A 284,807-nucleotide genomic window follows, 5' to 3' on the forward strand; every position below is an offset into this window, starting at 1 on the left:
TGACTTCAGACTATACTACAAAGCTACAGTAATTAAGACAGTATGGTACTGGCACAAAAACAGAAATATAGATCAATGGAACAGGATAGAAAGCCCAGAGATAAACCCATGCACATATGGTCACCTTATTTTTGATAAAGGAGGCAAGAATATACAATGGAGAAAAGACAGCCTCTTCAATGAGTGGTGCTGGGAAAACTGGACAGCTACATGTAAAAGAATGAAATTAGAACACTCCCTAACACCATACACAAAAATAAACTCAAAATGGATTAAAGACCTAAATATAAGGCCAGACACTATAAAACACTTAGAGGAAAACCTAGGCAGAACACTCTATGACATAAATCACAGCAAGATCCTTTTTGACCCACCTCCTAGAGAAATGGAAATAAAAACAAAAATAAACAAATGGGACCTAATGAAACTTAAAAGCTTTTGCACAGCAAAGGAAACCATAAACAAGATGAAAAGACAACCCTCAGAATAGGAGAAAATATTTGCAAATGAAGCAACTGACAAAGGATTAATCTCCAAAATTTACAAGCAGCTCATGCAGCTCAATATCAAAAAAACCCAAACAATCCAATCCAAAAATGAGCAGAAGACCTAAATAGACATTTCTCCAAAGAAGATATACAGATTGCCAACAAACACATGAAAGGATGCTCAACATCATTAATCATTAGAGAAACGCAAATCAAAACTACAATGAGGTATCACCTCACACCAGTCAGAATGGCCATCATCAAAAAATCTGCAAACAAGTGCTGGAGAGGGTGTGGAGAGAAGGGAACTCTCTTGCACCGCTGGTGGGAATGTAAATTGATACAGCCACTATGGAGAACAGTATGGAGGTTCCTTAAAAAACTAAAAATAGAACTACCATACGACCCAGCAATCCCACTGCTGGGCATATACCCTGAGAAAACCATAATTCAGAAAGAGTTGGGCTTCCCTGGTGGCACAGTGGTTGAGAGTCCGCCTGCTGATGTGGGGGACATGGGTTCGTGTCCCGGTCCGGGAAGATCCCACATGCTGTGGAGCGGCTAGGCCCGTGAGCCATGGCCACTGAGCCTGCGTGTCTGGAGCGTGTGCTCTGCAACGGGAGAGGCCACAACAGTGAGAGGCCCGTGTACCGAAAAAAAAAAAAAAGAGTCATGTACCACAATGTTCACTGCAGCTCTATTTACAGTAGCCAGGTCATGAAAGTAATGAAAGTGTCCATCGACAAATGAATGGATAAAGAAGATGTGGCACATATATACAATGGAATATTACTCAGCCATAAAAAGAAACAAGATTGAGTTATTTGTAGTGAGGTGGACGGACCTAGAGTCTGTCATACAGAGTGAAGTAAGTCAGAAAGAGAAAAACAAATACCGTATGCTAACACATATATATGGAATCTAAAAAACACCCCTAAAACCCAAAAAAACTGGTCATGAAGAACCTAGGGGCAGGACGGGAATAAATGCACATACCTACTAGAGAATGGACTTGAGGACACGGGGAGGGGGCAGGGTAAGCTGGGCCAAAGTGAGAGTGGCATGGACTTATATATACTATCAAATGTAAAATCGATAGCTAGTGAGAAGCAGCCACATAGCACAGGGAGATCAGCTCGGTGCTTTGTGACCACCTAGAGGGGTGGTATAGGGAGGGTAGGAGGGAGGGAGACGCAAGAGGGAAGAGATATGGGGATATATGTATATGTATAGCTGATTCACTTTTTTGTAAAGCAGAAACTAACACACCATTGTAAAGCAATTATACTCCAATAAAGATGTTAAAAAAACAACCTTATAGAGTTATAATTTACATAAAAGGAAATGTACACATTATTGGGGTACATTTTGATGATTTTGACAAATGTATACCCCTCACCACAATCAAGATATAGAAAATGTTCATCATCCCCAAAACGGCCCTCCTACTGCTTTGCAGTCAGTCCCCTCCCCTGCTCTCAGGCCCGGGCAGCCACTGGTCTACTCTGTCACTTTAGATTAGAATTTCTTATAAATGGAATCATATAGTGCAGGCTTTTGTGTCTGCTTTCTTTTGCTCTGAAGGATGTTTCTGAGGTCCATTCATGTCCTTGTGTATATCAATGTTTTGTTCCTTTTTATTGCTGAATAGTATTCAGTTGTATGGCTATGCCACCAAATTGTTTATCTATTCACCTTTTGATGGATATTTAGGTTGTTTCCAGATTGGGGCTTTATGAAAAAGCATTCCTGTATAAGTCTTTTTTGTGTGTGAATACATGCTTTCATTTCTCTTGGGTAAATATCTAGGTGTGACTGCCATGCAGTATTCCAAAGCACTGGTACCGTTTTATGTTCCTGCCAGCATATGCAGTGGTTCGGTGTCTCCACATCTTTCCTACCACTTAGCATTGACAGTCTTTTCAATTTCAGTCACACTAGTGGTTGTGAAGTCCTGTCTCACTGTAGTCCTGTGGTTGTTTTGTTTTGTTTTGTTTTGCCAAACCGCGTGCCTTGCGGGATCTTAGCTCCCTGACCGGGGATGGAACCCGTGCCCCCTGCAGTGAAAGTGCTGAGTCTTAACCACTGGACTGCCAGGGAAGTCCCACTTTTTCCTTGTATTAATGGTGTCTTTTGAAGAGCAAAAGTTTTAAAATTTTGAGGAGTCTTATGCCTGATGAGTCTAATACCAAATTTGGGCTTGCATTTTGCATGTCCTTTTAAAAATTAAACATTTAATTTTGAGATAATTGTAGTTTCACATACAGCTGTAAGAAATAATCAGTGTACCCTTTATCCATGTTCCTCTCATGGAAACATCTTGCAAAACTATAGTACAGGGCCTTCCCTGGTGGTCCAGTGGTTAAGACTCTGTGCTTCCAATGCAGGGGCCTGGGTTTGATCCCTGGTCAGGGAACTAGATCCTGTGTGGAGCAACTAAAGATCCCGCATGTCCCAACGAAGATCCCTCGTGCCGCAACTAAGACCTGGAGCAGCCAAATAAATATATAAATAAATATTAAAAAAAACTATAGGACAATATCATAAGCTAGTTATTGATGTTGATACTGTCAAGATACAGAACATTTTCATCAGCACAAGAATCCCTCCTGTTGCCCTTTTCTAGCCACACCCACTTGTTTACCAACCCACCCTGTCCTTAAGCATTGGCAGCCACCAGTCTGTTCTCCATTAATGTAATTTTCTCATTTCAAGAATATTATATCAATGGAGTGATGGAAGAAATTTTCACATATTGAGGTACGGGGAAGTCATTCTGGCTTACACATACATGGTTTAGCTTGACTTTGTGGCTTATCAAACATACACTGTTGCTTTCCTCTAACCATTAAAGAAAAGGATGCATTGTCCAGAAGTAAAGAATTCCGTTTTGAAGACAGAGATAAATGCCTCCCTTCCTGGGATGTCAGTGCTACTACTTCTTTGATGATTAGTCTCCCTCCCCAGGCACCAAAGCCATACTGACTTCCTATGTATGTACAAATCTGTATTTTGGGAGAAACTTTGAAGGAATGTACCCCTGTCATGTTTGATGTTCTTTGTTCTGACAAGATATAAAATTGCACTGAAAAACATGCTCTCTGGAGCAGTTCCTCAGAGCTATCTGAGAGTCTGTCTCCTGCGCTTTGGTCCTCAGTTTGGCTCAAATAAAACTCTCCTTTATTCTTTTTTGTTTTTAATTAAATTTATTTATTTTATTTTTGGCTGCGTTGGGTCTTCATTGCTGCGTGCGGGTTTTCTCTAGTTGTGGCGAGAGGGGGCTACTCTTCCTTGTGGTGCGCGGGTGTCTCATTGTGGTGGCTTCTCTTGTTGCGGAGCACAGGCTCTAGGTGCGCGGGCTTCAGTAGTTGTGGCTCACAGGCTCCAGAGTGCAGGCTCAGTAGTTATGGTGTACGGGCTTAGATGCTCTGCCGCATGTGGGATCTTCCTGGACGAGGAATCGAACCTGTGTCCCCTGCATTGGCAGGCGGATTCTTAACCACTGCACCACCAGGGAAGCCCCCTTTCCTTTATTCTTATTACAGGTTGGTTATTGATTATTTCTGTTGACAGGAGTCACACAGTGTGTAATCTTTGGGGTTTTTTTCTCACTCAGCATAATTCTCTGGAGATCCATTCAAGTTGTTGCAAGTGTCAATAGTTTGTTTCTTTTTGTTGCAGAGTAGTGGTTGGTTGCATGGTACGGACGCACCACAGTTTATTCAACCATTCGCTTGGTAAAGGACATCTAGGTTGTCCAATTTTAGATTGTTACAAATAAAGCTGCTTTGGACATTTGTTTGCATGTATTTGTGTGAACATAAGTTTTTATTTCTCTGGGATAAATGCCCAGGAGGGCAACTGATGGTTGAATGATAGCTTTTTTAAAGAAGAAGCTGCCAAACTATTTTCCACAGTGGCTGTACCGTTTTATATTCCAACCAGCAATGTATGAGTGATCTAGTTTCTCCACATTTTGGCCAGCATTTGGTATTGTCACTATTTTTATTTCTGTAATTCTAATTTCCTGATGACTAATGATATCGAAAATCTTTTCATATACTTTTTTGCCATCTGTATATCCTCTTCAGTGAAATGTCTCTTTATGTCTTGTCCATTTCCTAATTGGATTTTAAAAATTGTTGAGTTTTGGGACTTCCCTGGTGGCCTAGTGGCTAAGACTCCTGGCTCCCAATGCAGGGAGCCTGGGTTTCATCCCTGGTCAGGGAACTAGATCCCACATGCCACAAGTAAAGATCCTGCGTGCTGCAACTAAGATCCGGCGCAGCCAAATAAATACATAAATAAATTAATTAAAGGAATATTTTTTTAAATTGTTGAGTTTTGAGAATTCTTTACATATTCTAGGTACTATTCCTTTGTTAGATATATAGTTTGCAAATATTTTCTAGTCTGTAGTTTGTCTTTTCATTGTCTTAACAGGGCCTTTCACAGAGCAAAAATTTTTAATTTTGATCAAGTTCAATTATGGTAGGCTGAATAATGACCCCCCCCCCCAGAAATGTACACATCCTAATCCTTGGAACCTGTGAATGTTAACATTATATGATAAAAAAAGAACTTTATGGATGTGATTAAGTTAAGGATGTTGAGATGGAGACACTACCTTGGGTTATTGGTGAGACAGGCTGGGACCTGGGACACTTTGCTGGGACCTGGGACCCTTTGCTGCAGTGCTGCAATGCTTGCACCTGGATACACCTCTCCTTGAGCAACAAAATACGAAGAAACTGTATGGGACTAAAAATAACTGCATGCATGGGCAGTTGCGGCAAATTCTGGACCCAAAAGATACAAAGAGATCAAAAAACCAAACTGTCACTTTTGAAGAGCCTGGAGCAAAAACAGGGTGTTGGGAGCAAAAGCAGGGTACTGAACATGCCCCTTGCACACAACACCACTAGAGGGGTGGACAAAACACCTAAGCCACCCCTCTGGCCCAACCCATGGACACATCCCTACCCTCACCCCATGTAAGGAACAAGCTCGCCCCTGCCTCAGGGAGCCAGCAAGCAAGGGAATCTCTTGTTTGTTCTCGCCCCCTCCTGCTGCAGCAGGGTCCCCAATAAAGCCATGCCTGAATCTCTTGTCTTGCCTCTAGTCAATTTCTACTGATTGGGGAGGGCCAAGAACCCTGGTCCGTAACGTTGGTATTAAGTATTAAATGGAATCACAAGTATCCTTGTAAAAGAGAAGCAGAGGAAGATTCAACACAGATGGAAGAGGAGAAGGCTGCGTGACCATGGAGGCGGAGACTGGAATAATGCCACCATAAGGCAAGGGGTTCTATTAGCTGCCAGAAGCAAGGGATGAGTTCTCTCCTAGAGCCAAGGGAGAGAGAGCATGGCCCTCCCAACACCTTGATTTTGGCCCAGTGATACTGATTTCAGGCTTTTGGCCTCCAGAACTGTGAGAGAATAAATATCTGTTGTTTTAACCTACCAATTTTGTGGTCACTCGTCACAGCAGCTCGGGAAACTGATATACCAGTTTATCAATTTTTCCTTTTATGGATCACGCTTTTGTTGTCAAAGCTCAGAGCTCTTTGCCTAGCCCTAATGCTCAAAGATTGTCTCCTGTGGTGTTTTCCTAAAAATTATCATTTTATGTTATGCATTTAAGTTTGTGATCTGTTTTGAGTTGAATTTTGTAAAAAGTGTGAGATTTAGGTTGAAATTAATGTTTTGCACATGGATGTTCAATTATTCCAGCACCACCTGTGTTTACTCCATTGAAATGCTTTTTTGCACCTTTGTTAAAAATCAGTAGGGCATATTTGTGGGGCATATTTCTGGATTCTCCATCCTCTTTCATTGTTCTGTATGTCCTTCCACCAATACCATGCAGTCTTGATTGCTACAGCTATATGTAAGTCTTGAAATTGGGTAGACTGATTCCTCCCACTTTATTCTCCTCTTTCAAAGTTGTTTTAGCTATTCTTTGTCTTTCCATATAAATTTTATAGTAATCTATTCTATATATACAAAAAAGTCCTGCTGGGATTTTGATAGGAATTTTATTAAATCTGTATAACAATTTGAAGAGACTGGCATCTTTACTCTGTTGAGTCTTCCAATCTATGGATACACTAAGTCTATTTATTTACCTCTTTTTTGGTTTCATTTATCAACCTTCTGTTATTTTCAGCATAGAAATCCTATATATGTTTTGTTAGATTTAAGCGTAAATATTTCATTTTAGAAGTGTTTGTAAATGGTATTATATTTTTAATTTTAGTGTCCACATGTTCATTGTTGGTATATAGAAAAACAATTGATTTTTTTGTTAATCTTGTATTCTGGGACTGTGCTGTACTCATTCATTCTAGAAGGTTTTTGTTTTTTAGATTCCTTGGTTTTTTCTACGTAGACAGTTATGTCATCTGCAAATAGGGATAGTTTTGTTTCCTCCTTTTTAGTCTGTATGCCTTTTACTTCATTTCCCTTCCTTATTTTGCTGGCTGGAACCTCCAGCACTATGTCAAATAAGAGTGATGAGAGTCTGTCCTTGCCTTGTTCCTCATCTTAGAAGGAAAGCATTCAGTCTTTGACCATGAAATATAATGTTAGCTGTAAGTTTTTTGAGAAAGATGCCCTTTCTCAAGTTGAGGAAATTCTCATCCTGTTCCTAATTTTCTGAGAGTATTTCTTTTTTCTTTTTTTTTAAATTTTGGCCACGCTGCGCGGCATGCGGGATCTTAGTTCCCCAACCAGGGATCAAACCCGTGCCTCCTGCAGTGGAAGTGCGAAGTCCTAAGCACTGGACTGCCAGGGAAGTCCCTGCGAGTATTTTGAAAAATCATAAAAAGGTTTGAATTTTGTAAAATGTTTTTTCTGCATAAATTGATACGATCATGTAATTTTTCTTCTTTAGTCTATTATTCTGGTAAATTTCATTGATTGGTGTTTGAATATTGAGCCAGCCTTGTATCCCTGAAGTAAATAAATAAACTTGGTCATGATGTATAATTTTTTTTAATATATTGCTGAATTCTGTTTGCTAATATTTTGTTAAGGATTTTTGCATCTATATTCATGTGAGGTATTGGTCTGTAGTTTCTTTTTTTTTTTGTATTTGTCTGGTTTTGGTATCAGGGTAATACTAGCTTCATAAAATGAATAGGGAGGTGTATTTTCCTCTCCTATTTCCTGGAAGAGATTGTATAGAATTGGTATTAATTCTTCTTAAAACATTTGGTAGTGGTCTTCACTGAAACTATCTGGGCCTGGAGATTTTCTTTTTTGGGAATTAAAAAAAACTATTAACTCCATTTTTTAATGGTTATAGGGTTAGTCAAGCCATCCACTTCATGTAAGTGAGTTGCGGTAGTTTGTGCTTTTTCAAGAACTGATCATTTCATCAAAGTTGTCAAATTTATGCATGTAGAGTTGTTCATCCTTTTGACATCTGCAGGATCTGTAGTGATATCCCATTTCATCTCTGAGATGAGTCATTTATGTCTTCTCTCTTTTTCTTTGTTAGTCTTGCTAGAGGTTTGTCAATTATTAATCATTTCAAAGAACTACTTTTTGTTTCATTGATTTTCTTTATTTCTTTTCTGTTTTCAGTTTCACTGATTTCTTCTGTTATTATTTCTTTCCTCTGATTGCTTTGGATTTATTGTGCTTTTCTTTTTTCTAGAATTTTTTTCCCCTAGATTCTTGAGGTGGAATTTACTTTATGGACATGAAGCTTTCCCTCTTCTCTGATGTAAGCATTTAGTGCTACAAATGTTTGTTTCAGCACTGCTTCAGCTATGTCCCACAAATTTTAATATGTTGTATTTTTATTTTCATTAAGATCAATGTATTTTTAAATTTGTTTTGAGATTTCCTCTTTGACCACATGGATTATTTAGAAGTATGTTGGTTGGTTTCCAAGTGTTTAGAGATTTCCCTGTGATCTTTCCACTGTTGATTTTTAATTTGATTCCACTGTGGTCAGAGAACACACTTTGTATCATTTCAATGCTTTTCAAATTTGTTGAGGGTTTTTTTTTTGGTGGCTCAGGAAATAGTCTATTTTAAATAGATGTTCCATGTGCATTTGAAAAAGATGTGTATTCTGCTATTGTTGGGTGGAGTGCTATATAGAGGTCGATTAGACCTGTTGGTTGTCAGGTAGAGTTCTTCTCTACCCTTGCTGGTTTTCCATCTAGTTGTTCTGTCAATTGTTGAGAGAGGGAAATTGAAGTCTCCAATTATAACTGTGAATTTGTCTATTTCTTTTTTTTTTGTTGTTGTTGTTGTTGCGGTACGCGGGCCTCTCACTGTTGTGGCCTCTCCCGTTGCGGAGCACAGGCTCCGGACGCGCAGGCTCAGCGGCTGTGGCTCACGGACCCAGCCGCTCCGTGGCATGTGGGATCTTCCCGGACCGGGGCACGAACCCGCGTCCCCTGCATCGGCAGGCGGACTCTCAACCACTGCACCACCAGGGAAGCCCAATTTCTCTTTTTGATTCTGTCATTTTTCACTTCACATATTTTGCAGCTTTGTCGTGTGTGCCTGTTAGCTTGAATGCTTGATATGGATTAGACCAGAGTTTTTACAACTTTTTTGACCTATACCTTCAATGGAAAATAGATTTTACACACATACACATTACTATAACTGAAATAATTTTAATGCAACAATGTTTACTCTTGTCACATACAGCTGGAGTTTGATCTTCTCAATTCTATTAGTTTTTCTTAAGACAAGTTTTAGAGCAGCTTTAGGTTCACAGCAAAATTGAGAGGCAGGTACAGAGATTTCCCATTGACTCCCTGCCCCTACTCACGCATAGCCTCTCCCATTATCAACATTCCCCCTGCCAGAGTGTTACATTTGTAAACAGTTGATAAACCTACATTGGCACATCATTATTGCCAAAAGTCCACAGTTTACATTAGGGTTCCTTCTTGCCATTGTACATTCTGTGGGTTTAGTTAGATGTGTAATGACATGTATCCATCGTAGCATCATACAGAGTATCTTCACTGCCCTAAAATTCCTCTGTGCTCCACCTTTTCGTTCCACCCCCGCCCTAAATCCTGGTAACCACTTATCTTTTTTTTTTTAATTTTATTTTTATTTATTTATTTATTTATTTTTGGCTGCACTGGGTCTTCGTTGCTGCACGCGGGCTTCCTCTAGTTGCGGCGAGCGGGGGCTGCTATTCGTTGCAGTGCACAGGCTTCTCATTGCGGTGGCTTCTCATGTTGCAGAGCATGGGCTCTAGGCGCACGGGCTCAGTAGCTGTGGCTCGCGGGCTTAGTTGCTCCATGGCATGTGGGATCTTCCTGGACCAGGGATTGAACCCATGTCCCCTACGTTGGCAGGCAGATCCTTAACCACTGCGCCACCAGGGAAATCCCTTATCTTTCTATTGTCTCCATAGTTTTGCCTTTTCCTGAACATCATACAGTTGGAATCATATAGTATGTAGCCTTTTCAGATTGGCTTTTTTCACTAAGTAATATCCAGTTAAGTTTCTTCCATGTCTTTTGGCAGCTCAATAACTTTTTTTTAAAGCACTGAATAATATTCCATTGCTTGGATGTTCCACAGTTTATCCATTCACCTAATAAGGGCATCTTGGTTGCCTCCAAGTTTTTGGCAATTTTGAATGAAGCTCCTATAAACATCTATGTGCATGTGTTTGTGTGGACATGTTTTTAACTCCTTTGCATAAATACCAAAGAGCACAATTGCTGGATTGTATGGTAGGAGTATGTTTAGTTTTGTAAGAAACTGCTAAACTGTCTTCCAGAGTGGCTGTGCCATTTTGCATTCCCACCAGCAATGAATGAGAGCTCTTGAGGCTCCACATCCTTGCCAGCATTTGATGTTGTCAGTGTTCGAGATTTTGGCCATTCTAATAGGTATATAGTGCTATCTCATTGTTGTTTTAATTTGCATTTCTCTGATGACATATGATGTGGAGCATCTTTTCATATGCTTACTTGCTATATGTATACCTTCTTTGGTGAGGTGTCTGTTAAAGTCTTTATCCATTTTTTAATTGGGTTGTTTGTTTTCTTTTTTTTTTTAACATCTTTATTGGGGTATAATTGCTTTACAATGGTGTGTTAGTTTCTGCTTTATAACAAAGTGAATCAGTTATACATATGTTCCCATATCTCTTCCCTCTTGAGTCTCCCTCCCTCCCATAAGTTAATGGTTGAGTAAATTAAAGGATGGATGGATGGTTCAATGGAGAGTTCAGTAGATAGATGGATGGACAGATGGATGGATAAATTAAGGGATGAAAGGATAGAGATGTTTGCCAGACTCCATGCAAAGCATTTTACATACATTATTTTGTTTTAGCCACACAGAAATACCATAAAGAAAGGGACATTTCCTTTTTACACACAAAGTGCTTGAGCTTCAGAGGTAGGAAAAATCACTTTCCCAAGATTATACAACTAGAAAATGGCGGCGCAGGATTCAGGCAGTGTCTAGCTCACACAGGAATTTAATATGCATAGCTTCTATGGCTGTTTGAGGCACCTTAAGGAGAACTGGAGTGTACAGGAAGAATTATGAGTTGGGGGGACTGGATGGGGGGTACTGGCAAAATGATACCACTTAGGCCCTTCCCCAAGGGATACTGGTGTCTGGTCCCAGAAGGAGCATCAAAGGAGAGCCTGTTATTAAACAGGTTGGAGAATGCTCTGAGCATCGGAATGTTGGCTGTTAATGGCAATGTAACCCACTTTCTAAAGCAGAATACTGGCCCCCCAAAGATGTCCACGTCCTAATCTCCAGAATCTTTGAATGTGCGAGGGTACACGGCAAAGGGGAATTCGGTTGCTAATCAGCTGATCTTTAAAATTGAGAGATTTTCTGGGTGGGCCCAGTGTAATCACAAAGGTTCTTAAAAGTGGAAGAGGAAGGTAGAAGAAGGGAGTTAAAGGGGGATATGAGACATGGCAGAACAGTCAGAGAGGGATGCAACATTGCTGGCTTTGAAGGTGGAGGAGAGAGGGACAGAAGCCAAGGTGTGGGCAGCCTCTGGAAGGTGGGAAGGCAAGGGAGCAGATTTTCCCCGAGAGCCTTTAGGAAGGACACAGCTCTGCTGACACTTGATTTTTAGGCCAGTGGGCCCTGTGTTGGACTTCTAAACTCCACAACTGTAAGACAGTAAATGTGTGTAGTTTAAGCCGCTAAATTTATTTAGCAATTTTAGGTAATTTGTTACAGCAGCAGCAGGAAACTTATACACCTGCAGGTCAAGGGGGTGGAAACTGAGATCCAGGAAGGCTTAGCAACTCACTCAAGGTTGCACAACTAGGAGCTCTTTGGATTCCAGAATCACTGCTCATGTAGCCATGGACGAGAGGTTTGCCTGCCCTGCCCCGTCCCTCCAAGGGCATTTGCAGACTTCTCACTCCCTCTTCTGTGAACCTAGCAGTCACCATTTATGTCATGAATGCAGAGAGCCTAAGATTTAGACCTGGAAGAGTTCTTTGCCATCATCTCATCACGAGTGAGATGAGTTTCTAGTGGTTTCTGAATATCTTTCAGCTATATCATTTTTTGTTTCAGAAACATCCAAATCCAATCTTTAAAACAGTTAAAAGCAGAATTATTCTGGAGGAGGTGGAGTTGGAGGTGGAGGCGAAGCTCAGCTCACCAGGCCCTCCCTTTTCTCCTGTACAAGGTCTGCTGGGCGCCTCCTTGGGACTCAGGCTGCGAGTTGCAGCGTTTGAAGTCTCCTTCCATGGTGAGGAGTCGGGGGGCCTGTCGCATTTCTGTTTCCACTGGTTTTCACGTGGCTGCCTTCTCCTCATTGGTTAGCTGTCTACTCAAATTCTTCCTCGGGAAACCGTCCCTGCCGCTCTGTCTAAAGTCTGCTGCCATCTCTGACTGGCGTCATGAACACCTGCTGGTTTCCTTCCAAGGACTTGTGACAATTTGCCTTTATTCCATTTATTTGCTTAAATAAGGGCTGTCGAATTCACGAAGGCAGAGACCTTGTCTCTCCTGCTCCCAGGTGTAACCCAGTTCCCGGCACGGTGCCTGGTGTGAGAACACACTCAAAAAATGTCTGCTGGGCTTCCCTGGTGGTGCAGTGGTTGGGATTCCGCCTGCCGATGCAGGGGACACGGGTTTGAGCCCTGGTCTGGGAGGATCCCACATGGGAACGGCTGGGCCCGTGAGCCATGGCCGCTGAGCCTGCGCATCCGGAGCGTGTGCTCCGCAACGGGGGAGGTCACAGCAGTGAGAGGCCCACATACCGCAAAAAAAAAAAAAAAATGTCTGCTGTTAGAAGAATGAAGCTCAGAGAGGGGAAGCAACTTGCTGCAATCACACAGGGATATAGTGGCAGAGCCAGAATGAAGGTCAAGTCATCCGGCATCTTCCATCAGTCAGTCTCTGGCCTATAGTTAGTGGTCACTGTGGGCAGCTGGGAGGGGTCAAGACTGGTCAGGGACAGACACATTAAGGGCTGGTTGCAGTGAACCATGAGCCTTTCAGAATGACCTAGAAGGACTGCAGATAACATGGTGGGATTTCCCTTCTGGTAAGATTAAGACTCATGAAGGGAAGACCCAAGCCAGGGCCTCTGGTTGTGGGCCTCGTGCCAGGGAGGCCATGCCACAGCTTCCCCGCCTACAGGAGGAAGAGAGAGGGAAGAGGGGAAGAGCCCAGGGCCTCAGTCACGGAAGAAGCCTGAACAGACTCCCTCTTGAGGGCACTCGGAATTGATCACTTGTTTCTCCAAGCATAATGCAATTAACAAGAACAGTTGGAAGAAGGCAATGCTGAAAACCCAAGGTGCGACCCTTTATGATGGAATTCCAAGCCTCAGGGACAAGTGTGGGGCTCCCTGGCATCCACTCAATCACACCATTTAAGGAAACTGGGAAAGAAGTCAGGCAGTGTTTAGATAATTGTCATGGCAACCCTGAGGGTAGGGATTATAAACTCCATTTTACTCCAGGAAGTGAAGTGACTTGCCCAAGGTCACAAGTTTATCAGCGGGTTTCCACCACAGCTCTGCAGGGCCCCATAGCTCTTTCTACCACTTAGAGGTGTGAGCTAAGGGTGAGCTTTTTGGGGGCAGGTCACCCGAGCATGTGCCGGCTGGGCTGGACATCTCTCACTCTCCCCTGGACCCAAGGGCTCCTTCTTTGGCCTCAGAGGCTCCAGGGTTTAGTGTCCCTGGAATAGTATGAGGGGAGGGTCCAGCCTCAGGACTGGTTTTGAAGAGGGAGGAGGAGGAAGAGGAAATTCTGTATATGGTGTTGAAGTACCCTAGGAACGCAGAAAAGATGTGGAGAGAGAAGATGTCAGATCTTCCTGAGCAGGGAGTTTGAAAATCTAGGAAACAGCTGAAAGAACTCAGTTTTAGAGTAAAATATACCTGGGTGTTACCCCAACCAAGCCCCATTCATCTTGACCTTGAGCAGTTAAGACACCCCATCTCTGTGAGCCTCAGTTTCTACTGTTGTAAAACAGGATAAGGGCCCAGGGTAGTGCTGGAGCCAGTTCACACTGGCTGGTGAGAGCCAGTTGTTACATTTTCAGGAATTTTGTGAAGCAGTTATTAAACAATGCCATCATTAAAAATTATATAAAAAAAAAATTATATAAATATACAATAGCATAACGTGCATTAAAAACAAAGACAACACTCGAAACAAATCGCTTCCTAATTATTTTACTATTACTGTTACTTGTATTCTTGAGGTTATTTACATCTATTGTATCTGAATTTTGGAAATATTATGTAACCATGTGTTGCTGAGCTCTGCTCTCTGCCACGTGAGGACACAATGAGAAGGATGAGAAGTTCGCCGTCTGCAACCCAGAAGAGAGCCCTCCCCAGAACCAGGGCCATGCAGGTACCCTGATCTTGGACTTGCAAGCCTCTACAACTGTGAGAAACACATTTCTGTTCATAAGCCCAAAATAAAAAAGATATGTTGGGCTTCCCTGGTGGCACAGTGGTTAAGAATCCGCCTGCCAATGCAGGAGACACGGGTTCGAGCCCTGGTCCAGGAAGATCCCACGTGCCGCGGAGCAACTAAGCCCGTGGGCCACAACTACTGAGCCTGTGCCCTAGAGCCTTCGAGCCACAGCTACTGAAGCCCGCGCACCTAGAGCCCGTGCTCTGCAACAACAGAAGCCACTGCAGTGAGAAGCCCGTGCACAGAAACGAAGACCCAACGCAGCCATAAATAAATTAATTAATAAATTTATTTTAAAAAAAAAGATATGTTACTGAGCATCTCTTCCAAAGTCTGTTGTTCAGTGACTCACACCGGTAGTTTGAAATTGGCCTTGACGGCCACTTATACCGTAGAAAACGGCAGTTGCTACTCATCAGGGCTTGATTTATTTATCATTGTGTTGATTGTCCAGACCTAAGAAGGTAATGGATAACATGTTAATGCAGATTAAATCGAAAACTGTGACGTGGTGAATAGCACAAAAAAACTGAGGAAATATTCTTCCAGTATTTGAAAACTATTATCTGATTCAGCAAAGAAGTCACCCATGTCATTGTGGAGCGAGAAAAGTTCCAACATAAACCTTCATTGTTTCACTTAAAAAAAAATTGAAGTATAGTTGATTTTCAGTGTTATTTTGGTTACAGGTGTGGAACACGGTGATTCGATGTTTTTATAGATTATACTCCATTTAAAGTTATTATAAAATATTGGTTATATTCTCCGGGCTGTATATTATATCCTTATATCTTATGTATTTTATATCTGGTAGTTTGTATCTCTTAATCCCCTTCCCCTGTCTTGTCCCTCCCCACTCCTCCCTCCCCCATTGTTTCACTCTTATCTTACTCCTTGACTCAAATAGAGGTGTCAGCCAGCATTCCTGAAGTATGCTTGGCGAGTTGGTTGGTACACTTACTAGCACACCCCTGGCAACATGCCTCTCTGGTGGCTGCGGGCACTCAGTGACACAGTGTGGATGGTGGTGCCGGGGGTGGCAGTCTCCATCAGCTGCCTCCTCCCCGAGCCATGCCCGATAAACTCGAGATCTGCGGATAAACAGCATGCTGGCCGAGTAACTACGACCTCAGGAGAAATTTCCTAGTTCCTCATCCCAACCAGATTGGCTGCTGCTGGGTTCTTACTGTAGAGAAATTCTGGGACCAACATCCTGGACCCGAGACACAGTATTAATATTAAGTCAGGAGTTGGGAGTTGGGAAGAGGCATCTAGGGCAGCTGGTAAGGGGATAACCTTTGGTTCAACGTCTCTGCTTTCTGCCCCATCACTGTGCCTCTAGGTCCTCACGCACTGGCCGGGACCTTCGCTGGGGTGGGGAGCAGGGCGCAGAGAGTCAAGTAGTCACCACAACCCACCAGCCCAGGATGCCAAGCTTCCTCTGGGGCTCAGGTCTGGCCTGTTACCAGCCTCAGCCCCCAGGGGGCAGAGTGGCTCCATAGAAAGAAGGCCTAGCTCACCCTTCAGTCCATCTGGGGCCTTCCATCTGGACTGGTATGGCAGGGCTGCTCCTGGGGGCAGTAAGGGAGTAACTACTTTCTGAGCCCCTGCTATGTGCCAGGCTCTCTGCTGGGCACTGTGGCACCCGTTAACTATCTAAGCTTAACAAAGGTCTTGCAAGGTAGGGTCTGTTATGCTCTCCCTGGTTGAATGTCAAGCCATCAGGTAGACCTCCCACTGCCCTCCCCTCTGACATCTACCCCCGCATGTTTATGGGCGCAGCTTCAGCCTCAGCACCGCTCTCCCTCTGAGCACCCGGGCAGTACCCAGACGCTGCTGAACTTCTCCAATGATACCCCGAGGGACACTGAGAGCTGCACCCTCCACAAGGGGAAACCTGCAAACGGTAACACTTTTTTAGAGATTCACGTTGTGCTTTTGGCATATTTAAGGCTCTGCAATATCCCGAAGTAAAGGAATCTGATGCACTTGCCCAGCCCAGGATTTGCCTAACGTGTCTGGCCAGGCAACCCTCCCCCAAATCCCCTTCTTTGAATTTGACAAACATTTATTGAGAGCCTGCTATGAGTCAGGCTTTGTCCTCGTTGTGGAGAACACAGCAGAGTGTATGACAGATGTGGGCCCTGCTTCCTCCCGGCAAAATGCTAAGAGCCAACGGCTGCGAGTGCTGAGCGCTGACGCGCTTAATCTCCTTTCATCCTCCCCTCTACTCCAGGAATGAGGCATTATTGCCCCATTTTACAGACATGAAAGTGAGGCTTTGAGCCATCATGTGTCCTCTCCAAGGATACATAGCTAACTAATGGCGGAGTTGGGATTCAAATCCTAGGACCCCCGACAGCAGAGCTCAAACTCTTAAACATGAATGAATGTTCTTAGAACACTTAGGAATTACTGTTCGAGTTCAACACCCCAGGCCAAATCCCCACCCCAGCCCCAACCCTGGCTTCATCCTTAGCCCTGGAAAACTCCTAGTCACTCTTCAGAAACCTGCTGAGGACCTCTAGGAGCTCCTGTTTGTTCCCTGGTGAACCTCAGGGGGAAAAAATACTGTGAGTCCAAGTAATAATTTTTGCAATTCACGTTTATTTTGGGGGAAAAAAAGGTTCTGCTAAAAATACTCCTACAAAGGCATTGGAGTAACAGGCTCAGGGTTGCTCATGGAGCCAGTTGGTGAGATATCCTTGGTCATAACAGTGGGGGTCCCGGGAGCCAGGGCTGACCCACAACCAACAGAGCCCCAGCTGCGTCCCTCCCTGACTCCCCAGCATTGTCAGGAGAACGCATATTTGTGACCAGAAGAAACAGAGTTCTGTGAAACCACAACGGACCCCACGGGCCCCAGTTGTGAACTCTGGCCTGCATGGCCGAGGTTAGAGTGAACCGCTCGGGGGCTGGGCAGTCCAGGTGCCCACACCCACTGCCCATGGCTCTGACAGCGGGTCCAGGAGGCCAAGGTCAGAGGGGGTGTCCGAGTGTCCCCAAACAGGGTGCTCCTTGGGGATCTGGATTTGATTGGCAAAGGGTCTGACAGTGGGGAGGGGCTGAGTGGGGACCACAGGTAGCGGCATAGCATAGTGATTACGAGGGCAGATACTGGGCCAAAGACCACTGGCCGACGGTGTGACCTGGGAAGGCCACCACACACGTCTCTGAGTTTCCTAGTTCGTGGAAGGGGAATAATAATTGTACCTGTTTCACGGAGCCGTGTGAGGGTTAAGCAAGACACCGTGTATAAAAAGTTACGCACAGCACCTCGCACACTGTTGGCACTCAAGAAATAGCAGCTATGATTAGGGTTTGGGGCTGGGCATGGCCAACCAGGAATTGCTCTTCTGTGGAGTCGAAAGAGGCTGGCTGTGAGTGAGTGTCCCTGCCGGTCCTACCCCGGGCCAGCCTCAGGGGCTCAATTTCTTGCCCCCTGCCCACCAGAGTCCCTATCCACGGAGGGGAAAGCAGCCAGACTGATTACCAGGCTCTGAGCAACCCAGAGGCACCTCTTTCAGCTGGTCTCCCAGATTCCATAGGCAGTGGTCTCAACTGGGAGGTGAGGCAGGGACTGTGTGGCCACGGAAGTTGCATCCTGACTGTCAGAGGGAAGGCACCTGACTCTGGGGTTTGCAGCAAGACCCTATGGCTTCCCAGTGTTAAGACTTGGGTTCTGAACAGGGAGGTGGTGTGCTTGGGAAAGATTCCTCAGCAAATCCCTGGCCCTGCAGCTTCCTCTCTGAGGGGGTGGGGGGTGTCCACCCCAGATGAGTTCCTCCCTAAACTGAGCCACTGGGGCCCCTACTAGGCTCCTGAACTGAGCTGTCTAGCCCACCAGCTAGTGGGCACTGTGGGCTGTGTGGGGCTTCTCTGCAGCCTGGGGTAGTCAGCTCCCCGGCCACTGGGAGGGCCAGGTGTGGGCAATTCTACCCCTCTACCGGGGAGGGAAAGCCACCATCACACTCAGAAGGAGGTGATTCAAAGGATGGAGTTGTTAGTATTTGTTTTTAGCTGTCTCCCTCCCCATCTCTTTCTCTCTCGCTCTCTCTTTGTGCTTTGTCACTGCTGGGACCCCCAGGTCTGGGGATCAGAGTTGAACAATGGGACTTGAAATTTCAAGATTGGCAGCATAGAATCATATGGTGCTGGAATCTTAAAAACATGGAATCCTTCTGTTGGAATCTTAGAATTATGAGGTTTTGCTGGAATCTTCACGCATGGAATATTAGAGTTTTGGACTCTTGCAGTGTCAGCAGGGCCCCAGAGTGTATGTGGTCCTGGCGCTGACCTCCTCCCTCTGCCATCTCCCTTTCCCCTCCTCCGGCAGGGGCCATTAGACCCTGAGTAGACACAGGACCTTCACTCCCTCTTCCTCCAGGGAAAGCCATGCCTTAGTCTGGGTAGCAGAGGCTGGTAGCGGGGAGTTATATGAAGCTCCAGGTCCAGCTGGAAGCCCCACCCTGCCTTTGCCCGGCCCACCTGACCAGGTGCTGAGTGAACAGGCCTGGATCATAGCCTTGAGGCCTGTGGGGTCTCCAGAGGGTGGCCCTGGGAGGGCTGCTGGGCCCCTGTGAAGTATTAAGTTCCTGTTCCTTCTTGCTATATCAGCTTTCCTGAAGCAGCCTTCAAGCTGTGAAGCTAAACTCAGACAGACTCTGGGTCTGGGGAGGCGGGGGTCTAATTTTCCTGAAAGCTTAGCTCAATACATTCCTGAGGGTCAGCCCTTTCCCCCACTTCATGGGTCCTAATCCACGTCTGAGTTTGGGCATCTTATCTGACGATGTCCTGCTTTTTCCTAATCCCTGTCTACGCCAGACCCTCTCCCTGCAGACATGAGGGCACAGTTCATCGTGGGGGAAGTGAAGAGAGAATTTCAGTGTCTGGAGGAATCTCCTGGAGGAGCTTGTTAGAAACGGGCCCCTAAGCCCAACCTTGGCTATTCTGATTTAGGGGGTCAGGGTGGGGCAGGCACGTGGCCTGGCTGGGGTCCTCTGGGAATCACCTCTGAGACTCTGGTTCCTTACTCGTAGAGTGGGGATGGTGACACCCATAGGGTCCCGCACGTGGGACTGGGGTAGGCTAAGTGTTCAGCGGTTAGTGCAGTTGCTGTGGCATCAGCCTCCTGAGACCAGCCTCTGATGGGGAGTCCCTGAGTCTTCCTGTGTCACAGAACAAAGGCCAAGTCACTTCCTTTGATTTCCCTGAAGGGGAATCTGGTCAGCTTTGAGGCCATAGTCCATGCTGCTTTATGGTAGGAGCCATTTCATGGGAGGCTGGGTCAAGGTGGGCAAGGTGGAGAGCGCATGTGTGCTGACTCCCTAACCTCCCTCTGGGTTCCCCAGCATAACACACTATTGAAAAGGGCAGGATCCCGCCCCCTTCCAACAGCATGTCTGGGTGATCTCTCCAGGGCCAGGGCGACGGGGCAGAGATGGGCTTCCTGAGCAGTTTGCATACCATTTACCCAGCCCCCAGCCCTGTTCGCTTATCACTCCGCCCTGCCCCCCCCCCCCCCCCCCCCCGCCGTGGGGCTCTGCCTGCCTTCCTGTGCCCTTACCACCACCCGCGTCTACTCCGCTCTGGCCGTGAGTGGCAGCTCTCTCAGTGCCTGGCCTGGAGGAAACGGGGTGGGCATCTCAGTCGAATGCAGCTGAATTAAGAAGCAGGTAGCACAAAATCCAACCCTGCTGTTCCAAGCAGCTGAAATGACTCTTTGGATTATCTGCGTCAGTGAGTGAGGATGGAAAAGGAAGCAGCAGGGCCTGGATTCTCCGGGAATAAATGAGGGCTTCTCCAGGGGGCTTTCTCCCCCGGGGGAGAGGGGGAGCTGTGAGGCATCCTGCTCCCATCTGATGGCCGAACTGACTGCTCCTTCTAGCACTTGATGCTGACTCTGCCACTCTTGTTCTCAAGAACCTGTTGTGGCTGGACTGAGCATCGTGTCCAAACTGCCTCAACCTCCCCTTAAACCAGCCCCCGCCTTCCAGCACTGCTCCGGTCCATCCAGAAACGACTCCTCACTGCTAACCGTTCTGGCCTTTGCATCTTTGGTTACACTGCACCTCCCAGTTGGAGTGACCTTTCTCTCAACGTCTGTTATTGTCAACACAGCCTCCTCTGTGAAGCCGTCCATGACAATCCCAGCCCATTTGCTCTTTCCCTTATCTTACCAACCAGCATCCAGACATCAGGTGCTTCATGTCGTCTGAGTGTGGCGGAGTGGGCATTGGAAGCAGGCAGACACAGCCCTGCTCTGCCTCTTCCTGGCTATGGAATCCTGAGCAAGCTACTTCCTCTCTCTGAGCCCATTCTCCCCCAGCCCCCCAGCCCCATCTGTGGAAGGAAATAGTCCCTCCTCACAGGGCTGCAGTGTACAAAGTGTTTCGCATGCTTGGCTCACCCAGTCCAGTCCGCTCATTTTACAAACGTAAGAGTGAGGCTCAGGGAAGCTGGCTTGCCCAGATCTGTGTCTTAAGTTAGTGGTCAGAGCTGCCACTCTGGTGGCAGTGTGCTTTTTCCCTAGCATCATGCCTCATCCTGACCTCCGAATGCATTTACATTATTTCCTCGGACAAGTCATCCAACCTTTGGGACCATTTGGAACTTCAGGGGCTCAGGGGAGAGCCAGGAGTGGCTGAGGGTCCAGCACCGGGGTGGGCAGTGGTCTGGGGCCATGACTGCTGCCTGTGCTTCAGCCAGGGGTGAGGAGGGGCTGGCACGGGGCGGGGTCTCCTAGTCTTCTGGAGATGAGCCCCTGATCTGACGGGGGTGCAAAGCTAGTGAGTGCACATGAAGGGGTGGCAGAGAGCTCCCTGAGAGGGACCGACCAGAAATGATGGGGAAAGTCCAGCTGACGCCATCTGAGCAGGAGGCACCATCGGGTAGCCAACAGCCACCGCCCCAAGTCCCTAAGTATCCCCGACTGCCCCCGCCACCCCAGCCCCTACTCTGGGGCCTTTTGGTGTAGCGCTATGGCCATCATCTATTCTGATTGGTTTGCCCACATCTTACCGGTTGATAGATATTTAGAGTATCATGCCCCAGGAAGAGGCCTGCTGATCATCAACAGTAACCCATCTGACCCATCTGGGGGCGCTTCTGGGGCAGTAGGAGCGGGGGCGACGGCACGGCTCTCTATTACCCAGCCTGGCGCTGTGCAGATCTGCCTGTCACACCCTCTCAGAGCAGCTGGTCCCCATTTCCATGGTGCCCTGGCCCATGTTTGCAAGGCAGCTTTCTTTCCTCAAGTACCAACTGTGTGCAGAGCGGCCGGAAACTCCTCTCACACTGCTGGGCAGGTGGGGGCTGGCACTTGGGGAGGTTGAGCCAGGAAAGGATTAGTAACCAGGCAGCGGGTGGCTCAGAGCCGTGTGCCTGGGCGAGCAGGCAGCCATCAGTGGAAGGCGCTTGGCAGCATGGCCCACCATCCCCACTGAGAAGCAGGCAAGAGGTGGCGGGGGGAGCTGCCCCAGCAGCGGGGAGAGGTGAGCATCTGCCTGCACCCGGGACAGTCACAGCGACGTCTGTCTGTTACCCTGAAGTAGAGACAGAGGGTTTGGGTAGCACCCTAACTCTTGAGAAGCAGGCACGTGGAGGCCCAGGACCACGGAGGACTCAAGCCCTGAAGGGTGGATGGGCAGACGTGCTGGCTAGCAGACACCAGCCTAGCGGCTTAGGACAGGAAGCCATCTGACAGGAAGCACCAACTGCCAGCCCCCTATGGGGCCCCAGAGCAGTTGGGGGGACGGGCTGAGGAGACAGAGTTAATCTGAAGAGCATCAGGGCAGCTCCCTCCAGAAGGTGACCTTGTGTGTCGGGACAGCTGCCACCCGTGCTGGGCATCTTTGGGGCACAAAGGGCAGCTGGCTGGGCCAAGGCTGGCCAGTTCGTGGGAAACCAGCCAATGCCTTCCTTGTGGCTTGCTCTGCTGTTCCCCCTGGGGGGGCCCATGCTCCCCTCTAATCCCTTCCTTCCCCTTGCATCTCGGGCTCTGAGAACAGGTGAGTGACAGATGACAGGCTGGTCCGTGCTGGACGCTTGCTCTCACTGAGGGGCCTTTAGGTGACCACCTGCGGCATGAATCTTTCTCACTGGTCAGCCTCCCACGGACAAAGGGAAAGGTCCTGAGATGTGGCGTCCCTGGCTCTCCCTCCCCAGCCTCCTCCTTCCACACGAAGAATTTTGATTGTACGTGAGTAGAAATCCATCTGCTCAGAGGATATTAGAGTTGACCAGGATAAGGTGATAATACCTGTGGCTTTGACTGCAGATCCATGGGTTCTCCGGGACCCTCACACTGCCACCATCACAGCTCACTTAATACCTGGGCCCCCTTTCTCTGGCCCAAAAGAGCGAGTGCACTGCTGTCACCTCCCTGCTCCTAATGCGTCCTGCAGTGGTTCACACTGATCTGCAGGGCATCAGACTCCAAGTTTTGAGCCACTTCCGACTCACTTCTTTCATTGCCTGTGCTTTTTTTTTTTTTTGCCTGTGCTTTTGACAAGCCAGAGCCAGAAAGGCCACATGGACCATGGTGTCCTCCATGTGTTTTCTCAGCCCTGGGCCTTCGGGAACGCTGAGGTAGGAAAAGTCCCTTAGAAGAGCATCATGGGTCTCTTGACATGTCCCAAAGGTGCCAGGGTCTCTGTGGGAACTGACAGAGAACAGGGGTCATTTTCTAACTAAAGTGTTTATTTCCATTCAGTTCACTAACCGATTGTTCTGCTCAGGTAGCTGCATTTACTCATAGGAGAGAGCCTGTGGCCAGACCACTTGGCTGATTATTTTCCCACGGCCAAGACTTTCAGACCTGGGCAAAGATCTGGTGGAGGGAAGGAGGTGGGAGAGAAATCACATGCTTTCTTGCAAGGGGAGGAGAGGAGCACGCCTGCACGTGGTCTGACGGTGATGCTCTGGAGGGCTGGGATATCACAGTGAATGACCTGGGTCCTGGCCTGGTTTAGGCTCCCAGAGACAAAACTGGGTTCTGGCCACCCGAGGGCACTCAGGAACCTCGAAGGGGCCTGTTTGCCTGGGAAGTACTGGATAGACTGGGACAGAAGGAGATGGAGATGTGGGCAGAGGCTTCTGACCCTGCAGCCTCCTCCTCAATCTGTTGCTTTCAGAAACAGTCCTGGGGTGGGATGCTCCTCCACCTTGGCCCCCACCCTCCACCCAAATCTCACTCAGTCTCTGAATGGCCCAGATGGCCCCGTGGCAGTCGGCTTTGGTGAGGCCTGGCAGCAGGTGGGAACTCTATGCAGGGGGGAGGAGGGAAGGGTGTCAATGAAAACCATATAAAAAATCCAGAAATGTGCATATAAAATCTCGCCCTTGGTGTATTGCCTAAGTCAGGAAGCAGAAAGCACCTTCTTCCTGGAGAAGGATCAAGTCCTCAAAAGGTAGGAAATGTCAAAGTGTCACTTCATTGTCATAAAAAAAAAACCAACCAACAAACCCCAACCCCCCCAAACCAAATCCACCCCTGACCAAAATACCCCCGAGTCCACAAATTGCTGTAAACAAACCCAGATGTAGGAGCAATCCTTCTCAGTGGCAGTCGTAGCTGATGGCAGTCATTGCAGCATCAGTCCTCCAGGTGTGGACCGGCAGGAGCGGGTGCCCAGCTGGGCCATGGCCGCCGAGCCGTGCGCATGACGTGGACGTGAGCTGCAGACCGGGGGGAGGGGGATGGTCAACCTCAGGAAGGCTGACCTTTCTGGCGTCCCCACGTTCTCCCTGACCCAGGAGGACAAAAGTCCCTTTTCAGCCCCGGGAGCTGACAGGAGAAACAAGTCTCTTTCATTGGAGTTTCTAGAATATTCTCCAGAGACAGAAAAATTCTTCTGTTTGCCCAGAGGCAGCGGGACTGGATTTTCCAAGAGCGGCTCCGGGGTTGGTTGCCCATCGCCTGCTCATCCGCCTGACGCATGGCTGTTGAGTGAGACCTGGAAGAGCAGCCCCGGGCACGGGAGAGAAGTGTGGCCCCTGTCTCTCCCCTTCACATTTGTGTTCCTGAAAGTGTTTCTTGGCTCCGGCCAGGTCACCTTCCCAGAGGGAGTTGGAGAGAAACTGCTTTTGATCTCCGATTGGACAAACTGCGTGAATCTCCCAAGCCCTTTTTCTCCTCCAAGAACAATGATCGCTTTCCTTATGAGAATCCTCTTTAAAAACTATTCCTTGTGTTTCCCGCCCCCTCCCGGGATCTATTTTCTTTTGTCCCCATTCCCTTTTTTCCATCATCTGAAGTTGCATGTGTTGTTCTTGGTGACGTCTCATGGCTGGAGCGCTGCTTGGTTCTTCCCGTTGCCCGTGGCCTCCTGGCAGGTGGCTGACCCTGCGGTGGACGAAGAACCGGGGGCCAGCATGTGGGGCGGAGGGGGCGGGGCCTGGAGGAAGAGGTGAGCCGAGGCAGGTGAACGTCAAACCTCCACAGACTGGATCTGGTTCATCTGTGCCCGCATCACCTGGATACTGTTCAGGATTTTTTTCTGGTGACCAGCCAGGGTGACCCCAACCCGGAGAATGTCCCTTTGGGAGAGAAGCACATGTGTTAGGGAAATGTGGGGGTGGAGGGACTCTTTCCAGGTAGAGCTGCCTGGGCTTTTCCAGGGGTTTTCTGCTGGAGAGGGCAAGGGAGGGGGTGAAGGACCTGGGGGAATGGGTTGGCGTCTGGAGCTGGAGTGAGTGAATGTTGAGATGGGAGGAGCCCGTGATTAGGAATCAGGGTGCCTAGGTGCACGTGTCTCCTCTGCTTCGGGGGAGGAGAAGGGAACCTGCATTTACTAAGTACCCAGTCATTCACTTTATATCTCCTTTCATCTTCCTACCACTCCCCAGTTTACAGAAGAGAAAACTGGGGCTAAGAAGGGTTCTGTGATTTGCCCAAGGTCGCAGACAGTGGGTGGCAGGAGACCTGGGTGTTGATATGAATGTGAGTCCGTGTTGGCCGTCTTGCCCCTTGGTCCCCCATATCCCTGCTGGGACACTGTCTATTCCTCACTTTCCAGAGGCCCCCCCCGCCGTGTAGCAGGATGGGTGGGGAGGGGGGCTAATGGCAGTGGGTGGAAGCGGCTGGGCACTTACTCCATCATCATCTGCGACACGACGTCGAAGGAGGTGAAGCCGGCATTGGCGAAGCTCTCCTTGTACTGCCCCATCTTGATGGCCTCCAGCCACTCGTCCACTGTGTTAAAGCTGGTGTAGTCGGGGATCGTGCGGTCCAGCAGCGGCAGGTTGATTCTGGGGGTGGGGTGGGCAATGGGGACGGTCAGGGCACATGCTGACCTGGGGGTGAAGGTAAGCACTACACTTGCAGGCTATGTGCATCCACGTGTGTGAACGCAGGTGAGTGTGTATGTGAGCATTTCTGTGTGAGAAGGCGAGAGTGAGTGTGTGCAGGACTCAAAGCTGGGGTTACCTGGAAAGTCTAGGGAAGACTCTACAGGGACTGCGGAGAGGCTGGACCACAGTGGTGAGGCGGGACATGCTTCTCCATGCTGCTTCTTTTGAGGAGGAGGGATTTCAGCTGGACTAACTGTGCTGATAATTTGCTGTTTCCTCCCCTGATGCCATTCTGTCCTTCTCTACCATGGTTGTGCTACAGGAAGCTGATCTTGTGGACTGCCTCTCCAAAGTCCAGACAGAGCTGGTGGGGCTAGTGGGAATGACTTCCTGGCAGGCGAGGTGTGAAGTGACCCTCAGGCTAAAAGCTCAGAGTGATTTTTATCTGAAGAATCAGGAATGGCTGATGCAGGGTCATGGTGAGGAGGGATGGGCAGAGGCAAACACGAAAATCTCTTGGCCCTAAGAACTCGGCAGGTGAAGGACTTGGGCCCAGAGAGTCTCTGGCCACAGCCAGCCCTGGACCCCGATGCCCCTCAGAAACCTTGTGTGATCAAGAGTCCTGAAGTGTAAGAGTGTGCAGGGCCAGGGCTGGCCTGTTGAAGCTGCCTGGGCAAGGCAGTTGTGGCTGCAGACCTGATGGAGGGCACCCGGGGACCAGTGGGAGAAGGAAAGCTCCGGGATCACTGGAGCTAGTGCACCTCCTGAGCCAGTCTCTCTGATATAAGGATGGCAACCCGAGTGTGGGGCGTGCGTGCACGTGTTTGTGTGGTGAGTATGTACTTCTGAACGTGTGTGCTCAGGGACCTGTGGATGTGTGTAGGTGTGAGAGCCTACCTGTGTGAGAATGGGTGTCTCCATGTGTGTGAGACTGTGTGTGAGCACAAGCATGAGCGTTTGTGCCCAGCTGTACGTTCACGTACACGTACGGGACTATATTTGTATGTGTACATGCATGTGTGTGTGAGCCTGGCCATGTCGAGGAGGTTGCAAATGCGAGTCAGAGGGTCCAGGTTTAAGTGTGGAGGAGGAAACTGAGTGAGGAGTAAATCTATTCACCAAGATTCTGACGATTTCTCTTAAAAGCTGTCCTCTCCGACCACGCTTTAAAAGATGCTTCCTCTACCAGACTGGGCTTCCTTCTCCTTCTCAGGATAGTCTGTGTCCTGCACTCTGCACCCCAGGGTAGTCATCTTTCCAACAAACACTAGCGCTGTCCTTCCCCATCCCAATTCAGCTTTACCAGAGGGGGTGGGGCCAGGGCAGAACTGGGAAAAGGGGCGGGACAGGTGGGGCGGTACCCGGAAGAGAGGGGCGCCATGGCTTTGAGGCTGTTAGGGTTGCGGATCATCTTGTCCAGCGTGTTGACGATCTGGCCGAACTTGGGCCGGTGGTTGCGGTCCTTCTGCCAGCAGTCCAGCATGAGCTGGTGCAGCGCGCTTGGGCAGTCCATGGGCGGTGGCAGCCGATAGTCCTGCTCTATGGCATTGATTACCTGGGGACAACACAGGGGCCGGGTGGGGCTGGCTGGGTGAGGTAAGAGCATCTGCCCTCTGGCCTGGCCCGTCTTGCCCCCAGTACATGGCACGACAGACTTGCTTGGTTGCCATGGCAACTACCTCCACTTCCTGGAGGCAGCCCCAGTATGTGCCTCACCTGGGTTCCCACCATCTGTGGCCTCGGTCTGGCCTGGCAGCTGGGTGTTCTGCTCCCCTCACTCACCCACCCAGCACCCTGAGATACCCTCTGCCTCAGGGTCCACTGGGCTGACCCTCCTGTGGGCAACCCCACCTGCCTCTTCTGTCAGGGAAAAGAGCCCAAACACCTCTCCAAACTCTCCTGCCCCCAGGGCCAAATTCATCTTCCCCAGCTTGACTGTGGGTACCTTCCCTGCTCAAGCATTCCCTGTTCTGGCGTTGCTGCAGATCAGAGTTCCTCGGATCGATTTTCAAACACCCCATCATTGAACCTCATCGACCTTTCGGATCAACTTTCCTCTCCATGCTCCCCGACATGACCCCTCATCATCCCACTTCTGGGCCTTTGCACAGGCTGTTCCTTCCACTGGAAGTGCTCGCGTCTCCAAGTCCCACTACTGTGTGAGTCCCACCTGTCTGTGAAGACTTCCTGGCTCATCTTGCCCACACTGCCCTTGCTCCAACACCTACAGGGCTGGACACCTGCCTCCTCCACTTTAGTACCTGATCACACGTAGCACCTGATAGCTACATCTGGTTCCCAGAACAACTGTCTTGTCTCCCATACGGGTGGTAAACATCTGAGGGGCAGATATGGTCTCATTCAGGGTTGGCCACAGGTGACAGCATTCTGAAGATTTGCTGGTTTGTGGACGGGTAGGCCTTTCCTACTCCTGAGTCCCCTGGAGAGTCCAGGGTCCCGTGCAGACGTTTGAATCAACCAACATCGGGCTGGGATCTCAGAGACCTTGTTCCCACCCCGCTGAGAGACACGCAAAAGGCCAGAAGTTCTGGATCTTCCCCTCCTGTCTGGCTGGCCAGAGAGGCTCTGCCCATCCCCTTGGAGACTTACGTCCTGGTTGGTCATGTCCCAGTAGGGTCGCTCCCCATAGGACATCACCTCCCACATGACGATACCATAGCTCCAGACGTCACTGGCCGAGGTGAACTTCCGGTACTGGATGGCTTCTGGGGCCGTCCAGCGGATGGGGATCTTCCCACCCTGGGGAACAGAATGAGGAGGGTTAACGGGTGGGAGGCTTACCCTCATGCCCTCCGCTCGCAAAGCTCCCCAGCCTGTGCCCTGTGCTGCACAACCACACGAAGTATCTTACTGTCCCCAGACCCACCTCGCTGCTCTGGGCCTCCAGGCGTTTGCACATGCCTTCCCCTCCGCATGGAGTGCCTTTTCCCACTCTGCCATCTGGTAACCTCCTTCTTGTCCTTGAGGTCCCTCTGCAAATCTTTCCCTAAGTCCCATCCGAACCACCTCTGAGGCTAGGGATTGTGTCTTATTCCTTTCTGTTTAAAACCCTTCAACAACCCCAACAGCTTTCGGGAGAGAGTCCTGAGCTGGGGCAGTCAAGAGTCTCCGCGATCTGGCCCTGCCGACTTCTCCGGCATGGGTGCCCACCAATCTCCCCGACAGCCTGTGTTTCAGTCACAGCTCCCCATGAGAATACGGCATCTGACAAACTTTTACTGGCCCCTGGCTTTCAGCTCAACTATCACTCCTTCTTGGCAAGCCTTCCTCTGCCTCCCAAGGCTGGTGTCTAACTCACAGCCCCGTCACTCTCTGGTGCTCTGCATATCTGTGTCCACCAGTCTGTGAGCTCCAAGAGGGCAGAAAACATGGTTTATGTCTCTACGTCTCCAGGGCCCAGCACAGCGCTCGGCATGAGCAAGTGTTGGTGAAAACGTATTGCGGGGAGAGACGGATATTCGTCCTCCTCCCTGGCCCTGTGACTCCACTGTTCCCTGCCTCCATCTTACCAGGGCGCTGGTGTAGGTGGGGTCTGAGGTATCGTCCTCCAGAAAGCGTGAGAGCCCAAAGTCAGACACCTTGCAGACCAGGTTGCTGTTGACGAGGATGTTGCGGGCAGCCAGGTCGCGGTGGACGTAGTTCATGTCTGCCAGGTACTTCATGCCGGCCGCGATGCCCCGCAGCATGCCCACCAGCTGGATGACTGTGAACTGCCCATCATTTTGCTTCGGGAGAAGTGGAGGAAACACAGAGTAAATGGAAGGGCATGAGTCAGATCTCTGGAGCATTCTCAGAATGGGAAACCGGAGCAGGACCCTGCTGCCCTGGCCTGGGCTCTCGGTGGGAAGGACTCAGATGCTCAGAGACCTCAGAGAAGCCAGTTTCAGGGTGGTGGAGAGAACATGGACTCTGGAGCTGGTTTGACTCTGGCTCTGCCCCTTGCTGGCTGTGCAACCTTGGACATGTGACCTAACTTCTCTGAGTCTCAGTTTCCTCATCTGCGTGTTAAATGGGGATAACTAACACCCACCTTCTAGGGCTGTCAAGAGTTCAACAAGAAGGTGCATGGAAGGTGCCTAGCACGTACTAGGTGCTTAATACATATTTATTAAATAGCACCTAGTCTGATGGCATACTTCTGATTCCTAGTCAGTGCTCTTTGTCTAGCTGGTTGACTGTGATCTCTTGGGGGGCCTAGAAACTTTCCTCTGTTGGCCTTGTGCTCTGAACTCTCTCCCTGTACAGCTTTGGGAAAATCCAAATCTGGTAAAAACTCTGGTCTCAGGGTCAAGAAACCTTGCTCCAGTCCTGGCTCTCATCTCGACCCTCTGGGTGACACTGGGCAAACTCTACTTCTCTTAGAGCCTCAGTTTTCTCTTGTGCATAGTGAGAAGGCTGGCTAAGAGCTTGGAGGGAACAGATTTCAGGTTGTATGCCAACTCTGATCAACTCGCTGTGGTTTCCCGGATTGAGGAATTCCTGGATTGAGATGGACTCTGAGATTGCTTCTGGGTTTAGTGGGACAGAGTCTGAGATTTATTAGCAATGCCTGGCATGGGTAACGGAATGGAAGGTGGCAGCAAGCAAGCCATTCTTGCCCTAGATCTTGCCAAGACCCTTTCAGCCTCTGACAGTATAAAGCTATGTCTACCACTCCTCTTCCTGCCCCACCATTCTTGGCTTCCCTTACCCGGAGGAAGGAGTCCAGGGAGCCATTCTCCATAAACTCGGTGATGATCATCACAGGTGTGCTCTTGGTGACAACACCCTCCAGGTGGATGACGTTGGGGTGGTCGAACTGGCCCATGATGGAGGCCTCGCTCAGGAAGTCCCGGCGCTGCTTCTCAGTATAGCCCGACTTGAGCGTCTTGATGGCTACAAAGATCTCTCTCTTGCCTGGAAGCTTCAGGTGGCCGCTGCATACCTCACCAAACTCCCCTGGGACAGACACACCAAAAGAGGCAGGATGTCACTTACCAGGTGGAAGTGCCCCCTCCCTCCCTGTTCCCTGTAACCTCTGCTCCTGGGACCTGCAGGAGCTTTTCCTCCTCAGTGGTCAGCTCATCCTCCCAGACACACAACCCCTTTATAGAATGCAAGGGCCCAGAAGAGTCTCAGCCACCTTTGGGAGTAAGAGGAAACCTTTCATGGCCGTCCTGTGATATTTGGCTGGGTGTGGGGTAAGGATGTAGGGGAACCTGGGGAGATGGAGCGAGGGACCTGGGATGAATGGTGGGAAGGACAAAGCACTAGACTAAGTCCAGAGACCTGGGTTCCAGACTTAGCTCAATCTCTGATGTGATGTGCAAGTTCCTTCCCAGTCCTGTTTCCTCATCTGGTGATGAAGTAGTTTTACTGGGCGAACTTTGAGGGCCCTTCCACCTTGGGTATTCTGAGCCTTCAGGCCTTGGAGGGTCCTCTGAGGCTCCTGCCCCACATCCTGCCCTCTATCCCTGGAGTACACACTGGGGTGGTCCCCTGACCCATGGCTGAGGCCATGGTACCTGAGAGGGTACCAGTCACCTACCTGCTCCGATCACCTGCTCAATTTTGACACAGGAGATGTCAATTTCCTTGGCAAACTCCCGCACTGCCTCATTGGGGTCCTCGTAGGTGAAAGGGTCGATGTAGATCTTCATGCCTGGGGTCACTGGGACAGAAGACCAGGCTCAGTCATGTGCGCAGACACAAGATGTGGACAGATAGAAAAGTGAGAGCCAGTCCCTCGGTGGAGGGAAGTACACTCCCATGTGGCCCCTGTATGAATGGGGCAAGCCCCTGCCTTTCACTTGACCTCTCTGGGCCTCAGTGAGCAGATGGGCACTGAGCTGAGTAGAAGGGTGAGGGGAACAGAGAGGTCAGCAGGGATAGCAAATAGGTTCTAGTTTTTGTTCCAACTCTAATTGATTAATAATGGCTTCCTGGAGCAGCTAAAAGACTGTCAAGATTGATTAACAATGTCTGTTATGAGTGTGGGCATGGAAGGATAGATAGGCTTATCACTCTTGTGATAGACAATCAGGGGGTGCAAAGTAAAGGAAGAGGAAGTCAAGAAGGAAGAGAGAGAATTGGAACAAAAATATAGAAAGAGCAGGCAACAGACCATGTTCTTGGGCTTCTGCTAAGGAGATCTCCCTGCCTTTCAAGGCCTCATTCAAGCCTCCTCTCCCCTCAGGAGACTTCCCGGCTGCCTTAGCCCTCCCAGGCACTGGAACGGCTGCCTCACAAGGGTCTGAGTACCCATGGCTCCTGGGCCCACTTCCCAGGTACCCCGCTAGCCAAGTCTTAAACCTTTCTGGATCTCAAATTCCCTGGTGATCAGTGTGAGGCTGGCCATGGGGCATATGAAGTTGATTCCTGATCCGATGTGGATTTTTACTTTTTGATGCAGAAGGGAAGACTGTAACTTGGATGTTAAAGACCCAATTCTGACCCCAGCACTGAGTCAGCAAAATGCTTTGAAGGAAGGGAAAGATGATCTACCCCTCATTCCCCCTCCCAGATAACTAGTCTTCCACTTCCCAGACCATCTGGCCCTCACCCAGCCTGGGCCTCCCTCTGGCTCCCCAGCTCCCTGCCCACATTCTCCCACGGCTTCAGGAGTTGTGACTTTGGAGGCAGCAGCTCTGGGAGTTGGGAGGTGAAGTCCTGGGCCGTAGCAAGGCTTGGCTGGTTGGTGAGTGAGGCCACAGCCCTGCTCAGTTGCGTGATCTTGGACATGTTAGTTGACCACTCTCAGCCTCTAATTCAGACATTCCAGTATTCCAAGAGCTGGAACCGCTAACACAGGGGTTGGCAAAATGGCCCAATGCCCATTTTGTAATAAAGTATCATAAATAAAGTTTTATTGGAACACAGCCACACACATTCCTTTGCCTGTGGCTGCTTTCACGCTACAGTGGCTGAGTTGAGCCGTTACAACAGAGACCATAAGGCCTGCAGAGCCTAAAATATTTACTGTCTGACCCTTTACAGAAAAGCTTGCCAACCGCTGCTCTAATACATTATTCTCATTTTGGATTATTTGTGTGGGTGTCTGTCTAGCCCTTTAGGTCAGGGTTTTCTTAATTTGGGTCTGTGAACCACTTGGCAGTCCCAGGATGGGTTTGGTGGAGCTGCTGAAATGGAATGCATTTATTATTATTGTCTCTTTGAATTAGAAAAGTAATTTATGCTCCTTATAAATAGTTTAAAATTTACGTAAATATATATTGTTGAAAGTAAAAGTTCTCCAAAAATCTATCCCTGAGTATAGATTTTTTTTTCTGGATTTTTCTGTCTTATGATTTTATATACACACATATGCATATTTGTGTTTCTCTGGCCATAGGATCCAAAACTTTTAGCAAACTCAGAGGAGTCTGAGACCCTAAAGAAGTTAAGAACCACCATCTTAGGCTGTGGGAGCCTGGGAAGAGGGGGATGGGTGCATGTTTTTTTCTCATTCCTTTCTCCCTGGCATACTGCATAACGCTCTGCACATAACAGACACTGAATGTCAGACGACAGAATCCAGATGATAGAGATAGAAGAAGAATAATACCAGCTTCCACTTTCTTAGCTGTTTGTCTGTGCCCAACACTGTGCCAGGCTCTTTACATGCATAATCTCATCTTCTGCACCCATCAACTCTTGGAGGAAGGGATCATTATTCTCATTTCACATGTGAGAAAACTGCAGCTCAGAGAGGCCAAGTAATCTGCCCGAGGCCACACAGCTAGCAAATGGCACAGCCAGGATTTGAACCCAGGTCTGTCAGAATTGAGCTGAGGGCCGGGGCTCTTAATCACCATGCTCACTGCCTCTGGAGGAAATCCACCCAGATCTGGTCCATGCGTCCTCCTCCTGGAGTACTCAGCTGTGACTCCTTCCCCAAGTCAGCCCTCCTCAGAGAGGGTGCATCAGCTCCCCGGAGATGCTCTCTTTTTTGCCCAGACTCGGTGTCTGGCCTGTGGTTCTTGGCGACTGACTTTCAGTCTCCCTCCCAATAGAACTGGGAGAAGCCCTTCCTGCCGGGCCAGCTGGGGAGGAAGGACAGGAATGGGTCAGCTCAGGGAGCTAAGGAGAAGCACGGCAGGAGCTCAAAGCCTAGTTGGGCGCTGCCAACCAATCAGATGCCGTCCCAAGCCTTGGTCAGGAGTGCTAGTCAGGAGGGCTCTCTATCCCTTACAGGACAGAGGTGCATGCCTTCACCTGGCATTCCAAGTGCTCCGTGAGGGGCTCCACTTACAGCTCCCTTGTTCCTCTATATGCCAGCACAAGGAATTATTTGCCCAGAGGTCCCAGACACACCTCATAATTGCTTGCCTCCATGCTTTTGCTCATGTGGTTCTCTCAACCTGGAACACCCTTTTCCTCCTTTGTGTCCAGATCAAATGCCACCTCCCTTGTGAAGCCTGCCTGGATCCCTTCAGTGGAGGCCAATGCCTTCTCCTCAGGCTCCTGCTGCCCTGTCTCCACACCCACTCCCCCGGATGTCTGTATGGCTTTTCTACCTTGTATCAGGGCTCCCAGATTCACAGGCCCACAGCCTCCTGCCACCCCTTTCTGGAACACTCTCCTGCCTGCGCGAGTGCTTGCTTTACCCTCCCTCCCCCAGAGGGACAGAAGCCATGTCTATCTCGTTCTCGCTAAATCCCAGGGCCTGGCACATAGAGGGTGCTGGAAGAATAACAGCATTACTCATTGGTAATGCTGGTTTTCTCTCTCCACCTGTTTGGGGTCATGAGTGCCTGATGAAAGCTATGAATCTGCTTGTTGGCAAAGTATTCACGTGTATGTGCACATGCCCACAGTCAGCATATAATTCTGGAATGTTCACATGCCCTGGAAGCTCTAGGAGTCTGTGAATCCCAAGTTGTGAGCTCTTGCTCTAGAATGTTTCCTCTGGAGTATATGTGAAGGTGGTATAAAGTAGGTGCTTAATAAACGCTTTTGAATGCACGGCTCTGAGCACAGCCATCCCTGCTTTGGTGACCCTTTGGTTTCGCCTCACCAAAATTAATAACACTATTGGCTCACAGTTTAGCATGGATTTACCACACACGAGACCCTTTTCTAGGTACTTTATAGGCATCGACCCAATTAATCCTCCCTAACAATCTTCCCAGGTAAATAGTATTATTAAGCTGAGCTCTATGGAACTGTCAATATTTGACTGCTTCTGACCTGCAGAAATGGCAATTTCATTTGGTCCAACATAATATTATCCTTCCCATTTTTGATGAAGAAACTGTGGTATAAGAAATGTTAAATGACCTGTCCAAGGGGACATGGACACAGCTAATAAATGACAGAAGTGTTGTTTGAATCCAGGCTGCAAAATCTACACTTACAACTGCCAGGCTACCAGTTTATTCTGGGTGCTTCCCCAGCCTGTGTCTTGGGATAGAATGTGAGCTCCTTGTGGCCAGAGCCTTGCACAAGGCCTGGCTCCCGGGAGGGGCATCTGTTGAACTGAAGTTGAATGAGGACCCCTGCAGGCAAGAGTCTTCAGAAAATATTGGACTCTTGGATGATTTACGACTGTCAGGGTCACCAACTGCCATCCTGAACCCACATGGGAAATTCAGGATGAGGGAAGGAGGATCCAGGCATCCAGAGACCTGGATTTGAATTCTGGATCTGCCAGTAATAATGGTCACAAATAAGCTGCTTTATGGGTTTGAATTCAAGATCAACCACTGTATTGACCTGGCTGTGTGAACTTTGGCAAGTTACTTAACCTCTCTGTGCCTCACTTCTTTCATCTACAAAATGGAGATAATAAATAAACAAATCCCCTACCTTGTAAGGGGGCTGCAAAGATTAAATGAGAATCTTTTTAAAGGGCTTTGTGCAGTATTTGGCAAATAGAAAGCACTGAATAATTGTTAACTGTTATCATGAAGAGTTGGCTATTGTTAAATATTATTAGTACAAAGCGCTTTAATATCCATTTAATCCTCATAACTCTGTGAAAGTATCATTCCTACTGCTTCGCACATAAAGATGCCAAGGCTCAGAGAGGTTTGATGGCTTCCCCAAGGTCACCTAGCTGGCCAGTAGCAGCGTATGGCTGAGAAACCAGGTGAGTCCCCCTGGCTCCACATCCAGGCACCATAGCCCTCGGTACTCATTCAGCACCTGCTGAACGATGGAAAACATGAGCCCGTGAGGGTGACTTGGAGCCATCACACACATACCCGGGCCTCAGCTTCCTCCTCTGTCCCAGCCACAGAGGGTGGCTGGTGGATATGCGATCACAGGGCTGGCAGGGCTTTGAGAAAAAAAACAAAAAACAAAATCCTGCTCAGATGCAGGGCGTAGGAGCTTGAGCTTGAGAATGTGTTGATCTGTGAACAACACGTTCTATTCTGGGGTCTATTTTGAAAACAAATCCCTGCTGTCACCTGTTTCCTTGTTACTGACTCACCCTCTAAATAGTGATGCTCCCAAATGGTTCCAGGTGACGGAGCATGTGAGCCTGTCTTATTCTAGCTCAGAAGGGTGTAGGTAGCACAGCGTGACTAAGTGTGTGTGCTCTGGAGCCAGACACCCTGGGTTTGTACCCTGGTTTTTGCCTTGCACAGCTGTGGGACCTCTCTGTGTCCTGGTTTCCTCATACTCAAAGTGGGAAATTATCAGGATTAAATGAATACACACACGTTAAGCATTAAAAGAGTTCTTGGCACAAAGAACACAATACGTTTAAGCTACATCTACGATCATGATTTTATTACTTGGGGAGTAGGATGGGGTGATGGAATTTATGAATTTTATTTTATTTTATTATTATTATTTTTTTTGGCGGTATGCGGGCCTCTCACTGTTGTGGCCTCTCCCGTGCGGAGCACAGGCTCCGGACGCACAGCCTCAGCGGCCACGGCTCACGGGCCCAGCCGCTCCGCGGCATGTGGAATCTTCCCGTACCGGGGCACGAACCCGTGTCCCCTGCATCGGCAGGCGGACTCCCAACCACTGCGCCACCAGGGAAGCCCTTGAATTTTATTTTTAACATACAGGTGGCTTTTTATTTCTGTGTAGTTAAATTTGTCCACCTTTGTCTTATGGTCCTTCCATTGCTTTTGTGCTTAGAAGGTGCTTCTCCATCCACATATCAGTTAAATAGTTACCTAAATTGTCTTCTGGAAATGTTAATGGTTTAATTATTTTTACATTTATGTCTAAAATGATTTTTAAGCCCAGGAACTTTTACTTCAAGTTAAGTCTTACCCAGAGGCTTAATATCTAGAACTCCTTGGCTTTGCTCTTTCTTGCATACCCTGTATCCAATCCTGCAGCAAATCTGGTGGCTCTGCTTTCAAAGTGTGTCAGAATCCACCCCCTTCCCACCACCTCCCCCGTTGCCACCCTGGTCCAGCCACCATCATATCTTCCCTGGATTATCCCAGCAGCCACCTCACGGCCCCTGTTCTGTCCTTGCCTGGCACAGCCCAGCCCCTTCAGTCCTTTCTCCACATGGCAGCCAGAGAAATCCTGTGAAAACTGTAACTCAGAGCACATCAGTCTTTTGCTCAGACCCTTCCAGAGGCTTCTCATTTCACTCAGAATGAAAACCAAGGTCCTTCAACGGTTGATAAGAATCTACATGTCATGGCCCCTCATACCTCCTGCTCCTGCCCCCTCACTCTGCTCCAGTCACACTAGCTTCCTGGCTGTTTCTGAACCTGCCAGACATGTTCCAGCCTCAGGGCCTTTGCACTGGCTATTCCCTCTGCCTGGGATGCTCTTCGCTCAGGTTCTACACAGTTCGCTCCCCCAGCTCCTCTGCACCTTTGTTCAGAGGAAGCCCTCTCGCTGAGGCCCACCCCTTCTCCCCTATTTAAAAATGAAGCGCTGACCCCTGCAGCTCCCAATCACCCTGTTCTACTTTGCTTTTTTTCCCATGGCACTTTTTATCTTCTGATATACCATACGCTTTACTCGTTTATTGCATGTGTTTTAAAAAATCCCCTGTGCCTCCCACTAGGATATAAGTTCCACCAGGGCAGGGATATTTGGTTTGTTTACTAGTGTGTCCCCAGCACCTAGAGCAGGGCCTGACATACATCATGGGCCACAACAAATATGTGACAAATGAAGCGATGTGCTGATGACCCCCCTTACTTGGTGGCCAACTGAGGAGCCCTGCGGTACCCCACTGAGCCCATTTGGAATTCCTGTTTGCTGAGTGAACCGAAGCGAGGATCCACATGTCCCCTCCCTGCACAGGTTGTTGGTTCTGCCAGGGTCAGACGGAGAGGAATCTCTGCTCTGCTCTTCTCTCTGATCCGCTCCCCAGGAGGGGCATCTGCTCTGGGAGTGTGTGGCTCACGTGCCCCCAGACCTGGCTGAAGGTGGGGTGGGAGGGAGCAGGAAATGGAGGCACTGAGCAGGCACAGCAGGGGGCCTCCTGCCTCCCTTCTCTCCCCTCCCAGGCCAGAGCCTGGGCTTCTCACCATCTCACTCAACTCCTGTGTTTATTCTGCAAGGCTGTACCCAGTGCCTGCTGTGTGCGGGGCCGCCAGCTGGCGCTGGGGAAGCAGTGGTGAGTGTCAGACAATTTCAGGTCCCCACGTGCCCCCAGCGTAATGGCGGGGAGAAAGGAAGCGGCCGTCACCGCGCAGCCAGGTAGGGGGGCACGGTGTAAGCACAGACGAGGGCCCTAAATCCAGGGTGGGGTCAGGGAAGGCTTCTCAGAGGGGTCTGTATCTGATGAGGCCTGAGGGAGAGGGAGGGACCCAGGTAAAGAGAAGGGGGAGTGCTTCAGGCAGAGGGAGTGGCATGTGCACGTTCGTTCGGGGAACCGCTGGGCATCGGTCTGACCGCAGCAAGGGTGGAGGCAGTGATAGAAGGCTGGACAGGTTGCTGGGCACTGGCAGTGAGGGCCCGGGTGCTGGCCCCGCTGGGTATACATACTGTGGCCACTGGTGTAGTGTTGCAGCTTGTCCGTGTACTCCGAGTCAGCGCGCTCAAACCCCCGTCTTCTGGAACAAGAGCAAAGGGCTGGAGCCACCTGGAGGCACCCGGGGAGCTGGGAGCCACAGTAGGTGATAGGGAGAGGGTGGGCAGGCCCTTGAAACCACCCCCTTGCCAGAGGACGCCCTGCTGGCCCCTGGCCGAGCAGCCTCACCCACCCTGGTCCCACTCAGCTCTTGCCACCTCTCCTCCTTCAAGTCCAGGCTCACGATTTCCCCTGTCCCCTCACCAGCTGAGCCCCTTTCAAAGAGCAAAGTCATCTCTGGCCATGGCCCCTGGCCCCAGAAACTCAGGGGCTTCTGTCCATCTGACCTTATGACCTAGTCTGTTCTTAAGTGGGGAGCTCTAAGGAAGAAGGGAGAGTCTTTGCATTAAGCCCAGCAGAAGTCCAGGAACCGGTCCCATCGCCTGCCTTTGCCTGTGCTGTGCCAGCCACTTGGGATGCCCTTTCCTGCACCTCTTCCTGTCTGTGTCCTCTCCCCTTCCTTCCAGCCACCTCAGCCAGGGGGGCTTACCCGAGTTCCTCAGTCTGCTTATGGCCCTATTCATGAAGGGGCCTCTACTAGAGCAGAAAGTAGGGTGATTGGTACTCCCTCTCCACCATCCCTGGCTCCCGGCATCCTGCAGTCTTTCCCACCCACTGTTCTGAGACGTCCCTTCATGCTGGAGTATTAGTGTCTCAATGTGCCACCTCCTCGAATAGCGGACTTGTCCAGGGCAATGCTTGACTCAAAGGGATGGACTGCCAACCGTGGCCATTTAGGCAGTGGGAGGCCACTTGTGGGTCTCCAGGCCACCCGAGCCCCTCCTGTTCCCTCTGTTCACAGACACTGTTCAGGAATGGCAGAATGGGCGGACAGCCGTCTTGGACAGCCAGGCCTGGACCAGGCCGGGGGACACGACCCACCTGTTACACACGATGGCGATCACAACCACAGCGATGAGGAAGACCAGGCCAGCCGCCGAGGAGCCGATGATGAGGGGCAGCTTCTCCTGGATGCTTGTCTGGTACTCGGCTGGGGAGAAAGCACAGCACAGTGTTCTCAGCCTGGCTCTGGGGGTCATGACCCCCTGCATCCCCACCACACTGGGTCTCCTTGGATCCCAGGTCTGTTCCGCTCCTGGCAGAGCAGCTGTCATGCTCGGGTGGAGAACTGGCCGTCACTCCCTCACAAGTAACCTTGGACAAGTCCGTGAACTGCTCCAGCTCTCAATTTCTCATCTATAAAATGGGCATAATAATGCCTGCATCTCAATTTGATATGAAAATCAATAATAATAATTATCTGACACATATACAGAGGCAGTTAAAAGCACAGACTCGGGCTTCCCTGGTGGCGCAGTGGTTGAGAGTCCGCCTGCCAATACAGGGGACACGGGTTCGTGCCCCGGTCCGGGAAGATCCCACATGCCACAGAGCGCCTGGGCCCGTGAGCCATGGCCGCTGAGCCTGCGCATCCGGAGCCTGTGCTCTGCAACGGGAGAGGCCACAACAGTGAGAGGCCGGCGTATCGCAAAAAAAAAAAAAAAAAAAAAGCACAGACTCTGAAGCTGAACTCCTTGGGTTTGAGTCCCAATGGTGCCACTTACTATCTGTGTGATCTCTGGTAAAGTGACTTACCTCTCTATGGCTCAGTTTCCTCATACGTAAAGTGAGAAGAATAATTCCCATTTCATGGAATTTTTGTGTAAAGGACTTAGCATAACTTGTAGCACATAGTGAGCACTCAGTAAATATTAACTACTATTGTTCTTAAGTGTTTTAAGTGTCTGTCATGGTTAAGTATGTTATGCATCTTGTGTAATTCTCAGAATAGTCCTATGATGTACTGCCTATAATTATCCCATTTAACAGATCAGGAGACTAAGGCTTAGCAAAATTGTGATTTGCTTAAGGTCACACAGTTAGAAAGTGGCCAGCGCCAGCATCTGAACCCAGGTCTGTTTGATCCAAGGCCATGGGCTTAAGTGAGATAATGTGTAAAATGTGCCCAGCATTGGCCCTGGCTCTTGGAAACCATTCGGTGCACTCTCAATGTCATCAACATCTTCATTGTTTAAAATTTTATTATTACTACTTCTCATTGCCTCCATGACCGGACAGGAACTTATTGAAGTCAGGGACTAGGTCATTTGTGGGTCCTTAAAACCAACACATATTTGTTGAATTAACAAAGAAAGATCTTGAGACAGTTCCCCAATCCCCAGGTCAGTGACCCTCATCCAACATGCAAGAGGACCTAGAGAGGTGAAAAACGCTGGCCATGAGGAAGGGGGATTTTCCAGAGGAGGTGAATACTAGAAGAGATGGTGGAGCTATAAGGGAGGACTTTTGTGATAAGACTTTGTGAAAAGAATTCAGGGGTCCAGGAGCCTCTGAAATGTTCAACCAGGCAAAGGCTGAGGCCCATGCCCAGTGGTTGAAGCAGATGCTAAGAAGGGATACTGAAGTCTGGTCATAAGTATTCTGCTCTGGAGTTTGGCTGGTTGGGGAAACGGCCCCCAGACTCACAGCAATGACAACTATGACCTTAACTACTATCTGGTGAGCACTAAGTATGTGAGATGTAGTGCCAACACTGTGCTACGGCCTGTACCTTTATCCCCCATCCTGACCCTAGTTTGATGATGATAATGATAATGAGTTAGTTGTTATCATCCCCATTTATAGATCAGAAAATTGAGGCTCCGAGTGGTAAGGTGAGTTACTCAGGACCACACAGCTAGAGCTGAATTAGCACTGTCAGGCATTAGAGTCTGCATTCCATAACTGTGCTGCTTCTCAAAGATTATTAGAGCAGGAAGGGTGCTTAGAGACCATGTGGTCCCAAACTTGGAGACACAAAGCACACGGGCTACAACCTTCCATTCTCTTGCCCAGGGAAGACATTACTAATCCATCCCTGCACTTCTCCCTGCTGAGCTCAGATGTGGCTTCAGAATTCTTCTCAAACCAACCGCAAGTCACTGGAGCAATGTATGGATAAAATGTTTGCTCTCTCAGATGGAATATGATACTTTCATTTCATCGATGAGAAGAAACTGGCCCAGGGAATGGAACTGGCTTGCTCAGAGTGGCTTTGCAAATTGGGGCTGAGCTCCCAACGGTCCTGGGAAAGGACATGATGGTAATGGAGGAGCTCATATCTTTTCCGGGCCACAGAAACAGTCCTCTATATGTGGCTGTGCGGTTTGTACAGTGCACAAAGGTTCTCACCCGGGAGGGAGGAAGAATTGACATCTAGAAGAGGGGGTGCCTTTTCTAATTTGCACAAAGGCACTTTGTAGGAGGTGGTCCTTGTTCTGTTTGTAGAGTCAACACCCTTCTCCTGCCCTCTGCACCCTGCTTACCTTCTGTCATGGTCTGGAAGTACATCTTGCCACTGTAGCGCCCGTAGCCCGCCACGGTGCGTGCCCGCACCTGGAAGACATAGATGGCGCCGGCTTTGAGGCCCTGCACAGTGACCGTGTTGGTGGGGCTTTTTATGGCTGTGGCGTTGTACTCACTCAGCTCCTGCCGAGGAACAAAGAAAACAGTTAGTGAGGTTGTAGCCCAGAGTCCACCATCCACTCCTGCCACTTGGGGCAGGTCTGGCTACTGGACAAACATCTGTGGTTCCAAATTCTTCACTCCTTTCCTGTAACAGAATCACATACCCAAACCTTTTGCGTATGATTTGCAACACTTCCCACAAAAGAAGGCAGAGCATATTTCTTTGCCTCACGGATGCTGAATTTGTTCATGTGACTTGGTTTGGCTGTTGGAATATTCTAAAGGACGTAATGCAAGTAGAGGCTTTACATGTGCTTGTTGATTTGACCTGGTCTCTTATGCTTCTGCCATCTGCCATGGTGAGGCTTAACCTGGGTAACAGCTGGTTCCAGAAGGAGAAACTTGTGAAGAAGACCTTGACCTAACTCCTAGGCTGAAACAGCACCACCTCAGTTGACCCACAGACAAAAACCTATGAGCAAGAAAAATAGCCACTTGTTGTTGTAAGCCACTGGATTGTTGGAATTGTTTGTTCTGCAGCATCATCTCAATAACAGCTGACTAATACACATATGCTCAGTGGCCACTGTATGCAGACCCTGAAGACTAGACTGTGGGTTCTTAGAGACAGCAGGGAGAGGGCCCAACTTATTCACTTCTGCATCCCTCTTCCTGCCTCATGCCTCTACGGATTAAGTGGACAGACCCCCTTTCAGCCTCAGCACATTTGAGTGAGGCAGGAATTAAGGCCCAGAAAGGGAAAATGATGCTCAAGGTCACATACATCAGTTGGTGGCTGCTTTGGGACTCAAACTAAGTCTCCTGCATGAAGCCGCCTCTAATACCCATGGGTTTGGATACCCAGGACCTGATGTTCCCTCCTTTGAGAGAGGAGAATGCCAATTCTGACCTGATCACTGTCCAGGGTGACCTGAGGTGTCTGGGACAGGACAAAGATCCAGCTGCTGCAGTGGGAGTGGAAAAGTGCTTGAGTTGATGCAGATGTTTACCAGCCTACATGATGCTTGTTCAGGTGTCTGTCAGCTACCCAGCAAACCCTCCCCAAATACCCTCTTTGCACTAGGCCCTGGGTTGGGCACTAGGGACTCACAGGAGGTAAAGCAGAGACCCTGGCCTCCTTGGAGAGCTCAGTTCAGCAAAGCAAATTGTGGGGAGGTCTTAACCCTTTGAGGATCATGAACCCCTTTGAGAAACCGATGAAAAGCTATGAACCCTTATGTAGAAAAATGCACACCTGATTGTACATGTTAATCCTGTACGTGGCCGGGTACGCAGAGCCCTTGAAAACTCTCATGAAACAATTAAATTCAGTGTGAGCAATGTTATTACAGATAATAATTGTAACTACAATCCTATTATGTAATTACACAACTACACTGTAATAATGTAATTACAATGTTATTATAGTGTATAGGTTAAAGGGAACTGGAGCCAGACTTTCTCGGTTCAAATCCTGACTCTATTATTTGCTACCTTTGTGACCTTGGGCAAGTTCCTTAACTTCTCTCTGCCTCCTTTTCCTCACCTGTAAAATGGGGATAATAATAATAATAGCTACCTCAAAGCGTTCAGAGAATGAAATGAATTAATATGTATGAAATGCTTACACGGGTAGGGTAAGCGCAGTGAGCCCAGGGGCATGTGACCTGGCCTGGCTGGGGGATATCAGATGATGTCAAGGAAATCTCCCTGGAGACTGGGGGCAACTGGAACGGAATCTTAAAGAACAAATAGAAGTCACGCAGGCAAAGAAGCGGGAGGGCGTTGCTGGGAAGGAGCAGCAGGTGCAAAGGCAAGGAGGTGAGAAAGAGATTGGGATGTGGGGGCAGTAGCGGATAGGCAGTCTCTTCTCCTGAGCCAGATCACCTGCCTACTCCTCCAGGAAGCCTCCTTGACTTCCTCACCAGATGTGCCTCCCCTCCTCTGAGCCCTGGAGTACTTGCTGTCTGGTTTCGGCTATGTCCCGTCACCTTAGGCCCATGCTCATCTCACTCCCTTGATTGTAAACTCCGGAGGGAAGGGGCTGTGTTTCGTTCCCCTGTACCAAGCACAGGGGCCTGCATGCAAAGTCCTTTGCCAACGGCCACAGGGCGAAGGCTGTACTCCTTAGCCTGGCATTCCAGACTCTCCATGACTTGCCTTTTGCCAATCTCTCCTGCCACATCCCCAGGGTCCTCCAGGCTCCAGCTATATGCAACTACTTCCCCTTTCCCTAGTAGGACTGCCAGATTTAGAAAAAACAAAACAAAACAGAATGCTCAGCTAAATCTGAATTTCTGCTCAACAATGAATAATTTTTTAGTATAAGTATGTCCCGTGTACTCTTTGAGACATACTTATACTAAAAATATATTTTAAAAAATTCAAATATAACCTGGTGTCCTACATTTTATTTGGCAATCCGACCTTCCCTGGACACTCTGAGCCTTTGCAAGTGCTGTTGCCCCTGTCTGAAATACTCTTTACTCATTTGCCTGGCAGTTCCCTACTTATCATTCAAGACTCAGCACAAGTATCGCCTCGGCTGGGGAGACTTCCCAGATGTCCCAGCCAGAGACTGCAGGTCCATTGTCTCCTCTCCCACCCACTGTTCTGATATAAATGTGTCTTCTCTAAGCCTGTGGGTTCCCTGGGGCAGGGACCTTGTCTGGTTCATCTCTGGTACCCCCAGGCTGGGCACGTAGTATGTGCTCACTAACTACTGACATAATGAATGAATGAGTGAATGTTAAACTATTCATTCTATGAACCTGGGATGCAGTCCCATAGTTGGCCACTAGGTGCCGCTGTCCAGCACGGGATGGGCTCAGGCTTGAAAAGGGGGATTGGATTCTGCAGACGGTGGCTGCCCGCTTAGAGGCTGGAAGTTGAAAGTTTCTGATTGTAATGAGGAGATGGGAGGAAACTGTTGGTGGCATAGGTGCCTCGGGAAATTTAGGCACTAACCTGAGTGGATCCCTTCTCTAAAGCTAGGTACAGGACTGAGCATGGGATTGAAAGTCATTTCAAAGGCCAGTTCTTCCACTTCTTTGCACTGTGACCTTGGGAAAGACCCTTCACTTCCCTGAGCTCGTTTTCTATTCCGGAAAATGGAGCAATAAATGCCAACTTTTCAGGGTTGTTGTGAAGATAAAATCTGATCAGGTAGTGCCTGGCACATTGGAGGTGCTCAAGAGCCATCAATTCTCTTCCCTCTCCCCTCTCTTTGAAGTCCCATTATCTGCATAAAGGTTAAGCACCAACAGATTATGGGAAGAAATTTAGTACGAAATCCACTAGTGCTCAGTTTAGATCCTTACCCAATGGACCAATGAGGCACTGGCTGCATTTCTTAAGCCCTCTCAGCCTCGGTGCTCTCATCGCTAAAGTGGTATAACACCACTATGTACCATACAGGGTGATTGTGGAGATTTAATAGGAAAAAAAGGGGAAAGCTTCTTTTTTTTTTTTTGCGGTACGCGGGGCTCTCACTGCTGTGGCCTCTCCCGCTGCGGAGCACAGGCTCCGGACGCGCAGGCTCAGCGGCCATGGCTCATGGGATCTTCCCGGACCGGAGCACGAACCCATGTCCCCAGCATCGGCAGGCAGACTCTCAACCACTGCACCACCAGGGAAACCCAAGGGGAAAGTTTTTACCATCGTCTCTAGGACACCTAAAAACTTAGTAAATGTAGGCTACCACCATCACTGTTATCATCAACACGTGATAGAGTAGGCCTTCACCAACCGTCATTAAATGAATGAGTGACTGCAAAAGTGAATGAATGAGTGACAAACCTCTCCGTGTAGATACAACTCCATGTACACTGGGCAACAACCTGAATGCAGCCTGGACTTTCATAGTTCACTCCTTGCTCCCCCAACCATTGTCTCTTCTGTCTGGAATATCCTTTCCCTACACTTCTGCCAAGTAGAAGTTTCTGTTGAATAAACACATAAATCGATGTGGCCTACGAGGGCCCATCCGCCTCACAAATGACTCTTCTTGAGCTCTTGGGGAGCCAAAGGGAGCGTGAACCTGTGTGCTTCAGGGCAGCTGCCAAAGGAGGCCACCTCCCCTGGGATGCCAGAACCAATGGAAACGGCCAACCATGGTCTGGCTAACACCATTCGTCAACGGCATCCAGAAACCTTCCAGCAACGTGGTTGTCAGCTCCGGGCTCCAGGCAGGCTGGGAAATCCCAGCGGAGCTGGGGAAAGGCCAAACGGAGAGGCTGCTCCAAAAGAGCCCTTTCTAAAGAAGGAAAGGAGGAGTGGGAAGCATGATGGGGGGTGGGGCCCACAGGGGACTGCAGGGCTCAGTTCCTAACCTCCCTACCTGGGAGGGTCTGGAGCATTCATTAAAGAAATCAACTGCAGGCACCAGGAGGATGCTGGAGTGTTGGGTAAGAGCTGGCTGTGGACTTACCAGAAACAAATCTCACCACGAGCAGCCCGGCTCTGCCTCCCCAAGGGTGGGGCTGACTCAGAAAAGTAGAGGTGGTGGCTGGGATGTCAGAGATCAGGGATAGAAGCCACATCTGGCTCTCCTGCTCACCCTCTGCTGGTGTCTTCCCCGACACTTTCATCAACAACTTTTTCTTTCTCTCCTTAAATCCTGCCTTTCTCCTGGATCCTATCCTTCCACTTCTGTGTTTCCTCTGCACCCTCTCTTGTCTGTTCCTGGCTACCATCTCCCTACCCCTGGCAAGCACTGCACCTACCTCTGCAAATCACAAACTCACATGTGCCCCCGGGAAAAGGCACCACCATCCACTGGGAGTCATCTTTCACATCTCCCTGGTCCCCTGAGTTCCAAAATATTGGCTGAATTTGTCAGCTTCTCACCATCTCTGCTGCCAGCCCTCCAACTCCATGTCACCATCATTTCTCTCTTGGCGTCCCATAAGAGCCCTGTGCTGGGTCTACGGTGTCCCTGGGACCCCCTTGCAGTCTATTCTCCACATGGCAAGTAGCAGGAATCTTAAAAGTAATAGGAGTCAGATCACATCCTTCCAGAATCTCCTGATGGCTTCCTATCATACTCCATTAAATTGAATCCAGACTCTAACGGCCTGGAAGTCCCACCACAACCCCACCCTGCCTCCCTCCCCTACCAATCCCTCCCTTGTTCTGGTCGTTCCTGCCACTCTCGCCTTCTTTGTTCCCTGAATGCAGCTAGCACACTCCTGCCCCAGGGCCTTTGCACATGCTGTTCTTGCCATCTGGAATGACCCTGCTCTCATCACTTGTCTGTCTGGTTAACTCCTAGCATCTTTCAAGGCTCGGCTCAAATGTAACCTAAATGAAGATTTCCTCTCATCCATGCCAGGATTATGGTGGCCCCATGAAACCTTTGCTGGCCCTTCTGTGGCCTGTAGCACATCTTGTCTAATGGCTATTTGTGTCTGAACCTGTCTTTTCCCTTGGACTGTGAAATCCCTGAGGCCTTCAGGCATGTCTGGTTACTCTGAGTATTCCTGGCATCCAGCAGCCCAGCCCAAAGCTGGTGACAGTGAATGTTGAACAAACCAGAGTCCATCTGCCCACTTGCAGAGCCAAGCTGTCTCTTTCTGCACCCAGGCCCTGGGAGGAGGCGTTGACAGAAGTAAGGCCACGTCTCTTCAGAGCTGTACCTCATGTCTGCCCCTCTCTTGCCATTTGTGCCTACAATTCTCCATCAGGGCCTGTTCCTGTCCACCTCTTAACAGTCATCCCAGAATATCCCTGGGAGAAAACTGGGAGGCAGGAGGGCCAGGTGAAGTCTTCCACTTAGCAGCTGGGTGCTCTTGGACAAGTTACACAACTTCCCTGTGCCTCAGTTTCCCCTCCTGTCCAGTGAGATGAATAGCACTGCTGCGAGGATGAATGAGGTAACAGAGGTGATGTGCTCAGCCCATAGTGGGCACTCAGGAAATGTGAGCAGGTGATAACTATGGCTGCTGCAGGGCCTGCTGGTCCTGCCACCCCTGGCAGGGGCCTGGGGATGCCCAGGTAGCGGCGGAAAGTAGGACAGTGCTGCCTCCTGGTTCACACCTCCGACAACCTCCCCAGCCCCTCCCTTCTCGGTAGGAAATGGGTCGTAGGCAGGACCCGCGCCGGGATTTCTCATTTCCGTTCCAATCTTTGGGGACAAATGCTTTCAGTTTCATTTAATCATAAAGCTTCTTAATTAGTTTTTTTTTTTTTTTTTTTTTTAATTCTGAGCTGCTAAACTGTCCCTGCCAGAGGGGGTGGAAATGCTCTGCAAAGGCTGGGGCTTCCTGGGCCTGGGAGCAGCTGGTCCAGCTACCCTGGGTGCCCAGCTACTTTAAGGCTCTCCAGGGCCCAGCGAGGGTGGAGTTGCTTCCCTCACCTCATCCCAGCTCAGGCTGTCCAACAACACCTCAAGCACCTACTGTGTGCCAGGCGAGGGACACAGCGGAGGTAAGGCAAGGTCTCCACTCTCTACCGAGGCCACGGGAAGGGATCCACTCACTCATTTATTCAGCCAATGCTTAGCAAGTGTCTCCTTGGTGCCAGGCCCAGGGCGCTGGGAGCAGGTGGTGTACTGGACAGATGTGGTTCCCGGTCTCTCGGAGTGCACTGCTTAGACGAGGGGATGAGCAAGGATGCAATCACAAACCAGCCGGGTGAGGCTGGACAGGTGTTTGCTGAACCTCTGAGACTCACCAGAGTTTGGCCGACCCAGGGGTTAATAGAGTGGGAGGGCTGGGCTGGGCCTCAGAACGCGGGCCCCAGCAGGGCTGGCTGCAAATGACTCCCCCTCTCTTCCTCTTGGTCATTAGGGAAAGCTTTTCCATCCTTTTCTATTTCCCAGTGGGCTTACCCTCAACTAATGTACTTCCTGTAGTCATTTACAACCTAGTCTAAATGGGAGCCCAGTGATCCCTTTCCCAGGGACAGTCTCTGTGGCTATTGGGTGCCTCGGGGAGCAGTTAAAAACGTCATCATCCCAAAGAGAGAGTTTTCTGGGCCTCTGATGTCCAGCTGCTCTGTCCCTGCTGACTCTGTACTGTGCAGACCCCACATTCAGATGTGCTGAGCTCACCTGGCCTTACATCATGTAGCTCTTGCCCACCGAGAAGCAGGCAGCGCAGAAGAGGGAGGAAGGGAAGGCACACTTGTCTCTGCTGAGGGCCAGGCAATGCTGGGCACTACACCTGCCTTTTCTCCCTAACCTTCACAGCCGCCACACGAGAGAGGTGGTCTCATTTGTATTTGACACAGGGGGAAACTGAGGCTCAGAGAGAGAAAGATGCCCGCCCAAGGTCACACAGCTGGTTATGGATGGAGCTGGGATTTGAACCTACAGCTTCTCATTCCTCGTCCAATGCTCCTTCTTCTACACCAGTGGCTTCCAACCCTAGGTCCCTGAGGGAGTAATAAAGGTCTGATTTAAAAGCTCAAAGAGAAATCACTCTCTCCCCATACATACAAAGGGCACTCAGGCAAACAAAAACAAGTGTTTTAGCTGGAATCAGAGCAACATGGGGAGGAAGCTCCACCCTCTCACCCTGTCAGAAGCTCTCTTGAGCAGTTTCAAATCTCTGCTTCAGAATGGGTAAATGACTAATTATTACTTAAGAAATGCAGCTTTTGGGAAAACCAGTTTTTTCAGAACATCAGGCCCATCAAAGTCAAGATGAAAGGGGTCTTGGTGGGGAAAGGGCTGTGACCACTGCATTTCACTGAGATTGTGGCCTGATCCCCTAGACCAGAAAAGCAGGACTCAGAGAGGTCAAGGCAACTGCCTGAGGTCTCACAGCTGGGCAGGAGTGGAGCTGAGGCCAGTGCTCTTTCTGCTTCACCAGACTGCCTAGTCTTTCGGGATGGCAGAACCCCAGCACCAGCCTGGAAGGGGGCCCTGCGGGAGGTGGGAGTGGGGAGAGCGCCCAGGAGCACAGGTACCTTCTCATAGTACTGCAGCTCGTAATCCAGGATGACGCCATTGGGCTGGTCGGGCTGGGACCACGACAGGGTAATGCTGTCCACGGTGCGGCTCACCTGGTGCATGATGGACACGGCCGATGGAGCTGGAAGACAGGTCAGAGGTCAGGTGTCAGGGGTGGGCATGAGAGGGTGCAGTTTCTGGCCCAGCCTCAAAGGTGCCCAGACAGAGAGCTGTGGGACCACAGAGGGGAAGGCGTCTGGCTTAGGCCACACAGCCAGCCTGGGGAGCCGACAGGGTGCAGGGCCACAGGTGCTGCTCTCATGAGGCACCTTCAGATTACAGACACCGACAGCTCCAGCCATCCCTGGGGAAGCTCAGCCGCATCAACTCAAGACAGATGCATTGGGCCCCTTCTCTGGTCCGGCCCCAAGTGGGTTGGACGAAATGTTTTCTCTCTTGGAGGTTACAGTCTACTGAAGCAGGGGACATACAGACCCTAGACAAGGGGACGGGGCTCTGGGACAGGGAAGCAGAGACGGTGGGAGATTCATTCATTCCTTCAACAGATGTGCACTGAGTGCCTCCTATGTGCAGGGATACTGCAGTGAATAAAAAGGACTGCGAAAAATAAATATATAAAAATAAATCCATAGCTACCATGGAAGACAGTTTGGTGGTTCCTTAAAAAGTGAAACATAGAATTACCATATGATCCAGCCATTCCACCCCTAATCATATACCCCAAAGAACTGAAAACAGGTACTCAAGCAAATATTTGTGTATGAATATTTATAGCAGTACTATTCACAACAGCTAAAAGGTGGGAACAACCCAAATGTCTATCAACAGATGAATGGATAAACAAATTGTGGTATACATATATAACAGAATATTATTTAGGCATAAAAGAGAATGAAGTACTAATGAAGTACACTACAACGAGGATAAAGCTCAAATACATGCTAAGTGAAAGGCAGATGCAAACGGTATGGTCACATATGGTCTGGTCCCATTTATATGAAATATTCAGAATAGGTAAGGTGATAGAGACAGTAAGCAGATTGGTGGTTGCCAGGGGCTGGAGGAGGGAGCATGGGGAATGCTGGGTACGGGGTTTTCCTTGGGGTGATGAAAATGATTTGGCACTGGATAGAGGTGGTAATTGCCCAACACTGTGAATGTACGAAATGCCACGGAACTGTACACGTTAAAATGGTTAATTGCATGTTACGGAATTTCACCCATCCCTCCCAGCAGCGTTGCTAGTGCCCTCATGGAGGGTGGTTAGGTGTAGGAGACAAGATGTCAGAGGAGGGACTTCCCTGGTGGCGCAGTGGTTAAGAATCCACCTGCCAATGTAAGGGACACGGGTTCGAGCCCTGGTCTGGGAAGATCCCACGTGCCGAGGAGCAACTAAGCCCATGCGCCACAACTACCGACCCTGCGTTCTAGAGCCTGTGAGCCACAGCTACTGAGCCCACATGCCACAACTACTGAAGCCCGTGTGCCTAGATCTCGTGCTGTGCGACAAGAGAAGCCACTGCAATGAGAAGCCTGCACACCGCGTCGAAGAGTAGCGTCCGCTCACCGCAACTAGAGAAAGCCCGCACGCAGCAACGAAGACCCAACACAGCCAAAAATTAAAAAAAAAAAAAAAAAAATGTCAGGGGAGGCTGTGTTTAGTGCTAGAAGGACCCTTAGAAATAATTTAGTCCCATCCCCTCATTTTACAGGTGTGGAAACTGAGGTCCAGAGGGGGTTGTGAGCTGCCCAAGGTCACAGTGAGTTCAAGCTTGCTGCCCCTTCCTTGATTCCTTCTTTCACAGAGCACCCATGCCTGTGCTTTTTGCCTGCGCAAAGCACAAAGCACCCACAACGTACTAGCCATGGCCCTGGGCCCTTCACACGTGTGTGTCCTGAGCTGACTGTCAGTGAGGGGGCAGTATTAGCCCCATCGACAGGTGCAGACCCCGAAGCTTAGAGAAGCACAAGGCTTCCTGAGATGACACAGCCTGTCGGTGGGGGAGCTGGCATTGGAACCCAGGTCTGCCACTCTCCAGAGAAGGGTTTGTCCATGAGTTCTGACCCGGTCCTTCCCTATTGTGTGACTGGTCCCAGGAGGGGCTGAGGACTCACCAGGGCACCTCCTGCAGTCTCTCCTGGCTCCTGGGCAGGTCCGTGACAAGCGGATGCCCTGTCTTGACCATCACGGTGATTCCTGAAGGAGGCTGAGGCTGACCCTTCTCCTCCCACCCAAATCCTGCTTTCTAGGGGCTCTGACCACACTGACATGAGCATGGATCAGGGACCGGTAGGGGATCCTGGAGGATTAGTGCTTAGAGAACCTCATCTGTTTCCTGCTCTGTCTCTGTTCCTTTGTCCCCAGCGTGGAGGGAGCTGTCTATTGGTCAGAAGACCCAGGCCCTGCTCTCTGTCCTGCTACTAATTGCCCGGGCAACCTTGGGCAAGTGACCCCCCCTCTCTGGACTTGGTTCCTCCTCTGCACAATGGGCACAGCTGGAAGATCCCTGTGATCTTGCAGCTCAAATGTTCCCTGCCTGGCCTTCCTGGTTAGCCCTTGTCCTGGAGTTGGATCAGCCCAGGGGCCAGCGTGGGCCGAAAGGGTCTAGGCTTCCCTCCAGCACCCCAAGGAGCTGTGGAAAATTGGCCCAAGACACCCCAGATGGGGTGGCAGCACCCAGAAGAAGGACTTGGACCCTGGCCTAGGTGTCCCTGAAGAGCCTCTGTTCTTTCTGCCACGCCCCCCCCACCGCCCCCCCCCAAGGGAGGGCTGCCTGTCCCTCAGTTTGGCTCCTTGCCCTGCCAGGGGCAGTGGGCCTCCTGGGAAGATCAGGGACCCGGCTCCCAGCAGTTTCCTCCTTAGTCAAACAAGGAGACTCTGTCTTCCTTGTTCCCTGCCACGGTATCAAGAAGACCCAATCCAAAGGAGGGGCCCCACCAACCACTGCCTATTGAGCACCTACTAATACTGGGCTATGTCCTCAATACACATGTACCCATTTAATCCTCACAACAACCTGTGAAGCAGACCTCCTTCAGCCCATTTTGCAGATGGAGAAAGTGAGAATCACAGTAAAGGGACTTGCCTGAAGCTACATAGATAGTAAGTGGCTGGACAAAGCAACATATTCTCATGCTTCATGAAGTCACTTGAAGAGCTTTCAGGGTTGTGTGTATGTGTATAATAATAACAAGGAAAAAGCCACTGACCTAACACTTACTGAGCTCTTATTCTGTGCCAAGCCCTGTTCCAGGTACTCAACACCTATTAACACAGGTGTAACACAGAATTCTCACAACTGCCCTACGAGCTGAGGGCTATTAACATCCCCAGTTTATAGATGGAGACACGGAGGCTTGGAGCTGTTCAGTGACCTGCTCAAGGCTCATGCGGCAAGGCAGTGGAGGGCTAGCCCTTGAACCTGGTGGCTCAGGCTCTCTACCAGCGCAGCCCTGGTTACCATGCGGTCAGCCCAGTTCCAAGTAAACGTTCACCGGAAATTAATGAGGAAATTGCTAGATCCCTGTGGAGGAGTGGTCAGAGCTCTTGGTGTCTTGGTTTCCTCATCTGTAAAGTGAGCCTAATGGTAACGTGCCTTGGGGGCTGTTGTGAGGACAGATGAATGAAAGCGTTTCAGGTGCTCAGTGCGGTGCCTGGCACGTGGTCAGTGCTGTGAGTGTTCACGGGTATCACTAGGCACTGGCCACTGTGCACTGAGCAGCTGACCTGCGTCATTTTGTTTGATCCTCTCAACAACAGTGTGGGATGGGGGTAAATAGCTGCCATTTGCAGAAGAGGAAACTGAGGCTCAGAGAGGTGTGGTGACTTCCCCAAGGTCACACAGCTAGTGAGGAGCTGAGCTATGCCTGAAGCTGAACTATCCTGCCCCAGCTCTTTTCCTGTTGTCCCTCAGAGCTGGTCCTACTCTCTGTCCCCTCCCTCCTTGAGCCTGTCTCCAGTCCCAGCCCCACCCCTCCCTCTGGCGCCACCATTGTGTAGAGCTTGTTCTCCTGGACTTCTGGCGGCCCTGGCTCCTCTGTGAGGCCCGGGCTGTCTGTCCCTCTCTCCAGCCTGTCGTAGTCAGCTGCCCGTTGAAAACAACAAAATTGGTCCCTTTTGGAGTTTCCCAGATCTGGGCTAATCTGGGGGATCCTGGCTGGGGGCTTACCCTTCCTGCTGGCCCAGGAAGCACCCCGCCCCCAGGCCTCCCCTAAGCTTCTCAGCCCCCCTCAGACAAAACACAGGGCAGTGTGACCACTCAGGGTGTGTGTGTATGTGTGTGTGTATGTGTGTGTGTGTGTGTGCGCGCACGTGCGCTCATGTGCGCGCATTCACATGCACTGGAAAATCAGTGAGGATGCTTTAAACTCAGCCACTAGGGATTTGAGGAGGGATATGCCCTGACCCTGCCTCCAAGGGTCTGAGGATAATTCTGGTGTGAGGGGCTGGATGAGGTCATCTTCAGGGCTCCTTGGAATGCTGGGATCTCTCACCAAGGTGGGAGGGGTATGTATGTCGTGGGGGGCGCGTGCTGCCACTGCATGTCTGTGGAGCATCAGACATGCACTGAGCCCGTAGGGATAGGTGAGGAGTATTCTCATTACGCCGCTACTACGTGCATTTACCTAGTGCTTCCTGCTGAGAACTGTAGAATACTCAGCTAAGGAAATTCCAATCCAGCCCCCAGAAGGGCAGTCTAGGTTAGTGGCTGGGAGCCCAGAGGTGGAATCAGAGAGACTTGCATGCAACTCCCTACTCCTCCACTCCCCAATACTGTGACCTTGACCAAGTTCTCTTAACCTCTCTGAGCCTCAGTTTCTATACCTGTCCAATGGGGACCCTTACCTGGCAAGGACGCTGTGAGGATGAAAGGAGAAATGCAGGCAAAGGTTTACGTGTGACGCCCAGCACCATCAGGAGGGAGATATTATTAAGACTATTTCAATAGAGTAGAATGCTACCCAGGGCTGGGGGTTGGAGGAAATGAGATGTTGGTCAAAGGGTAAAAACTCCCAGCTATAAGGTGAATAAGTTCTGGGGACCTATTTACAGCAGGGTGACTATAATTAACAATACTGTATTATATACTGGAAAGTTAAGAGAGTAGATTTAAATATTATCAACACACACACACACACACACACACACACACGCAGGTAATTATGTGAAGGGATAGAGGTGTTAACTAACCTCACTAAGGCAATCATTTTGCAATATACATGTGTATCAAAACATCACAGTGTACTCCTTAAACTTGCATATGATCTATGTCAATAATATCTCAAGAAAGCTGGAAAAAAATTTCAATTCAGAGTCACTGTGATGTTGGCACGATGCTGGGTGCTGGGGCTCAAGAGAGGAACCTTGCAGGGTCTCTGCCTTCCAGGGGGCACAGTCTAATGGAGAAGGCATATTTGTTTCAGCCCAATGAGTGCCTGCTCCAGGCTGGGCACCATACTAGGCAGTGGAGAAACCATGAGACTTGGACTTGGTGTGGAGCTCCTGGACGCAAGCCTCCGTTTTGGAACTCGGCCAAGGTGATCCAGTCCCAAGCAGGGGTGAAGCTGCTCCTTCCACATCTCTCCCTGCAATTTCACCTCCCAATAATGGAGGTGAAAGTGGTAGCATGTGTCCCTATAGATTACTGGACTTTTCCGACTTGAGTGGAAGTAAGGAGATAACCAGGAGACCTTGTTAAAACTCGTATTACTGGGCCCCTCCTCCCGCCCCCAGAGATTCTGGTTCAGCTGGTCTGGGATGGGGTCTGAGAATTTGTAGTTCTAACAATCTCCCAGGTGATACTGATGCTGCTGGCCTGTGGCCCCTATTTTGAGGAGTAGTGGATTCAGGGCCAGAGGAGGGAAGTAACTTGTCCAAGGTCACACAGCAGGTAGAGGTGGGCCTGGGACTAGAGCCTAGATCAGCTGAGTCCTGGTCTAGTATATTTTCCACCCACCATGCTGCTTCTCCCAGCCCAGCTTCTGCCCGAGACTGCCCCTCTCATCTGCCCAGGCTAGAGTATTCCTCCGGGGCCCACGGACTCAGAGTCTTGACGCAGTGGTACAAGTAGTTTCAGGAGAGGCACAGGGATGGGGCTGCCAAGGCAGGTAGGGGCCAGACCTCCAGGCCGAGGAGTTGCTTTGTCGCAAAGGCACTGGGGAGCCACAGAAGGACTGCGGTTCTGTGCCTAAGGAAAGGCAACCTGTTCCTTAACTAAAACGCAAGCTTGTCATCTGGACAACCTCTGGATGCCCCATGATGCCTTAAAAAGTAAAAAAGAGAAGGCCCCACAGCTAACACCTAACAATTCCTTGTTCGCTCTACACCAGGCACTTTTCCAAATGCTTTACGTCAATTAACTCATTTAACATTCACAGCAACCCTGAGAGGCTGGTATTACTGTTATACTCATTTTATAGGTAAGGAAACGGAGGCACTGAAGTATGAGGTAACTTGCCCAAAGTTACCAAGCAGTGGAGCTGGGATTTGAACCCAGGCCCACCAAAGTCCGGCATCTCCTCTCCCCTCCATTGTCTGCGGCCGATGCAGGCTGACCACAGAGGTCTTGAAACCAGTGGGCCTCAGAGGCTGCTGCAAAGCTAACTCTGTCCGGCTCTGGCTGACTCCCCTCACCCACCACCCACCCGCTGCCCTGGCTCTGGGCGCTCAGCTGTTGGTGGAGGCAGGTCCCCCACAGCCATGGGGGTCTGGGCTCGGCGGGCTTAGCTGGCAGGCTTGGGTTACAGGCAGCTAACCCAGGCTCTGATCCCATAAGCCCCGTAACCCTGGGTGTGGCAAGGAGGAGGCATTTGCTGGGAAGATGATCAAGGCGGGCCAGTGAGGGCCAAGGAGGGCTGGCCTTTCTCCTGGAATCCAGGGGGATTAACGGTGGAGAAAAGGGAACAGCTGGATGTTCTCCCATCCCTCCTGCTGCCCGCCGCCTACCCTGAGGTGTCAGGTTTCCCTGTAAGTTGGTCTTTAGGGAATTCTGGTATTTTCAATTACCAGCCGGGCACACCGGCAGGGGGATGGGATCAGTGGCGCCCCGTGACCCCTGCCAGGAGATGGAGCCCCAGGGAGCAAGCACAAAAGAGGCTTGTGGTCCAGAGGTTAGGGGAGGCTGGCCAGGCAGGGCCTGCTCTGCGGCGGGAGCAGGTGATCGGGGGCCCTGCTGCCCCCAGCGAGCCCTGGGGGAGCTTCCAATCTCTTCACCAGCTGAGACCTGGGGAAGTAGCCTTCCCTCTGTGTGCCTCGTTCCCCCTCAGGGCGTGGATCCCTACTGAGTCCATGGAGTGGCCCTAATTCCTGTCTTCTGACATCCTTTACACGTAAGAAAAATAAATCTCCATTTGGTCTAAGCGACTGTGGTAGACTGGTTGTATTACTTGCCTCTCTGTCTCTATATCCTTTGCCCTGTAATTTGTGTAATCAGCCTCTGACCCTGGCTCTGGGCTTGGCCGTGTGACATGCTCCGGCCAACAGAATATAAGCAAATACGATATAAGCAGAGGCTTGAAAAAGCCCTCGCATGTACCTGCCAGCCGTCTAGGTGCCCCGCCATGGCCACAAGAACACGCCCAGGCCGACCTGCTGGAGGATGAGATACATGGAGCGGAGCTGTTGCCCCAGTTGTCCCCACCAGGGCCATTCCTGACCAGCCCACCGCACTCAACCCCAAACATGCAATAGATCCCTGACAAAATCCAAAGAGAAGAGCTGCTGAGGAACCCAGAGTAGCTGGAGCGCAAACATATGAATGCTCCCCGCCAAGACCCATCCAACCAGGAGACTCACGAGCTAGATAAGTGCTTCTTGCTTTTACGCCATTGCTTTTGCGGTTGATTGCTAAACAGCATTACTGTGGCAGCGGCTATCTGTTATTCTTCCTCCTGTTACAGGCAAGCTGAACCAACCTTAGATGATAGTCTAGGCGGGCAGTGCCTCCCCTGCAGAACGCTTGGGAGGATGAAAGAGGACGAGGCATTTAGAGCCTTCAGCCCAGGGAGGGACGCGCCCTCCCCCTCTCTCTTCCTTTCCCCAGGCATGGGCCTCGCTGGGGGCCCTCTTGTCCTATCTCTCTCTGATCCTCTCCACCCCCAGGGAGAGAAGTAGGTGAGTACATGATCATGCCAGTTCTAGAGACCAGCCACTGTGTGCCCGCTCCACAGGAGGGCAAAAGGATCAGAGGAGAACATGGCTGGCAGAAAGGGCTTTGGAAAGTCGGAAATTTTTCCATGAGAAAGCCATGTGGAGTGGTGTCACGGACAGAGACTCTGACACCTGGCGAGGGTGTTAGAGACCAGCTCCGCCAAGGGCCTGCTGTACCATCTTGGGCAGCCACTTAGGAACCTCTCTGGGCCTCAGTTTTGCTCTCTATAAAAGGAGGTGTTTGCACTGGATGAATGCTGATGTACTCTGACTTACGTGTGCATGTGATAGGCAGAATAACGGCCCCCAAAGATGTCACGACCTAATCCCGGAATCTGTGAATACGTTATCTTACATGGCAAAAGAGACTTTGCAGATGTGATTAAGGTTATGGCCCTTGAGATGGGAGATTATCCCGGATTATCCAGGTAGACCCGCTCTAATCACTTGAGATCTTAAAAGAGGAGAATCCTTCCCAGATGAGAGTCAGACGAGAGAGCGGGAGCTTGAGGGGGACCCGACGCCCTGTTGTTGCTTCTGAGATGCAGGGGGGCCTCGTGCAAGGACCGGAGAGACGCCCCTGGGAGCTAGGGGACCTCCCAGCTGACAGCTGGCAAGGAATCGGAGACCTCAATCCTAAAAACACATGGAGTTGAATTCTGCAAACACCCCAGTAAGCGAGGAAACAGGTCATCCCTTAGAGCCACCAGCAGGGAACACAGCCCTGCTGACACTTGATTTTAGCCTGATGAGATCCAGACTAGACTTGCGACCCACGGAACTGTAAGGTAAGAACTTCGTGTCATTGTAAGTCGCTAAGTTTGTGGCATTTTGTTGTAGTAGCAACAGGAAACTAACATACCTTCTGATTTCATTTCTAAGTCTAGCTGCCATCTATTGTGCCCAGTGCTTTGTCCACATTGTTACTAACTTGGCAACCATCTTGCAAAGCTGAGATGATGGAAACATGCCCATTTTGAAGGCGAGGTCTCTAAGGCTCAGAGAAGTAAGGTTCCCTAGACAGCCCGGTCACATAGCTTGGGAAGGGGCGTGCTGGATGAGGGCGGAGTTTGTCAAGTTCAGCACTGATGCCTTTTTCTCCCACACGACCCCCTAGGACATGATGACGGGGGATCTTCCTAACTGGTCAGTCAGTATGGGTGGCCCCAAAGGCTGCATTTGCTCAGCCAGGCTGTGGTGTGGCAGGTCTAGGTACACAGCTTGCCCTACCTGTGCAGGAGGCTTGGCTCCAGCCAACGCTGGGCCCTGAGTATGCAGTGATGTAATTATTCAGGCTCTGCCAGTGACTTGCCTGGTGGGCAAGTCATTTAACTCTTAACACCTTGCTTTCCTTACCTGTAAGATAGGAGAATAACAGAACCCACTGAGGTTGGGGAGATTCATCGTTCAGGACTTGGTGTCTGGTAAAAATAGTAAACCACTTGCCAAATGTGTGCTATTGTATGATTCGAGTGAATACAGAATGATCTCTGCTTTTTGAGTGCCTGCCATCCCAGGCAGCCTGTGAGGTACCTTGAGAACATGAGCTCAAAGCCTCACAGTGACCTGCAAAGAGGGGGTGGTAATGCCCATAAGGAGGATGCGATCGGACGCAGGCTAAGTGACTTGTCTGGGGCTAAGTGCCGGTGAGCAGCTAGGCTTGATTCAAAGCCAGGTTTGTTTGCCTGATTCCAAAGCCCAGACCCTTCCCTCCACCCCTGGGACCAGGCAGAGGTGCAGCTCTTCAGGGCTTGCTTGGGGTGACAGTGTGTCCGCTGCAGTCCTGGAGGGAGGCCCGGAGTACTGGGGCCAGCCCCTAGCACAAGCCCCATGTGGCTGAAATGCTGCCTGCACCTAGGTCTGCATGGCTGCCGCCGCCTTGTCATTCGGATCTCAGCTCACACGCCACCTTCTCAGAGAGGCTCTCCTCTGACCCTCTGATGCTGCCAAGGCTCGCCCTCCCCCTCCCGTCCACCTCTATGTTGTCTTGTTTGTTTGTGTCGGGGACCGTGGACTCTGCACAGCCAGACTGAACCCTGCATCTGCCCCTTCCCAGCTGAATGAGCCCGGGCATGTGCTTGACCTCTCCCAATCCTGTTTCCTTATCCTCCAAGTGGGGATACGCAACCCAGCCTGGCCTCCTGTCTCTGGGGGGCCCTGGGAGGACTCGTGAACACAGACGGAAAGGCATTCTGGAGTGGGGGAGTATAGTTCGAAGGCAGCCTGACGGCTTTATGAAGTCAGACGACAGCTCTGGCCCTGGTGAATGCCAAGGGATAGCGAACAAGGCCCAGTCACTTGCCCAAAAGAAATACTTTTTCCTTATAAGGGCATGAGCTAGATATTTATATATTGAATTTTAGGGTCCAGTTAAAACCAAGCACTGAATACATCTGTCTGGAAATCAAGTCCCCAGTCTTGTTTTCCAGCCTCATCGTACTTCTCCACACCCCACCTCACTCCATGCTTCTCTGGACCCCTGGGCAACTGCTCACCAAGCGTACATTGTGGTGTGCCCCTGCCTAGGCTCCAGGAGAACCACAGCGAGGGAAAGGAGACTCACCGTGAACCAATGCGTGGTGGTGGCGGGGAGACAGGAATGAAATGATCAAAGACGTGAAGCTAAAATCTCAGCCACGGGAACTTGAGGGCCATGGTGCTGGGGGCATGTGACCAGGTCAGGAAGGTCAATGAAGATGAGCTAGGTCAAAAGGAAGGGGGAGGGTTTCCCTGGTGGCGCAGTGGTTGAGAGTCCGCCTGCCGATGCAGGGGACGCGGGTTCACGCCCCGGTCCGGGAAGATCCCACATGCCGTGGAGCGGCTGGGCCCGTGAGCCATGGCCGCTGGGCCTGCGCGTCCGGAGCCTGTGCTCCGCAATGGGAGAGGCCACAACAGTGAGAGGCCCATGTACCGCAAAAAAAAAAAAAAAAAAAAAAAAAGGAAGGGGGAAAGGGGCAAAGCATTCCAAGCAGTGGGAACAGCATTTGCAAAAACCCTGTGGCAGAGAAGCTTGGTGCCTTGGAGGAAGAGAAAGGAGAACTCTCCCTCCAGTCTGCCTTTTGTACTTCCCTCTCCTAGGATACCTTCTTCTCCGCACGATTCCATCTCTGCTTATTAGAAGCTTCTCTATTCTTCAGAGCTAAGCTCAAATGCTTCCTCTTCAGGAAGTCTTCCATGGCATGCCTTTCTCCCATTCCCCAGGAGGAAATGATTTCTCCTGCCTGTGATCTCCCTCACCTCCCAGACCCCTCCTTGGGTCCTCATTTATGCCATCTAATATGTAAACTCTGTCCATGTCTTATCTTCCCAACCAGGGCTTAAATCTCAATGGCAGGAACTGTCTGTTCTACAGTGTAGACTTGGAGTTTCATGGTCCTGGGTTTAAATCCTAGTTGAGCCCACTTAGTAGCAGAACTTCGCATAAATGACTCCGCTTCTCTGGGCCCCTGTTTCCTCCTCTGGCAAAGGGGGATAGTGCAGTGAGGGTGTGTGTGGCTGCACAGCCCCCAGCTGGGCTCTGGGCATCTATGAGAGAGGGGGGCTTGTTAAGGGGCTTGGAACAAAGAGGAGGGGGAAAGGGTGGTTATGACCCAGAAAGCCTCAGGGCTTTGAGGGCTTACAAGGGCTTGGACTCACTTAGACCTGACTTTCCCAAATTTGTCTGATGCTAAGAAACACTTGAGCCACTTGTTTAAAATGCTGATTCCCAGGTCTTATTCTTGGGGTTCTGATTCAGCAGGTCTGGGGTGGGGGCAGGGGACCTGTGTTCTGAAAAAGCTCTCATACAGTTCTGATGCACAATTTGGTGGGGAAATTGGGGCCCAGAAGGAGGAACTGATTTTTCTCAAGTGTGATAGGTTGGATGGGTGATCTCAGCTCTGCCTCTTTTGTAACAGGATCACGCACCCACACTCTCTGCCAAAGAGCCCCGCAGGGTGCGTTCACTGTGGATGACTGTGCCACAGGCAATGGCATGGGTTTATGTGGCCTGGCTTGGCTCGGCCACTTGTGTTCACGCCATTCACCACAAGAGAAATAAGCCTGGGGGGCTGCTAGTCCAAGGAGAATGAGCAGACATATGGAACAGACTGAATCCAGCCCACATTCTGGAGCTCTGCCCACTTCAGAGGACCTGGTGCCGATTAGCTAAACCCTAGCTGACCCAGAGACTAGTGAGTGAGAAAATAAGTAAAATACTGGGTTTGGGGGTGGTTTTGTTATGCAGCATCATTGCAGCGGTAACTGACCAATACACTAAAGTCACAGAGCGAATGAATGACAAAACTGGGATTCAAACTCAGGTCCCCTGTTCCTAACCCGGGGCTTGTTCCTCACTGCTTCTGCCTTTTAATCCTGAGGGCTCCCCCTGCACCCTCCTCTCTGGGAGCCCTCACTTCCACTCTGCCCCATCTCTCTATTCTCTGGGAACTTCCAGCTCCAGACAGGAGGGGTCCATCCCAGAAGCCTTTGCTGCTAATAAGCTGAGCTGGTTAAGTAGGCAGTTTGACACTCAGGGCTCCCAAATGGATGCAGGGGAGGCCTCCACAGCTAGGGAAAGAACTCCAGGGGCTCTGGGGAATTCTAGCTCCTCCCAGGTGAAGAGAGTTCCCTCGCCTCCACCCCCACTGGGAGCCTGGCTTCCCTCCCTCAGAGCTTTGTCAAGCTGGAGAGACTCACAGCCAGGTGTGTTTGCCAACAGCTGCTGGCTTTGGAGAGTTCTCTCAGATTGCCCTCCTTGAGTCAGTGCCATCCCAACCCTAACCTGAGGGCGGCTTAAATGTACCCACGGGCCTGCAAGTGCTGCAGCACATGCTCGTAACCGCACCCTCTTGGCCCAGCAGCACCACGAACGCTGACAAACAAAACCACACTCCTGGGCTTCCCTGGTGGCGCAGTGGTTGAGAGTCCGCCTGCCGATGCAGGGGACGCGGGTTCGTGCCCCGGTCCGGGAGGATCCCACATGCCGCGGAGAGGCTGGGCCCGTGAGCCATGGCCGCTGGGTCTGCGCGTCCGGAACCTGTGCTCCACAACGGGAGAGGCCACAGCAGTGAGAGGCCCGCGTACCGCAAAAAAAAAAAAAAAAAAAACCACACTCCTTCCCACACACAAACACACGGACGGGCTGAGCCACCTTCAGATATACAAACTCAAGCCCCTCAGATTCAGACACACCCATGCTCACAAATACACGTATAAGTGAGAAGCCACATGGCCAGTCACGCGCAATCACAAACACATGGTCACTCGGACATATCCAACGACACACCACACATTCTCACAAATATGCACACTCACACATGCACGCTCCTCAGACCCACAGTCCATGGTTCCTTGGAGGCACCGTGGACTGTGCTGAGGACTGGAGTCTGTTAGACCTAGTCAATGCCTGCCTTGCACCCTGCCTAGCTTAGTGACTCAACTTCTCTGAGCGTCGTCTGTGAAACGAGGACACAGGTTCCTCCTACTCCAGGAGGCCGGGGGGTGGCAGTGAGGTCATGTGTGAAAGCACTCCTCAACCAGACAGAGCTGGCTCCCCATCCCCCTCCGGGTCCTTAGGCATGCCCTTCCTCCTTCTCAAATTCCATTTATTTCTATCATTCCCTTCAAAATTCTGTTAGTCTTTCAAACTGCAGGTCAAATCCTGCCCCCTCCAGGAAGCCTTCCTGGACCTCCATCTCTGAATGCCCTGAGTGCTTACTGTGTGGGCCCCACCCGGCATCAGAAAGGTAAGCTGGGCAGCCCATTCACTTTCTGTCCTGGAGCCTGACCTCCCTTGGCTCTACTTAGATGGGGTCCAGGCCACGCTTCACAGCAGGGGCTTGGCAAAGGTTGCTGAGTGAGTAACTGGGGGTCACACTCACAGTGCCAACCACAGAGTCTTCTGCAGGAACCACAGGAACCAGAAGGTTCTTGAAAATCTCACATGGCCCTTGGGTGGGGATGAGGCTGGAAAGCGCCTCCTGGACCTGGCCATCTGGAGGTCCCAGGTGACCCTGAGGATAGTGGCTTTGGTGGAGAGGTAGGGCCGGAAGCCCGAGTGCAGTGGAGTGAAGAGGGGATGGGGGGAGGTAGTGAGACGGCATTGTTTGGCAACTTTTTTTGTTGTAAAGGAAAGAGGGGCAGATGATGGGGGTGCTACATGGGGTCACAGAAAGGAGTATTACAGATGAGCCTGGGGAGAGGAGTTTTGGTGGAGTTAGACTGGAGGGGGCTGAAGGTTCAGAGAAAGCACGTGTGGAAACTGCTAGGTGTCCACTGAAGTCTGTCTCCCCACCTTCTGCTGTGATGGAGGTTTGAGCTAGGCTGGGAGAGATTACATCTCCCAACCTCCTCTGTGGCTCGGTGAGGTCCCGTGACCACGTTTTTTCCAGTGGACCATGCCCAGGAGCGACGGGTGCCACTTCTGCCTACCTTATTTAAAACATATTGCTGCCCTGGGTCTTCTGTCTCTCCCCTTCCTGCAGGCTAGAGCGCAGACAAAACTGCAACTCAGCTTCAACCAAGCAGACAAGGAGCATGGAGGCTGGTGAGACAAAACGGAAGGAACCCGGGTCCCTGAATCTCCAAGTGGATCAGAGCTACCCTGCTTACCTGGACTGCTCACCCCTGGACTTTTACATGAGAGAGAAATGCGCTTCTGTGTTCTTTCAGCCACCGAACAGTGGGCCCTTTTGTTACAGCAGCTTTACTCTCACCTTCAATAACACATGCTCAACAAACGCTGCAATTATTATATATGCCACTACAGTAGAGAGGCAACACTCACTCTCCCAGGTGGCTGGATCACACGGACAGCCTTGGAAAAGAGGAAACCACTCCACAGATGTGAAGGAGTCTTTAACAAGGGCTGGCAGGATACCCATCTGGCTCAGCATGGCACGGAGCTGCCCCGGGCGCTTGCATTTGAAGTGCTTACCTGCCTGGTTGGTGGTGATGTTCACAGAGGCGAACTGCGGTGAGAAGGGGCTCTGGTCGGTGACGCCATTCACGGCCTGGATCTCAAAGGTGTACTGGGTGTGGGCCAGCAGGTCACTGATGTAAATGCGAGGCTCGGTCAGGCCCAGCTGGCGGGGTGCGTACTGTACGTTGTCCCCACAGCGGGTGCAGGCGCCCCGGCCCGAGCCACAGCTCTTGCAGATGATGTTGTAGACAAGATCCTCACGGCCTCCTGAGTCCCGGGGCGGGCTCCACTCTAGCATAAGTGAGGTCTCGTTGACACTGGAGATCACGGCCTGGGGTGCGGAGGGGATGGCTGGGGAGGTGGAGAGGTGTCGGTCAGTGAGGGCTCTGGGGGTACGTTCCCCAAGAGATCCCTCTGTGCCCACTGTCCTGGCTCCAGCTTAGGCCTCCCAAAAGGTTTCCTCCAAATCCTTTCTCCTCTCCACTCAACAGACAGGCTTCTAGAATATACCTCGCATCCTGGTACACACATCTGCTTAAACCTTTCTCCCTGGACTCCACCCTCCTTGGTGTTCCTCGCTAGGGACAGTCTTTTTGTGTTGGGGATTATATCCACTCAATATCTATTTCCCCCTTTTCCTTATAACCCAATTTTATTCAGGGTGGCAACTACCTCCAGCTAAAGACTATATTTCCCAGCCTCTTGTGATTAAGTGCTGGCCACTGATATACAGAAATTGCTGGTTAGGACTTTTTATTTTTTAAGAAAAGAGACAGCTGCAGCATGTCCTTTTGTCCCTTTCATTCTTTCTGCTGCTGAGAATGTATGTGATGGCTGGAGCTTCAGCAGCAATGTTGGACTATGATGTGACCTGAAGGGTAGAAACCACATGCTATGGATGGAGGAGCAGAAGAAAGTGCTGGGTCTCAGGGAAGTTCATGGATTTACCACACTACCCCCAGGGCTGCCTATCTTTGGGTTTCTATTATGTGAGAGAATAAATCCTTATGGTTTAAGCCACTGGGGTCAGCTCTCTGCTACTTGCAGCTGACTGCCATTCCTGTCTGATACAGGGTTGTGACATTGCCCTCATAGTCACCCTGTTCTTGGAGAATCTTGGCTTGTGATTCAGGCAGCTGCTGCCAGGAAAGAACACTAGGAAGCCTTTTCTACCACAGACACCACCTGTGTTGGTTCTTCTTCTGCCAACTTCCCATTCTCTGTCCCTTTGTGAATCAAGACCTTGACTTCATACTCCACGTGACTTAGCAGAAGGGGATAAGGAGCCAGATGCCAGCTCTGTGGTGTCTGCATGTTGGCAGCATGACTACCCCAGGATGGTCCTTTCCAGCCAGTTTTCCATTTCCCCTCCCACCAAGTAACTGGCTGCTCCTCACTTAGGAAACTATAGCCGGAGAGCCACCCAACCCTCGCTCTGAGCTTTTCAGCAGGTACTCGGGACTCGGTCAGGCGTCGCCCTTCTGGGGCCCTGGACGTACTTGTGCAGGGCATGTCCAGGGGGTCCAGGTCTGCTCTGTAGTAGCCATTGCGGCAGATGCAGTTGGTGGCCCCTTCTGAAGTGGTCCGGCTGTTGATGGGACAGTGGGTACAGGCCTCATCCCCTTGGTTGGCCTTGAAGGTTCCAGATGGGCAACCTGGAGAGAAGACAAGGAGAGTCACTGGGGAAACCATACGAGGACTCAGGCCACAGGCTTGGAAGGACGGTGCAGCATCACGGAGTGGCCACACAGGATCACACAGCAGCCACACAGTGTCACTGATGGGGAGCCCCATCTCCTGAAGCTCTTGGGGGTCTCCAGGCCCCAACATGGCAGTCCTAGCTGCGCCCAGAAGGTTTCAGGCTACCTGGTTTCTTGTCTCTGAAGCTATCTATGGGTTCAGCTGGTGCCCCTAGCAATCATCCTTTGTCTACTGCAGGTTGGCTGTGCTACAGCTTCTAGGACCAATCCTGACTTAGTCTGAAGGCTCTGCAGAGGTCTAGGGCAGTGCTCATGGCCCAGTCTTGTTTACTAATGGCTGGCTGGGCTCTGATTCTTGTAACTAGATTCCTGGGTTCCAGATGATTGTGATGATTACAGTAAAAAAAAGCCCTAGCACAGCACGGGGCATGTAGAGAGGTGATGTGGTAGAGCAGGAAAGGACGCTGGCTTTGGAAGCAGACAGACCTGGGTCTGCTGCTTTGGCCTTTTTCTAGCTGTGTGGCCCAGACAAGTGGCTTAACCATTCTGAGACTTGGTTTTTTATTAGGAAAACTACGATGTTAAGACCCATTTCTGCAGTCTATTGTGAGCACTTGGCATAAGTGTGTAAGGCACATGGCATGAGGTCTTGCAAGGTACAGGTGCCCAGGGAATAGGAGCTGTTATTAGAGCAGGTGTTTGATCAATTTACTGAGATAAAGAGGGCTTGCAGTACCAGGGACAGCCTGGGGAGGGCAGTATTTACACTTGGTGGGCATTCAGCAATCTGGGCTCTCCCAGGGGCTTTGGCCTTCTTCCCTGCTCTGGGGGGATGCTCAGGATTTGGATTCAGGCTCTAAAGCTCAGGGCTTAGGGTGACCACTCCTGTGTGGGCCTATGTGCAAATCCACCCTTCCCTTCCTCCTGGCCCTGGGTTGGGAACCAGGAGGCCTGGGGTGTAGGCCCTGCCCCTTTCTTGGCCTTCTTCTGCTACTGGGGTTCATAATCGCAGCTCTGTTGTGGTGCCTCAGGTGGGGGATCAAGCAAGGGGTAAGTGAGAGGTGGACAGGGAAGAGCTTTCCAATGGACAAGTTCCTCCTTGGGATGAAATGTGGCTGAATTGTCCACAGGCCGGGGGCTCTCACCTGGATTGCATTCCACGTTCATGTGCTGTGTGACCTTTGGCAAGCAACTCCACCTCTCTGAGTGTTAGTTTCCTCATGTAAATGGCTCACACAGATTTCCCGAAATCATTTTTCCAGGCCCAGTCTTCAAGCTTATCTTGCAAGTCCAAGTCTTAGCAACTCACCCTCCTCCCAACTCCTCAACCAGCTCCAGCCTCAGAGATGCTGCCCTCCTCGGTCTTACATGACTTGCGTTCAGGGTACTTTACCTCCCTGCCATAATTATTCATCAAGGGGATCTCTTGGCCATGCCCTCGGCTCCCCCAGGATCGGAGCCTTGTCTGAACCACAGCTCCTTTCCCTGTGCCTAGCATAGACCTGGCACTGAGCAGGCGCTCCATAAATACTTCCTGAAGCCGCCTGCTGAAGTGGAAGGAGCTTGGGCTTTGGGGACCACATAAGTAGAAAGGCAGTGAGGAATGGTGGTTAGTGTGCAAGCTGCCTAGCAAATCCCATCCTAGCAATCTGTCCCTGCCATCTGGCCTTGAGCAAGTCACTTAAGTTGTTCCCTCATCTGTAAAATGGGGACAATCGTACCTACCTCCTAGCGTTGTTATGAGGATTACATTGATTAATTCAGGCAAAACTGCCTAAACAATTCCTGGCATTATTAAACTGTATCTGGTTCACGTACCAGTCTGCTGGGTGACCTCAGAAAGGTAGTTCAACCTCTCTGAGCTACAGTTTTCTCATCGGTAAGAGAGCATCTACCCCATAGAGTAGCCGTGAGGATTGTATGTGATGAATAGGGCCTGGCCCAGGGTCAGGCAGGGGTTGCAGTTACAATCTCAGGGAAGTCCCAGTAAATAAGCCAAGGGCAGTTCCCCCTAGGGTGCTAGAAAACAGAATCCCCCACCTCCCTGGGGCCCTACTTTGCCTGCTTTTTGGAGGGAGTTTCCAGAAGGTGGCACCCTTCCTAACCCTGCAGCCCTGGCTGATGCCACCCTGACCAGGCCCTGCCAGGATCTCAGAGAAGATCTCGGCTTCAGCCCAGTCCTTAAGGAGCCGCCAGACAAGGAAAAGACAGTACTTTGATGCAACCAACCAGGCTATGGTGACACCAAAGAGGAGGATGGCAGTGAGTGCCTCGGGCATCCATCGTACAGAAACCAGGGCTCAGAGTGTAAATATGGACTGGACAACATTTATTGAGTACTTATTAAATGCTGGCACCGTTGTAAGGACTTAACCCACAGTAACTCATCGATGCCTCACCCAGCCCTATGACAGAGGTAACGTTGTCACCCTCATTTTCTGATGGGGGAAAGAAAGCATAGAGGTGAAGCAGCTTTCCGAGGATGTGGGCTTACGGTGGCAGAGCTGGGATTTGACCCCGGGTGGTCGGACTGCAGAGGCCACTTCCCTGACCACCACACTCTTCTGCCTTTAGGAGACTTGCATTAGGCCAACAGTCCATTAGTGCCGGGCAGGGACTGGCAGCTTCTGCTCCGGGAGCCTGTCCAGGGCTCTCTGCACTCTGCCGTGCTGGCCCTGGAACCCCGGAGTCCTCCTGCCTGCCCTCCCTCTTAGGCACCAACCTCTCCCTGCTGGCTGGACAAAGGGGCAGCCCACCATCTCGGCACTGTCTAGTTAAGACACACAGGCTGCAGCCCTGGCTCTAGTTGAGCGGTTGACCTCTCTGAGCCTCAGTTTCTTCTGCTGTAGAGTGGGGACACAGGGATCCTGTGAGGGTCTAGGACTATCCTGATAGATGCCAGAAGCTTTTGGTCCCAAGACTGGGATCCTCCTGGCTCCCTCTCAGGCGAGAGCCTGCCCAGCTTAGCACGCCTCTTCCATCTGCTGGCGGTTCCGCGGGCCTGGCTGGTGGGTGGCTGCCCACTCTCCCCTCCACGCTGTTCCAGCCCCTCCATCTGGACCACCTTCCCGACTGTCCTCTCCCATCGCCATGTCTTGGCCCCTCTTTGACTCCCCAGGCTGCCTCTTTCCACTAGGTGTACTGCCCGGCCACCACGCGGCCCTCCCACCGGGCATTCTACGCTTTCTGTATCTTCTGTATCTTTGTGCTTCATAAAACCCGCTCTTCTGTCTTGAGAAGTGGTGTCGCTTTCCACCCGGTCACCAGGAACCCTGGGTGCCTCGTCCTTCCCCTTACCCCCTGCAGCCCATCAATTACCAGGTCTTTCCTCCTCAGCAGGGCCCAGTCCTGGCTCTTCTTTGCGGCCCTCCCACCCCCGTGGGCATCCAGAAAGCTCCTCCCACCCACTCCTCAGCCTCTCACGGCCATCTGGCCTCCTCCTGCCCACGCTCCAGGGCCGGCTTTCTAAAGCACAAACCTTTCTGTGTCATTTAAAAATCCACAATGGTATACAATGGAATACTATTCGGTCATAAAAAGGAATGGAGTACTGATACATGCTACAACATGGATGAACCTTGAAAACACTCTGTGCTTCATGAAAAAAGCCAGACACTAAGGCCACATAGTGTACGCTTCCATTTACATGAAAATGTCGAGACTAGGCACATCTATAGAGACAGAAAGTAGATTAGTGGTTGCCAGGGGCTGGGGAGAGCAGGGAATGGGGACTGACTGCTAATGGGTACGGGGTTTCTTTCTGAGGTGATGAAAATGTTCTAAAGTTGACTGTGGTGATGGTTACACAATTCTGTGAAAACACTAAAAATCACTTAATTGTACAATTTAAATAGGTGAATTGTATGGTATGTGAGTTATATCACAATAAAACTGCTACTTAAGAAAAATCCACAAGAGCTCCCTAAATTCCTCCGGGTCCTCAGGACCCCAAGGCTGGCACCTGCCCTTCTCAGTGCCCACCACCCCAAGCCTTGTGCCTGATGCTCCACAGTCAACCACATATGGTGCCACCCAGGCTCACACATACACCTCCGGCCTGTGTCTCTCCTGCCCTGACTACCTGGAATGCCCTCCCTTTGTCATCAGGCAAACGCGTACACCCCTTTAAGACAGTGAAGGTACACCCCCTTCCAGGAAGTCTTCCCTCAGCCCCCACAAAGGGTTGAGCTTCCCACTTTAATTACTTACAAATCTGTAACTATCTGGCTGGACTGTAAACTGTGAATACGAGGTCAGGTACCTAGTGAGTGATGGATGGGTGTAGTGAGAGCTGGGAGTATCCAGCTCAGCTACCTTGTTTGACATTTGAGGCAACTGAGGTCCAGAGACGAGCAGACACACACAGCTCTTTACCAGCAGAGGCAGATTCTGATCCCAGGTGTACTGAGTGACTAGGGTGTGCCAGGGCCTCAGCTCCCATCAGCCACCTCTTCTCCCACAAAGAGGGGTCCGGGGCAGCTCCCCCGTCCACGTTGCCCAGGGGCCCAGGGGTCACGCTGCTCCTAGCTTCTCAGCTGGGAAGGCACCCCGTCCTGCCAACACCTGAGTCTCCTGTACAGAAGTGGTAAGAAAACAATGAGAGCTGCAGTCACAGACTTGGGTGGCTGCACCTCTGACAGGTGTGTGGGCTCAGACAGGTCTCCCGCCCTCTCTGAGACTCAGTCTCCTCCTCCGGGAAGGTAGCTGATGATACCTGCGTGGTGTAGATGCAGTGAGAGCCTCTGAATGGGTAGCCTGCTCCACCTCTGCCTCCCCGCCAATCCTCCGCAGTGGTTGGAGTGATCTGACTGAGAATGAATCAGAGCTCAAACTCACCAGGGGCTCCCTGCATACTTAGAATGAATGCACACACCTAGCCCTGCAAGGGTGGCTCTGGGGTCTTCCTGACCCTTCCTGCCACTCCCCTCAGTCTTAGTCTCTGTTTCCTTCGTTGAGCCTCATCACAATTTGTAATTGTATTAGAAAACAATTACGTCTGTCTTGTGTGCCATCTGTCTTCACCCTGCACTGGAAGTACCTGGAGAGGAAAAGAAGAACCGGGTTTGTCTGGTTCTCATTGGTTTCCTAGCTCCTGGCAGAGTAGTGGGAACATAGCAGGTGCTCAATATACATTTGCTGAGTGAACGAATATACCCCTTATAGGGTTTTGTGAGAATCAGATGAGAGAGTGGGGTAGAAAATACTTGGCCAAGTAAATGCCAGGTTGTTACCGCTGTTATCATGTCAATTTCACCAGGCTGCATTGATGCTCAGATCCCTCTCCACCTCTCAATGTTCTCCCCACGGGTCCTCCCGTCAGCCTGTCCACGAGGGTGACCAAGTTGTCCCCAGTTTTCAAGCTGGAAGTTCTGCATCCCAGAAATGCCCTCAGTCCCAGATAACCCTCCTGAATGCTTCTCAGCCCCATCTGTCACCTCTCCCTTCTGTTGGCAGTTCTCTGGATGCCCTGGCTGCACACGCACTGTTCTCCGTGCCTGAATGTCCTTCTCTCCCATCCTCCTGCCCTGCTGGATTGGTGAATCTGACATGTGCACCTCTGGGAGGCCTGCCCTCCACTCTCTACAGCACACAACTCAGACTCCATGGACGGCTGTGTGCTGGTAAATGGCTGGGGAGGGGGGGAAAGCCCTGATTTGTTGTGTTTGCCAATTTCTATGGTGAAAATGCTCCCATCAGGGCAAATTTCATGCTACCAATCTAAGATAACTGAATACTGAGTTGGGAAGAAATGCCCAGAGTCAGTTCTTGTGATCCAAGCCACCAAAAAACAGCCCATCCCACCACTGGACCTCACCCATATGTAACCACCCACTAGTTGGTGAACCCTGGTTTAAGTAGGGGCTGGGGCTTTAATCTCTACACCCTGAGCACCTAGTACAGGGTATGGCACATAGTAGGTGCTCAGTTAATTCAGTTTGTCGAATGAAAGCAGGTCTGTCTTCCTAACTGGACAGTGAACAAATTGAGGGCAGGAGCTGTGGGTTTGATAAGTTAACATACATAAAGTGCTTAGAACATACAGCAAGCGCTATATAAATGTTAGGTATTATTACTCACCCAGCATGCAAGGACAATAAAAATTCCCACTTATTATGTGCTTTCCGGGTGCCAAGCCCAGTGCAAGTGATTTACATGGGTTCTCTCACTAAATCCACATGACCACCCACGGAAGTAGGTACCATTATCACCCCCATTTTACAGATGATGAAAGTCAGGCTCAGAGGGGGTGAAGTGAATGCCTCAAGGTCAAGCAGCTACTAAGTGGCAGAATTGAGGTTTGACTCCAGGTCTTTGTGGTTCCAGGACACAAAATTATCAAGTTGCTGAGTGGAGACACAAGTGGAGAACATCTTGTCAGGGCTACTTAGGGGACAGGGCTTGCTGGGGTCACTCAGCAAGGTGGAGCCAAAGCCTGGGCCCCAAACCCAGGACCTGGAGCCAAAGCAGCCAACCAGCACCTGCCTTCTGCAGACGCCCAGAGCCCTTAGCCAGGCAACCGAAGGCAGGGATGGCAGTCGGCCGGGAAGAGGAGAGAGGATTACGGGGAAACAGATTTTCTCCTGGCCTTCCCCCTGGGCTCCGGGGATAGGTGATAATTGACCGAATGAGCCATGAGTCAGGCCGAGGCAGGGCTCCATCTGGCCCTGGCACGGCGGGGCTGCTAATTGGCACCGGGTGATCCTCGAAGCCTCCTTGGCTGGCCTGCGGCTGTGCTCCCCCTTCGCCTCCCAGAGACTCCAGATTAAGCCCCAGAATGCCTGGTGCCACAGTGGACTCAGATGTTGTCAGGCCCAGTGTGCCAGGCCTCCAGGGTGGGCAAGGAGTTTCTCTCTCTTCCTGGGGGGTCCTGTAGACCAGGGGGGTCCTGTAGACCAGAGGGCAGGCTCACCACAGTCTAGCTCCCACTCCCGAGAACTTGATGAAGTTGAACCTGGGTATGAACTGTGTAGCTGGCTGCCAGGGCGGAATCCCAAGCCTGCCTCTTGCTAACAGTGTGACTCTGGGTAAGTCACCTCACTCTCTGTGCCTTGGCTTCCTTGTCTATATAATGGGGGGAATGATGACACTGCTCTTATATTTGCTGGGAAGATTACACGAGTTAATTCACAGAAGGCACTTGCAATAGTGCCCGCCTGGTTCATATTAAGGGCTATGCAAGTGTTTGCTTTTATTATATACATTCTTTCTTGGCCCACCACTTGCTCTGTGCTAAGACCTGAACAGCGATAGAGACAAAGAAGAAATAGTCCCTGCCCTCAGGAGTGGGGGTCCAGTTGGGGAGATGGTGAGTTATGAATTTATTCAAGAGGTGCTTATTAAGCCCCTATTGTGTACTAGGCACTGAGTCATGCAGACAAAAGGCCCAGGCCCTGCCTGTTAGAGGCTACACCTGAGCAAGAGTCTGGGACGCCTGTCTTCAACCAGGGCTGACTGTTGGCCACTGCGGGCGGAGGGGCCAGGGAGTGGTCCTGGGCTCAGCAGTGCCAGGTTTGAAGGGCAGCTGGCTTACTTTCCTGCCTTGGGATCTCCAGGTAGTATTGGATGTGGGTCGGGGAGAGGAGTTCGGACAGAGAAAAGAGTCCTAGGCCCAGAGGGGGGAGGCCAGGGCTCGGCTGCCCCCTCAGCCCCTTGCTCTGTGAGTCCAGGCCACTTCCTGCCTCCTTTGGCTGTGGCTGGGACCATCTCTGTGGCCTCTTCCAGGCTCGGGACTCTGGCTGTGGACAGGCTCAGGCACCCAGCCCTGGGTCCTGCATTATCCTTGAACTGTGGAAGAACTGATCTGTGTGTTTTTAGGGGCTTATGCTGAGCGTTTGTCAGGGCTGAGCTTGTGGTGTTCTTGTGGCTGAGTGGGTGGGGTTTTGGGGTCTCCCTCATGCAAAGTGTCTTTTGCATTTTGCACGCTTCCTGCTTTTGCTGCTGAAGTTAAGCCAGGGGAGTCAGTACCCCTGAGCTGGGCTGGGCAAGGGTGCTGATCTGTGCCAGGGGCAAAGCCACACTGGAAGCAGGCGACAAGCTCCTGGGCTGGAAAGAGGAGCTTCTGATCACCGTGTGTCTACATGAGCCTGCTGGTGCTGGGCCAGGAGCTTCCGGAGCCCATAACCTCATCAGTCCTCACAATCACCCTGTGCGATAGGAGGTGTTATTCCCATTTTAGAGATTGGGAAACTGAGGCTCACAGAAAGGAAGTGCCTCGTCCAAAGTCACTCAGAGACATAGGGGCAGAGCCTGTGTCCCCACAGTCCACGCTCTCACATTGCTTCCGAGGCCCTCAGTGTTCCAGCTTGATGAAGGGGGCCCCTCCCTGACCAGCCCTTCCTCCCTCAAGGGGGCCCTGCCCTTCCAGGTTAAGTCCAGGAAGTGCCTCAGGGTCATCCCCTTGCTGTGGCAGCTCCTACTGGGACCACCCAGGGGATGTCAGTCATCCTGTCCCCCTCCCCCACATGCCCAGGCTCCCCCCACTTGCCCCTGCTGGGACCCGGGCTCTGTGGATCCCTGCCAGCAGCTGGCAGGACGACAGAAGTCAGAAGGCAGGAGCTGTGTTAACACGCCTCCTCTTTGCCTGAGAGGGGAACCCAGGGCTTCCCCCAGGCCAGCCTCCACGCAGCCGGCTGCTAAGTCCTTTCCCTGCTCAAGACCCTTCAGTGGCTCCCTTGTGCCTGTGGCGCGTCCCGCCCGCTTCAGCCTCCCCGTCAGGGTCCACCTCGCCGGCCTCAGCTCCCACAGCCTCCCAGCCGAGCCTTGGGCTCGGGTCACAGGAGGCAGTTCCGGCTCCCCAACGGGCTGTGCTCGGTGTCACCTCTGCCTGCTACGCGGTCCCAGCTCCAGCCTGGCTCACTCTCTTCGCCCTTCACATCTCAGCTCCAGCTCCTTTGGGTCCTTCTCTTGGGATGCCACCCTCTCCAGGGCCGGGTTTAGGGCCTCCCTTCTGTGCTCCTGAAGCCCCTCGCCTCTGCTCCTGCATGACTATACAGGTGTGACTGCCCCTGCACAAGGCCCTGAGCCCGGCGGCAGTGGGTGCCCATAGCGTCTGGCACCTCTCAGCCCCAGGGTCTGGCTGAGAGGTGATGGACAGGGGGTCTCAGGAAGTGTTTGTGGACTGACTGACTGAGTCTGAGAAAGGTGGAATCTTGTGCTTAAGGTCACCCAGCTTGTGTGTGGACTGGAGACTGTGTTCTAGGCCTCTGGACCATGTCAGAGACTCCAGGGCTCATCCGGGGCCCCCAGTAGCGGGCTCTCTTCTTGGCATTTGGTTAACGTCTGTCTCCCCGCCTCCCACTATCCCACCTGCCCAAGTGTGAGCTCCATGAGGGCAGCCCCCGTGCCTGCCCTGTTCACTGCCTGGTACAGAGCAGGCCCTCTGTAACACCTCACTCGACAGCAGGCTAGAAGGCCCCAAGGTGCGGAGGGGCGAGCTCACAGACGCCTGCGGGAGCCAGACCCTGAACCCCACGGCCGTGAAGGTGGGTTAAGGGCGATTTACTCCCGGCTCGCCAGCCCCTGGATACTACGTCAGGCCCCCAGTCCCGGCTCTGGCCCACCTCCCTTCCTGCCATCCTCACGGTGGGGGCTGAGGGCTCCCGCCCGCCCAGCAGGCAGCCCCATTCCTCCAATTTCCTCCCAATTAATCAAGCTCTGAACTTTTTAATTATCTGCCTGCAGGGTGACTCCCCACTACGGTGAAGCAATTAAGGACGTTTCTAAGTGTGGTGTGTCTGCCGGCAGGCAGCTCTGACCAGACCCTGATGGAAGAGGTGAGCGGAGAGGGGGACAGGAGTGCCCTCAGGTCATGGGGCTACTGGAGGCCGTCCTGGGTTCCTGACCAGGGCTATTCCAGGGATCTGGGGCCACACTGTCCAGGGTACGCCCACACCCCTGCCGCCACCTCTGTTCACGCGACGGCTCTTTCTCTTCAGCTGGAATCTGGCTTCCCAGATTCCAGACAGTTACCATGTGCCAGGCGCTGGGTTACGTACACGCTTTGCAATTCTACTGCATCCTCACCTTGACCCTGGGAGTAGGAAGTATAATTATCAGAGGAAACAGAGGCTCAAAAACATTAGGCAACTCCAGAGATGCAGCTGGGATTTGAAGCCAGTTCCGAGTCCACATCCACTTCATCAACTGTCTCTCTTTTTTTTTTTTTTTGCGGTACGCGGGCCTCTCACTGCCGCGGCCTCTCCCGTTGCGGAGCACAGGCTCCAGACGCGCATGCTCAGCGGCCATGGCTCACGGGCCCAGCCGCTCCGCGGCACGTGGGATCCTCCCGGACCGGGTCACGAACCCGCGTCCCCTGCATCGGCAGGCGGACTCTAAACCACTGCGCCACCAGGGAAGCCCCCATCAACTGTCTCTTAAAGACCAGCATGGCCTGTGGAAGTGCCCTGGAACACTGAGGAAGCGGGGTGGGGTGAGGTGGGGGTGTGTGTGTCGGGGGTGGGTCAGGGAGAGGCTGTGCAGGAGATGCCAGCGAGCTTGAGAGCTGCTGAAGAACACAGGCTCTCCATAGTCCGGGTGGCCGGTGGGAGAGGGCGCCGCAGGCAGAGGGGCAGCCAGTGCAAAGGCACGGAGGCCTGAAGTAGTATGGTGCGTGTGCGTGTGCGTGTGCGTGTGTGCGTGTAGCTGCAAATAGTTCAGGGCCGCTGAAGCATGAAGTTCAAGTCTGGGAGAGGTGGGAGATAAGCCTGGAGAAGCAGGTGGGGTCTGGGTCACTGGAAGTCAGAAGGACCTTCACGATCTTCTGGTCCAAGCTCCTCATTTTATGACTACAGAATACATGACCCAGACAGGGACAGTGACTTGCCTAAGGTCACACAGCAAGTTAGTGGCTGATGGAGCTGGGGCTGCAGCCCAGGAGTCCTGATACCCAGACTGGAAGGGAAGAAAGAGGGGCAGAGGAGCAGTAGATGTCAGCTCACTGCAGTAGCCTCCCGACTGGTTTCCTGGCTTTCGCCCTTGCCCTCCGACCTCCCCACTCTCCCCTGGCTGCAGCCTGCTCTCAACACACCAGCCAGAGGGATCCTGGAGAACAGGAATCAGCGGTGTGTTGCTTCTCTGCTCCAAGCCCTTCCGCAGCTCCCACCTCACCTGGAGTAAAAAACAATAGCCTACAAAGCCCCCTTTACCTCTCTGGTTAAATCCATCCCTAGGCCTTTTATTCTTCTTGTTGTAATTGTGTCTCTTTCACCTCTCTGAACTCACTCCTAGAAGCCTCCCTGTCTACCCCACTGCAGCCACACTAGCTTCCTGGCTGTCCTGGAGTATATCAGGCCTCCTCTAGCCTCAGGGCCTTTGTACGTGAGGTTCCCTTGCCTGGTTCAAGTCCTAGCTGAGCTACTTCTTCACTACATCTCTCTCTGAGCCTCACATCTCTCATCTATAATTGGGGTTAATGTTGTACTCCCCACCTTCCTCCCCAGGCTAACATGGGATCCTCGTGAGAAAATGGGGAACAAATAAAGCTCCACAAAAGCCCTCCCTCCAGCTCGAGGCTGTCACTGCAACAGGGCTTGGAAAGGTCTTTACTGGGTCCTTGAGAAAACAGCCCCACAGACGAGCAGTGGGCTCCGGGCCCCCAGACCTTAAGCTGGATCAACATGGCGGAGCTTCCCAGCCTGTAATCGTCAGGACTCACACATGTTGGAGAAGCGAGTGTTAAATCATAATCACGATGTGCCTGAGGGGAAGCCGGATGTGCTCGGAGAGCTTGACACATCTGGCAGGGCAGGCCTGAGTCCCCCGGCACATCTGGCTGCTGTATTGACAGGTGGTGTAGTAGGTCACTGAGGAAGGGCCTGTCAGGCCGGGTCCTCATGCCATGAGTGGGGGTGATGGCCGGATGGAGCTGGGAGCATCTCCCAAGCTGCCTGCAGGCCATAGCCCCCCCCCCCCTTGTGGATCCCTGCTTCAGGCCATCCACTGGACTTTGGTGTTGTGCTCTGAGAGGCCGGCTTAGGACCTAGAACCTGGGCCGCCAGATTCCAAAATCCCTGCATCATCCTGTTGGCGCCAGCCGCCCCTACTGGGGCTTGGGGAGCCTGGGAAAGCCCCCTCTCCTCTCCAGCTGGGGGGGGGTGCATTTTCAGGGTCACCTCATGGAGCCCTTCCCCTTATATGGGATCCAGAAACGTGGTCATCAGCTCCACCTGAGGGAGCCCCCTGGGCTCCTACCTCCTCCCACCTGCCCCAAGAAAGCCATGGTCATTAATAAAGGACACAATTAGCTGTCAGTGGAGAACATGTCTGGAATTTTTTACCTGCTCTGCGAGCTCGGTTAAGGCAACAAACCCCAGGACCCCCCGGGAAGCAGCTGCCACACACCTTTCAGGGGCCCCCTTTGCCCGGGCCCAGGTCAGGAGGGGGCCTGTGACTTTTGCGGTGTGGGCTCCGCAGGCCTGGGCCTGTGCACGGCTGTGTTTTCCAGGCCAGTGGAGAAAGTGACAGAGTAAGAGAGATTTCCTGGCAGAAGTTGTTTTTTTCAACCCAACAGGCAATACAATTCAATGTAATTTCCTCCCCCTTCCTGTGTCGACTTAAGAGTCTTTTAGAGCTTGAAGGACTTGAGAGAAAGGAGTTAGTTCAGTCTCTCATTTTACAGCTGGGGAAACTGAGGCCCCGGGAGGGGAAGTGACCTTGTTCGTGGCAGAGGGAAATGTACACGTGCTTCTCTTTTGGGTTCTGTACGCATCCCCTCGCTCGCTGAACACAATCAGAGTCTGCAGCCAGGGTCCAAAGGAACATCTTTGAAGTCCCTGATGGTCACTGTTCACACTCCACCGTGTCCTGACCACGTGCTGGGGCCGGAGGGGACAGTGGTGAGCGAGGAAGATGCAGTCCCCGCCCTCATGGAGCTGAGGGTCTAGTGAGAGCAACAGAGGGAAAGAAGCAGTGGACAAACACAAATACTCTACTCGATTTGCGATGGCCACGAAGGAGACAGCGGGGGCTGAGGCAGGACCACAGCGGGTCACCTTAGGGAGTGTGGTCAGGAAAGACCTTTCTGAAAGGTAGCATTAAAAAGGCAATCCCTGAGGAGAAGAATGAGCGGGAACAGTATTTGCAAAGATGGTACAAACTCAGGGCCTCGGTTCCTCTCCATGTAATGAGGTAAGAGCAGGACATCACCAAGTGCCTGACACCCATTTGCTTGGCCCCAGCTGTCTCTGACCCCAGACACCACTATGTCTGCGAACACACTTGCTGCCTGGGCACTTTTGTCCTAAGAATGCCATGAGGTCAGGATTTGTCACCCCTGTTCTGCAGATGAGAAAATAAGGCTCAGAGCAATGAACTGCCTTCCCCAGGACACACGGACACCAAGTTCAGGAGCCTGGGCCTCCAACACCTGCCCCTCTCTCTCTCTGCCCTTCTGGGTGATTTCCAGAACTACTGCTTCCCCCCAGTAACCCAGAAGACTGGTCTGCTCAAGCCCTGGCGGCCTGTGACTTGGATGCTAAAGAAAACCTCACTCAAGAGGTCCCAGCGTTTGGCACCTCAAGGAGAAGGGATTAAGAAACACAAACAGGGAGAAGGGGAGCTTGCCCACATTCACACTGAGGCTCCTGGGTTGGGGAGTCTGCAGTCGCTCTCCCTCCTAGGGGTACAGAAATCGTTGCCCCTCTCCCGTCGGCTTCTGGGGAGCAGGAGTGAGCCTCAGCGAACCCAAGCCATAAATCAAATGCACAAGATGTGGCTTGGCAGCCATCCAGTGAAAAAGATCTGGGGGTTTGAGTTGACCACAAGCCAAAGCTGCTGAAAAAGCCAATGCGGTCTTAGGCTGTAAGAGCAGAAGGAGAGTGACAGCCCAGCATCCTCCCTGCTGCTCAGGCAGGGTCAGTTTTGAGCTCCACGTTTTAAGGAGGTCCAATGAGTGAGCGTGGACAGGATATCTGAGGCGTCCAGCTGGTTTTCTATCTGCAGTTCCTTTTGGATGGTGCTGGAGGAGCTGGGAGTAGAGTCCCAGGTTCAAACTCTCCAGGCAGCATTTTCTAGGCACACAGCAGAGTTCTGGAGCCTGACTAGCCCTGGAGCATCCCCTTGCCTGGATCTCTGGGAAGTAATGCGTTCTCTCCTTAACCTTGCTCAGCTTCTACCTCCATGTCCTAGCCCTCCTGTATACTGGGGATTTGAGATCACGTGTGTGGTCTCACCATGGCCTGCCCTCAATTAAGGACAGACTTATTCAGTTAAAAAAGCCCAACATTCTAAGTAATGACCTTGTGCCCAGCCCTCTGTTGGGCACTAGGCACAGAGTGGAATAAGACAGTCCCTGGCCTTGATGATCACTGTCTAGAAGGGGGGAGTGATTATGATCAGTTAGGATATCAAAGCAGACTTTCCAGAGGAAGGGCCAGTTGAATTGCGTATTAAAGGATACGTAGGAGTCCATCAGGGCCAGAAGAGATGAAGGACCTTCCAGGCAGACGAACAGTGTGTGCAAAGGCATGGAGGGGCGAGGAGGAGGGCAGGGTGGCTGGAGCATGGGCTGCGTGGGAGAAAGGTGGGGACACAACACAAGAAAGGTGACAATGGCTGTATGTGGTCACTGACGGAGTCTGGGTTTTTATTCTCTAAAAGCAGGGAAGCCAGTGGTGGTCCTGTGCCAGTGATCAAATGGTCGCCGTGTGCCCTCAGTCCTTCCCTCCCACCTTCCTGCCCGGGCCCTCGCCTCCTCTCACTGCAGCCCTCCTGCTCTGGCCTCAGCTGACCCACTCCCCTGTCTCAACTCTGACCCATCTCCTCTCTGTTTTCCTTAGTTCTCGAACCTTTCCTCCTTTGCTGAAACCAGTTCCACCTCTTCCATCATTAAAAATGAACTGAGCTATTAACAACCACCATTCATGCCATCTATTGTGCACCTACTATGTGGCAGGCCGACGGCTTCACGGAAGTTATGGGGGCGGGACTGTGCATCACTGCGATTAGGGGCACAGGCTCTGGAGTCAGGGTCCAACTGGCCTTGAACCCTGGCTCTACCACTGACTTTGGGCAGGTTACCTAACTTTTCTTTGTGCCTCAGTGTCCTCATCTGGAAAATGGGTCTATCAATAGGACTTACCTTGTAGGGAAAATTCAGAGTTAATACTGCAGAGTGTACATTCATCAACAGTTCTTACAGCAATCCTACAAGGCAGGTACTAGTGACATTCCCGTTTATAGAGAAGACAGTTAAGGTTTTGTGAGGATAACTAATCCACCCACAGCCAGTAACAGCGCTGGGAGGGGAGCAGTGGAGCACTACCTCTGAGTCCAAAGACGAGGTGTCTCATGGCCTCACCTCTTCCAGGCCTCACCTCTTCCAAGATTCAATGGGCTCCCAGCCTGGTGGGGAAGATGTCCAAGTAAACAGGCAGTTTCCAAACAGCATGACCAGTGCCAGGGGACGTGTGGAGTGGGGGGAGGAGTGCTGGGCCTGGGAGCCCAGAGGAGAGGACCTTAACACTGTTGTTTCCTGGAGGTGTAAACACTTGAGCTGTCTTGGAAGATAAAGAAGGACAAGGCAAAAGAATGAAAAGAGGGGCATGCTGGGCAGAGAGGGAATAGCCCATGCAGAGGTGTGGAGATATGAGACCTGCAGCTGGAACCCTGAGCCTGTGAGTGCAGGGGTAAAGGATATGAAATTGGACAGGCAGGCAGGGGCGGACAGCAGTGAGCCTACCACCCATGCCCCGTGCCCACTGCCTGCAGGTCAAGTAGCTCTGCCTACGGCTTGACAGCCTGTGAACCCACAGAGAATCAGGAAGAAGCCTGCTCAGTCTCTGGACTGGAACATTCCTGGATCATAAAGTCCCCCATGGCAGAGCAGGGACCTGGGGAGACTAGCCTGCTCACTAGGGCCCTTCAAGGCTAACTGATCCCAAACCTTCCCAAAGATAGATGTCTTCCTTAAGAGTTACTTTAAAACACTCCTATCCCCAAAGCTTACAAAACTCCCACACCTTTTCAATTTTAACAGGTCAAAAGCTGAAAATTATGAGCCAACAGCAAGATCTGCAGAACAAGTGATCTTCGGCTGTAGCAGCCGGTACACTTCATGACAAACGCCCAGACGCGGTCATTTCAGAGTGAACACCTTTAAAGGGCACTTCGACCTTCCTCTAAATGTCTCCTTTATTTGAACAGTGTGTTTACGGGGCCTGGAGCTGCTGTTCCCGCCTTGTGCTTTGGTTTTGTGAAAGAGAAGGAAACTGAGAGAGACGGACATCAAAGCAGGGGATGATGACAACCCTCTAATCTCATAAACTCTCCCCTTATCTCAGTCCTTATAAAAATGGGGAGGCCTGGTTGTCACGAAAAGCAGCTCTGAAAACTCATAAACTTGACAAGCCCTTAGTTCTAGCACCCAGAGGGAAGGACTCTAATCCTTGAGAAAACTGGAGATGAAGAGAGGGGAGGCAACTTCTGGGGAAGGGCAGCCTGCAGAGAAGGCCCACGCTGTCACCAAGTGAGGGTTTGAGAGCACAGCTTCCTAACTTACTTTGACCTCAAGGCAACCCAGTTGGAGAGAGTCTCCTTGGTTACAAGAGAGGCCAGAACTACTATTTTAACATCTGTAATCTTCTGATAAATAACAGCTCACACTTAGCGCTTACTCTGGGCCAGGTACTATTTTAAGTACCTTATGTGGATTAATTTATATAATCTCAAGTTATACTATAATTATCCTCATTTACAGGGGATAAGGCAGAGGGGTAAGTCTCTTGCCAAACATCACTGATTCAGTGAGTGGCAGAGCAGGGATTTAAACTGAGATGGAAGCCATCTGCTTTCCCTCACCCACTGCTAGCTCATCAAGGGGTCGGGCTCCAGGCTGGGTGGAGCCTGGCTCATGTCCGTCATCTCCTCTCCTCCCATTACAACATCCTGATCAACTCCTGGCCCTGTTTCACAGCCGAGGAAGGTGAGGCTCAGAGTGGTCGATTGTCCTGGCCAAGGGCACGCAGCAGGGGGATCACAGAGCTGGGATCCATCTCACCCCCAATGCCTGGCTCCAGGGCCTGGGCACCTTGCACGGAGGTTGGACTCAGCCTCCAGATCTGACCAGACTTAGAGTCCCAAGGGACTGGGATCAGTCAGGGCCCCGAGGATCAGAATCCGGTGGCCCCAGGCTGCAGGCTTCGTTTACTCTGCTGGGCTTGGAGCCCCTTCCTGAACCTGAGGGCTCTGAAGCCCTGTCTGGCTTTGTCTTCTCAGAGAGGCAGTACAGTGTAGTGGTTAGCTCCCGAGCTTAACCCAGATGGACCACTTCTAGCTGGGTGACCTCGGAAAAGTCACATAACATCTCTGCGGTTACTTCTGTCATCTGCAAAATGGGTATAGTAATGCTACCTCCCTCCTACGGTTGTTGAAACGATGGTTAATATACATACAGCACTTAGAACACTGCCACACGTGCAGTAAGTGCTCAATAAATATTAGATATTATTATTACTGTGGTCTGCTCTCTCTGGGGATGTGCCCTGCATCCTGGACCCTGCTGCCAAACCAAACAGCCTCTGTCCATCCCTACAGCCCCTTGCATTACAGACCGCTGCCTGGCCTGGCCAACCTCCCAGCTGCCCAGGCCTCCTGTCAGCCCTGTCTCTGTAGAGAAAGCAGCACTCTGGGTTCAAATCCCAGCCCCAACTCTTCCTGGCTGAGGTCTCTAGGCACAGAAGCACACCTCTCTGAGTCTTTGTTCTCTTGTATGTAAAACAAGGATTATAACCCCTGTTTTAATAACACAGACGTTACAGTGGGGACTTAGACAGACCTGGGTCTCTGCTTCCTGTTCTCTGCATGACCTTAGAAATGTTAACAATGACAGCTTTACTGATGCTATACATAGAGAATCCTAATGATGCTACCAGAAAACTACTAGAGCTAATCAATGAATTTGGTAAAGTAGCAGGATACAAAATTAATGCACAGAAATCTCTGGCATTCTTATACACTAATGATGAAAAATCTGAAAGTGAAATTAAGAAAACACTCCCATTTACCACTGCAACAAAAAGAATAAAGTATCTAGGAATAAACCTACCTAAGGAGACAAAAGACCTGTATGCAGAAAATTATAAGACACTGATAAAAGAAATTAAAGATGATACAAATAGATGGAGAGATATACCATGGTCTTGGATTGGAAGAATCAACATTGTGAAAATGACTCTACTACCCAAAGCAATCTACAGATTCAATGCAATCCCTAGCAAACTACCACTGGCATTTTTTACAGAACTAGAACAAAAAATTTCACAATTTGTATGGAAACACAGAAGACCCCGAATAGCCAAAGCAATCTTTTTTTTTTTTTTTGGCCACACAGCGTGGCATGTGTGATCTTAGATCCTGACCAAGGATTGAACCTGTGTCCTCTGAATTGGAAGCGCGGAGCCTTAACCTCTGGACCGCCAGGGGAGTCCCCAAAGCAATCTTGAGAAAGAAAAATGGAGCTGGAGGAATCAGGCTCCCTGACTTCAGACTATACTACAAAGCTACAGTAACCAAGACAGTACGGTACTGGCATAAAAACAGAAATATAGATCAATGGAACAGGATAGAAAGCCCAGAGATAAACCCACACACATATGGTCACCTTATCTTTGATAAAGGAGGCAAGAATACACAGTGGAGAAAAGACAGCCTCTTCAGTAAGTGGTGCTGGGAAAACTGGACAGGTACATGTAAAAGTATGAAATTAGAACACTCCCTAACACCATACACAAAAATAAACTCAAAGTGGATTAAAGACCTAAATGTAAGGCCAGACACTATCAAACTCTTAGAGGAAAACATAGGCAGAACACTCTATGACATAAATCACAGCAAGATCCTTTTTGACCCACCTCCTAGAGAAATGGAAATAAAAACAAAAATAAACAAATGGGACCTAATGAAACTTAAAATCTTTTGCACAGCAAAGGAAACCATAAACAAGACAAAAAGACAACCCTCAGAATGGGAGAAAATATTTGCAAATGAAGCAATTGACAAAGGATTAATCTCCAAAATTTACAAGCAGCTCATGCAGCTCAATTTCAAAAAAACAAACAACCCAATCCAAAAATGGGCAGAAGACCTACAGAGACATTTCTTCAAAGAAGATATACAGATTGCCAACAAACACATGAAAGAATGCTCAACATCACTAATCATTAGAGAAATGCAAATCAAAACTGCAATGAGATATCATCTCACACCAGTCAGAATGGCCATCATCAAAAAATCTAGAAACAATAAATGCTGGAGAGGGTGTGGAGAAAAGGGAACACTCTTGCACTGTTGGTGGGAATGTAAATTGATATAGCCACTATGGAGAACAGTATGGAGGTTCCTTAAAAAACTACAAATAGAACTACCATGTGACCCAGCAATCCCACTACTGGGCATATACCCTGAGAAAACCATAATTCAAAGAGTCATGTACCAAAATGTTCATTGCAGCTCTATTTACAATAGCCAGGACATGGAAGCAACCTAAGTGTCCATCAACAGATGAATGGATAAAGAAGATGTGGCACATATACACAATGGAATATTACTCAGCCATAAAAAGAAACTGAGTTATTTGTAGTGAGGTGGATGGACCTGGAGTCTGTCATACAGAGTGAAGTAAGTCAGAAGAAGAAAAACAAATACCGTATGCTAACACATATATATGGAATCTAAGAAAAAAAAATGTCATGAAGAGCCTAGGGGTAGGATGGGAATAAAGACACAGACCTACTAGAGCATGGACTTGAGGATACGGGGAGGGGGAAGGGTAAGCTGTGACGAAGTGAGAGAGTGGCATGGACATATATACACTACCAAACGTAGGGTGGATAGCTAGTGGGAAGCAGCTGCATGGCACAGGGAGATCAGCTAGGTGGTTTGTGACCACCTAGAGGGGTGGGATAGGGAGGGTGGGAGGGAGGGAGATGCAAGAGGGAAGAGATATGGGAACATATGTATATGTATAACTGATTCACTTTGTTGTAAAGCAGAAACTAACACACCATTGTAAAGCAATTATACTCCAATAAAGATGTTAAAAAAAAAAAAAAAGAAATGTTGCTTGCATTACAGATCCCTCCTAGTAGGGATCATTCATTCAACAGACATGAAGCCCTACTATGTGCCAGGCATTGTTCTAGCTGCTGGGGACACAGCAGCAAATAAGACAAGCTAGGTCCCTACTTGTAGAGCTTACAATCAGATGAGGAATATGAATAATAAACAAGTTATCAAATAAGTACAGGGTGATGTGCTGGAGGGTGCTGAGTTGGGGGACAACTCTAGCTGGGGTGGTCAGGGAGGGCTTCTCTGAGGAGGTGACATGTGAGCTGAGACCTGAAGGACATGAAGGAGTCGGTTATGGGGAGAGCACAGGGAAGGGGATTCCGGGCAGAGGGAACAGCATGTGCAAAAGCCCTTCCTCAGGAGTAAATAAAGAAGCCTAGTGTGTCTGAGGAGTGCAGAGGCCCTTGTGGCTGGAGAGGTGTGAACAAGGGGAAAAGAGTGGGAGACTGAGCCTCAGGCCCGTGGACACAGAAAGTAGATGGGAAACCCATGGAGGGTGTTCGGCAGGGCTGTGAAATGGCCTGTGATTTGAACAGGCAGACGTGATGGTGGCTGGACAGGGTGGTGATAGTGAGGGTGGAGAGAGGAGGTTGGATTTAATGAGGACCTGCCAGCAGTTTCTTCTGCCCCCCGTAGAGCCCTGCGTGAACATGAGGGGTGAGAGCTTCTGCTTCTGCGAAGGAGTGACAGTGTTTCCTTCCGAGTATTTCACTGTTTCAGCAGCGCCTTCTCCCCAAGGACTCTCAATCAGCGAGCTGACTGCCCATCGAGAGCCCGTAATTATTAGGCTTTTGGGACAGGTGCCCGGTGGGCTGGCAGCACCTCCTCTGTGGGCCGTGTGGAGCCCATGGCCATGCTGATCCTTGGCAGAAAGTTGAAAGGGAAAAAACCTGCTCCGGGCAGCTCCCTGCTCCATTTTTAGGGTCCTCCTGTTGCCCTCACCCAGCCCCAGGCATGTGGCTCCCCGAGCTGCCCCAAGGCCCCGTAGGACGCCTGCTCAGGGTCTCAGATCTTGCCCAGCTCCTGGCATCTGCCCTCTGCCCCAGCTGCGTCTCGTTCCCTCTGAACTCAGCTCACGCTGGGAGAGGCCAAGGATGCGTCTTTGCCAGGGAGTCAAAATGTACACTGCACCTGCGTGCACCAAAGCAGGCTCCCTCCTGGAAGACACGAGGCCTTCATCCCGGGAGTTCATCAAATGGGGACAGTTCAGGCAGCGTGTCCGGGAGGGGAGGTGGACTGTGGGGCCGACAGGGCACCGGGCTGCTGTTCATACCTCCCATGGTCTCCTGCCGCTCCCGCCTTCAAGACTGACCCACCTGCTCCTGAAATCAGCCTGTAAGTCGCAACTTTCCGGAACAACCTGCTTCTGTTTCCTAAGCGTGGCCACAGGTGCACCTCACGACAGCCCGTGATGGGGTGTGATTATTATCCCCCTCGTGACGATGAGGAAAGCGAGGCTCAGAGAAGGATGTGACTGCCCAGGGCCAAACGGATGCCTGGGCCAAAGTCTCCACTTCCAGCTTTGAGTCGAGCATGGTCTCCTTGGCACCAGGCCCTCTCTGCCACCCGGATTCCCTCCTGCTCTACAAGGACAGAAGTGACAGCAGAGGGCTCTGGTTAAGATCGGAGGGATAACCGACAAGGCCATTATTGGGTAGTGACAGACAGGAATGGACAGCAAAGCGCATGTCTTAGGTGAGCTTTAAAACTGACCATGACATCCACTGAGAAATGACATGGTCACTCACTCAGGTGATTTAGGCACTAACCCCTGCCATTTGTCTACTAATACCATGATTAGAGCCTGGCACATTGCTCTAAGGTTCATTCATTCATTTGTTTGTTTATTCACCCATTCATTCCACAGACACTGATTGAGAACCTGCTATGTCACAGGCACCCCGCCGGGACAGAAAGTTGTCAGATACAGTCCCTGCCCTTGGTAACTGCTACCCAGTAGTACAGCTCTGTCTCTTCCACTGGACTGGGAGCTTCTCAAGTGGTTAAGAGAGTGGCCTTGGGAGTCAGACCACATCCTGGCTGTGTGACCTTTGGCAACTTACTTCACCTCTCTGTAGCTCGGTTTCCCCAGATGACAAATGGGGGTAATAACAATGCCTACCACCAAGGTCACTGTCGGGGGTAAATGAGTTAATATGTATAAAGTGCTAAGAAAGGTCAGTCTACACAGAGTTAATGCTTAGCTCTGTCCTTCCACGTTCTTAAGGACGTGTAGGATTTCCCAAGTGAGTTCTTACTGTCCTGATGGGAACTGCTGGGTTTTGTTTCTAACAATCATGTCCCAGGCTCCCTCCTCTTTTAAGCATCCTGGCAGAGAGTATGCAAAATGCACTTGTCAGGAGCTATCTGTCGAGAGTGTCTTTGCACTTGTGCTTAAATAGTCATCATTATTCCTTCAATAAAGATTTTTTGAATGCCAGGCACTGTTCTAGGGCTTTTAGCCACATCATCTTATTTAGTTGCTACAACATCCTGATAAGGTTGGCACCATTTCCCCTGTTTTGCAGAGGAAAAAACAGGCTTAGAGAGGCTGCATGACCGACCACCCACCCATCCATCCATCCATCCACCCATCCACCCACCCATCCATCCATCCACCCATCCATCCGCCCATCCATCCGCCCATCCATCCATCCATCCATCCACCCATCCACCCATCCATCCACCCATCCACCCATCCATCCACCCATCCACCCACCCATCCATCCATCCATCCACCCATCCATCCACCCACCCATCCATCCATCTATCCATCCAAGATTTTCTGAGTACCTACTATGAGCCAGGCAGTCACTGTGCCAGGACTAGGTTCAAGTTCCAGCTGGTAACAAAAGACACCTAGTCCTTGCCCTATCAGGGCTTCTGGTCTTGCTGGGGAAGACTGACGGCGTTGAGTAATGAGCAGCACGATGAGGTCCTGAGTGAAGGAGTGCAGGGTATGATGAGTGCATTCAATAGGGGCCTGCCAGTGCATGTAGTTGGAGGGAAGTAGCCTAGAAATTTCTCCTACCACCTCCTAAGCCACTCCTCCTAGTTCCATCTTTGCCCCTTCTCAGCATTGCAAGCTACCATTCATCAGGGTCAATGGCCCCTCCTACGACACCTCACATCATCTCATAGGTCACAGATGTCATTCATCCCCAGAGAAGCCCAATGTATTTCGACCCTATACTGGAACTCACTGGTTGTCATTTGTTTGCTGGCTGAGTGCTGAGCATAATTGTTTTCCCTTTGACTTTCTTCCCCACCAGTCTGTGAGCCTGTAAGCAGGGCTTACTCATCTTTAAATCTAGTACAAAGCTGAGCAAGAGGGTGGTTACTCAACAAAAGCTGGTTTCGGGAATAAATGGAGAGGCAGAGTGGGTGAGAAAACCTGCATCTGAGTCCCAGCATTGCTAATTCTGGCCAAATGGCCTTGGACAAGCCCACGGTTAGAATTTAGGCTTGGTATACAAATAGCTTCGTCTCACCCTCCAACTTCAGTCAATTGGTTGGTAGCTGCCTGGAGCATTGTGTTGAGAAGGATCCTGAAGTAGCATCGGGTTTAATGGAAAGCGTGCTGTGATTGATTTGCAATGTCTGCCATGGCTTCAGGAGGAGTGGCAACGGGTGCTCCTCATTTCTGATATCCTGGAAAAGGTTGTGGTCCTCTTTAAGGCTTTGTTTTTCCCATCTGTAAGACGAGGAGACTAGACTCAATTATATCTGACACTCTAGGATTCTGAGTCCCACATCCTCTTCTAGTATGATTTTTCTTTGGGGACAGGAGCCACATGCTAGCCTAGCCCAGAGCCTAGCACACAGCAGGTGCTCAGTAAATGCTAGTTGGATGAATAATCTTCCTTGGTTATTGTGAGACCCCGTAGGGAGAAGAGGACTTATTATCCCAGTTCAATATGAGGAACTGAAGATTCGTGCCTGGAGCCACATAGTGCCCATACCGGTCCCGGGGTCGTCTGACCCCTGCACCCAGTCAGTTGCATGTACCTTTCTGAATCAACCAAATAATGACGCCAACCAGCAGCCATATTGCATTTGACTCCACAGAGCATTTTCACATTCATTATTGCACTTGAGTTTCTCAAGGACTCTGGCAAGGGAGGGGCGACCATCGCCCTCAGTTGGCAGATTGGGACACTGATGCTCAGAGTGGGCACGTGATTTGCTAGGTCTCACAGAGCTGGGATGCACCAGGTCTTCTGGTTCTAAACCCCATGCTCCGGCCACCTGCCCCTTACTAACCAGCTCCTACGTTCCACTGCGCTTCCTCTTTCCAGCCACCTCTGCTTTTTCAGGAAAGATGAAAGAGCAGAGACATGAAGGAGATGTAACAGGAGCCAAGCTCCCCTCTCCCAGGAGGCCAAGCCCCACCTTGGGCCACCTCTTGAAGGGGGACCTTGAAGGGGAGAGAAGGGGTCAGAAGACCTGAGCAGTGGGGCACCAGCTGGACGACAGGCCTCCCGGGTCTTCTCCATGACCCCAGCCTGGGCTCACACCAGCTGGGTAAACAGGCACCAGCCCCAACCAAGGGCGGGGGGCATTCCTGCCCCTCTCAGACTGCCTGTCTGTTGCTAAGGATTCTGGGAATGAGGCAGGGAAAGCTAAGGTGAGAAGCTGACCAGAAGCAGCCACCCAGAAGGACTGGTCTGGAACTGTCCTTAGGAAGACAGGGATGACCTGGGAACAGACGGGAAAATGGCTAGACCTGGTCTGGCATCCACCCTCTTCCCTCTCTCCTGCTCCACACAAGCCTGGTTTCATCTTATTCTAAATACTTTACAACCCTGGGTATTTAACTTGGTCTCTTGTGACTCAACTTTTCCACCTGTAAAATGGACCTAGGGACAAATACTTCTGGACTAGAGAAACTTTTTTTTTCCCCATCTGTACCCTTTTTCCGGAGACCCTGTCCCTCCGGGAGGAGCAGCTCCTATAAACTTGTGACACTGTAAACATCACATCATCTCCACCCCAAAGCACAGCTAACCAGAGCAGAGAAAGCCGGTGCCCGTGTGTGCAGCGGAGTCACCCCAGTGAGGCTCTCGCCCCTGACTGTGGAAATGGTCCCAGACAGGGACTTGGGGATCCCAAGGGCCCCTCTGACAATGGGAAATCCACCTCCTCTCTTTAGGCCTCGGTTGCTTTCTCCACAACACCTGGGAGATAGTCGATAATTAGCCCCTTCAGGTCGGGACATCTTTTGAATGACTCCACACTTTCCCACCTATATGCCTTTGCTTACCCAGCGTCCCCATGTCCTCATGTTCAAATCCAGCTCAGAGGCCCCCTCCTCTGTAACGCCTCCCCTGGTCTTGCCCCAGCCCTCCAGAACTACAAGCCTCTCTTCCCACCTCCGTACCCCCATTGACTTGGTCTGCTTCTCTGAGAACACGAAAAGCTTTCTGCCTTTCTTATTGGTGCCCTGGGACTGCTGGCTCTTTAAGGCAGGGCTCTGTTTTTGTTTTTGTTTTGGCAGCACTGTGCAGCATGCAGGATCTTAGTTCCCTGACCAGAGGTCGCACCCCCTGCAGTGGAAGTGTGGAGTCTTAACCACTGGACCGCCAGGGAAGTCCCTAGGCAGGGCTCTGTCTTATCCTTCTCAGCCGCCATAGTGCCCAGCACGGGGCCTACAGCATAGCAGGTACCCAACATGGGTTTGTTCACTAGACAGAAGAAATGAGCAAGAGAGCCGGTCACAGCCCTCCCTGGTCCTGGGTACAAGTTATAGAAGGCCAAGGGGGCACCACAGCTCTGAAATCCATGCATTTTCTTGATGCACACAGACGAAGTGAGACAAAATGCGAGCCCCGGCCGAGAGGGCTCAGGTTTTCAACTATCGTGGAATCCAAGGCTGCAGGATGGCGCAGAAGGGCCCCTAGAAGGTCACGTTCAACTAACGGCTGGCTATAAGACATCAGCCAGTTGATCCCTGACCCAGCAGCGGCCACCATGCACTCCCCAGCTGCTTGCAGGATAAAAACTTCCAATGCACAATATTCTAGGGATCAACATGCCAGTAAGGCACCTATCACAAAACCACAATAGCGGTCTTCCTCCACGGTCTTTTCAAATGATGGGAAAATGGGGACAATCAAGGGGCCTCGACTCCTTGTCTGCTTCATCTTTGCACCCCCGAGTGGTTGGTGCAGAGCAGGACTTAGCCGAGCTCGGGGAATGAGTGGCTGACCCCCCAACCCCAGCACACGAGCTGAGCTCTCAGCACGCCTCCCCTCGGACACACAGGTTCTGTGGAGTGTAGACGATCAGAAGGCTTCAGGGAAATCAAAAGCAGCTACTCAGGAAAGGCCAGGGCCCTGCTGGAGAGGCTGCTCTGCGGGGCTGCTGGGCCCCCGGGCCGGTGATTCATGTCTCGCTTGCCCAGGGTGGGAGCACAGGCCGAGTATGAGCTGAATTCATAAGACCTTCTCTGTTTTATCTCACAGATGTTTCTGGGATGGATGTGTCAAGAAAAAAAAAAGGCTGAAGTTGAAAAATTCCAACTCAGCACATGTCCTCCAGCCCTTGGAGACGTGACAAGGGATTAAAACACCCTTTCTCCTCATATGTCCAACATCTCAGGAGAAAGCTAAATTGCATCCCCGTCAGAGCTGTTCTGGGCACCTGCTGGCTACGAAGACGACCTCCTCATTAGCCTGGCTTTCCTTTGGAAACAAGCGCACAAAAATTGCATTATGGGTACGTGTGTGAACGTGTGCGGTGTCATGCACCCCTCGCTGTCTCCAGAGCCTGTTCCCATATATAATAAAAGCTAACTTCTGAGTGCCAGCCACGCGCCAGGCTGCACACCGAGCATCACCTCATTTTATCCTCACAACCCAATGGGGTCTATGTTCCATTATCCCATTTTCTAAATGATTTGCCTACACGTGGATGTCTGTGTGTACACAAAATGTGCTCGTATGGACACCTCAGTCTTTCTCTATATATCCAGATGCAAACAGATCTTCAGGTCTGGGCCTTTGTACATACATGCACATATATGTGTGTCCATGCCCTTGTGTTATGTCCTTATTTCAGAATAGAGACCATTCATCGAGTTCATTCCGTGTAAGATGCTTTGTTTTAATTACCATTCTTTATGTCATCATTAATCCTGACAAGGCAAATGGTATTATCTACATCGGAGTTGACAAACTATAGTCCAGGGGCCAAATTTGACCTGCCACCTGTTTTTGAGAATAAAGTTTTATTGGAACACAGCCATAACCATTTTGTATGAATTGTCTGTGGCTGGTTTTACACTACAACAGCAGAGTTGAGTTGTATGTGAATTCTCTAGATCTTTACAGTTTGCTGACTGCTAATTTGCTTTCTTTTCACATGAGGAAACTGAGACTCAAACAGGGTATCTAATTGTCCAAGGTCATGCACCAGGTAAATGTTTAGTTAGCCAAACACTTGGCCACCAGACCCGCTCCTATTTCTGGGTGTCTTTGTGGATGTTAATTGCAGTTGTGCTTACATACTTGTCACTCTCTGTCCCTATGTGCTTATATGCCTGGGAGAAGTTCTGTGTGTCTGTATGACCCTCTCTGTGTGCATAATCAGAAAAAAAAAAGTGCAGTTTTTATTTGTTGGGAATAGGGTACTTATTAATTAGGTCATTTGAACCTAATAATTTGTGTCTACTTAGTCAATAAATTTCTGAGAAAGCTATCCTAAGACGTCTCACTAAGAATGTAGATTTGAGAAGTTAGAGAAAGACAACTATCATATCACTTATATGTGGAATCTAAAAAAATGATACAGATGAACTTATTTACAAAACAGAAAGACTCACAGACATAGAAAACAAACTTATGGTTACCAAAGGGGAAAGGCGGGGAGGGAGGGATAAATTAGAAGTTTGGAATTAATAGATACACATGACTATATATAAAATAGATAAACAGCAAGGACCTACTGTATAGCACAAGATATTCAATATCTTGTAATAAACTATAATGGAAAAGAATATATGTAGATTATAACTGAATCACTGTGCTGTACACCTGAAACTAATACAACATTGCAAATCAACTATACTTCGATTTAAAAGAGAATGTGGATTTGACAATTTCTTTTCGCAGATAATTGGCTTTGTTTAAAGTGCTTTGAGACTGTTGTAAGTGCATGCAAGTTCAGGATTATTATATCTTCTGGGTGAATTATTCATTTTGTCATTAAGTAATGACCTTCTCTGTCCTCAGTAATGCTTCTTGTCTTAAAGTCTTTTCACTCCCTGATATTTATCTTGCTACCGTTTTTTTTTTTTTTTAATTTTTGGCTGCATTGGGTCTTCGTTGAGGTATGCGGGCTTCTCACTGCGGTGGCTTCTCTTGTTGTGGAGCACAGGCTCTAGGTGCACAGGCTTCAGTAGCTGTGGCTTGCGGGTTCTAGAGCGCAGGCTCAGTAGTTGTGGCTCATGGGCTTAGTCGCTCCACGGCATGTGGGATCTTCCCGGACCAGGGCTCGAACCCATGTCCCCTGCATTGGCAGGTGGATTCTCAACCACTGCGCCACCAGGGAAGCCCCATCTGTTTTATTATAGAGAATATTTGCTGATATATCATTATCATTTTCTATCCCTTTACTTAACCGTCTGTGCGTCATTGTCTTTTGGGTATGTCTCTTGTAAACAGAGCTGGACCTTTTCCCCCCATTTAAACTAAGAATCTCTGATTCTTAACAGTTGAGTTCAATCCATTTTCATTTACTGTGATTACTAATATATTTGAACTTATCTACACTACCTTACAGTATGGGTTTTATTTATCACCCATTTAAAACTTTTTTCTCCTTTCTTGCCTTCTGTGGAGTTGACTTGATTTTCTTTATGCCTTTTTACTTCCTCTACTGGCTCAGAGTTATGTAGTCTAGTCTTTTACGACCACCCTTACTTTTTTTTTTTTTGGTGTGTTTTTCCAGCATCATGATTTAATTAAGGGAGCATATTCATTGTAGAGAATATATTGATGATTGTAAATGTGACTCCTCATTACAGCCTTAAATTTTTTGAAAAACACCAAAGCACAAAGATGTCAATTATATATCCAAACTACAGGTAGAAAACAAGTACATGTATTTTCCATGCTCCAAAATTGAGTACACACTGTACTGTCATAGGGAAGGGCTTTACCAATGAAGACCCGACAATAAAGTATTCAAGGTTGCACCCTTACATTTTTAACATGCACATTTGTCTCAACCAAGTCAAAAGTTAAATGACATCCCCATCGACCTTCAAACCATCTTAGCATGTGTTTTTTCCAATCTTATTCCTCCGATCTTCTATTTTATGTCTATTTTTGTTCTACCTATTATTATTATTATTATTTTTGTGTTTTTTTGCGGTACACGGGCCTCTCACTGTTGTGACCTCTCCCGTTGCGGAGCACAGGCTCCAGACGCGCAGGCTCAGCGGCCATGGCTCACGGGCCCAGCCGCTCCGCGGCATGTGGGATCTTCCTGGACCGGGGCACACACCCGTGTCCCCTGCATCAGCAGGCGGACTCTCAACCACTGCACCACCAGGGAAGCCCGTTCTACCTATTATTTTTAAAAATCCCATAATTAAAAAAAAAAAAAATCACCCAAAGATTTTCCTTTCTTCCAAGCTATGTCTATATCATCTCTAATATTTTTTTGTGTACGTGTGGGGAGATGGGGGCATCCCATCTACTATGTGTCAGGCACAGTGTTGCTAGTCTGCCCAGCAACATGAAGAGGTGGCATCGGTTTGCCCCTACTAGTGAGGAGGAATCTAAAGATCGGAGAGGTGACGTGACTTGTCCAAGGCCATGGGCGGGGGCGGGACAGGAACTGCAACTCAGGGCTCTGTGTTCTGACGGCCTGCGCCGTGCTCCCTAGCCTGGATTCCCTTGTCCCTACTTCCTGGCTCTCCATCCCTCTCCCCACTCCCTCCTCAAAGAGCCAGGGGCCTCGAAGGCCCTCCCGGACTGCAAGAAAGGAAACTGATGCCATTGGCTGCTCCACTGGGGGCCTGGGGAAGCCCAATTCTTCCCCTCCCCAGCGCCCCTCCCTCCCGGGGCTCCCTCTGCAGGTTTATGTGGGGCAGAGAATCAGGTTAATGGAACCCTGGCTGCCTCTGGCTAGTGTGGGGGTGGGGTGTAGCCCCATCTGGAGCCCACCAGGGTTAGCCCTCTATCTCCAGCCTAGCTTAACACAACCCCTCCTGAGCCTTCGAAGAGCCCAGGGGAGGCAACATTTCACACCTTCCTGAGGGAGGCCAGGTAAGCATCTCCCACCAATAGCTACCACGGGGATTTGATTTCAGTGTTCGTTTTGGACCTACCCTTTCAGACATCTCAGCCGGCAGCTCTGGATATCTATGCCAGCGTGGTGTGGTGCAGGGTTAAGGCTCTGGATTCGGAAAGCCCTGGATTCCCGCCCTGCTCTGTCTGACCTTAGGCAAAACACTTCCTGAGCCTCAGTTTCTTCATCTCTAAAAAGGAAATAATAGTAGACTTGTTCATAAGGGTTGATGGGTTTAAATGAGATGATTCATGCAAAGGGCCTAGTAGGTGGCCTGGCACATAGTAGGAACTCAATAACTATTTCTCGCATCGACAACTGTTATTATTCTTAAGAAGGTGCGTAGTGTCTATAGCTGAGGTTTTGTGCAAAATGCTGCCACTCTGCAGGGTAGGGTTGGCAGGGGGCAGTCACTCCCATCCCAGCTTTGGTTTGTATCCAGTGCTCACACACCCTGAAGATCATCCCTCCCAGAGCTGGACACCTGCTATGTGCAGGACACGCTGTGAGGAGCTTTACTGAAACCGCCTTGCTTAATACCCACCGCCAGCCCTGCAGCTGTCCCTCACCCTCAGTGGAGCTGCTGCCCTGCCCCTCGACAGGGTGTTGTGGTGAGGCCGCCAGTGTGGGCCTTCAAAGCCGCAGTCAGCGCCTGCGGAGCTTATCCAGGGAGCCCTTGGGTTTGCAACCTAGCCTGTCATCCCAGTTTCAGACTTTGGGCTTCACACTTTACAGTCAACATTGAACTCACCTAGCTCCCCACCTCCAGGTGACCAAACGTCTGGCCGTTCTACCTGAGACGTCTGCTGTGGATTTTAGACTCAGTTTGTCTACCTGTAAAATAGGTGGTTGGACTAAATGCTTCTTGTTGAGCCTAAGACTGTTGGCATAAGGGGAACAAACATGAATTGCAAACCTACTGGGGACAGTCATCCGTTCCCTCCCAGGAATCCTGTTATCAGTCCCATATTACAGATGGGGAAACTGAGTCATTTGCTCAACTAACTCAGCAATATGACGCCACTCTGGGATTTGAGCGCAGACCTGTCTGGCCCTTTTCCTGGTGTTCATGCCTCCTGCTCTGAGAAGATTACTACAGACACTGTGAAGAACCAGAAGGAATTGTGTGGTCCCCGCGTGGGTCCCGCTCAGTGCCTGAGCACCTCCCTGGCCCCTGTCCTCAGAGCCTTGTCTGCTGCCAGTCTCCCTGGACAAAGGCTATGCAGCCAGCACCCCTTACACGGCCCTGGAATTCCCGCGAAAGCCTTTTCTCTGTGTTTTTGGAACCCAGCCCGGGGCTGGCCCACCAGTCCTGGGAAGGAATTTGCAGTTTCTCATTTCTAAAGGAGGGAAAGCAAGTTGTAAGCTCCTCATCCCCCCTTCCTGCCAGTCAAACTCAAGCATCGTCATGAACTTGCCCGGCCATTTACCATTTACAAATCCCAACCTCCTTAGCCTGGCTCCCAAAGCCTTGGCCCAGTGCCTCAACCCACTTCTCCCGCCCCACGTCCATCATCTGGCACCTTTCACGCTGCCCGACTAAAGCTCTCTGATAATTCCTGAACACATCTCACACGAGGCTGCCTTCGGGCCTTTGCTCCTTCTGCTTCCTCTGTCCGGAATGCCCTTCCCACCATCCCTACGCAGGTATCTCCTGCTTTTCAAAAGTGAGCTTTATGTCACTTTACTTTTACAAAAGACAAACATTAGTACTTATTTTTGCTAAAAGAAAGAAATCCGAGGAGGATTTTCACTTTTCTGATAAAGAAAATTGCTTCTTTGCTTTATGCCAATTCAGCTTATGAAAGGTTTCATAGGAACACTCTACTTTCAGAGAGCAGGGGAAACCCGGATATACCAAGTCTGCCTACTTCTAAGACCCAGCTCCTCCAGGAAGGCCTCCATGTTGCCCTGGCCATTTCTCCCTGCTGTGACCCACAGCACTTTCTCTGTATCCACAAATAGCCCCACGATTCTGTTCCTTAGGGCAGGGGTCTTGTTTCATATCCATCTGCCCAGGGCTCAGAATAGGGCCTGGCTCTCAGAAGGTGATCTGAAAATGATGACTGACAGAATGAATGAAGGGTGTTTGGTGAAAATCGGCATGGTCACCCGTGCACCAGACAAGCAGGTGAGGGTCAGCGCAGGTGGGGGAAGGCTTCTGGGAATCATGCACCCACGGCCCCTCACACCCTGGCTAGGAATCTGGGTGGGGCCTGCAGAGCTGACCCCATGAGGCTGCAGGCTTTCTTCCCACACCCAGGAAGCTGATCCAGCAGGCCCCTAAGACGTGAGTTAACAAAAGGAGAAACACTGCCCTGTGCTTCTCTCCTCTGGGTTTGTGCTGGGGGTGGGGAAGGGCCCAGCACAGGCCCAGGCAACTGCTCCCACCTTTCCTGCCGAGACTCCAGGACCATGTGGCTTCTGCCTCCCAGCCCTCCCTGCCCATCTCGGAGCGGCCCAGTTCATGGGACGTCGTGAGGAGTAATGAGTTGGTTGACGTCACAGGCTTTGCATAGGCTCTGGCACAATCTATCTGGAAGAAATGTTCTTCCAGCTCTCACATTCTCTGATTCTTGAGTATGACATTATAACACCTGAAGACTGAAACATTCTACAGTTCTTGACTGTGACATTCTGCTACTGTACTACAGCATTCTACAGTTCCTGTCTCTAAGTCTACAAGTGCATATTCTGTACGTGTGTGTGAGTTCACTGTAACAGGCCACAGTTCCGTGGCTGTAACATTGAAAACTCCTGCTTGTAAAGCTAAAATTTTAATATTCTACAGTTATAAAATTCTATAATTCTAGGATTATGATCTTTTCACGCCTGCAACATTCTCAAACTCTAGCTTCTTAGTCTTCTATGTGCTTATTCCTCTTGGTGCTACTATAATTGCATGACTGTAGCATTCTATAATTCTATGATTATAACCTTTCTAGGCCTGAATCATTCGAAAATTCTTGCTTGACTGTGATTTTAACACTGCACAATTCTGTGGCCGTAACAGGTGGTGACTGTAACATCCTGGGAGCCCGTGAGCCTGGGTTGTCTGACCTCGTGACATTCCCCCACAGCCAGCCCCTGGCTGTTGGTGGTTCTAGCAAGACACACAGTTCCTTCAGAAGGGTCCTTCTGTTTTCTTTAGAGTCTGGACTCTCTGGCCTCGTCCTGCGAGAGCACAGATTGGGGCAACTAAATATTCATCAGCGCCGATGCAGAAGGGGCCCCAGGAGCTCTGGGGTGGGGGTGGCAGGCAGGGGGCTTCTGGAGGCCTCCCGGATGCCTCGGCTGCTTCCCTGCCCCTATGGTTGGAAGGGCTGTGGTGCAGCCCAGGCTCTGCTGCTGCATCTCACACGGTGCACAGAGGGGCATGTGCACCCCTTCATGAGCCCCAAAGCAGAAATAGTCAAACCACCGTGCAGTCCCTCCAAATCCCCACAGAGCTGAGACCAGGGGTCTGGTCACCCTTCAGCCGGTCATCCCTGCGGTAGCTTGAGCCCTGGCCTAGCTGTTTCCTGGTGGGAGTGAGAGAGGGAAAAGGAGGGTCAGCAGTTCTCATACAGGACCGACCCCTAAACTGAGAACTAGGCTTCTTTCAACTCCACGCTGTGTCTGTGTGAGCCGCTCTGCCCCAGATGCGGGGGGTGCAGGGGCTCTGGCATAAGGCTCTGGCACTTCATCACCGCCATCACTGGCGTCAGCTCATTTTACTGAGCACTTACTATGTCCCAGGCACTTTACATGGATTCCCTCACTTAAGTCCTCACAGAGCCCCCATGGGTTAAGTGCTATCATTACCCGTTTTCCAGATGAGAAAAGAAAGACAAGAGATGCAGCCCAAAGTCACCAGTGGATCAGGGGTGGGGCTGCAGTTGAAACCTAGGCTTGATGGACAGCAAAGCCACTGCCACGACTACCATGCTAGAGGCCAGGCTGGCGGCCACTAGCCCTTCTGCAGAGAATACAAGTCAGGGACCATGTCTATCCACCAGCCTGGGGGTGAGGGGTAAGTCTCTTCTGTAGGCCCTTGCTATGAGCCAGGCACTGGGTGGGTGGGAGTAAGGGACACAGACACTGTGTGCCAGCAGTGCAGTTCCTGGCTGTGATTATGAACACAAGGCAAGAGAAGACCTGGGCCCAGGGTGGGGCATGTGCTCCAGGGGCTCCAAGGTCTGACTGACATATTCATCTGGGGAAATCACGGAGGGCTCTCTGGCAGTGGCACGGTCTGAACTGGATCTGGGGAACTGTGCAGGGTTGCCATGGAGCGGGGGACAGGAGTAGAGAAATGTGAGGTTTTTCCTCCTTTCATAGGAGTTTTGTGCACCAGTGTGTGGGTGGAGGTGTGTGTTGCGGGGGGCGGGGGGGGGGTGGTCTGGAGCTCTGAATTCCACACTAATTAACTGAGAATTTCAGGAAAAACTGGTTTGGCTCCTCTGGACTGAAAACAAAGATCAACTGAAGGTCAAAGGCAGGGGGAGGGGGCCTGTGGGGCATCCAGAGAGAGAATTCACCTCAATTCACAAAACTTCCCTGGGTTCAGTCGGGCAGTGGGGATGCTGAGATGATCCAATATTGGAAGAGCTCGCCGTCCTGGCTCGGGTCTGACAGCATTTCTCAGGCTCGGGTCCTTTGGAGAGAGAAACGTCCTTTTGTGGACCTTGGAGACTCTCTCCAGACCTCAGATATCAGGCTGGGAAATAAGGATGCTCCCCTTTGTGAAACCACTGAGAAATCAGTGTTGCTTTAGAGGTGGTCAAAATTTTGTTTTGTTTTTTTCCTTTTTTTTGGAATCAGCATTAAAATCTAAATACAGAAATTGTAGATTCTTTTAGAATTCCTGGAGCCCTGAAAATACACCTGGGAAACCACCCCCACCCCCCACCCCCACCCCCGCTAAATCCTGGGTTTGCAGACCCAGTTTGAGAAAGCGTGAGATACAGCCTTGGAGCTGGTGTCACAAAGAAACTCCAAACATATTCATTAAGCCCAAGGCCATAGGGAGAGGGAGGCGCACCCCACCTCCCTTTTCTAAAGAGCACACATTTTACATACATTAGCTCACTGCTTCTGGAAGTCTCGCTGAGCCTGTTCAACCTCTGCGAGACTGTACCACCTTGAGTAAGACAGCAGCCCCCTCACAGCCCTTCCTTCCTTCTGTCTCCTCACTTCACCTCACTCACCGCCTGCCAGCTGCCAATCACCAGATCAGGCCGCACTCCTCCTCAAAACCCTGCCATGGCTCCCCAGTGCCCTCAGGGCTGCAGCTAAACTCCTTAGCTGGCATCCATGCCTCAGAGAGGGCCTTTTTACTCCTCGAGCCTCAGCCCTCACCCCTGCCCTATACTCTTAGCTCCCGGCGCTCTTGGACACGGGGTCCCGACTCAGCTTCTGGGCTCTCCTCTCCCCACCTTCTGCCACCAGCCCGCTTCCCCTCCGACGATCCTCATCTGTCTAACTATCTTGACAACTGTTTCTCTGGCTCCCACCTTGGAGCGGGCATGTGGATTTGTTTCCCACCTGCAGCAGGACCCTGTAACCAAGGCAGCTGTATCCTTCCTGGTAACGCCTCCTTTACCTTGCAGAATGCAGAGGCCTCAGCTGACCCCCAGACTGGCCCCAGTGCCCAGTTCCCACTTAGACCTCGTGTTCCAGATTTGGGTTCTCTGAGCCACCTGCACATCCACTCTCCAGTCCCCACCGGAGCACGGGCGGGGGCGGCCCTCAGACAGTACCGTGCTCTCCCCTCACCTTCCTCTTCCACCTTACGCGTGGGAATGGGACAGAAGCCCAGACTGGTTGAGAGACGTAGAGATAGTAGCAGAGCTGGAACTGGGACCTGGGTATCCTGACTCCCGGTCCCGTGCCCTTTTCACTCCCTGATACAGGCTCCCCCTGCAACCCACCGCTCTCCCGCAGCCCTCTCCAATCCTGACTGAAGGGTGGCCGTCACAGTGTTTGCTCTGCCCCGACCATGAGGGAATTGGGCGTGCGGATCACCTCTGAACTCACCGCATCCTTGGCCGGGGCAGGGTGCCACACCTAGATGATCAGCCCCACTTCACAGGGCCTCAGGGAGAGCAAGTGCTCTTCCTAAGGCCACACAGCTAGACAGTACCAGAACTAGGACATGAATCCATCTGAACCCAGAGCCCATGGCCAGAAAGTGTGGTCAGTTTATGGGGCTGTTTGAGTCCAAGGGGCAGTCATAGACTTTTCTCCTGACTCGTGAATGTTCTGGGAACAACTGGTGGCCTGAGAATGTTCCCTTGAGATGGGGAGGAAAGTATCCTGTCCCCAAGGCCAGGGAGGAGGCAAGATTTCTGTTACCGGCTCTGCCCAACCTGGGGCTGCCTGGCAGTGCCCCTGGGAACCCGGCTTCGGCCAGCCCACCCTGCCCTGGCCACGGGTGCCCTGGGACAGAATGCTCACAGGGCTGCCATCCTGGGCTGGAGCTGAAAATTAAATTAAAACCACGACAGGGACAGTTAATTAAAGCAGATTAGCGCAAGACTAATTAGGGACACTGACACTGGAACCATCGCACTCCAAGATGTTAATTAGCTGTTCATTAATGTCAGCTCCCTGTTCAAGAGAGAAATATGAACAGCCTTTCTCCGGGGCTTCATTCCGGAGCTGAGTAAACAGGGGCGGCTGCCCAATGGCAGCCCCAGCCCCCGCCCATCTTCCCTCCCTCCTTCCCTCTGGCCCTGGTACCTGCCCACTCCCTTTGTCTCCCTCCTACATCAGTTTCTGAGCACCGGCACTGCCAGCAAGACCCTGGACTCATGGGAAGGAAGAGCTCAGCTGGGGCCCCACACACAGAGGCTTTGGAGGAAAGGTGGCTTATCTGCTCTGCAAGCCCGCCTCATGCACAGGAAACCCTCTGTCCCTGCCTCATCGCTCTCCGGCCTGGGTCCTTATGCACAGGAAGCCCTCTGTCCCTGCCTCATCGCTCTCCAGCCTGGGTTAGATGGAGACCATTGTCCTTCCCTCCCTTCCTTCCTTCCATTCATCTGTCCACACATCTATCCACCCTTTAGTCCCTCCATCCACACATTCTATACCTCCTATATGCACAAACACACACATATTTTGTGTACAATTTTCATCCATCCATCCCTTAGTTCATCCAATCATCAGTCTAGCCATCCAACTGTCCGTCAGTTCATCCATCCAAACATCCCATAATCCCTTATGTGCACACATAAAAATTTGGTGTACAATTTCCATCCATCCATCCACCCATCCACCCTCCCATCCATCCATCCACCTACCCATTCACACACAAATACATCTATGATCCATCTAGTCACGTATTCATCATTTTCATCTATCTACTGATTCCTTCATCAAAAACTCACCTGCTTGTCTACCTCCTCCCAAATATCAATCCTTCCTTTGCTGATTCATTCATCTAGACATTCATCCATCTGTTCACTCTATTCACCCACCCATCAACCAATCTTCCTATCCACTGAGTCATCCATCTGTCCAACGAACCTACCAATACATCTGCTGAATCTCAGCATACAGCAGCCATTCACCCATTCACTCCCTCACCACCACTCATTCATAAAAACAACGATTCTTCCGTTTACCTACCAAATCACCCATCTGTCCATTCCTCGCATACCCATCTACCGAACACCTACTGTGCCAGCAGCCACTGTGCTGGGAACTAGGGTAGAGGAGAAATACAGAAATGAGGAAAAGCTTAGAGAGCAGAATCTCTACTCTAACCCCATTTTACAGATGAGAAAACCAGGATCAAAAAAGGTGAAGTTACTTTCCTAAGGTCATCCATCAAATTGCTCGCCCAACATTCATTCAATTAATATTTATTGTATCGCCTGCTGATTACATAACACTCAAGGATACAGTGCCAGACACAGTGTTTAACTATAAAAGCACCACAGTCTAGAGCAGTGATCCTCAAGAGAGTGTGATGGAAGTTATCATTGTTATTCCCCCAAATTCACACATGCACACACAGAAAACATTTTGCGGATAATCTTAGTGAATTTACAAAACTCCTTAAAGTCCATCCACGCTCCTCAGGTCAAATCCATGATGATGGCTGGAGAGTCTCACAAGAAAATGGAATGCCAGACCTGGTGTTTCTATACAGTCTAATAGGGAAGTGAGGAGGGGCAGTGAGGGCTTCCTGGAGGAGGTAATACCCAAGTTGAGTTGTGAAGGATGGGCAGGGTTAGCTGCGTGGAGGCCAGCTAACCTCTGCTTGCGTGTTCTGTTGCGTGCACAAAGCTTAGAGGAGAGAGACGGATGAGGGTGCTTCCTGGGGACTGTGTGCATGCGGCTGGCTGACACATGTCTGGATCCTGCTGTGTTCAGTGGATGTGATGGAATTAAGACTTGGATCCAGGTCCTCTGCTCTGTGCTTCCTATGAAACAACGAGGACCTGCCTCTGGGACTGGCTGGGATACAGCAGGCCTCAGGGACTTTCAGCTTGGGGCTGGGCCCTGACTGTTGCCAGACTGTCTCCTGAGGGCCCTGGGCTTGCTGTCCTCTGCCAGGCAGAGGGAGCTCCCTTCCAGGCATGAACCTCAGCCACGTGGCTCTGTGGGAGAGATCCTCCCTCATCCTAGCCGCTATCTGAGGCTGGGAAGTGGGAAGGAGGGGCAGAAGCCTCTGTGGGCTCTAGGCCTGGAGCTATGCTGGAACCAGCTGAGATCAGGCCAGAGAGGGCACAGCAGGCAGGAGTCAGGCTCTGGCGCAGAGGCTGTGCGTGCCTTGCCCAGTGCTAGTAACTACGGGCCAACTCGGCCTTCCTTTTACTCTCACCTGCAGCAGGTTTGTTCTATGACGGTGGGTACCCGGCTGCATGTCAGTACCCCATCAGGTCAAGGTTACCCCACTGGTTGGCTTCACTGGAGGCAACTAGACATTCCTAGAGGAGCAACAAATTTAGGAGAGAGAAAGACCTGGGTTCAAATCACACCTCTGTCTTTTTAGGGGCAACATGACCTTAAGTGAGTCACCTTACTAATCTGAGCCTCAGCTGTGAAATAGGGATGATGATAGTATTGCCACTCCTGCTTTCATTCCCTGCCTTTATTTTATAATTTACTTTTAGCCTTGCTTGGTAGGCCTTTTCCCATGCCTTTATTTTTAATCCTCCATCATTTTGCTTTAGATGTGCCTCTTTTAAAGAGCAGGAAGCTGGCTTTATTCTAATTTTTAACCTCATCTAAGAGTCACTGCGTTTAATAAGAAGATATAACCTGTTCACATTTATTTTAGTACTGTAATTGGTGCAGAGTAAATGCCTAACAAAGATTATTCTTTTCTGGGACTTCCCTGGTTGTCCAGTAGTTAAGAGCCTGTGCTTCCACTGCACAGGGCACCAGTTTGATCCCTGGTCTGGGAACTAAGATCCCACATGCTGTGTGGCACAGCCAAAAAAAAAAATTATTCTTTCCTCCTAGCATCATCTAACGACCTTATCCATTGCCTCTCATCCCTTGTCCATCGCCCCTTCCACAAGTGCCCAGTCCTCCCACAAGTGTCACCTCTGAGCCTCACATGCCAAGGAACATACGGCTCTACTGGCACTAGGGTTACATTTGCTAAGCAAAAGCCACCCTTAGCTTCCGAGTATCTCATAAACTGTCAGAGCAAGAAAGACCTTCAAGGTCTTCAGATGAGAATACAAACAACCAAGGTCAGACTTTAGTATAGATGTTGGGAACGGAATCAGATCCTCTGTTACTCAATCCATGGGTTAAAAGAAGCCCCAAAGTGCCACTAACGTGAGGCCCAGAAAAGGGAGAGGGGAAAATGAGAAAGTGAGAAGAAAAATCCACGAACCAGAATAAAGGTCTCAGAATGTTGGTGGGACAGAGGTGTGCCAAGAGCGTGAGTTCTGTTACTAAGACAGGCTTCTAAACCTCGCTCTGCTCCAGGTTTTGTTCATCTCCCCTCCCTGGACCTCAGGCTCCTCCTCTGAGATACCAGGAAGCCAGGCTGGTGACTTACTAGACTGCACTAGAAAATTCTTTCTATATACCTAGGAGGGCAGCTTACAGTGATGCGAATGGAAGCCACTGACGACCGTCCCAATAGCTGGTCTCCTCTCATTCCTGAAAAATAGTCCCTGAGTTTTAGTTGGGCACACAGCCTCCTAGAATTAAGTCTACATTTCCTGCCTGTCTTGAAGATGGATTTTGTCATGTGATTTAGTTCTGGCCAATGAGATGTTAGCAAGAATGGTAGGTACTGTTTCTAAGAAGTGTCCTTAAAAGAAATGTGCATGTCGGTTTATCCTTTCCTTTTTCCAATCGGCTGGAATGTGGATGTGATGGCTAGAGCTCTGGAAGCCAAATTAGATCATGAGATCAAGAGAGAAGGAGCCTAGGACCTTTGTGATCATGGAGCTGCCACAGAATCCTTGGACTACTTACCTCTGGACTTCATTTAGTTGAGAGAGGAATAAACTCCTATCGTGGTTAAGTCACTCTTATTTGGTTTTGTGTAACTTCCAATGCAAACTGAAACAGTTGGTGAAACATGCATGCTGTGGATTCAAACACACCTAGTTTGAATCCTAGTTCTACCACTAACAATCTGAGTGATCTCATGTTAAGTCACTTGACCTCTGAGTCTCGGCGTCCCTACCTAGGAAATGGTTATAATAATATGATCTTCTCAGCACACTTCTAAGGAGGAAATGAAATACAGATGTTAAAACTATTGGCATAGTCTCTGTTTCATAATTAAGGGCTGAGTAAATAATAGCTACTTTTGTTGTTGCCGTTATTATTGTCATCAGCTAATCCCTTCCCTAGGAGTTCCATGAAAGCTGTAACTCCTGTAGCTCTGTAGCTTTGAAGGGAACCACCATCACTTTATATGTGACTCTTTAGAAGGTACATGTAAGAATAGGAAAACCAAGGCTTTGATGCCAGAAAGAGCTGGGTTCAAATCTCCACTTCACCATTCATTAGCTTTGTGAGTTTAGCCGAGCCGTGTTACCTTTTTGAGCCTGCCTCAACATTTCTCACCTTTTCCTGGAGATGGTGATACTAATCACATGAGGGTTATTGTGAGGTTTCAACCTGGTAACCTTGGGAAGGACGTGGGGTGGGGTTACCACCAGGGAAATGGGAGCCGTGGCTGTGGCTTCAGGAAGTGTCTGTTGAATGGAGGATACATGAATGATGCGGGTATGACCAGCTCTGGTCTCAGTTCTTCCGGGGAGTAAAGTCATACCATCACTCATCTTTCGGCCTAAGGGGCCTTGAGGGGGTAGTTAGGATGCAAGGGAAAAAACCAAAGCTCCATTTAAAAAAAAAACCCAATCAATTTGCAACAATCCAAATAAAAGCCATTAGAGGCGGCTTCCCCACCAGAGACACCCAGGGGCCTTTTCCCCACCAGGATCCCAGGAAATTGATTGGCAGTTACTGACACTAATGGGGGCCGGAGAGGCCTGGTGATTTCCCCATCACTCTCTGGGGACAGTGATGACACGTCAAGATCTGTCAGGCTGAGTCCGTCCGGGGGCAGTTGAGACCTCAGACCTGGCCAGAGATGGGGCAGCCAGCTGGGGTTGAGCCCCCCTGAGACCCTCGTCCCTTTACTTATTTATAGCTTCATTTGACTCATGGTTAGTTAATGGCCCTACTGGGGCTGTGCAGATGGCGGGTCCCATGACAGGAGGATGGGTAAGGGACTGGGGCGGCTTCCAGGCCTGCCCTTCGACCTGGATCTGGAGTTGCATAAAGGAGGTCTCAGTCCTCACAGGAAGTCTGGGGGCAGAGAGGGAGAGAAATGTTGCGGAGAGGCCAAAACAGAGCTTGTGAGAAGCGGTGGTTGGAGACGAAGTTTTGAGACAGAATGAAAAGGCACAAAGATCAGCAGAGAGGGGCCTCTGCTGGGAGACCAAGCTGTGGAATGGTCGAGCTGGCAGAGCCCTGAGAAGCCATCTAGTTCAGACTCGCCTTTTATAGATCCTTGGCAGCTAAGGCACAGAGAGGAGAAGGCACTGGCCTGAAAGCTCCCAGTGCAGCCCTGGGGAAGCCGGGACTAGACCTTGCCTAGCTGTCCAGTGAGCTGAGAAGTGAGGTTACCTGGGACAGGAGGGCCTGGGGTGGGGGGGCTCTTACTCTCACTTACTGGGGCCAACTCTGAGTCTGGAAATGGGGACCCCCAACTAGTGGACTGGGAGACATGTAAACAGATGATGAGAATTCAGAGGGAAAGCTGCTATGACGGGGGTGTGGGCGCTCAGGGTGGCCAACCGTCCCAGTCCTGGGGAGCGGTAGCGAAGGAAGGATTCATGGACGAGGTGCTGTCAAAACTGAGACCTGAAGGATAGATGGTGTCAGACAAACGGTGAGGGGGAGGGTGAAGACAGAGGGGACTCCAGGCCAAGAGAAGAGCGTGTGCAAAGCCTCAGAGGTCGGCCGGAGCTCATGCGTCAAGTACGACTGGAGATGCAGGGCTGCTTAGCCAAGAGGTGGTAGGGCCAGCTGGCGACGGGCCTGCCTCCCAGGACGGGAAGGAGTTGAAGGTTCATCCTGTGTGCACTCAGGCTGCGTCTTAGGTCCTCACAATATGACCAGATTTCCATTCCAGAAAGATGGTTCTGGAACTGCCGTAGGGGAATGGATTGATAGAGGAGGGGAAGGCAGGGGGCAGTTAAGAGGCTGCTGCATAAATTCAGGAGAAAGAAGGCCTAGACCAGGGCGGGGAGGCAGTGAGGCCAGAAGGTGAAGTGACTACTCTGATATCTAGAGGGAAAATGGGCAGGATCTGGTGTCTGATTGTCTGGAAGGCACAAGGGTGAGGGAGGGCTGGAGGATGACTTGGGGGCGGGCTGGAGGGAGGCCAGTGGGGGACTGGCCATGTGTACTGGGCTTCAGGGATAGAAGGGATGAGCACGATGATCCTGAATGCAGGTGGACCACGTGGTTCGGAGAAAAGTGAAAGAGAGGTGATAGACTGAGGCTCAGAGAGGTTAAGTGTCTTATCTAATGTCACACAGCTAGGAGGCATCCGGCAGGATTTACCAAGGTCCACACATTTCCTACCAGTCAAGCTGCCCTTTAGGGAGAAGATCATAGGCCTGGGCCCACTTTGCAGCTCCACATCTTGTGCCCTGAACACCTGTCCCACCTTCCAGCCTAACCCCACCTGAGGCTGGGGTTTCTCCTGCTTTGCCTGTAAGGTGTGGAGCTGGCCAAACCTCGGGCCAGCCCATGCTTGGCTATGGGTATGTCATCTTTGGCCGACAGGCGGTGAGGCCGGGACCACTCCAGGCCAAGGGTTTAGGCCCCCTGAGGATTCATGCAAGCCAGGGGGTCTCCCATGGCCAGAGTGACCGTGGGGGCCAGGCCCACCTTAGACCTGCCTGCTCTGAGCTCTGGCAGGATGAAGCTGAGCATGGGTACCTGCTGGGTAGGCGCCTCCCCCAACCTGTCAAGGAGCTCCTGGCCAAAGCACATGCCAAGCCCTGAAAATGCAGCTCAGGAGCCAAAGCCCCAGTGCCCAGAGCACAGAGGGGGCCGGGGACGAGGCCCCAAGTGGGCGTTCTGAGAGGGAAGGAGCGTGTGGTTGTGTGGGCCACAGAGCGTTCTGTACGACTAAAAAAGCAGCAGTATATTCTTGCCAACAGCATGGGCTTTGAGGCAGGAAGGTGTGGGTTCTGATACTGGTGGGATACTTTCTAGCTCTGTGACCCTGGGCAAGTCACTAAACCTCTCTGGGTCACATTTCATCTGTAAAATGGGGATACTATCAGCACCTGCCTTACAGGGTGGTTGGGATGACCCAGTGAGTTCATATGCTAAAAATACTTAGAGCACAGCACATGTATATGGCTTGGTATGACGATGATGCCACAGGTGGCCACATCAAACCCACGTCGTGCTCGGCTGGCCTGGACTGACCCTGTGGAGAGAGCAGGCCTGGTTATATTTATTCTTGGCCCATCCTCACCCTTGGGGGCTGGCTGTGGCATCGAGCGAAGCTGTCGGTCCACAGCGGTATCGATCTTCCTGTCTCTCAGGAAGGCGTGATGCATTTAGCGCATCAGTTGGCTGCCGGTAGATGGTCCCAGCTGGGAGCCAGCCTGCCCGCCTGCAGCTCTGCAAGTGGGTCAGGGAGTTGCAGGAAAGTAAAACTTCTCAGAGGGGCCCCCTGGATGGTCTGGGGTTCCGGTGGGAGGAAGCCCTCAACGATACCCCGGTAGGAGCCTTGGATTAAGATTAAGGTCCTATTTGGCCCCCGACTCCACAGGATGACCTTAGGCAAATCACTCAGCCACCATCGGCCCCCTTGCTTTAGAGTTTCTATACCTTGTTCCTATGCATCAGCTCATTTGACCCTCACAACAACCCTGGGAGTCAGGCAGAGCAGGATTTATCACTCCCACTTCATGGAGGGGGAAACTGAGGCTCAGAGGGCTCAGCCACAAGCCTGCCCCAAGTCACAGTATGGGGCAGAGGCCTCGCCGAGCCTGGGGTCTGACTCCTCACCCCAGGCCAACCCCATACAGGTGCCATGGGGAGTCACTGGGTAGCAAGAGTTTTAGCCCAGGAGGTGACAGACCCGGACTGTACCACTCTGGTCAGCGACGTGAAAAAGGCAGTGGGGGCTAGAAAGGAGCCAAGGGGATCCAGGAGGGCCATGGTGTGTGTGTGTGTGTGTGTGTGTGTGTGTGTGTGTGTGTGTGTGTGTGTGTGTGTGTGTGTGTGTGTGTGTGTGTGTGTGTGTGTGTGTACAGACATTCTAGGCAGAGGGAATAGCAAATTGAGACAAAAGGTACAAATGGGTGGGGATAGGGTAGTTGGGCCAATGATAAAGACTAGAGGGAAAAATGCCAGGGGTGGCAATGATGTATGGAAAGGGCAAAGGCAGGACTGGACCAGAGAGAACTTTCCATGGGGGCCTAGGCAGGTATGGGCATTCTGGTCAGCCCACGGCCCCTCCCCCATGACCGGACACGGCAGCGCTGGGCCTCAGGGTCAGGATGGCCTGGTTTGAGGAGGGCCGGCAGGCCAATTACTGCAAGTCAGGTTTCCACCCAGATAGAGACCCCCAAATCCACACCCAGGAGCAGCAGGGAAAGCGTTAACCAGCCCTAGAGGGGGCTGTTCTCTGACTAATCCCGACACGAGATGGGAGGGGGACAATCGGGCCTGCAGAAGATGGCAGAAATGGAGGCCCAGGGAGGTTAAGCAGTTGGTCTCAGGTCACACAGCCTGTGAGTGGTGAAGCTGGGTTCTAAACTCCGTCCCCCTGCTGCCAGCACCCACACACCTTCTGCTCCTCAGAACAGCAGATGTCCTGAGGGGCTTGGCGGCTTCCCAGGCTGAGTCCTTGGAGAGCAAGCTGGGAGCTCACGCTGACAGGAGCTCCACCTCCAGTGCTACCCAGGGCTCTCAGCATGCTTCCGCCCCAGGCCCCAACACTGCCTCGGGGACATCAGCCGGGACCTCAAACCACTCTGGAAATCTGTCTTTGCAAACGCAACAGATTCTGGAACCTTTAAATAGTTTTTGGAGCTTCCAAACAGCTTCCAGGACTGACAAATTGCTTCCAAAATGTTCAAATGCCTTTGGAATCTTTAAACAGCCCTTGAGACTTGGACCAAAATTGAGAGCCAAGGAGGGCCTGGGGCCAAGGCAGGGCTCAGGCCGCCTTCCCAGCCCGCAAGCTCTCCTCCAAATGCGGGCTGGCTGCACCCAGCCTTGGCCTGAAGTGGGGCCCAGCCACACCTTGGGTCTGCCTCCTGGTGGCCCATAGGCACTGGGCTCAGAGTAGGGGGCGATCAGGCTTCACCTGGCCTCTACCTGGTTCGGTGACCTCGGGCAAATCACCTTTCGCCAGGCCTTGGGCCATTTACAAAATGGGATTTCTGTGTGAGAGTTTTAGGGCTGTGGGTGTGCAAGCAATCTTTGGGATGCAAATCCAGCCCTCCCACCACCCGGCTTTAGCTGTCTAGATTCCAAGGGTGGTGGGCTGGGGAAAAGCACTGCTTCATCGGGACAGCGGTGGGGCGGGGGTGGGGGGGTGGGAAGCAGGCACATGGGGGGCTGAGAGAGGAGCCCCCAGCCCACAGAGCTCTGCCGCCAATGAAGTGGACTCGACCTCTTCACTTTCCATGGGAGGTGGATTTAAACCCCTGACTCCTTGCCCTCAACAAGCATCTATCTCCTCAGGAAAGGCCTCTGTGGGTGCCCCACCCAGCGTGGCGCCGGCCCCAGCACCTGGCAGCCTTCACGCGTGGCCACAGAGGGCGGCCGCTTTCAGCCACCCAGAGCCGTCTCCATGGTGACGGGCACAGAGCCGAGCTGGGCTTTTGAAGAACGCTCATAAAGGCGCAAACTTACCCCAGATGAGCCGGCGTGCATTTGTGAAGCAAAACATCTCAGGCCAGCCCCATGCCTTGTAAACCACAGCTGCCAGTGGCCTCAGCTGGGCTGGGGAACACGGGTTCTGGGCTGCTGCGCTTGGTGCTCCTGCTTCCTCCCAGTATCCTGGGGCCCTACTCAGGCCCATCTACCCTACCATGGTAACTTTGGAAATAGATGCACCTTCGCTGGATTCGGCTTCTTGGCTGTGTGACTCTGAGCAAGTGCATTCACCTCTCTGAGCCTCAGCGTCCTCACCCTTAAAGTGGGCATGAGGAGGCTACAAAGACGCGCTGCAAGGAGGACTGACTGAGATGGACAGAAAGGGCATAGCATGGTGCAAAGTAGGTGCTGGTTTCCCTGCACTTGCCCCCCATCCCCGCCTTTCAGCATCACCCCTGCATAGGTGCATAGGGCCACCTCCTCCTGGCAGCGTCAGGGGCCCCTTCCTCCTGCTCCCACGGCACCCTCTAATGTCCACCTGCATTACAGGACTCAGCGCACTGAACTGCAACAGTCTGTTTACCTATCTCCCAGGTAAGCTTGAATAACTGACACTGTGCTCTACTATCTTCGCTGAGCCAGGTTCACGGTTGGCACTCAACAGGTCCTCAATGAATAAATAAGAACAAACGAATAAACGTGGTGATGATCCCTCTGAAACTCAGGTCTAGGGGTGTGGTCTAGGGAGTGCCAGGGGGCATATTTCAGGGTCGGGGGTGGAGGTGGTGTGGGTAGAGTAAAAGACTGGTAACTGACAGAAGACCAGCCATGGTGCCCTGTGTGCTTCTCTGCGGACGGCTCTGGACGTGAAGGCTCCCTGACTTCTCCCATTGAAGCTTCCATTTTGCAGGGGAGGAAATCAAGTTCCAGGGGGGTGAATTCACTTGCTGGGGTCACATGGCCAGGGGACAGGGATGCCGGCACTCATGCAATTCATCTGGGAACATCTGGGCATTTCACCCATCCCCCATGGCCTATGATGCCTTGCTTCCAGCTGGCACTCCCATCTCTCCCCCTCTTCTTCCCTTCACCAGCACGCACCTCAAACGCAGCGTGGAGGTCACCCTCCTGTGGCACAGGCCCCTCAGGCCCTCACGAGGAGCCAGACCGCACCCTGGAACTGGCACCGAGCTGTCCCTACCCCCAGTCTCTGATCTTTGATGCCCGACTTCAACCCATTTTTCTTGATCCCACCCTTGACGCCTCCTTTAAACCTTCATTCCAGGCTCCAAATGATCTGAAATGCCCCACCCAGAATGACCTAATTCACCAGGCAGTGCCCCTGAAGACAAAAGACCCAGGGTTTGAATTCTGGTCCTGCCACTTACGAGATGTATGTCAGTAACTTCGACAAGCTACTGAATGTCTCTGAGCCTGGATTTCCTCTCCTGGAAAAGAGGACCTGCCTGACAGGTTATTGTGAGGATGAGGCGGCGAGCTGATGAGCGTGGATGTGCTTTGTAACAGAAAAGCACTGGGTAGGTGATGGACTTTAATTAAAGAACTATAATGGGGCTTCCCTGGTGGCGCAGTGGTTGGGAGTCCGTCTGCCGATGCGGGGGACAGGGGTTCGTGCCCCGGCCCGGGAGGATTCCGCGTGCCGCGGAGCGGCTGGGCCCGTGAGCCATGGCCGCTGAGCCTGCGCGTCCGGAGCCTGTGCTCCGCAACGGGAGAGGCCGCGGCAGTGAGAGGCCCGCGTACCACAAAAAAAAAGAAAAAAAGAAAAAAGAAAAAAAAAAAAAGAACTATAATGGATTATAGTGCTGAACCATAACTTCAGTACATAACATATATGCCTAATTATCATAAATTACAAACAATCAAACAAAAGGGTACTAGATGTCAGCAGCTGACTGGGGGCTTTTGGGCGACAGAAGAAAAACATATAATGTAGATTTCAGCGCCTGTGCCCGGTGAGTGTGGTCTGCGGTCATTCACTCATCCCTTTGTCCATCAAGTCTGTCCATCCACCAATCCATTAATCTGGCCATTCTACCAACACTCGTCAAACTCCTGCTGGGTGCAGGGTGCTTGCAAAGTCTCAGATGGGGTGAGGAGAACATTACTCCCACCTACGACTGGAAATCGATATCAGCTTCTGTTCATGGAGCCCCAAGGATGCCAGGCTTGTTCCCAGTCCTCCTTTAATCCTCACACCCACTCATTTTATGGGTGAGCACACTGAGGCTCAGGGGGGATGAGACCAAGATCCAGGAACTTGGAAGACCTTTCTCACCTCAGTGCCACATCCCTCTCTCCTGCTGGCTGGCCCTGAAGTCCCCTCCTGCTTTCACTGGCAACACCATCTCATGTGTTTTATGATCACTTCACTCTCCACAGCCCCTGCTCCCAACTTCCTTGATTCTGAAAGACAACCCCCCCCACCGCCCCAGCAACTCAGTCGGGTGGGTCTGGCACCTCTGAGTACCAACCATGCATCTCCCCACCTCCCCAGCTTCCAAGGGCTCACGATTTCCATCTCCAACCGCTCCTTATTAATTTTCTTACAAAATGTGTTCCATGATTTCACCGACATCACTGCTGCCACTACGAGTGGAAGCCTTGCAGAAAACCCCCAGGTGGGCCTGAAGGCCCCCCAGTAGCTCTGTGTGCCCATCTCACCCCCACCCCCACCGGCAGGGCTGAAGTTTCATTGCTCCCTCAAGGCTGTCTTCTCTCCCTCGCCAGGCAGGACATCTGGGGCAAGGCGGCGCTGAACTGGTGGTGCCTAAATTTGCCATTATTTCATACTCCTCTCAATATCCAGAGAAGTAGGTGCCACGCCTGCATTTTACAATGTCCAGGGGTGCAGAGAAGTGGACTGACTTGCCCTGGGCCACACAGCTAAGCAGGGCTAGGCCTGGGATGTTAAGCCTGGACCTGACCCACAGGCTCATTCCCCTCGCCCTCCTGTACATGGTTTTTACCCTCCACTCCCAGTGCCCAGGCTGGGTTATTTTTAGCTTCTATCTCACCCAGGCCACCCACAAGGACAGACTGGCTTGGGGACAGGGATGCTGAGAGTGAAACTGAGGGGAAAAGATGACATTATGGCCTGGACATCCCAAGTGTGGCAGGGCTAATGGGGCTGACACTGCCTTGCTCTGTGGTCCTGGTCATCAGGGTGCGAGGGGTCAGACGTGGGGCAAATAGAAAAGCAGAGTTCACAAGTGTTGGAGCTGAACTTGGCCCTCAGGGATCTCCTAGGCTGGGCCCTTCCTTAGACCAACAGCATCAGAAATGGGACTGGGGGCCCGGGTGATTCTCATATACTCTTGGGGCTAAGAAGCATTCATCTACTCCCACACCCCACCGCTGTACAGATGAGAGAACGGAGGCTCAGAGAGGCCAAAGAACTCACCCAGGGTCACACAGCAAGTGGGTTTTCAAGCTATGGCCAGACCCTGTTTCTTCTGACTCCCTAATTTAGGCCCTGTCACCTCACCCCAAAGGCAGGGAATAGGGCATTTTAATAAAAGGCCACTCGGGGGCTGTCAGTGGTCTGAGTGGGTTTGGGGAGGGGAACTTGGGGCTGCCAGAGCCCCTGCCCAAATATATACCCTCTTTGGTGTGTCAGGATGTCTGAACGTCCCCCATTTGAGGTTTCCCAGCTTTGAGGTGGGATGACAGGGACTAAGTGACACATCAGGGGAGACAGGGTGACAAGGAATAAGAAGGGGCCTGGATGGGGATGGGACAGGAGGCAGAGAGGCTGGAAGATAAATTTCCTGCCTTGACAGCTCTGCTGGGGACGGTCATCATGGGAAGTCCCCAAACTTCCTGCCCCCATCCCCATCCACTGGGAAATATCCATGAGGCAGAGCTTCCTCACTCATTCTCTCAGGGAACTCTGGGATGCAGAGGTTAAGGGCCACTGGAGACCTCTGGTTTAGTTCCATCTTAGACTTCTGGGGAGACTGAGGGCCAGAGAGAAGTGACTTGCCCCAGGTTGCAGAGTGAGTGAGTAATTGCCTGACTTGAGGGTTGGGAGAGGACAGGTGGATCTGTAGCTCCTGGAAGACAGCAAGGAGGAGGTGACTCAGTGGACAAGCAACCAGCTTGGCCCCTGCTGCTGCTCCCCCCGCCAGCCACCATGAGATCAAAATGAGGCCCAGGGAACAGGAGAAAGGGCCGGAGGAATGGGGAACTCCTACCATGTGGTACTGGGTGAGGGGTGCCCTAGGATGGCATCGGCAATCAGGCTCCCTTTCCCATCTCCTGTGCCTCTTCTCTTTGGCTAGTACCCAGGTCCCCACAAGAGCTGCCCAGTCCAACCTGCTTGGCCAGACCTTCAAGGTCCTTTGTCATTTGTCCCCAACTGTCTTCTCTGCCTCCTGCCTCACCCAACGATCTTACCAAACACCAGACTGAACTCTGAACACTTCCCTAGCACACAAAGCACTGTAGTGTCCATGCTGAATTCTCCCCCAGGAATGCTCTTTGGCCCATCTTCACCTGGCAGACTCCTATTCAGCCTTCAAAGCCCAAAACAAGGTTTGTTTCCTCCATGAAGCCTTGCCCCATCATCAGAACCAATCTGAGCTGGCCAGATCTTCTTGGGTCCATGCACTGTACACACATACCTCTAACATGGTGCTTCCCAAGGCAGGAAAGGGGTCTCAGGTTCTTACTCTTCTCTGTGCCTGACATGGAGTAGGTACACAGCACATACTGGATCTGCTCTTGCTCCTGGCTCTTCCTTGGTGCCTAATACAGCGCTACGTACATTCAAAGACCAGGAAAGAGACCTATTCTATGGCAAGAAGCAGAAGTTTGGAGTCAGACCTGAATTCAAATCCCAGCTCCCCTGTGTGACCTGTGAGATGTCCCCTAACCTTGTTGGCCTTCAGTCTCTTCATCTGTAAAACGACAATAACCATGTCTACCTTGCAGAGAAAAGGTGAGGATTCAACGTGGTAACCCAGGTAAGGACAAAAATGAATGACTATACATATATGTTATATATATACATATTACTATATAATACACTAATAAGAATGAATAAAGACCCAAGTTCCCTGGAAACGCATTCTCAGGCACTGATCCCTTGGAAAAACATCTTAGGAGGGTTTCCGTCTGATCTGTGCTCATCTCTGCACCCCAGCCTAAGCTCCACTTAATTGTCTCGCTCTGAGGGTGCCGAGTATTTACTCCAGGCCTCCTGGTGCCTGGAAACCACCCATTGCTGGGGAGCAGCTCGTTAATTTTCCCGACTCTGCACACAGACCCTGCAGCTTCTGCAACTCATCTTGGGAAACTGAGTGGGGCGGGTCAGGCCAGGGCCAGGGGTCGCAGGAAGTGGGGCTGGGGGTGCCAGGGGACTTGAAAGGGTCTGCAGAGGCACCACTGGGAAGCTGTCCAGGCTGAAGGAAGTGGGCCCAGAGCTGCCGAAAGGCAGATGGATCCCAGGCCCAGCCCGGCCCTGCTGGCTCTAAGCTATTGGGTCTCCACTGTTGGGGGGGAAGCCAGGGCCTCGTAGCGAGGCTGGATGCACACAAGCCCTCGGGGTGGGCAGCTCTGGGGGCCAGGAGGTCCCTCGCCAGTGGAGGAGAGGGAGTGCGGCACAGCAACTGAGGGCGTGACTCTGGGGCAAGGTTCCTTGGGTTTGGATTCTGGCCCCGAAAATTAGTGATGTGTGCTCTAGGGTCAGTTACTTAACTTCTCTGTGCCTCAACTTCCCCCTCTGGAAAATGAGAAGAAGAATACCCATGTCATGGGGTGTTGTGGGACTCACATATTAAGAGCTTAGAACTGTGCCTAGTACGTGAATATCACTCAGTAAATATTAAGCTATTATTTTTTAAATTAATTAATTAATTACTTTTGGCTGTGTTGGGTCTTCGTTTCTGTGCGTGGGCTTTCTCTAGTTGTGGCAAGTGGGGGCCACTCTTCATCGCGGTGCACGGGCCTCTCACTATCGCGGCTTCTCTTGTTGCAGAGCACAGGCTCCAGACGCGCAGGCTCAGTCGTTGTGGCTCACGGGCCTAGTTGCTATGCGGCATGTGGGATCCTCCCAGACCAGGGCTCGAACCCATGTCCCCTGCATTGGCAGGCAGATTCTCAACCACTGCGCCACCAGGGAAGCCCCTAAGCTATTATTATTATACCTTCCTCCCCATTTGGAAGCATCTTACTTGGAAATTCTCATCTGCAATTGTGAGCCTGGACTTGACTCTTCAGTGACATACATTTCATCACACATGCCAGCTCCAAGGAGTGTGCCTGGAGTCCTTCTGGACTGAGTGGAAAAGTGTGGTGAAGGATTTATGATGTCTGTCCTGGGCCTGGGAAGGGAGAGTGGTGGCCAGTAAGCCTCTCACATGCCTTTGCTGGGACATTTCATTTGCTCAGCAGATATTTATTAAGCTCCTGCCTGGGTCAGGACTGGGCAAGGCCCCAGACTACAAAGGCGAGCAAAAACAGACACGGTTTCCCACTAGAGTCAAGAGTCCAGTGGGGGGCTTCCCTGGTGGCGCAGTGGTTGAGAGTCCGCCTGCCGATGCGGGGGGCGCGGGTTCGTGCCCCGGTCCGGGAGGATCCCACATGCTGCAGAACGGCTGGGCCCGTGAGCCATGGCCGCTGCGCCTGCGCGTCCGGAGCCTGTGCTCCACAACGGGAGAGGCCACAACAGTGAGAGGCCCGCGTACCGCAAAAAAAAAAAAGAGTCCAGTGGGGAAGACCTTCATTGGCTGATTGCAGTACTGCATTCAGAGGGCGGTCAGGCTCTCTGTCCAGCACTATTTTGCTGTGTGACCTTAGACTAGTCACTCGGCCCACCTGGGCTCCTGTTCCCCTTAACCACAGGAGGCACAGTGATCCCTTTCCTGCCTGAACTAGTCACCTTTCTTGAAATTGGCTTTTCTCTTATGCCTTGACTTTGCCTAGAATGCTCTTGTCCACTGTCCTCTTTCTTGAGAACAACTATTCATCCCTGAGCACCAGCTCAAATGTTTCCACCTCTCCCTGCAAACAGCCACTCCCACCTCTGCGCTGCCAGAGAAGTCTGCAAAGCCCTCTGCTATCACAGGGCACTGCCACTGTGCACGGGTCTGTTCACGGCAGCTTCCTTTCGACTAGGAGCTCCTGGAGGGCATGGCTGTGTCTGTGCCCTTTCGACACCCAGAGGGGTCCAAGATTGCCTGGCACGTGGCACAGGCTCAGTCCATGGGGGCCAAGGCAGGTGGAGAGCTGGACCAGATGACCTTTTGAACTCTGAGAGGCTGGGCTCCTAGTATACTTAGATCCAACCAGTATGCTCAGCTCAGAAGGCCTCGTCTTGAATGCTGCTTCTGCTGCTTCCTAGTCGTGCTTGGCCAAGTGACTGAGCCATTCTGAGCCTTGGCATCTCCGTCTATAATAGAATTATGCTGTGCAGTCAGAGTCTAGCTAGGGTCCAGCAAATAACAGGTGCTCAGTAAAAGCCATTTCTCCCTTTTCCTTCCTTCTTAGGGAGCACTTCAGGCCAGCATCTGTGCCCTCCGGTGCCCAAGTCAGACACAAAGTTCTGGGAGAAAACACATGGATGGCTCGAATTCTAAGAGGCAGAGGGGGAGAAAAGGAGGCGGCAAGTCCCTCCAAGGTGCCCCAGCTGGACTTGGCACCCACAGGCTATTCCTCAAAAAGTGAGACCCACGGCCCACGTGCGCCAGGCCACCCCAGGGTCCTCGGCTTTCCTCGCTCCCCCGCCTTGCTGGGAAGCGCTCCCATCCTTTCCTTGAGCAGAGGCGCCTGCCTCTTGGTGCTGCAGCCTGAGTGCTGATAATAAAGGCACCTCTGTGTGCCTCTGGGGAAGCAGGGCTGGGGGTGGCGGTGAGGGGGGCCCACAAAGCTCCCGCAGCTGTGTGTTTGCAAACAGGGGAGCTGAGCTGTGCAGAGGGGCTGAAAGCACTAATTGTCTTTAATTAAAGGAGGTTGGAGGCAGCACAGGCTTTGACAAAAGAGATTTCCAGCCTGTTAGCAGCTTCAGCCTGAGCTGGGGCTGGGCCGCCCAGGCGCGCCCCCGGCTTTGTCCCCGCGGGGCCTGGTCCTAAGGAGGGCACAGCCAACACCTGCCTGGTGGGGGTGGGGGCAGGGGCCACGCACACGCAGTAGGACCGTGCTGAGGGAGCTGGGCTCCTGGGGCCTGGGAAGATGTCTTCGTGGTGAAGCCCCTCACACTCATTCACTCTCTCAGTAAGCATCACTGAGCACTTGCTATGTGTCGGGACAGCACTCAGAACCGGAGGTACAGAGACGTTAACAGTCCCTGTGTTTCAAGAACTTCACGTTCAAAGAGGCTGCATGGTACAGTGACTGCAAGCATGGACTCTGATACCAGCTGGCCTGTTACTGAACCCTGGCTCTGCTGCTTACTAGCTGTAGGATCTGGAGCAAGTTACTTTACCTTTCTGTGCCTCAGTCTTCCCATCTGTAAAATGGGGATGATAAAAGCAGCACATACTTTAGAGGTTGTGTGAGGATCACTGAGTTATCATAAAATGTTTGCTCAGTGCACTTGACAAATATCAACGGTCATTACTCCTTCCTTCATGCATCCAACTCTGTACCTAGCTGCAGCCCCCAGAGGCACTCAATGGATGGGAAGAACCCTGGTCTGGGAGGCTGGCTGGGTTCCAGTCCCAGCTGTGCCATTCACTTGCCATGCGGCTCCCCAGCCTCAGTTTCCCCACCTGAACAATTAGGGCTGGGCAGGATGGTGTGTGAGGGAGGGTTCTGCAGTGCTCCCTCCAGCATCCTGGGAATTGAGGTTCTTCTGAAGAGCCGGCCTTGCTGGGCTCCCGCTGCATACAAACAGGCTCCGCCTCCCACCCAGGGGCAGCTTCCTCAGCTCACGCCATTCTTTTGTCTTCTCTCCCCAGGCTCACCCTCCGGGGTCCTCAGACACATCTACAGCCCCCATAGAAGGCACATATGCACTGGCAATCCCTCTCTCTCTCACACACACACACAAAGTCACACACACACACACATATATGCATGCACACACACACACACCTGCCTTATTCTCACCCTCACCCCCACCCCATAGAATCTCAGTCTCTGTCCCCCTCCCACGCTCAAAGGCTTACTGACCCTGGGTCCAGTGGGTGGGAGGGAGGTTGCTACTCACAGCCTCTGATCCCCTCCTGCCCAGCTGGCTGGGCTGGGTGGTCGAGGGGAGGTGGAGGGAGCGGGCAGAGGGCGAGAGCGTCCTGGGGCCAGACTTCTCAGGCTGTGGGAGGGGAGGTCAGCTCCTGAAAGGGAGGGCCCAAGTTGGGCCATAAGGGGAGGGGGAGGTCTGGAATTTCCACCCCAGGGAGCACTGCGGGAGGCTGGGAGATGGTACCCCGAGCCCACTCTGGGCCCGCAGCCCCTTGTTTAAGCTATTCAAAGGCCCTGATGAGGAAACTGAGGCTCAGAGAGGATGGGTGTGGCTCAAGGACACACAAATGGGATCAAGCTAAAAGGGGCACCACTGAAGTCCCTTCAGAATCAACAGGCCAGGCCCCCTGTGGCCAGCACGGGACAGAGATGATGGGTGGATGATGTGGGCTCCGGAGGTGGGTGGCTTATCCCAAGCCTGCAGGATTCTAGCCTTGGCGAGGAGAGGGGCCAACCACGGGCGCTCGAGGACCCCTAGACTGACTGACAAACTCGAAGCTGACCAGGCCTTAGGCTGAATCCCCAGCAGTGGCTCCCACTAAGGCCTGGCCCCAGAGTCACTCAGGACTGAGGCTGACCTCTTCCCTGTGACCCTTGACCCTGGCCCCTCCGTCTGCCCTCATGTACTGACCTCAGGGGTAAATGGACTCTGATCATGGCTCTACCAGCTCCCCAGAGCCTGAAGGGGTGACTTCTCCCAGCCACCTGCCTTCCAGTGGGCCGTGAGTCCTCTGAGGGTAGAGCCTGCTCTTCTCTTTTGTCTTCCACGGCCATTCCCAAGCACCTACTGTGTCGGGCAGAACACCCGAGCCTCACACAGCCCTTCCAGGCCAAGTCTCCTGTCCCCTTTTACAGATGAGAAAACTGAGACTCAGAGGTGGAGGCACCTGCTCAGGGCATGGAGTGAATGTGACCCAGGGCTGCGTGAACCTGTAGCCTTCCCCCGACCTCACCTGGGTGGGGGGTGGGCGTGCGGCTGGGCAGTCAGGGTGTGTGGGCAGCAAACAAACGGCCTGGCCAGGTGACTCCACGGGTCGGCAGGTGAGCAGACCACGGCAGCCACCCTGGGTATGTGCACCACGCCCCTCTATACGGGGGAAGGTTGGGGGGCTGCTTCTGGACCCCAGCTTGACCCCTGTGTCTGGGTTGAGAAGGGCTTCACTTTTCCAGCCCACAGCTCACCCAGGCCCCAGGTGAGTCCAAGACGGGCAAGGGATCTCCTTAGGGTCGGAGGGAAAAAGGTGAGGAAGGGCGAGGGGGAGGGGGAGACACAGAGGAAGTGGGAGGAGAGACCCAGAGGACAGACAGTCAGATGGAGGATGAGACAGAGACCTGGAGCCCCATTAAGGTAGAGAAACCAAGAGATGGAAGAAGAAAGAAAACACAGGAGGAGGGGAGAGGGAGACAGAAGGAGGGAGGGGGGAGGGAGACAGAAGGCGGGAGGGGGGAGGGATTGGGAGATGTGGGCACATACATGCAGGCAGGGCCAGGGCTGAGCCCAGAGAGGCCTCCACCTGGAAGTGGAAAGATGGGGAGTGGGGAGGGGGGAGGTCCCTGGGGGGGTCATCAGCTGTGAGGGAGGGAGTGGGTGAGAAGATGTGAGAGTGACTGGGTCTGTGTGACTGAGCGAGTCTTCAGGCCCAGGTAGGTGTGGGAAGCAGATCAGGGTGTCTTTCCTTGGTCTCTTGGGTCTACACACCCTTCTCATTTTGTATTCACAAGGACTGAGCTGAAAGATTACTTCATAATTAACATGGTCTTCAGTGGCAGGATGGGGATGAGTGCCAATTTGTTATTTTTTAAAAAGGCAACACGTAAGGAAGAACTGGTCAATTGATTGATTGTTTTTCTCCAGCCAGCCTGCCATCCATCCATCCATCCACCCACCCACCCACCACTCAGGCACTGTGCTGGGACAGGAGAACCAAAAACATAAACCCAACAAACTCCTATCTGCACTGGCTGTGGCAGCCCAGAGTGGTGGGAAAGGTCCACGGGGGTCCTGAGTTTAAATGCTGGTCCCATAAATTAACATACTCTCTGAGTCTGGGCAACCCCTTTGCCTCTCTGAACCATTTTCTCACTTGTAAAATAGGGTGGTGGTTCCTGCTCCCCGGGTTGATGTGGGATCCCAGGAGACAGTGTATGTAAGAGGCCTGGTTCTCTAATGTGTGCTCTTAGGCACTGTGGCCTCCCTTGGCTCTCCTGTCCCACCTCCGTGATGATTCCTACTGAAGATGCTGAGTACCACAAGCTGCCAACCCTGCCGGGCCGGGGAGGTGGTCACAGCTGTGCAGCCCTGCTGGGGCTCTGGGGTAGGAGGTGGGTCAGCCCTGCCCAGCCCAGGCAGCTGTGGAATGAGGATGGGGATGAGGGTGGGCAGGGGCCTCTCCCCAGGAAGCCCCACACCTGCCCTGCCTCTCATGCCTAGAATATTCGGCGCCTCCTCAAGCTATTTCTGCTCGTCCTCCAGGTCTCAGCTCAGGTGCAGCTTCCTCTAAGAAGCCCGCTGGGACGCCCGGGCTGAGTGTGGTCCCATCCCCGCCTCCCCGTGTCCCTTGTGGGTCCTCACGGTCCTGAGCTTCCCCTTTACATATGCCATCGCTGTGAGTTCCTGGAGGCGGAAGCCACGTTGGATGCAAATCCCTCTCTGTGCTTGGGCCTAGGACAAGGCCCAGTGCACTGCAGGCTCCAGCCATTTCTGGAGAGGCTGGGGCATTTGTTGGCCCGTATTCTGCCTGGTGCTCCTGGGGCTGGGGATGAGGCTGCTGCTTTCCCTGAGGTCCAGAAATCCATTTCTTCAGCCACCAAATCCCTCCTTGGGGAGGGGGCATCGGGGACTCTCCCAACTTAGGAGTTGGGGGTGGGGTCAGGGCGACCCCAGGGTAGGAGGGGGTTAGAGAAGTCCTAGCTCTGCCTCAGACCGGCCCTCTGTCCTTGGGACCCTCATTTTCCTTGGCAGTAAACCAAGAGGATAACTTCATGGTGGTGGGTGTGGGAGGGCAGGGTCTTGGCCTTAAGCTGGCAGCCAGGCCAGGGAGCAGTTGTGGTGGGTGATTCTTCAGACACCATCATGCAGTGGCCGCCCGCTTTCCATTCCTCGGGGTTTCCCTCCCAATCACAGGTAAAGTACTTTGCAAATGAAGCATCAATATCCCACCCCTGCAAGCACACGAACCCCTGCGGCCCCTCCCAGGCGGAAATTCAGGTGTCTCCCCGACAGCAGGTGGACCCGAGCTTGGCTGCCAGCTCTGCTTGAGTCTAGCTTTGCAACCACATAACCCGACTGGGCTGGGCCATCACTTCCCCAGGCAACCCCTATAGGCCAAGGTAGCCCACTCCAGGCCAAGGCCACCCTGCCTCCTGGCACCTTCCCCCCTCTTCCCCATGCTGGGTTCCACACAGAGCAGAGTGGCCCCCTCCACTCTCACCGGGACATGACACTCACCAGCATCACTTCTGGTCCCATCTGGGGAGAGCCCCCACCCCCACCCCCGGCAGCTAATCCCCACAAAGCCCAGCGCTGGGCCTGGCATGACAAGCAGGCCCTGTGCTGCCTGCAGCTCCGCCGGGCGTGCTCGGAGGGACCGAGGCGGGATTCGGTGCGGCTGTCACTCTCTCTGTCCGTTCCTCTAATTGGATTCCCAACACGCAGAGGTTGGCAGAAACGCTGGGGAGAGGAGAATCAAAGGGAAGGGGCGTCCGGGAGATAAAGAGAGGCATTCTTCCCGGGCCACAAAGACTGCAGCGCGAGGGGCGGGAAGGGACCTCAGCGAGGGGCTGCCCATCTGGAGGGCGCCGGGGCGGGGAGAGGGCGGGGAGAGCCAGAGCAGGCTCCTGGGAGGCGGAGGCTGAAGGGCCTGCTTTCCTCCGCCTCGTGCTTCCCCACTTCTACTCATGCAGTGCCTTGGGCTTGTATGCCATCCAGCCCGCTTTGGGGAATGGGCACCCTTCGAGGCCTAACCTCTTGCTCCCATCTGCTCTAGGAAGTGTTCTCCAAATGCTCGGGAAGGCCTAGGAGTCGGCTGGATCTGGGTCCCAATGCTGGCTTGCCCCCTGCTGCCCCCTGGGAGGTTTGCGCAGGCCCTTGCAGCTCTCTGGCCTCAGTTTCCTCCTCTGTGGAGTGGGGATAACACAGAGGGGGTGCACGGGGTTGGGGCGACACAGTTCAAATGTGCCCCTTCCCTTCCTCCTAGAAGCACCATGGCTCCTCTGCTGGCCTGTCCCCCACTGGCCCTGCTTTGGTGTCTCGTGTAGACACAGCCTTTCTCCCCAGGAAGAAGGCAAAAGTGCTGCATAAACAAAACACCTCAGACAGATTTGAGAGGAATGACGATCCCAGCCTGGGCAGGGCCTTGCGGTCATGTCTTTACCACCGTCTGGACCTCTTTGGCAGATGAGAAACCGGAGGTTCTGGGAAGTGAGGGCAATGCCCAAGGCCACCGACCAGAAAACATCGGAGCCTGGTGAAGAACTGACCCGGGCCAGCACCATCACCGCACCCCTCCAGGGCCCCCCCATGCTTTCCTGTACAGCATAAGCACATTTTGCATGGACGTGTTGTGCACACAACCAGCAGGGAAGGCGGGCAGGCCAAGGATAGAGGCTTGCTGCAAAATGGGCCCGATTTGCTTTAAGGATGTTGGAGCCACTGACTTTGGTTCATGAAAGAGACATGAAGAGGACCTCAAAGAGAATTTCTAAGAGACAGAAAATCAATGGCCCTGACATTCTGGCCCCCAGAAAGTGTGTGTGTGAGTGTGTGTATGTGTGTACCCCCCCCACCCTCCCCTGCCGCCAACACACATACTCCACTGGTGGGTCCAGTGCACCACAGACACGCATGCTCACAAGTACTCATTTCCAAGTGCATGTGCATCTGGTTTGATACAATGTATACGTGAACATATACACTCTGGCTTGATCTCCTTGTGGTTGGATATGCACAAACATACACACACCTACTTGACCCAGGACACAGACACCCAAGGACAGGGGTCCCCTCATACAATGATGGGTGCACACACTCATTCTGTGGCACCTATGCTCCTTGACGGGCACTAGTCCAAGTGATCCTGCACACACATGTGCTGGGACAGGTCAGACAGACACAGGAACATACAAACACAAAGGCAGTAATGACTCCCAGTGGGCTCCAGGGTGAACTGCGCGGGCAAGTGCACGTACAGGCCCCACCCCTGAAATGTACGCACATGCTCTTATGTCCAGAGGTGTTCCAACCACACACGTGGATGGATGTTGGGTCAGTGGGCACACTGCTACACATACAGGCACACAGACTCCCAGCAGGCCCAGCACACACTCTCCCACGTCTAACGGGGCCAGTGCACACACACAGGCAGGTGTGTCGCGGATGCACTGACCCAGCACATGTGTGTGTGCACATCCCTCCCAGGCCTCCAGGGAGCTCCCACAGACAGACAGCTCTGACAGCAGGGTGTGGGGGGAGGGCAGCCCAGGGCTGCAGTTGCCAGGGATACGGATGTGGGGCTCCCAAAGCTTCGTGGCCCGCCCAGCCGGCGCAAAGAGGCCAGTGACCACTCTCAGGTCTTTAAAATGTTGCTCATCAGATGGTGACGCCTTTAAGGAAAGAAGCTTGAGTCTGGTTCCCTGGAAGAAGCCAACATAACATGAGGCTTTGGGCCCAGCATTTGCCGGGGACACAGGGGTCAGAGGCGGGAAATAGCTCTGACTGGCCCCCAAGTCCCACCTGGCCCTTTGCCCATGCTCCACTGGACAACAGGGGTTAAGGGGTCTTACTTGCTGAGTGGCCTGGAGCAAAGGAAGTCACCTGCTCTCTCTGAACCTCAGTCTCCTCATCTGCAAAAGGGGATGGTAACAACCCTGAGCTTAGATAGCAAGTTCCAGGCTATGATCGGCACTGACCACGTGCCACATGCTGGGTGCTGTGTTCAGTGCTTTACTTTGATTATTGCACTGAGTCCTCACGACTCACCTGTAACATTCCATTTATTATTACACCCATTATTTCGATGAGGAGGTTGAGGCTTTGGGAAGTGAGTCACCTGCCCAGAGTCACACAGCTAGTAAATGTCAGAGCCAGTATTAGAACCTAGGCAGCTGGCTCTTACCTACATCTCTAAACCTTCCTGCTTGAGGGCGCTAGAGTGTGGCAGGTAACCTGGGGTCACTATCCTGGTGTCGCAGATGGTCACAGCTGCCCTGCTGGCCTCTCGAGGGGCATGTGAGGACCAGGAAGAACAGAATCAGAGGGTGTTAGTGCAGAAGAGTCTTCTGTAGCTGGTGACAATGAGCCCCAGAGACGGGGTGGGGTGGGGAGGTGCTCTGCCAGGGTCCCAGGGTGAGTGGGAGAGCCCATATTCGGACCCAGGCACCCTGACTCTGGGAGCTGCTTCTGTGCCGCTCAATAAAAGCACCCTGTCTAGTTAAAACAACGCCAAGCCACAAGTATGTATTAGGCTCCTGCTGTGTACCCAGGCTTGCTTGTAATCGAGAGGGGATTACCAACCAAGCCCTGGCCCCCTTAATCATGTACACACGCTCTGCTCTCCAGGTGCACTGCCTGCTGACCCCCTGCCCCCAAGGAACATTCTTTCCTGAAGCAGGAGCACCCCCTCCACTCCCCATCGCTTTCCTATCTTCTGAGCTCGCATGACTCCTCTGGGCCTCTTCTAAACCCTGTGAGGCTGGGACTACAGGCCTCATTTAACAGTGAGGAAACTGAGGCTCAGAGCAAAGGCCTCCTCAAGTCAGTCAGGCAATGGGGCTGGGGTCTGAACCTGAGATCGGAGACTCCGCGGGCTGGGCGTCTCCTCCTGCTCTGCGTCTGCACAGACCCGGGCCTGTGGTGGGCTCCCCCAGGCTCCTACTGAGAGGTGGGTCCCCCAGCAGGCCCCAGTCTAGGATGACCATGCAGGGAGTCCAAACACCGTTGGGCCAGCGCAGGCAAGGGAGCAAGAGCTGGAATTAATGTTTGTTGATGTGAAAATACAAGGAAGACTGAAGGATGCTCCCTGAGGTTCCCAGTCCCTGGATTTAAGATTTTTACAGGAAATGCTGAGTTCCAAGAAAAAGAACCCTCAATCCATGCCTGGAAACACCTGTTCCAACCACAGACAGACCTGCTATGCATCCTGGCTAAGTTGGTCCCTCTGGAGCCGGAAGAGCCCTCGGCTTCTCCAAGGGCCTCTGTTAGCATCATCGCTCACATCAGGGTTGGGAGGGTACAGGGCGTGAAACTGGGGTGAGTGGGTCTCTGCAGCTAACATTTATGGAGTAGTTTCTATGAGCTAAACATCAGTCTAGAAACTGGACACAGTGGTGGACAAAACAGAAACATCTGCCCTCATGGAGCCTGCATTTCAGCTGGGGAGACAAGTAGGTAAGGAACAAAGAAACAGTATGTCAGATGGCAGCAAGGGCAACGGAGAGAAGTAAAGCAGGGAAGGGGGACGGGCTGCGTGCACGCGTGTGTATGTGCATGTGTGCATGTGAATATATATGCACCCTTTGGAAAACTAGGGCAACGGGGGACCTTGGTGAAAAGGTGACGTTCGGGCAGAGACCTGAAGAAGGTGAGAGGGCAATCAATGTAGACACTTGAGGAAAGAACATTCCAGGCAGAAGAAACCACCATGGACGTCAGCGGGTCTGGAGTGGAGGAGGCAAGGAGGAAATGGGAAAAGATGGGTCCGAGAGAGGGGAGGGACGGATCACGGAGGGATCTGTGGGACCTTTCAGCTTTTGCATTATGTAAGACGAGGGGCTTCAGGGGATTCTGAGCAGAGGTGGGACGTGACTACTTTTTTTTTTTGGCCACACTGCACGGCTTGTGGGATCTTAGTTCCCCGACCAGGGATCGAACCCAGGCCCCAGCAGTGAAAGCGTTGAGTTCTAACCACTGGACAGCCAGGGGAATTCCCATGATCTACATTTTAGAGGGACCTCTGGCTGCAGGGCAGGGAACAGGGAGGAAGCATGGTGGAGATGTCCACTAGGTAGTTAGGTATGTGAATCTGGACTTTAGAGAAGAGGTCCAGGCTGGAGATTGACCAGAGAGGGCCTGCATGGAACCACCCAGGGAGGGAGAGGGAAGAGGAGGCCACGGACTCAGCACCGGGGCCTCCGAGGTAGAGAGGTGGGAGTTGAGTGGGAACTGGCCACGAAGCACCCGGCAAGGCACGAGGGACGTCAGGAGACAGTGGTCACTCTGATAAACGCTCCTCAGGGAAGCCAAGGCCTGGAAACTGACCGCTGAATTGGCGACATGGGTGTCACTCATGGCCCTGATTAGGAGCAGATTTAGTGGAATGATGGGGCAGAGGTCTGATATAAACGGGTGCAAGAGAGGTCTCGGAACAGGAATCAGCAGCAAGGGGGCTGGGAGGGTCACAGCCTGGGTGTCAGAGTCAAACCGACCCAATGACCCAGCTCTAGTCTTAGCTCTGACCCTTTCTAGCGGTGAGCCTTGGGCAGCGCACCTCACCTCACTGAGCCTTAATTTCCTTGTCGGAAGAACGGGGATAGGGACTTTCCTGGTGGTCCAGTGGTTAAGAATCCACCTTCCAGTGCAGGGGACGTGGTTTTGATCCCTGGTCGGGGAACTAAGATCCCACATGCCGCGGAGCAACTAAGTCCGCCTGCCACAACTACTGAGCTCGCGTGCTGTGGAGCCCGTGCTCCACAACTAGAGAGAAGCCCGCGTGCTGCAAAGAAGAGTCCGTGAGCCGCAGTGAAAGATCCCGCATGCTCCAACTAAGACCTGACGCAGCCAAAGATAAATAAATAAATAAACATTAAAAAAAAAAAAAAAAGAACAGGGATGATATCTCTCTTACTTCCTAGGGTTGTCGAGAGACAAATGAGATAAGGATTGTGAAAAAATTTTATTCACAATGAGACGTACAAACATTCCAGTGAGAAGACGGCAGGTTTTGGATTTCACTGCTGGCTCTACCATTCATTAGCTGTGTGAGCTTGAGCTGGTTGTTTAACCTCCTTAAGCCTCCACTTGCTCCTCTATAAAATGACAATAACAACTGTACCCAACTTCTGGGGACTACAGGGACCCAGTATTCTACACCAAGCCTAGGGCATAAGGCCGGGCGCACAGTGGGCACTCAACCAACGCGCGTCCCTACCTCGCTGGGCTCTGGTCTCTGTTACTTATAATCGGAGTCCAGCGGGAGGTACAGGGAGTGGGGTACAGGGACCCTGAGTTTAATTGCTGGGTCTCTGGATAAGCCATTTCATCTAACGTCTTTGGGCCTCAGTTTTTATGAGTGTGAAGTTGGTGATCAGTGGCCTTGGCCCCTTTGTTTGGGGTGGGGTGGGGAGCAGAGGACAAGAGATAAAGTTCACGTGCTGCGTCTGGATGCCAGTGACGTGGGAGTGCTTGCGCGTTTGTGACCCTCTCCTGGGTTCGCGGATGGGTTGGGCAGATGAGTTACCGTGACCAGGAAACAAATCCCTGTGACGAAAACAACAGCTTCATCCAACCTCCATGGATGGGGCTCCATGGAAAAAGACTGGGAAGGCCTGGTGAAGGAGCAGAGAGCCCGAGGAACCAGAGAGGACAGGAGTCTGAAGGGCAGCCCAGCCCTCAGGGTGACCCCTGGGCCGCCAACCACGGGCTCCTTTACCTGTATGGCTGTCGGGGGCTGATTCACATCCTGCCGATCCCACCCACATCTTCCTCCTCACACAAACCGTGTGTCCTCGGGGCCACCAGGAACTCTTCCAGGCCACCTCTCCCCACCTAGGATGGAGACTAAGGCGTTTCAGGGAACGCTGGGGTCTTGTCCCTGAGGAGGTGGAGGCAAAGGATGGGGGCTATCTGACTGAACATCACGAGGGGCCCCAGCGAGACCCTGGGCCTAGGAGGCCGGAGCACTGGGTTCAAGTCCCAGCTCTGCCACCAAAGTACACTGTGACCGTGGGAGAGTCTGGTCCCCTCTCGGCTTCAGTTTTCCTTGCCTCTAAAATAGCGCTAATAACCTTCGCCTTGCTTCTCTCATGTGGGTATCATTCAGATCAAAGTATCTCACGGGGTGAGACCAAATGCTACACAAAAGCAGCCTCTAATCTTTTCTGGAATGAGGCAGAGTGTAAGTAAATAAATACTGTACATATGTAAGACATTATAATTACAAATGGCATCCCCCCACCCCCCGCCAGGCTATGGAAAAAAAAAAAAAAACGCTGTTTGGTATAGTGTGAAGAATTCTCATTAGGACTTCGGGAGGCCTGAGTTCTGATTCCAGCTCTGTACCTGACAGGGTGAGTGAATCTGGGCAAGTGACCCCACCCCCGGCCTTGGTAGAGGTCAGATGCTGGTTTTAGAGGGGTTTTATAAGTTCTTCCAGAGCAGAATTAACAACGTAATGTCCTACCACCCCCCTTACCCAAGGAAGGCAGTCTAGGGTGTGGGAAGGGACTCGAGCTTTGCCAGGCAGGTTTCAGTTCAAGCCTCTTACCTGCTGTGTGGCCTTGGGCAGCTCCCTTTCCCTCTCTGGGCCTCGGTTCCCCTCTGAGGTTCAAGCTCATACCTAGACACTAGGAGTAGGGGGAGCAGGGAGAAGCAGCAGGATGGGGGCAGAGGACAAAGGGTCCTAGGGAGGAGGTGCCCAGCAGGGTGGGGTGGAGGCCAGAACAGGGCCTGTGGGGCCTGAGCCAGCTGCCGCAGAGCAATGAAAATCTCTTAACCACACAGAATTGTTAACAGCTCCCAAATCCTGTTGTACCACAGGCTTAGAAAGGCTTAAACTGTTAAATGCATAAACTTCCTCAATAAACGGGCTTCTCTCGCCAGATCCCGAAGCCCAGCCAGATGAAAAGGCAGCCGCTGGAGGGAGGGAACTTCCCCAGCTGTTTATGGCCCTGCCAGAGTGTTCTGGAGGCAGCCTGAGGCCAAACCCATCAACCTGATGCCTTCAGGGTCCGAGGCCAGTCTGGGGCTGAGAGGGGGCAGCGCTGGGGCTCCAGGGTCAGGTGACCTGAGTTCAAATCCTATCCCTTCCTAATTGGGTCACCCTGGACAAACAAGCTGCTTCACCTCTCAGAGCCTCAGTTTCCTCTTCTGTAAAACAGGGATGAGGATACCTAACCCCGAGGGTGACTGGGAGTCAGTGAGACCCTGAGTGGGGAGCTGCCTGGTCCACCAAGCCTTTCTGACACCTCCAAGAAGCAGAGGAGGTCAGAAGTAGGAGGCCCGAGAGTACACCCCTGCCTCTGCCAACTATGAGGGGTGTGACGGTTGGCCCTCAGTCTCAGTTTTCTAATTAGATGGGGGGATTCCAGAAGGTAACCGGGCAGGAAGGGAGCATGACGTGAGCACTTGGTAAATGTTGCGTGGGGGCCGGGGGGACTCTTCTCTCTGGCCGGAGGTTAGCCAGGGGTGGGTGGGGCTCCTTCCCCAAGGCCATCTCACGGCTTGGCACGAGGAGAGGAGGCCTACGGGGGGCTTCCCCACCCCTGAGCCTTTGCCCTGGGACTGTGCTCCATCCTGCCCTACATCTCTCTTTTTTTTTTTTTTTTAACATCTTTATTGGGGTATAATTGCTTTACAATGGTGTGTTATGCCCTACATCTCTTGATATGAAAGCAATGTGTCCTCCGAGGCACAGCCGTGAGCCTCCCTCCTCCCCTCGGAAGCCCTTCTGGTTGCCCCCTCCTTTCTTTGAGGTCTCACAGACTCACACGCGAGCCCCTCAGCTGGTTATCTGTCAAACTCTTCTTACATCTCAGGGGCTCCTGGGTAATGGGGAGGTGGGCAGGGCAGAGTACATTCAGATATCCACTCACTCCCGGGTAATCACTTGTCCCAGCAAGCTGGAGAAAGCTGGGTTCATATTCTGTCTCGGCTATTTACTGGCTGTGTGGCCTTGGAAAACTCACTGATCCTCTCTGGACCTCAGTCTCATCATCTGTAAATGGACCTAATCGTATCAACGGAAGATTCAATAAGATAGTGGAGCAGAGCATATAACACAGAGCTGGGCACACAGGAGGTACCTTTCACCCTTTGCCCTGGCCTTCTCCAATCCTCTCAGGACTCCTTTCAGCCTCTGCCTCATTCAGCCCTTTGAGAGTGCTGGCAGCCCCTCTGCCCTTCTCCCTTGGCTAAGAATACTTCTCCTGTACCCCCACTCCCCCAGATGGCTGGGGGTCAGCAAGAGGCCAGGGTTAAAAAAAAATCAGTATCATTTCTGACTATCTTTTTCCTGCCTCCACCTCCTCCCATTCTCCAAAGCCCTGGGAAAATGGCTCCTCCTCCAGGAAGCCTCCCCAGCTCTCTCCTGACTCCCTCCTAAGTGCCCCAAGGTTACAGTTACAGATGGAGCCAACTCCTCTATACCAGACTGGAAGCTCCATGAGGGCAAAAAGGGCTTTCCTCATGTCTGCAGTCCCCACACCTGGTTCAGGGACTGGTGCACAGCAGGTGCCTGAGGAGTGTTATTCACTGTGTGTTAGCTTCTTGGTCCTCTATGAAGACATCACCTGATCTCCCCACGAAGCAAAAAAATCAGAAACTGGAGTTCAGTGAATGGCTGATGGCTGGCTGGCCAGCTGGCTGGATAGATGGACAAACAGATGGATTAATGGATGGAGAGATGGATAGATATTTGTGAACAAAAATAGATGCTTTGAGAGCATATAGAAAAGGGGAAGTGGGGAGGGGGTACTTCTAATTTTTAAGAGCAAAGACTTGAATAGCCTGTACTGGCCAGGGTCCCCATCCAGTCCCCTTCTCGAAAGGCTGGCCTGTGTGGTCTCAGCCCTGGCCTGAGCCTGGGGGTCTGGAGGGGTTATCTATCACCCTTCCCCCTCCCCAAGCTGGGCGTCTCCACCCTGCCCTTGAAGAGAAGCAGCAGAACTTTCTGTGTGGGGGTCTGGGCCGTTCCTCCCACCCAGCACTCCAATCCTCACCCCCCTTTCCCCAGCCAGCACAGGCCTTGCCAGCTGGATGCCTCCCTCCTCCTCACCCCGAGACTGACCGCACCCACCCCCAGAGGCTTGCCAGATACATCTGGGCCACTGGTTCGGCCTCTGTGGGAAGGGCTGGAGCTGAGAGCAGGGTGGGAAGGAGGCCACCCTGAGGGTGGCCCAGGATCCAACCCTGAGGGCCCCCTGGACCCCTGGCCCCTCCCTACCTTGGCTGGGGAGGCACAGGATTCTGGGAGTGAAATAGAAAATAAAGCCACAGGCATAATATCCCATGCTGGTGAGTATGTGGTGAGACACTCTCGAAGACTGCTGCCAGGAGGGTAATTCAGCCCAGCCTTTCTGGATGGTAATCTGGCAATGTGCATCAAAAGCTCAAAAAAAGTACGTACCCTTTGACCCTACAATTCCATGCCTGGAGACATATCCTACACAGATGCCAGCAGCAGTGCAAAAAGGCGGAGGGACAATGAAGTCCATGCCAGCATTTAAGATAGTGAAAAACTGCAAGCAATCTACACGCGGATCACTAGAGAACTGGTAAATAAACTATGGTACGTCTATCTATTATGGAATTCTAAGAGCCTTCCCAAATGATGATCCAACATGACATGGAAAAATGCCCACAAAATATTAATAAGTCAAAAATCCTCATGTATTCTCAGAAGGAATCTATTTTTTCTTTTTAAAAAAATCAATATGTTTAAATCCATCTAAATACACCTAGAAGGATCCACACCCGTCTGTTAACAGTGGTTACTCTCTGTGTGATTTTAATTTTCTCCTTTTGGCTTATCAGTAATTTCTAAAGATTCTACAAATAACCTGTATTGCTTTTGTGATAAGGAAAAGTTATTTTTTCCTCAAAACAAAAAAGCTCATTAGGAGAAAAAAAAAAGTCCACAGGCAAGACAGTGTTTGTAAAAGTCCTTATTTTTCTAACACTTTTCTAGGTATTTTCTCATTTACTCTGCACAGCAGTGTATCTGTTTACTCTGCTCTGCAGATGGGAAAACAAAGACCAGGAGAAGGTCCACTGCTTGCCCAAGGTCACACAGCTAGCAAGAGGCAGGGCTGGGGTTTGAAGAAACAGGTCTCCATGGCCAAGGTCAAGGAGAGGCCATGGGTGGGGGAGAGAGCAGGGCTCGGGGCTGCCAAGCAGGGCAGGGGGAGGAGAGGGAGAGGCTGGGAGGAGAAGCCCGGCAGCTGGGAACTGGGAAGTCTGAGTTGGAGCCAGGGGCTCGACATGTGTGTGCAAGCACCTCCCACCCCCTCACTCCCCTAACCCGCTGGCTCGCAGTCCCTCTCCCTGTCCAAGCTAAACATGAAAAATCCCATTACACCCCAATAGCATCACGGCAATCACGCTCACTGTGGAACTGCCTCTGGATCCGTTAGAGACGCACGTCTGCCGTGGGGAGAGAGGAGGTCCGGGTCCCCAGCGGTTGCTGGGCTGGGGGCTCCCTCCGATGGGCAGGGAGTAGCAAGTAGGGGCTTCATTAGGGAAGGAGAGACCAAGGGGCACAGGGATATGGAGACAAACTTGGAGAAACTGAGGCAGGGACACATTCACAGTAAACCCCATAAACATCTGGAAAGAGTCAGGCAAACAGACTCAGGGCTTGGGTGGGAGCAGCTGCTGCAGAGGAGGAATTCCAAGGCCACTCCCCTGCCCCCCCCCCACCAGCAAATCAGCTGGTGGCAAGCCCCAGTGGGAACTGTGATCCTGAGGAGGCTGGGGACTGGGGTAGGGGAAGCGGGCAGAGTTCTTCTGAAGGAAGTCCCAGGAGTCTCCCACCTGGTGTCTGTGTGGCCAGTGCAGGCCCAGATTAGGCACTCAATGAACCATGAATAGATGAATGAAGAGGAGAAAGTCGTACCCCAGCTCTGCACCCACTAGGACCTTGGACACCCACCAAACATGCCCTATACTGTCACACCTTGGGTCTTTATTCATGCAGTTTCTCGACCTACAATTCCTCCCCTCCCTTCACCCATCCACATCCCACTCACTCTTCAAGACCTAATTCAAATGTCACCTCCTCCTTGAAGCCCTCCCAGATGCCCAGTCGGTAAAGCTGCCTTCTTCCTCATATTCTCAAAGTACTTTGCCTGGATAGACTTCATTTCTGGAAGGACCATGCTCTGCCTTATTCCCTTGTGTCTGCATGCTCTGCTTGCCCACGAGCCACTTGAAGCCAAACCGTGACTCTCAGGAGCTCTCCTCCAGCCATCCCAGGACAGCCTCAGTCAGCTCAAATGACACCTCTTCCAGGAAGCCTTCCTTGAACCACCTGGCTAAAGCAGATCCTCCTTTTGATCTCTTTTGTTGTACCCTATATTTTTCTTTTCACTCCTCACAGTTTATAACTATTTTATTTATTTGTTTATTAACTTTATTTCCTCCATCTTCCCCCATCCACCCACCCACACCAAAACTCTGGGAGGGCAGTGAATGTGTCCCTCTTGGTCACATCTGTGTTCCCTAGCACTGGCATGTGCCTAGCTCAGAGAAGGAACTCAATCAATATCTGTTAGAGGGCTAAACGCACACAGGGGGTACCCAATACATGCTTGTTGAGGGGTTAATTGGCTTTTCCGAGCCCCTCCCCTCCCCACTGTGCCCTGCACACAGCAAACAGGCACTAGAGGAAGTTGGTCTGAATGAGTCAGTTTAGTCCATAGTTTCATGAACCACTCAGTGCACTGGGAACACCCAGTCCATCATTAGCCACCACTGCTCACCCCTGGGATCGCTGCCATTCCCCATGAGGACTCAACTACTCCCCCCCGCCCCCCGCCCCCCACCGTCAAGTTTTCTCTAATCTGTATTTCTCTCAGAAAGCAATGGATTCTTTCCCCATCATGTTATGTTTCAATATTAAACGGATCTTTCCAAACCACACCCTCCCAGAGATTCTGCTAATGTCCCCTCCCACCCTTTAGGGTGGATGCTCCCTGGGGTGGTGGTGGGGCTGGCCTTGAGTCCTGCTCGGTCTGGCCAAGGATGTGTGAACACATTGTGTGTCTGCGCTAATAGTCCTGGTACAGGAGTATCAGTGCTGCTTGTTTAAAAATGCTGATTCTTGGCCCTACCTCAGAGGCACAGAACCAGACCCGGGGAAGAGGTCTGCACCAGACCCAGGAATCTGTATTTTAATAAACTTCCCAGCAGATCCTGAGGCATAGTAAAGGCTGAGAATCCCTGAGCTGGAGATGGGGAAAGCACTTTGCCAACCCCCAGATGTGAGCAATAATCATCATTCCTACACGTCCTGGGCTGGCGGGGCCAGTGCCTGTGGGACTTTGGCTGAAGCAGCGCCACATCTGGGTGGCTGCACACATGCCACAGCAGCAGCTGGTGTCCTTCTGGCTCCCTGAGCTCATTAATCACACCTTGACTGGCCTCCACTTACATCCAGTAGCCAGCTGGGCTGGGCTGGGCCTCGTCCGGGGGCTGGGGGGAGGGGGGAAGCCAGCGCTGGACACACTCTGCCCCAGCATTACCTCGAACTCCCACCCCTTGCAAGAAGCAGCTCAGACTCTGATTCTGTGACAGGCCACCTCTGCCATGGCCCCAGGGGCCCCACCTCCTGGCATTTACACCCTGTGTAATTCCCTCCCCTGGAGCATGGACTGAATTTGGTGACTCACTTTTAATGAAGACAATACAGCAGAAGTAATGAGATGTCACTTCTGAGATGAGATTAGAAAAAGATGTGGCTTCTGTCTAGAGTGCTCTCTCTTTTACGCTCCCTCTCTCGGATCATGTGCTCGGGGGAAGCCACTGCACATGTGAGAGGCCCACGTGGGAGGGACTGAGGCCTGCAAACAACCACATGAGGGAATGTGGAAGCAGATCCCTCCTTGGTCAAGCCTTCAGATGAAACTGCAGCCCCAGCCTACAGCCTGCTTGCAACCTCAGGAGAGACCTTGAGCCAAAGGCACGCATCTAAGCCATGCCTGGTTCCTGACTCTAAGAAACTGAGATAATAAATGCTGGTTGTTCACTACTGAAGCCCGTGCTCCACAAGAGAAGCCACCGCAATGAGAAGCCCGTGCACCGCAACGAAGAGTAGCCCCTGCTCGCCACAACTAGAGAAAGCCCTCGTGCAGCAACGAAGACTCAACACAGCCATAAATAAATAAATGAATAAATAAATACATGCTTGTTGTTCTAAGCTGCTAAATTTTGGGCTAACTTGTTATGCAGCAATAGATAACTAATACACCTCTTCATCTGGGCACCACTCCAGCCACAGTTCTTCTTACATCTCTCCTTGCACCCTTAGCCACAGCCACACCAAACAATTGACCAGTCCCCCTAATGAGGCACACTGATTCACGTCCCCAGGTCTCTGCTGATGCTGAGCCAGCCTCCAGAAGGACTGGGCCACCTGATTAATGTACACCTCTCCCAAGACTCAGCTCCAATGTCACCTCCTCTCTGAAGCCTTCCCTTTTTCTGTGCCCACCTCAGCCTGAGCAGTTCCTATTAAAACAAGTCTAACACATTCCCACCCTCGTTCATTTACAGTCGGTCTCCTCTGCTAGACTGTGAGCTCCTAGAAGGCAAGGCCATAGTTGGATTCTCTTCTATCTTACCTGGTGCTTAGCACAAGGTCTGACACAGACGAGGTACAGGGTTGATGAGTGAATAACCAATAGGCAATGAGTGACTGATTCTGTTCCCCATGGCCTGTCTCACCCCTGCCATGTCCCAGGGCTGTGCACTTTCACACTCAAGTAAAGGAAACCAGATTTGTTGTCTTCCCTAAGAAACCAGCCTTTTCTCCCAATGCCCCCATTTCTTTTCCAAGACAATCACAGCCCTGTAAGCTGGAATTCCTGGTTCCCTCTGATTCCTCTCCCTCCTCCCTTTCCAATATGTCTCCACATCTCATCTGACTCACTGCCAAAAAGTCCCTTGACTGCACCCCTCCTCTTCCCCAGCACTGTGGATGCCCAGTCCATGCAGCCATCATCACCTGAGATCACTGCAGCAGCTCCCCCACAGGCCACTGCTCTTGTCTCTTATACACCCACTTATCCTCCCAGGACCCTTAAAATGCTGCCTCAGAGGGCTGGAGGGAGGAGCCATGGGGATGGTGGATGCGACAGAATTTCATAAAGGTCAGGATCATTGCGATTACCCCGGGCTAAACTTTAACTGGCTCTTCGAGGCCCCTGGGAAAGGTCCAAACTCGTAGCCTGGCATCTGGAACACCCCAGGACCCAATTCCAATTGGGAAGGCAAGAGGAAGTGGCACAAGCAGGCTTCAAGTCTCCTGTGTCACCACCATCACCACCATAGCTCCCACTGCAGAGAATCTGTGCCACGCTGGGCTGTATATGTGGCATCTCATTTAGTTAACATTTATTAACCTCTTACTGTATATTAGAAGCCATCAAAAGTGCTTTACGTGTCTTAAGGTCTTGAATCCTCACAACTACCCTATGAAAGAGGGTTTCACAACTCGGATCAGGACGTCCAACTAGTAACCGGCAGGGCTGGAATGTGAACCCAGGTCTGTCTACCTTCACGGCCTTCTCACCACCATGCAGTACCTCGTACAAACTTCTTATGTTTACACACCACTTTGGTGACTCTTGGCCATAATCAAATACTACCTGTACTATTGTTTACTTAATATTTTTCTTTAAATTAACTTAAGGGGCACAGTGGTTAAGAGGGTAGTTTGGAATTACATTGCCTGGGTAAGGTTCTGTGCTACCTCCACTTATTCACTGCATGAACTGTGCATGAGCTGTGATTTCTTCCTATAAAATTGCACTTTCCTTCATAGGGTTCTCGTGAGGATTAAATGAGTTAGACATGTAAAGTGCTCAGCACACAGTAAGAATGATAATCAGGAGGGCTGGCTCACAGCAGAGCTGCACTTCCCCATCTCTTTGAATTAGAAGTAACCACATCACTTGCCTTGGCCATTGAAACGTGCACAGGAGTGACGTCTGAGCCATTCCGGGGGGGAAGATTTAGATCCCATATACAATCTGTCACACTTGCTCCTTCCTTCTGCCCTGGTGATCACAACATTCCAAATGGGGGCGTCTCCAACTGCTTGGCTCCCGGAGGGAGGAATCCCAAGCTGACTCACGATGTACAGGTAGCATTAAGTGAGAAGTAAACTTTTACTGTTTTGTCACTTCGGCGTGGCCTGGCCTATACTGACTGATACAGCAAAAGCTCAATGAAGGTTCTCTTATAAGTGTTATTTACTATGACTTATACATTTTCTTAAAAAGGAAACCACATCACTTTTGTAAATGAAGAAATGAAGGGTCACCTGGCATCATTACGTAATAATTAAAAGGAGAACCATTTATCCTCAGCTAACATCAGCCTGCACACCCCCTGTAGTACGTACACACACCACCGTTCAAGAAGTGCTGTTTAACGCCTCCCTCTAAGAAGCTGAGCGACGGTTGTAGATTTGGAAACCCTGGCCACAGAGGGCCTCATGGTCAGCTCCAGGCCTCTGTGCTCACCAGCCTCCCCTCCCAGCTGCCAGGTTCAAGTCTGCAGCCAACACCAACTCCACACACTTGCAGGGGCACCTGCCCCGCCGTGGCCCTTACCTCGGCAAACAGTGCCATTCTCCACGGCCTCGAAGCCCGCTTTGCACATGCAGCGCCCGATGGGCACCAGCCACTCGCCGTCCCCGTTACAGTAGAGCTTGATGGGCACGTCCACCTCCTCCGCGTTGGCGATGCAGCTACCCCGGGCAGCCACCAGCGATGTGCTCTCAGCCCCGGACAGAGTCTCCTGGAAGATGGCGCCGTTCTGGATGATGCGGGGGCACTTGCGGTAGAAGACGCGCACGGCGATGAGAGACATGCAGCCGCCATAGTCCTGGAAGGCCAGGTAGAAGCCACTGCGGGACACGGGCCCGAAGCTCCGCACCTCGGTGTTGATCTTCATGACCCGGCCACCGAGGTCCACCTGGGAGAAGCTCTCGTCGGCGGCAATGGTGTCCACCTTCACCCACGGGTTCTCCATCCAGTTGGGGAAGGTCTTGGTGGCCGAGTCGAAATCGGCCTCATAGTAATAGAGATTGAAGGTCTCTTTGCAGGAGCCAGGCACGCTGGGGATGCTGCTGCAGTCACGCACTGAGAACTTCATCTCTACGTGGATGCGGTGGGCGCCGCGGCGCCGGATGAACTTGGTCCGTAGCCAGTTGTTCTGGCTCGATTCAAAAACATTGCACACCTGGTACGTGCGGATCGTGTTCATGTTCTCATCGTAGCCACTCACCTCTTCCCACTGCGGGTAAAATGCTAGTCAGGTGGGGGAGGTAGGGGCTTAGCCCCAGGGAACACCCTGTCTAAGAGGGGAGGCACAGACTCTTCCCTAGGGAATCCTCCAGTCTGATGGGGGTAGACAGGACACCTACCATCTGGGGCCTCCTGGTCTAATGGGGGAGGTACAGACCCTAGCTAAGGGAGCGTCCAGTCTGATGATGGAGACATGATGCTTACCATCAGAGAACTCTAAGCTGAGCGGGACACATAGCCTTGGCTCTGAGGAATCCCCCAGTCTATGAGGGAGACATGCCAATCTGATGGGAAGGGCACACACCCTGCTCTTGGTATTGCCCTAGTCAACGTGGGAGATGTGACCCTTACCCCCAGGGGTAACTAATCTGATAAAGAAGACGTGGCCCCTGTTCCTGGGAAGCTCCCACCTGGAAGGGAAACCAGGGAGAGGCCCACCCTGTCTGAAAGCAGACAGAGCTCGTGCTTGGGGAGCTACCAGTCTGATGGGGGACACAGGAATTCTGCCTGCCGGGAGCTCCCTGTCTGATCAGGGAGACACAGTCCTTGCCCTTGGGGATTCCCAGTCCAATGGAAGAAGAGCCCTCACCCCCATAACAGGAAGACAAGGCCTTCCCCCATGAGAGCAGCTCTGCTCTGGGGCCTTAAGTGGCTAAGACGGTGCCTGGAGGGACACCTTCCCGCCTTCCCGCCTGGGGTCCGCACTTCGGCGCTTCACTGGGCCCCGGCCTGGGCTCTCACCCAGCTGCGAGTTCCCAAGCCCCCCGGCTGGAAGGGGCTGGGCAGGGCCATGGAAAGTTGGAAATGGAAGGGCACAGGCCGTGTTCCCTCCACAGACGCTCACAGGCCAAGCTCACTCGTAGGCTGCGCCTTTGTTCACACTTTTGTGACCCCTCGAGCACCTCTCGTCTCTCTGCCCATCCTCTGGAACCTCTTGCCACGGGCTCTCCCTCCAGCTGCAGTGTTCGCATTCACCGACTCTCCCTTGGGCCCTCGGGGACAACCTGCCTGGACAAGTGCCGGGCACCCCCGGCCCTCTTGGTCTGGTCTCCACAGTGGGACTGAGAGCTTGCTGGGCTCAGCCACCCATCCCCTCCTTCTCCTGTGCCCCCCTTGGTGTTGGGCTGGCTGCGTCCGGGGTAGACCCAACAGCAGAGTGAACCCCACTCACCCATGCTGGGCCAAGGGTGGGTGCTGTAACAGGATCTCATTTCTTTGTCATGATTATCACATGTGGTAAGTAGGATTATTTCTATTTTAGATGAGGGAGTAGAGACCAGAGAAGCGAGGTCACCTGACCCAGGTCACACAGACCCAGACCCAGACCCAGACCCATGCTTGTCCGCACTGTCTTGAAACATGAGGACCCAACAGTGGCCCAGGAGTCCTGGGTTTTGTCCCAGCTCTGCTAACTTGATGTGTGGCCTTAGGCAAGTCACTGCCCCTCTCTGGGGCTCTATTTCCCCAACTGCCAAATGTGACTTTGGGGGGGGACGGGGGCAAGTGGTGGGAGAGGTGTCACCCTCTTTGTCCTTTTGCCTCCCTCAGATTCTCCAGGCCAAGTCTGCACAGGGCGGGGTGGTGTTTGCCAGCCCAGGGAGGGCTGATGCTGTGAAGGGCAAGCGTGCGTGGGGAAGGCTGAGCTGGCCCAGCCGCTCCTTCAGTGGTGGCTCTGAAGCTCCCTACGTTGCATTTAATTTTTTTTTTTGTGGCACCATGTGACAAAGTCAGCCCCTTGTTTCAATCACTGCTCTTCTTCGGAACTTAATTAGAGCACTTAATTAGAGCAGTCTGCCTTTCTCCCCTCTCTCTAATTAACATGCAGAGGCCCTGCAGCCTAAACACCCCAAATAATTGCGTCCGGGGGCCCTGCAGCCCAGCCTGGCCTCATTACTGGCAGGGTGGGGATGTGCGCCCAGCCGCCTTCACAGATGGAAAATTGGTGACAAGAAAGAGCCACAGAAAGAGGCCTGACCCTGGGGCCCTGCCTATTGAGAGCACAGACCTGAGGGGGGTGGGGGGACGCAGCTCCTTGGGGTAGCAGCTGAGTCCCAGCGGAGGAGCTGGGATGGGGGGAAGGGAAGGGATGGGCTGTGGGAGCCCAGAGCCCTCCCCAGAGACCAGGGGGATGAGGAGGGAATGATACTAGGACTGACAATGATGACGGTGACAGTTACTATAGCTACCTGTCACTAGGAGCCCACTCTACATCAGGCACCGTGCTAGACACGTTGCAGGAGAACCTCACAACAGTCCTGTGAGGAAGACATGATTATCACCATTTTATAGATGAGGAAACTAAAGCTCAGACAGGTTAAGGAACTGGCCCAAAATTACACAGCTGGTGAGTGGCAGAATTGGGACAGAATTTCAGGAGTGTCTGACCCCACAGTCTCTATGTAACTGCTGGGCTGGTTGTTATGGGAAGAAAGAGGAATCTCAAATTGTGCCTGGTCTTGCTCTTGGGAAGCTCGCAGCCTCCATGGGCTCAGACCACTGGACCCAAGGCAGTGGGATGATAAGAGCTCAGGAAAGGGGAGCCTAGTGTTACGGGGACCCAGAAAAGGGACCCAGAAGACTCGGTCACAGCCCTGGATGCAAACCTGAGCCCTTATCACTTACTAGCCATAGGGTCCCTGGCAGGTGGCTATAGCTCTCCGAGCCTCAGTTTCTGCACCTGTAAAATGGAGGGGATTCCTCCCCATAGGACTGGAGATGACGTAAAGGTGCTTTGATATAGTACGACACACAGTAGGTGCTCAGGAAATGACAATTCACCTTCCTCATCTATAAAATGGGGGTACTGCGTGTACCACTTCTCAGCCTCGCTTTTATTTATTTATTTATTTGTTATTTTTTGGCCACACTGTGTGGCTTGTGGGATCTTCGTTTCCCAACCAGGGATCAAACCCAGGCCCTCGGCAGTGGAAGCGCAGAGTCCTAACCACTGGACCGCCAGGGAATTCCCTCAGCCTCCCGTTTAGAATTCTATGGGATAAAGTCTGAAAGCATCCAGCATGTTGTCATGGTAACTAGCACTCCATCAATGGTAGGGGACCAGCAGGGTGGGGCAACGAGAGGCCAGGTCCTGGGACCTGAAGGAGGAGAAGGGGTTGGAATTCGGCGGGGTGGGGGAGGCGGGGCATCTGGGCCCTGCAGCAGAACCCGAGGTATCCTGGGAGACCAGGCAGGGTTTGAGGACCACTGACTCACCCCTGATGGAGGATGCACAATCCAGCCCAGCTCCGCCGTCGCTGTGGTTGAGTCCATCAGCGTTTCTGTGGAGACAGCAAAGAGTCATCACTGAGCTGCCTATGAAGCACCGTCAATCACCAAGAACCTACCTCCTGAGGGCCTGCTCTACAGAGCGCTACTTCCATTGCTCCGAACAATCATCTGGATCTAACCCTATAGACTACCCTCCCTTTAGGTCCTGCCTCTCACTCCATAATCCCGCCCACTCACACACTCCAGCCAATCATCTGATTCTATTCCTCTAGACTCCACCCCTTAAGGTCCAACTCCAGCCCTTTCACACAGGATTATGCCCCACCCTCTTAGCTAATCACATCCCTCCAACCTAGGTATTGCCCCTTTGCTCCTTTACTGGTAGGGAAGGGTCTTAATCTGGGGTCTCCTGGATGGGTTTCAGAGAGTCCTCAGGAAATCTCAAATTTTAACTTCAGACTTAGGGATCTGTTAGCTTTTCCACTTGCATCAAATTCTCAGAACTGGAATGTTGGCCTTACAGGGGCCTCCCTTGGGTCCCAGCCAAGCCGCATCAGTTATCCCACATTGACCCTCTGGCACACACCTCCTGTGAGGGATACCTTTCCCCCCTTCTCCAGGAACTTGGGGTTCTCCACTGTGTCCTCAACCCTGGGCCCCCTCCCCTAGGGTTCAGCCAACTCTGCCCCTAGGATAGGGCCCTGGGGATGGAGGGGTGTTAAGGGGTGAGCACTGTGTCCAGTGGGGCCAGACCATCACCTGCCCTCTGGGGGTTCAGGAAACTCAGATCAGCTTCTGAACCAGCCAGGCCCCACTTGCCTCCCCTTATTCCAGCAGCTGGAGGAAAAGAACCATACGGCCAATGACAAAGGAGACCCACAGGGCCAGAGAGATCCCCAATCACACCCAGATCAGGCTCAGCACCCCTCCCTCTACCCCTTTCCTGCCACAGGGGATTCCAAATACTTTTTGAACTGAACTACAATGCACTGAGAAGATTTAAATTGCTCGAGTATTCAATCACCAGATATATCCTGATGCCCATTATGTACCAAGCACTGTACTGGATACCCTGAGGGAAAAAACGGTGACTAGCAAAGCCCTACCATGGAGCAGTTCACAGTCTGCTAGTGGAGATGGGGTAGGAATACAAATAGTTGTGAGAGGGTAGGCGGAGAGACCCAGAGCATCACAGCTGGACCTTCCACACCACCTAGATCAGCGAGAGTGAGCGAGAGGCGTGCTTGCAGCTATGCTCCAATTCTGTGCCCAGGACACATCACTAATCAATCCCCACACTCTGTGGCTACACAGTGCTTCTCACCACAGTGCTCCAGGAAACGAACACCCACCATTTGAGATGCTATCCCTGGTCTAGCCTAACTGCCTCATTTTAGAAATAGGGCAACTGAGGCACAGAGAGGGGAAGAGACTTCCTAAAGATCACACAGGAGTTGGTGGCAGAGTGGGAGGTGAGGGTCTCCTGCTTCCTACCCTATAAACTTCTAGACACTTAGTTTGATGGCCTGGGCTGGATGAACTAGGGCAGAGAGAGTGGGGGCAGGGTACACAGTGTCCAGGCCTCTGTGAAGGTCAAAATGGGAGTAACAAGGTCTCGAACTAGGGCAGGGGAGGTATGGATGGGAGGATGGGAGAGAAGGAAGCATTCAGCCAGAGGTGACCCCAGTCAGACCTGTGAGCTGACAAGGGAGGATGTGGCAGTGTCCTCATGACCGCCTGTGGCTTGTGTCTGCGGTCACTGTGTCCCTTTGCACTGGCGGCTGGCGAGGGGGGAGGAGGGTGCCAGGGACGGTGGAGTCCAGTGCCAAGGGCATCTTTCTGACGGCAAATTGGAGGGAAGTTGTATCGTGCTGCTTTGGAGCTGGAAAAAGGGTTCCTTTCCACACTCCGAACGCTGCAGATATTTCCTCCTGGAGAGAACAAGGGCTGAACTTTTAACCTGTTTTCTCTCATCGGCCTCAGCCAGAGACGCGCCAAGCCGGGCTCTCTGCCTGGGCCCGAGGAACAGCTGCTGGGAGCCGTGTGGAACAAGGGAGAGAGGAGACTCTGCTTGGGACCAGAAAGGGGTCGGGCGGGGGAGGCAAGCCGCCAAGCAGGTGGCCCTACCCCTTGGCTGGATTCTTGGGCTGACCCAGAGGCCAAGCACTAGAGGATTCCACAGCCCAGAGAAGGGCCTGTGAACTGACATCCCCATCGCCTGGGTGGAAACTCAGGCCCAGAGTGGGCAAATGACTTGCCGAAAGTCACGCACTAAAGGCTGGTCCTCAAACTCTGGGCTCCCGGGGAGCTCAGGCTTGGGGGTTCCACTGCCCTCCCCGCCTCAGCCTCCCACCACATCTGGAACCAGCAAGGGGAGGATCTCAGAAGGACAGGAAGTCCATGGGCAGGCTGGTTCACAGCAAGAAGGGGCGAAAAGGAGGGTCCAGCTTGCATGTCCCCTGGGAAGGACACAGAAGGCCGGCACCTCCTGGGCTCCCTTCTCACCAAGCTGATCCTGGGCTCTGCCTTGAAGGCTGCCTCTGGGAAAGCTGTTACCCCTGGGGCCGTGGCAGGAGGGAACCCCGGGGTGTTCTCCCTACAACTTCCCCTTGGCCTTCTGCCTTTCCATGTCGACACCTCCCTCCACCCTCTGCAAAAGAGGCAGCTAAGCAGAGCAGATCAACTGGGGTCGGGAGGTCAGACTTCAATTCCAATACCCGCTCTGCCACCCACTTGCCTTGTAACCCTGGACGGGCAACCTTTGTAAGCCTCAGTTTCCTCACCTGGAGAATGGCCATAATACCCTCCGAGGGTGGACAGGAGGACGCAAGGAGACGGAAGGTCTGTTAGCTTGCAGCCCAGCGCAAAGCAGATCGTCAATAAGCGGCAGCTATTCTTTCTTAGACCGAGTGTGGTGCTTTTTGGCCGACCCAGCGCCTGCACACACCCAGCGTTTCCTCTGGGCTCGTTAGGTGGCCCCGCAAGTGAAGGCGAGTCCAAGCAGCTCCCACCACACCCCAGACCACGCTTGCCAACATCTGACAAACATCAGCCTCTCGCTCAAGGGCCGCGGCCTCTGGGGAGCCCCTCCTGGCCCGTCTGATGCTGCTTTCCTGGGATGCCCTGGTTTCCTCTTTGTTTCTCTCAAACCAAGCCCCAAAGTCAAACTCAGTTTCCCGGGGAATCTGCGGTCAGTAGTTCTTGCCTCAGGAACCTGGGTGGGTTCAAAAAGCCAAGCCCTGTTTCCATCACCAGCACTTCCCTCCTCCCTGTAACACCCCAGACTTTGCTCCTCTGATCTCAAAAACCTACAGAGGGAGAGAACGCATGTTCACTGAGACAGAGACCCTGTCCATTAGGAGCCAGAAACCCTTACCCACATTCTCACAATGATGCCAAGGGATAGTTGATACTGTCCCATTTCACAGATGGGAAAACTGAGGCTTAAAAAGGCTTAGGAACTTGCCCAAGGTCACACAACTATTCCATTCACACGCGGTGCTCCAGCTGCAGATTGTTTGGTACTCTCTCACACACACTGTTCCTTCTGATCTTCTCCCCTTCTACACCTTCTTTACCTGCCCCAAGACCCAGCACAGGGCTTCACACTTAGTAGGTCTTCAGTTGAAGGCTGAAATCCCCTTCCCTCCCCTAAAACTGTACGGCTTGAACACATGCTCCATCAGGACACCATCCATGACTTCAGCTGTTTCCACCTACAGCCTGCACTGTTATTTAATTACAAAATTTCTTCTGACTCTTTTTTTTCTCTTAAGTGCATTTTAAAGAGGAAAAAGGTTATCATTATTACAAATGGTAAACCAATATCACTTGCCATAAAAGGAAGGAAAATAAACATAAGACCATTACAATTAAAAATGTTCGTCTGCAAACTAGCTAACATCATCTCACTTCCTACAGTTTGGGGACCACTAGGCTCCACCAAGCTGCCTGTGAACTGCTGGAAATGTCCCCGTCCCCATCCCCACGGTGACAAAGACAATCCTGTGTGCAGGGGAAGCCACTTTTGTTGTACACAGATGATTGATTAATCACCACATGATGTGACAAAGACGCAACGGGAATGTGTATGGGGTACTGTGTGTGATGGGAATCGGGTACGGAAGGCGAAGAAAACAAACAATGCAAGGACAGCTTCTTGGAGGAAGTGACATGGATAAAGGCTCGAAGAATGAATTAGAAGGGAGTTAGGAGAGGCTGAGTGGGAAGGTTATGCAAGGCAGAAGGGACAACAGAGGCAAAGGCACGGAGGAGACAACAGCATGGTTTGTGGGGATAGATGTGGGGGGGGGCAGGGAGTGGTGGGAGCTGAGGACTGAGCTGCAGAGTTGGAGCAGGAACTGCCCAGTAAAGGTCAGCGGCTCTCGGAGGCCCCCTTGCTGGACCACACCCACCTGCCCACATCTTTCCCAGCCCCCCTGGTGCCGTCCACACCCTCCATCCTGCCTGACACTGCCCTTCCACTCACCTCTGGGCACCCCCACACCAGCTAGCCCTGCAAATGTCCAGTTCCCAAGCCCTGGATGCTCTAAGTGACCATTAAAAAAATCCCAGTAGGAAGATGAGGAAACTGAGGCTCTGTGGACAAGATGCTTAGCATCCAGCTGAAAGCTGGAACCAGGGCCTCCAGCCACCGGCCCAGAGTGGGAAAACAGGGTGGGAAAACAGGGTCTGGGCCCTGGGAGCGGCTTTGGCCCTTGCCCCACTGCTCCCGCACCCCCTCTGCTTCCTGGAGACTGCACAGAAGGAAGCAATCAGGAGGCCCCAATTGCACAGACCGGGGAGGCCCGAAGACCCCTCTGGCTATGTGTGAATGAGCAGTGCACATTGCAGAAATATTTGAGCTAAAAGGGGAGACACAATGAAGTCGTTAGCGTTGGGCCAACAGGAGGGTGGCTTCGCGGGGCTCTGTTTTCAGGCTGGGGTAGGTGGTCGTCCTCTGCTCCCCGACCCACCCCTGGTCAGCTCTGTCTGACCTCCCTCTTGGGTCATACTTCTCTAGGGGCACAGATACTGTTCATCTGCACTAATGACAGTAGGTGAGAGTTCCAAAGACAGGAGGAGGAACATTCATTAAACACCTACCATGTGCTAGGCAATGAGCTGGGCACTCAGGCTCATGGCAACCAGAGGGGTACACACTATTAGCCCCATTTTTCAGATGCGGAAACTGACATCAGAGAAGTGAAGCGGCCTACACGAAGGCTCACAGGCAGGGCTAGGATTTGAACCCACATGTGTCTCATTCTTCCTCTGTGTTATTTTTAGGAGGCTGCAGCTACAGCCTTAAAACACACACACACACACACACACGCGCGCACACGCGCACGCGCGCGCACACGCGCACACGCACCAGGACTTTTTGTATGCTCTCTCTGTTTATGGCCCTGTGTAGGACAGGAGGGGGAAGAGGCGGGAGGGCAGCAGGGGAGTGGGGCAGACTGTCTATGCTAGAACCTTGGTTCTGGTAAGTTCTAGTGTGTGACTGCAGGCAAGATCGTCCTCCTCTCTGGGCCTCAGTTTCCCCCATCTGTAAAATGGGTCACGTGAGAATTAAGTGACATCATGTAGGTGAGTCCTGTTGATCTCCAGTCTCCCAGGGCCCTCATTCTGGGGGAGCGCTGTGTCTGTTTCCCTCACCACTGTAACCTTAGCACTGAGAACTGGTTCTGATACACAGTAGATATATTCGATCTGCACATGGAAGCTGGGTGAGGTTTCTAAAGCCCATGTCTGATCATGTCTTAACTGAGCTTAATGCCCTTCAGAGCTCCCACTGTCAGCGAGATAAAGTGCTAGCTCCTCAACAATGCATTCAAGGCCCCTGCTGGCTGGGCCAGCTAATTAACTTCCAGCAGTGTCCAGCCATCCTGAATTTCCTTCTGCTTGCAGAAGCTACTATGTTTCCTTGGGCCTTGGTGACTTGACTGTTCCCAATTTTCCTGCTTGGAATGTCTGGCCCTTCCAGCTTTACAGCCTGGCTAACTTCTCTTCCAAAACTTAACTCAAAGGCTCTTTCTTCCTGGCAGCTGTCCCTGAGTTCTCCTGGGTTAAGTAACAAGACCATGGTCATTCAACACACATCTACTCCACCTCCTGTGAGCCAGGCCCTGTGCTGAGCACTGGGGACGCAGAAACAGGTGAGCAGGTCCTTCCCTCAAGGAGCTTCCAGACTAGTGCCTGACGCGTGAACTTTCTACAGGGAGAGGCAGAGTGAAACAGCTGGTCCGGGCCGCGAGCCAGGAGACCCAAGGGAAGAAAGGATTAGCTTTGACCAGGGAATCAGCGAAGGCATCTCAAAGGAGGTGGCATTTGAGCTGGGAGAAGAGGGGAAGGGCATGCCATGTAAAGGGCGTGACAGAATCAAAGGCACGGAGGTATGAAACTTGAGGGGCAGTTTGGGCAACAGTAAAACCTGAGGACGGGGTCTCGATGCAGGGCTCTGGGCTAAGGGTTTGCCATTCATTATCTCATGGCATCGTAACTATTGATAAAGTAGGTACTTTATTGAATCTCCCTTTACAGATGGGAAAACTAAAGTTAGGAGAGATTGTTCAAGGTTTTCATGGCCGGGCCGTGGCGGAGCTGCGTCTGCCTTGCACCAAAGCCCATATTCTTAACCACTGCTTCATGCTGGAGTGTCTGTCCCATGGGATGGGAGCAAAATGCTTTGTGGATGGATCTGTTAGCTTGGAATGGGGCCAGACCTGTAGGGCTTCAAATGTGGAGCTAAGGAGTTTGAATCCTGTCCCAAAGATCCAAAATGGGGCAATGGGGAGCTATAGAGGGTCCCTGAGGAGAGTAGTGACATGGTCTGTCCTGAGAACATGGTCGATCCTGAAGATGGACAGACACCTCGTAGCTATTCCCTGGGGTCTTTGTCCCAGACTGGCCAGCAGCCCACAGCCCAGGCAGCCCTTCAGCCTGGCACATGACCCAAGCCTCAGATGCTGCTCTGAACCCTTCCCAGCAGCTCTGGCTGCTCCCTGGTGGGGCCAATGAGGCTGAGGTGATTCAAACACAAGCCCGTCTACCCCACCACAGCCTGGTGAGATGCTAGCCACAGCCTGGAGGCCAGACCTGGGCTATCAGTGGCTGGGAGTTGGAGCCTTCTTTCCACAACCCATACTAGAATTCTGAGAGGAGGCCACAGTCAGGAATCAGCAGATAAAGTTCAAGGCCATCGATAAGCCTGGTAATTTGGCGAAGTCACTTCACCTTTCCAAGCCTCAGTCCCTTCCTCTATTAAATGGGGATCACAACATCCTCACTCTGTGTACCTCACAGAGTTGCTTAGAGGATCCAAGGAGGAACTGGGTGCAAAGGTCTTTATAAAATGCAAAGGCTGGGCCATACGAAGGCAACGGTGAAAATCACTAACACTCACAGAGGAAGACAGTGGGCTTCACCGACCCTGTCTCATTGACCTCCCAGAGCAAGTAATGGAGAAACCAAGGCTTGGTGGAGAGATCAAGGACTCCCCCAAGGCCACACAGCCAGTAAGGGGCAGGGCAGGATGGGACCTGTTCGGTCTGAGCCCAGAAACTACCAGGTTATGATGCCTCGCAAATGGGAGAGGAAAAAATCAGAGCATTTGTGTACCATGCCCTCAATGCCAGGTCTTGAGCACTCTGCACACCCCGCAAGGCTTGTGCTGTTATCCTCATTGTACAGACGAGAAAACTGAGTTCAGAAAGGCTAAGAGACCTGCCTAAAGACACACAGCCAAAAAGCAGCAAAGCTGGATTTGAACCATCAGCCCAACTGGGTTTCCCGTGGTCTCTCCGCTGAAAACCAGGTGAGGAACAGCGGCTAAGAGGGTCTTGGGGTCACTGGTCCAAAGCAACCAAGTAGGGGGTGGTGATGCCAGAGCAGCCCTGAGAAGGCTATGGGTCTTATAAGGTGAAATCTGCCAAGAGGCAGCCTGGTATTTTTCCGGCGCGGCCCCCCTGCTCCGCCCCCAGGCTCACGGAAAGGGGACCCAGCTAATGTAAAATCCTTCTGCCCAACGACTCTCCCAGCACATACCCCTACTTGTCCTCCTGCCGCTCGGAGGCCCTTCTCTGCCTCGGTTGCCTGCCTGGAGCCTGTTCTTGTTTTCTCAGGCCTGGCCGGAGGAGTCCCCACGACGCCGGCTCCTCCACTCTGTCCCCCGCCTGCCCACCGCTGGCCTGGGCATCCGCCAGCGCCAGCCGCCTGGCTGAAACCCAATCCTCCGGGCCAGCCGGGGTGCTCGCTAACAGCAGGCCGCATTGTGCGGCCGGGGCTTTGGGAGAGTTTGGATTCGCTGCTTGGGGACCCACTTAACCTCCGCAAAGGACAGGATGATGGATGGGGGTCTGGGAAGGGGTTGCTTGGGGGGCGGGGGGGGGCGGTAAATGAACACTAGGGCTTTCTGGGGAAGGGAAAGAAGGGAAGCGGGGACGGGAATGGCCCTGCACACAGAAGAGCTGTCAGTCCTCACGACAACCCTGAGGGATGTCTGTTACTCTTACTGGTCCCATTTTATACAGAAGGAAAATGAAGCTCTGAGAGGTTAGGTGACTTGGCCAAGGTCACACAGCGAGTCAGAAATTGAACTCACTTCTATTGCCCTTGAGTCTTCCTGATACACCAGGCTGCCTTTCACAGCCAGCATTTGTCCAATGCTTTTTAATTTTTTTATAAATTTTTTTATAAATTTATTTATTTATTTGTATTCATTTTTGGCTGCGTTCGGTCTTCGTTGCGGTGCGCGGGTTTCTCATTGCGGTGGCTTCTCTTGTTGTGGAGCACAGGCTCTAGGCGTGCAGGCTTCAGTAGTTGTGGCACGCAGGCTCAGTAGTTGTGGCTCGCCGGCTCTAGAGCGCAGGCTCAGTAGTTGTGGCGCACGGGCTTAGTTGCTCCGCGGCATGTGGGATCTTCCCGGACCAGGGAGCAAACCCGTGTCCCCTGCATTGGCAAACCACTGTGCCACCAGGGAAGTCCCCCTTGCCATAGCCATTTTAAAGAAGAGGAGACACACTCAGGTAGGCAGTTACTTCCGGGACCCGCCTCGGGCTGGCTAAGCGAGGCAGGAGCCCAGGCACTCCAGGTGTTTACAGTAGGCACCCCTTCTGAGCGGTTGCTAAATATTTTGCATCTCTCCTCTGCCCCTTGGACAGACCTCTCACTCTGCAGTCCAGCACTCACGGCGCTCCTCTCCCTGCAACATTCCTCGCCCTTCTGACCTGCCCAGGACACTCATACACATCCTTCAAGACCCATCTCAAATGTCACCCCCTTCTAGAAGCCCTTCCTGATGACCCCAGCACTGGGGTTTCCACAGTCCTATGTGTACCTCTCATTGTCACCTTTGTCACCCTGCCCTGAGACTTTTACTCATCAGCCCAACTGGATTGTGAGTACAACATGGGCAGGGCAGAGTCTGGATCACTGTGATAGCCCCCAGCCTCTGTTAAAGCCACGTACCCCCCACCTCGCCCCGACCCCCCCACAGCCTACCCAGACATCAAATGCTCTTTTCTGCTTACACCCTCTGGGTGTCTGGATTTTTCCTCCAGGAAATACGGTTACTGTTATCAAGATGGCTCCATATATTATATAATACAAAGCACTTACTTAGTGCCAATGACTGTGCTGTCACTCCTTTGATGCTCGTAACACCCTATGAGATAGAATTATTATTGTCCCCATTTACCTATCCACCCATCATCCATCCAACTAGCCATTCATCCATCCACCGTCTCACCTACACCATCCATCCACCATTCCACTCACCCTATAACCTACCACCCATTCATCTACCTGCCCATATACCAAGCTTCCCACTTAAGTATCCAATCATCAGGCATACATTTCCCCATTAAACCAACTTCCTTTCCTTCCATCATCTCTTGCTCCTTTTCTTCCTATAGATGGGGGAAAATGAGCTTCAGGGAGGTTAAGCAACTTGCCCAACATCACATAGCTAGTAAGCAGCAGATCCAGGAGTTGAACCAGGTACACTTCTTTTTTTTTGCGGTACGCGGGCCTCTCACTGCTGTGGCCTCTCGCGTTGCGGAGCACAGGCTCTGGACGTGCAGGCTCAGCGGCCATGGCTCACAGGCCCAGCCGCTCCGCGGCATGTGGGATCTTCCCGGACCGGGGCACGAACCCGTGTCCCCTGCATCGGCAGGCGGACTCTCAACCACTGCACCACCAGGGAAGTCCTCATTTCACTTTAAACTGTCCTGTTGCATGCAGGTTTAATATTATAAGTCACCTCAAATCCTTTTGGATGTGTGTGAAGTATAAATTACAAATCAATAAGACACAGGCCACTCTAAGTCCAAGCTGGGGACTCTCAGGTTGGAGTCAATTAGGAAGCCTCCTGCAAGACCTGCTGGGACTAGATCTCTTTGCCTCACTGGCACTGGTTTCTCCCAGTGAAGGACAATTAACTCAAATCTCAGAACCCAAACCATACCTCTGCTTCTGGGCAAGATGTGGGGCATTTAGCCACGTGTAATTTTACTGTTCATTCATTCACCCACTGACCCACACACCTACTCATCTATCTATCTATCTTTCCAACCATGCAGTCCTTATAACCCTCCATAAACTATCCTGCCATCTACTCACCCAGCCATCTACCTAGTTACCCATTTGCATGCCTATCTATTCATTTATCCATCCATCCATCCATCCATCCATCCATCCATCCATCCATCCATCCATCCATCTTCTCTCTGAGCCAAGCTCCCACCCGTCCTTTCTCTCTTTTCATTCATCTATCCACCTGACCATTCATTTACCTGACCATTCACATCACTCATTCATGTCTAAAAATCTGCCACCTATCTATCTCCTCCCATCTATCCAGACTGCATTTATTGAACACCTACTATGTGCCAGGGCTGTGCTAAGTACTGACAATCAAAAACAGACTGACCTCTCAATGCGCTGCTTTGGGATAAACTCTAAATCCTTGATGGTTCCCACCCCCAATTCCCAAGGGCTTCCCAAGTTCCACATTCTACCCCTGGATTTGGCCCCTTGCTCAGGCTGACATCCTGGGTTCTGTCCTGCTGCCTCTGAATCTGGTTTCCCTCTGCCTCCAGATAACGCCCTTCACTTGGGCACCCCCCCTGGCCTGTAGACCTGGCTTCCCCCATCATATCAGGCATGGATATGGCTGAGGCCCATCGCACCCCACAGAGGACCCAATGAATGAGAACTTGGGCCCAGAACCAGCCTCACCTCCAACTGTGAACCCCTGTTGCACAGTGTGGAAGGGGGATCCCGAGCATAAACAGACGTAACTGCAGAGCAGAGCAGGGACCCTAACCCTGCCTGGGAGTCAATGGAGACTCCTCAAGTGTGTGACACCTGGCCTGAACCCCAAGGTACTGAGCAGGAGACAGCCAGGCTGGAAGGAGGGAAAGGGAGAACTGAGAGGAGGAAGGGTGTTCTGGGCACAAGGAACAGCTTGTGCAAAGGCTGGGAGGAGAGGACAAGCATGGCCCCTGCAGGGAGCTGCACGAGGGAGGAGGAAGTCCTGGGAGAAAGAGAACTACGGACACCACAAAGAGCCTCGAATGCCAGGCCGAACAGCCAAGACCAGCCCGAGGGCAGCAGGGAGCCATCGAAGGCAGGTGGCCTGATTCAGTCGTCACTGCATTCTCTGGTGTAACCGAGCCATTTTATAGATGAGGAAATTACACCCTTGGGATCAGAGAGGTGCAGAGGGCTGCCCCAGGTCACACAGTTGGTCAGGGGCAGAGCAAAGATTCCATCCCACGTCTGATGGCTCCAAAGCCCTCGCTCATCCTGAAAGCAGCTGCTGTCTCAGAGGAGCCGTTTCCAGAACGCCTGCATCCCTCCTATGCTAATACTCCCCCTCCAGCTCTGCCCCTGTGGCCCTCGGTGGCCGCGTCAGTACGGTGATAGAACGGCCAGGGCGCCATCTCTGCTCAGCGAGACTTCGCCTGCTCCCTCTGCCTGGGCTCACTTGCCGGCTGCACCTGGCCCCTCGGGTGATTAAGCAGACACAGCTCTGCTGGGGCGTTTTCTCATGCGCCCCTGTTCCCCATCGTCATCTTCACGATCAGAGCCTCCACATCTTCCTCATCAGTTACCGTTCATTCCTTACCGTTCCCGACTTCCTGAGGGGCGATGCCAGACAAAGAGGCAGGCGGGCCCAAGAGCTTTTCACTACTGGGGCTCACGACATGACGGCACAGAAGGTTCATGACCGTGGAAGGGCCTGAGAAGGGACAGGACTTGAAATGAAGGGTCCTTAGGGTGGAGAAGACACTAAGGAAAGGGATCTCTGAGTCAGAGGCAGGGAGGAGTCTGGCCAGGAGGTGAGGGAATATGACCCCCACCAGCAGCATCTCCATCACCATGGAGACTGTTTATTGAGCACCTACTCTACGCCAGGCACTGTGCCATGCAAGGGACATCCAGGAGGGCATCTGAGTTCATCTGAGCCTCCCCTGCCCCTTCCAGGGGCATGCAGTCTCCATTTTGCAGACAAGTAAACTGAGGCTCAGTGAGGACAAGTTAGTGGGCCAAGATCCCCCGCAAGTTGGTGAGGAAGGTAGAGTTTGATTTCTGGGTTGTGTGACCCAACTCCTTTCGTGACCCTAAGAAGCCTTTTGGGAGTCCACAGTCTCAGGTGAGGGTTGAAGCAGGTGGTGGGGTTGGGAAGTGGGGGCTTCCATGGCAGCATGGAATCAGGGAGCAGGCAAGGTCTGCTCCGGAAGCGGGAGGCTGTCCCCAGGGAGGGGGAGTGGACAGGGCACAAGGCCACCTGACACCCGGTCCTGTGCTCTTCCCACCACAACCTGTGGGTGCCTTTGCAGCCCGAGAAGTGTCAGGAGGAGGGCATGGCCGGCCCCAGGAAGTGGGCTGTGACAGTCACATGAACTGCAGTGGGCTTTTCTGGGCTTCCGTGTTGGGAAGGGTGCAGGGGGTGGCAGAGGAGACTTCTTGCCTGTGCGAGAGATCATTCCATGGAGTCACAGAAGGCTTCCAGGGGACGTCAGCCACAGTCCTGGGAGGGCTGAGCCCTGCTTTCTCACCTCCAGGCCAGTGCTGCCCTGGGAAGCTGACCAGGTGCTGATGGGCCGGGCAGCTTCTTCCATCACCTGCCCTGAGGGGACGACCCAGACTGGCCTGACTTGCAAGGCCTTCTGTGGGCTGCCCTGGCCTCTGACTCCCTCCATGCCACGGGGCCAGTCTGTTCACTGTCAGAGCCCATGTCTTCTTGTCTCCACTGTCGAGCCTTTGCTCTTGCCTATACCCCTGCCTGGAACACCCTCTCTGAAAAGACAGGGCCATGGCAGGCAGGCAGAGCAGCAGAAGCGAGGCCCAGGGCAGGAAAGAAGAGTCCCTTAAACATTCTCGACCTCCTTTTGCCTCCCTTACCGGCCCAAGCCTCTTCCGCTGCCCACCTTCTTCACCTGGAAAAGCCCTCTTTACCCTTAAGACTTAGATCAGGCATCTCTTCTTCCAAGAAGCCTTCCCTGACCAACACCACGCCTCCGCTTTCCCAGCCGGGGTTAGATGCCCCTTCTCTGGGCAACAATTTTCCAGAGTGTATCTGATGCCCTTTCCTAACCTGGTGTTTAGATGGGGGCAGGAGTCCTGCACTGTTGGCTGCTGGGTGGAACGTGGTGGCCCCTGGTGTCCAGTGTGTCCAGGAGACAGCTCCCCGCAGACGCAAGGAGAGGCCACGTCAGATGACAAGCAGGTGGTCTGTGCGAAGACCACAAACACAACGGGCCGGCCCTGCCTCAGAACTGAGCCCAGGAGCAGTCCTCAAGCTGCTGGCTGTGCCACTCAGCCGGTCCACCTGGGAGCTGGAGACCACAGGACCACTGGCCACAGTCAGGCCCAGCTCCCTGCCCTGATCAGCCCTCAGCGCTCCAGGCCCACACTGGGGGTCCTGTTCACTAGGAATTCCATGGTACCGGTGGTGGCGGCAGCAGCCTGGGGTAGCCCCGGCAGACACGCAGACGCTGGGAGCCGGCTCAGGAATTCCTGCTCTGATTAAGATATTGGATCTGGAACCTCAAGCGTCTCACTGCGCTGGGATAGGATGCTTCTCTGATGGGGTTAAGGTGTGTGGTGGGTGGTCCTGCTGTACCCGCATGCTGGCCGGCGCTCCCACTCCCTTCCCCGCTGGCCCTATCCTCCCCATACCCACTCCAGGTCTGCAGCCTCAGTGAACTCATCTGGGGAATGGGAGCAGTAAGCAAGGCTTACTCACAGGTATGGATACAAAGCTCCTGGCACGGTCAGCTTAGCCCAGGAGAGGTTAGTACCACAATTTTTTATCACCCTTCATTACCCAGAGGCGAGTGGGACTGAGAACAGCTCCCAGAGAAACCTCTGGGGTGGGGTGGGATGGGCAGCTGCATCCTGACTTCTAGCTGAGTACCTACTACTACATGTGCCAGGCACTGTGCTAGCTCATTTTCATGGGTGATGCCATTTGGTCCCCATTTCACAGATGAGGAAACTGAGGCTCAGAGAAGGGCAGTGACTCGCCTGGGGTCACCAGGGAGTTAGTGGCAGCACTGGGATTCTCAGCATCATCTAGGGCTTCCTGCTGCCTCCTATTAAAGCTCAGAAAGTCCCCCATGCTGGGCCTGGTAGGGAGCGTTAACTTGGCCTTATTTAAAGTTGCAATTATCTGTCCCATTTCCCTCTGGTTACAACTGAGCTCTCCAGGGAGGTGGGAAGACCCTGACGGAGGATGCCAAGAACAGCGACTTTCTAAGGAATCCTCCCTGAGCCTGGGACTGAGTGAGCATGGAGGACATGTGGCTTCCTGTTCCTGGGCCTCTCTCCCCTTTGCCCCTGCCCCAGGGAACTGACCAGGCCAGCACGGGGGACTGCGAGGGGCTGTCCCAGGGTGGGCAGGCTCCTTGTCCTGCAGAGGCTGTGAAAGGATCACACCAAGGGCTGAGCCACAAAGATAGCACCAGATGTAGAGATGGAAAGACTGAGTCAGCCTGGGGATTGGTCTGAGATCCCATGGCAAGGCAGCAGTGTGTGGGTGAGACAGATCTAGAGAAGGGCCCCTGAAAGCTCGTTGAGAGGGAGAAAAATAGAACTGGGGAAGGGCCCCGGGGATGCGCAGAGAGTAACGGTACTCACAGGCGTGGATGTGAGGTTTTCAGTGGGCCGGTGCCTTCTGAAGGCCTTGTGGGGGACAGGATGCAACAGATGAAAAGCCTCAGAAAGGAAGGTCTGGGCCCAGCCTGTGCATCGGCCACTCAATGGCGTGGCCAGAACTGGTGCCCAGATTGTTTGGCTCCCAGTCTCCCACCTCTCACTGAGACGCAGGATTATTCAGGCATACGCACCCACTCTGCTCTCCCACACGCGGTCTTCAACACCCCTGCCCATGTCCTCTGCTCTGATTTCAGCACACTCGCTCACAGCACACCTACAGCCACAGTCCCTGCCGGGGGAACCACAGACTGGCCAGGGTGACACTGAGCAAGCAGTTCTGGTACCCGCCACCAGAGCAGGGAGCAGACGCTGGGCGGTGGGACGAGATGGGCAGGAGAGCGGGAGCCTGGTGGTGGGAGCCGGTGGTGGAACCCAGGTGTTGCTGGGTCCAAATGGCAGGGAAGCAGCATAGGCTGTGGTGTTTGCGGGGAATGCAGAGTGTACGTTCAGAAGTTAGATCTTGATTGGAACCCCACTTCCTAATCCAGGGACCTCAGGCCAGATACTTCCTTTCCTGTGACGGTTCACAGGTCCGTGAGCTGTGGAATGGGAATCACATTGGTACCTGCCTTGCAGGTGGTCGTGACAATAAATAAGATCGTGCCCAGAAAGCGCTCTGTCCAGGGCATGGGCTCAGCAAAATACAGTGCTCAGTAAAATATTGCCTATCGTTAATATAACTCAAATTTCTACACAAATTGGCACAAAGCAGTCACGTAATAAATGGAGGTTATGGACTTCCCTGGTGGCGCAGTGGTTAAGAATCCGCCTGCCAAGGCACGGGACACGGGCTCGAGCCCTGGTCTGGAAAGATCCCACATGCCGCCGAGCAACTAAGCTCGTGTGCCACAACTACTGAGCCTGTGCTCTAGAGCCCGCGAGCCACAACTACTGAGCCTGCGCGCCTAGAGCCTGTGCTCCACAACAAGAGAAGCCACCGCAATGAGAAGCCCGTGCACCGCAATGAAGAGTAGCCCCCGCTCGCCGCAACTGGAGAAAGCCTGTGCGCAGCAACGAAGACCCAACAACGAAGACTCAACACAGCCGAAAATAAATAAATAAATAAATAAATTTTAAAAAATAATAAATGGAGGTTACGATATCATTATTATCAACGTTAGCCAGGCCCCTCTGGTCGAGGCTAAGGCAGATGGCAGCTTTTCCACCCGTGGTAGACAGACTAATGGTCCCTGTGAAAATGTCTACATTCTAATCTCCAGAACCTATGAATGTTACCTTACATAGCAAAAGGGACTGCAAATGAGATTAAACTAAGGATCTTGAGATGGGGAGATTATCCTGGATTACCCAGGTGGGCCCAGTTAATCACAAGGATCCTTTTAAGAGAGGCAGGAGGGTCAGAGTAAGAGCCGAGATGTGAGGATGGGGGTGGAAGTGGCAGTGATGCACTATGAAGATGGAGGGAGGGGCTCCAAGCCAAGGAATGCAGGCAGCTTGTAGAAGCTGGAAAAGGCAAGGAAAGAGACTCTCCTAGAGCCTCTGGAGAGAGTGCAGCCTGCTCGTCCCCCACCATCTTGATTTCAACCAGTGAAATCCATTTCAGACTTCTGACCTCCAGAACTATAACGTAACCATAAATCTGTGCTGTTTTAAGCCAGCAGGGTCACCTCCCGCATCCCAGCAATTGCTCCACCCTCAAGAATGCCAAATGCTCACTCCCCGCCACTGAGAAAAAGCCCAGCCCCTTGCTGAGAAAGGGCGGTGGTGGGAGATTGGGGGGTTCATGGCTGTGGTTGAGGAGAGCCCTCTCCTCTGGCACCTCCTGTCCTGCTGGCCCATGTGCCCATCTGGGAGAGGCCTGGGGCTCTGGCAGGGCAGATGCTGGGCCCAGGTAACTGGGCACCCATAGGCCCAGCAACAGTCTCTGTTCAGGATGGATGGGAGAGCAGGATGGGGGTGCGCTACTCTTGGGGCTACCATCTATCTAGTGCTTACCATGTGCCAAGCTCTGCCCAGGACCCAATCTTCCCAAAACACAGGAACTATTATCAGCCCCATTTTGCAGATGAAAAAACTGAGGCTCAGAGCAAGTTGCCCAAAGCCGTCCAGCATGATGTGGTCTGACTTCTGCTTGCACAGGCCCAGCATGGGCAGCTCTGGCCCTCCCTGAGTGCCCTGTCCAACCCCGGGCCACTCAGATCTGACAGACCTACCGGGCAGTGGACCTCAGCTGCTGGCCGAGCTGGGGGACCTGGGGTGACCCCCCTGCTCCAGCACTCTCTGGGCCTTGGGGGTGAGAATCGGGCCCCTTTGTCTGACTCACAGAGGTCTCAGCATGGTAAGCATAGCTAAGGTCACAGTTGCCCTGGAGATAGCTGGACCCTTCAGAGAAGGAAGAGCCGCTCTGGGAATCACAGAATCAGCACTCCTGGATGGATGCCAGGCCTTCCTCAAGGTGAGCAGCTGCAGCTGGTGCAAAGCAAGCCCTCTCCCATCCGTATGACCTCTCTCGGGCTTCCTACAGCTCGTCATCACATCCCCATTTCCCTGAAAGTAACAGTGAGAACAGTTATCATCATGGCCATTCATGGAGACTCCTCTGTGCCGGGCACAGAGCTACGAGCTTGCTGTCCTCTCACACATCCCCAGGAGGAAACTCCTAAATCTTCCTCATTTGCAACTAGCCACGGGGCTTCAGAAGCCCACTTACATGCCACCCCTTCGGCCTGTTGAGATCCTCACTGGGCCAAGGAGGAAATGAGCCCTCAGAGGCCCTGGCTTTTGCTCACGGCCCAGTGAGTCAGTGCAGGGGTAGTGTGTGTGTGTGTGTGCGGGGCGGGGGGCGGGGGGCAGGCGGTGAACCCAGGTCTCCAGGCCCCAGAGCCTACCTTCCTCTCGGCCACAGGGTGTCCCTCCTGTGACCTCCTCAGGAGGCAGGGGCCCCAGCTGAGGTCCCTGGGGACGTAGGTCCAGAGTCTGCCTGGTAGGATGATATATGGCTCTAGATCCATCTTCCGTGGCCTCCAATAGGACCCCAAGACCCTGGACACCAGCAGCTAGGAGCCAGGAAGCCAGAACTGGGGGACCCCAAAGACCCTTGGTGCTCTGAAGATGCTGCCTGCACCACGGCCCCTCCTAGGAGACGTTCGCCTCAGATGACTTCCTGGTGGCATCGTTGCCAGGCTGGGAGGTGTGGGAGGGGGCAGGATGGGCGTCTCTGCCACAGCAGGCCTCAGAGCCCTGCTCGGAATCCCAATTGAGCTATTTTTAATGTGCTTCAATTTTCATTTTCTTTTATTGGAAAACACAGATGGTGACTTGCTGCCCCTCACACACACTGAGCAAGGCGCCTACAGGGACAGAGATGTGCGGTGAGCACGTGTACGCCCCTCCCACGGCCGGTGAGCTGGAGCAGCAGGCAAGCCCTGAGGATGCTCTGAGCCTCAGTTTCCCCAGCTGTAAAATGGACTGGCTGAGGTGGCCCCCAGAGCTTCTGCCAGCCCCACCGTTTATGAGGGTCTAGACCAGACTAGGGGATGCGGCTCCAAGTGGACATGGCAGCAGAAGGCGTCCCATGTAAGGGGCGTCGCTGCCAGGGAAAGAGAGGTGAAGGAGAGGGAGGGAGGAAGGACAACTGTTGGCTGTGAGGGGCTATCTTATTGAACACTTCCAGCCACACTTTGAGGTTTTCCCACTCCCATTTCACAAATGAGGAAACGGAGGCTCAGCAGATCCTGTGCCCGGCCCGAGAGTGCAGTAGCTGGGAAGGGGCGGGGCTGGGCCACTGACCCAGGTCTGTGTGAGCACATCTCCCATTCTCTTTCTCACCTCTTTCCAAACTGCTCCTGTCGAGATGCTCTGTTATTTACTTTTCTCATTATAGAAGCCATACATGCTCATTAAAGACAATTTGGAAAATGTGGGGAAGTCAGAAGGGAATGTAAAGTACAAAACAATCATCATCTCCCCCCATCGTCCCACCACCCCTACACAACCACTGCTAACGTCCTGGCGCGTTCTTTCAGCTCTTTGTTTTTTTCTTCGCATAATTTGTGATGCTTTTAATACCGCTTGGTGGTGGCCCAGGGTAGCAGCTGGCTGTGCATTACAATGGGCTCAAGTGCCTTTTAAAAACGCCAGTCCTGGCTACCCCTTCCCCCATAAGATGGAAAGAATCAGAATCTTGGGAGCGGGCTGGCAAGTGGCAGCTGGGAATCTATATTTTCAACAAGCTTTCCGGGTGACATCGAGGCAGCCAGCCTGGATCAGCCCACAGACCTGCACTTGGCAAGACCACAGGCTCCAGAGACAGTAGGAGCCACCTGGCTTGACCACAGGCTGAGCTGTGTGGCCTTGGGTGAGTGAATTTACCTCTCTGAGTTGCAGCTTCCTCATCTGGAAAAAACGGATGCTCTTTTGCAGGGTTGTGAAGAGAATGAGAGAAAAAGGCCCAAAATAGCATCTTACATTCACCTGAGACATTGCTACCCTCCCAAGGCTGTCATCATAACTGTCCCAAAGCCACTATCATAAGGGCCCTAAGGCCAATTTCCTGGGGTGCAGCTGGTACAGTGGAGAGGCCCCCAGAAGAGAGAAACATGGATTCTAAAGTGGGGAGTGACCACCACAGACCCTCAGGTGTGCTCAGCTGGCCTGGCCTCCGTCTCATCTCCCCCAGTCCTATCGGCCCTCTGGGACAGTGGGCATGTGTGAACCACAGGCACATGCTGGCGAGGCAGATTCCTGGGGGCTCAGGCTTTGGAAAGGGTGAGAAGCTGCCCCCTGAGGACAGGGGGGAGCCACCTGGAGCCAGGGAAGAGGGGCACAGGTGGGGCAGGAGGATCTTTGAGAAGCAAAACCATAACATTTGTTGAATAAGACCCTGCCTCTGCCCGCCCCGAGCATCCTTTCCACAGTACAAGTCACTCAAGGATTGTCTCACAGGTGAAGTTCCCAATGAGACCGGTGGTCGTTTCCACCAACACTTACTGAGAACCTACTATGTGCCAGGCTTCGGGGATGAATCTCCTGCCTTTCCCCTCCCAGCTCCTGCCTGCCCCGCCTACTCCATACACCAGCCATTCCTGTCCTTACAAACCAGGCCCCCACTGCCAGGCCCAGAACTGACCTCAGCCCAAAGCCTCCCCCAGCCCATCCTACCTGCCAAAATTCTGCTCAGCCTTCAGGGCCTGGCTCAAAGGCCACCTCCTGGGCTCCCTCAGTCCCCCTTTCTGTGTACCCCCCCTCCACCCACACTGAGATATAACTGTTTCTGAGTGCCCCACCTCCACCAAACTGTGGGGTCTAGGAGGGCAGGGCTGGGTCAGATTACGCTCTGAATAAGCCAAGCATGAATGTCTTTAAGCCTCAGTTTTCCTAGCTGTAAAATGGGATAGTCGTGTCATCTGTCTCACCTGCCTCAAAGGTTTGGCATCTCTAGCAAATTAGAGGATGTGGCTGCATTTTGAAAACTGTAAAGTGCATAAGCCTTTGGCTGCTGGGGAGAGAGAGTGTTGCATGGGTGGGATTTGGGGCAGGTCCTTGAGGCCCCCTTCCTACACACAGCCCCAGGCCTGCTGTCAGCTGGGCCCAAAGTCACCTCTGCAGGAGCCATCAGCCTAGTGTGGCTTGGTGAGGGGGCCCCTCCAGAGGGTGCAGCTGTCAGCAAGGAAGGTGAACTGCTAATCCCCCCTTGTGAGAACACTCCTCACACCCCCTCTCAAGTGTGTCACAGAACACACTGCAGGGGTGGGGGTGGGGCACTGCTTTGAATCCTCTGCCCAAAGGCTCAGGGACACATAGAAGGGTAACCGAGACAGAGCCATGGAGGGTGTGACTGGTGTGGCCATGGGCCCCATGGGCCAAGGTTCCTTGAAGATGACAGCACAGTGCTTCACACTTTGCACGTCACTTTCTCCTTCATCGTCTCATGCTTTTCTTACAACAGTCCTGCAACGTGGGCATTCATCCATTCATCAGGCCTTCACTGAGCCCGTGCTATATGCTGTATGCGGCCTCACTCTAGAGGAAGGAGTTCCAGCCCCCAGGGCAATGCAGATAATGAGGGGGGTGGGGACAGGAAGGACAATGGGCAGACAGACCACCATTAACTGCAATAAAGGGTAACAGGTACCACAACCAAGGGGTACGGGGGTGCGGGGCGTGCCAGTGACACACAGCAAACAGGCAAGCGTCAGTGTCATCTCACAGGTGACATAACTGTGGTTCAGTGAGGCCGAGGGTTTTGCTCAAGGTCCATGGTGATTAGTGGCTGTGCTATGCCCTTCAGGGTGCCTTGTGGCAGGTGAGGAAGTGAGCCAGGCAAAGAACCTGGGGAAAAAATGTCCCACACAGAAAAGTGAGCACGTGCAAAGGCCCTGAGGAGGGGCGAGCACGTGCAAAGGCCCTCAGGGAGGATTCATTGTCTGATTCCATTTCCTGGTGTGTTTATAAGCCAACTAGTGGATGGGCACCATGCTGTCCTGCTTTGTGGATGTCCCTGAGCCCCACTCGGGAGGCAGTGCCCATGCAAAGGAGTACCAGCTGCCCCTGGACACCCAGACCTGGGGGTCCTCAATCCAAGGGCTGCCTGGTGCCTTTACGAGGGGCCGCCGTCTCCCTGCCCTTGTCCAGCCGCCTAGGAAGCCCCCTCCTAGGAGAAATCATCTCCCCTCCATGTTGCTTCACACAATCCTCCCTGACCCTCTGCCTGACCAGGCTGGGGTCCTGGACATCAAGCTCTCGGGGGCCATCCCCCAGCTTTTGGGATCCCCATACCTTAAAAATAATAGCTTACCCATAGTGAGCGCTGTCTGGTTTTTAATAACACTAAGATCACCGTTACACAGATGAGAAAACTCAGGCTCAGCTTTCTTTCCCAGCTAGTCAAATCGTAACATACTTCAAGGGCCACTGCCTTTGGCAGACCCTCCGTGACTGGCCCAACTCACCTCCATGCTCCCTAGAGCATGTCTTCATGTGGGTCAGCACGGTCTCTCCACTGAAGCTGGGGTCTCCGGAGGGGGGTGGGCAGGGCTCTCAGCAGAGAGAGAATGACCCAAGCTCTGAGCGCCCTCAGGCCCTGGCGACGAGCATGGAAAAGCCCATCCACCACCCACCAGCATGGAGAAGACCCTCCCTTCTCTCCCTGACATCGCCCCCTTGCCATTACTCTGAATTTTAAAAACACAGTTTTTAAGTGGGAAAAAACAAAAAAAAAGGTATATGCTTATTATAAGACAGTGAAACATCGTAGAAGAGTAGAAAGTGAAAAGTCACAGCTCCTTCTCCGGAGGCAGTCACAATTAGATATCATTTAGACGTTTCACTGTGCGTAAAATGTACACAGAGAGGCATAAATGCATATTTATGCCTGTGAAAGTCACAAACGGAATCATACTGTTTATAACTTACATACTGTTTATAACCTACTCTTCACGTTTCAAAGACATCTTCCGACCTGGTACAGAAGCTGCCGGCGCATTCTTTCTCCTGGCGGCTTGGGAATTGAGTTGGGACAGCCTCTTCATGTCGAAGATTCTCATTCGTGGCCTCTCTCTACTCCCCCACCCCGGGGTGTCTGCGATGGGAAACTGAGGCAGCAGGTGCCAGCGCCCGGCCCGGCCCGGCCCAGGGCAGGCTCTCAGCAACGGTGACGGAGTGACGGGGTGGAAGTGGGGTCAGAGCACGTCCGAGGCCGGAGAACATCCATCCTCCCCTCTCCCTCCAGGCCTGTCTCCTGTGCTGCCACCCCCTCCTGCTTCCCCCACACCTCATAAATCTGCAAGCGGCCGGGACGCCCTTCGGAGGCTCCCAGATAAAGCCAAAAACTGGCAAAGGGAAGGAGTGTTGGGTCTCGGGGGCCCAGTCAGCATCTCAGGCTCTGGGTCCTGATCCGGCTGGACCTTCTCCGGGGTCCCGGGGGTCCATCTGACTGAGGGGCCCCGTGCGTGTCTCCAGGACCTTTCCCGTCCTGCCGCTGGGCTAAGCTTCCTGCCTCTTCTCCGGACCCTTCTGCTGTCCATCCATCCTGAAACCGCAGCTGTGCAGACCCTTCCCAAACACCCCTTTCATCATGTCACTCCCTGCCTGTGGCCTGCTGGTGGCTCCCCAGTGCCTGTGGGAGAGAGTGCAACCTTCTTCCCCCAGAATTCCTGAGCCAGCCCTGCCGTCCCTTCCAGCCTGTCTCCCATCCCCACCCTGGAGCCCTCTGCTGCGCTGGTTCAGCTCTTCTTACTGCATGTCCGCACCCCACCCCTGCACTTTGCCTATTCATGCAGTGAATATCCAGGTATCCAGACAGAACGTGGGCTGCAGCCCCACAGAGGTGTGACCCCAGGCATCACTTATGCTCTCGGAGCCCTAACTGCTCACCTGACAAAGAACTACTGATACCTGCCTAGAGGTGTCCTGAGGACTGCATAGAATGAACTATGCAAACTGCAGGCACAGTGCTTGGCCCTTCAGAAGTACTAAAGAAATGTTAGTCTCCTTCCTTCCTTTCTTCTCATGCCTAATAATAACAACAATAATATCAGCAAATACACGCAGTGCTGTGCCAGGACAGCTGGAAGCATTTACATGGATCGCCTTATTTAATCTTCTTAACACTCTTATGAGATAGGCACTGTATTATTCTCCCCTCTCCCCCCATTCTACAGATGAGGAAACGGAGGCACAGAGCAGAGAAGTAATTGTTCAAGGTCACGGGACCAGTCGGGGGCAGAAGGAAGATTTGAACCCAATGCATCTAGCTTTCCCAGGAAGCCCTCTCAAAGCCAGAGAGGTAGCTCTCCGCTCTGTCCTGTGTCATTCCTCTAATAACAAGAATTCAGAGGTTCAACCTGCGGGCACTGGGCGGCTTGGAGAGGAGGGGAGACCATTGGGACAGATGGGCCTTTCTGAGGCTCTGGTTCTTTCCACAGTCCATAGCTTGGCTGAAGGTAGCCTCCTGCCCATTCAGTTTTGGGGATCCCCTCTCCTGTATCCAACTAAAAATATTTCCTGGTCTTTGCTTTTAAAAAACTGTAAGGGTGGGCTTCCCTGGTGGCGCAGTGGTTGAGAGTCCGCCTGCCCATGCAGGGGACACGGGTTCGTGCCCCGGTCCGGTAAGATCCCACATGCCGCGGAGTGGCTGGGCCCGTGAGCCATGGCCACTGAGCCTGCGCGTCTGGAGCCTGTGCTCCGCAACGGGAGAGGCCACAACAGTGAGAGGCCCGCGTACCGCAAAAAAAAAAAAACTGTAAGGGTGAGTGAAAATGAATTTGGGGAAGGCAGGTCAGTGCAGTGAAAGGAGAACCAAGCTTTCTAGCACCCACGTGCCTTGGACAAGTCCCTTTCTCATCTTGGAACCTGTTCTCTCATGGGGGCAAGTCTGAGAGGAGTTAGTGGGACCTGATGCTGAATCCTAGAACGTTGTACATCGAGAATGTCTCCATCTTTTCAGCTCTCTTCAATCCCTTGATCCCTCAAAGAGAAAGTCTCCACTGGGGGCTGCTGAGACTTCAACACCTCTCTGAAATGCACCGGTCTTTTTAACAGAGAGTGGCAAGCGGGCCTCAGCTCAGGGTCTGTGCAGAGCTGCCCCTGGGGCTCACGATCCTCGCCTCACCCGCTGGCCCTGCCGCTTCCACCCTAGTGTCTGCAGGGCCCTCTTCCTCTCGCAAACAGCAAACAGGGATGTGCAAGGAAATACCTCCCCAGGAGTAACATTGACCGGTGAGGGCAGTGGCGATGCTGAGGTCAGTCTCCCGAGCCCCACACCAGGGCCTGGTGAGACCGAGTCCCAGCTGCCCACAGCAGTGACAGCCCCGAAACTCGCCCTTGCATCCTTTTTGACTGCTTCCCTGTGCCCCTCCGGTCCCCTAAAACCCATCTCAGGCTCCCCTCCCTTCTGCGGGAGCCCAGCTAACAGAGCAAGCGTCAGGCTCGAGCTGGACCATGATCACCCCGTCCTGTTTCTGCTGTATTTATAGTTACAGTTACCTTCTGTTTGTGTCAGTAGATACTGGTGTTTTATTTATGGCAGGGATATGGGCTTTCCCTCTTAATACATTCGCTCCAGTAAGTAGAAAAGTGAGTCATTTCAAGAACAGCGAGAACATGGCTCGAGACGGCAGAAATTGGGACTGACAACTGGGAACCACAGGACAAAAGGTTTCTGAGCCCCTTCAAGCCTGAACACTCTGGTTTGGTTTAGGGACCTTTCTGGTCTCTTTGTGGGTTGAAAGAGCTTCCTAGCTGCCCCATCTCTATCCTGGAGTGGATACCCCTTGAGGAGCCCATAGATGCCCTGGCACGCAGAGCACTCAGGCCCAGGACTTGGGGTCCCGCAGCAGCCCGGAACCCCTAGGGGCCCGGTGCCCACCCTAATCCACGCCTTAGGCCCATGTTAAGAATGAAGCCAGGGTTGGGGAGCAGGCCCTAAGTCCTTCCCCTCGGCCCCCCAATCCCGGCACCCTCTGGGCTTGAGGTAGAGGTTTCGGGAAGGCCCCCTCACCACATCTGGAGCTCATTACTCCGCGAAGCTGGAGAGGCTGAGGATATAAATGGGTCCAGCAAGGGTTTAGATAAATACAGGGATGATAGATCCGCGCCGGGTTATTGAGAGGAAGTGAAAGGATGTTCGGGGAAGATCCTTAACCTTGTCAAGCTCCCCGACAAACTGTCCCCAGGGGGCCCGTCTACTCAGCAGCCTCATCTCCTGCCTCTCCCCCCCACACAGGCAGAGCGTGGCCCCTCTCAGGACGCCGAGCTCTTGCCTGTGCTGATCCCTCTGCCTGATGTGTCCTCTCCTTCCCCTGCACCCGGTGCAGGGAAGCCTTCCCTGACCACCCAGGCTGGGCGTGGTACCTGGGCCTCCTCCACCAGGATGGGGACTGACCAGCTGACCTGGATATCTGCCGAACCTGCCCGACTCGGCCGCGAGAGCCTGGTGGGAGGGCCCTGTGTGTAGTAATTATATGACAACAAGAATAGCAACTATCACGTGTCCACCATGGGCCAGGATGTGTGCCAAGCATTCCACATACATCGACTCGTCTAATCCCCATGACAACCTGGAGAGGCAGGTCCTATGATCACTCCCATTTTACAGACGAGGAACCTGAGGCTCAGAGACATAAAGCGACTTGTCCAGGGTCACACAGCCAGGATGCAAACCCAGGGCTGCCCCACATTGGAGCTCATGCAATCTCCTCCACACCTAGTAGCGAGCAAAAAATGATTGTTGGCTGGAAGAATGAAGGGGATCCAGCTCCTCCAGGCCCCTTTCAGAGGCTCTTACTATAAAGGGGATTTTATTTCCCGTGTATGTCCTGTCTACATGGTAGGAGTGTCACACAGTGATTTTCCTGTCTACACAAGGAATAAAGACAGTCATAAATAACATCTGTAGAGTGCCTCAGACATTACTGAGAACATCCATCACATTTAAGTCTCATGTTAACCCTGTGTGGTAGGTTTCATTTGACAGATGAGGAAACTGAGGCCGAGAGAGGAGAAACGACCCACCCAAGGCCACGGGAGCCGGCGGTCAGCCAGGGTCTAAAGCCTGGGAGTGGGGCCACGGCCCACAGGGTGGAATTCCAGACCAGCACCTGATTTCGGAAGAAGCTGGTGCCCCACTTGGGGGTCTCGGTTTTTTCATCTCTATGATGGGGACGATAACCCCAACTCATTCTCTTCAATGGGGCCTTATTCCCTCCAGGACAAAGAGGTGGCCCTACAGCTTGGTGACTCCAAAAGGAGCCGAGCAGTGACATCTGCTCCTGCCTTCCTGTGCAGAAGACACACCACCCCTCATGCATCCTTCAGCCAATGTCCTTGATCTTGTTCGGCCTTGCTTTACATATGGGGACAGCAAAGCTCAGAGGAGCTAAGCATCCTGCGGAAGGTGGATATGTGGCAGAGCCAGGATTTGAGCCCAGGTCAGCTCATGTCTCTGCAAGGCAGAGGTGTGGAACCTTCTGAAAAGGTACGAAGGTGACGAGCAGGATGAGGACAGCTCCCTGCCCAGGCTGCAATGAGAGCTGGGAGAGAAGGTAGGGAATGTAACGGGAGTCAGCTCAGCCATGGCCTAAATGCTGATGTGGGCTTGGGCCTCAGGGTGAGGGCCTACCTGTGTCGGGAAGAGCAGAGATAATGGGGATCCTGTTACAGCACCGGACACCTCTGGGCAGGTGAGCACACCTCAGGACTCCTGCCGTCTGGTGCCCATCAGCCCTGAGTGCGGGAAGGAGATGGGTCTGGGCTGCAGGTGACAGCTCAGCCCCGACTGCCAAGGCAGCTACAGACTCACTTGCTGTGTGACGTTGGGCAGGTCCCATCCTTCTCCGGGCTTCACCTTGCTATTTGGCGTATAAAGGCTTAGACTGGACCAGAAACTCTCAAACTTCCATTATTCTTAAAGTATTTTTAGGACTTTGGCTGTATGCATGTAACCACTTGAACTGCACTTCACTTTTAAATCGACTCACCTATTTTTACTGAAATAAATTCATTAGTAAAGGAAAAATCAAACTGCTACTGTAACTAGAAGAAAGCCAGCTCCGACTCCTGTACCAGAAGTAGTTTGGCAAGGTGGTTAGACACACAGGCTGTGGAGCCGGCTGCCTGGGTTCATAATCCTTGTTCTGAAACTGTGTGACCTCGGGCAAGTTACTTAACCTCTCTGTGCCTCAGCTTACTCATCAGTAAGATGAAGATAATAATGGTGCCTATCTCATAAAGTTATTATGCGGATGAAAGAAGTTCATATTTGCAAAGCACTGGCACTCCGTAAGTGCTATATGTGTGTTTGTTAAATAAAAACACATAAGCAAACTATGCACAATGAAAGTGAGATGGTGCCCTGGCATTCCAGCTCCCTAGTCGGGGCTAAGCCTGAGGCTTGCTTTTTCCTATTGAAAAGGGAGATTAGGGGCTGTCAGAAAGGTGTTAGAGACATGTTGGCAGGAAACAGAGACTTTCACTGTGAGTAATCAGCAGGCGTGGAGGAGAAGGGAAGGGGAACCTTCTTACCGTATGATTCAGTGTTATTTAATGTCATTTCTGTGTTCCTCCCAGAGTCTGCTCTGTCGGACACCCCGGTAAATACGGGACTAAAGCACGTCCGAAAGTCTGGCTCTGATGACCTTGGACTCCCGGAAGAGAGTGGAGCTCTGATGCCATGGAAGGGTCGGTCCACGGCACCCCTTCTGCCCTTGTCCTTTTGTTCTCCTGCCCCTTACCTGCTGAGAACCCTCCTACTGCTTCAGCCACCACCTGGCCTGGATTTGCTCGGTTGGCTCCAATTTAAACTATCCCACTCCATTTCTTTGTATAGGGAAGTGGTAAACGGTCAATGTTAAGAGTCAGGATTCTGAACTTTAACCTGCCTTGTGCAACTCACATCCCTGCTCTGTTCCATTTCTTCATCTGCCAAGTGAGGAGAAAACTACCTACCACGGGTGGGGGCGGGTCAACATGATAATTCAGGTTAAGGGCTTAGCACAGCTCTGGGCACATAGCTAGCACTTAATAAAGGATAGGTGTTGTTATAAATAAATTCAAAATTTAAGGGAAAGTCCTCTGTCAAACCATGTGTCTTGCTTACAGTAATTAGAGCACTTCATGCATTCTCGCCTTATCCCATCCTTCTATCTGTCTTTCTTGGTGTTCATGAGGGCAGGGACCCACGGACTCCGGTCAGTACCCTCAGCCCGCAGTGCAGGGCTGGAGCCCCATGGAGGCCCAGCTGAAAAAGTGTTGAATGAATGAATGAATGCAGAAATGGCTCAGGGGAACCTAAGCCACCTGAGACAGGGAGGAGGCAGTGTCCCTTCCCCTCTCCATCTGGGGCCCCAAACCCTCAGCTTCCTCTCCCCTTCCCTCCAAGAGGAACCAGGAGGGACAACTTTCCTCAGTGGGAATTGATGCCAGCCTGGATCTGTGACGTCAGACAACCAAAAAACACCTTCTGTGCTTACCCGTGGAATTGATTGAACACCTTGTATCCCTCTGTTCACTAGCAGGTCTCTGCTGGATGTCTAAGATGTGCCCAGCCCTGGGCTAGGCAGTGTGAGGGAGGAAGATTCCAAAGAAAACACACATGTCCAGTACCTGCACTCCATTCCTTTTCTCTAGGGTACCAGTATATGCTGATATCCAGCAAAGTCAGAGGTACAAAGGAATGGGACACGCCCTGAAGGCAGGAGCTCACAGACAAGAGGCTCCATGACATGTGTAGCCTACCCTGGTTTTCATAAAATACTATATACTCTGCTATTTCCAGAAAGAATTGGAGGGAAGTTTATAATTTAAAATATATATGACATTTGAATCACATTTATGTAAAAAGAGCATCCAGAAAGCCATCAGAGGTGAGGGAAAGAGAACCGTCCCCTGAATCTGGGATAAGATAATGACTGTAATCAGGAAACCACGTTTGCTTTGAGCTTCCCAGCAGCCTAAGTGAGAAAGGAAGCAGGTTGAGAGGGGAAGATGAAGGAAAAGAAGAAGCAGCAAAACTTACTGAGTGCTTACTCTGGGCCAGGCATTAAATTTTTATGTATGGGAATACACTGAACGTTCATAGTAAGTGACCCAGTGAAATACGGAAGATTATCTGCCCTGTTCTACACGAGGGAACTGAGACACGAGAGGATAAGTCTCTTGCTCAAGTGGCCAGCGAACAGTGGAGCCAGGAGTCACACCAGCACTTAGCCACCGTGCCATTCTGCCAGGCCCTTTATGCGTGCTTTCTCGTTGGCTTTGAACAGCTCTACCACGTGGAATTATTACCTTCATTTGCCAAGTGACATAACAGAGGCACAGAGAGGTGGAGTGACTTGCCCAGAGTTACACAGCGCATCTGTAGCAGACAGGGGCCTGCCCAACCTCCCTGTGCTTCCCCTCTGGCAGACGGGTTCAGCTCCACAGCACATTCCACTGACAAAAGGAAGCAAAGAGTTCATTCCGGGGGACGAGACAGGCCACACCGAGTCCCCTGAAAGCAGGGGAATCCTGACGGCTCACCTGCCCACTCTGCCACAGGCCGCCCCTGCTGGCAGAGGTCCCCGATGACTGGGGGTCTAGCAATGCCAGCTCACAAGCCACATGCCACTCTGTGGTGTTTGCTTTGCTCCCGAGTGGGTGAGTCACTCAGAGCCCCCACCCCTTGGCTGGGCCTGAGTGAAGGTGTGGACAGGTGGGATTTGCAGGATCCCAAGCCCCTCTCGCTTTGCCCTGCCAGGATAACAAAGAGTTCCTGGAAGAGTCTGGTTGGTCCAGAGTCAACAGACCTTGATTGAGTTTGATCTTGGGCAACTCACTTCATCAGCAGGAGGGCAATGTCAAGGACTAAATAATATCACGCAATAAAAGCTTTTAGCGCAGTGTCTGGCGCATAGAATGTGCTTAATAAACTAGGTATTACTAATACAATTAACCTGGTCTGGGCCTATCTGTGGGCCACAGCCACTCTGACCAGGATGGACAGACACGAGCCTGCCTTACGGGGGCTCCGGCCCAGTGACTGAGGTCATAGCAAAAAGGCAGTTCTGCCTGATCCACTGCTCCACCTGGGTTCCTGGTGTGCGGCAGCTGGTGCAGAAACCCAAGCTGCAATCCCAGCCCTACCTCTAATGGCTGTGTGAGCTGGGGCCAGCCAGTCCTCCTCTCTGGGCCTCAGTTTCCCCTTTCATAAGAGGCTTGAACTGAGGAGCTTTCCCACTCTGACCACGTGTCACTTCATCCTTTAGTTCATCTGACTTGGCAACGCCCCCTAGGAAGGACGCAGGGCTGGTCCTAACCCCTTTCCAGAAATGAGGAAAGCAAGGCTGAGAAGGGAAGGGCTTTACACCCGGAGGCTGTTGTAGATCAGAAGGACGCAGTGGGAAGCATGTGGACACGGCCTCAGACAGAGCTGGGTCTGGATCCCAGCTCCTCCGCTCCCAGCTGGAAGGGCATGAAGAAAACACTTAACACCTTCCTGACCTGCTTTCTCCATCTTGAAAGGTGGGAGCAGACCCCTGCAGGAGGCGCCAGGATCAGGAGTGCGGCCGGAGGGCCTAGTGCGGACCGTGGCCCACGGTAGGTGGTCAACCAGGTCGTTTTGCTATTCTTCACAAAAGGCCAATTTCATCATCTCATCTTCCCCCTGCAGAAAACTCTGGAAGGGCGGGCTTCCTGTTGCTCCAAGTATGAGGCGATACAGGGTGGGGCTTGACCCACAGGCCTTTCTGGCCTCAGCCACCCCTCTCCCTCCCCACCTCTCAGTTCCAGCCTCTCTATGTCCTTTCAGCCACCAGGAGTCCACACTCCTGCTGGGTCTTTGCTCTCGCTGTGCCCTCTGCTTGGTGCACCCTCCCTTCTCTTTGAGCCAGGTCAGCTCCCAACTCACCTTTCAGGCTATACTGTGTGTCATTTCCTCCAGGAAGCCTTCCCTACCAGATCCAATCCTCCCTTACAACTTCTGCTGGAGTAGCTGTCTAAGATGCGGTGGTCCCATGTCTATGACGCTCTTTGATGACTGTCTGCCCTGCCACCAGGCTCTAAGTTCCTTGAGGGCAGGCATCTTGCACGGTCTTCCCATGGCTATACCCTGGCCCCTGGCTCAGCCCACAGCCAGCACTCGGTCATTGCTAGATTTTGAGCAGAGTGATGATTACAGGATTAGAGGTCTCTCTCACCAAGCCTTGGTAACATACAGAGAAGTTAAACTGACCCTGCTCTGTCCCCACTTTGCAGGCTGCTTGCAGGGGTATAGAAGGGGAGACATGCTTTGGAAGATAAGCTGGAGACTGTCACAGAAACCAGACGAGTGCCAGCTAGACACCCCAGTCACATCCGTGCGCACAGACACCAGGCTCCTCCTATGCTCACAGCTGCTGACCCATCTGAGACCCAGCCTGGGCCCCACTGGACAACATCAACAGAGGCCCCCACTGCCCAGCCCCCGATGTCTGCCAGGCGCTGCACAGGCTGTAGTTACTCATTAAATTCTCACAACCCCATAATGTGGGGATTGTCACCCTCTTCTAGAGATGAAGGAAACTGAGGCTCAGAGAGGTGAAGTCAGTCACTCAAGGCCGCACTATTACAAAGTGGATGGGGGTGTGGCTCGGATTCCTGACTTTTAAACTGAACTGTGACGTATATACCGTCAAGTGGACAGAATCGTCAATGTTCAGCTCGATGAATTTCTCAGCTGGATGTACCCGAGTAACTACCACCCAGAAAGTTCCTCGTGTCCTTCCCTCATCACGAACCCCCTTCACCACATGCAATCACTATCCTGATTTCCATCACCATTGACGAGTTCTGCCTGGTTTTGAAGTTCTGAGAGGGAACCATTCAGTATGTACTCGCTGGTGCCTGGCCTCTTTCACTCAGCGTCATGATGTTGAGATTGACCCACGGTGCTTCATGTCATCAGCAGTTTGTGCTTTTTTTACTGCAGCGTGGTATTCCACAGTGTAAATCCACCACAGTGTATGTGCCTGGTCTTTGTTGATGGGCATCTGGGCCTTTTCCAGTTCGGGAATATTGAGAGCAGAGCTTCTATAAACGTTCTAGTCTGGGAAGAGCCTTGATGAACATGGGTACTCGCTTCATTTAAGTACATACTTAACAGGGAGTGGAACTGCTGGGCCATGGGATAGGCATATGTTTAGCTGTAGCAGAAACTGCAAAACTGTTTTCCAAAGGGGTTATGTGACTGCTTTTGTTCACATCACTGCCCCAGTCTTTTCTTAGGGAAATCATGACGTGGGGTGATTTTAATATTTTGGATAGAGGTGACTTATTGTGTTAATAATGAAATGTGATTTGATTCTTTTTAATACTACTGGGTGATTTCTATTAGAAACAAATTCACAGATCAATTATAAACCCTTTGTCAGACCTCCTACGGGCAATCTGGGGGTTCAGATAAATGTGGCTCTGTTAATAACTGACCCGGACTCCAGGCTCCCAGTCCAGAAACAGATGTAATTACCATTTGTGGAGGTGTAGGAAGAGGCCTACTACGTGCCAGGCACTGTACTCAGAGCTTTTTTTTTTTCCATCTCCTTTAATCCTCCCAAATGTATTGTGAAGCAGTAATGACTTTCCCATTTTACAGAAGAGGAAACTGAGGCTCAGAGGGGAAGGCGCTTTGGCCTGGGTCTCACAGGAAGTAAGTGTATGGAAAGAGTGGTCTCCTGGTATTGGAGGTCAGTAGCCTATCAGGGCAGAGGGATGGGTTAGTGAGCTGTGGGTTATGTGACCATTAATAGCCAATGCATCCCCAAGAGTATGATGCCTAGCACAGGGTCCGTGCTCAATCAAGGCTGTTGGCAACTGAACAGCCAAGTGAGTGTAGCTAAAGTCAAAGCAGGAATGGAACAAGAACCACCCGCCCCGCCCCCGGGAGGACTCGATGCTTTCACTGCCAAGGGCGCGAGTTCAATCCTTGGCTGGGGAACTAAGATCTCACAAGCCATGTAGCGTAGCCAGAAAAAAAAAAAAAAAAAAAAAAGAACAAGGACCCTGGGGCAAACCTGGGGGCTGATCCTCTCTGCTCGGAAAGACAACCTCAAAGCACTTGGAATAGAGAGTCAATAAACCCCATTCCCCTTCAGATCTGAGTGAGGCCCAGGGGCTGGGAACGGCATGTGGAGCTCCAGCTCCCAGCGTCACTTCCCCGACCCTTTCCACCAACATTCCCTCCATTACTCCTGACCTGTCCTATGCCCACCCTGAATGCAGAAACGTTGTCTGACTCCAGCCTGTCTCCTGGGCATCCTCCTAGATCAGCTGGGCAGCCTCGATGTCAGCGACTCTGTGACTTGCCCACACCACGAGCTGAGCTTTTGTTGCAAGACGATTATGGCTCCTGGGCTCACACGAGCCTTCAGGAGGATGATGTGCACGGACCCCAGAAGGAGGGGCCCCGGCTCTGGCCCTGGCTTGACCCCTGCCCTCCCACTCACCCGGAGGCTTTGGGCAAGTCCTTCTCTCTGATCCTCAGTTTGCCTACCTGTAATAGGACGAGTTTACAAGGAAAATAAAATGTGCAGAGAAGGTGTGGGATGGTGATGATGTGCGTGGGCCTTGAAGGCCCAGACTAGGTTTGAATCCCAAGTCTACCTCTCCCCCCTGCCCCCCACAAAGTGGGACAGGTGCCTCAACCAACAAAGAGCTTCAGGGAGAAAAACGGAGCCCACCTGAGATGGGCGTGGAAGGCGTGGTACGTTTTAAGCTCTCATGCAGGTTAACCATTCTTGTTTCTCTTGTAGTTACTGTTACTAGCTGAGCCACAGAGGGACGTGAGAAATTGATTGGGTTTTCTTGCTGGGAAGAAAACCAGGCTCTCAGAGCGAATACATCCTGCCTTCCCTGAGGCTTTTAGATTTAATTCTAAATCTCCAAAACGGAGGACCAGATGGGCCACACAGTCCCTTCACCTACTCAACAAGTATTCAGGTGCCTACTAGGCGCCAGGAGTTATTCTAAGTGTCAGGCAAGGAGCGCCTCGCGTGTAACTATGGTATCTGCAGTGGTGGGGGCGGGGGCGGGGTGCAGAGAGGGAATCCCCTTATCTCCCAAGGAGAGACAAGCCGGCTTGGGATTTAGATAAGAGGGAGACTGGGGTGCGCGGGCTGGGGGGAGAGCAGCCAGGTGTCAGGAGGGAGGGAAAGCAGACGGCTCCAGGAACGCGGTTTTAAGGGGTTTTACTTAGAAGGAGGATAAAGTGGAGGGGACGTCGAGGTGTCAGGTTAGGAAGACAAGTCCCAGCGGGCCCAGGGTAAGAGAGGAGATGTCTCCCAAGGCTGCCGCTGGAGGAAGATCCCCAGGAGGCATCAGATGGAGTAACAGGATGGCGCGGAGAGGGGGGTCTCCCAAGCCAGAGCCAGCCCCACTGGCCACCTTTAGCCGGCACCCCGTGGTCCACGGAGCACCCTCCTCAGCACTGTAACCAGGCCACTGTTGCTGAGTAGGAGGCCCACGGAGGATGGGACTGCCCCCTCCCCCCGCTGGGGGGGGGGCGGCGGCATGGGGAGCAGAGCTGGGTGCAAAGCAGCTGGGTGCACAACTGGGGAAGGCTTGGCCACGGCGGGGGCGGCTCACACTTGACCCAGCGCCAAGTTAAGAGCTTTGCACGAACCACCCCACAACGAGGGGAGGAAAGTTTTGCTCTGTGCTTCATCTTACTGATGAGGAAAATGAGGCTCAGAGAGCCGCAGGAACAGTCCCAGGCCACACAGCAGCAAGGGCAGAGGAGCCAGCAGAGTGCTGCCTGCTCTTGACAGAGGGCTTCCTGGGTAAGAAGTGGGGGGGGGGGCGGTCTCTGGACGAGAATGGAGGGGTGAGCAAGGGCACTCCAGGCCGGGGAACAGCAGGAGGTAAGAAGAAGCAGGGTGAGTGCAAGGAACAGCAAGATATTGAGGGTGGAAGACACAGGCTGTGGTGAGAGCAGTGGGTCTCAGCTGGGCACCATGCCCCCAAGTGGGCATTTAGAAACGTGTAGAGGCGGTTTTGGTTGTTTTAATGACAACAGAGACTCACGGGCACACTTTCCCTGCTGACACCACAGCAGTGCCACCGGAAACCCGCTAGACTGGACCACGGGTCCAACCATCTGAGAACTGTGGAGGCACAACGACCATGGGGGAAAGGGATGCTGTTGGCATTTCACGTGCTGGAGACCGGGGTGCTAAATGTACCGCAGTGGGCAGGAGAGTCCCACAAAAGGAAGAATTATCCTGAGAAAAATAGGGAGAGAAACCTTGTCTAAAAAAATAAAGGTAGATTAGACTAATCATGACACCCACCCTCAAAAGAACCATACACATTCCAGTGACCCTAGCTGAAGGGGATTCCAATGAGGCCAGATGACTGGGGACATCACCCAGATGGAAAGGACCTGGCTGCACTGGTACCACGGAAAAAGATCTCAGGGTCACTGGGGACCACAGGCTGAGTACAAGGAAGCAACAAGAGGCTCAGGCAAATCATTTGGGCCTGAAGCTTCAAAAACAGGGTTTATTTAGATAATCCCTCCCCAGGCCTCCCTGCCTCAGCGCCTGGTTTCTCTAAGGATTTATTTTGTGAAAATGTTTCTCTCAACAAGTAAGTTATCCTACCCTGAGACGGCGAGGGAATTCTTCCCTGCGTTCAAAACCACAAACCCTGGGCAGCCCTTCTGCGGCCCGGCACAACTTTCTGCAGCGTCAGGTTATGAATCACTCATCAAATCCGAGTCTGATTCCCGGCCAGGCTGGGCGCGGGGGGGAGGGTGGCCTGCGTTCCTCTCCCAGCTCTGGGCGCTGGGCTGCTGTGCCAGGTGGGCTCGGACCAGTTTCTCCTGACTCTGCCTCAAGGATCATCGATATGTGACACTAGAAATGCCCAGACTAGGTTACGTCCGATCGACCGCGTTCCTTGAGGCCTCGGGATAAGCAGCTGGGCTAGGGCCGCTCAGCCCACTTCAGAAATGAGGCTCTGGGAGGGGTGATGTGGTGGAAAGGAAAACGTGGCAGCTAAGACAAGCAGCTCTAGGGGCCGGCTCCAAAACCCTGAGCGTACCTCAGTATTCCAGCCAAGACCCCCGAGCGTGCTGGCTCACTGCCGATGCCCCCACGGCACTCTCCCCAGCCTGGCAAACGGCAGGACCTCGAGGCTGTAGGTCCAACCTTTCCAGGACTGTGGGGGCACCTCAGCCCTAGGGCTTCCTCCATCACAGCTTGAGAACACCTCTCCTCCTCTCTACCAACGTCAAGTCTCTTCTCCCTTGGAAACCTCTACAGCAGAGCGCTGGCACACAGGACGCCCTCAATAGACATTTATTGAATGCTGGGAATGAATAAATGATCAAAATGACTCATAATAGTATATGCACTCCATAAATGGCTACTGAATGAATAAACGAGTGGATGGATGGGGGCAGTGTGGTCCCAGAACAGGAAAGCACAAGGCACTCGCATGGAGATTTGAATCCTGGCTCTGCCACTTACTAGCTGGGTGACTTCAGGGAAATTCCTTAGCTTTTGGGAGCCCGTGGTTTTCTCACGTGCAATATGGCATAACGGCAGTACCCACCACAAGGAGCTGTTAGGGAAATGCAACGGAGTAAGGTGCCAGGAGAGCTTGGCACAGCACCTGGCACCCGGGCAGGCTCAGAGATGGAAGCTGTTACTCTCATGACCATGGTCGTTATTTACAATTGATGCTTGAGGGCTTGGGACCAAAAACATTTGAGGTTTCCTGGCTTTGGAAAGATCATCAACACAGACATGGACAGAGCCAGGCATATTTAGGAAAAAGAAAATGATAAGGGAAAGAGGAAAGGAAGCTAAGACCAGACTCCCAAGTGAATAAAGCCATCCGTGTAAATCGTTCACAAAGAAGGGGCTGAGCCAGGCTGGGCCCCCACGAATCCTTCCAGCCCCAAAGTGGGGATTCCTCATCTCTGAGATGAGTTGGTGTTTTTCACCTGTAAATGGTTTCGTTAGGTCCTGCCCCAAGGCAGGGCATGAACTCAAAGACCTCTTCAAGGCTGGGCCAATGACAGAGCCACCTTGTTCTGGCCCGAGACCCAACTCCCATCTCTCTCCAGTTTCTACCTAGTTTTAGAAGCATCGGAACAGCCTGTGTATTACGATCACTTCCTCCCACTTCCAAGGTCTTGAGAGGGTGTCGCGCTGAGTTGTAAAAGCTTCTAGGATAGAGGAGGAAGTTATTTTTATGGGCAGGCGGTGCATTCATTCATTCTCTCATTCATTAAACATCGGTTTGAGAGCCGGCTGGTAACAGGCTCTGAGCTAGGCCCCAGCGGCCCAACGATAAATAAGATCAGAAAGTCCACGTTCCAGTCTAGCGAGGGAAGCTGATGTGAACAAGATTAGCCATAACTGGTGTTCTAAAGTCATCTATAAAAGAATTGTGGCTGATGGGGACTTCCCTGGCAGTCCAGTGGTTAGGACGCGGCGCTTCCACTGCTGGGGCCCGGGTTTGATCCCTGGTTGGGGAGCTAAGACCCCAAAAGCTGAGTGGCACAGCCAAATTAAAAAAAGAAAAAAATTGTGGCTAAAGGGTTGAGGGTGGCTACTAGGGATATACTAGGAGCAGGATATACTAGGGAGGGGACATCTGAGTTGGGCCTTGAAGAATGACCAAGAGTTCACTAGGCAGAGAAGTGAGAGAAGGGCATTCATCATAGGCAACTAGGGCCTGAACAAAAGTCTGGGGGCCCAGGCGTTTACGACATATATGTATGAAACCTAAGAGCTTATGGATGAGAATGACAAGGGCAGGCAGGGAGGTCAACAGGGGCCAGGGCCACCAAGCAAGTGGGTTAGGAAGCCAGGGGAAGGGGTCTGACTTTGAATTCTTAGATGACAAGGAGCCCAAGGTCTGAGCAGGGGAGTAATATGATCTGAGCTGCAGTTTTGAAGACTCAGTGGTGAGGCTCTGTGGGGTCCAGAGGTCACTGAGATGGTCCAGGAGAGGAAGGGTAAGGCCTTGAGGTCAGGTGCAGGCTGTAGAAATAGAGAGTCAGGGAGCAACAGGAATGGTCAGGGAGAAAGGGAAGCACAGATGAAAAGGACTCTGCTGCCTCTGGTCGGGATACTCTCTCCCCACATCCACAAGGCAGCCAGACTAGGAACCTGAAGCACGGAATGACTGGCCCAGGATTCCTCGTCAGGCTAATGGCTGGATTCACAGATACCCGGAGGCCTCTGGGGGGAGTCCCAAGTTCTCGGTTGTGTCTCCCCTTCAGAATCCGCCCAGAGAGCCATTGCCAAGGTGGCAGCCAGGATTTCTGAGCCAACCAGCCTCCCCAACCTCCCCTCCCCCCAGCTCTGATGGGGGGTGGGGACGGTGAGCAGGCTGGACCCTGTGTCTCCATCAGCGAAGTTCCATTATCCTCCAAGGCCGGGTGACCCCCTGCCGCCGCCCCACAGTGCACTGGGAAGAAAAGCTCCTCTCTGACAAGAAAGCCCCTTTCCAGGCTGGGCCCGGGGTCTGGGCAGCGCCTTTATGCACGGTGACCCTGCCACAGTGTCAGCCGCAAAGACACTTGGGGCTGCAGAGGTTGCCCCTCCCCCGAAGGGCCTCGTGCTGAAGCTGTGAAGGGGCCTCCTCCGGGGGCCTATGGGAACCAGACTGCGGCCTGCAGGCCTCACTGATGCTCCCAGGCGCTTCCCACCCCCCCCGAGGAATCATGCTCTGGCCAGCATCGTGACCTAGGTGGGTTTGGACCAAGGTGGGGGGCAGCTAAACAGAGCCCCTGCTTAGGTACTGGGAAGGGGCCCCAAGGAACTCTTTGTTCAGCCTCCAGAATTATTTGAGAGGAAAGTTGAAGGGGAGAGGCTTTTGTGCCTCCGGGCCCAGCCCCTGGGCCTCATTCCCCATACCAACCAAGCAAGAGGGGCCTCCCTGTCTCCAGCCTCCCCCAACCCACCACCACCTCCACCAGCTTGCTCGTTCCTCACCCAACCCCGCTCCAGGTACAGTCTTGCCAAGGAGGAAATGGAGGCCTAACACTGGCCAGCCTCCTGCAGACCCCTCTACGCACACCTTTGGAGGTTTCGCAACGTGTTCCCTTACACACACACACACACACACACACGCACGCACGCACGCACGCACGCTCGCCCTGCTAATGGTAATAGTAATTATGACCAACTATCGCTGTCCTTATCAAGCACTTCCTCTGTGCCAGGCATTGTGCAATGTGCCTCTCTGGACAATCTTATCATCTTCATTTTACTGATGGGGAACTGAGGCTCAGAAAGAGAAAGCAGCCTAAGGTCAGAGAGCATGTAAGTGGCTAAACCAGGATTCAAACCCAAGTCCAGCAGACCCCAGAGCCCATACTCTTAACCACACACAAGGCTGTTAATGAAGGGCAAACAGGCCTAGAGGCTCTGCTCCGAGTTCAGTGACCTCATCAACCCCCAGCCCTCAGGGCAGACTGATTTCCAAAGAGTTCTGAGTTCCCTAGGACAATTATGAGGCTATCCAGGGGTGGGAGTGGCAGTTTCAGGGAAGATAAACTCCCATAATTTAAGCCAAATGAGTCCAGTTTAAACTGAAGATTTTTTCAGTCCTACAGAACCAAGAGAGGGGCTCCCCGCAAGGCCCTCCAATCAAACCCCTAGGAAGTGGAAGGAGGGCAACCAAGTGGGAGCTCCTGGGGGGGCTAAAAAAGCTGGTCTTGGTGCCTCTCCCTGCTCTCAGGCCCTGGGGGTGAGCCAGCACTCCTTTCCCAGAGGCAGAAATTAACTAGGGACTTTGAACTTCCTCAGAGCCCCTGGTTCTGGGTAACAGCCTCTGAAGGATGCTGCAACACCATGCCCCCAGGCCAGAGCACAACCTTCAGGGTTGGGCCGAAATGGTTCAGATCCCTGCTGGGCAGGCTTAGGGAGCGCTACCCTCTCTGAGCCTCAGTTTCCCTACCTTGCAGGGACGCTATGAGGATTCAATGGAAGTAATGTGTGTGAAGCATCGAATACCCGGCCTGCCACAAAGTAGCCTGTCACCATCATCGGCATCCCAGAGCAAAACCACAGACGCTTTTAAACTGTGAGCCCCTGAAATTAGATACAAGAGTATGCGGAGGTGTGTCTCCAATTTCCTGGGAGGGTGGGGAGTTCATAGGCTTTGTCAGCTTCTCCAGGCTCTTCACCGCCCCAAAAAAGTTAAGAACCACAGCCAAAGAACACTGACGTTCCTGTAGCACTCTCCTGGGGTGTACATTTCTCTGGGACTCGGTTTCTCCCTGCCTTGTCTGTCTCACGAGGATGTTTCAGGGCTCAATCGGGACTGTGGAGGTGAAAGGTGACAGTGTACAGGGCTGTGTGAGAAGGGAGGGGTACCTTACCCTGCTAAAGAGGCAGCAGGGCTGGCTCCCTATGCGCCAGGCCACAGCAGCGGCTGCCTCCTGCCCCTACGCAGAGAGCCCTGAGAGAGACACCAGCCCCCCGCCCACCCTAAGCTGGCCTCTGATTCGGGGGGCCCAGGGCAGGAGCTCCCCACGGGGATGGCTTCTTGGCTATAATTTTGTTTTTGGAGGCCAAGAGGCCAGGAGTCTAGAGTCCTGGATTCCTGGCACTGTCCCCACCAAGTCCAGCCAGCCTGATGTAGTAGCCTTGAGCATGGGTTTTAGTCAGAAGATGCTGGATTCAAATCCCAGTTCTGCCACTTACTGGCTGTGTGGCCTTGGGCAAGTTACTAAACCTCTCAGAGGTTCTCTTATCTCGAAAACAGAGACAATAACGTCTTGCCTTGCAGTGATAGAGTCAACAAGGCAATGTAATTAGCACAGAGTGAGGCTGCAGGTATGCTAATTACTAGGACGTGAACCTACTTTGTAAAGTCAAAGCTGTGTTGTTAACATTTTTGTGGGTCACGTGATCCCTGTGTGACCCAGCACAGGTCCTCTGTCCTCTTTGGCGCTTAGTCTCCCAGTCTCAAAATGAAGGGGCTGACTAGAAAGACAGCTGAGGAGGGGAACACACAGAGAATTTGGACAGTCCTGCGTTTGAATCTGAAGAAAAATCCACCTGGGCAAATCCTTTCACCTCTCTGAGCCTCAGTTTCCTCCTCTGTACTATGAGCCTCATTCTTTATCTGTATTCAACTGACATCAACTGAGTTTGAATGTGGAACATGCCTCTTCCTGGGCCAGACGATGCTGATAAAAAGATAAAGTTGGCATGGTCCTACCTTCAAGTGGTGGATCATGGGGACATCCACTCCCTCCTTAGGACCACTGAGATAGTGCCTGAGAACACACCTTGTAAATTGCAAAGAGCTGTGATGTCAGCTATTGTCAAAGGCCCCCAACTACAAATCAGAACATAAAGGGGTGGGGGGGGGTCCCTAAATAGTTACCTGTTACACAAAAATAAGGACCCTTTAGCAGAGGCACTAAAGGCAGCTTTAAAATCTAGTCGTGTGTGTGTGTGTGTTTGCGTGGGGGGCATGGAATGAAATGAGGTCATATGGAAATGGGCTATTTTTGTTTCAACACAGCATTTTAAAAAATACTCTTAATTATATGAGGATAGAGGAAAGGTTTTCTCAAAAATTCAAGAGAACTGTTAGAGCTGCCCTCTCCCCCCAACCCCAGGCCCTCCTCCAAATCCTTCTCCCTCCCACCTCCAGGCGCCTGCCCACCACCTTATCCACACCCCCGTCCCTCACCTTCCCCAGGCCCCTGCAGCTCTTGGCTCACACACCTGGGAGGCAACTGGCATCTGGGCAGAAGGAAGCCAGAACTCGCTGAGCCCCACCCTCTGAGCCCTTTCCAAATGGGCTGTTGTTTCATCCCTAAGCAACCCTGGGAGGCACAGATGGGGACACTTACCACCCCTGGAGCTCAGAGAGGCTGTGTCGCCAGCCTGAGGTCACACAGCCTGCGAATGCTCTATTGCACCCTGGAGCTGAGTCCTTTCCTTTAGAGGACACTGTCTCCCGGGGTCACTGCTGCCCAGCTCTGTAGGTCCTGAGACCCAGGAGTGAACCCTAGGACTGCTGGAACCGAGGATCAGGCAATCTCCTTGGGTGTGGACTGGGTCAGGGGCACAGTCTGGACAAAGGCATTCCCAGCTCTGCCTTCTGTGCCTGCCCTCTACACAATGATGATCATTTATTGAGCACTTACTATGTGTCACAACCTCAATAGGTAAGGACTATTATTATCCCCATTTTACGGATACAGAAACTGGGGCTCCAGAGCAGTCACATCTAGTAAGAGCTGACACCAGGACTTGAACCCAGCTAGTGTGTTTGCAGAGCCCCCTGGTTGGCTGCCCCTGGCTGTGCATTATTTAATCATCCTGGGCCCAACACGTGGCTTTTGTTTAACCCAGTCTTCTCACTTTGACTCTGACCTCCTTGAGGATGGCAAAAAGGCATAGTCCCCTCTGTATTGCTCTAAGGAGCCCAGCACACAGTAGGTGCTTAATATATGTAGATCCAAGGATGCTGGCCATGAGGTTATGGTGGCCAGGGCAGAAGGGGCCAAGTCTCCTCCTCCCGTTTTACAGATGGACGAACCATCGCCCCAGGAGGTGAAGGGACTTGAGCAAAGTCACCCAGAGGGTCCTGACACAGGCTGGACCTGGACCCAGGCCAGGCCCTCCCCCTCCCCCCTTGCCTTCCAGCCCCAGCCAGAACCATCCAGCACATGCCTCAGTTGCCAACACAGCTGCCAGGAGATTGAGTTGTCAATAACTTATTAATTTATGTTAGAAACAAAAAGACAGATGCTTCCACATCACAAACACCAACAGAGCCTCCTGCAGTGGGAGGTGGGGGTGAAGGGCCAGGATGAGGAGAGATGCAGGGTGCTTCCTCAGCTCTGCACCTTCCCACAAACCAGCAAAGCCAGGGCCATCTACTGACGGGTTCCCACTCCCACCACCTCAGTCCGAGCACTACCACCTGCCTGGCCTGTGCACAGGCTCCTCCCTGTCCCCTGCTTTTGCTCGTGCCCCCGCAGTCTCTTCCCTTCACCACAGCCGGAGCAACACTTTCTAAACACAAGTCAGATCCTGTCACCTCCTCAAAACCCTCCGCTGCTGGAATCTTGCTCAAGGTAGAAGCCAAGTCCTGACCGTGGCTCCCCTTCCCTTCATTTTTCTCCTTAGCATCACCAACACCTAATCTGCTCACTAGATATTATCTCCAGTCTTTCCCACTAGAAGGAAAGCTCCACAGAGCAGGGCAGTCTGCATGGCCCACTGTAATTCATCCACAGTCACACAGCTGGTTAGAGGCTTAGATGTCAAGGCACCAGGCTGCAGGCCCCCAGAGGCCAGGGACCCCTTGGTACCACCCATCTGAGTGCCAGAGAGAAGAGGGGAAGGGTCAGTAGACTTGACGTCCACCAGATGAGTGTACATCTGTCCCCACTTACCTACTGAGTGAGTGGCCCCACCAAGCTACTTCCCCCTTTCTGAGTAGCAGAAGCCTCATCCGTCCATCTAGAAGAACAATCCCAGTGGGCCTTCCTCCCAGGGGGCTGTGCACATCCAGTGTGCGAGCTCCGAGGGCAAGACCCATGATGTCTGATTCACTTCAGATCCCCACCCCCACCCTGGGGCTTGGCCCCGTGCCAAGCCCCTGCGGACTTCAATACCAGTCTCTTCAATTAAAGGGAGATGATGGATGTCACAGCACTTTGCCAACTGTCACCCAAAAGAACAAACAGAAGCGTATCCTCCTTTCACTTATCCCGAGAACCCACCCACCCTCCCTTCCTTCCTTCCTTCCTTCAGTCTTCCAGTCAATACATAGCTATTGAGCACCTACTATGGGCCAGGCTCTATGGCAGGCCCGGGAATCTAGCGATGAAGCAATTGAAGCATGGTTCCTCCTCTTATGGAGTGTATTATTGGGTAGGAGAGAAAGAGAGACGATCCAAGAAACAACATTAATTATTTTACAATTATGACTTTGACAAATGCTGTATAGCAGCGGTCCCCAACCTTTTTGGCACCAGGGACCGGTTTCGTGAAAGACAATTTTTCCATGGCCAGGGGTTGGGGACCCCTGCTGTAAAAGATCGGCCTGTGGAACTATTGAGAGCTTACGGAAAATTTCTCTGAAAAAGTGGAGGATGGGTGAGAGTTGTCCAGGTGACGAGCAGAGCAATCGGCCTAGAGGAATCAGCCAGTGCAAAGGCCCTGTGGTGGGAAGAAGCCTAGGGAGCGTAAGGAATTGAAAGGCCAGAGTGGGTAGAACTGCTGGACCAAGGTGGGTGATGGAGACAAGCCAGAAAATGGGCAGGAGCCAGACGAAGCAGGGCCTCTGGGTTATGGGGAGGGTGGGTCTGTATCCTGAAAGCAATAGGAAGTCACGAAATGTTTTAGAGAAACAGCATCGTTAGATTCAAAATCCAATCCCAGCTCATGTTCTCCTAAAACAGGTCTGTATGTCTCTTTGTCCCAGGGTGGCCAGGGTTTGGGGGGATGGGGGTGGGGGGCGGGTCAGGCTCAAGTCTCCCAATTTGGAGATGTCAAGGCAAAAGGTCCTCTCCTTCCAGCATCTCATGCCCAGGTGAGAATGCCGACCATCCTCAAGACAGAACATTCCAAAGGTGTCTAGGTGCCCGCCGGCTGAGGTCTACCCGCTGGCCAAGGTCGGCCCAACAGCACAGTTGTCACAGAGAATTAAAATCGGCCCAGAAATTCAGGAAACTCGGCATGGCTCCCCCTGTGATCCTAACTGGGAGGCATTATCCCGAGTGAGCAGATTATCAGGATGTGTAATTTCTGGAATAAACACAGCTGTGTTTGTTTCTCTGAGCACTGCTCCAGACAGAGCGGCAGCCTGGCCTGCCGCGTGCAGCTGGAGCCTCGCACCTTGGGACGGACGCCGCCAGGCAGCGGGGAACACGCCCCTCCCGAAAGGCCTCCGGGTGCTGCCATCCGGACGGATCTGTCTGGCCTCCAGTTCGGAGCCCCTCGGGAAGCTAGCGAAGAGACCAGGGAGGTGCTGCGGTCCCAGGAGGGGGAGGGGATGTGGAGAAACCTCAAGGTCTTTTCCCTTTGGGATGGGGGCTGGTCACAATCGCCTGGACAATCTAGAGTTATTAGCTGTGGGAGCATCCTCCCTAGTGTGGGAGGTCCATGTGCAAGCACCCTGAGAAGGTAAGAGTCCATCCCTGGAGCTTTCCAGATGGGAAAACTGAGGTCCAGGGAAGGGAACCAGGGAGACAAGGGACAAGGGACATCGTACATCCAGTCTCTGCTTTGGGCCTCAATTTCAGACTCTGAAATAGGGGTCAGAAACACCACGGTGTTCACTCAACTCTGCAGCAGCTGTGCAGCCCTGTAGCCTGCAGGGCCACACAGAGCAGGGCTTTAATCTCAGCTCCATCGCCCAGGAACCCTGTGACCATGGGCAAGTCATATGAGTCTCAGTTTCCCCATCTGTAAAATGGGGATAATCATACGTACTCCATGGGGTTGTTGTGAGGATTAAGCAGGATTCGACATGTAAAGGGCTGTGTGCCTGGCGCACTGTAGGGAGCCCATACATGATGGCTAGTCCTCCTTCATTCATTCATTCATTCATGGATTACTGAGCACCTACTAGGTCCCAGGCACCATGCCGGACACTTGTAAACAAGAGACAAAAATCCCTGCTTTCATGAAGCTTACATTCTTACGGGGAGGACAATCACTAAATGATGTTTTGTTTTTGTCGTTACTATTATCGCCTTTTTTTTTTTTTCTGCAGTACGCGCGCCTCTCACTGTTGTGGCCTCTCCCGCTGCGGAGCACAGGCTCCGGACGCACAGGCTCAGCGGCCATGGCTCACGGGCCCAGCCGCTCCGCGCCATGTGGGATCTTCCCGGACCGGGGCACGAACCCGTGTCCCCTGCATCGGCAGGCGGACTCCCAACCACTGCACCACCGGGGAAGCCCTATTATTGCCATTTGACAGAAGGGCAAGCTGAAAGTCAGAATGGTTAAGTCATTTTTTAGATGCCCATTATTTATTTTGATCCCATCTTATTCTCAAAAGGGTTAGAGGCAGATGTTAAATAATTTATCCAAGTCTCTACAGCTACAAAAGGGAGCCACTGGTTTTAAAGGTTTTATCTCCCCTGGAAAGATTTTTAGCAGGTGCAGACCTAGTCCCAGGCCTGCAACCGGCCCTGTGTGACCTCAGGCAGGTGCTGTCCCCTTCTGGTCTCAGTTTCCCCACATGTCCGGCTCTAGTATTTTGCATTCTGGGATCGTTCCTGGTGTGCTGCCTGGGTTGGCTAGGCTCTGTGGAATTGCTGAGCCCCAGCAAGGTGTCCACAACCTTTCCCTGGCACCAAGGGGTGAAGTGGGTGGGGTCGGACAGGCTCCCAGGAGCTCTCTGGAGAAGCTGGAGGGCTTCCAGGAGGGGAGGCAAGGGGCCAGGCAGCTGCCCTCCCTGACATGTTCACTCTGCCATGGTTCCCACCATTCTGGCCCCCCTCCCAGTATGTTCCCTACATCCTGGCCCCTCCCATGACCAGAGGAGCTGGCTGGGCAGGCTTAGCCTGCACCCAGGGTCTGGTTTAATCTGGGCCAGACCACACACACCCCTCCCAGCCTGCCCCTCCCCGCTCTGGATCCTCCCCCCACACCAGCCCCCATGGCCATCTTCATGAACCCTTCCCTGCTTCTGATTTCCTTCCATGGCTCCCTACTGCCTCCAGCATCAAGTTCAAACACAAGAGAGGCCTTGTTACTCAAGGCCTCTCTTACCTGGCTCCAACCTTCTCCCCAGCCTCATCTCCCTTTTCTTTCTTTCACACAGTTTCATTCACTGTGGCTTCTACAAACCCGCCCCTCTCGGCCTTCGCTCAAGCTGTCCCCTCTGCTAAGAATGCCCTCCATTCCATTTACCATGGGTCAAAAATCCTACTGGGCTAAATATAAATATGCCTTCCACCAGCCCAGGCTGGAAGACATTTCCCCTTTGCACTCAACAAATTCCATTACACCCAAGTATTTATCACTTCACCAAACATCTCTGAACCTGCTTTTTTATTGGCAAAATCAGTGATAATAACTATGATGCAGGGTTATTGAGGGGAATAAATGAGAAAGTGTCAGAAAAGCAGCTAGTATGGTACCGAGCACTTAATAGGGACTCAATGGTGAGAGGCTGCTATGATGATGATGTTGATGATGGAAGAGAAATAGGAGAAAGAGAAGGGGAAGGGAAAGAGACGGAAAAGGAGGAAGAGGAGGGAGACATTGCCCATCCCTCTGCTGGGATATAACTCTTTAACATGAGAAAGTCAATTCTGATTCATTCCCCTCTATGTCCCCCAGCATCCTGGAGGCTTTCATAAATGATGGTTGAATGGATGGACAGAATAAAAGGATGGATGAATGGAGAGAAGGAAGGAAGCTAGGACTATGGGAAAGAAGGAAGGATGTATGGACAGATGAATGGAAACCGATAAGCCTGGGGGAGACTGAGTGTGCTACCCCAGAAGCATAGCATCCTACTGGAAGCTGGGGCTTCTGGGACCAGATGCCAAATCTGTTCCCCTGGCTCCAAGCTCCTGTGCTCCTGGCCAGCATCAGGCTGCTCTCAAGGTTGAGTGAGTGGAAGCTCAGAGCAGCTGATGCCCCCGGGAGTTCAAGCTCTTCCCCCACCTGCCACCAGCCTCTGAGAGTACCAGCTCCTGACAGCAGGCACACAGCTCCAAAACTGTGAGACAAGTCAATGGGAAAATAGGATTTACTTTACAGAAATTCACTTTGGGGGCCAACGTTTCTGGAACTCCCCAGTGCAGCAACTTTGGCAAAACCACAGTCAGTGGCTCAGAAGGTTTCTCCAAACCTGGGGAGTGTGCTGTTGACCAGCTCTTTCTAAGTCCAGAAAGTGGAGAATAAGGAAATATCACAGTCTAGATGCCAAAGGGAATCTGAGGGGGAGAAATGTACTCTGGTTTTTTGTGTTTGTTTGTTCTTCCATCCATTTATCCAACCTACTATCTAAAACATGCAACCATTTTGCCATTATCCATCCATCCATCCATCATCCCTCCACCCATTCAACCATCCCTCCATCCATCCAATCCATGCAATCTCCATCCTTTTCTCTATCTATCTATCTATCTATCCATCTATCTCTATCCATTTATCCACCTATCAACCTGCCCATCATTCATCCATCCATCCAGTCCATGCCCTCATTCTCTATCCATCCAGCCATCAATCACTCAAGCTCCCATCCAACTGCTCAGCTATTTAGTTCTCCAACTGTACTCTACTCAACCAGTATGACTGAGGATCTCCCAGTATGGTTGGGGGTAAACCAGACACGTTGACACAGTATCCAGTATGATCTAACCTAGGCAATATAAAACAGGTACATACAAAGTGCCACTAAGAACACAGAAGTCACCAAGGACAGTCCAACACTACACACAGAAGCGGGAGGGATCAGAGAGGTCAGGGCAGGCTTCAAATAGGAGACACTCAAACTTGGTCTTAATACGCAGCAAGAATTAGCCAGAGGAAGAAGGTGAGAAGGGTACCCAGGCAAGGGGGCAACATAAAACAGCATGGTGTATTCTAGAAGTCCCAAGGCCTGAGTCCTCATGACCACTTGATTAACTGTGAACCCTGGGCCAGTCCCCAACTTTTCCAAGTCCATCTGCCTCTATAATTTCCCCTCGATTCCCAGAGAGAAAGGGCCATGTCCAACTACAGCTGGGAGCAAAGTTGCCACATGCTGCCCTGGCTTGTGCTCTGGTGGCTACAATAGAGGTAAACCTGATGGGGAGAAAAGCGGGCCCCCAAAGTTTTGCGGGAGAGCCTTTGCTGTCAAGTAGACACAGGTGTAAATCACAACCTCACATTTTGCTGTAAGTTACTTAACCTTTGAGTCTTTCTTCCTTCTTCTGAAAATGAAGACACCGCTAACAGTTCCCACCTAGGCCACATCGAGCACTGAATAAGGTAGAACAGGGGGATCCCTTGGTCGGCCGTAGGTATTCTATTCTTCCTAACTGCTGCCAATGTTCAAGTCCTCCTGGGTGCCAGGCAAAGTGATCTCAGACATACATGGATCACTTCTCAGTCAACATTAGTGCTTTGTCCATGTCAGCAATTTATGTTCAAATGTTTCAGCAAAAAATATACACATACATACACATACACCCATACAAAGAGGGATGCAAATGTGGCAAAATGGTCACAATTGTTGAATCTAGGTGAAGGATATATGGGTGTTTACTTAAAATTTTTCTGTATGTTTGAAATACCAAAAAGAAGAAAAGAGGGACTTCTCTGGTGGCACAGTGGTTAAGAATCTGCCTGCCAATGCAGGGGACATGGGTTCGATCCCTGGTCGGGGAAGATCCCACATGCAGCGGAGCAACTGAGCCCATGCGCCACAACTACTGAGCCTGTGCTCTGGAGCCCGTGAGCCACAACTACTGAAGCCCACCAGCCACAACTACTGAAGTCTGCGTGCCTACAGCCCGTGCTCCACAATAAGAGAAGCCACTGCAATGAGAAGCCCGCGCACCGCAACAATGAGTAGCCCCCACTCGCCCCAACTAGAGAAAAGCCTGCGCGCAGCAAGGAAGACCCAGCACAGCCAAAAAAAAGGAGAAGGAAAGAAAAGAAATCAGCTCTTTGTCAATCTATCTTGACGTCAGGCTGCCTGAATTTATTTATTTATTATTATCATTTTTTAACTTATTTATTTTATTTATTTTTGGTCTTCGTTGCTGTACGCGGGCTTTCTCTAGTTGCGGCAAGCGGGGGCTACTCTTTGTTGCGGTGCGCGGGCTTCTCATTGTGGTGGCTTCTCTTGTTGCGGAGCACGGGCTCTAGGCGCGCGGGCTTCAGTAGTTGTGGCTAGTGGGCTTTAGAGAGCAGGCTCAGTAGTTGTGGCGCACGGGCTTAGTTGCTCCGTGGCATGTGGGATCTTCCCGGACCAGGGCTTGGACCCATGTCCCCTGCATTGGCAGGCGGATTCTTAACCACTGCGCCACCAGGGAAGCCCAGGTTGCCTGAATTTAGAGTCCAGCTCCACCATTACTGGCTGAATGACGGTGGGCAAATTATTTATTTTCTCTAAGCCTTAATTTTTTCATCTATAGGATGCAGGCAATAATAACACTAAACCCAGTTCCTGGTCTCTAGCAAGCCCTCAATAATTGCTTGTTGCTACTGTTATTATTACCACTACTCTTATAAATCACTAAACCGCTGAGAAACTGAGGCTAGGAGAGGTTGGGTAAACACCTGCTTTTCATACATTATCTCTTTTATCGGTGATATTATCCTCATTTGCCAGATGAAACTAAGGCCAAGGAGGAAACGACCTACCCAAGGCGACACAGCTGGTGCGTGGAGAAGCCAGGATTTAAACAGTCTGACTGTCTCCGAAGTCCAGGATCTTGCCCCAGCCGTCTCCTGCCTCGTCTATGTCCCTGGACCCAGGCCAAGGGGCCTGGCCTCATCGGAACCCTTTCAACTCCAGAAGGGGCCAGTCAGAAGGGAGTCCTGAACTTTGCTGGCACGGCTGGGCTTCCGGGCGGCTCGGGGACACCCAGCATCAGGGCCTCCTTGGCATCTCAGGAGCGCTTTCGACTGTTTTCCCGAGAGCCGCAGGAACTGCCATCTGAGGCTGTGGGGAGTGACAGCTGACACTGACGAGGACAGGCGAGAGGACGTACCAGCCGGGGCCCCAACTCGAACAGATTCCCTGGGCCACAGCCTTTCGTGGGTTCCAGAAAGGCCCCACGGGTTCTGGCCGGGGCTGTTCCCAGGCTCTGCCTCCCCGTGAGAGGTGGAGAAGCCCCATTCAGGCGGACGCATCCCACTGTGCGCTAAGCCGCTTTCTCCCCACTTACACGTTTCAGATGCTTTTTGTCCTTCCGGCTTCCCATGGACTCAGGCCAAGTGACAAGTTGGTGCTGTGGACATATGTCGTCGCCATAATGGGAATGTTGACCCCACACTCTCTCCCTGCTGGGGCCAGGCAGCTTGTGCCCCGCCCCGATGCTTGGCATGCCCTGTTCTCAGCCACAGGACCCTTTCCAGCTCCCCAAATACATCACACACTCATGGGCCTCCCATTCGGATCTCTGTTGATGTCCCATTGCCTGGAATGCCTGCCTTGCCACTTCTTCACCTGGCTCTTCCTTACTAAGCATCTTAGAAGTCACCTCTTCTAGGAAGCTTTCCTAACCCCATTTTACCATGGAAGAAACTGAGGTGCAAAGAGGTAAGTTAAAAGGGCCAAGGTCAGGCTGTTTGTAAGTATCAGAGCCAGAGGTCCAACCTGGCATGGTTCTACTCCAAGACCACGAGCCTTCCATTCCACCAACTCTGCCCTCAAAGAAGAAACTGAAGGAAGACATGCTCTCTGCCTTCAAACATGGCAGATGCCTGCAAGAAGGGGCTTCTGCACCTGGATTGTTCTGGAAGGTGGGAAACAGAAACCATGGAGGGAAATTCCAGGAAAAAAGACTCCCCAGTCCAAGGTTATGAGGCATTTCCGACACCTTCACTGCCTACCAGCATATCTGACACCTTCACTGACCTCAGGCAAGTCACTTCAGCTCTCTGAGCCTCAAATTCTCCATCTGTAAAATGGAGGTAACAACACCCTTGCTACTTCTCCCCGCAACACCTCAGCTAGAGCTTGTAAACTGTCAGCCAGGGAGCCAAATCCAGCCAGCAAACACGATGTGGTTTGGCCAGGACTATATTTTAGAATAAACTGAGCAAACATTTAAAACCCAGTTTTTCCATAAACATCAGAATTTTGCAAACCAGGGCTTCCCTGGTGGTGCAGTGGTTAAGAACCGCCTGCCAATGCAGGGGACACGGGTTCGAGCCCTGGTCCGGGAAGATCCCACATGCCGCAGAGCAACTAAGCCCGTGCGCCAAAACTACTGAGCCTGTGCTCTAGAGCCCACGAGCCACAACTACTGAGCCCGTGAACCACAACTACTGAAGCCTGTGCAACTAGAGCCTGGCTCCGCAACAAGAGAAGCCACTGCAATGAGAAGACCACAACCGCAACAAAGAGTAGCCCCCGCTCGCCGCAACTAGAGAAAAGCCTGCGTGCAGCAACGAAGACCCAACACAGCCAAAAAAATAAAATAAAATAAATTAATTAATTTAAAAAAAAAAAAAAGAGTTTCGCAAACCAGAAGATCTGGCAAAACTGCGCCCTAATCCCGGCACAGCAACACGGTCAAGAGTGGGTAGCACCTGCCTTCTTTAGACAAGATGTGCTCTCCCGGGGCACTGCTGTTTGTTGAACGCCCAGCTCACCTCACTCATTCACAACCCGGACAGCCTGTGAGTCTGAGGTCTCAGGCCAGGACTCTTGGGATTTATTTATTTATTTGTTTGTTTATTTATTTTAATATAACTGTTTAATATGTTTAAGAAGGAAAAGGCTGAATCTGTTCAGTAGAGACAAGAAAGATACAAAAAAGACACAAATGGAAATTCTAGAGAGAAGGAACACACTGGATGCTATAAGAGCAGGTTAGACACTGCAGAAGAAAGAAGGCATAAGTACAAAGGTTACCACCAGAACAAAACCAAAAACCTTCCTAAATACCAAACATATTTAAATAAACCAGAGTAAAGAATTCACATCCGGTAGAAAAAGAAGCACAGCCAATAAAATACACAATATTATAAAATATCACAACAGAGTTGAGACCAAACATATCAGTTACATCAATAAACATGAGCAGGGGCTTCCCTGGTGGCGCAGTGGTTAAGAATCCGCCTGCCAGTGCAGGGGACACGGGTTTGAGCCCTGGTCCAGGAAGATCCCGCATGCCGCGGAGCAACTAAGCTCGTGCGCCACAACTACTGAGCCTGTGCCCTAGAGCCCACGAGCCACAGCTACTGAGCCCGCGTGCCTAGAGCCCATGGTCCACAACAAGAGAAGCCACCGCAATGAGAAGCCCGTGCACCACAACGAAGAGTAGCCCCCGCTCGCTGCAACTAGAGAAAAGCCCATGCGCAGCAACGAAGACCCAACGCAGCCAAAATTAAAATAAATAAATTTATATAAAAAAAACAAAAAACATGAGCAGGCTTAACTCACTTACTAAAAGAATAAGACTTAGACTTTGGGTAACAAAACTAGACCCCAAATAATAATTCAGCTCCCCTTGTGCAAATAAGAAACATACCCAAACATATTTTTAGTGTTTCTAAAAATAAAAGATAGACTAAGGTGTATCAGAAGGACTCTTATGATTTATTATGTGCTTATATTATCTGTGTAGGGACTTCCCTGGTGGTCCAGTGGGTAAGACTCCACGCTCCCAATGCAGGGGGCCCAGGTTCGATCCCTGGTCAGGGAACTAGTTCCCGCGTGCATGCCACAACTAAGAGTCCGCATGCCGCACCTAAAGATTCCGTGTGCTGCAACTAAAGATCCTGCATGCTGCAACTAAGATGTGGCGCAGCCAAAATAAATATTTAAAAAACTAAAATAAAATAAAATGACCCTTCCCCACATATAATTAAGAAGAAAAGTAAACAAAATATATTGTCGGTGTAGGCTTGATTCCTGTTCAGTCAGCAAACAGAAGCCCTGTTTCCTGCTTAATGGTTTGACAATAAAATTTGTCTACGTGTTGCCCATGGTCTTCAACACATCTTTGAAGGCACTGCTCAGAGCTGTGTCCCCACCTACTTCACCATGTGCACACATCTCCACGTGCTCTCAGCCAACCTGTAGTCCAGACTTACGCTTAACAGCAACTGGTCAACCAATGCCTTTAGACATTCAGATTTCCCCCAGTGCTTCCCTGCTCCTACAGTCGCCCCTGGCTAAGGCAGGACTGACAAACCACAGTCACGTCATTACAGGTTCTTTTACGGTTGAATGAAGAACACAGCTGCTCCCTGGCACAGCCTTCTCAGGTGGTTAAATCATGATCCCCTATTTACCAAGGAGAAAACTGAGGCCCAGAGGGGCGATGTGACCTGCTCCAAGCCACAGTGGCGCCTTGGTCCCATCCTCCAAATTCAATCCCACCAGCCCAGGGCCTCTTCCTCATGCCTGGTCTTGAATAGCTATGACCTGGGTTATTATTTGTAATTAATTTGTAGGTTCCTTTACTGCACAAACATCTCCTTAGCGCCTACCATGCACCAGGCCTTGGGCGGAGCAGGGGACGAGGTGAAGTGGAGAGTCCCTGCCCTGTCGGTCCCGGTGGTAGACTGTCTCCCACGTGGCCACCAACTATACGGGCCGTCGCTAAACACAAAGCCGTCTCCCGTGAAGGGGGCCTACAGCTAAGTCTGGACCACAGGTTGGCCCAGAGCACAAGGAGATGCGTGCACATGGTGGAGTGGGCGGGGGGGGGGGGCGATGAGCATCATCTCCAAAGACGCGCTGAAGACTACGCTGGGCAACGCACGGGCAGATGCTGCGTGTTAAACCATCAGCAGGAAACGACGCTTCCCTTTAACGACGGAACAGAAAATCAAGCCCAGTGTATTTCCCCTCTCCCTGAACCGGATGAGGAAGCCTGGGATGAATCTGAGATGGCTTTGTGACCTGCTTTGGCTGCAGGGGTGATGTTCTGTGACATTACAGCCCAGGCCTCGAGAAGTCTTACGGTTTCTGCTTTACCCTCTTGAGAGCCAGCCGCCAGGGAAAGCTCAGTGTAGACTACTGACCAGTGAGAGATCGTGAGGAGTGAGAGAGCGGGCCCGGTCTTCCAGCCTTCCCTACCAGGGCCACAGAGATGTGGGTGACCTTCCGGCACAGCCTCGCCGAGGGCAAGCTCAGGAGTGCTCCCAGCCGACACCACGTGGGGCAGAATAAATGCCCAGCCACTCCACTGAACCAGGAGAAACGCTAAATCACTGTTGTTTTGAGACAGTCCATTTTGCGGTGGCTTATTAGGCGGCAGTGGATAACTGATACACTTCCCAGGGGTAGAGCCCTGTCCTCTTTCCAGCTCTCTCCTCCCTTGCTTGGAGCCTGGTACTGGGCATTGAATCCCGGAGCTGGAAGGCGCCTCCAAAACCACTGAGTCCCACTTCCTCATTTTAGACAGGAGGTAGCTGAGGCCCGGGGAGGAGAAGCAATTTACTCCAGATCACAAGACAGACAGGGGCAGAGCTAGGAGGCAAACTTGAACCCTACAGGAGCCAGACAAGTAACACAAACGTGTGACGCAAGGTGGTGGCGAGCTACCCCCGTGTTCACGTGTTCTATCTGAAGAGGCAGCCGCTATTCGGCTCCAGCCAACTGTGGCCATGTGGGAATGTGGGCCCAGGGAAGCCAGATTGTCTGACTTCTCACAAAGCCAGAAACGGGATTGCTCTGTAAACGCTCTTGATTTTTAAATGTTGGCTGAGAATTCAAATTGGATTGACGATCTCTGGGCCTTGAGACTGGCCTTGGGCTTCAAGCTTGCTCTGGCCACTGACCTTGTGCAAGTCCCGTTATCCCCCCAGGCCTTAGTTTCCTAATCTCTAAAATGGGCCCCATGGCTCCCGCCCACTTACCGGGGTGCTGTGAAAACCCGACGAGCTAGCGGGTTTAGAAATACAAGCTACGAATGGCCCCGTGACTGCTCCACAGCCTCAGTTCTCTGTGGAGGTACCCCTTACAATGCAATGAGTTAACACCCGATTTGTCTAAGTTAGAACAACATTATTCTGACCATTATGACAGAGATTGCATTTTTATGGCAGGTTTGTGAGTTCCAGAACCCTCCCGCTTGCATTATCTCAGGATGCTGATGGAGTCAGAGCTGGATGGCTGCCTTGGAGACCCTCGCCAGAGCCAAGCGTTTCCTCTGAGCCAGGAGATACATTCCAGAGGCCACTTGAAGGGCGGTGAAGAGCATGAGCTTCAGAGTCCTCCAGACCTGGGTTCAGATCCCTGCTTCCCACTCCCTAGTTATGTGTCCTTGGGCTAGTCACTTTCTGAGCTGCAGTTTCCACATCTGTAAAATGGGCGTAATAATCAAAGCACTGGGTAGGCTGTGGGGGCAGCTGCATGAGATGACATATACAACGCCCTTAGCAGAGCTGAGAGCTGTTACCATGATCATGTATGGAAGTTGGTGCCTGGCAGGCATAGATAGGGCCAAGAAGGAGGGCACAGCTATAGAAGATCTTGTCCCTTTCCTGGGATTAGGGAGGCTGAACTGGGGTGGGGATGGACCCTTGAGAAAAACCTGGATGGGAACCAGAGAGGCAGGCTAGAGGGGCCTTTCAACTACTCAGCAAAAGTTAGATAGACTCAGAACTTAACTCTGAACCGTTGGCTTTTTCCTGGGGTTAAGTGAAGAGGGCGAGAGCTGGAGAGACAGCCCCCTAGTAAAACGGCACCCACGTCCCCGTACTCTGACTCCGGTTTCCCACTGGTTTCGAAAAATAACAGCCACAGTTAATATTTACTGCGTGCTCATCACACATGAGGTACACATTCAGTCTGTCAGCTTCATCTTTCATGGATTAACCCCTTCGTTCCTCACAACCACCTCAAGAACTATTATTATCCCCATTTTAGAAGTGACGGAACCAGGGCTCAGAGAGGTTAAGTAACTGACCAGAGGACACATAGTAAAGGACAGTCTGACTCCAGACATCCTTGTAACCCCCAGGCTATGCTGTTTATGGAACAAGGGAGAGAGTGGTCAGGGCTTGCCTAAAGGGCTCTGGGATTTCAGAGAAAGGAGCAAGTACTCCGGCAAGGAGTAAGGGTGCTGACATTTCATAGTAATGACAACTGATGAATACTGGCACAGCCGCGGGTCAGGCTGCTCTGCTGGCCACTGTATACAGGACCTCATTTAACCCTCACCACGAGCCTCTGACAGGCAGTATCTCCCATTTACAGATCAGCAAACTGAGGCTCAGAGAGTACATCACTTGCTCGAGGCCACAGAGCAGACAAGGTCTCTTCCCTGAGGATACCCCTACCCCCAGGGGGCGGCAGCGGGGCTGCAGATGGCTCCAGGAAGCTCACGGCCCAGGCTAAGGGGGTCTAGGCAAGGCCCCCAGGTGACACAGGAGCACCGAGGAGACAGGTGTCCCCTCTCCACCCTCCGGAAGGCACCTGCTTTAGAAGGCCCTAAAACCCTAAAATGCTTTCAAGGCAGCCTTATCAGACAGCCGATCCCAATCAGGAAGCTTCCAGGTGCTGTCACGACCAACCGCCCACTCCACCCCTGAGAGGTGTGCAAACACTCTGCCCTGCCCTGCCCTCCCCCAGCCAAGCCTCCCTCCGCTCACCAGCAGGCAGGCAGCCCGGGCCGGGGGCACTAACTGATTGATTTCACTTCATTTCAGTCCTTTCCAGCTTCCTGCTGAGGCTTCTCTTCCTCTTTCCCGGGAGTCCTGTGTTTTATCTTAGGGCACTGGGTGGGAGGGGGGCGCAAATCTGCCTGCCCAATGGAAAGACCTGGGGAGTGAGTTAAAAATACAGATCCCTGGCCTCGATCCGGATCTACCAAATCTCCAGCTAAGTCAGGCGAGCAGGCCAGGCCACGAGGTCGGACGGGGCCTCGGTCAGAGGTGCAGGCCAGGTCCACCTCTGCCAGGAGGCCATCCTGCTCTCACCCCTCCACCCTCTGAGGGAGCACAGCCCCGCTGCCTCGTCCAGCCCAGGCCTGTCACCAGCCAGCTCCATCTGCCCCTTCCTTTAGGGGTCTCTCTGCCTGCAGGGGTTTGACCTCCAGCCTAAGCTCACAGGTGAGCTCTGGGCAGGCAGAGATGACAAGCTGGTACCCTGGGCCTTGCTGAGTACCCAGCATAGCTGCCCAGAGAACCTGCCCCCATCCTGGCTTTGGGGCTGATGCAAAACCTTGATGAAGTGGCGGTGGCCAAAAGCACCAGGAAGGACAACCCCCTAGGAGGGGCTGGGGCCACAGCAGGGCAGGGGGGCTGGCAGTAGGGCCACGGGGCCAACCTAGGACTCAAGCCCTCCACTGTGAGTTTGGGTATAGGCTTGTGTTTTCACAACTGTTTTGAGAATCTTCTGAAAGCTAAGGCCCCTCTTCCTTGGAAAATCACATTAACATCCAACATTCTATTATAATTTCAGGGTGATCCCAGAGCCCCACAACTAAGAAGGCCTGTGGACTCCAGTTGAGAGACCCCCCACCCTCAGTTCCCTGCCATTGTAAGAACCAAGTATTTGCCCCCAACAGGGCCCTGAAGACGGAGGCAGAGATGGGGCTCCAGGCCTGCCCACACTTGTGGGGTCACCATCCCAAGGCTGAGGGACAGTTAGGAGCCTGTGCGATGGGCTGGGGGAGACACAGAGGGCTGATTCGTTGCCTGAACAATCTAAATGCCAAAATGCCGGTGGGGGGGGGCAAATTAGGACACAGCCAACACTGACCACACCCATAGGCACTCCAAGGAAGAGGGCCCTGGTGGGGCTGAGAACAGCCTCTACTGTACATAGCCACGTGCCCGACATTTTATGTGGGTGTCCACAAGAACCCCTGAGGACACGGTGTCCAGCTCCTTGCCCAGGGCACACAGTGTGCAGTGTTGGGATTTGAACCCAGGTCTGATTGCTCAGAAGGCTGTGCCTCCTTTTCTCTACTCTACAGTCAGTGAAGTTGGCCAGCCTTGTTTCCCACCGAAGCTGGAATCCCTTCTCCCACCCAGCACCTGACAGGAAGGAGGTGCCTGGTGACTCTTTTAAAATATATAGATGGATGGAGGAATGAATAAGTCAACTTGCTTTTGAATTCGGGCTTTAAATCTAAGCCCTGATTTCCTGGCTAAGACGAATACATGAAAGCAGCCTCCTTTAAAAATGAGAAGCAGGAGAAATAAACATAAAAGAGAAACCAATTCTAAATTAATCCCACTGAAGGTCGCTGGGTCTTAGATAGGTAATGCCCAAGCAGAGGGCTGGGCTGGGAGTGGGAGAGACAAGAGGTGTATGGCAGGGGGTATGGCAGGGGAGGGGCAGGCAGGCTCCCTCAACCCCTGTAAGAAGGGGGACTTGCCTAGCACACAGCTGCTGCTGGCCCATTTGAATCCTGAGCTCTGGCTGCACTGATCTCTGCATTATCCCCATTGGCCTGCATTCTGGATCCCTGCTCACATCATCCCTGTGCTTCTCCCTCCTGGAAGATTTCCTTCATCTCCCCAGCCGGATGACTCTCTCCTCCATCTCTGTATCATTCTCCAGATACTTACTGTATAACACAGTATAATATATTCGTTCATTTGTTCACTCAACATTCATTCATTCAACGTTCCTTAGCTGATTATGTCTTTCAGTTACTGGGCACCATGTGACTGGGCTCAGTTCAAGGCACTGGGCTGCCGTAGCAAACATGGCAGACAAAAACCTCTTCCCTCCTGGAGTTTACAGTCTAGTGGCCAAGATGGACACTAAACAAGGAAACCAACAAATCTCTGATACCGTTTCAGATGGCAGTGGGTATTTTAAAGTAAAACAAAGCAGGAGGGATAGAAAGTGTCTGAACTGAGCCTGTTTTAGATGAGGTAATCAGGGAAGGCCTCTGGGAGGTGGCATTTGAACGGAGCTCTTTTTACCACAACTGTGGACACAAAAATGAGCCAGATGAGCTCCCTCAGGGAGCTCAGAGTCTAGCAAGGAAGAGACAAGCTGGCCTTCTCTTGACTGGGTAGGACGGGGTCTGGCTCACCTGAATATCCCACACACTGAAGCCAGTGATCTTTCCAAAAACAAATCTGGCCAGGTCCCTCAATGTCTCAAGAACATTCAATGGCTCCCCACTGCCCTCAGCATCAAGTTCAAACTCCTCAGCCTTCCATCCGAGCCCTGCTCTCCATTCTCAGCCTCATCGCCCTTTGCTGCCCTCAACACCCATCTCCCTCAGATACACCCAAGTAAGTACCCAATCATCATGCCTCTGTGTCTCTACACACGCTGTTTCCAGGCAAAGAATTTGCCTCCTCTTAGTCCCAAAGTTAACCTCCTTAACTTTTGGGAACACAGTTCATTAATGTGGCAGGTGGCTGACAAAGTTTTGTTGCAGAGAGAATGGGAAGTAAGAAAATGAGGCAAAGAATAAAGCCATAAATGACAAAGTGACCGGCTTTCCATCCTGAACGGCTTCTGCTGCCCCAGGTGGTTCACAACTTCCTCCTGGCAGTACTTGGGATACACTTACCACATTATATCTTGCCAACTGTTTCCCCATCAGTTTGTCCCCTATCTCCCTGCCCGCCCCAGGAGCCAGCACCACACCAGCTAGATAACAAGCTCCATAAATATTTGGAAACCAAAAGAACAAATGTACAGAGGAGACCGGTTTTCTCTAGACTTCAACTTTTGGATTCCATCTAGCGGCTGGTCTTCTGTTGGACACGTCCCTAGCGCACTTCCATCCTCTCCAAGTGCCCACGCCGGATGCTCCAGACTTGCGTTGCCTTTGGAGGGTCTCATGGTTTGGGGGAGATACTAAGATACTAAACTCACCATCCTGACACAGGGACCCTCCCCCGCCTGAAAAAAATCTACACACACCCTCTCTCCTCTCTCAGAGGCTGGGGATTTCCTAGACCTTAGCACTCAGGACAGCCTTGTTACTACAGGGCACGAGGAGGGGGAAGGGCCAGGAGTGGTGGCCACACGTCTCTGGGTACTGGGAGCCCCAGGGGCTGCCCTCCCATCACTCCAAGTTTCAGACCTGTTTTTACAGACTGTGCTACTCCCGGAGGATCCTGTCTCTTCTGGTTGTGTCACTGAACAGCACTGCCCATCCCCATCTTCCATCCCCCAGAGGCCACACAGTTCTCCAAGGTGACTTTTTGCCACCCATTATCCGGTCTGAATCTCACACACACGCCTAATCATTGGCATGATTACCCTCACTTGACAGATGAGAGAACTGAAGCTCAGGGAAGGGAGGCAGCGTGCATATGATGGAGCCCTAGACTAGGTTGGACACTTTAGACTCAGAGAAGCTGAGCCCCTTATAGGGAAGGGAGCTGGCCCAGGGTCCCATAGTAAATGAGAAGTGGGGCCTCTGACCTCCACCTCGCACCACCTCCCCCTCCATTAGGCCAGCTCCTTCTTAACCCCTAATGGACTAGACTCCTTAGTGTCCAGGGGGCAAAGGAAGAGCCTGAAGCAAGGTCTGGGGTGCCGACCACAGCCCTCCTCCCAGCCTGCCTCCCAAGTGGCAGCCCAAGCAGCCATGCCCTCCTGTGACGCCAGCAGCCGATCAGCCCTGTGTCCAGGGTCCAGGGCCCTGGGTCGAGTCTGGCCAGAGCCCACCAGATTCCGACCGCCGCCTCCCAGGGACATGGCCGGACAGACGTGGCCCTTCCATCCACCCCACGGTAATTAAAAACACACCCAGGCCTTTTCCAACACGAGAGGGGCCAATTTTCTTCCCCTCCGGCACCGCTGACTACAATCCGAATAGCAATATTTATGCCAAGCTCCCCATAATACTGTAAACATCCCAATGTATAGCGGGCCAACGCATGAGTCATTTCCCCAAAGCCAGAGCTAATAAGTGGTACCTCAGCCATATTCCAGGGAGCTCCCATCAGCACCAGGCCTCAGGGCTGCGCTCCACACCCAGGGTCCGTGGCACCCTTGGTGCCCCAGTGGCCCCACTCCGGGAAACCTCAGGCGGCCGCCAAATCCTCCAGGAGCCGGAGGACAGCTGCCTCTGTGCCAGAAACTACGGCTGCCATCCAGGGACACCCCTCCACCCCCTGAACTGCGGTCACTAAAGCACTCATTACTGAGAAACTAAAGTTATAGCACGGGATCCCCCATTGCGCCTTTTGCAGAGGCTGCAGCCTCCATGCCTGGTCCAATCAGGGTTTTTTTTGTTTTGGTATTTTTGGGGTTTTTGAGCTGCAAGAAGGAAAGGGGCTTCACATCATCCCCAAATGGCCCGAGATGAAGGTACCCCTCGGTCCTATGGTGGCAGAATCCTGGAAGAGGTCACCCTGTTTAGGGACAAGAAGACCCAGCAAAATGAACAGAGCACAAGCTTCAGAGACCTGAGATCCCCATTCTATTTTTATCACCCAGTGACCACAGGGTGAGACACTGACTTTTCTGAGCCTTAGTTTCCCTTTCTACTAGAAGGAAGTAAGATTCATACCCACCTGACTTTCGTGGAAGACTTATTTTGGGGAATCCGACAAAATTGTGGGTGGGAAAGCACTTTGTAAAGCTTAAAGTATCTTGTCAACTGTGCAGCACGTTGTAAACCACAGTACTTTGCATATAGTGCAAAGTACTTCATAAACTGTAAAGCTGTTTGAAAACTGTAAAGAGCTGTACACATGAGAACCATTATCCATATTCCTTTCTTGCCCTACAGGCTCGTCCATTTCTGGTGGACACACCCAGACCCCACTAACTTTCCCTCCAGAGCAAGCTGGCTCAGGAGACTTGGCAGCCACCCTGACCCCTTGAGGGTCGGGTGGGACCAACACACGAGGCTATGGAGAGACGGCCCAGAGACCCTGGCCAAGGCCAACACATGGCAAGAGCATCTGGTCCGGCCCTGGCGGCAGCTGGAGAGTTCCCGGGGCTCCAGCGGCCACTCTGAGCTCTGCCGCCAGCGGGGCGGTGGCCGGCAGGGGTGCCCGGAGACCCCGCGCAGCTAAGAGATGCCCACGGACCCATCCCCCCCGTAGTCCTCCAGGGAAGGGGACCCCATTGTAAGCCGCGGGCGATGGGCAGGCACCAGAGCGGGGGTGCTGGCGCGCTCACTTCCACTCTGCCAGTCCCCGCTCTTCGGGGCTCCGACCCCATCCCGGGGGCGCGGACCGGGAGCCCCCACCCCAGCCAGTCGCGGTGCCTTCCTCCCTCCGCTCCCTGCCAAACTTTCCAGCCCCAACTGCGCGCCGGGCCCCGCGGCCGGCGCCCCTCCACCCCGTGCCGAGCAAGGCCAGGCCCGCGCGCAGGGGGTGGCCGGGCCGGGGGCGGCGAGCGCGCGTGGGCAGCCCCCGGCCCTGGGCGGCGCTCGCCGGGCTGGCTACAAAGCCTCCGCAAGATGGTCCCTTCGCCTCCTCCTGGCACAGTCAATCAGCGCCCGCCGTTCCCGGGCGCCCGTGGGGCCCGCGCCTCCCGGCGCGGCCGGACACACCTCCCCGCGGCCACCTGCGCCCGGCGCGAGCCCCGGGGCAAACTTTGCGGGCCGCCGGGCGGAGGTGGGCGCCGGTGGCCGCTCATGCCCGGCCGCTCCCCGCCCCCATCACCCGCCCGCCCGCTCACCTTCCACGGCGGCGAGCAGCGGCAACAGCAGCAGCGCGGCCCCCAGCCTCCGCAGGGCCATGGCTGCGCTTCCCGGGGCCTCGGGCCGCGGCGCCGCGGGGCCCGGGCGGCCCGGGCGGGAGCGCGCGCCCCGGGCTCGGGGGGCCGGGGGGAGCGGCGAGGCGCGGCGCACAGACAGCCGCCGCCACCGCGCAGCCAGCAGAATGAGCCATCCAGCCCGGGCAGAACGGGGACCCGGGCTCCGCCAGCGCTGGGCGCGGCCCACCTGAGCCGCGGGCGCGGGGGGATCCCGGCCGGGCCGCCGCTCCCCGCGCGCGCCCGGGACCCCAGCTGGCCGCGCGCGCTCCTGGAGCCCCAGCCCCCCGCGTCCTCGGGGCCACCCGGGGGCCTTGCGGGCGCTGGAGCGCGGAGCTGTCGCGCGCTCCGGCGACTGAGACGCCGGGCTCCCCCCGCGCAGCAGTGGTCTCTCCCGGCGCTGTGGCTCCTCCAGATAAAGCAGCGATTTCAGCCCAAATGTTTCTGAATTTTTATTGAATGCTGCAAAGCCGGAGAGCGTCTGGCGCGGCTGACAGGGGCAGGGAAAGGGGACCCTGGGGGAGGGCGGGGGAAGGGGCTGCCCAAAGCGGGGCGGGCCCTACCTGTCAGGGCCGGGAGTGCCACCCCCTCGCCTCAGCCCTGCCACCCGGGTCCCTGCAGCTCCGAAAGGGACCGAACTAAAATGAATGAAAAAAAAAGGGGGGGGGGTGGAGATGGGAACAAAACAGGCGTCTTTCCCAGGCGCTGGGGCTGGGCTGGGGCCTCCGCCTGGGAGAGTGGGCCTTGGCGCTAACACTGGGGCCTGGGGTTGGGGGGTCACTCTGGCAGGGGCGGGCCGGGCCCTGGCAGGCAGACCCCAGGCCTACCCTCCCTGCCTTGTTCTGAGCGAACCCACCAGCCCCTCCCTGTAGCCCCTTCTGTCTGTACACTGGATTTCTCTCTCTCTGTTCATCTTGTTCCCAATGCAGTTTGGGGGTGGTGCAGATGGGGGGGTGTCTCGGGAAGCCACCCCCGCCCCCATGGAATGGACCTGTCTGTGCAGCTATGGTTTTGTGCTGTGGTTGTCCCTTCAGGGAGGACACAACCCCTTGTTCCATCCCTGCTCTGACAGTCTTCATCACCATCATCATTAAGGGCTTTGCTGAGGCTGATGGTGGCCGAGCTGCAGGGGGGCTACAGGAATCACCCAGTCAGGGCCTCTGGCCTTTGGTAGCCACACTCCTGACAAACAAGACTTAACCAGGAGCTTCCTGCCCTGTGGAGTGGGTGTAAGTGCCCAGTGGAGGAACAGACGGTTGAAATTCAATCGATGCCACCCGGACCTCTCCCATCCCTTTGTCCCACAATCTATCAAAACGTCCCAGCAATCCCCTCCCTTCAGGCCCACCCTACAGTTCACACCAAGAAAAGGATACCACAGACTCTGAGACCCCATTTAAGGTTTGGAAAAGTGGGTCATCTTTAGAAGCTTCAAGGGTCCAACTGAAATGGGCATCATCCTGGAAGGCCCCCAGGAGGAAGTGGGCCAGGAAGGCTGGGAGAGACTGCCTGGGAAGCAGACAGAGCAGAAGTGAGCAGAGATAGGAAATGAGGTGGGGGATTGCCCCCTGTTAAGCTTCAGACTCCTCCTTGGCCAGGGTCAAAATCCACTGGGGTGTGGCTGGCCTTTATTTTTAGTCCCTGCTTCTCAGACTTTTCAGGGAACCCAGGGTTTGAGAGACCCTGAGCTTGACCCATCCTGGGACAAGACTCCCTCTCCTGGGCAGAGAGGCTCCAAGCTATTGCACTCGTCAGTGCCAACATCCAGGTGCCCCACCCCTTCCCAATTCAAGATATATTTTGTGAGCACCTGTTATGTGCTGGGGGGATTCAGCACTTCTGTTGCGTTTCTATCCCCTGGGGCCCTTGTCCCCATTTCCCCACCCCATTGGTATTTCCCTCTGATTCCAACTAAGAACAGCAGTGGCATTTGTTAAGGACCTCGTACCAGGCACTAGGCTAAGCTTTGTTTAGACAGTGTTCCCCTTAATCTTTCAACCCTATGAGGTAGGGGCTCACCTTTTCAGTTGATGAAATTGAGGACCAATTTGTCCAAGGTCACACAGCAAGTCAGAGCTGGGATTTAACCCCAGGCCTGTCTGACCCCAACACTGATTCCCCCCTTGTGCCTTTCATGGACACAAAGAGCTCAGCGAGTCATTTGTCGATTTCCCACATCCCCTTTTCACAGGTAAGGAAGCTGAGGCCTAAAGAGGGAAGTGACTCACTCAACATTATATAATTAAGTGGACATCAGTCCAGGGCATTTACCTGGCTAAAAAGAAAAATAACGATAATAATCAAATAAAGCCCCCTTCTCTCCCATCTTTTTCTCCCTACACATTATTTTATTCCCCATTTGGGAGCCCAGAGTGTGGCTGGGTTTTGCAGTCTGGCGAGGCCCCTCCTCACTGGTCTCTGTGGCAACTGCCTTCAGCTGTGCCTTTGTCCCAGCTGTGCCCTCCCCCTGGTTGTCCTCTCCACGCTAACGGCTTGGATTTGCCCCCCCAGCTACCACCAAGAGCTTTAATTGACATTGGCCTCACCCCCCTCAGACTGTTTGCACTTGTTATCTGTTTCCTGAGAGATGGTTAGCCCCATGCACAGCAGCCCATTCATTGCTGGTGTCTCAGATTGTTTGTTTCTAATTTGCATCTTATCTCTACCACCCCCTTCAGACTGGGAGCTGCCTGCAGGCAGTGCAGGGACTCTGAACAATATACTCCCGGGGCGGGAGGCCCCAGAGAGCATCTGACCCGATCCCCTCCTCAGCAGAGGAAGAGGCGGCTTAAGCTTCATTTGTCTAATGACAACAGCTACTCGCATTTGCAATCACGCTTTAACAGTTTACAAAGCAGTGTTCACACCCATCAACTCGACTGATGCTAATTCAACCAGCCTATCCTGCCAGCCAGCCTGGCAGCAGTGGGAGCTCCACTTTTCAGAAGGGGAAACTGGGGCTCAGAGAGGGAAAAGAGTACTTGCCCAAGGACGTATGGCAAATTTGGGGTGCAGCTGGAACTAGACCTTCAGTGACCTGACAGCGTTAAATCAAATTTGATGAATAAACATTAATGGGGCACTTCCTACAGGCCAGTTACTGGAGAGGCAAGGACACAGCTGTGGACCTGCCTGACAAGGCCCTGCTCTTTTAAAACCTACATTCTGCTGTGTAAGACCTATATATGGACAAGATAATTAAGATAAGGATAAGTGCTAGGAAGACAAGACAACAGGCGATGGGACAGTTGGTGACTGAGAGGAGGGGGATATTCTAGCCAGGGAGATCAGAGAAGGCCTCTCTGAAGAGGGAACATGAGAGCTGAAAGCTGGATGACAGGGAGTCCACCATGTAAAAGTGCGGAAAAAGAGTTCCAGGTGGAAGGAACTGCAAATGCAAAGGCCCTGGGGTGGGAATATACAGGGTACCTTCTAGGAATAGCAGCTGAAGCATGGCAAGCAATGGGAGTGTGGAGGAGATTAGGTGTCGGAGGAGGAATATGATTGTATTTTAAGCACAATGGGGAGACATAGAGGATTATAAGTAGAGAATGAACTCATCTGAGGTAGAGGAAGCAGTATGAGCGTGGTTCAGCAGGGCCTGCGGGCAGCATGGGTGCTAATCTGTGCCGCCATCCTCCTGGTCTAGGGGGCTGGCTGGGCCTCTGTACCCCTAGACTGAGACTCCAGGGTATGTCCATGCCCTTCTCTAACTTGCTGTGTGAGCTTAGGCAGGGCACTCACCCTCTCTGGGCCCCACTTGCTACAAATGAAAATGCGGGCATTGGCCAAGGTGGTTTCTCGGAGGCCACTTTCAGTCCTGACTCCCTCAGTGTTGTGGATTCAGTGGGGACAGCAGGACCTGTGTCCTCATCTCAGCCATACCAGGGGATGCTAATGTGTTCTGGGTCCCCTCAGCTTTCCCTGAGACCTTCATCCAGAGGGGCAAGGTGGAGGGGCTTCTGAAAGGGAAGTGCATTATGCTGAGTGACAGGCTGGAGAGAACATAGAGGTCACCTTTCAGTGTACCTAGGTCTCTGACTCCCGTCCCAATGCTCCTTCCCTGCCCAGGTGCAGGACTGATGCAGGCACATGGCCAGTTGTGGGTCAGACCCACCTGGAGCCAGTGCCAGGCCAGGGGGAGTTTCTTAGTAGAGACTTGGCTCAAGTTCTAGTTCTGCCACTAGTTTGCTGTATGACTTCAGACAGGGCCCTTCCCCTTTCTGGACCTGTGCTGGCAGTCACAGATCTACCCTCATGAAGCTCAGGGCCCAGCACTGTCCAATAGAATACAATACAAGCCCCATATGTAATTTTCAATGTTCTAGCAGTCACATTAAAAACATAAAAAGAAACAGGTGAAGTTAATTTTAATATATTTATTTAACCCAATATATCCGCAATATTATTGTTTCAACATGTAATTAATGAACTATTTTACTTTTTTTTCTTCATACTAAGTCTTTGAAGTCTGGCGTGTATTTTATATTTCTGCATCTCTCAGTTTACCCCCTCCACATTTCAAATGCTCAATAGTCACATGTGGCAAGTGGCTAGTGGCTACCATATTGAATAGCATAGATTTAGACATTGACATCAATAATTACCCAACGGAGTGAAAAGTGCTCTTTTATAAAGACTGTTCAAACCTTTCAGGGACGCAGAGAAGGGAATCACTACCTCCACCTGGAGAAAGACGGAATGCTTCCTGGAGGAGGTGACAGTTGAAAGACAAAAAAATCTTATTGACAGCTAATATCTTTCCTCTCCATTTTGAGAAAAGTTTTTCTACCTCGTGATAAAGGTAGCCCATGCTCATTGGTAAAAGGAAAGAAGATACAGAAGAGTTAAGAAGGGAAACAAAAACGACCATAATTTCCCCAGCCTGAGAGGCATTGTTAATGTTTCAATCCATTTCCTTTCAGGCATTTTTTTAGGCACAAGTATTTTGCATATAACTATAATCTTGCTGTATGCACAGTGCTGCGTCCTATTTTTTTTCCCCACCTAGCACTGTAGAGCGAGCATCTCCCTGGGTTGTTAAAAACTCTCATGCGGGCTTCCCTGGTGGCGCAGTGGTTGAGAGTCCGCCTGCCGATGCAGGGGACACGGGTTCGTGCCCCGGTCCGGGAGGATCCCACATGCCGCGGAGCGGCTGGGCCCGTGAGCCATGGCCGCTGAGCCTGTGCGTCCGGATCCTGTGCACCGCAACGGGAGAGGCCACGACAGTGAGAGGCCTGCATACAGCAAAAAAAGTAAAAAAATAAAAAAAAATAATAATAAAAACAAAATAAATAAAAACTCTCATGCAACACTATTGCTATTGGCTATGTACTATTCCAGGGAAGGACTGGCCATAAAACCTTTGTGCCTTCCTGCTTCACCTAAGGGTGCCTGCAATCCCAGCTCTGCTTTGGATGCCCCTCTGAGAACAGAGGATGCAGGGATTGGTGCAAGGAGCAACCAGGAGGGTCAGGTGCCCTGAAAGCCATGCTGTGCTTTATGCCTCACTGCCAGTCCTGGGCTTTTGTGGCTTGGAGCTGGAGAAGGCTGGGCTGGGCTGCAGCTCCGAGAAGCCAGTCTCCCCACTGCCACCTGGCGGTCCTGGAAGTGAATGCACCCTCCAGGAGCGCAGCACCACCCAGGTGGCCTGTGTCAGGAGGTGCTGGGGTCCTGGGTTTCCACTTTTTTTAAAAAATAAATTTATTTTATTTATTTATTTTGGCTGCTTTGGGTGTTCATTGCTGCACGCGGGCTACTCTTCGTTGCGGTGCGTGGGCTTCTCATTGCGGTGGCTTCTGTTGTTACGGAGCATGGGCTCTAGGCATGCGGACTTCATTAGCTCTGGCACTCGGGCTCAGTAGTTGTGGCTCACCGGCTTAGTTGCTCCGCGAGCATGTGGGATCTTCCCGGACCAGGGCTCGAACCCGTGTCCCCTGCATTGGCAGGCAGATTCTTAACCACTGTGCCACCAGGGAAGTCCCCTGGGTTTCCACTTTTGACCCCTGGTCTCTGCACCACTTTGTGAACAGCCTTCTGCAGTGGAGGGCATCTGAGTTTTTATTCTGGAGTAGGGCTTCCTTCCTGCTCTCATTCTGAAGGGTTGTAGCTTTGGAGAAAGACTGCCCAGGTTCAAATCCAGCTCTACTTTTTAGGAGCCTTGTGACCTTGGGTAGCTACTCCATTTTTCTGTGCCTCAGTTTCCTTATCTGTAACATGGGATAATAATAGTCTATCCACCACAGTAAGTGCTTGATGTTTTAATTATTTGATGTCAGAGGGAAACTAAGTGCAAAGTATAGAGGGTGAATCTTATTTAGTCTCATCCCTTTTCTCTAGATCTCTGCTACTAACCTTCCAACCCCTGGAAGGTTTTCCTGAAACTTGAAATCTCCAATTGAGCTACTTTCCTGCTCAAAAGTCTTCAGTAGCTTCACGCTGCTCCCTGCAATAAATACAAATGCCCTAGCCTGGCATTCAAGGTCCTCGGGAACAGGACCCAGCTCAACTTCCCAGTCTTGTCTCCCAATTTTCACCTTCAGGTCCCCTTTGCTCCAGCCAAACCGTCGTCCTCAAGACTCCAGGGGCATCCTCCATTTTCCCACCTCCACGCTCCTGTCATACTCAGCTTCACTTTGGACCACATTTTCCCCGTCCTCCAAAGACCTCATCACATACCACCTCCTCCAGGAAGCCTGCCATAGATCTACTCCCCGACTCCAAATCTCCACAGCAGGCTGATGGCACACGTCGATTTCCTTTATCTTGTATTCTTGTAAATCGCCTCCTGGGATGGAGAGAATCTGGGCTTTGGGGTTAAGGGAGGTACTTGTTCAAATCCTGTGTGATCTTGAGCAGGGAGGATACTTAACCTCTTGGAGCCTCAGTTTCTTTCTAGGTAAATGGTCCTAATCCTTACAGGTTTGTTATGAGTGTAGAAGGAGAGGACACAAACAACACACCTGCCACCTGCAGATACCTGTGAGACGTTAGCTCCATTCCCTGCTAACTTATGGCCCCTCTAGACGGGAAGCTCCTTTGGGGCAGGCTGCATCCTGTTCACCTCAGAATCCCAGAGGGCCTGGCACATGTGTCCTGTGTAAGTGCTCGCTATAGTGAATCGAAACTTCTCTCCCACCAACACAAAAAAAACCTTCTTGGCATTGGAAACAGGTGGTGAAATGCTATTCAGTATCCGTGAGCCATGGGAATTACCACTCAGAACCACAGTCACTTCCTCCTGGGAGCTGGGAGGGCCCGGATTATCCAGCTCGTAGCCGAGGGTCCTAGAAGGGGTGTTGTTCTGGCTTGCAATGGGCAGCCTGTCTCCACAGCCTGTTCCCACCCATCATCGCTTTGATCCTTACAACAGTCTAGTGAGCCGGGAAGCCCTCCCCATATTATGGTGGAGGAAACAGCAGCCAAGAGAGGATGTGACTTAGCTAAGGTCACTCAACAGACTAGTGAATGTTGGGCGTGGTGCCAGGTGTCCTGACCCCCAGATAAAGACCCTTTTGAGGCTGTTGCTATGGTGCGCCACCAGATTAAACGTTAGGAGGCCTGAGTTCAAGTCCCGATGCCCCCATTTACTTTCTTCATGGCTTTGGGTAGCTGTGTCACTTCCTGAGCCTCCGTTTCCTTGTGGCAAGGGGCCCTGTTGGGAGCTGAAAGGAACCGGGAGATAGGAATTGCTTCTGGAAACTGTGGAGTGTCGTATCCAGGTAAAAGGTTGTTACAGTTGACCACCAAGCCTGATACAGGATGCTTTGATCTTTGCACCACATCGGGAGTACACAGGGCTTTTATGGCTGCTCGCCTGGTCGGCTCTTTCCCAATTTGCCTCTCTCTTGGAGTTTGAAAGAGCTGTTTTGATAGGTGCCTGGCAACAGGGGTGCAGTAGGGTGGGGCTGCTGGACAGGCAAGCTGGGTGTGGCCAGGAGAAGGCATTGAAGGCCAGGAGAGCTGCCCCCTTCCAGAAAAGGCTCAGAGTGGGATGGGCACTGGGGTTGGGGAAACCCACAGAAGGGTAAATCATTCTTTAAGGACACTTGTACGTGAAAAGAAGAAGTCATAGAACCAGGTGTAGCTGAGCTCTCCAGTATAATATTGAAGTCCCATTAGGACAAAGATTACAGCTGGTTCATATTTAAATAGGACCAGGCACAAGGAAGTGTTCTAGAAGCTTTTACCAGATGGATGAGTGGATGGATGGATGGATGGATGGATGGATGGATGGATGAAGAGGAGGGAGGATGATGACAAGCAGGCAGGCTTCCAGGAGGTGGTGACATATGAGCTGGGAAGATTCTCTGGATTACAAGAAATTGACTCAGGAGTTTTTGGAAGGACACATCTGGCAATCAAAAAATAGGAATCTCTAGTCTATGATCACGTGTTAATGGAACGCGGGCAAAAGACTCAGGAGGCCTGAATGTGATCTGTGATTATTCAGAATCTAAGGCATCTTTAACCATTGAGATAATGATAGCAATAACAATAGCTGCAAGGGGCTGTGCTGAGCATTTTATAAATGTTGTCTCATTCACCCCTTGAAAGAGTCCCTCAGCATGCTTGCTTGAGGCATTGGCCCCCTTTCTTCTCTCTGCAGCGTATTCCTCTCTGCATGTACCTTGACTGCCTGACTGTGCTTCTCGGGAGAAACTGGGATTGGTCCAGCCAGCAGCTCAGCCCAGGGTGGGCACAGCATTTATGTCACCCCATGGGTCCCTGGTCAGTCCAAAGTCCTCTGCCATTGGGTATCATGGGAGAGGGAACAGCGCTGCCCAGGGTCTCAGGTGGGTTGGGGCAATGTCAGGATGAGAACTCAGATCTCCTGGTGATTTTCTATCTCTGGGCTGGGGTGAGAAAAGACATCTGGGGTCCAGGAGAGGTTCTGAGAAGAGGGAAGGAGAAGGGGATTGAAGCAGTGGGCCTGAACTTCCCAGCCTTCCCAGACTTCTCTTGGACACACTCTGTTCCTGGGAAGAGGGCCTCAAAGTGCTGTGCCTCAGGACAAGTGTTTGATATTGGTGATGACAGAACCCTAGAATTTTTAAACTCGGAAGAGCCTGACATCAGCTTCTGCACCCCTCTCATTTTATAAATGAAGAAACTGAGTCCCAGAGAAGGAAAGTGACTAACTCAAGGTCACACAGCAAGTTAGTGGGTGACAGTGGTGAGGTGTTCTCTGGGCTATGGAGCCGACTTGGCAATTGGCCTCAGACTTCCAACCATGGAGCTGGGACGAGAAGCTCAAGGCGAGTCCAAGGAGACCAGGAAGGTGGTTTTCATCTTTCTAGCACCATCTCGAATGCTGTGCAGAGCTCAGCACTGTAACTGCCTGAGTTGGCATTGGAAAGTAGCCAGTTTGTCAATTCTACACATTAACTAATAGTCTATTATTTTCCTCTGGGATTAATGTTTAAATACAAATAGCATGTTTTATCACACAGTTGAACACTTAACATCCACCGATGGCTGATCTCTGAGCAGGGGCCAGGCCTTCCGTCCTCCAGTGGTTCAAGGGGCTCAGGCAGCCCCATGGGAAGGCAGGCATGGGGGTACACGTAGGAGCAGGTTTACACCTCTTGTTCCAAAGTTCCAATTCTGCACCTTACTCATGATATATTTGGGAAGGGCGAGCAGGAGGGTTGGCATGAGGGGACAATGGTTGAAAATCAGGAGCCAGTTCTCCTTGCCCAGGACATTTTCCTCCACTTAATTAATATCACAAAGGGAAACTGGGTCTGCATTGGATTGTGGGGATTATGCAAATGAAGCCATGGAAAGGGAGATTTCTGAGCTCCTGGTTGTTCTGGCTGTGTAAAGGCCTGTCCAGAAAACACCCACAGAGGCCGGGGCTGGCACTAGGGCCATGGGGGAGGCATTTGGAGGGACCCTGACTTAACAGGGCCCAGGCTGGGGCCAGAACTTCTAGAGGGAGTCTGGGAATAGGTTTTCCTAGCCGAGAGGAGCTTGGACTGGTCACCCTACAGGAACTCAGCCATAGAACCCAGAGCTTAGTTCTTCCTCTCCAAGAAGACAGAAAGGGTGAGGACTTTGGAGTCAGAACTGGGTTCAAATCCCTGCTCTGCTACTTACTGGCTGTGTGACGCTGGGTGAGTCATTTCACTCCTAAGCCTCGGTCTCCTCATCTGTGAAATGGGGGCAATGATAGCACCCTCATAGAGTTACACAGAGTTGATGTAAGGATTGCATGAGATAAAGTCCATTAACTGCCTGGGATGGCTCAATAGTGCCAACTCCGCCTCCTCCTCCACCTGCTTCATGTGGGATGACTAACAATAGTTCATGTAATATAATAGCATCAGTAATATAAATAATATAATAGTATAACATCAAGCTATATGTTATACACACACATATATATTTAATATAACAGTGAAAAATAATGTAACAGTGAACACTTGAAGAGCACCTACAAGAAGTGGGGACTGTTCTGAGCTCTTTATACGCATCAGCTCATTTAAGGCTCACAACAACCCTATGAGGTAAGTAGTCATACACCCATTTTATGGATGAGGAAACTGAGGTAAGTTAAGAAACTTACTAAAGGTCACACAGTTTGTGAGTGGCCAAGCCAGGATGACAGGCTGGCTCCTGATTATGGGCTGTGCCATCTCTTACCTTCCTCAGTGGAGGGAGAAGGATGGCAGGTGCCTCAGGGTCAGGAGACCTGGGGTCCAGGCCTGGCTCCCCTCGGAGTGCAGGGACTGGGCACTCTGATCTGGGGTCCCCAGGAGTGTGTGTGTCAGGAGGGACGCATTTGTTGTGCTTCTGCCTCTGAGCAGAGACTGACCGGTCAGGGGCCCTCATTACCAGCTGTATAGCTGCCATGGGAGGGCCCTGACATTCATCAGGTTTGACCTGCCCATTTTACAGTTGGGAAACTGCGGCCAGAGAGGGAAAGGCACCCACCCAAGGTAGCAGATGGAGTTATCAGCAGGTCTCCTGTCTGCCAGCCCAGAGCGTTCTTGCCCCCCCCACTGCCCCCTCACCACAGGAGAATTGATTTCTGAACCACCAACTGCCTCACGGGCTGAAAATGTTTGCTGAACCTGAGTCATGAGCTCTGAGCTAGGCCCTGTGGGTGGGGGCCAGCCCGAGAGCTGAAAAGCTTTCCTACCTGTCTGACCACAGAGCGAGGCCCAGACAGAGGGGAGCTCTGGGTCAGGGGCAGAGGAATGGGGGAGGGTATGGAGGGAGGGGGCAGAGAAATGAACAGACCCTGGTCTCTGCCCTCCAGGAACTCACGGTCTGTTGGAGAGGTCAGACCCGTAATAGTGACATCAGCCCCCACCACAAGTGGCATTTATCAGGAGCTTACCCTGTAGCATGTGTTGTGCTACAGGCTTATATTCAGTCTTCACAAGGGTCACTGGCTGTTATAATCATACGGTAGAAGATAATGATATAATAATACAATAATCGCATATAGAATATGATAGTGTCACCTCCATAATAATATCACATATAGAGAATCATAGACATTTTACAGATAAGGGCATTGAGGCTCAGAGAGGCTAAATAACTTGCCCAAGTTCACACAGCCCTACAGCAGGTGAAGGAGGAAGCATTCACCCCAGCTCTGCAGGTCCCTGAGCCTGTGCTCTCCTACTACTCTGTCCAATACACTAGCCGCTGGCCATAGGTGCCTACTGAGTACTTGAAATTTGCCCAGTGGGACTCGAGATGTGCCATTAATGTGAAACACACACTGGACTTCAAAGGCCTGGAAGAAAAAAAGAAGAATGGACGACATCTCATTAATATTTTTAAATTGGTGACATGTCAAAATAATATTCAGGATATATTGGGTTGAATGAAATATGTTATTAGAATTACCGTCATCTATTTATTTTTACTTTCTTTAACGTGGCTGCCAGAAAATTTTAAGTGACACACGTGGCTTGCATGATGTTTCTCCTGGACCCGCTGCTCTAAACCGGTGCTGTCCAATAGAATTTTCTGCCACGATGCAAGTGTTCTATTCTGCCTGGTCCTGTATGGTAGCCACTAAGTCCTACGGGGCTATTGAGAACTTGTAATATGGCTATTGTGACTGAGAAAGTGAATTTTTAATTGGATTTTATTTAAATTAATTTATATTTGAATTTAAGCAGCCACACCTGGCTAGTGACTACTGCATTGGACCAGCACAGCTCCAGAGAGTTAGGCTTTTCTGCCTTGTGAAGACAGTTAAGCACCATAGTGTGTTACAGGCGTCCTGATAGCTGTGTTTATACCAGGTATGGGGGTGTACAAAGAGAAGTTCAGTGGTTATTAGTCTCCAATGTAGTTGTGGAAACAGAGACTCAGAGAGGTACAGAGATTACACAACGGCACACAGCTTGGAGGTGTTAGAGTCGAGTCAAGGTTTGGCCTCAGGAGAACCTTACTCCAAGGCCCAGGCTTGTCCTCGAGATTTGCTGTCTGCTCTGCTGGGGGAACTGTCACCTAGGAGCCCCTCCAAGGCTAACACTGGCCTGCACCATCCCACCCCAAAGTCCTTCCTGCCTCTCATTCCCTTGCCAGAAAACCCCAGACGTGGTCACTTGCATCAGGCTGTCCTCAGGTACTGCCAACACCTGCCCCAGGTCTCTCTCCATCACCCCTTCCCTGCTCTCATCCCTCAGCACTTCATGCTCGAATGCCAGCCACATCCTGTCTCGTCCCATCCCTCTTGCACGCTCACCAGACCCTTTCCATCCCATCCCACCCCCTCCTCCAGGAAGAGTCGCTGCCCTTGCCAGTGGCCTGCTAGATTTCTATGGCTTCTAAGACTTCCCAGTACTTCAGAATACAGAACTTGAGCTCCCGTCTTGTGTGGAAGCAATACGAGGAGTAGCTGGGCTTGCTGCTCTCCTACCAGTGGGCTGGCTTCCCGCCCTGCTCTGCCACCCCTGTCTGTTTGACTCTAGGTAACTCACTTCTCTCTGAGCCTGTGTCCTCATCTGTAAAATGGAAATAATGACACCACAGGGTTCTTATGAACATTAAATGTAGCAAAGGATGCAAAAAACCCTGTTAACTGTAAAACGAAATACAAACGTGGGAAATAATCGTGGCACTCACAATGAACGCTTACTTACCAGATCCTCTGCTAAGCATTTTCATGCTATTTGAAAATATGTCCCCAAATTCTGAGCTCCTCCGCGCTTCAGGAGATGGAGGCTAATTCCCTCCCCTTGAAGGTGGTCTGGACTTAGTGACATGCTTCTAACTAATAGAATACAGCAGAAATGATGATATGTGTCTTTGGAGACTTGGTCGTAAAAAGGCACTGTGGCTTTCTCCTCTAGCTTGGATCACTCACTTTGGGGGAAGTTAGCTGCCATGTCTTGAAGACACTTAGGTACATGTTGGGAGGGCCAGGTGGTAAAGAATGAAGGCCTCCTGCAAGCAGCCAGCAAGGAGAGCCACGTGAGGGAGTCAGCTCAGAAGTGGATTCTCCCGTCCCAGTCAAATCTTCAGATGAGTGCAGCCCCTGCAGCAGACATTCTGACTGCGACCCGGTGAGAGGCCCGGAACCAGAACCACCCCACAAAGCCACTCATGAATTCCTGACCCACAGACACAGTGAAGTTATAACTGTTTTTTAAGCCATGAAGTTTGGGGAATAATTTGTTGCACAGTAATAGATAACTAAAACACACACATAATCTAGTTTAACTCTCATAACATTAGGATGCAGGCATTGTTATTATCCCCATTTTACAGATGAGAAAACCAAGGCTCAGAGAGGAGCTGACACTTGCCTAAGGCCACTCAGTAATGATGGGGTGGACTCAAGACCTCAGCCCTTGTCCATTTGAATTAAAAGCTGGTCTGTGTGGAACCACATGCGAGACATCTCTTAGAGATGCTCCAGTGACTGAATACGGGTCTTTCTGAGCTCCACAAGGAGCCGGTGCACTTACAAGAACGGGGGCTGTAAACTACACTCTTTGGCCTAATTCCCATGCCTAGCAACCAGTAGGTGCTCATTAAATGCATGTTTGAATGGGAGGCAAGTCATTTGGATCATGTGTGGCCCTGGGCAGGTCCCTCGACCAAACCCATCCAAACATTAGTGGGGTTCAGGGCAAGACACCAACGGAGATTTACATACCATAAATCTGAATATTTTAAAGCTGCAAATCAAACTAATGAATAATAAATGAGTTATGACAACTAGACGTTCATTACAACAAAATACAAAATCTGTGCAAAGCTGTGGTTTCTATATGAGTGAAAGTCAGCCAAGTATCAGAGATGACTACACGTGCCTGGGTTGTCTCTTGATGGGCTGATGATGCTTGAGTGAGTGATAAAATAAAAACAGACAGGAGTCATAAGTTATTACACATTTAGTCTGTCAATTTTGTTTTTCCTGCTTTTATTTCAGCAAAATCAGTAATTGTGTTGTTATAATCAAGATTTTCACATAATTTCTGTTCTGTTGCTAATAATGTGAAATTAGACCACCTTTCTCAAGTCACTGTATTTCTCAGATAGTTTTATTTATTTATTTATTTATTTATGGCTGCGTTCGGTCTTCATTGCTGCGCGGGCTTTCTCTAGTTGTGACGAGTGGGGGCTACTCTTCGTTGCGGTGTGTGGGCTTCTCACTGCGGTGGCTTCTCTTGTTGCGGAGCACAGGCTCTAGGTGCACAGGCTTCAGTAGTTGTGGCTCACGGGTTCTAGAGCGTGGGCTCAGTAGTTGTGGCGCGTGGGCTTAGTTGTTTTGCGAGCTGTGGGATTTTCCTGGACCAGGGCTCAAACCCGCGTCCCCTGCATTGGCAGGGAGATTCCTGACCACTGCGCCACCAGGGAAGACCCTCTCAGATAGTTTTAAATTAATTTCAGTTGGGAAACACTTGCTCTGTTGAGACGTAAGAAGAAATTGTCAATAATATTCGAAAAGCAATGTTTAGGTTAGGAAATGAGCCATGAGTATCACATAGCAAGCTTAAATGTTGTAATGGGATTGCATCTGATAAATTATGATTATTGTGGAAAATATTACAAACTCTTTGAGTTCCTCATATAAATCCTATCATGTATATCTTGAGTTTTACTATCTCTCAAAGCAATATCTAGATCCAACACTCATGTGAGCGATTGGTGTCATGTGTCGTTTGTTACATCTGGACCTTCATATATACCAATTCAAGGACAATATGAATTATTTAATACTGCAAAATGTTCCCCAGCCGCCCTGTGCGTTTTGGATACCATGCCCTTTTTTGTGTACCTCTGGAACCACAAATTGGAACAGGAAAAGAAGCAAGGAAATGGACACTCAGTACCATTGGGAATTTACTGCGATTGTGCTAAGAGGAAGGATCTAAGAAGTCAATTAGTCTTCTCTCTTACAGAAGAGCAAAGGCTTTTCTTACTGTTCAAAGCCTCCTTGTGCTCCAAAGCAGGGAGCATCGGTAATGTCAACAGCCATACAACGCACAAGTGTTGGTGGCATTTGAATGCAGCCATCTTTTGTGTTGAGGACACAGCGAGGGATGAACAGAAGCATTCCCCTTTCCTCCTTGGGACCTGAACAGCGTCAGGCACGAGAGTGTGCTGTGCCAGGTGACCGAGGCTCCAGGATTCCTTAATAAATTGTTTGCACTGTGACATGCAGGTCTCTGGACGACTCATGTGTGGTCTGGGGGACCATGGCTGGCGCAGGAGCTGTGCAGGAACCGAGGGTGTTTCAAAACTTTCACAGCCATTGCTGCTACGCCCAAGCTCATGTTCGCTTTCCTAGTCATTCATCTTCTTGTAATCATTTTATAAAATGTTCTAAGACAAATACAATGTGTTTCTCTCATTTCCTGAACAAGTTTAGTACCGTTGCTTTATGAAGCATTGACTGTCATTTCAAAATAGAATTTCATGTATTGGCATCTATATCATTGTAAGTTATGAAACTTTTTTTTATTGTGGTAAAAAAAACATAACAAAATTTACCATCTTAACCATTTTTAAATGAACATTTCAGTAGTGTTAAGCATATTCACAGGGTTGTGAAACAAATCTCTTGTACTTTTTCATCTTGCAAAATGGAAACTCTATGCTATTTAAACTCCCCATCCCCCCCCCACTCCCCGAAGGCCCTGGGAACCACCCTTCTACTTCTGTTTCTATGAATTAGACTATTTTAGATGCCTTATTAGTAGTAATTCATTTTTATTGTCTTTATAAAACGTTCAGTCTGTCACAGATTGGAAATTTTAAAAGCCAAACGGTCCTTTGCAATAGATAGTTTGCAAGCACTGCTTACAAAACGCAGGGACTAGGGACAGGGCTTCTCTTGCCCAGGTAGGTCTAAAGACATTGCTGATCCACTTGACTGGATCTCAGTTTCCTTGAGTGTAAAAAGGGGTGACGGAGCAGCAAATGCTCTGAAGGCCTTGCAGCCAAATCGCTCTGGGATGCTCTGGTCGCTGGAATTCCCCGTGTCAGGACTGGCTGTCCTGCTGGACAGCCGCCCTCTGTCCCCTCCCGGTGGGCCCTACTCCAAGTCCCATTTCACGCCCTGAGGAATTTTTTTTGTCTGCACTGACACCTGGTTTCCTGCCTCTGCAGTCACAGAAAAGCCTTCTCATGGATGACAACTTCCACTGCTCATGTCCTGGCCAAAGGTTCACGGCATTTCCCCACCAAATCCACATTCCTCTAAAGTTGACTGTTGCTCCTGTTTTCCATGATTCACACTAAGGCTGAGAGGGACAAGATGATATTAATGAGGACACAGCCAGGGAAGAGCCCCACAGTCTAGAATTTCAGAGCTGAAAGGGACTTGATTCTATTTGTTGTCTTACTTTATAAATAATATACAATCACTGCAAAACAACCCCAAAAGGATATATATATATATATATTTTTTTTTTTTACGGTGTGCGGGCCTCCCACTGTTGTGGCCTCTCCCGTTGCGGAGCACAGGCTCCAGATGCGCAGGCTCAGCGTCCATGGCGCATGGGCCAAGCCGCTCCGCGGCATGTGGGATCTTCCCGGACCAGGGCACGAACCCATGTCCCCTGCATCGGCAGGCGGACTCTCAACCACTGTGCCACCAGGGAAGCCCAGGATATATTTTTTAATCACCCATAATCCCAGCACCCAATGATAACATCTTTAACATTTTAGTGAATCTTTTGCTTGTTTTTTTAACATACATTTTGAAACAACGACATTAATAGGAATGTGCTACCTATATTGTTTATCATCTGCTTTTCCTAGTCAATATTTTTCTACATCTATATATGCACTGCTATGTCATCAGTTTTAGTGGTTACAGAATTATTCCATTGAGTGGTTGCAGAATTATTCCATCAGTTTGAGTGGTTGCCATTGCCAGGACCAGTGTCCTTTGATTGGACACTTCTCTCTGCCTGTCTGTCTCGCTCTCTTGTATAAACAATGAACAACATTCAATGTTTTCATTATTTCCTTACAGTAAGATCCTAGAAGTGAAGTGTTCTAGGCCAAAGGATATGCATACCATATTTAAATGACTTTGGCTATAGGATTTGACAATTTTGACTAATCACTGTCATCAAAAGTATCAAGAGTGCTGGGGCTTCCCTGGTGGTGCAGTGGATAAGAATCTGCCGGCCAATGCAGGGGACACAGGTTCGATCCCTGGTCCGGGAAGATCCCACATGCCGCGGAGCAACTAAGCCCGTGCGCCACAACTACTGAGCCTGTGCTGTAAAGCCTGTGAGCCACAACTACTGAGCCCGCGTGCCATAACTACTGAAGCCTGCACGCCTAGAGCCTGTGCTCTGCAACAAGAGAAGCCACTGCAATGAGCAGCCCACGCACCGCAACAAAGAGGTAGCCCCCTGCTCGCCACAACTAGAGAAAGCCTGCGTGCAGCAACGAAGACCCAACACAGCCAAAAATAAATAAATAATTTAATTAATTAAAAAAATCATACTGAAATGTATTTTGGAGCTTATCCATCCAGCCCTTTACTTTGACAGATGTGAAAACAGCCACAGAGGGGAAGAGCTTCTTCCGCAAGCAAGTTAGGACACACCAGAATGGTAACCAAGTAGTCGATGCCCAGGTGAGGATACCAGTTTCTGGGGTCCCTTGAGTTGACAGAGGAAGATACAGGGTTAGGAATGGAGAATGGAAAATGGCCCTCCTGTGGTCCAGACACTGTGTGACATTATATAAGTAACTCCTCCCACCCAAGGCTCGGTCTTCTCACCTGTAGTTGAGGAGGTTTGATGAGTCAGTTGCTCAGATCTTTCTCAGCTCTAAGATTAAGGCTATCCTGTCATCTCCAAGTTCCTTTCCATTTTTAATAGTTATAATGAAAATCTTGCATGTGCACAGCCCTTCATGGTTCACAAAACATTTCTGTGAGGTAGAGAGGAGAGGTATTGTCATTAATGCCATCTCCTAGATAAGCAAATGAAGGCTCAGAGAGTTCAAATGGCTCACTCTGTAAGAACCACTGTAACTTCAGACAGATGCCCTAGTCCCCCTCGGAAATGCCTTTTAACAAAACAGTGACCTCGAAGCTTTTCCTGCATAGGAACCCTGGACCCACCAATAATATCTATCCACCTGTCACAGACTTTTCATTCAGCTCCAAAATTCACTGAGCACTTACTGAGTGCCAGGGGTGGGGCATACAGAGGTGAGAGAGAAGCTTGCAATCTGATGGGGGAGACACACCAAAACAGAGATGCTAGATGCTCTGAAAGAGGGCAGTGTGAGAGTGGTGGGAGCACAGGGGACACGAGAGGCATCAGGGCAGGCTTCCTGGAGGAAGTGATGTCTGACTCTCATCTTAAAGAGGGAATAGGTGAAGGAAGCCAGGTGAAGGAAAATGAAGAGGGTATTTGAGGTAGAGGGAAGAGTGTGGGCAGAGATCTGGAGACAAAAGAGGGAACAGCACCTTCAGGGAACTTTAAAAGGCCATGGGGCTTGGATTCAATCCAGTAGACTGAGAAAACTTTAAAATATTTACTTGTTCATTTCAAGGTAACAATAATAAACCCATTACATTTAAAAATAAGTAATACCTTTTTATGAAAGATAACTGTATTTTCCAAAATAAAAGTATAGACTGGGCAGAGTGGCATCGTCTTACATTTTTGCAGATCTCTCTCTCTCTTTTTTAAATAAATTTATTTATTTAATTAATTTATTTTTTTGGCTGTGTTGGGTCTTGAACATTGCTGTGCGCGGGCTTCTCCAGTTGCGGCAAGCAGGGGCTACTCTTCATTGCGGTGAGCGGGCTTCTCATTGCGGTGGCTTCTCTTGTTGCAGAGTATGGGCTCTAGGTGTGTGGGCTTCAGTAGTTGTGTCACATGGGCTTCAGTAGTTGTGGCTCGCAGGCTCTAGAGCGCAGGCTCAGTAGTTGTGGCGCACGGGTTTAGTTGCTCCACAGCTTGTGGGATCTTTCCAGACCAGGGATCGAACCGTTGTCCCCTGCATTGGCAGGTGGATTCTTAACCACTGTACAGCCAGGGAAGTCCCTGCAGATCTCTTTTATGTCTGGTTTATTATCATGAAAAAAATTTGACCTCACCAACTCCCTGAATGGGGATCCCTGGAGCACAGCGTGAAGAGGATGAATGGGAGGAGGGGATCCTGGAGGCAGAGAGGCAGGTTTTGCATCCCATCCCTCGGAGCTGAGGCAGAGCCCTGCCTGAGGGCCTGGAGAGGAGGGGCAGGGTTGAGAGGTGTTAGTGGGGCTGAGAGGCGGGGCCTGGGGTTATGGTTTTGGCTGCAGGGCTGGGAAGCAGGCTCCAGCTCCAGCCCCAGCTCAGGTGCCTGAGTGCTGGCTGCCTAGTCAGGGCTGTGGTCGAGGAAGGTTTGGGGAGCAGATGGTGAATCGTGTGGGGAACTACTTGAGTTTGAACCCCACAGGCAGGACCCAGAGACTGGCACCTGGGTAATGGAGGAGATGAGCTTGTTTGGGAGGGAGACTGTCACTGAGGACAGAGCTGCCAGGATTGGGGGAAGGTCCCCAAGCTGGGTGCACCCACCACTGCTGTGAGACCAGCAGGGAGATGGGAAGGGGTGTGTGGCCTGGAGGCTGCACACCAGCCGGCCAGGAGCCAATCGATGGGGGTGGGGGGTCTGTCTCCTCCCAGCCTTGCTGAGCAAACACTGTGTAATCCAAGCCAGCTCCAAGGAGCAGCCCAGGAGAGGCTCAGCGAGGGCTCAGCCCAGAGGAGAACTGGGGACGTGGGAGGAGTAGGTGGCTGAGCGGGTGGCTGGAGACCCAGGAGCTGGGTGCGCAAGGTGCTCAAATGGGGGTGGGGGAGATTCAGGGGAGCAGCGTGTTCAGTGCATCACTGAGAAAGGCACCAAAAGCCGTTCTGCTGTGTTTTGAGAATGTGGACACCCTGCCAAGTAGAGGCAGGTGCTGGGCCAGGTGAACGCGATGTGGGTCCTTCCACACAAGCCATGGGCCTGACCTCTAATACAGAGCACATCGGTCCTGTGCTCTGATACGCTTCTGGGAGGACCCTTACGGCTGACCTGGGCTGTAAGAATGCTAATTCCAGGCTGCCCTGGTCCTTCCTCGGGCAACTGGGTGAGCTCTGCCCATGTGCTAGCCCCACTCTGGCATGGCTGGATCCAGGACTCCCAGTGATGTCATCAGCCACCGTCTCTTACCTCTGTTCTCCTCCTCAAGCGCTTTATCCCCAAGCATCGTCTGCCCACATGTTGGCAAGATGGCTTCCTGTATAGCAAGCTCAGTAAAAAGAGGGCTCCTGGGCTTCCCTGGTGGCGCAGTGGTTGAGAGTCCGCCTACCGATACAGGGGACATAGGTTCGTGCCCCGGTCCGGGAAGATCCCACATGCCACGGAGCGACTGCGCCCGTGAGCCATGGCCGCTGAGCCTGCGCGTCCGGAGGCTGTGCTCCGCAACGGGAGAGGCCACGACAGTGAGAGGCCCGCGTTCCGCAAAAAAAAAAGAAAAAAAAAGAGGGCTCCTTTTCCCCAATATTTGTCCACAGAATTCCCGGGTAGACTCTCACTGGCCTGACGTGTGTCACGTGCCCATTTTTGAACCAGTCACCGCTGCCATAGGAGAATGGCCTATGCTGATTGGCCAGGCCTGGGAGGTGTGCCCACTCTTGGAGCGGGAGGTGGGATGGGTGGAGGCAGCAGGATCAGCCCCTCCCAAATTGCATAGACAGAGAATGAGGATGGCGGGTCGCCAAAGGAAAGCCACGGGGCTGCTGCCAGGGGAAGGGCCTGGACCTTACAGAGGTGAGAGCCATTCCCCCAGGGTGGACGCCCTTGGAGCTGAGGGCCTTCCTCCCATAGAAGTAATGAGTGTCCAGCCCCCCTACATGTAGTATAGCATTGGGGTCCCCACATAACCCTTGGGGATCAGTTGGACTTGGCTCCCCAGCCCCTGGCTGTGTGACCTCCAGTGAGTCATTTCTCTTCTCTGAGCCTCAGTTTCCTCCTTTGTAAAATGGAATGAGTCTTTATAAGAAGAGGAGAGGACACAGAGAAGAGGTCATGTGAAGACAGAGGCAGAGATTGGAGGGATGCTGCCACAAGCCAAGAAATGCCAGGAGCCATCAGAAGCTAGAAGAGGCCAGGAAGGATTCTTCCCTAGTCTTCAGAGGACTCAGGGCCCTGCGACACTTTGATTTCAGACTTCTGGCCTCCAGAACTGTGAGATGATAAACCTCTGTTGTTTTAAGTCACCCAATTTAAGTCACCCAAGTTGCAGCAGCCCTAGGAGACTAATATACCATCTGAAATGATTTTATTTAGTTATGTGTTTATCCTCCATCCTTCCCCCCAAGGGATCAGCTCCATGAGACCATGTACTATCTGTTTTTTCACTGCTGTGTCCCTAGTGTTTGGAAAAGTATCTGTTGCATAGTACACGCTCATGAAATATTTGGTCAAATCAAAGAATGGGTGATTGCATGAACACTTCACTGGCACTTTTTGTTTTTGTATTTTTTTTTGTGGTACGCGGGCCTCTCACTGTTGTGGCCTCTCCCGTTGCGGAGCACAGGCTCCGGACGCGCAGGCTCAGCGGCCATGGCTCACGGGCCTAGCCGCTCTGCGGCATGTGGGATCTTCCCGGACTGGGGCATGAACCCGTGTCCCCTGCATTGGCAGGCAGACTCCCAACCACTGCGCCACCAGGGAAGCCCCCAACTGGCACTTTTGAAGCACCTTTTCTCAGACTGCCCCCAACCTGCTGTTCTAGCCAGACCCTTCTCAGGCCCTTCCACTGCACTTCCCAGACCCTTTGCTTTTGACAAATTGGTGACAGACCATGACCTCATCCTCTTATGCTCAGAGACACACATGCACACACACTATTCCTACATGGGCAGCACAGCCCAGCGGTGACAAGCTTGGAGGTATGGGGACCCCAAACTGGTTTAAATTCTGGCCCAGGCTTGCCCTATGGCATCAATCCGGTCCCTTACCTCTCAGTTTTCTCCTCTGGAAAATGGGAATAGGCTCCCCATCCTTTCAGTACCTGGAACACAGTAGGTCCTCAATGAATAGTAGCTGTAGTCAACTCTCCTTGGACATCCTATCTCCCCCACAAGGCTGGCCTGAGTCCCTTCCTCCTGCAGGAAGCCCTCCCAGACCACCCCGCCCTGGCCCCAGCTCTCCCCAGCTCAGACTCTCTGAATGGCTCCCTCGCCGCCCGGCACAGTCTGCCTGGGATCATTAATTCTCTTTTTGTGCATACGTGGCCCGTCTCCCTGGCTGCCTCAGCCGTTGGCCATGTTTTAATGAGGATTTCTCTTTGTGAATAAAGAAGCAGGCCTTTGATCTCCCTTCTGGAATCGGCTGTCTTTGATAATCTGCACCGAGTAACTGCTGAGAGCCAGGCCAGAATTCAAGTCTGGGCGCAGCTGCCTCTTGCTGTCAGACCCTTAGCAGGTGGGCCTCCCTTCTCCCAGCCTCAGTTTCCCTATAAGTATAAAGGGCCCATGCAGAGCAGACATTTTGTTGTATGTAAATTAGCCAATCCATGAATTCAGCAACATGTCACCCTAGCCCCAGTTTCTTTTGTAACATCTCTTTCTTACATTTCAGCTACAAATCAGTAATTATCCCCACCTCACTGATGAAGAAAAATAAGGCCAAGAGAGTTAACTTGCCTAACACCCTCAGCCAGTTATGGACAGAGGCGGGATTTGAACCCAGGTTGCCTGACTCCTGGTGACCTCATGGCCAAAGTTAACTAAGAATGCCGTGGTCCTTTGGTGACACCTTGGGGGTGAATCAGAATCAAGACCCACAGGCCCACTCTGCTCTGGGAGGCGGCAGTCTGAGAGCTCTGGGCAGGCGGTCAGGACAGGGGGTTGAGATGGGGGTCCCTGGGGGACACAAGGCATGGGAGGTTTGCGGGGGGAGGGGTAGAAGAGACAAGATTTGGAGGAAGGACCCTTTTCAAAGGTGAATAAAGTTCTTACATAGCTCCTCAAATCACTCCATGACTCTGGTTCTTGAGGACGGGAACGTTTGTGGGACCACACCTATCATGTGTCTTGGCCATGTGCACAGAGGGAGACAGAGGCCCTGTCCAAAACTGGCCCCGGACGATGACCTTGCACTGACCATCACCCCATGCTCCAGAGGGGGACACCATCAGTGGGGGAAGCTCCCAGGAGAGCCCCTGGTACACAGAGAGGAACACACAGCCAGGTTCCCTGGGGAAAGTGTGTCAAGGGCCAGAGTGGGGGCAGGGAGAGCAACAGAGAGAGACAGTGTGAGTGAGAGAAAAAGAGAGAAACAGAGAGCAAGCAGGGAAAAGATAGGAAGGAGGGAGTGGGGTGTGGGAGGAGAGAGAGGGGAAAGAACCATGGGTTCACTTCCATCTTCCGAGCAGAGTCCACCTCCAGATCTGGGGAAATGAGAGGGGAGGATGGCTCACTCAGGCCACCCTGTTCACTGCGTGGCTCCTTGCTGGGCAGGGCCTGGAGGAAGGCTGGTGGGATGCAGGGACAGATCCCCTCAAGGGAGGGGAGAGGGTGGCTGGAGACAGGGCTATGCTCATTAGCTGGGTGATCTTTAGAAAGTTCACAGCCTCCCTCGTGAGCCTCAGTTTAGGAATCTGTAAAATGGTCAGAGTTGGGCCGTGTGTGTGTGTGTGTGTGTGTGTGTGTGTATGTGTGTGTGTGTGTGTGTGTGTGTGTGTGTGCGCGCGCGCGCGCGCGCGCGCGCAGAGACAGCATCTGGGCTCTGATATTCTGAATTCCGCTACTCCCGGGCTCTGGGCCTCATGTGGTGGGGTGAGGGCCGGGGGCAGCTTGTCCACCGTCCCCTCCCTGGAAGGGGTTCAGCCTGGGCTCCAGCTGCTGCCTCCCTCCCCCTCCCTCTGGCTCCTTCCTCACTCTGTCAGACAAACCCCATCCATGGAAAAAATGAGTGTTTGGGGCCATCCATTAATGGGCGGAAACTCACTGTTTCCTTCTCTTCCGGTTCTGGGATCCATCCTGCTCTGGGCCAGTTGATACTATTACTGGCCACCTACTGTGTGCCGGGCCTGAGTTAAAGTCTTAACTGATGATCTTATCAAACCCTCAGAACCACCCTCTTCACAGATGCCCATTTACAGATGAGGAAAGCAAGGCTCCGGAGGGCGATGTGACCAGCCCAAGGCTGTAAGCCAGAAGATGGGAGGGCTGGGCCTGGGACCTGAGTCCAGCTGAGTCTAAAGACTCAATCTTCTCCAGCACCACCCCAACTCCGGACTACCGGATGAGCAGTCAGAGAGGTGAATTCAGGTCCGCATTCTACCATTACCCTTAAGTCAGTCACCTCTCCACGCTGAACCTGTTTCTTCATCAACAAAATGGGACAAATATTATCCGTCCACTCTTCAAAACTCTCGTGAAGAGTTCTACAACTGATAATGGTTAACATTTTGGAGCACTTAAACGTGAACTAGGCACCATTCTAAGTGACGATAACGAATGATTTCATCAGTTGAATTCTCACAACAACCCTATGAGATGGTTAATCTTACGCCCATTTTACAGGTGAAGCTCTTGAGCCTCATAGATGCTAACTTGTCCAAGGCTGCACATAGATTTATGAGGGCTGGGACCAGAATGCAGAGTAGAGCTAGGACTTTTATCTGGTCTGTGACCTTGGGCAAATCACCTTCTGCATCTGGGCCTCAGTTTCCCCATGTGTCCAAGGGTTGCAGGAAGAAATGGAGATGGTTGTAGAGCCCTGGCATAGAGAGGCTCAGCAAACTTCAGACTCACCCCAGTGAATGAATTTAGATTCAGCTCAGAGCTGAAATCCCAGCTCTGCCATGAAGCAGCTGGGTGACCTTGGACAAGTGACCTAGGCTTTCTGAGCCCATTCATAAAATGGGGTACGGCAAGAAAAAGTAAGGGGTGCATATAAAGGGGTGCACTGGGGGTCTGGCACTCGAGAGAGGACCTTGGATCCCAGCCCCTCCCCCACTCCCATCCCTTGCCCCAGCCAGGCGCAGCGGTGTGGGAAGGGAAGGCGCAGGGCAGGAGGGGATTAGCCCAGGGTCCCCCTCCCGGGGCGGCCCTTTTAAGTGTGTTCTCCCCAGGGCTCAGCCGTGCCCCCTCCCAGGCCCCAGGCCAGGCCTGTGTTTGCTGTGGGGATCGGGGCTGGCCAGGCTGGCCTTTCATTCCTGGGCAGCTTTTGCTTGCTTTCCGCTGTGGGGCCAGGCGCCAGCTCTGCCGGGCTCCCCAGGAGCAGATGGGCCTCAGTGGGAAAGCGCCCGGCTGGTCCTAAGAGGATTGGCGCCTTTCTTCCCACCCTTTGTGCTGCTACCCACGGCTGCCCGCGCCCAGCCCACAAAGGCCGCTTGTTTGGCCGCCTCTGGGGGTGCAGGGGTCACAGCTGACGGTGGCGCCCCTGGAGACGGCGGCACCCCGTGTGAGCCAGAGAGCCGGGGGCACCCAGGCTCCAGGGAGGGCAGGAAGTCCTGGGCTACAGGCTACACCCCAGGGTTCACTGGAAGCAGGGGGGATGCCTCAGGCAGTCTGTTGGGGGACAGGCCCCGATTTTGTCTTATTCCCGTCACCTGGCAAGTTGATGGCCAAGCGAGACTTGCTCCCAGGGCCCACAGTGCCCAGCAAAGCTCCCTGCCTTCTTGAAAATGCGGTCGCCCCTTCCTGCTGGCTTGTTCCACGTAGCTGTGTGGGCCAGGAGGACCTGAGAAAAGGAAGGTTGAGGCCAGGAGAAACTGGAGGGGCTCGGTAAACTGAAGCCTGGAGACCCAGGAGGAGCCCCGCTTGAGGCCAAGCTCCAAGTGAGAGGTGGCAGCTAGGCAGAGAAAAGGACAGGGATTATCTCACCTATGAATTTATTTTGAAAAATAATTGTTGATTGAGTGCCTGCTCTCTGGTGGGTGCTGAGCAAACAGAGAAATAAGCTGAGGGTCCACTCTGAGGGTCCTCAGTGTGCTGGGGGGACAGATTTGTACGTAATAAGCTCTAGACCAGGGTTTCCTAGCTTCGGCACTACTGACATTTGGGGACATATAATTCCTTCATGTGGGGGCTATCCTGAGAGTGGTAGGATGTCTAACCATTTTCTTGGCTTCTCCCCACCAGATCTCAGTAGCACCCCTCCCCACTGCTGTGACACCCAAAAATGTCTCCAGACATTGCCAAAAGTCCTCTAGGGGTGAAATCACTTCGGTTGAGAACCATTGATCTAGACTGTAATCCTGGTCATTTGTCTATTCCTTCATTCAACACATGTTTCTTGAGCTCTGAGTGTGTGCCAGGCGCTGTTCTAGGGCCTTGGGGATACAGCCATAGAGTTATAGGTGTCGAGTTCATTCCCACTGGGATTGCCTGTCGGAGGACGGAGTAAAATATTTCATGCAGGGATGAAATGGGGGCCAGGGTTACCCAAGGCTTTTGGAGGAGGTGACATTTAGCCAGGCCTGGAAGGATGAATAGAAGGTACTGGAACAGAGAAGGTGGGAAAGAGGACATTCCAGACTGAATAGGACAGAGTGGTCATCCTGCGTTTGTTCCGCAGAGGTTCACAGAGGACCTGCTGCATGCAGGGCATCTTCTGGGGATACAGATAGTCTACAACAGGGCCCGTCCGGCATGCGGAGGATCCAGGGCATCCAAAGAAGGGTCTCCATCTTGTCTGGAGGCTGCAAAGGCATCAGGAAGGGCTTCCCAGAGCAGAGACAGCAGCCAAATCTTGAGGCTGAGCAGGCTGGAGCTAGGCAGGCGGGGGTGGGGAGGTGGAGGGGGTGCGGGGAGGCGGAGACGGGGGAAGAGGGAACAGCTCCTGCAAGGGCCATAGTGCCTGAGAGAGCCTGAGGCTTTGGGGGAGGGGCAAGGAGGCCGCTAGGGTAGGAGCACGGCATTCTGACAGCAGGGGGAGGGAGATGAGCCTGGAGAGAAAGGTCGGGGAGAAGGACTCAGTTAAAGAGCTGGACTTTATCCTGGAGGTGCCGGGGAGCCACGGAGGGCATTTGAGCAGGGCTGATTTATTTTAGAAAAATCACATGGCTGCCGTGAGATCGGCTGTTCGGGGAGCAGAACGAGAGGCAGGGGACAGTTGTAGAGGTTCAGGAGTGAAATCAAGGTGGCAGGAGTCTGGAGTGGAGGGGACAGACGCCACAGACACTTAGGAGGTAAAGCATTAGGATGCGGGCTTGAATGTATGGCTGAGGGAGCTGGAGGCGGCATCAGGGCAGATTATAAGCACTATAAGCAGTGCAGCCCTGAGACGAATCAGCAGATAAAAGACCAAGCAGAGAAGGATATGCCTGTGAATCTCAGGATGCAAATTATTTTTGAAACTTTGCTCTCATGCATCATCTTTAAATATGAATAACCAACATTTTTTTAGAGCTTAATGCTGTGCCAGGCACTGTTCTAAGCACTTCATGTGCATTAACTCGTTAAGTCCTTGCAATAGCCCTATGAGGGAGATAATTCTTACCATCTTCATTTTGCTGAGAAAGAACTGAGGTACAGAGAGAGTAAGTCACTTGCCTAAGGTTATACAGCAAGCAAGCGGCTGAGCCAGGATTTTAACTCAGGTAGTCTGGTTCTTCCAGAGACTGTGCTGCTACTATACTGCCAAAATGTAGAGTTTGTTTAAAGCCTGCTTAACTTCAGCTATTGATAAAGCCCTGTAGCCTTAATATAAAAGTAAAAAAAAAAAAACAAGCAATGGGATTACATTTTATAGGTTGTGGTAGAGGATGTAAACTGGAAAATCACCTTCTGGAATCTCAGTGAAACCCTATACCTTGGCACTGACTGCCGCCACCTGGTGGCAGTGTACCCCAAATGGAGGAGCTATGACAAAGGCCACACCCAGTTCCTTTGGGTGTTGAATTTATGAAACCCCAGGCCTGGTTGATGAGAGCCTGCTAAGACAGGCATTACTATTATGAAAATGTGTCCTCTGTTAGACAGGAAGAAAGAGGCGAGGCCCACAAAGCCCAGGCGGCAGGGTGTGTCCCTGAGGATTGTGACTGTGGGCACTTGGGATGGGGTTGCCAGACCTCAGCCACACTCCTTCACCAGTTCCCTAGACGACCAGCACTAGGCATTTCTGAAACAGCTGGTGGGAGCTAGGGGTGGGGTGGGGTGATACTCTGCAAACACGGGCTGTACCCATGACCCCGACCTTCTAATCCCAGGGCTTAACTGACCTTATTAACTCCACGGGGCTCCAGAGAGACCCCCCAAATCATTCTCTGTCGAACCACATTCATAAAAATCCTGGTCCTGAGGACTGTGCAGGAAAACCTCCTGCCTGAAGACTGGGGACTGGAGGTGGTGACCCTTGGATGTGAACCCTCTGCAGGCTGGTGACGGGGCAGAACTGGCCCCACCCCCCTGCCTGCTGAAGGGCAGCGAGGGAGAAAACTGGGTGAAAGCAGAGCATACTGGGTAGCCTGGCCAGGAGCTGAGCGGTCCAGTCTCCCTCCCCTGCCACCCCCGCTCCCCCCCTCCCCCGCCCCGTAGTTGCCATAACAGCTGAATGGGGGAGGGACGAGCAGAGGAGAGACCACTTGCCCCTCAGACAATGGAAACCTATTCCAGGTCACACTTGGCCTTGTCCTGAGGGCATTGGGGTGGTCAGAAGTTCTGGGTTCTTCATACCTTGCAGTATTGGGTTTTGGGGGAGCAGTTCTTAGCTCAGGCCAGGCTTGGGAACCCAGAATGGGGGTCACAGACAGGATCCCTTCTCCCGGAAAATCCCAACCCTACCAGAGCCTCCTTCCCGGGCTCTCCGACACCCCATCATAGGCTAATTCCAGATGAAGTTCGGTTCATATTCTGAGTGCTGTGCCCCTCCACTGAAGAACTTGACCTTGTAGTGGGAGGTGACCGGCGCTCGCAGGGAGGAGGCGGCAGTCGCTTTGGGGACAGGCCAAACATTTTATGAGTAATTTAATATCTGGAGTGCGAACCACTGAACAGAGAACCCGTCAGCTGCCCGGAGCAAGGAGTGGGTCTGGTCCTCATAATGCAGGGGAGAAGATGGGAGACTGACAGGGACGACCAGGGGCCTCAGGGAAGTTAGCCCATTAAGTGCCCTGGGAGGGAGCTAGGAGGGCGCAGGGCGGGCTTCCACTCTGGGTGTGCCTGCTGTGCACCAGATACCGTGTTGCCGTGCACTTACCAGGGGTTTGAACACTTGAACTTGGATGGGAAAGTGTGCCCTGTGGAAGAGGCACTGGCTTTGAGACCCACAGACCTGAGCTTGGCTCCTGCTAAGTATGTGACACTGGACTAGTGACTCCAATCGTCTGTGCCTTAGTTTCCTTATCCATAAAATGGGGATGATGACCAATGGTACCTACATCACAGGTAAGAACTTATTGTCTAGTGACAATAAATACAAAGAATTCAGTGTGGTGCCTGGGACACAGCAGGTGCTCAATAAAGAGACCTGCTTCCACAACTCTGATGAAGTCACAACAGCTCTCTGAAGCTCCCAAATTTCCTTTGTGGGGTTGTCCCTGCCACCTGGCTACACCCTGGCCCCCTCCTCTCTGGCCCCGGAGTGGGGCCTGAAGGGCTTTTGTCACGTTACACACAGCCATGGTTGTGTCTCCTCCTGACACCTGCTTTAGAACCCTCTCAGGGTTTCTGGGGAGGAGTCCTGTCCAGCTTGGTGACAGGTCCTGGACACAGATCTGGGTCAGATTCCCAGTTCAGCCACGTTCTGAACTTCATCTCTCTAGGCCTTCATTTCCTCATCTGCAAAATATGATTAATGAAACACCTTCCTCGTAAAGAGGCTGTCACAATTAATGGAGATCATGCTGTACAGAAGCTAGCAGAGAGCCTGGTACACAGTAGGTGCACATTAAATGATTTATCATCATCATTACTTCAGGAGTGCAGCTCAGGAGACACACTCTCTTAGTCCATGTCCCAGCTCTGCCTTAGCCAAGGTATGTAGCCTCCCTGTACCTCAGTTTCCATATCTGCAAAATGGGAGTAATAATAATACCTGCCTCAATTCATAATAATACCTGCCTTTAATTCATGGGAATTAAATGAGTTAAGATATAGGAAGTGTTTAGAACAGAGCCTGGAACAAAGGAGGAGCACAGTCAATGCCAGCTGCTATTACTCTCTTATTCTGATGTTAAGAAGCAATTGGTGAGAAGGAAGCTCAACTCCCCTCCCCTGCCCTCATTCCACCATTCCTAGGTCTGGGACGCAGGTCTCCCAATGCCACCTTTATCTGGGGCTTGGGGCTGCAGCCTGGTGAGCTCACTCCCTGCTCTGGGTTTATCTTTCAGCCCGGCTCCGGGACTCCGAGAGAGTCCAGGGGTTTCTCCCCGGATGCAGCTCTGCCCTTTGGTTAATCATTAAACTGCCCTTTTCCCTCAGCCCAGTCCCAACCATTGTTTCCTTTCCTGAAAGAAATTCAATGTCCCTGAGTTGAGGTGGCCCAGAGATCACCAGGTCCAGCCTCCTCATGTTACAGATGGGAAACTGAGGCTCAAGAGGGAAAGCCACATGCCAAGTGGATGTTCAGGCCGGAACTTGAACCCAGGTCTCTAGCTCCCAGTCCAGTGCCCTTTCTCTGCATCAAGTTGTCTCTGAGAGTCTGGCCATAACTTGTGCCCAATGCTACTGATGGGCACATGGAGGCCCAGAGATATGACGGGACTGGCCTGAAGTCCCACAGCCCATGGCCTGGGTGAGGTAGGGGGCCAGGATTGAAATCCAGGCCTAGGGAGCATCAGAATCTCAGTAGCTCTATGCCCTGCCCACCAGGGCCAGCAAGGACATGGGCAGGCCAGCCTTCAGCCTCCTCACAGTGCTCCCGAAGGAAGAGCCTGGACAGACCAGGGATCAGCCCCCCATTTTAAAAAAAAATAAATTTATTTATTTGTTTATTTATTTATGGCTGTGTTGGGTCTTTGTTTCTGTGCGAGGGCTTTCTCTAGTTGCGACGAGTGGGGGCCACTCTTCATCGCGGTGTGCGGGCCTCTCACTGTCGCGGCCTCTCCCGTTGCGGAGCACAGGCTTCAGACGTGCAGGCTCAGTAGTTGTGGCTCACGGGCTTAGTTGCTCCGCGGCACGTGGGATCTTCCCAGACCAGGGCTCGAACCCGTGTCCCCTGCATTGGCAGGCAGATTCCCAACCACTGTGCCACCAGGGAAGCCCTGCCCCCCATTTTATAGTCCCAGAGAGCAGAGTCACTTACCCGAGGTCACAGTGAGTCAATGACTCTGGAACCAGTGCACCTGCATCTTACTCTGCTCCCATTATCTATTTTTAATGTCCTTTCACTAAGGATCTCAAAGTCCCTACCAGCTTGGGTCCAGCTAAAGGGACATTCTCTGAGCATCTCTGCAGACAAAGTGTGCAGCTCAATTCCCCAGTGTCCACGTCTCTACTTTCCTGGTTGCCATGAACACCTGCTCTGTGCAAGTCACTATCCTGGGTACCTTACAAAAGTTATCCTTTACCTTCTTAACAGCCCGTGGCACATAGATTATTGTTCTTATTTTATAGATGAGAAGAAGGCTCAAAGGGCATAGGTGACTCCAGGTCACACAATTGTGGTTGGGCCTGGTTGGGGGCAGACTGTCCCACTCGCCACCCCTCGCAGGCCCTGTACAGGTTTCCAGCACTGAGAAGCAGGAGGAATGAAGACATGTTTTTCAGGTCTCCTTCCGTGGAAACCAGCTGGGGCGGGTCCCTGCAAGGCTGACATTTATGTCCTGTCTTTAATCACATTAGCTGACATGTTCTAAACAAGGTCTGCAGACGACTTTTTAACAAGGGCCCAGCTGTCTCTCCCAAGGAAACCTGTGCCTGTGGGGAGAGCTGCCCCGAGGGGTGCGAACTCAGGAACCAGAGCCTGCAGACAGCCCACACGGCGGTGCCGCCCACGTGCCCGCTGCACACCCAGGCTGGGGGGAGAAAGGGAAGTTTGTCCCAAGGTGGGCACTGGACTTTTCCGCGTGCAAAGCTTGTTCGCCTCTTGCAGCTTCTCCGAACCCTACAGCAAGCAATAGTCTCATTTTTCAGATGAAGATGCCAACGTTTGTTGAGGATCTGCTGTGTGTCAGGTGTGGAATGTGGTTCTTTATAAAAAACACTCTTGATTGTGTGCCTACTACAGACCAGTCAGGTGCTTGACACGCACCAGCGCACTTAGCGTTCATGCCGATATTAGCCAATACAGCTCCATCTTACAGCCAAGGAAACAAAAGCTCAGGGTTGAACTGACTTCCTTTCCCAAGGTCACCCAGTGAGAACGCGGCAAAGCTGGATTTGAACGAGGTGGGGCTCTCGTGAGAAGCCAATGAGGGAATGCACGCAAAGCATCGGGCGAGGTGCCTGATGCACAGTAGGTGCTCCGTGTACTGTATTTTGCTTCTCCTGCCCTCTTTCTGCCGATGGCTTGTTTACATTCTCCCTGCTCCCCTGGATGCTGTAAGGGCTTATAGGGACAAATACGTGACAAGAGGCACAGATGAGAAGAATCTGCAAAAGACAACGTGAAAATGAGGTAGGGGAGGCAGGAAGATCTGGAACAGAAGTGAGGAAGGAGGCTTCCAAGAAAATATGTTCCATCAGATGTGCCCACTCGCTGCTGGTGCGTCTGTTTGGAGACGCTAGGGGCTCAGTTCTCTTTGCATCATTGGGGAATAAGCCCCAGTCTCCTTGCCTGCAAATGGGGGTGACAATGCCCACATCAGGGAGGGGGCAGGGGGGATTGTCATGAGGATTAAATGGGTTAATGTCTGTATGATATTCATGATCTCAGTTAAGTTTCTCCTGTTGGCCTGTCTTTGTTTCCCCTGGAAATGTCAAGTCTTCCCAAGGAAATTGTCCCAAGGGCCTACGAAACATGACTGCATTCCCTCTCATTCTGGGCAGGACATGATTTTGGCATTCCTTCCATCTTGCCTTTCTTCCTTCCATTCAACAACTATTTATTGAGCCTATATTATGTATATCTGTCTCCAGACCTTGTACTCTCTGGAGTAAGAACTATTCATCAATCAATTAGTTAACTAACACACATATGCTTTCATTCATTCATTTGATAAACATAAATCTTCTGGGCTCTCTGAGCTGTGACATGTCTGTTTCTGGCCTCTTTTGTTTCCTTCTGGGTCCTGCCTATGGTCTGTATAGGTGAGGATGCTGGAAAATTGAGGTGTGTTGGGGGACTTGGCCACTGTGTCCTCCCTGGTCAGTGACCTGGTAATAACTCTTCTCCTTATTCCTATGGGTGTCACAAGCCCTCCTAAGGTTCGTAATCCGCAGGCTTGGGGTGGGCCTGAGAATCTCTGTCACAGGTGGGTCTAATGCAGCTGATCTAGTTCAAGCCCCTCCTTCTGTGGGGAAGTCTGAGGCTCAGAGAGGGGTAGCAACTTGTCTGAGGTCACACACTAAGTCAAAGTCCGAGGCCAGCCTGGAACTGGGAGCTCTTGGCTTCCCATCCAGGGCACTTCCTGCTCTGCCAGGTCCCCTCGCTGTGGGTGTCCCTCCCTGGGTGGGCCCTGCTGGATTTCTCGAACAACACCCTTTTCTCTTACATCTGGCCAACAGGGTTGTCTATGAGAATGCCTCCTGGCTACGTGCAAAAATAAACGCAGCTCGAGGCCTGCTCTGAAAGGAGGGTGTGTGTTTGTGTGCGTGTTGGGTAGTGGGGGGAAAGGCAGGGCACCTGGTGCCCGTTGTCAGCAGGAGACCAGAAAGGCAAAGATGTGGGGGAGAAACAGGAGCTAGATCCGCAGTGCTCAGAGCAAGGGGTGCTCAGCATCGGGGAGATGGACCCTCCGCTCTTCATCCTTTCCTGTGTCTGCCTGCGTACTTGCTCACCACCCCCAGCAGAACATAATCACATGACCACAGTGGCAACAATAACAGTAAGAGGTTCTTCACTGAGAGCTTGCCAGATACCACCACCTCCTGTGCTAACCGCTGCCCGTGGTTGAGAGAAATCCAGTTCACGGCAGGTCAACAGACTGAACCAGGGCCCCTAACCCTGCCCCTTAAAGTGCGGTCCCTGGTCCAGCAGCATAAACTTCCCCGGGGAGCTTGTTAGAAAAGCAAATTCTCAGGCCCCACCCCAAGCCTGCTGCATTAGAAAATGCATTTTACCAAGACCCTGGGTGGGTTTTGTGCACATTAGAGTTTGAGGAGCCCTGCACCATCACAGCACCCCAGTTCCAATGACAGCCCACATTGATAACTATAACTAATACTTTTGGAGAACTTTCTGCATGCCAGGGTCTCTGCCCTTAGAATCCCACTTCACCCTCATCAGATTTCTGGCGTGTATATGATTATCACCCTCATATTACAGATGAGGAAACTGTAACTCAGAGAGGTTAACTAATTAGCCTGAGAACACACAGCCTATAAGTGGCAGAGGTGGGAATTGAATACAGCCTCTCTGTCCTTCCGGTTCCTGAGCCCCCAGGCTTTCCTCCCTCACTGCGTTTCTCATTTTGTGTAGGTCCCAACAGACAAGAAATTTGTTTTCCCTTCTTCCCTCAACCCCGTGTAGCCCACTGACTCCTGTGAGCCGAGGCTGGGCTACTACTGGTCGCCGCTTTCGTGTCTAGCAGCTTAGCCTTCTCACTTGGAGCAAAGGTCCACCTGTACTAGAATCGCCAGGGGTGTTTGAGAAAAGTGCAGATTCCTGGGGCTTCCAGGTCCTACGGAATCAGAACCTCTGGGATGGGGCCTAGACACCAGCAAGTGTCCAGGGGATTTCGTTGCCCACCAGAATTGGAGACCCAGTGCCTCTGGTCACTCAGGGTAGGAATTGCAATGCCTAATTTACAGTCAAAGACAATGAGGCCCAGAGAGTTTTTCTGTCAATGTCCCAAGGTTGGAACCTGGCAGACTAACCTAATGGAAGGTGAACTGGCTTGGGAATCAGGCAGTTCTGGGTTCAAGTTCCTGCTCTTCCCTTTCTAAGCCTGGAGCCATACCTGGGTCTAGAGCAGAATGGCAAATCCAGCCCACAGACTGTGTGCAACTTGCTAGCTAAGAATGGTTTTTACAGTTCTAAATGGTTGGAAAAAAATCAAAAGAAAAATATTTTGTGACTTGAAAATTATGTAAAATTCAAATTCCAGTGTGCTTAAAGATTGATTGGAACAGAGCCATGCTCATTTATTTATACATTGTCTGTGGCTGTCTTCATGCTACAGAGCAGGGTTGAGTAGTTGCAACAGAGCCTGTATGGCCACCAAACCTAAAATAATTCCTATCGGGCACTTTACAGAAAAAGTTTGGCAGCCCCTGGTGTACAACAGTGATTCTCAAACTTTAGCTGCATCAAAATCACCTGGTGGGCTTATTTTAAAACACAGAATGTGGGGCCCCATCACCAGATTTTCGGATTCACCCAATCTGGGGCGGGGACAGGGAACCTGTATTTCTAACAGGCTCCCAGGTGATGCTGATGCTGGAGACACACTTTGAAGACCCTGGTTTAGAGGAACTCGGGTCTTCAAAGCTGATGCTCAGCCCCACCCCAGAAGCTTGTAGCCCACCCAGGGAGTGAGATAGGCTTGGGGAGAAGGGAGGGAGGAGGCAGGAGCTCCAGGTCCCATCTCAGCTGCCCGTCCAACAGCTCCTCTTCCAGGCTGTCCTTCTCCTGGTGTCTGCTCCCCCCTGGTGGAAGCAAGCCTGGAGCCGGCCTGGCGAGTCCAGCCTTGACAGATAATCCTTTCACATTTCAAAGCCTTCAAAGTTTACACATCCTTTCCCCTAGGGAATCCACTTCGAGGAATTTAATCCAAGAGAAGAATCACCGATACATACCAGGTGCGCACCGCATCGTTTGTTCGTAAGCAGGTAGCATAGAAGACCAGGACAGTCACTTGACGTGGTCGCACAGCTGGTAAAGAGTTCAGGCAGGATTTGATCTTAAGTCTGTCTGACTCAAGAGGCAGTGCCCTCACCTGCCACACCACACAGCCCCTCAGGGACCTCCTGCCTGCGGTGGGGAGCAGTGACTCCGAAGCCAAACTGCCTTGTGTTGAATGCTCATTGTATTACTTACTAGTTGTGTAACATCAGGCAAAAGCCACTTAACTGTCCTGTGCCTTGATGTTCCCCTCTGTGAAAGGGGGACATGATTGTAAAAGTCACTAAGCATCAGGTACTCTGTGAGCTGTTATTATTATCACTTATCAAGCCCCCACCTTCCTTCTTTGCTTTCACCCTCCTTTCCTCTTCTTCCATTTTTTGGTTTTTTGTTTGTTTGTTTTTTGGCTGCATGGCATGTGGGATCTTAGTTCCCTGACCAGGGATTGAACCCATGTCCCCTGCATTGGAAGGCGCCTGCACTGGAAGGCGGATTCTTTACCATTGGACCACTAGGGAAGTCCCTGGATCTAAATTCTGAATCTTCTGTGTGACATGGGCAAGTAACATCTCCTCCTTGAGCCTCAACATTCTTATCTATAGAATGGGAGCAATAGAATTAGAGCAGTGGTTCCTAAAGTGTGGTCCCTCAGGCAGCAGCACCAGCAGCATGTGGGGACTTTTAGGAAATGCAAATTCTTTTTTTTTTTTGGCCACACCTTGTGGCTTGTGGAATCTTAGTTCCCTGACCAGGGATCGAACCTGCGCCCTCGGCAGTGAAAACAGAGTCCTAACCACTGGACCACCAGGGAATTCCCAGGAAATGCAAATTCTATCAAGCCCTCGTGGTGACTGTGATGCCTGCTGAAGTTTGACAACCACAGGATTAGAAGATTTGCTCCTTAGGCAAATCTTAAGGAGCAAATCTTAAGGAGGTGACTGTGACTAGTACAGGAGAGAATACTCACTGGGCGTTTAGGTCAATAACCATGAGCTACTATTATTATAGGCCTGCTCCTTCTTGGCCTCAGCTGATTGGGCCAGGAGTATTCTTGCTCCAAGCTGGGCCAATCAGATCCCCTCTCCTGGGAACTGGGAATAGGAGACGTTAGTCTCTGTGTAACTTCCTTGAGGGGTAGGGGATGGCTTGGTGGTCCAGGCTGTTGTTGGGGGCATCCATGTATCTCCACTTGCCTTTAACAGTTAAGAGGGGCAATCTGCAGAGACAGGCTCAGAGCCGAGAGGTCCCAGCGGGAGACACAGCAGCCCCGGTCTGGCACCCATGTCCACTGAGACTGAGCTGTCCCACCTGCTCCTGGGTCCTGTAGGTCCTCTGGCCTCTCCTGGTAAGTCCCTCCTTTTCTGGAAGGTTATTATTTCTAGGAGGTTTCTTGGAAGTCTGGAAACTAAAAGGACTCTGGCATGTTGAGGGTTATGAGTCCGAGTCAAGGTGGGTGCATGAAGGTCAAGGGTCACAGGCCTGAGAAGACCACTTCCCTTCCTTCCCCTGCTCAACTAGCTAGCCCAGCCAGGAGATCTGAGTTTCAACCCCATCCACTCTGAGAAGGGGCAAAGGGGAAAAGGCAGGTCTGGACAGTGATGGAATAGGCAAAATCCCGAGACCCACCTATGGTCACCTCCAGGCTCCCCCCATCATTCTTGGTCCTGGTTCCTGTGATGAAACCTCAATCGTCTCTCCAGAGAGCTGACAAGGTGAACCCTCCTCACAGGGTAGGAAAGAGCAATAACAAAGGTAAAGGGTATGTTTGATTGCAGTGGGCATGGCTGAACACGCAGTGAGAGCCCTGGATTTCTGGCAGATCTGGAAGCTGGGAGGGGAGGCACAAAAGGGGCACAGTTCAGAGTGCTGTCAGGGTAGGGGTCTGACGGAGGAAAGGCGGCAGGATCAGGGTCTACGGGTCAGGAGTCAGAGGAGGGCAGGTCCTGAAGGAAAGCCAGCCGGCTTGAGGCAGCACTAGAGACGAGCTCTGATGTCTTGGCCGTGGCCGGCTTTGCCTGGGTCCTTGCAGCGACTTGGGGTGCCCTGCACGTGCTCACCACCAGCAAGCAGATCTGCCCTTGGGGTGGAGTGTAGCCCTGTGAAGACAGACCCAACGGTAGAGGCTCGGGAATGTGGACTCCTGAGGTCGGATGGGTTCAGGTGAGAGGCTGGGGACTGCAGAGGGAATTCCAACAGGAGAGGGTGGCAAGGAGTGATATGTCTATAGATTTAGCAAGAGCTTTGAGGCAAACAGAAGCAGGCCTCAATCCTGGCTGTATACTTGCATCTGTGTGACCCTGGGCAAATCCCTTGCCCTCTCTGAGCCTCAGATTCTTATTTTTTAAATAAGGATAATAGTATGTGCCTCCCAGGGTTTGTGGTGGGGTTGAATGAGCTAATGCACACAAAACACTAAGTACACAGTAACTTAACTCAGTCGTGGTGTGGTTGTTATTATTATAACAATTCTTACAAGACACAAAGACCAGGCAGACAGTTGGTACTGAAAGGGTTGAGTAGCAGAAAGAAGGCCCAGCCCCTGGTGAAAAGGCTCAATCCAGGTCCCCTTTGAAGAGTCTGAGGTTGGGGGCAGGCCTGAAGCCCAGGAGATAGGGCAGAAGCTGCACCCAATGAACGGAATCCTGAGAAACAGGCTAGCCAAGCAGGAGGCTGGACTGGTGTTATAGCCCTATGTGATAGGCTGAAGTGCTTTAAATCCCTTCTACCTCTGGTCAGGATTGGTTGAGAGTCTTGGTGGGTGGGACTAGTAGGAGGGGCTGCAGAGAGCAGGTGCAGGGCTGAGAGGGGTTCAGAGATGCGCAGGATAGGGGGCTCACAGCTTAGCTGGGGAGACGGGGTGAGCATGAGAGAAATGCTAGATGCAGGCAGTGTGTGCTCAGACTTGAACAATTGAGAAACGGGGTTAGAGGAGGTTGGAGGGGTAAGAGCTATGAGGGCTGGCATGGTCTGCTTTTAGGGAGAGGGTGTGGCTTGAATGAGGTTTTAAAGGATGGTTAGATAGGCAGAGTGGAAGGGGAACAGTGAGAGTAAGGGCATCGAGGCAGGAAAGCACGTGTCTTGCCTAGAAGACAGAAAGGGCCCAGCTGGTCTGGAGTGGAGATATTCTTTGTCCGGGAGAGGAAGGATTGAGACTGGAAGGTCAATCCATAGAGAGCCTTGAATGCCAGCTCGTGGGCAGGGACTATGTCCAGTTGGCAGTGGGGAGCCACTGAAGATTATTGAGCAGGGAAGTGACGTGTGTTCTAACTGGATGGCTGAGCTTGAGCCAGGCTGGGAAGGCATTGGGAGGGAGAGCATGTGGTGAGAATCAACAGAGGAAGGGTCTTGATTCCAAGGTCACTTAAGACTGAAGAAAGGCTCCTTGATCCCTTGGGTGGAGGTGTGTGACATTACACAGAGAATACCCCTTCAGGGGCCTAGATGCCTTGCCTTGAAAGAGGTCTCAGTGATCAGTGGGCAGACCTGCCCTCCCAGCTCTTCTGTGGGATCGAGGGCAATCCCTTCATCCCTCTGATCCTCAGTTTTCTCATCTGTGAATTGGGCATGATTTAACCTATCTCCAAGGATGAGTGCGAGGATTAATGAGAGAAGGGGGAAAGGGTCTAGCCCAGTGTTTTGAGCATATACGTGCTCAACAGATGGTGTTCCCTCCCCATCTCCCATTGTGCGTCTGGCACAGAACTGGACACAAAGTCTGGCCCTCCAGTCGCCACCAACTAGATAGAGCTTCTGCTTTCAGAGCTCATTCATTCATTCATTGTTCAGTCATTCAAGCAGCGTTCAAGCAATATTTCTGAGCACCTACTATGTGCCAGTCGCTGGGACACAGATTTGAATTAGACCACTGTCCCTTGGCCTTGAAAAGTTTATTTACTCATTAATTCAGCAATATCCAAGGAGCCCTACTGTGTGTTTTGGCCAGGTGGGGGCTGGTGTTGGGGGTAAAGAGAGCGTGGCTGGCAGGGGAGGGGGTGAATTGGACCCACAGGTCACGCCTCTGCATCTGGGAAGAGCAGGAACCCGGTGAAAATGCTGTTGGCCCCATCGATGCCTACCAGGGCGTTCTTGTCGGTAGCCTGCAGGAAGACGGTCTCCCCCAGCCCCAGCTTGAGCACGACGCTGCCCATGGTGACCTGGAAGGTGTTGTAGACATAGTCGCAGAAGGTGAGCACCTTCTGTGTCTCCTCCCGGCCCCGCATGAGGTTTACGCACAGGTTCCCTCGAGAGCTGGCATGGTAGGTGAAGTAGTAGAGGCCAGGCACCCTGCACGTGAACTTGCCGTTTCGATACTCGTAGTTGTTGTTGGTGTTGGTGATCACGTGGTCGAAGCGGATGACCTGGTCCCGCCTCAGGGGGCTGTTGATGGTGCGTGTGGCCGAGAAGGCGATTTTCTGCGTGGCCTTGTAGTCTCCTGATTCGCCCTTGGGGCCATGGGCTCCGGGAGGCCCTGGGGCACCTTTGGGGCCAACGGGGCCCTTGGGGCCGACTTTTCCTGGAATCCCAGGAAACCCTGGGTCCCCCTTCTCTCCAAGCTCACCGTGGTCTCCAGCTAACCCCGGCAGCCCTGGAAGGCAGAGACAAGAGATATGAGGGGGCCAGAGATCACTGAGAACCTGGAAGGAGCTGGGCTGGGAGGCAGGGAGCCTGGCTGCGTAACCTCAGACAGGTCCCCGCTTTTCTCTGGGCCTCAGCTCCCCATCTGTGAACAAGAGGACGGGATGTCGGGGAGGGCCCCCGAGTCTCCTTCCAGCCCAGCTTTCTGAGTCTGAGACGTGCTTGACAGTAATGGGGACCGATGCCCGTGGGTTGGGGAGCGGCGTCTCCCTCAGGCAGGTGCTGGACCTGCCCTCCTCGCCAGCTCATACAGGCTTAAGCCTGGAGCAGGGATCAGGAATTCCGGGCACATGTGCTATCCCTCTCCACCCCCTCCCTGACGGCCCATATCCCTCATCAATCACGCATTCTTTCTTGCTGAAGCTGGAAGTGAGTATTAGAATCCTTCTCACTCCACCACTCCAAACAGCTACTCCTCCTTGGTTTGGCAGAACACAAGATAAAACCTTTTCCAGTAGAGTAGCAGAGTATAGTGGCTGTGAACATGGGCTCAGGGGACAGGCAGATGTGTTTCTCATGTCACATCTGTCATTATTAGTTGGGTCACCTTGACTGAGTCACATTCTCCAAGGCTCAGCTTCCTCATCTGTAAAATGGGGATATTTTGTGGGATTGTGAGATTATGTGAAGAGAGCGGAAGGCTATGGTTAAATGAACACATGAACTACATCTTACAGGAGGGTTTTATGGCAGGAAGTCTCATTTGAACCCTGTGACAACTCTGACAAAGAATCATTATCCACATTTTACAGGTGAGGAAATAGCAATTCAGAGAGGCGAAGCCACCTACCCTGGAGGTAACAACCCAGGACTGTGTGACTGCAGTGGATTTAGTGGTAAGAGAGCCATGGTTTGGCCTCAGCCTCAACATTTACTGGGTTCCCTTGAGCAAGTCAGTAGCCTTTCGGACATCAGTCTTCCCATCTATAAAATGGGAATCAGAATTCCTTCCTTGCAAAGTTATTGTGGAGGGCTCAGCAAGCTGATGGATTTGCAAGTGTTTTGCAATCCCTAAGGTGGGCAACTGGGACTTGGGAGGTAGGAGATGGGGCCTTGGTCAGTGACACTAGTCTGTTCCTAAAGTCCACAGTACCTTTCTCTCCCTTTATCCCTGGAGTCCCTGGTTTGCCGTCGGAGCCCGGTGCCCCGGGGATGCCCGGGATGCCAGGGATGGCCGGGTGCCCAATGCAGCCACTCTGGGCCCAGGAGACGTGCAGCAGACTCAGGAGCACCAGCGGCAGCAGCACTGGGACGCTGCCCCGCGGGGTCTTCATCATGGCCCTGCTCAGCTGCTTCCTGTGTGTGTGGCGGCGGGGGACAAGAAGATGCGGTAGGTTACGGCCATGGTTTGTTCATTCATTCCTTCACTTGTTCCTGTGTTCACTGAGTGCCTTATCCCCCGGACCCTGTTCTGGGCACTGGAGATTCGCTGATGAACAAGACAGATGTGGTCCCTGCCCTCATGGAGCTGACAGTCTGGGAGACGATAAACAGGTCAACATACAAGTCAATAGAACTAGTTATAGGCCGTGGTGAGTGCCCTGGCTGAAATGAAAGGCTGCCTGGAGGGCTGGTTTTGTGAGGGGAGTCCTCCCACCAGGAAAGTCTATAGACATTCCCACCAGGAAAGTTTTTTTGTTTTTTGTTTTTTTTTTTGCGGTACGCGGGCCTCTCACTGTTGCGGCCTCTCCCGTTGCGGAGCACAGGCTCTGGACGCGAAGACCCAGCAGCCATGGCTCACGGGCCCAGCCGCTCCACGGCACGTGGGATCTTCCCGGACCGGGGCACGAATCCGCGCCCCCTGCATCGGCAGGCGGACCCTCAACCACTGCGCCACCAGGGAAGCCCTATCCATTCATCACTGATGGGCATTTGGGAAGTTTCCACTTTTTGCCGACTGTGACTAGTGCTAATGTGAACATTCATGTACAAGGATTTGTTTGAAACTTGTTTTCAGTTCTTGAGTATATACTCAGGAGTGGAATTACTGGGTCTTATGGTTATTCTGTGTTTAACTTCTTGAGGGGTCCTCAGCCTACTGTTAAGTCTCCTCAATAACATCTCTGCCAAGGCCCCTTCCGTCCATGACTTGTACCATCTCAGTGATGGGAAGCTCATTACCTTCTGAGGCAGCCCATTCCACCTCTGCCCAGATGCAAATTCTCTCCATCTTTCCAGGCCCAGGTCAAAGCATTTTTCCTCCAGGAAGCCTTCCCTCATAACCCCTCAGCCCACCAAGTCTGAGCAGTTTCCTGCTCTTAAAATAGAAGAGCATAGGGGTCCCTGCTCATCTCCCAAGATAACCGTGGGGAGCCAGGTGAGGCCATGGCTGGGGAAGAACCATAGGGCTTTGGGCTCTAGCTCAGACCCGTAGCTGGGGTTGTCTGATCCTCACAGCACTCCAGGGAAGTGGGTTGTGATTATTTTCCCACCTTGCCGATGAGGAAACTTAGATGAAACATTAGAAAACAGCCCTCCCCAGATCACCCATTGAGCTGGCTGATGGTGGGGCTGTGGCCAGACCCCTGCCCCCTCTGCCTCGTGAGGCCTGTGCCAGCCCAGAAAAACCTGCTGATGTGGGGCTCATGTGCTCAGAAAGTCAGCCCCAGCCGCCTTGGTCTCCTAATCAGTTCATGGCTCAGACCAGGAGCTGAATTAGACCAGGGGCTGTACTGGGTAACAAGGAAAGGAGGGCTGCAAATGTGGGTGCGACCAGGGCCATGAGTGACCGGCTTAGGCTCTGTCACGCTCCCAAGAGAGAGTGGCTCTGGGGACGATCCTGCTTATCTGGCTGGAGGTTTTGCACAACGACAATTTGACACCCTGAATAATCAACGTGTTGGGCGCTTAGCAGGTGCCAGGCTCTGTGCCAAACACTTCACGGGCCACATTCTCTCATTTAATTTGGTCCTTACAGCAGCCCCCTGGGAAAGCACCCCTGCTTTCTCATTTCACAGACGAAGAAACTGGGCAGTGGAGAGGGCGGGAACCTCGATCAAGGTCACGCAGCCCCGCTGTGGCTGAGATTCAAACCCGCTCCCCATTCAAACCCATCCAAACACCACGGGGTGTTACATCAAGAGGCCTCCCTACCTGGTGGTTAAAACATGGGCTTTGGAGCCAGACAGCCTGACAGAAGGAGCTACAGCCTGGGTTGTACTTAGAGCAGTGCTGGTTGTGGGCCGGTGCGTGGTGATGGCTTGGTGATGGCTTTTATCATTACTATTATTGTTGCTGTTGTTTGGCAGCAAACATTCACCAAAGGTGAGAGGCCTGGAGTGTCATAAGGAAAGGGACACTGCCAGGGTCCAAACCAGGCCTGTGCCCCTTCTTAGCTATGGGCCTTAGGCCAGTTGCTTCTCTCCGACCACAGCTTCCCCTTCTGTAAAAGGGAGATAATAGTAATCTCTACCTCACAGCGTTGGCAGCAGGACGGATGCGTTAGGGCTCACGACAGCCCGACATGTTGGAAGTGCTTAGTGAATATTAGCTAGTTTTTTTATTATCACTATCATCTGAGAGTCCCCAGGTTTCAGGACACAACGGAGGATGCTTGGAAAAGTAAAAAAGAATCTGGTCCCTTTGGGAGATTGGGCTCAGGGAGAGGAGGTCTCTCAGGTGCAGGCAGCGCAGGGGTGGGGAGCCCTGGCCACCTGCTGGGGGGTGGGGGGTTGAGGGGAGCAGGGTCCTGACCCATGATGAGACTTGGGCTTTTTCGGGGGAGCCGGAGGTGGGGGGGTAGTGGGGAGATCTGGGTTCTGGCCCATTTCAGGGGCCAGCGAGTCTCAGACTTGGGCGAGGACTCAAAGCGCATCCGGTGACAACCCCCTGCCTTTACCGCCTGTCACCGCCGTCAGCCTGGCTCCTCACACGTTCCCCATATCAGCCGCCCTTCCATCTCCTTCCAGCCCCAAGAGCCCCTTTCCCCCTGACTTGGAGTCAGGCCAACTTGACCTTGAACTCCCGCTCTGCTGCTGCCTCGCTGCAGGACTTCAGGCAAGTGCCTTAACCTCTCTCTGAGCCTTTGGCAAAGTTAATTTCAACCTGACAGAGCTGCCAGAGGATTACACGCGAGGGAACCTAGAAGGAGCCAGGTCCCTGGTGCAGTGCCCGACCCCACACCCTCCTTCACAAGCCTTACTGAGTGGTATCAGTACTGACTAAGAACTCATCACAACTCCGCCTGCAAGTCAAATCATTTCCTTGAAAGAGTCAAGCTGAGCTTTCTCATCTGACTGTGAGGAAATAAGAGAAGGCGGGTGCTGGAGAAATGCTGGGCTGAGCAGAGGGGAACCTGGGTTCTAATTGCATCCCTGCCTCTGACATATCTTGCAACAGGTAGTGTGCTAAGCGCTGGCTGAGCTGGTATATCCTTTAGGGCTCACAGCAGCCCTGAAAGGTTCTGATATCCCCGGAGAGGGTCCAGGCTGAGAGGGGTCATGTGGCTTGGCCCAGATCACCAGCACCTGAGAGACAGAAGCAGGGCTCAGCTCCAGTCTTGGTGACCCCAAAGCCTTTATCCTGGCGCCTCCCCATTACCTGGGACCCCAGGTAGCAGCAGACTCCCAAGCTGACCCCCAGAGAGTTTGACTCCCGAGGTCTGAGCTTGGGCCCAGGAATCCTCACTGTCAGACACTCCAGGTGGCTCTGAGGCAGGGGTTGCAGGGCCTATACTTTGGGAATCACCACCCTCTACCATATTGGTCCTGCCCGCCAGTCCCCCCAGGTGCCAAGCCCCATCCTCACCTGGGAACCTGGCGTCCTCTGATGCCGCTGGGCTGGGCAGCAGTGGGACAGGCAGCTGGGAGCCTCCTGTTCTCAGTCCAAAGCGGAAGTTCCATTCTCCAGCGAGAACAAGGGCCTTCCCCTGACGGTCCCCTCCCAGGGGCCCAGCAGGCCGGCCCCCCTCCCTGTCACCCCGCTCTCACCCTGTTCTGCTGTCCTCAGGCAGTTTCAGGTCCCGTTTCCGCAATCTGGAGGGATTTACTGTAAGTAGGACGGGTGGGTGCCAGTTTGGTTTTGCCAGCTCAGCAGCTGTGGGGGAACCGGGCTGTTCCGGGAGAACGTCCACAACCGGGGGCTTGCCTGCCAAGGCCCCTGACCTCATGCATTTCTTCAGGAACATGGGTGTTCCTCAATGAAATGGAAACATGGCTGCCCTGGTGCCCGAGGGCTGGATTTGGAGTCAGGAACCTTGATTCGTATGCTGGCTCTGCCACTTACCAGCTAAACATTCTCAGCCAAGGGAACCCCAGGGAGCCCCCATTTCCTCTGCCATATGGTGGGACCATAACTGCACTTGCTCTACAGACTGCGCTGGGGGGCTCAGATGGGATAGTGGAGAAAGAGGAGGGTAAACTGTAAAGTGCAGTGCACATGTTAATTGTTAATATCATACCATGTCCCAGGCCTCCCCTTTCTGGGCTCATCTTCTGCTTTCTTTCCCTTCTACACCCCGGCTCTTTCCCTGTTCTCAGAAAATAATCTAATAATGAAAAATGAATTTTAAATGTGGTCATGATTTGCTTATACCCCTTCCTCTGCTTCCAGCAGACCTGTGGCTGAAGACTGTAATTGGCACAGCCAGGAGCCTGTTGCTTGTTGATCCTGGCATCACAGCAAGTTAGGACAGGAGAGGGGCTTGCAGGTCACCCAGCCCGTGCCGCTCATTTTATATATGGGGAAACCAAGGCCCAGAGGGGAGAGAGCACTGTTCAGCCAATATTTATCGTGAGCCTCTATGTACTCCGGCGATAGAGCCACAAGCCAATCAGCCCTGGGTCCTGCCCCGTGGGGTGTCTCTTCTCCCGGGGGAGACTGGTATTACACATCAAGTGACACAGTGGTTTCATTGCTCCTGTGATGAATGGCACAAGAAGTAGCTGCTGGAGCCCACACTTCTCACTAGTGGCAGATGCAGGACTTGGAGTCGGGCATCCCTGGCACCGGGATAGCAGCCCTCTTACCGAGGCTGCGTCTGAAGCAACGTGATGCCCCTCTCAGGGATGGTTGCCCAGCAAGTCCCAGGAGCTGCCATAGGTCAGGAGGGCTCTCTTGACATCTGGCCTTAGAGAGAGAAAATCGTTGGGCTTGTGGATGCTTCTTGGCAGAAATTAAGTGTTTACTGCCGAGGGTGATAGGGAAAGAAGAGACTTGTGTGATAAAACCCAAGGGTCTCTGGGTTCAGCCAACTATAGACCCTCCAATGATTTGGTGGCTGGTAAAAATGGGATAAGATGGGCTTGAATTTGGGGTAGAAACAGAATGAGCCTAAGAACAGGAAGCAGCAGGGTTGGGGGGGTCAGGGCATGGGCTTTGGAATCAGCTCCTCCTAAGTTTTTTCTTTTTGTTTTTTTTTTTTTTTTTTTGCGGTACGCGGGCCTCTCACTGTTGTGGCCTCTCCTGTTGCGGAGCACAGGCTCCGGATGCGCAGGCTCAGCGGCCATGGCTCACGGGCCATCCGCTCCGCGGCATGTGGGATCTTCCCGGACCGGGGCACGAACCCGTGTCCCCTGCATTGGCAGGCGGACTCTCAACCGCTGTGCCACCAGGGAAGCCCCCCTCCTAAGTTTGAATCCCAGGCCTACCTCTTTCTAGCTATGTGGCCTCAGGTGTGTTTATTGACCTCAGTTTCCCCGTATATAAGTCAGGGGCATGGGCACCCCTTCCTGGGGTGATTGTGGGGTCAGTGAGGTAACCCCGCATGTCCAGGGCCTAGCTGAGTGCCCAGCCCTCAGTAGGCACCCAAGGCAAACCTGGGAGTCGTGTGATTTCTCTGAAGAGAAGACAGAAATCTTGGAGCCTGGAGGCACAGGAGCCATGCCTGGATTAGGGATCAGGAGCTAGGGAGACCCTTGGCCCCTGAGTGAGAGCCAGCTGGTCTCTGTACCCTTAAAATGCTGGCTTGCAACCCTGATAGAGAGGGGACAATCCCTACAGAGGATGGAAGAGAAGCCTAAGACCCTTGCACATCCCGTGGTCTGAAAGAGGCCCCCCGGTCCTTGGGGTGCCTTGTACTAGCTCCTGTCCCACCCTTGCTACCCCCCTTAAAAGCCCTCCCCCAGCTCCCCTCGGCCAAGCAGACAAGCTGGCATTTTCAAAGGCCTGTCTCTCCTGGCAAAGAGGGAACAACAAGGAAACGATTATGGAAAATAAAGATGGTCGTTTCCGAAATACAGGTTTCTGATCTGACACCGTGGCCTACATAAACGGTGCACTGATTTTTTAAACAAAAGAGAAATGAGAAGAAAGATGTGTCACTTGCGGCATTGCCGGGTGGGCTGCTAAGTAGCTGCTGGAGGTGAGCTGTGAGTGGAGCGGCCCCGTGACCCCCGCCTTGTCCCTGCCAGAGGCTCTCAGACTCTGTGGACCAGGCCGAGTTCCTAGGCCCTGGCCTCTGTTATTGCTGTGTGTGTGTGTGTGTGTGTGTGTGTGTGTGTGTGTGTGTCTTCATCTCTCCTTCCTTCTCATCTGACACATTTCCCAGGCCCCTACTATGCGCCTGGCCTGTATCAAAGGGGCCCCGTCCTCAAGGATGCTCACAGTCCAGTGAGGGATGCAGACCTGTAAGGAAATAAGTGCAGAAAAGCCAGGTGGTGGACCTCGTGCATTGACTTCACCTGGCAGACCGTCCACCCACCCATGTCTCTGTCCTCCCCAAACCCTTCTTTTTTTGTATGATCATATTTATTTGTGAAATCCCGAAAAAAATGATTAAACTCACAGAAAAAGAATCATGCATCATGCTTGTGGCTCCCAGCAGCAGAAAATTGGTGGGAGGAAATACAGGATAAAGGTTGTTCAAAGGTACAAACTTCCAGTTATAAGGTAAATAAATACAAAACAGGTAATGTACAACAAAAACTCATACGCCACAATAGCAAATAATCAAACTATAATATAGACTAAGGAACTGAATCGACATTTATCCAAAGAAGATATACAAATGACCAATAGATACATGACAAGTTCCTCACCATTACAAAAGATGGAATGTACAAGAAGACCAAAATTAGCACAGCGGTAGGATACTATCAAAGTTGTTTAGGCAGTCAATCCTATTCATCACAAGAAGAAAAAGGTTTTTTTGGTAACCATTTCATAATATAGGTAAGTCATATCATTACACTTCAAAATTTAATATCATAAAACAAGAAAAACATTTAAAAGGTAAAAACTAAAAGTGCAAAATTATCAAAGAGGACAAACTACTACTGTTTTACCTTTAGAATTATTTTATTAAATCTTAAATGTACAACAGCTTCTTAACTCTACACACGAAATCGATTTTTTAAGAAGAATGATGTTATGTCTTATTACACCATGATTCTGGCTAATAGTCTTTCAAAACTTTGAGAAAAATCTTGAAAAAGGTTTCACATGTCACCCAAAACTTTGAAATTTGACATTATCAAAGAAAGGATTCTTCCACACTTTTATAGAGACCACTGGAAAGACACAACAATTCAAAAGCTAAGAAACTGTTTCAAAAGCATTTTTTATAGTCTTTCCTCCACAGGAAGGTAATGTTCTTACATAATTGAGTCCACTCACAAAATGGCTCTGTGTACCTGCTGTGGTGTCTTCTCCCATATCCCTGCATGACTGAGATAAGAGTTTCCTGAACACTGTTATTTCGATAACCTAAAGCTCTTCTGTTACCTCTGGGCTCTAATTCTCTATTTATACAGTCAAGCCCATGGCAAATAAGAAGCTCAGTATCATCTTGTCTGTCCATAACCCCCACTTCCTCCATTGCCTCTTGGACCATAGCTTCCTCCACTGTATGATCCCCCCATGTTCCTGCTACCACTCAGTTTTCCACTCTTCAGTAATTTGTACTTAGAAGTTTCTGCTTATAATCCTCCAAATCACTGTAACTTTTCTTTTAATTTTATTTATTTATTTTTGGCTGTGTTGGGTCTTCGTTGCTGCGTGCAGGCTTTCTCTAGTTGCGGCGAGCAGGGGCTACTCTCCATTGCGGAGCATGGGCTCTAGGCATATAGGCTTCGGTAGTTGTGGTTTGCGGGCTCTAGAGCGCAGGCTCAGCAGTTGTGACACAAGGACTCAGTTGCTCCGCAGCATGTGGGATCCTCCCAGACCAGGGCTTGAACCCATGTCCCCTGCATTGGCAGCTGGATTCTTAACCACTGTGCCACCAGGGAAGCCCCAATCACTGTAATTTTGACTTCCATAATTCCTCCTGCTGTAGTTGTCATAACCAGCTCTGGAGCTCCCATCCTGGTAGCCATATCCACCACCATATCCTCCTCGCCCTCCTCCATGCCCAGGGCTACCCCCCAAATTGCCACCTCCAGGTCCTCCTCCAGACCCATGATAGCCATCCCCAAATGTATGTCCTCTTCCATATCTGTCAGATCCTCCTGTAAAGTTCCTTCCTCCAAAGTTTCCTGCTCCAAACTTTCCACCACCACCATGAAAACACACAAAACCAGCGTTTCTTCCTCTTCCACTTCTAGAACATGGGCCTTCTTGCATTTCTTGTCTAGACAAGGCCTTTCTTACTTCTGCATGATGACCATTGACGGTATGATTTTTCTGCAACACAACCTTATCCACGGGATCATGGTCATCAAAAGCAACAAACCCAAAACCTCTTTTCTTGCCTGACTGCCCATCAGTAATTATTTCAATGGCATTGATTTTTCCATATTTCTCAAAGTAATCTCTAAGATGACGTTCCTCAGTATCTTCTGCAATTCCACCAACAAACAGCTTCTTCACAGTGACAAGAGCCCCCGGCTTTCCATAGTCCTCTCTTGGGACAGCACGTTTGGGAGTAACCGTTTTCCCATCAGTGGAATGAGGTCTGGCAGCCATGACAGCATCAACCTCAGCCATGGATGAAAACGTGACAAAACCAAATCTTCTTGATTTTTGGCTTACAGGGTCCCGTACTAACACACAGTCTGTGAGATATCCCCATTGCTGGTAGTGGTTCCACAGACGTTCTTCTGTGGTTTCAGAGCTCAAGCCACCAATAAAGAGTTTACGGAGTTGTTCCTTTTCTCTCTTATTCCTCTCCAAAGGAACAGATTTTGAAGTTTTCTTCATCATGGGCTTACTAGCTTCAGCCATTTCTCCGAAACTCAGGGGGATGAGGGAGATCTCAGGGCACTAACAGGAACCGAACGGGCCCCTGCGCTATGGTGAGAACACAAACCTGGTCGGTCCTGACCCTGCGGTCAGAACTTCCACTGCTCCAGGAAAACTCTAGGAGCACCTCCACGGGGACCTGGCGCTGCTGCCTCTGGAGCCGCTGCCGCCCTTGAATCAACCTTGAGCAACTTTCAATTTTTCAGAATAGGTTGATTGGTGAAACAGGTCAATGCAGGTTCCCCCAGTCCCAAGAGCTGTCCTGTGACCCACTCCTGACACGTAGACAGCCTGTAGCTGGAAATAGCAGTCCTCCCCAAACCTTTGTATAACAGGCTTGGGTCCAGAAATCTGTTTTTTATTTTATAAATAAGTCTGCAGGTAATTTTTTGCACCCCCAGATTTGGGAACCTGGGCTCTAACAAGTCATGAGTCTGTGGTTCATGTCGGTGGAGGACGCTGTGGGGACACGAAGGGGAGAATCAGAGAAGGCTTCATGGAGGAGGTGATCTTTGTGTTGATTCCTGACAGCTGAGTGTGTATTATCTAAGTGGACGGAGGATTTGTATGAGTGGGGTGGGGGCTCTACAAAATGAAGGAACATCATGGGCAAAGCTATGGGGGTGTGAAACAGCTTCCTTCAGGAACAAAGGAGCCAAAGTGGATGGCAGTGGCTGGAGAGCTGAGCTCCAACCTCTGCTGTTATAGCCCATCTCATGCCTTTGTGAGCTCTGTGGGGCCTTGTGGAACCAAGCTGAGAGCCCAATCAGGCAGGGGTGATTTTCCCTGGCCTGAGTGAGCCTTGGGTTTCACTGGGCTCTGAGGCCAGACCCTCAATCTTCACAGGAAAGTTACACTTTTTATCTTTTTGAACCTGAACTGTCAACCCCTTTTCGTGGTGAGCGCAGCGAAAGGGCAGCAGCTTACGGCCGGCTTCCTGGTCCTCCAACAAGGATCGAGGCAGCTGGGCCCAACTGTCAGGAGTCTCACAGTGAAACCCTGATGGCTTGTGGGCAGTAGTGGTTTGGATGGTCTCCTGGGGGCCCCCAGCGTCTCAGTTATTTGGGGAAAATCAGACATCCGGGAGTCAGATTCTCACTCTCTCCCTCACCCATCCATGCCCACCTAGAGCATAATTACGAATATTAAATCATTTAATAGGTGGGTTAGCGTAATGCCTGGTGTATAGTGAGTGCTCAATAAATGTTAGCTATTATGATTGTTTTACTCATTCATTCGCTCTGCTTTTAGTCATTCATTTACCCACCATTCATTCATTCATTCACCCCAATTCACTCATTAATTCAGCACAAATTCATTGCACATCTTGCCTTCATCTGTGCTGGGCCTGCCTTAGCCCAAACCCCTCCTGTGATGGGTGCTCCCAAAACTCAACATCGGTCAACACAGGTCTGGGAATTCAAACACACTCCCGTTTACCTGTGAGCACGAATACCTTTAATGACAGCAGTGCCTCTCACCCAAACAAGTGACAACAGATGGCCCCTTGCGGACCCCTTGCAGCCTTCAGCCACATTTGACCATCTCTCTCCCAAATGGCCAAATGGTGCTGAGTGTCTCTACCTTGGCACCAAGCTTTACTGAACACCAGCTAGATGCCTGAATCTGGAGCCCACACATGGCTGTGGCAGGGGCAAAGTGGAAGATGAAGGGAACTACTTCTTAGGGAATTGGCAGTGAGGATTCGGAGCCATGCATAGCCTTTGATTTAATTATTTATTCATGTATCTCTCTGTCTCTTCCAAGACTTGGAAAACACTAATGACAGTATCAGAAGGTGTTGGTTACGTGTCAAAGCAGTGACTCCTGAAGGAGCTTGGAGGAGGGAGAGAACTCAGGGCAGGAGGGCAGAGTGGGCTTCCTGGAGGAGGAGTCCATCCAGTGGCAAGAATGACCTGAGCAAGGATGTGTGGCCCAGTGGGTTCTTGCAGGGAAGCTGAGGGAGATGGGGTGGCCCCGGGGAGTGGAGCAGGCCTGCCTGCCCTAGTCAGGGAAAAGCAGGAAGCCGGAGAAGACACTGTCGGAGCCCTCGGTGCCCACCATGCCGTTGTAGTCGTTGACCGCCAGCCACACCTGCTCGCCCACCTTCATCCGCAGCAGCACACTGCCTGAGCTGACCTGCTTGGTGTTGGTCATGTGGTCACAGAAGGTGGTCACCTTGACACCGTTGCGGTACAGCTGCACACACAGGTTGGCCGTGTGTGACGTGTAGTAGACAAAGTAGTAGAGGCCGGGAACTTTGCAGGTGAACTTGCCAGTGTTCGTGTCGTAATCCCCCTGTGGGTTTGTGATGACTGAGTTGAACTTGACCAGGCTGTTGGGCGCTGGGAACTGGACTGTCTGCCGTGTGACAGTGAATACTGACTGGTGATTCTGCTTGTACCTGCCCTCATCGCCCGGGTCCCCAGGGGGTCCCATGTTGCCGGGATCCCCTGGAATCCCAGGGGTTCCCATGGGACCATTTTTCCCAGGATAGCCAGGTGTGCCAGGATCTCCCTTCTGACCCTTTGGTCCTCGTGTCCCAGGGATAGCTGGGATTCCTGGGGAGAGAGCAGGTGGGAAGGAAGTGATGGGGCAGGGGACAAGGAAGAGGGACAGGGCTATGCTCTAGGGGACATGCCACCAGGGTTTGGTCTCTGGACTCTCTTTCCCCCTGAGGGTGGCCTACTCACCTGGGCACAGTGGGCAGGGAGAAGAGGGGAGAGAGACCCTGGTTCAAATCCTGCCTCCCCATGGTCTTGCCCTCTGACCTTGGCTGCAGCACGGCCCCGTCTCTTGGCCTCAGTTTCCATGTTTGTGATGGAGAGGAGGGAAGGACCAGCCAGCTCAGGAGGTGGCAGAGCTGGGCTGCATCTCAGAGAGCATGCCAGAGGCCACGACTGTCAGCCCACGGACAGCATGCAGCCTCAGATAACTCTTCACCTAAAAGTCTAGGTTCTTAGTTTTTCTTGACAAACATCAGAAGATCGGTCAGAGGCAGATCTCCTGGAAAGGTCCTAAAACTTAAGCTCTGGGCCCCATTTACTTGCACTGGCCCTTTCAAGGCCCTTTGCATAATTTTACATTTATAATTTTTTCAACTTTTTATGTTGAAATAATTACAGATTCACAGGATGTTGCAAAAAAATAAAAGGACAAGGGGGCTTCCCTGGTGGTGCAGTGGTTGAGAGTCCACCTGCCGATGCAGGGGACACGGGTTTATGCCCCGGTCCGGGAAGATCCCACATGCCGTGGAGCGGCTGGGCCCGTGAGCCATGGCCTCTGAGCCTGCGCGTCCGGAGCCTGTGCTCCACAAAGGGAGAGGCCACAGCAGTGAGAGGCCCCTGTATCGCAAAAAAAAAAAAAAAAAAAGGACGAGGAAGTCTCATGTACCCTTTACCTAGTCGACCCCAATCTTACATAACTAAAGTACAAAATCAAAACCAAGAAATTAACCTTTGTAGGACCCACAGAGCTCCACTTTTACATGCATTATTTGTGTGGTTATAGTTGTAAAACAATTTTGTAGCACGTGTAGATTTGTGAAACCTCCCCCCGCCCCCCCATCAAATTCTGTACTACTTTTCTTAAAGAGGGTCCTCAACATTTTATAAGATTCAGAGCCCCACAAAACCTGTTTCCATTTCTGAGCCGGAACCACCCAGGCCCAGGCCAGCTTAGCACATGGGATCCACCGGATGGAGCCATAGAGGCTGCCTTTCCCCAGCTGCCCCAGCCCCACTCAGCCCAATTCAGCCCCTCTGACAACTGGCCTGTTTCGACTTACTTCATGTTACATATGAGGAAACTGAGGCCAGAAACTTGCCCAAGGCCACGCAGCTGGTAGGAGGTGGAGTCAGGACTCACAGCTAAGTCTGGCTAGTCCCAGTCAGTGTCTGACTCTTGTTACCGCCTTAGTTATCTGAGCCCCTATGAGCTTCTTCTTCCCTTGTCCAAACCATACTCATCTTTTAGGGCCTGGCTCCAGTCTCCTCTTCCAGGAAGCCCTCTCTGACCACCCCTGCTGGCCCTCGTGGCTGCTTCCTCCTCCGACTTCCTTTGGGGTGGGTGTCTGTGCAGACCTACCGTGACGGATCTTCTGCGGCTTGTGAGCCTTTTAGATCCCAGGGTTAGGAGTGGGGAATCAGAACCCAGCAGACCTAAGCGTCAGGCCACGTGATCCCGGGCAGGTGATCTCCCCTCCCGGAGCCTCTGTTTGCCCAGTTGAGATAAGGGCATAATAGAACGGATCCCACAGAGCTGCTGGCAGAGTGGGGTGGGAGAATGCCTGTGCCGGGCACCTCACAGGCAGTGCTCAGTAATGTCAGGTCTCGGTGACGGCTGTCAGCTATGATAAGCAGGGCTGTGTCTCATGCTTCAGGTTGACCTCCAGCAACCAACTGGGAGGGGGGGACACGGCAGTGGGGAGGGGGCCTGAGAGGCAGTGCAGGGTAGCGGTTAAGGGCATGGCCTTGAAGTTGGACAGGATTCCAGTGTGTGACTGGGGGCAAGTTGCTCAATCTCTCTGAACCTCAGCTTTGACATTTGTAAAATGGGAGGAAATCGTTTCTTCAAAGGATTTTGGCCTCAGTTTTCTCATTTGTAAAATAGAGTTAATTTTATCTACCTCCTGAGATGAATATACGTAGAGCACTTAGAACCACGCCTGGCACAAATTAAGAGCTAAAAATTGGTGTCCGGGACTTCCCTAGTGGCGCAGTGGTGGGGAATCCACCTGCCAGCGCAGGGGACACGGGTTGGATCCCTGGTCCGGGAAGATCCCACATGCTGTGGAGCAAATAAGCCCATGTGTCACAACTACTGAAGCCCGCGTACCACAACTACTGAAGCCTACGCACCTAGAGCCCGTGCTCCGCAACAAGAGAAGCCACTGCAATGAGAAGCCCGTGCACCTCAACAAAGAGTAGCCCCTGCTCTCTGCAGCTAGAGAAAGCCCGCGCACAGCAACGAAGACCCAAAGCAGCCAAAAATAAGTAAATAAAAAATAAATTTATATAAAAAAAATTGGTGTCCATCAGTCATCCCACACAGTGAGATGGCCAGAGGCAGCTGTGAAGTACAGGGTCCTGGAAAAATGGCAGACCTGGGGGCTTCATTTGACTCACACTGAATTGGAGAATTCCTTCTGGAATGTTGGTACAATTCCACTCTATTGCCAGGAGGGAAGATGACAGTGGGAAATTCCTAAGGACATCCCCCTCCACTGGCTTCCCTTGCCCAGTGCCTCTGCCACCCCTGTCACCTCTGCCCAGCCGCACCCCAGCCTCCCCCATGGCCACTCTGGACACATTCCACCCCCAGATGTGCACCTACTCTCAGACAAGTCACCAGCAGACTGCAGTTCTCACCCAACACCAGTGCCTGTTCATGTCCTCAGCCCTTTTCACTCGTGCTAGGGCTTGCCCATGAATCTCCAACAGACGATTCTGTGACTGTGATCCTGACTCCTTACTCCCTACCCCTCCAACTACCCAGAATCCTAGGGAGTGAAGGGAGCACACATCTCTGATAAAAACAAAGATGACAACAGCGGTAACAACCATAGCCCACACTTACTGATACCTACCACGTGCTCGTACTGTTTTATATTTAATTTTATTAATAATCACAGCACACCTGTGCAGTAGGTACTACCATCTGCCCATTTTACAAATGAGGAAACTGAGGCACTGGGAGGTTCTATAACTTGTGCAAGTTCACACAGTGGAAAGTGGTGGGGCTGGGACTTGGACCCTGGCCACCTGGGCGTTGTGTACAGTCACTGGGGTCCATGTTGCAGGGCAAGTCGTGGAGGGGTTGGAATAAAATAGTAGCAGAGCGTTTTAGAGTTTGCCAAAGGCTTTCACCTGGATCATCTTCCGTGATCCTCCCTGCCACCTTCTAGGGCAGGTGCTCTTGTTCTCTCCCTGTTATCAGATGGGGAAACTGGGGAGGCCGGAGGCCTGTGCTCTGAGGGGGAGAGGGGCTAGACCTGCCACAAGAGTTAAGACTCTGCCCTGGGAGCAGGCATGGCCGGAGGGACCACACTCCTCGCCATCAAGAAGCTGTCCACCTTCCCCAGAGTCAGCCTCAGATGGACACTTCCGACTCCTGCCCCCAGGCCCTAGGTGACCCCTCCCCAGCAGGCCAGCAGACTCACCTGGTTCACCCTTGGGCCCTGGCAATCCGTCATGCCCATCCTTCCCTGGGGCCCCGGGCAGGCCCGGTATCCCGGCGATCCCATAACAGTCTGTGCCAGCTTGGCCCCCAGGCAGCAGTGCCAGCAAAAGCAGCAGCAGGTTTGGTACAAGGGGGGGCCAGGAGCTGGGCCCCATGTCCATTTGGGAAGGAGCTGGATGGGGAGAGAGCTGAGTTGTCCCCCAGCCCCTGGCATGCCCTCCTCACCCTCTCTCTCCCCAGGGGCCATCCTTCTCAGCCCTCAGGAGCTGACCTCCCTTCCCCGGCCCCTCGCCCCTTGGGACTGCACAATGGATGGGGAATGGGGCCTTTTCTTCAAGCTCAGTCCCCGGCTGAGCGGAGATGGGGACCCTCCTTCCTCTCACAAATCAGGCTGTCCCTGGGGTCACGTTTCAGGAAGTGGCAGCGGGGAATAGCTGCCATTTGCCCTCACCTGGACAGGTGGGAGGTTTCTGGTCTGGTCACAGAGATGTCCTCAGATCTGCTTCCCCTCTCCAAGGCAGGAGGACACCGTGTCAGTGTGGACACAGCAAGAAGGGCCTGGGCAGGCTGTGCTGTCCCCTCCCCTCCTCTCCCCAAGACCACATCCCCTTTCCCATAATTTTTCCTGACTCAGTACTTTCTCCTGGGTGCTGAGCCAGGCTGACCGCACTGATGTCCCTGTGTCCCTCCACCTCCAGGTCATGAGTGTCTGAAATGAGGAAATGTCCGCTGCCCCGGGTCTGCTGAAGGGTGCCTATCTGTGTGTGTGCGTGTAAACATCAGCCGGGCAGACTTCCCCTAGAGTCAAGTTCAGCCTGGCTAACGCCCGTCCCTGTTTGTTGCCATTTACTGTGCCTGTGACCCCGTTGTTTCACAAGATCCCTAGGGGGAAGTTATAATTCCCCCTGTACAGATGAGGAAACTGAGGCTGAGGAAAGTGAAAACCCTTGCCCAAAGTCACTTAGTGAATGGTTTCTTGGGTCCAAAGCCTTGTTCTGACCCCTCTGCTTAGCCGCCCTAAGAAACAAGCCTCACATGCACCTGTGAAGTGACAGGTCTTATTCTAGAGACTTCCACATGCCCCCTCCCATTTGCCTTACTTGGGGGTAGACATCCAGGGCAAACTTTGACAGCAGGCAGCCTGCTGTGGCCGACAGATTCCTCTGGCTACAAAGTCAGCGGCCTTGGGTTCTCCTTCCCGCCCTGCCACTCCCTGGCCCCGAGGCCTTCAGCAAACCACTGGCCCCTAGGTCTCAGTCATCCCATCTGTATACTGGGTGGTAGGGGAGAACCAGGCTTTGCAGGTTGGTGCCTCTTCCTTTGCTGGGGCTCCTGATGATCCCACCTTCCCTGTCAGCACCCCCTCCCTCACCTCCATCCCTGGCCTCTCGTCTCAGAGCCTATTATGGCTAGTGAGGGGTTGCCAGTCGAGGCCAGGCTGGCAGAGCTGAGAGAGGCCCCTCCTCTCTTTCTTCTCCTCACATGAGATTCCAGAGAGGAAGGAGGTGATGGGCAGTGGAGGGTTCCAACCCTGATTCCACTCCTGCCACCCATGTGAGTGAGTGGTTTGATCTCCCCGAGCACTGATTTCTCCTCTGTAAATGAGGGTTTCCAGTAGCTTCCATGCAGGGCAGTGCTAATGCATACACAGTGCATAGCCATGAGTAGAGTTCCAAGCCCTGCTCCTGCTTTGCTGGGTGACCCTCAGGGCCTCAGTCTTCCCAGCTGGCTCTCCACCCTCTGGCACAGGGCTGCAGAGTGTGCAACAAGAGCAACAACGTGAATGTACTTGTCCCTGGAATTCCCAGGTGGGTGGAAGGCTGGAGAGAGCAGAAATGATGGACACAGCATTATGGGGGGTGGGGGACCCGGCCAATGGCACCCAGGCCTCTCTCCCATCTTCAGTCCTCACCTCCTTCCTGCCTGGGTCCGGCTTCTCCAGCAGGTGGCAGCCTCAGCCCGCGCTCAGCCCGCCCCTGCCCCGCCCACCTGGGTTGCGGCTGGGTCCCCTCCTTCCAGAGGGGCGAGTGATTTGCCTCTGCGAAGAGGGGTGGGTATGGGTGGAATTTAGGGTGAGAAGCAGCGGGGCACTCCCTGCACCCGCCATTTCTATAGCCTGGCCTCTCCAGCTTCTTACGGGCCCTCTACCCCTGACATTGTCTTTGAGCCCCGTTGCGATGAAAGAAGCCCTTCACTTTGGGATCAGGCAGACCTGGTTCAAATTCAGGCCCTGCCACTTTCTGGCAGTGTGACCTTGGGTAGGTGTCTCCTTTCTGTGAGCCTCAGGGTCCTCACCGATTTTGCTGGGATTAAAGGCATCCATGGTTGTAAAATGGCCAGCGCACAGTAGGTGCTCACAGATCTGTTTCTCTTCCCAGTCCGTGGGTGTGTGTGTTCTGGGTGGGCAGGGGGCTGAGGAGTCAAGAACTGCTCTGGGGCTGCAGAGCCTTACTCTCTTCCTCCTGAGCCCTGAAGGCTGTTGATGGGCCTGGGCCCCCCTCCAAGTGGGTCTTGAGTGTGCGGCGAAGGCGGGCGTGGAGGTTGTGGGTACGTGAGGACTTGGAGATCACAGGCGTTTCTAAGGCACACGCATGTCAGAGGGAGAGGAGGGTGTGTGCACCTTCGTGTCAGGGGTGTGTCTGGAACACGTGTGTGTGAGAGCACTTCTGATGGTTGATGGGGGCACGTGGGTGTACGAGGTGGGTGTGCACGGGTATGACGCATGTGTATCCTTGAGTGCGTCTGTGGGTCTGGAGGCGTAAGGAGTGCGTCCAGGGGTGCAGCCGGTGGGTCGCCGGGAGTGGGTGTCTGGGTGAGGCGTAGACGAGTCTTGGTCCAGGAATGTAGGTCCACGTGCATCTCGGGAGGTGTGTGTGCAAGTGTGATGTGTATTCTTGTGCATACATGAACGTGTGCAGCACAAAGGTAAAATCGGCTTCCTTTGGGAAAAAGCACAGGGCGCTGGACATTTTCAGGACTGAACTTCTGGTCGCCTTACTTTTCTCACATACGAAGGGCATAGTGGGGCTTTTTGCTTCTGAGCAGCACCCAGACAGGCTAAGTGGGACCCTGGGAATGCACCACAAACATTCCAGACCCTCCCAGTCCCCAGCCCAGCCTCTGTGCCTGCCGGGGTCGAAGTCCAGCGCTGGCCTCGGGCAACCTGGCTTCAGGAAGACTTCTGGATGCCCTTGGATGTGCCTTTCCGGTTGAGCGTTGGAAATGACACGTGTCAGTTGTCAGGCGTGTGTCTGTGGAGGCTGGCTAGGGTAGTAGGTAGACACACAGGCTTGGGCGTCAGTAAGACTTGGAGTCAAACCCCAGCTTCTCCCCTTACACACTAACCTTGGGCTTTAAGTTTGTCCCAGCCCCCTAGCCTCAGTTTCATTATCTGTAAAATAAGGTCATAATACCCACCTCAGAGCTCAACTGTAAAGATTAAACAAACTATAATTAAGGCTAACACGTATGTGTAACCCTTACTGTGCACGAGGCACTCCTCTGTAATTTTCATGTATTAAGTCATTTAATCCTCCCAACAGCCCTCTGAGGAAGGTGCCATCAGTATTCCCACTTTACAGATAAGGAAACTGAGAGTCACTGAAGTAACACAAAATGCACGTAACTGGACACCTAGTAAGCGAAATGGCGGCCCAGGATTTGAGGCCAGGCCGATGAGGCTCCCAGGACCTGCTAAATATTTATTGTAAAATATTGAATGCAGGCCTGGCCTGCAAGCACTCAGTAATTGTTGTCATTCTTAAGCCTCCCTCCCCATGGCCAGGGTAGCAACTGAACTTCAAGCTCAGCAGACATGGACTCAGGTATTTATTCCAGGGAGAGTTCCAAGAAACGATCTTCCTTCAGGCAGCTAAAGCAACAGCACCCCGACTTTACAGAGCAGGGCATAGACACCAGAAAGGTGGAGTGAGTGGGCCAGGGTCACACAGCAGGAAGCGGAGGCCATGGTGGGGAGGGGCTCAGGTGGATGGGAAGATGAGGAAGCCGCTAAATACGCTGTCGGCCTCTGAACCCTGGTAAATGCGGCCCTTATTGGGGTCTTTTTCAATCCAGACCTGGTCTCCCTGCTGGAGCTGGAACACCGTACCCCCGGACACCACCTGGAAGAGTCCTTTGCTGTTGGCGTCACAGAAGCCCAAGGAACGCTGGACTTGGCCCCTCCCAAAGGACACGATAGACAGGCAGATGTCCCACTTGGACACCACCTGGAAGGTGAAGTAGTAGTAACCCGGCACAGAGCAGATGAACCGGCCCGAGTGGCTCTGGTATGGGCTCTCCTGGTTGGTGATGACCGTGTCAAAGATGACCACGTTGCCACCCATCGGAGGGTTCCGTCTCACGGCCGAGAAGGCCGGCTGCGGCTGGTTCTGGATGTTTCCTGGGTTGCCTTTGATGCCCTTCAACCCTGGGAGGCCAGGGGGCCCCAGGGGGCCGCTGGGCCCTGGGTAGCCCATTCTGCCAGGTTTTCCAGGGGGCCCAGGCTCTCCCTGGTCTCCTTTAAGGCCACGGACGCCTGTCTGGATACCAGCGGCCCCTGTGGGGAGAAAGGCCAGATTGGGAGTGAGAGTCCCAATTGGTCTAGTGTCCTCCAGACCTCAGGGAGGTGGCTGGGACCCCGGACGGCTGTGGGATAGAGGATGGGGGAGTGTCTGGGCCTTCAAGACATTGATTCTGACTGGCTGTGCGTGCCCTTGGGCTCCTGTCTCAACCTCTCTGAGCCTCAGCTTCTTTATCTGTAAAATGGAGAGAAATGTGAACAGGCACTTGGGAGTGTCACGTTCCGGGAAAAGCAGTCCACTGGCTTCACTGTACCCCTGCCCAGAGCCGTGCACTCCACACTCTCCCCAGGGCACTGACCTTGACTTCTTCAGACTCACGGACTACATGTAGGACGCCTGTGTGCAGACTGTTTGCAGATGCCTGTGCAGATCTTGGTGGTCTGCTATGGACTGGGAGGCTCAGGGCGATTACATGAGACTTTCCTTTCCTGCTCTGGTCGTGCCCTCCTCCCTTTCCCTTCACCCTTAGCCTTTTTTCTAGAACATGAGAGTTTCTGAAGCTTGAAGGGGCAGGGAAGGGGGAAGCAGGGACAGAGTTGTGGGGAAGCTGGAAGCAAAAAAGATAGTTGCCATGAATTGATCCCTCTCCATGTGCTAGGTGGGGTTATTTCTCCATTTTACAGATGAGGAAACTGAGTCTCAGAGAGGATCAGTAAGTCGCTCAAGGTCACACAGCAAGACAAGGGCTCCTGAGTCTAAAGCCAAGGGCATTAATCTTTCTGGTAACTGAACAAAGACCAAGGACTGAGCACAGCTTTGGGACCTTTCATATTCATTGCTTGCAGTGGCCCACTGTCCAGAGGAGGAAGGTGAGGCCAAAGAAAGAGGACCTGGGCAGTAAAGGGGATACAGAGAGGCCACTGGGGCCTGTGGACATGGCTTTGGAAGAAGGCTAGGCCCCCCTCGGCCCCTGGGACCAAGTGCAGACTGCAGAGCCTTCGTGTGTGTGGGCCCAGGTGGACTCCTGTTTCTCAGTGCCAACCCAAGCCTCCACCCTGGTGGCCAGGCGAAGCCCAGGGATGAGGGACTGGGGTTCAGAGGGAGGGCTTACCCTGCTCCCCTCGCTCCCCCTTGAGGCCTGGCCGTCCGGGTCGGCCGGGTATTCCTGCGGCCCCGTCCCTCCCATCCTGTGCTCGGCAAACGTCCTGGGTCACCGAAGAGGCCAGGGATATGGCCAGCACACCGATCACCAGCCAGCCCCAGGGGGCTTCCATGGTGTCACTGTGGAGACATGCGCAGGGCCTGGGCAGGCTGGACATCACACACTCATGCACACCCAACACCCACACTTGAACCCCCAATCCCGCCCAATTCTATCTGTCTATATATATCATCTCCCCGACCATTGCACACACACCCCCTCGAGGGCCTTCAATGTCCACCCTCCATCCAGCTCCAGGGACCCCAAACATACACAAAGAACCACAAACTCACACAGATACACACATGCAACTGAACATACCCATATAGTTACACACTCAGACACACAAACACAGCTTTTCGCTCACGCACCTACGTTAACACAATAAGCAAACTCAAAAGTCCACCACACACTCCTGGACACACAAACTGACACCCAAACTGACGTGCCCCCCCCTCACTCACCTGGACACACACAGTCATACACTCCTACAGGTGACTGAACAAATATTTATTGAGTGCCTGCTCCCTGTTTAATTTACACCCTCTCACCCAGATGGCAGAGCTGTGCATACACACCAGAATTCACAAACACCTGACACACACATCTGCTCTCTCCTCCACACACTCGGCCCCTTTCAGCACCCACTGGAGGACAGAGGGCTGACTGGCACTCTCTGCCATCCCTTCGTGGGACCCCTCTGCTGGGCTCTGACACCCCCAGCCTTTTCCCAGCTTCTTGTGTTTTGTGGTGGGGGGCAGAACCCAGGAACTTTGGTTACAGCTCATGGGTCTGTCACTACCTCCCCCCTCCCCCAAGCCCCTGGAGTTAAGGTTCCCCCACTCACTCATTCTGGGTCCTAGATCAGGGTCCCCCCAGCTCCCCCACCCCGCAACACTGTCCTGGCATAGAACCAGCCAGCAGAGCTCTCCCTCCCTCCCTGCCCGGTCCAGCCTCCTGGGCCACACCTCCTGGTTCCCTGAACTTTACAGCTCCCTCCCTGTCAAGCGCTGGCCTCACCTGCGTCTGGTCGTCGATGCACTGGATACTCCCGTCCTTCGCCCAGGGACCCCTGTGGGACACCAAGCAGGGCGGTGCTGGCCTGTGGCCAACTTTCACATCCCTTCCCACTTCCCCTTCTCCTTCCCTGAAACTACCCCCAGTGTTGCCCTAGGGCCACAGGCCTGCAAGGGACATTTTGAGCAGACCTCAGCAAGACTGAGACATGGGACATCCTACCCCAGCCACAGATGGTGTGGGGACAGGGACAGCAAGGCGGGAGTCTGCCAGGGGGGGCCGTGGTAGGGATACTGGGTAGGGCTGTGAGACCCATAGAGGCCTCGAACATCAGGGCAGAAGGAACCTTTACAAAATGAGTAACTTGTAAGACTTTTGTGATTATGAAAGCAGCATGTATTCATTGCCAAAGCTTGGAAATACAGAAATACAGAAGAAAGAAGAACAGTGCAGTAGTAATGGGAAGCTCAGTAATCAGCTTCCTAGACCTGCCACTTCCTAGCTGCATGTCCTTGGAAAGATACTTAACCTCCTGGGGTCTCAGTTTGTTCGTAAATTGGAAACAACAGATTCTACCTTGTCGAATATTATAAAGTTTTAATGACATAATACATATACAAAACAGTGGACGCACGGTGACCACTTAATAATTAGCTTTTATCAACATTTAAAAGTCAGTGACAAAACCCCATCTAGAGAATTGCTGTTAACATTTGGATGGATCATCTAGCCTTACTCACTCTCACTGACGGGGTGCTCACTACCTGTCAGCACAGCTCACTTTGTCATTGACACCTTGGACCTGGAGAATGTTTTTCTTTAGATTGAGTGATTCTGTCTCCTCCAGACTGGAGACCAATGTGTTCAGGCCTGGGCTGACCATGTCTTTCTGTTTCTTCCCATGACCATGTTTTTTGTCGTTGTTGTTGTTTCGTTTTGCTTTCCAGAGGGAGGAGGAGAGGAAGAGGAGGAGGAGAAGAGGGAGGGCTATTGTACCTGGGCAGGTGAAGACAGTCTAGGGCCAGGGTTTTCAAGCCTTTGGGACTCCTTTTTCATTTGCAATCTTGTGTGACATACAATATATATACAACAAATCTAGATGGGGATGCTCTGGTTTAAGGGTGGGGACCCGGAGCTCCTCCTGCCAGTCCCTCTACTGCTCCCCAGGATTCAGGGGCTTAGGGGAACTAGAATTTCTCTATGACCTTGGGCAAGCCACATCACTTTTCCAGACCTCAGTTTCTTTATCTGTAAAATGGGGATACAGTCCCCTCGGTGAGCTGCCGAGGGATTATATGAATATATGAGGAAGTTTATACTGTCAAACACCACATTAAAATAAGTCATCATTATGAATAATATCTGTGTGACCTTGGGCAAGTTACCTAACCTCTCTGAGCCTCACTTTCTCAAGGAGAGAGTGGTGGGAAGCAGAGAACGGCAGAGGCGGCATGAGGGAAAAACAAATACTGTGAAAGGCTTCTCAAAATATAGTTTTCAAAATATTAAATACACAATTCATATAGAAATACATAGTGAGCTCATGTGAATTTTCTTTGTAGCTTATAATGAAGGAACAAAGCTAGTGCAATGAAGGATATGAGAAAAAAATTTATATATTCTTATATATGGTAAAAAAGATTCAGTAAAAACAAAAACAACAATAACCAAAAAACCAAGAATTCTGGAATATTCATAAGGTTGCTAAGTTACATACAAAACTGGTTAATGTTCTATAGGGCAATAAAACCCTAACGTTGGGGCTATCTTCTGTACTGAAAAGAAATCATTTGCATCTCTACCAGACAAAAATAATTGGCAACTTATCAGTTTTGTACCAGCTAACAGCTATCTTTATAGAGCCTGGGCCCTAATCAATAGTAAATAATAAGTCAAGCAAAGTGACATTCCCCTGGAGTGTCAGATGATCCTTAGGAAGGCTTGTGAGACACTACTCGAATTTGACTTTGAAAGGACACCAGTTATCTATTTGCCTTATTTCCAAGTGTTGGATGATTTCACTTATCAGGCTGTTACAAGAGTATAAACACTTCCCAAGAAATAAAAGACATCGATAGTAATAAGCACATCATTAGTGTGAAAAGTAATGGGTTGGCAATAGCCCTGTGAATGTCACAGCTGGGACACCTTCAATCAGAGGGATGGCGTTCTCTTCCTTTTCTCCAGAGCTCAGGCTCTTGGAGGGGAGGTAGGAGATATAGGGATGAGAGGAAACCCCTTGTCATGCTTGTGAGGATCCAGGCGCTCCATCCCACAGTATAGCCAAGGGTCTAAGGAATAACCAGAAAAATAATTTCTAAGTTACTCAAATTCCTTATGGTGGAGTCACATCTCACTCAAGGGCTGCGTTCCAAAATCAGCATATAAGGCAATAATTGCAAACGGTCAGTATTACCCTTGGAAGAAATTCTTAGGAAAGGGCCATGTTGGAGACTGTATTACCATTTCGGGATACTTCTATGCTGTCACTTTTAGCTTTGACATCAGAACAGATTTCTTGTTCTTTACTTGCATATCAGTTGGCTCATATATACTCCCTTTTTCAAAAAAAAAAAAAAAAAAGAAATTCAATCTTTAAAGTTTAGAGTTGTACTCAGTGGTGAGGCATTTAGACCACGAGAGGCTCTGGATTTGAGGCAGACCCGGGGACTGCAGGAAAACGCTCCAGAATAGGCTCCTTGAGGGTCTGGAGCGATGGGCAGCATCCCTTACCTTACTTTCATTGGTATCATTAGCTCTTTCTCACTCTGAATTTTACTAGGCAAAATACAGATAGTCAGGTGTGCATATAATGTAACTCTGAAGTTCTTGTATTCCTTTTTTTTAATGAAAAAACATTGAGGTATAATTTACATACGGTAAAATGCACACATCTTAAGTGCCCTGTTCAATGGCTTCTCATGTAAATGAAGATATCCTTTACCGCCACCCAGATCAAAATACAGAACGTTTCCATCACCCCAGCAAGTTTTCTCGTGCCCCTCGTCGTACAGTCAGCCCTCAGCGTCCGAGGGTTCTGCATCCACAGATTCCACCAACCGGGGATCAAAAATATTTGTAAAAAATTCCAGAGTTCCCAAAAAAAAGGAAAACTTGAATTTGCCTTGCGCTGGCAACTATCATCTACATGGCATTTACCTTGTATTTACAACTATCTACATAGCATTTACATTGTATTAGGTATTATAAGTAATCTAGAAAGGATGTATAGTATAGGGGAGGATGTGGGTAGGTTATATGCAAATACTTCTCCATTTTATAGAAGGGACTTGAACATACTCGGATTTGGGTCTCCGAGGGGATACAGGGGTGTCCTGGAACCAATCCCCTGCCGATACTGAGGGACAACTGTACTCCCCCCTCCCCGCAATGTGACCAGCGTTTCGACTTCTCTCACCATGGGTTATTTCCGCCTGTTCTTGAACTTCACGTAAATAGGGCTGTTCAGTGTGTGTCTTTTGTGTCTGGCTCCTTTCATTTCACATGCTCGTGAGAGTCAGCTGTGTTATTGCTGAGCAGTACTCCATGGCATGCGTGCAGCGCACTTCCTGTAGCCCTTCTCCCGTTCGTGGATATTTTCGGTTATGATGAAGGGAGCTGCTGAGAACATTCTCGTACAATCCTCCTCCTTGTGCCACCCTGTGAACGGATGTGCTCAAATCCCTGTTGTACTGTTTGAACACCAAGAAGGGGACATGGAGTTGACGTGGATACTCCTTCCTCTCCCATCCACTGCCCCACACCTCCCTCTTGCACTCCCTCTCCCTCAAAAACACAAACCTCCTGGACCCTCTACCCTATCCGCTTGTTCTCCTTTTCCCAGCTCTTTATTATGGAGATTGTCTTCATCTTGGCTTTCTTGTGAAATCCTTCCCCTCCTCTGGGGCCTTCTGAATCTCTCCTTCCCTTCTCCTTCTCTCCACCCAAAAGATCAGGGTTTGTTTTTTGGGGGGTTGTTTGGGAATTGGGAAGGGAGCTGTCAGAAACTGCTACACGTTTTCAGGGCATGCTCTTTATTCTTTGCCTCTCTCGGCAGATAAAAGAGCTTTGGGGGATTGTTTTATGAAAAACGGAGGGCACTGTAGAACAAGAAATGATTTATTGTGGAGACGGAGGCAGCATGGGTTCAAATCCAGCATCTGCCTCCCTTTTGCTCTTGCACGAGAGAACTCCTGTGTCTGGGGAATGGCAGTGACCCCTCGGACTGGGACAAGGTTTCTGATCAGTGTGGCTTGAACCTGGCATGTGGCAGGCACTTAGCAAAATTCCCACCTGCTGCTCAGGGGGCCATGCACGGAGACCAGTTGAGAAGTTTGCGGGAAAAATGTAGAAAGAAGACCAAACACAGCACAAATGATTTTGTGGGAAGAGTAAGAAGACAAACTCCCCTAACAGCTGGCCACAGCTGGAGACCAGCATCCTGGCTGCCCAGGAGGAAGCAGCCAAGCCTGCAAGGGGCCAGGTGGAGCCGCTCTGGGAGAAGTTCCCAACGTGTAGATCACAGATCGCGGGTCGAACTGGAAAGGCGCTAATGGAAGCCATCAGGCATGCAGGCAGATGAGATGTAAAAAGATTAAGAGGATTAGGAGAGAGTTTGGAAAACAGACAGTGCAGGCTGTGAGAGCCAGCAAGGAGGACAGGCCTCTGCCTGGTGGGGGATGGACCCCGGGTCCCGAGGGCTGCCTGGACTCCACAGCCAGGAAATGCGGCACCAGGAAGGCCTGGATAATTCGAGCGTCAAAGGAGCTCACATAGATGCAAGGGGGAAGCCCCACCCTACCCCCACCTTTAAATCCCCCGCCACCCTTCTTCCCCCCATCCTCCTCCACCAGCGCCCCCAACTTGCCGTGCAGAAATGACCTCCCTCATTTGCCCATCGCTTGGCCTGCAGTTCCACTTTTACTCATTCTTTCCGTGGGGTAAGCTTTGCCTTCTCTGGGATGTTTTACAATTAAAGTTGTCTTAGTGCATTTGCAAGACGTTCATGGGCTCTACTTAGTGAGCCTTACTGCCAGGCTGAGTACTGGTGCTTAATACACTATCTAAAAATGTCATCATCACAACCCCAGGGAGGTAGTACTATGACAAGCCATTTTTACAGATGAGGATCAGAGAGGGTAAACAGTCCCCACAGGTCACACAGCCAGTAAGTGGTAATGTCGTTTCCACCACAGCGGGTACCTTTCCGAAGATGTTCACTGGCAGCCTGCAGATCGGGGGTCTAAAACAGGAACTCTGAAAGGGAGAGAGGAATGGAGGAGATAAAAGTATTGGGTATGGGGACTCTGAAGGCAAGATTTGCCAGCTTCACAAGTTTACCTCCCCTGTGCCAAGCATTTTACATATATCATCTCACTTAATTTACACAGCATCCTTACAGGGTAGTATTTTGGTTCATTTTTAAAGAGGAAGAAACTAAGGCTCAGGTAAAGTGACTTGCTCATGGGTCTAGAGCCGCCAGATTTAACAAATAAAAATCCAGGATGCCCAGTTCAATTTGAATCTTAGATAAACAACACTATGCATAGGATATACTTATACTAAAAACATTATTCATCCTGTATTTTACCTGGCAGCCTTACAGAGGTCACACAGCCTGTGGGTGACCATTCTCCCCGCTCTTCCTGGCTCACTGGGAAGCCTATCTTGGTAGGAAAATGTGGGCTGAAGGGGATACTTGTCTCTGCCTCCCAGGGGAAAGGGGAATAGGTGCCTTCACCTCCGTCTGGGGGCCAAGATCACTGCTCTTGTGGGCGAGCCAAGACCCCCAGCCAGGTTCTCCCACTGTGACCCCCCATATCATTGCCAACTCTCTCCCTGCCCCAGACTTTCATCAGGAGAGGCCACTATGGGCGGAGGCAGGGGACTTGGGTTCTACTCCCAGCTCTGCAGGGTGTCCATGGGCAGATCACCCCTCCGGGCCTCAGTCTCCCTATTTGTAAAAAAGAGGGAGGAGTTGAACCAAAGCAGTAGTTCCCCGGGTGAGGGTCACCCGGGGGAGCTGGGCAAGGATACCGTTGCCTGAGCTGCATCCCTACGTACCGCTTTAGAATCTGTGAGGTGGGGCTTCTGCCGTTTTCATAGGCGCCCTGAGCGAGCTGAGGCAGGCAGCCCAGCATCTTTCTGGAGCTCTGACAGCACCTGAGGGGCTCTCCAATCTTGTCAGGTGGGCTGGCCCTGCCTTTTTTATCAGACAAGTGGGGAGCAGGTGCTGAAGTGCCTAGAAATGCCTTGATGAAGTAGGAGAAGTGGGGGAAAGGCCAGGTTTGTTGGGCTGGGTGGGGGTGGCAGGGAGGGAAGGTCACTAAATCTATCTCCCTGGGGCTGAGACCATTTCCATCCTGGGAATTCAGAAATATTTCTTACATCCGAGTAGAAATTTATGTTTTACACAGCCCCTGCCTGCCTCACGTGATTCCCCGCCAGGGGACTGGTGAGACTACTGTTGTCAGTCCCGGTGAACTGATGGGAAGACCGAGGCTCAGAGAGGGCAATCCGTTTCCGGTGTTACACAGCAGAGCTGGTCCAGTCTCCTGTCTCTGGGGCCGGGACTCCGCCGCCAACCACACCCTAAGGCGGTCCTGGAAGAAGCTGCTTTCTTCAGTGTGACGTTCTGAGCCTCCGCCTCTGTCCTGCCAGCCACTCACAGCGGGCAATTGTCCTACACTTCCCTACCTCAGGTCCAGTCTCCTTTCTCCTTTCCCTGAACGGGGGCAAGCCCAGGGGCAGAGCCGGGATTTGGGCGCAGGTCTGCGCTGATCAGCTCCTACTCATTTTTCCACCCACAGGGCGGCTTCGGAATTTGGGCTAATGACAGCTGCTTCAGCCTGTTTCCTCCCCCTCTTCCCAGCCCTCTGCTGATTACAAGTAAACACCAGTCTACCCGGGAGAGTAATTAACTCTCCAACGTGGGGAGAACTAATCAGCCTGGAGTTTGCTGCAGGTGGGAAAAATGAAGGCTTTTCCTAAGTATATGCAAATGACACCCCTAGTATGCAAACCACCCTCTCAGGCTCCCAGGAAAGGCTGTCAGAGCTGCCGGCACCGGCTGCTGAGAAGGGAGAGGCTCTGGGAAACGGTGGCCCCAGCTGCAGGGGTCCTGGGCCGTCAAGTTTAGGGAGGTTGGAAGGGTCAGCGTAGGAGTAGGGGGCTCACCTTCGGGGCTCCCCCGCACACCTGCCGTCCTTGTGTCTAGAGCTCTGCGGGAAGGCAGAGGGAGAAATAGGCTCAGGGCTCAGAGAGGACTGGCTTTGAATCACAGCACTGGTCCTTGCTTATGTGACCCTGGTCAAGTCACTCCCACCTTCCTGAGCCTCCGTTTTCTCATTGAAAGATGGGGATACAAAGACACACTTTTCAGGCTTGTACTGAGAGTTGGACAGCACACAAAGTGTCTAACATGGCCCGGCATTTCAGCGTTCAGTAAATGGAAACTCTTACCAGAAAGCATCAAAATATGCCCGTGGCATCCCTGTGGGCCACGGACCCCTGAGTCAAGGCTCCGCCTCCTTGGGGGCTCATCCTCTCCCAGTCTGCCTTTCAGGGCTGCGGTCAGTCTTGTGACATGTGACTTGAAAGGCTTCAGGAATGGCCCTTCTATTCCCAGGTATGTTATTTCTCCTGCCTTGCCTGTAATTCTGGACCAGGACTAGGGTAAGGAGTGTAAGACTCCCAGGGAGGAAAATTTAAGGAGGCGTTCACTCAGGACCCTGTGAGTGCAGAACTGATACTGAGAGTGAACACCTCCTTAAAATGCATGCCCTGGGCACCTCACTCACCTCATCCTGGTCCGGGCTCTGCTGAAAGCCCACATTTGTCAAATCATCTCTCAGAGTTAAGCGTCGTCCTTTAAAGTGCAGGGATGGGAGAGGGGAGCAGGGAGAGGGACACGAGGAAATTTTTTGGGTGATGGAAATATTTTATATCTACGCTGGGGTATCAGGTACACGGGTGTACACGTTTGTCAAAACTTACCAAATGGTACATTTGTGTGTATTTCACTGTATATATATTTTACTTCTGTAAAACATAATTTCAAAATAAATAAAATGTAGGTGTCTTCTGGGAGACATCACACATTAATGTATAATGATGACGATGACCAAGGTGGTCATCCAGCCTCTGCTTGTATACCTCCGGTGACAGGGAGCTCACTACCAATGGAGCCAGGACATCACTTGTTTGGCAGTGGAACTAGGATTTGAAGCCAGATCTGACTCCAGAGCCCAAAGCCTTAGCCTCTACTCTACTGACTGTCCCAGGATTGTCTGTGCTCAGGAATCATCATGAGGGTTAAGTGAGGTGTGATATGTGAAATGTTTGTCACATATTGTGAGATATTAAGAGCTTCTGCACATCTGGAGACACAGGGGGATTGCACTTCCCCACCTCATCCTAGCAGTTAGGCGGGGTCTGGGACCAGTTCTGTGCAATGACACGTGAGCATAAGTGACATTGCTGGTGCAAATCCTCTAACACACTCTTGTTCTGCTGCTGCTGTTGTGGAGTCCTCATGTTGCGATGGTTAGAGCCACAGAATCCGAGTGGCCTGGCTCGCTGAGTGTCTGCATGGAGGACAACTGCCCTACAGAGTCATCTGGACCACAACAGGCTTTGCAGGAGCGATGGGTAAATCTTGGTGGTGTCAAACCACTGAGGTATGGGTTGTTTCTACAGCATAACTTCCTTCTCCTGAGCCATACAGCACAGGATGGGCCTGACACAGAATGATAATGACGTTGATATTGTTGCTGGCCTCATAGTCTGAACCACCCTCCTCCTCTTCATTTTCAGGCTGTCGTTGTCATTGACAACACCCTCAAAGAACCCTTCAGGCTGCACCCTCCCCAGCTGATCCCCGTTGAGCTCCAGGGTCCTGTCCTCAGCCTGAGCTCTCCAGCACTGCCCAGACTTTCATCAGTTCTGTGTTGTCTAGGCTGGGCTCCCAGGATTCTAATATGAAAAATACCCAGATTCACCTTTGGAGAGCTTAAATTCTGTGGCAGGGAGGCAGATACGGAAATAACTCCCAAAGTGGAAGGCTTATCGGGTGCCAGACAGTGTAGAAACCTGAGGTGGGAGCTCCCAGTTGGCAAGACAAGAGTTACCGCAGTGCAGGAATCTTGGGAGACTTCTTGGAGGAGGAGGAAGAAGGTGGCCACAGCAACTCCCCTCTGGGTACTCATAGGCTCTCATCATGACTCAAGTCTGAGTCCCAGTTCCTTTACTTCCCACTGCGTAATGCAGAGCAGGCATCTTCCCTCCTAAAGTCTTGGTTGTCTCATCTGTAAAATGGGGACTATAAAAATACATCTTTATAGAGCTGTTCTGAGAATTGAACAAGTTAATATGTGTAAAGAGCTTTACTCAGTGCCTGGCATGTGGTAATTGCTCAATGAAGAGCTGTTTTTATGACCACATTTGACCTTTGCAACAACCCTGCAAGAGAATAGAAATAACTAGTATTGTCTCTGTTTCACAGATGAGAAAAATGAAGCTCAGAAAGGACAAGTGACTTGCCTGAAAACACACAGCCGAGAAGCGGCAGAGCATGGACTCGGAGCTGCGCCTGCCTTTCACCAGAGCCTGTTTGGTGTTAGGATTTGTGTCCTCACTGCTTCTTCTGACTTGGCTACTCTTTCCATGCCTGACCTCTGAGAGTCCACTCTTTTTTTTCTAATTGGGGCAAAATATACATAACAAGAATTTTTACCATTGTAACCATTTTAAAGTGTGCAGTTCAGTGGCATTAAATACATTTACCTTGTTGTGCAGCCGTCACCACCATCCATTTCCAGAACTCTTTTCATCTTCCCAAAGTGAAACTCTGTTCACATTAAACAAAAACTCTCTGTTCCTCCTCCCTCCAGCCCTTGGCAATCATGTTCTTTTTTCTGTCTCTGTGAATCTGACTACTCTGTGTACCTCACATAAGTGGCATCATACAGTATTTATTCTTTCATGACTGGCCTATTTCACTTAGCAGAATGTCCTCAAAGTTCCTCTGTGTTGTAGCATGTGTCAAAATTTCCTTCCTTTTGAAAGCTGAATAATATTTCATTGTATGTATTGTCCACATTTTATTTGTTAATATCTATTCATCTATTGATGGAACTTGGGTTGCTTCCATCTTCTGGTTATAGTGTGATTAATGCTGCCTTGAACATGGATGTACAAATATCTATTAGAGTCCCTGCTTTCATGAGACCCTACTATTGCCACCATCTTGGGGGGCCATTCCAAGGTCTTTGCCAGGAGCCCCAGTTCTCAATGATCCAGGAACCAGACCCCTACCCAGCTCACGGCCCACTGGCCATTCTGCTACCTGTTCAGCTCCATGCCTTTGCCGTCACAGTTCCCCTCCACCTGGCATGCCCTGCTGTACCATCTCCATAGTCCAAATCCACATGTTCCCCAAGGCTCATCTTGAATGCACCCCAAATCCAGGAAGCCATCTCTACCCTCCAGGGTTCTCTCCTGCCCCTATAGCGCCCAACCCTCCATCTGTCCCTTGCTTAAGTCTCTGATTACTTTAAACCTTAGATTACTATTATCTGTGCCTGGTGCCTCACCGACACCCTCCCTTTCATGATAGGGAATTTCCTTCAGAATATTGTTGAGATAATCTCCATTTG

At 52.0% G+C, this 284,807-nt stretch overlaps 5 protein-coding genes across 8 annotated transcripts; all 5 read right to left on the reverse strand.

Annotated features, from left to right (window-relative positions):
• Window positions 1-23,755: 23,755 nt before the first annotated feature.
• Window positions 23,756-210,145, reverse strand: EPHB2 (EPH receptor B2; the record flags this gene model as incomplete). 4 transcript variants are annotated; one of them, XM_082654407.1, is made up of 17 exons in its annotated part: window positions 23,756-24,754; window positions 24,846-24,948; window positions 25,504-25,659; window positions 27,063-27,256; window positions 28,312-28,461; window positions 29,232-29,447; window positions 30,413-30,660; window positions 31,250-31,372; window positions 38,623-38,687; window positions 39,590-39,698; window positions 42,034-42,196; window positions 50,087-50,211; window positions 65,156-65,491; window positions 66,640-66,795; window positions 142,273-142,957; window positions 146,182-146,246; window positions 210,085-210,145. In XM_082654407.1, the coding sequence occupies 17 exons, from the start codon at window positions 210,143-210,145 to the stop codon at window positions 24,584-24,586; spliced, it is 3,126 nt and encodes a 1,041-aa protein (XP_082510533.1). In that variant the 3' UTR covers window positions 23,756-24,583. The 4 variants fall into 4 exon arrangements, with proteins under 4 accessions (XP_082510533.1, XP_082510534.1, XP_082510535.1 ...); XM_082654408.1 differs by having other exon boundaries at window positions 24,675-24,948; XM_082654409.1 differs by having other exon boundaries at window positions 24,675-24,948; window positions 38,623-38,690.
• Window positions 210,146-250,351: 40,206 nt separating this feature from the next.
• On the reverse strand, window positions 250,352-256,016 carry C1QB (complement C1q B chain). The gene is made up of 3 exons (XM_082654462.1): window positions 255,865-256,016; window positions 252,212-252,414; window positions 250,352-251,068 (listed from the first exon to the last, which is right to left on the reverse strand). The coding sequence occupies exons 1-3, from the start codon at window positions 255,957-255,959 to the stop codon at window positions 250,494-250,496; spliced, it is 873 nt and encodes a 290-aa protein (XP_082510588.1). The 5' UTR covers window positions 255,960-256,016; the 3' UTR covers window positions 250,352-250,493.
• A 4,168-nt stretch (window positions 256,017-260,184) lies between these two features.
• LOC309834734 (heterogeneous nuclear ribonucleoproteins A2/B1-like) lies at window positions 260,185-261,216 on the reverse strand (the record flags this gene model as incomplete). The annotated part of the gene is made up of 1 exon (XM_082673752.1): window positions 260,185-261,216. One exon carries the CDS (start codon window positions 261,214-261,216, stop codon window positions 260,185-260,187), a length of 1,032 nt encoding a protein of 343 aa, XP_082529878.1.
• Window positions 261,217-262,952: 1,736 nt separating this feature from the next.
• On the reverse strand, window positions 262,953-268,022 carry C1QC (complement C1q C chain). Its single transcript, XM_082654494.1, has 3 exons — window positions 267,866-268,022; window positions 267,395-267,586; window positions 262,953-263,795 (listed from the first exon to the last, which is right to left on the reverse strand). The coding sequence occupies exons 2-3, from the start codon at window positions 267,573-267,575 to the stop codon at window positions 263,239-263,241; spliced, it is 738 nt and encodes a 245-aa protein (XP_082510620.1). The 5' UTR covers window positions 267,576-267,586; window positions 267,866-268,022; the 3' UTR covers window positions 262,953-263,238.
• Window positions 268,023-271,226: 3,204 nt separating this feature from the next.
• C1QA (complement C1q A chain) lies at window positions 271,227-274,275 on the reverse strand. The gene is made up of 3 exons (XM_082654495.1): window positions 274,156-274,275; window positions 273,046-273,215; window positions 271,227-271,969 (listed from the first exon to the last, which is right to left on the reverse strand). The coding sequence occupies exons 2-3, from the start codon at window positions 273,206-273,208 to the stop codon at window positions 271,395-271,397; spliced, it is 738 nt and encodes a 245-aa protein (XP_082510621.1). The 5' UTR covers window positions 273,209-273,215; window positions 274,156-274,275; the 3' UTR covers window positions 271,227-271,394.
• Window positions 274,276-284,807: the final 10,532 nt, after the last annotated feature.

Source organism: Grampus griseus (assembly GCF_964374135.1).
Source record: "Grampus griseus genome assembly, chromosome: 1".
Classification (NCBI taxonomy): domain Eukaryota; kingdom Metazoa; phylum Chordata; class Mammalia; order Artiodactyla; family Delphinidae; genus Grampus; species Grampus griseus.

Bases quoted from the DNA above. Each gene is read 5' to 3' on its own strand.
- C1QC (XM_082654494.1), bottom strand. From the start codon at position 267,575: ATGGACATGGGGCCCAGCTCCTGGCCCCCCCTTGTACCAAACCTGCTG. The intron at 263,796-267,394 runs GTGAGTCTGCTG...CTCTCTCCCCAG, and splicing joins AGGGCCCAAGGGTGAACCAG to GAATCCCAGCTATCCCTGGG.
- C1QB (XM_082654462.1), bottom strand. From the start codon at position 255,959: ATGGAACTTCCGCTTTGGACTGAGAACAGGAGGCTCCCAGCTGCCTGT. The intron at 252,415-255,864 runs GTGAGGATGGGG...CCACACACACAG, and splicing joins AGAGGACGCCAGGTTCCCAG to GAAGCAGCTGAGCAGGGCCA. The intron at 251,069-252,211 runs GTACTGTGGACT...TCTGCCTTCCAG, and splicing joins AGGGATAAAGGGAGAGAAAG to GGCTGCCGGGGTTAGCTGGA.
- C1QA (XM_082654495.1), bottom strand. From the start codon at position 273,208: ATGGAAGCCCCCTGGGGCTGGCTGGTGATCGGTGTGCTGGCCATATCC. The intron at 271,970-273,045 runs GTAAGCCCTCCC...TTCTCCCCACAG, and splicing joins GGGGGAGCGAGGGGAGCAGG to GGGCCGCTGGTATCCAGACA.